Source organism: Lissotriton helveticus, chromosome 12 (assembly GCF_964261635.1).
Source record: "Lissotriton helveticus chromosome 12, aLisHel1.1, whole genome shotgun sequence".
In the NCBI taxonomy this organism is placed as follows: Eukaryota; Metazoa; Chordata; class Amphibia; order Caudata; family Salamandridae; genus Lissotriton; species Lissotriton helveticus.
The window spans coordinates 834,142,631-834,404,475 of record NC_136073.1 but is presented as its reverse complement, the minus strand read 5'-3'; the positions used below and the strand labels follow the sequence as shown (position 1 = coordinate 834,404,475).

At 43.8% G+C, this 261,845-nt stretch overlaps 3 protein-coding genes across 3 annotated transcripts; all 3 read right to left on the bottom strand.

Moving 5' to 3' along the window:
- Positions 1-27,457: 27,457 nt before the first annotated feature.
- On the bottom strand, positions 27,458-61,984 carry LOC144798945 (hepatic lectin-like). Its single transcript, XM_078670080.1, has 6 exons — positions 61,916-61,984; positions 61,683-61,802; positions 60,601-60,723; positions 52,073-52,224; positions 46,323-46,432; positions 27,458-27,933 (listed from the first exon to the last, which is right to left on the bottom strand). Exons 2-6 carry the CDS (start codon positions 61,798-61,800, stop codon positions 27,747-27,749), a joined length of 690 nt encoding a protein of 229 aa, XP_078526206.1. The 5' UTR covers positions 61,801-61,802; positions 61,916-61,984; the 3' UTR covers positions 27,458-27,746.
- A 56,173-nt stretch (positions 61,985-118,157) lies between these two features.
- Positions 118,158-169,569, bottom strand: LOC144798365 (C-type lectin domain family 4 member E-like). Its single transcript, XM_078669201.1, has 7 exons — positions 169,490-169,569; positions 158,934-159,055; positions 151,454-151,570; positions 150,728-150,850; positions 133,364-133,515; positions 123,023-123,132; positions 118,158-118,571 (listed from the first exon to the last, which is right to left on the bottom strand). Exons 2-7 carry the CDS (start codon positions 159,004-159,006, stop codon positions 118,361-118,363), a joined length of 786 nt encoding a protein of 261 aa, XP_078525327.1. The 5' UTR covers positions 159,007-159,055; positions 169,490-169,569; the 3' UTR covers positions 118,158-118,360.
- Positions 169,570-184,909: 15,340 nt separating this feature from the next.
- LOC144798176 (uncharacterized) lies at positions 184,910-241,490 on the bottom strand. Its single transcript, XM_078668923.1, has 6 exons — positions 240,831-241,490; positions 201,153-201,261; positions 200,659-200,781; positions 198,923-199,074; positions 196,135-196,244; positions 184,910-185,203 (listed from the first exon to the last, which is right to left on the bottom strand). Exons 1-6 carry the CDS (start codon positions 241,488-241,490, stop codon positions 185,023-185,025), a joined length of 1,335 nt encoding a protein of 444 aa, XP_078525049.1. The 3' UTR covers positions 184,910-185,022.
- Between the last annotated feature and the right edge of the window lie 20,355 nt (positions 241,491-261,845).

The window sequence follows — 261,845 nt, the reverse complement described above, 5'->3', positions numbered from 1 at the left end:
CTACAATGGCCTTGATCACATGACATGCTCTTGGGGTAACTTTTCCATTTTTAAAGTGCTAGGTGCATAAAACATGTGATTACTGCTTAACCATGAAATGGGAAAAACACTTGCAGAAATCGTCAAGTATATGTGCAAAACAGCAATAAATAGATAAATATGTAAGCATAATTTGTAAGACATGGTATAAAAACTTCTCATCACAAATATTTAAATCATAGTTTACATATTTAAAAGGTACAAATCTATGTAAAATACATACAATTGTTTGGAATGATGATAGAACTTTTTTTGTTGGAACCCTTTAAGTTTGGTGCCATAATGTATCAACATTCGTATTATTGTGACATTATATATATATATATATATATATATATATACACAACCAAAACGTGCAACGTGTTCTTTCGAAAAAAAACACACCACGGTCCAAAATGCATTCCAAGAGGTTTTATTGTGGGAAAGACAACTCTACGCGTTTCGGAGTGCTGTGCTCCTTGTTGACTCGTGAACAGGTAGACCAAGCCAACGCTATCTATTAGGTAATCCTGAAGATGATCTTGAGCAAATGGAATGGATACAGAACCCCACTGCTTGAATTAGTAACTGTCGGGGTGTTAAATACCAAGGGTGCCTAGTCTTAATTCCTTCTTATGCTGCTTCCATGCACCACCAGACATCCCTGCCCATTTTGCTCCTTCTGGAAGGTTCTTTTGCAAACCTGCTTCCTCCATTTGGCACTTTCTTTTGTCTTTCTCTTGATCCTTCTTTCCGACTTTTGGTCTTTTGTGTTTTTTTCTCTTGCTCTGGGTCAAAGTCTGATGAGGAAAAATAAATGCAGGTCCCCACTAAAGAGTACTAGTGGGCCACACCTGAAACCATCGACTCTGTTTAACCCCTTCGGGGCTGATGACGAGCTCAGCTCGTCATGGGCGTAACCTGCCCTACGCTGATGACGAGCTGAGCTCGTCACGTAACGCAGGTTTTTTAAAATCGCAGCGTGCAGCGGGAAAACCGCTAGCGCGCATGCGGTTAAGAGCAATGTTGTCTTGTCTCCTGATCTTCAGTAAGCCTAGAAGGGCAGTGTGGAGTGCAAAGTGGGGAGAGGATGTGGTGTAATGGCTAGAGCGGTCGACCTCGAAGCTGGGGTACCGGTTTCGGGTCTCGGCAGGGTAGCTCAGCATCCTGTGATAATCTCCCCGTACCTACCAAAAAAAAACATGTATGTGTCCATCTTTAGCCCAACAGGTACTTGTGTAAACCACTCTGATATCTTCGGGTCTAGTCAGCGGTATATAAAACAAATTTTAAAAAGTCTATCAGTATTTGTGTTAATTTCCAAGAAATGGGTGTAAATAATCTTCTACGGTCAGGGGAGAGGAGTTTATGGAGAAATAGGGTAAATAAAGAACTAATGAAAATAAATAAGTTCACATAATTAATTACTTATTAGGGAGTTTTGTACAGCGCTGCATGATAGCTCACAATTACATCAGAGCGCTAGGAAAAGAACTGAGGTGGTGAAGAGTTAGAGTCCAAACAGAGAGGGCGGCTGCCTGATATTCTCTGTTGCCATGGAGTTATGTTATAGACACATTTAAAACTTAGTACACATTTGTGTTCATATCATAAAAAAGTATGTTGGAAGCTTATTAAATGTTCAGCCCCAGCCTGCAGTTATCATCCTTCTACGGTTCACTCAAGTTTAAATTAAGACAAGAACAGATACAAAGTAACTGAGCTTTGGAAATGTAAAGGCTGCCATTAAGGCGTGGAGCTTGTTACAAAGAAGGTAACCCTGTGAATAGATCTGAACATTTATAACAAAGTAACTCAGAAATGTGAGCACTTATGTGAAGAGACTCAGCCTTTCAGGAAGTGTGAATCTTAATAAAAAAGAAACCACCCTGAAGAAGAAATGTGGCACTAATACAAAGTTACTCAGCCCAGGAAGGAACAGTGAATATTGCCACAACTCATCACAGTGTGCAAATGTAAGCATGGATACAAAGAGTCCCAAGGAGTTCATGTGAACATTGATACAAAGTAGCTCCGCTCTGGAAGAAATGTAAACTTTAATACAAGTTTAAATCAGCTGCAGGCTTTGGTGAATATTAGTGAAAAGAGACAAACTGCAGTTAAGCTATACACTGTGCAGCTGGTGCAGTGGCACCGGGTCCCTCTGTGTCAGGGCCCACTGTTCTGGAAGTCTGGAAGTGTTTTGCTACCAGAGGGGAGGCCATAATCCTGGCTTGCCCTTGGACCAATGATACTCTTGCTGTTCCACAGACTGATATCCGTGGGTCGGGTGAGCGTGTAGTGAAGGTGCCATGGGATATAGTGTTCAGGTGGAGTGTTCGACTGCTGGTGTCGGTGATAGCAGAACTGACCTAGGAACAGGGCAGTGAGTATGAATACTCCCATTGCAGTGCCTTCTTGAGTACTTATTCCAGTACTTGTTTAGTTATCATGTTGTCAGACCACATTTGCTCGACCACTGGGCACAAAGCGGCTACTGGCCTGAACTGTGGTGGCTGAAGTCATTCACCACTGGTGTGCTGGGGTCCGTTCGACTATGGCTGTGCACACCGGGCCAGGTATAACCCTTTCTGAACTTGACTCACAGGGTGGGGGGCAGGGGATGAGCAGTTACAGACTTCTCAGGCGGGTAGAGTGGGGGACAAGAGCTCAGAACTCAAAACCAACCAAAGTATTATTCACTCCAGAGCTCATCTTTCATGCTAAAAAAAGTACTTTAAATTGCACAGTATTACGACATATTGCACATTTCAAAAGGGGGTTCAGTTACAGAGTAGTATATCCCATACAATATTGAATGAAATGCGGTATACGGGGCACCAACATTTAATTGCATAGGATGGGGCTTCTGTTCTGAGCAGAGATTTGGGTATACACATTATTTTACACATTAAGCACTGGGGACAGCACATCTAGAGGTTAGACACTGGAAGTTGCGCTCCTGAAGGCTGATGCAGGTAGGTCTATGTTTTGACAGTTGAGTCCCTTTAGGCCGATGCAGGTGAATGGCCGGTTTCAGCAGGTGGGCCCGGGAGTATTGGAGTGTGGCCCGGGAGTATTGGAGTGTGGCCCGGGAGTATTTGAGTGTGGCCCAGGAGTATTTGAGTGTGGCCCGGGAGTATTTGAGAGTGGCCCGGGAGTATTTGAGTGTGGCCTGGGAGTATTTGAGTGTGGCACAGGAGTATTTGAGCGTGGCCCGGGAGTATTTGAGTGTGGCCCGAGAGTATTGGAGTGTGGCCCGGGAGTATTTGAGTGTGGCCTGGGAGTATTTGAGAGTGGCCCGGGAGTATTTGAGAGTGGCCCGGGAGTATTGGAGTGTGGCCCGGGAGTATTGGAGTGTGGCCCGGGAGTATTTAAGTGTGGCCCGGGAGTATTTGAGTGTGGCCTGGGAGTATTTGAGAGTGGCCCGGGAGTATTTGAGAGTGGCCCGGGAGTATTGGAGTGTGGCCCGGGAGTATTTGAGTGTGGCCTGGGAGTATTTGAGTGTGGCCCAGGAGTATTTGAGTGTGGCCCGAGAGTATTGGAGTGTGGCCCGGGAGTATTGGAGTGTGGCCTGGGAGTATTTGAGTGTGGCCCAGGAGTATTTGAGTGTGGCCCGGGAGTATTGGAGTGTGGCCCAGGTGTATTTGAGTGTGGCCCAGGAGTATTTGAGTGTGGCCCTGGAGGCCACAGCAGGCAGATGCAAACCTCTGGTTGTTGATGTCCAAGAGGCCAGTGCAGGCGGAGGCTGGTGCACTGCAGGTGCCATGGATGCCGATGCAGTTGGCGCATATCTATGATGACAAAGAGGTGAATATTTCTCTGTGCAGCTCGCATCGGGAGCTGGCACTGGAGACTAGAGGACCACATTGTCGTTGGGTCAGGACCAGTTAAACGTCCTTCAGTAGCCTTCTGGTCACCCCACACACTGCGACCAACACTGGGCTTCTCCTCCTGGAAAGTGTCTCCTTCTCGGCAGGTTTCTAGGTTCAGGAAGAACTAATCAGCAGTTGCAGAATTTCTAAAGGTAGCCCTGTTACCATCCTCCTCACTCCAGTGACTGGAGTTCCACCCTCCAACCACTGGAATTGAGGCAAAACACTTCCACTCTCTGGGTATACTATCCTCACCATCCATCTTTCACCATGCTAAACCAAGGACATCCATAATGGATTCACTGGCCAGTGATGTCAACGGCTTTTCTACTTTCAGCCAATCCAAATTTGTATTACATTTTTAAACCGTTTTTACTTACAGACTAAATACATTAAAGCGCTACAGACTGACACTTCCTCAACAAAGAATTGCATTATTTCTTTTTTTTTATTCCTGATTATTCATAAGTCCTATGCAGGTCATAACCAATTTCTGTAGGATCCCACCTGTGACAAGGGTGCCTGAACGCATAGACAGGGGTGAGTCAGATAAGTTTCCGTCACTCTGCCTCACACGTTGCCCTATGTGTTAAATAATATTTCCGGTGTCTTAGGACCTTAAAAGGCACTTTATCCTTCATGGGCCTCCTCTCAAAGCTAAAGGCATCCTTGCCCTCTTCTTCTCCAGGTAGACCAAGCCAATGGTATCTATTTAGGTAATCCTGAATATGATCTTGAGCAAATGGAATGGATAGAGAACACGGCAAAAAACAACTTGTCTTCCACACATGAGGCTAGATCCCTGTGGCCAAGTAGATCTCTTCTATGACTCTCAGCATTTCACACAGGACATTCAATGTTGAAGACCTCCTCACTCTGTAACAAAGCTCTCTATCTACTAACTAAAGATTCTCATATCTAAAGAAGCCCTATTTGTGTTGATTCAAGTTTCAGGAAATGCCGTGACTCGGGCTGTTTCTACGGTTCAGACCGCTAGACATTGCAACAGCCTACTGATGAGGAAACACACTAGCTTAAATATATTCAAGAAAGGAATACAAAAGGGGTGTTCTTAACGTTGGTTTAAACCCCGTCGTAATCACTATACTGCAATTTATATTGAATTATGTTCTCACAGTTACTTCTGAAGAATTATGACCTCACTGCACAATATAATTAAACTTCTTCAAAATGATAGGGTATATGGCTTGTGCATTGATGCCATAACATTGTGGGCAAGACAACGCAATCTCTTTGAACTATGACCATGCACATATATGCGGGATTGGTTGTATCATATACAAAGAAAAATCAAAATTCTGCAGCCTAACTGCCACCAACTGAGTGGAGGAAACTAGGCACAGTAGGTCAGTTCTTTACATATTCCAATAAGAAAACCAAGCACTCAGGCTCTGTCTTGCAGAGCGTCAGCCAAAACAACCATGTTTGCACCAGTGTGGAACATGTGAAATGAAACAGTGATAGAATGAATTAAAACAATGCTATGCAATCCTTAGCTATTCTTCGTGGCACAATCGTTTATACATGCAGTCGCAATGAAGAATTGGGAGGACCTCTAGGGACCTTACACCCAACAACAATACATCCTTTGTCGATCCCCAATGTCCCCTTCCTAAGGGTGTACTCACTTCCCTCCCCCCCATTTCTAGGGAAACCCTGTTCACCTTAATTCCCTTGGTTAAGTCCGGCTCTCCGCAGGATCCTTGTCCCGCCCATGTTCTCCGTCATATTTTCACTTCCTGCCCTGACCCTCCCCTCTACCTCCTAAATAGTTCACTTGCTCAAGGTGTGGTACCTGACCCTTTGAAATCTGCGGTTATCGTGCCTATCCTGAAAAAACCTGGCTCGGACCCCTCTGTGCCTGCTAACTTTCGCCCCATCTCCCTCTTGCCATTTTTGGCAAAGGTACTCGAGCGCCACGTCACCGGCGCTCTGAGTTCCTATGTGGAGTCGCACGGGGTCCTTGCCCCATGTCAGGCCGGTTTCCGCCCCGCACACTCTACGGAGTCCGTGGTCATTTCGGTCTTGGACAGCCTCAGGGAGGGTATGGACACTAACCATCGCCAGGCCCTGGTGCTCCTCGTTCTCTCAGCCGCTTTTGACACGGTGGATCATACCATCTTACTTTCCCGTGTCAGGGCGGCGGGGATCGGGGGACGGCCTTGGTCTGGCTTTCCTCCTTCCTGAGTGACCGCACCCAGGCTGTTCGCCTGGGTGACTTTACAGCGGACATCCGGAAAGTTCAGTGCGGGGTCCCACAGGGCTCGTCCCTTTCTCCCCTTTTATTTAACCTTTACATTGCTCCCCTTATTTTTTCTCTGCAACAAATGGATGTCGCCGTGTTTAATTACGCGGACGATCTCCAGCTTGTTTTTGACCTGTCTTCTTCTCCCTCTTCTACTCTTAACTTTCAATCTATTATGCTTCATATCCGGGACTGGATGAGCCACAACCACCTTAAACTCAACCCTGATAAGACCGAGTTGGTGTTGACGGGTGGTTCATCCAGCCCCTGGACTCCTTTGTTTTGGCCCCCCTCTCTTGGTCCCCCTCCGACTCCTGCTACCTCAGTTAAAACCCTTGGCATAAAAATCAATTCCCAACTTTCCCTTCACTCCCAGGTTAGCTCTGTGGTTTCTTCTTCTTTTCTTTCACTGCGTACTATTCGCAGGGTGTCCCGTTTCTTTTCCTTTTCTGCTCTCAAACTTATCGTCTTGGCCATGGTGGTTTCCCGTCTGGACTATGGTAATGCCCTATATGCAGGTATCCCTGCATATAGCCTACGGCGTCTCCAACTCATACAGAACCAGGCGGCCCGCCTGGTCTTCAATCTCCCGAAATTTCACCACTCCACCCCCCTTCTGAAGTCTCTGCACTGGCTGCCTGTTCGAGCCCGGGTCCAATTTAAGATCGCCTCCATCGCTTTCCTGGCTCGCCTAGGCTTAGCCCCAGCTTTTATCTCATCTGAGATTACCCCTTATGTTCCGTGCAGAGACCTCCGTTCCTCCTCCCAGGCTCTTCTCATGATTCCCGGTTTCCGTAGAAAGAAGTGGGGAGGCTCTAAATTTGCCACTTTGGCCCCGTCCCTGTGGAACTCTCTTCCTCTGGAAATTCGATCCCTCACTTTGTACCCACAATTCCGTAAACAACTTAAGGCCCACCTATTCAAAAAGTCCTTTGAATAGTTCTTCACGTTTCCCTGCCTCCCTTTCCCCTTGGAAGTCTGTTAGTTGTAGCGCCAAGAAACCGCTGGTGTATGCGCGTTTTTACAAATAATTTTAAACTCAAACTAAACTCAAACTCCTTTGTTGCCTTCACTACATCCTTTTACTCTCCCTTCATCTCATGCAAGATCTGACTAGAATTGAAGCAGTCAAAGTGATCCTAGAAGTAAAGCCCTGACTTGCACCAAATCACACATAGACTCTACAATACTAACGCCACACCAGTGACAACAAACCTGTTTCCAAATACCAGTATTAATCAACAGGTCCACCAATCACTTTTAATTACTACTGGCATTCATGCTGACTTTAAAGTTGCATTCAACTTTTTTCTTTTACTTGAAACCAGCTCATCTGATTGTGCAAAACAACACACTCAGGGTCCTCTGTAGATCTCAGACAACACCACGTTTCCTATTTAGACCACACAAGTTCTATGTACATAAGTAAATATGTGTGCACTTCTAGCTTACACTGAGAATGTCTATGGAACCCTTGCTTGCTCCAAATCAAACACTGAATTCGGAGAAGGAATAAAGGTGGTACATTAGAGCCAGGAACTAATACACAGATAGCAATACAATTCAATACACAGTCTACCAAATTCCTAGTAGGGACACTTACTTTTAATGCTTTTTTTTGCTGTTTTTTCTTTTGTTCCTGTGCGCCACACAAAATGTGCCCTTCTGTCGGAGTCTTTTCCGCAATGTGTACTTGTGCCTATTGTACAACCAGTCATTGTGAAAAGCCAGCTCCTTTATTCAATGGTGCAATTTCCTTTGTCTTTTTTTTCTCCCCCGGAGAAAAATATGCTCGTTGCAGGAACTACTTCCCCTTTGCCCTACTCACATTTTAGTGATGGTTTGCTTTCCTTCCAGTCAGTGGTTATTTTGAAAATCTGGCACAGTTCGGTGATGCGGCGAGTGCAAGGTAAATAATTGTATTTATTATTTTATTTTACCTTTCCCTATACTTTTGTCTCTTCACTTCCCCCGTCTCATCTCGTCACCACCCCACACCACCGCTGTTACCTGTGCCGGCCGTGCCTGCCTTCCATACAATGGAACAGAACCAATGTCAGGATTTAGAGGAAACCAACAAACAGAAGTTTTAAGTCAAGGGCAATTTTTCATTGCAGAGTTTTAGGAATATAAAGCAGACATGGGCGTCCACAGAAGTTTTTCAGAGGGAAAGAGGGCATAATTAAAAAAACAAATAAAGATCGCGCTGCTGGTATTATACAGAAAGATATTTTTTTCAGAACAAGTGAAATCTGCAGGATTCAGGGTGGGGCTGGGGGGGGGGGGACAAGTGCTCCCTGTTGCGGACGCTCATGAGAGTGGCCTTTTTAAAATTTCTAGCAATCTGATGATTTAATCAAGGGGAAAGAGATACCATTATTTGCATTTGACATAGCGGTATATTCGGGACTTTAGATAGGTACTAGAATCAAGTCCAGCCACTGCTAAGTTACCGCTAGACCAGAGTTTCCGCAAGGACTGCTGATCCATTTATTGGCTGGGAACGTAAAGTAAAGGCTGGACTCACAGATAGGAAAAACTTGAGAGCTTTAGCCTACCCCTAGAAGCAACGAGAAATCTTCTGATCATATCGACATGAGCAAGTATTCAGGGGAAATATTGGGAATATCATAAAGGAGATTCTGCAAATGCCGGTGTGGATGTCTTCTGATATTCACCCTGAAAGTTTGGCTCACAACATCTGCACAGTGGGCTCCATTTTGGATGTTTACCTGCATTCCTGTCACTAGAGAATTAAGACCCAGACACTGAAGTGAGTAGGATGGGTCAGAGCCACCTTTAGAAATTCCATCCAATCTGTTAACAACCGGCAGCTTATGAGTTCTTCAACTCCATCTACTTCCTTTGGGGAGTGATTTTGTTGTATTTTGCACATACCCAGGCACTCAAGGGGGAATTGGTTGGCTCTTTAGTCGTATAATCTTCAAAAAGAATCCTACCATTAATATAGAGCACAGACGTTACCCGCCTTCTCATAGGCTGGGCGAAAGGCTGGGTTTCGCTGCGACTAAACAAAAAGAGGTTAGATTTAAGACTTTATTGGAGGTGAAGTGTCCTTACTCCATCCCAGAGGCAACTTACCACGGGAGGCCTAATAATGGCCATATAGTATGAGTCTCATACTTCCCAAGTCCACTATGCTCCCCTATATAGAGAAGAGAGGGTTACTGAGATGAAGGTATGGCATGCAGAGCTAAGCTGTCTCCCTGTGTGACACACGAGCAGTGAAACCCTGTAGTTAACTTCTAGTGCCGCCGGCACTTTCCCCAGGTCCTCGAGGTTTAGTGCAGCTGGCATGGGGAAACTTCAAGGGAAAGAGAGGGAGGTGGGGAAGGTAGAGAGAAAGCAATTAGAGAAGGAGGAGAAGAGGAGAAGGAAAGAGAGAATGTATGGAAGAAAAGAGAGATTGAACAAGGAGATGAATGGAGTGGCTTTTGGTTCCTCAGGTCGGCCTTGGCAGGGCCTCCTCGCTTCGTGGTGTGTGGCGCTGCTTTATATTTGTAGTGGGCGCACCTTGCTTTTAGGTCGAAAGTTTTTAAACACCAGGCGGTTGTTTTTCCCAAACAATTGCACATAAAAAATACATATAGACCAACATAGGGTGGCCTTCGGGCTTCATCCAATACCCTATTAATCGGTCCTTCAGATTTTACTTCCGCCAACTACAGCACACAGCATGGGCCAGTGAGTCAGCTCACTTCGGCCTCTCACTCTCTTTACTTTGTCTGATAGCATTTTGCTTGTTCACATCCATCTAACAATGGACCCCCTCCCCCATCTTCTCTTTTGACAGATCAACTTGGTTTTTAAAATTGTTTTGTCTCGTTTTTTTCAGCTCTCACTTCTCTGTTCTGTCCTCCCTCTCTGTTTCTTGTGTAGACCCGGCTGCCTCTTTACTCTTCTCTAGTCCTCTACGTGGCCCATTTAAGTCCGGGCAGCTTCCTCGCCCTTTTTAAGATGCTTGGAAAACAGCCTACAAGGCACCCACCTGCTATGTTAAGAACAGGAAAGGTTTCTATTCTGGTACTCAAACATGGATCCTGTGGTTTTGGCATGCACTAACTTTACCATTAGACCACAAAAGCTGCATCAAGTGAGCCATTCTGTGGCCAATAACTTTCTCAAATGTTTCTTCATTACAAATTATTGTTTTATATTTCTGGACTTTTCAAAGGTGCAGATGTTTTGCTGGGAGTGAGTCTTTGGCCAAACCGTTTGTTTCAATGTAAATTATATCTAAACCTATTCCTTCAGTGTGTTTTGTGAAACAAAACGAAGGCAAGCAGTATATTTCCTCACAGGTTGTATTGAAGCACCCTACAAATACAGGTTATGTTATGATATTTTATATTCTAGCTTCCACAAGTTCCACAAGATGCCTTCTTACCCTACAAATCCTAGTGTTGTCGTTTTCCCTTTCTCTCATTCTTCTCAGTGGCTGAATTTGATGAACCTGTAACATTTTTTTTTTTATTTTTTTTTTGGGTGTAAGAAATTTTTATTGCACTCGTCAGAGACAAACAATACATGCGTGTCGCCTACAACCCCACCTGGCCGGCTGTCACCTTGTGTATCAGAAAGAAATAAAGTTGTTAGTTGTACACAGCCCATCAGCCGACATCCATCTGACCGGCGGCGTCATTGCTGAACATCTCTGGACCGTTGGTCCGTGCTACATACGTTTTCAAATACGTTATCGTTCTTACTTGTTTTTTCCCCTCGTCTGTATAAATTAACTTAACTTTACAACATTCAACATAACTTAAAGTACCTTCAAGTCACAAATACTCTGTGTCACTGCATCCTCCCCCCTCTGCACCATTGTGCCAAACCTTGTCCCTGTACAGCTGTTAATCATGTAATCCAACTATTAACCGTTATCTGAGTCCGAACCAGACTCTCCATGTGACAGCAAATAGGCACGTAAGAACCCCCAGTAGTCTCTGGGCCGAGACCTGACCGGTAACTCCTCTTCATATGTGTTCAGTGTGTCCTGACAATACGTCATATCTTCTAACCAGTTTTTCACGTTTGGGCCTTTCCTACTGCTCCAGTGTAGTGATACCCTTCGTTTTGCCAACAATAGTGCAACAGCACAGAATTTGCGCTTCAATGCTCTCAATCGCGGCGCTATCCCCAACAAACAAAATTTTGCTTCACACATCACGGTTTCCCCAAGCATTTCAGTCAGCACTTGTATGACCTGTTCCCAGTACCCCGCAACCTTACGACAGTGCCAGGCCAGATGCATGAAGTCTGCATCCTCTTGTCCACACCTGATACACCTGGAGTCCTCCCTCAATCCATATCTATGTAGTCTGTGAGGCGTGTAGTACACCTGATGTAGGTACTTATAGTGTATGATCCTGAGGTTACCGTTTGGTGTCAACATGCTGGTAAGTGTGCAAGAGGCAGCCCATTCTTCGTCGGATAGAGGCGTTTCTAAGCTCGCACTCCATTTATCTCTAGCCTTGTCTGCGTTGCCGCCCACAGCCTCTTGTATACTCGTGTACAATTTGGATACTAGGTGTGACGCTGTAGGCGTAGTAAGGAGTAGCTGTAGCGGTTCAAGTGTCTTTGGTTCGTCCGGGTGTGTGGGATAGTGTTCCTTAAGCGCCTTTTGCAATCTGTAGTAGTTAAAAGTAAACAGCAGGGACGGGTTACTGATGTACTGTATCTCGTCCAGGGTTTTAAAACCTCCATTGGCATATATATCGCCTAGTGTGTCTATCCCGGCTCGCTTCAACAGATCCATACCAACCTGCTCTTGTGTAACCGATATAGCCGGGTGGTGAGCTAGTGGAAGAGCAGGTGCGTAGAGCGGCAGACTATTCGCCACCTTACCAATCAGTCTCCATGCCTCCGTGGTGGTGTTCACTGTATTAATGTCGTGATCATGGAGCCTAGGGCGCTTGTGTAGTAGTATACTAGTTAGTGGGATCGGGTCAGCATCCCCCGCTTCTACAGCCACGTGCGTTAAAAAAGGTATCTCTTGGTGCCAGAAGTGTGCGAATTGTGCCTGAGCACTTAAATAATAAAGGTAGAAATCCGGAACCTTGAACCCACCCCTAGCATATGGCAATGTCATGGTGTGCAGTTCCATCCTCGCCTGTTTTCCCGCCCAAAGCAAATTAAGGACTAACGTATTTATGTTGCGGAATACTGCAGCCGGAGGTCTTATCGGGATATTGTTGAACAAATATAGGAACTTGGGTAGGAGCACCATCTTGACAATCGCTGCTCTGTCTGCCAGGGATAGGGGAAGTGCATTCCATCTTTTAATTTTCCCTTCAAGGGCCGTTACGGCTCTTCCATAATTAGTTCGGATGACCACTTCCGGGTCCCTATGAAACCATATACCCAGATATTTGGTCGGTTCGTCTTGCCATTCCAGCGGGTAATCTAATTGTGTTGGGCGCGTGCTGTCTGTCAGCGACACAATAAGCGACTTACTCCAATTGATCTGTAACCCAGCCTGTTGACCGTATTTTATGTATTCTCTGAGAAGCGGATTTAAGTGTAGTTCTGGATTTTTAATATAGAGCACCATGTCATCCGCGTATAGTGAAATGTGTATGGGACGTGTAGGCATCTGCAGGGCCGAGCAGTGATGGTGTTGCCTGATTTTACAAGCCAGCGGTTCTAATATTAATGCAAACAGCATTGGTGAGAGCGGGCAACCCTGTCTGGTGCCTCGACATATCTGGATAGGTTCCGATACATACTTGTTTATTTTGATGCGTGCTGTTAAGTTAGTGTACAGCATAGAAATCCATCCTAGAAAGATAGGGGGAAAACCCATTCGGACCAATACCGCCTGAATAAAAGACCAGTTAATAGTGTCGAATGCTTTAGCAGCATCCAGCAATACTGCAACTGCCTTAGTCTCTGGCGCCAGATAGTGCGCCAATGCAAATAGAGTGCGAGTGTTATGCGTAGTGGCTCTGTCAGGTATGAATCCGGATTGATCAGGTCTGATTAATAAGGGCATAAGCGGTTTCAGCCTATCCGCTAGCAAACTGGCTATGATCTTAGTATCTACATTCAATAGCGATAGGGGACGATATGAGTCGCATCTATCCTCCTCCTTGCCTGGTTTTAAAAGTGCAATGAGTAGGGCTTCTCTCATAGATGCAGGCAAGGTCTGGGCTTCATGGGCTGCTCCATAGAGTCTCACTAGGTGCGGGGCGAGTATGTCTACATATGTTTTATAAAATTCCGTCACAAAGCCATCAGGCCCTGGTGCTTTGGCGTTGGGCAAACGCTTAATGGTGTCAGTGACCTCTTCTACAGTTATAGGACGCGCTAGGTATTGCCTGTGTCCGTCTGCCAGCCATGCGATTTCTACATCTTCCATGTATGCAAGTAACTCTGTCTGCGGGGGCGACGGGCGCTCTTCATACAGTGCACCGTATGTCATTACAAATTCGTTCATTATCCCTTTGATGTCTCCTACCACCTCACCTGACTGTGTGCTGATGGATTTCACATATTGTGGTGGTTTCCCTGAACATATCTTGTCTGCCAGTGTCCTGCCCGGCCTGCCCCCCTCCCCATATCGCCGTGCAGTCGCTCCCTTAGATACATAATTAAGCTCATCCGCTGCAAATTGTCTATGCTCAACTAGGAGGGCCTGAATTTCCCCCAGTACTTTGGTGTCTCCCGTTTGGGTGTATGTTTGTTCTAATGCTTGTATGGCCTGTTCTCGTGCGTGTAGCTGCTGGCGTATATCCTTTAGGATCCCCGAGGTCGTACTAATGCACACCCCCCTGAGCGTGGCTTTAAAGGCTTCCCAAAGCAGCCCTGGGTCTTCTGTAGTCGGGCAGTTCAGATCAAAATAATCTATTATCGCCTTGTGTATGGTGGTAACATACAAGGGGTCTCGCAACGCAGCTGCGTTGAACCGCCAAGTGAAGGGTGGTGGCTCGTAAAGCGGGATGACAACCTCCAGCATCACCGGATTGTGGTCGGACAGTGTCCGTGGCATGTGTTTAATACATTTAACCCATGTCAGTACCTCTTGTGTGCCCAGCCAGTCGTGCAATCTGGACCAACTGTTATTCGCAGCATTAATGTGTGTAGCCGCAGTCTCCCCCGGGTTACCAATCCTCCACATATCCACCATTTGCAAATCGTCCATAGCGTCCTGGAGCATTATCCTAGCATTCCCATGTTGTTCCAACATATGCTTCGATCTGTCTAAAGTGTCCTGCAGTGTAACGTTAAAATCGCCTCCCCATATTGTGTGGTCTGATTTCACCGCAGCTATGCGCTGCCACACATCCCTGAAGAAACCCGGGTCATCTGTGTTCGGACCATAAGCGTTAACCAATATTATTCGCTGTCTTCTAACCGTACCCGCCACCACTAGACATCTTCCCTCTGTATCTCTGTGTGTGTGTGTGATCTCAAAATGCGTACCTTTCCTTATTAGAATGCTCACCCCCCTGGAATAGGAGAAGTAATTCGAGCTAACCACCGATTCGGCCCATTTGGCGCCCAGTGTGGACGTGGTGGTGTGTGCCATGTGCGTTTCCTGTAAGAAGACAATGTCAATATGCAATCGGTCAAAGTATGCAAATATCTGCCTGATCTTTTTCGGGTTGCCCAGGCCTCGGACATTCCATGTTAGGAGTTTCAGTGTGTTGGTACTACGTGCCATGAGCATGTTTGGGTATCGCTACCCGACTCGTGAATTTTGGACTATACATCCTAGTAGTCAGAACTGCAGTAACATGTGGTGTACAAAACAACAGCAACAAAGGTTTGAAATTTCGTGATGCACAGTTTGCATGGTATCTCACGGCTAAGGGGTTTGCCATGCTTCTCAGACACAGAGATCGTAACCTAGAAAACCCCAAATTCCCCTCCCACCCACCACCCACTTTAGCTCCCAAACTTTGCCAAAGCCATCCCTCATCAGTATTGAACCCCCCTGTAGAACTTGTTTTGGGGTGCACCCGCCTGGGGGTGACACCAGGTTCACACATCTCCATCCACATAGTGGATGTGGACGGACGCATTTATACTCATCAAAGTAGCGTGTATAGAAATCCTTCTCCCCTCCTCCATCCCGCCAAATACTATCAGCGGTGTCTGGGAATGCAGCCACAGTCCACCAGGTCAACAATGGTCCAAGTGTCTAGTCCCGTAGGATATTGTACCTGTGGAGCACCCACATTGTGCCCTGCTGGACAGCTAGTTCAACCATGTGTTCCACCCAGGTGTCTTTCAGAGGTTCACATCTTACCTCCCATGTCCTGCGGCCTGTCTCTCCCTCTCGTATCAGAACATTCATTCCGGTTACACGCAGCATAATCGTACCATCTGCAGTACGACGTTGTCAAAGTCAGGTCGCACATCGTGAGAGTGAGTGTGCTGCCATGCTCTTGAGGCGTGCAGATGCCGTGTCGTTCCATTTAGCAGTTATCGCACATTGCCATGTCTTTTGTCGATCCGATTTCAACGTCGTCCGCTCCATGCATTCGTTTGCGGCGTGACGTTCCCATAGTCGATCAGTCCACGTCGCTCGTTCGTTCGTCCTGATCTTGTGCCTTCCGTCGCTTCACCTGATGCTTGATGTATTCCTGTGCAGCCTGCACTGTCTGCAGAATAACGGGCTTCCCTACATTAGTGATTTTGAGTTTCGCCGGGTACATCATGGCGTACTCCAGGCCAAGGTCACGCAATTTCTTTTTCACTGGAGCAAATTCTTTCCGTGCCAGTTGCACCGCCATGGTGTGATCAGGAATGAACCTGTAACATCCTATAGCTATTTGTGCTTCCTGGAGAGCCCTTGTCCCCCTGGACCCTTCTCTCTAGCTGTTCCAACTGATATCCACTATCAACAGCTGTTCCGTGTGGGGCTCATATCATCTTACATCACTGATATACCCAAAAAGCAAAGTTTAGACCTCTTAAAAAATGGCAACTATAGACCTAAAGAAAATGGAGGTTGAAAGAGAAGCCGATCTCCTGCTATTAGAGTGATTTGCACGGAATAATCCCTTGTCAGATGTCAAAGTTGTTTCGGACCCCAGCGTGAAGCTGAGTCTGTATTAATCCTCATTTGGGATGACCTTAAAAATGCTGGTGAAAATTGGGTGACTGATCTCAGCAATGTACAATACAGTGCCTGTTATAATGGTTGTTAATTATTAGTTCATTTTTATTATCACATTGATTTACCTCTTCTGGTTGATTGGTACATCCCATACCCCGTATGATGCCACTTACATTACTGCCAGATAATGTCATTGACTGCTGGCAGTTGGAATGTGTAGTGGTATTGTCCCATGCGTAGAGCTGGCAAAGTAGACGTAGCCTGGTAGTGTCTTTGAAGGATGTTTATTAAGTCCGTGAGATCTGTGGTAAAAGCCCCACCAGGAGCAGCCTGCTAACTGCTCAGCCCATCTTCCAACTGTCAACACTCACACCAGGCACCCAAGCATTCCACTCATGTCAATCACACCAACATTCCACACAGAACACTCACACTCACTGAGCAGCTAGGAACTAGGTAAAAGGGGACATTATAAACATAACATGATAATACTACATTATCTTCTCCCTTTTAAATTGAAAACAAATAAAACCATACTAAAATGAAAACAACTATACACAACAATGTACAAATGAAGACAAAAGTCAATAACCCTGGGATGAATGGTAAACCCACATCACAAGAGGGAAGACAGACCAAACAAAGGAGGAAAGAAGAATGAAAAGATACAAACAAACTATCACCATCTTCCTCCTTAAATATTGAAACAAAAAGTAAGGTTGTGTACGTACAGCCACAGACAAAAAGTGAGACACCACATGAAAAGACATGTGAAGAGAGAAAAGGGAATAACGCACCCCAGAACTCTAACACTATGGGTGGACTGTACCCAACAAATTACACCTCACGCAAGGAACCAAACCATAGTAACTGTGGGGAAGGGTCTAAAACCCAACCTACCACCCCTCATGTTAGGGACACATGCGAAAATGGGACTATAACCCATATCATAAACTGTGTAAATGGGACTGAGACCCATTAAATCATCCCTCTAGATAGGGTAGAAGGACCTATAAAACCTCCATCATGTAAGGGTAAAACACATTTAGAATATGACAAACAAACTGGGTTGTAGGGGACTAACACCCATAACATCAAGTGCCTCACAAAAAGCCTACACAACATGACCAAAGTGCAGCACAAGGTGACTTACACACACAATACGACCATGTGAAGCACAGGGTGACTTACACACATAATATGTCTAACGTGAAGAACAAGGTAACTTACACATTACATGACCAATGTGAAGCACATGGTGACTTACACACAATAGGAACAAGCCAAAATAGCGCAAAATGGGACTGACACCCATAAACTGAGAAAAAGGGAGAGACACCTCATAAACCAACCCTCCTGTTAAAGTCATGTGACTAGAGAGTGGATTGGGACTAGGACCCATTCCAAGCATAAAAGGGAAAAAAAACCTTAAGCCAACCCTCATGTAAGGGTATGGTGGCTTACAGTGTAGACATGGGACTAAACCCAACACCTGTGAAATACCACCCCTCTTGTAAGGGAAATGCAGACTACGGCATGGAAATGGGACTAAAACACAATCCCAAATTAGTGCCAAAACACTACATAAACAACATGCAGCACATGGTCAAATGTAAACAATACATAAAGGTGTGCAAGAGCTTCTCCCAATGTAATGAGGATCCAAAAGAGAGCAGCAAGTGTACTACTAGCTTCAGTGAAGAACTCACTCACAAAGACGTGAAGCTAAACATGAAAAACATGTCACTGCAGGCCCCCTTCAACTTGGAAAGCTAACATAACAAATTAAGGTGTGCTTTAAGAGAAACACGACAGTAACACCTGGTAGGCAGATCCACAGGAAGTATGACCCGTAAGGAGATGAGCATATCTCCACATAGCTGTGTAACAAGTCACATATGCCCCACAAGTGGTGTGCGTGTCACCGTTCAAGGAGAGACACACCATTCTTGAATCATGTGAAGAAGTGACAGAGTCACTTGCCTTGTAGCAACCCAACATGCCAGTTGTCGAAGACTTCAACAGTCACCATGGGCGTGCGGTGCAGTCTGCACGCTGAATCGCACCTCAACTTTGCCAACAACTCCACGCACAGCCAGAACCACAGGCTGAACGTGGAACCAAATGCGTTTATAAATACATGCACACTCGAAACCGAAGATAGGGGGCTGAAGTGTTGACGTGCGCAGGCTAGCTGGCATGTTTGAAGAGAGTAACTTCCACATCCAAGATGGTGGTATGCAGAAGTGTTGCACAATGACAGAAACCCGGCACGTCTCTGCTTTAAAAAAAGGCAAAAAGAACAATTGATGGACAGAATGCAGAACAATGTCATACATTCACCCCAGTACAGAGATCTGGGCCTAAATCCATTGTTTTTTTGCTCACCATGCCATTCCAGTTTGGACCCAGCCATATTCAAATCAGTCTTGACCCTGCACCCAATGGGAACAGTCCAGCCCGAACTGCCAGGCCAGGTCCTCCCTGGACTGGAATCAAGCATCCTAGGTCCGGTTTTGGGCTTTCAGCCCTCATCAGCCAGGATAGCTTGACTCCAGTGGCATGGAGAGCACAGGACTCACGTATGAGCATACCCGTCCCACTCGGGGTGACAAATGCAAAAAGAACAATTGACGGACAGAATGCAGAACAATGTCATACATTCAACCCAGTACAGAGATCTGGGCCTAAATCCAGCGTTTGTTTTGCTCACCATGCCATTCCAGTTTGGACCCAGCCATATGCAAATCAGTCTTGACCCTACGCTCAATGGGAACAGTCTAGCCCGAACTGCCAGGCCAGGTCCTCCCTGGACTGGAAACAAGCATCCTAAGACCGGTTTCGGGCTTTCAGCCCTCATCAGCCAGGATAGGCTTGGTGAGCAAAAGAATGATGGATTTAACCCAGATCTTTTGACTGGGAGTGAATGTTTTGATTTGTTCTACATTCCGTCCATCAATTGTGTGTCTTTTGCTTAAAAAACTGCCTGACATCAGCTTGGTAACTGCCTGAACAGTGTGTCATCACAGAAGATGCATCAGCTCCAGCAAGCGACTCCAAGCTCTAGGTAAGCTGCATGCGCATCGAAAGGCCTCTGCCAAGATTTTTAAAGAGGGGAGAGACAGTTTACCTGCCAGGATCAATGGAAGAAATGAGAAGTAAAAAAAAACAAATGAGAACTGTAAATAGTTTAACCAGAAATGTTCCACTCCTCACGCCAGTACCAGGGCTGATACAAAACCAAAAGTCACACCATTCCACACAGACGTAGCTCCTCTAGTGTAAATGACACAATCGAATACCCTCACCACGCTGCTCGGCAAGCGTCATTAGAGCAGACGTGAAACAATATTTTAAAAGAGACTCCTTAACATGTTCCCATGAGTGTATACGAGACAGGTGTGACCTGCCATCAAGATGAGATGTCCATGAAAAAAGTCACTTTGCACAGCATTAAAACAGGAACTCTCAGCGGGTAATCCGTGTGGCAATCAGTATTTTGTGAAGCCTGAAGTAGCACATAATAGTTGTTACCTTAGAGTCCATAAAATGTGAAGTTGGTGAGTGCAGCACGCATGGGCTGGGGCTGTCCGGTGTAATGGACACTGGAGGGGCTGCGAAGCATTCTGCTCATTTCTTTTGTTGTTCTTTTATTTGTTACTTTTGTAGATTCTTTAGTTTCAACACTTCCTCCTGGAAGTCTACTGGTGCTGTCTGTGTGGCCTTTTGTGACCAAGTACTCCTGTGAATTTTTCTGTATGCAGTCTGCACTTGTAATCCCTCTTGCTTCTTTCCAACATGAAAACTTCTCAGGTTCCTTCCAACATGAAGACTCTTTATTCCCTGTCATCTTGATATTACTTGAGAGGGCACATAGGGCATGAGTTTGTCTCCAGATCGTCGCCAAAATGTAGTGGTATTGTCCCATGCGTAGAGGTGACAAAGTAGATGTAGCCTGGTAGAGTCTTTGAAGGATGTTTATTAAGTCCGTGAGATCTGTGGTAACAGCCTCACCAGGAGCTGCCTGCTAGCTGCTCAGCCCATCTTCCAACTGTCAACACTCACAACCAGGCACCCAAGCATTCCACACATGTCCATCCCACCAACATTTCACACAGAACACTCACACTGGCTGAGCAACTAGGAACTAGGCAAAAGGGAACATTATAAACATAACATGAAGATACTACAGAATGCTGCTGAGAGAACTGTAAGGCAACGTGCCTGAGAGAAGGACTTAGGAGGTGGATTTTGAAGTCTTAATAATTCCGTCCTCTCTACCAACTTGGGTTGTTTCTCACTGGTGACGAGGATCAAGCGGTCTATGCAGTAGACAGCTGTTCCGCCATTTCTCCTGGGCCCTCATCTCTTCCTCAACTGACCAGTTATTTCCTATTTAGTCAGCATATTCACACTGTTGGTATATACTCAACTATCACTTGATTATCCTGCATAACCTTCTATCCGCTATTTACTTATTACAATAGGGACTGGATTCTCACAAGATTTTTATGGCTTATAGTGTCCGTTGTTTAGATGCTGCATGAATGATACTTCCTCTTCATTGCTCAAGACATTAGTTCTTTTTCAGCATAAACTAAAGCTTTACACTCTGTCCTTTATTTCTGGATAAGGCCTGTTTACCACTCATGGGAAACTGTCATTATCGACAGAGCACAGAAAGGATTCATTAAAGTTGTTTGCTAGATGCCTCTACATTTAAAAGTTTTAAATACCTCATATCTTGATTGACTCAATGGAGCCGTTTGGCTCCACTACGGCATAATTCAATTTCCCATGCCAGAACGGCGAAAAGACTTGGTACCTGAAACCCAATAGTCTTAACTTGCCGACAGGTAAATCTCCTGTTTTTTAATTGGACGGTAGACATCCTGGTACCAATCACACTCTCAATTGGCCCAATGGGGGTGATTCTGTGTGGGTTCACAGAAAATCCATGAAGGAAAGCATCTGACAACATCAAAATAAAGGCAAAGAAAGTCATGGCCCTAAACAAGGACTAAAGGACCAACTTTGGACTGTAGGTGAATTGGTGATTCTTAAAAGTCCAAGCCAACACAATGATCAATCAGCTTATCTCATCACATCTCATCCCATCACTTCTCATCTCATCGCATCTCATCTCATCTCATCTCATTTTGTCTTGCTTCGTCTTGTCTCATCTCCTCTCATCCTATGAAAATGTAAAAGAAAAAACATAATGTAGTTGTGATGGAGGAGTCTGCACCTGGATATGGATAGATCTGATGGTTGTACTATCATTTATGGGGACAGACATGCAAACTTATATAGAGAAAATTGTAAATCTCCAACCTTTTCTTCGAAAATTTCTAGGCAAGGCCAAAATTCTGATTGGTCGAAGGACTATGTGATGAGTTAAGATGTAGTTCCATCGGACATGTTTATTCACCGTTTGTTAAACATTCTGCACAATATGAATGTTACTAGCCATGATGTAATGTATTGTATATTAGAAATAATTATCTTTTTATTACCTCCAATACCTTGTTATGTATTTTTTTTCTCGTTAAATTGTCTTACTTCATTTGTGTCACTTTGATATAATGCACTTTGTATTAATGGTTTCACACTCCATAAAGGGGAACTTTTTACTTACCTCTTGGCACACTCACTTACACCCTATGATGCCACATTTCCTTAACCCCTAATAATTTAATTGACTGTTGGTAGTTGGAAACCCAATGCGAGAACTGTGAGTAGACCTGCCTGAGAGAACAGCATAGTAGGTGGCTTTTAAAGTATTAATACATAGATCTACTCTACCCATTGGAGTAGTTTCTTCGCTACCTCCTCCCATACCAGGAATGAAACTTTTCTGCCTTTTATGTCAGGGTAAATTTGCATGCTCTCCAGCCTACATTTTCATTCCAGCTGATGCCTATTCATTCGAGTGTATAATATGATCCACAATAAGACCTTTTCTGAATACTACTTATTGAAGATAATGCAATTTTGTGGATGCACTTGTTCCAACTTAGATTACAATGCTGAAATCATTATAAAATGGGGGAAAGCATCCTAAAACAAGCATTTCCTGCTGCTTCACTGCTTCTTGACAGTATAAAACTGAAACCATCCCAAAGTCAATCCATAATAAACTGAAATTCTCGCCTGAAGGGACTCAACAATTCAGTCTGAGCCTACTCAGTTCAGCACCTTTGCATGTCAGTAGAGTGGTCTGATGCCAAGGATATCATTCAAAAAGCCATTCTTCCCCTACAACATTCATAATTGGGATTTACAGTCGGTAGGAGGACCAGGCATTGATTGGACAGTCTGGGCTTGCATTTTCAGCCCTGTCCTTAAAGTTGTGTGTCTGCTGTATTATTATGCCTTGGCTCCCTTAAGCACATGAGCAAGGTGGCAGAGCCGGCTGATATCAGTAGGTCTTCATCCATGCATCTTCCTGGGGCTGCTATGCCTGGACTTTAAAGGATGTACATGTCACACCTTTGCTCTAATGCTCCAGAGTTCCTGTTATTTGCCAAGAACAACCAATAAGTGACTGTATAAAACTGGGTGAAGGACATGAACTTTGAGTGCTTCGAACCCCATCTTTCACTGAATGCCACTTGAACTGACGCTGAACACCAACCTTACCCTTAATAAACACACTGCCAAAAAAACTGTGACTGCCTGGTGCCAACTCTCTTCTAAAGAAGTGAAACAATTTGTTCGGAAAGTAACTTTACATCTCATGCTCAAGCCCCGGTTATCTTGTATGTGGATGCTGGTAACCCTTCTCTATGGCCATGCACACTCCATGCCTGCAACCCCTTGGAGATGGTGCAGCACGTCATCCAGGGCCTGATGTAGAAAGGATTACATCACCTCCATCCTCATGGAAAGCCATTGGTTCTCCTTGCCAGCCCACCGTATCTTGAAAACCAGCCACATTGTTTACAAAGCCATAAAGACTGGCACAACACGTACCTTGCAGACAAGCTCGCTTTCATTGGTGGTTGTCGGCACACCCAGAGCCAGGAAACCATTAGACTGTTAGCCTTTTAGATCTATGCACCCAGGATCTGGAACAATATCCCCATATCCATCAGGAATGCTCTAATTTAGGAAAGAGTTGAAGATGCTCCTCTTTAAAGAGCACTAGATTACAATGCATTAACGCCCGCCATCACTCGTTGACCTCGACCCTGTACAGAGATCCACTGCCTTTCAGATAGGTTCACGCTATTGAAATACCACATACAAATACAAAAATACAAATAAATTACAGTGGGAATGTAAATCGCTCCTCCACCGCTCATGTAAGTGATGAGCAGTGAAATGTAATGTACACATAGGGCCTTTCTTTGCCCCTTGTCTTCTTGTGTCTTCCTTTTAAGCCCCCTCTGCCTGTTCAATCCTCCCCTAGTGAAGATCCAGTGGAGCCAGATGGAAACTTTTGCACTTCCTTCTAGGAATGTGGAACGAGCTGAGTTCCGGCTCTTCACATTCTCAACACTTGCACAGTCACACATTATGCACCAAAGGCAGATGCTTGAGAAATAGAACAGTTAACAAACCAGTGCAAGTACTTAATCAGATTAGGACTTGAGCAAAATGTATGTTTTCCTCATAGCCAGATCTGGAAACGCTTTTGGGAATCATGACCACAGAGAGTATAGAACCAATTACAGTACGCTATCCTCTGATTACCTCTCACACACTCGACATTCCCTCTTCATCACAATACATACGTCATAGGAACATGCGTTATGGTGGCGGAACCATGGATCAACTAAGCACAACCATCCCCCGACTTTCTAAGCGGCACAAGTGCTAAAAAAAGCAAAACATTGTTTGTGCCTATTTTTATTTGAGTTTCTGCTCATAGGTTGGATTAAAAGAAGAGTTGTGAGCCCAGTGTTGTTTGCTCCTGGTTTAGAAAGGTTGACCCACATTCAATATGTTTCCAGGTCAGAGTTTACTTTCAAGACAAATCAGGTAATTTCTCTGAGTCACAGGCTTCAAGGGGACCCCATTGGAAACACAGAGGCCTCTTACCCCATAGTGGAGACTGATAAAAACTGGAGGCGGTGTCTTTTTTCAGTAATTTATTATTTTTATTACAACACTAAAACAGTGATATATACAGGTCCGTAGGGGTTGAGAAATATTTTTCAATTGTATTAGACTTGAATTGGCAAATTTCCATTTCAGTTCAGGCTCGTACACAGTATGTACTAAAAGAAGAGGATGAAATGATTTGCATTCATGAGAGTTACATTATTTTATTTACATGAGGGGGTTACATCCCCATTATGGATTTACCATCAAAGTAAACTTTGCAACACAAGAGGTTTTTCACATCAATGCTCTAAATGAGATCTTTTTAGTGACCAGCCACTTCCAAAATAAAATAGTTGTTAACTTTTTAGAGTGAAATGAATGCTTAACCTGATGACACGTGTAAGCGCAATTTGATGCTTTCTTAAAGTTAAAAAATAAACAGCAACATTATTTGACCATGACATGTCATACCACAAAATGTATCAAATGGAAATACATATTTATGATTTCATCTGTAGTTTAACCCTCAATGTCTTCTTGATAATTCACAGACACTGTCTTTTCACCATTACTGCAATAGGTGGCCGTGGTCCCACCATCTTTACTATTCAGATCATTACAATCATGAAATGTGTTTAACTAAACCAAGCATATTGTCTCTTTTCTTCGCCTATCCTGCATACTCCCATTTCTGTCTTTCCTCCATCTCAACTTTCTCCTTTAGCTCCTTCTACTTTTTTGCCTTATTCTCTTTATCCTTCCCATTCCCCTTTCCCTCCTCCTTCTATTCCTTCTCCATTTCTCATCCTTTCTTCAATATGTGCCTCCCGCCACTCTATTCTTCCTCTCTTTTTCTCAGTATTCTGAGCCTCCTTCTCCATTGCCTTGTTCTTCTTAATGTATCTCTCTTTATTTATTTCTTCTTTCTCCCTCTCTACTTTTTGTTCCTTCTTACCCCTCCCTCCCTGCTCTTTTCACGTTCCTCCTTTTCCTTTATTTCTTACAGGACTACCTTTGCCCTATACTCTTTATTTTTCTGTAACCCATCCTCATTCTCACATTCAGACTTCTCCTTCCGTCTCTCAATCTATCCCCCCCCTGCTTACACTCCCCAGCTCCCTTTCCTCCTTCTCCGGCTTCCCTGTTTTCTTTTTTCCCTTCTCTTTGTCTTTCTCTCTCTCTATCTCTTCATCTCCTCCATTTTCTTAACCTTTGTCTCTTACTAGTGCTCATACTCCTTATTTTCATTCTTCTCCGTCTGCTTCTCACTCTCTCTTTCCTCCTTTTGTTCTACTTCACTTTCTTCCTTTCTTGTGCTTCTTGTGTTTCACTAAATTGTCTTTTTGTCAAGCAGAATGATGTCCACCTCTGCCCTATTTTCCAAGATGGCATGCCTCAGGACATACTACACCCCTTCCTAAATACTCTTGCTGTACATGTGCAAAGCACAACATTACACTGCATCTTCCTTCTTTTCCCCACAAGACAGAATACCAACTAAGTCCCTCATTTTTCTTCAGTCAATCTTTTAATTTAGGATGTTCTCAATTGGACAAACCCGCCACTCTGTAGCTTCCATGGACGACTGTCTTCAAAACATATCCCAGCTTTCCCAGCTCTACTGCACATTAGACATTTTTAATTCCAGCTCTTTGCTTACTAACTGATAGTAATTGTTCCCACATATGGGTTGGCCATGCTTCTCAAGCATCAGAGGACCATTGCTCACTCAGTATCCAAGGACAACTGTTAGGAGTATCATCCAGGGGGAACCCATTCTTAAGAGACATGGACGTCTCTGCAGCAAAGAGACATATATTTCAGATTGTTGTATAACCAGTTGATGATTTAGTCAGGCCTGTTTTTGAGAATATTCTGGGGCGTTTCGCTGGAGGCTGTGCGTCGCACTCCAGGTCACTAATGATTATATGTTCTGGCACATTTTGAACACATCCCTTCTGGGCTTGTACTGCCTTAAGAGGTTCTGTTGTTGTTTTCAAATCTGTCACTTCCTCCTTACTCATAGACGCTTCTACCCCCAGCCCTCCTAAGTTTATCGTTTCCTCCACAGTTGTAATTTGCTTCCCTATTACCCACATCGCCCCAGGAAGGTATTTCATTAACCTTAAAGATGGGGGCCCCTGACACCTTTTACTTTGGGGGGTCCCAACAGGATTTCTGCTTGATTCCATAGGACATGAAATATAGTAGTTTTCCATGCTCTAATACAAGAAATTGTAACACCTGGAATTTGTAATAGAAAACGGTCCTGATTTCAGAATTTACACGTGGAAGTCGACACGGTAACATTGACGTCCAAAAACCCTCTCCATTACAAAGGGGACAAGCATATGCAATGCAATAGGTCACACATTTGTGAGAGTTTAACTAATGGCACTGTAAATGACAATGCCTTTATTTATCTGTTTTACTAATTAACACATAAATAAAAACATTGCATTTATAATGCCAATAGCTCAAATGCTTGTAAATGCGAGACTTATTCAAAGAAGCCACTGCCAATGTCCCGGGCTGCTTGAGAAGTGAAAGCGCGTATGGCAAGCTGAACTTTGCAGGAAAGCATGTCATGCCTGCAGTAGGAGAAACTCATTAAAGAAAATAGTGCTTACAGACTAAATTAGACGTACCGTGTAACAACCAAAAAAAAAGGGACAGTATTCATGGGAGGTTACAAATGAAGACAAGACGGTGCTAAGGAGGGACTGACAAGCCTATTAACCAATCAAAAGCCAGCATTTATGAAGGACAATGTCACAAGCTAATGAAAAATATGAGTGGAGAGTGTGCGTGGCTTCAAGTCCATACCCTAATACAGCATGGCTGCAGAACAGCGTATGCGCTGCCTAGGCTTGACCTAAAAAGTAGCAAAACTACAGTAAATATTCAGTCTCAAGCACTGTGAAATTATTGCTTAGGAGGCCCTAGTCCATCCACTCCAGCTGTCCTTTGAGAATGCCACACCAAAGATAACCCCCTTTCTTGTACTGCACTGTTTGGAATAATACTTCTTGAAGAACTCCTTCTTATCATAATTGTATCAAATTATTTAACTTACCCAAATGTGCCGTTTCTTTCAACCCTTCCCCCCCCCCCCCCCCTCCATTTTTCATAGTTTACACTGTCACCAGGTCTGGCCTTTAGAAGACTTTTCTTTTTAGTTTCAATTTGTTTTTCATCTATTTAACATGCATTGCATTAACTGTTTCTAAAAAAGCAAAATTCAAATGAAAACATTCTAGAGATCTAGTTAAATAAAATCTTTCTCATATACATGGGTACTAGACGTCACTAATATTCAGATTTAAACAAAGTAACCCCTGTTGCCCCATGAGAATCGTGCATTTAGTCACTGTAAGTAAATTTGAGCCATTGATTTTTTTTTTACATAAAAGGGCGGAATTAAAAGCGACCCATTGTCTGGCTAGGTATTTCACGTTGGGAAATCCATCTTCCTGTCCTCCGCCTCTTTTTCACAAATGAATTTGTACTTCTTTTCACATCTGGCATCATTCCAGCGACTTGAAGCTCCTCCGCAATATGTTATAGAGCCCACGGTGGCACAATCCTCTGCATTTCCAGAGTTATCAGAGTTATCAGGTTGATTACAGCCCCAAAATCTAAAAAAGAAAAAAAAATAAGGATCAAGAAATGTGTTCCAATTTTCGAAAATGTTTGTATAACTGCCTGTTAGCCAGCGGTACCCATTTCATCGGCCTCAGAAGGATGGAGGGCTGTGTGAACCCAATGGGATGCAAACCTGTGGCCATGAGGTAAAACCCAGGTTACTGAAGGGAATGCATTAGACGCCCACTGACCCACCAGACTGGAGCACCTCTGACCAGGGCTTGAGGTGAAGGAGGCATTACATCTCGTGAGTACAAAAGATATTTTTTTTCGTGAAGTGCACACTCTTGAGATAGATATGTCAGTCTCATTCTTTCTGTTGCCTGATTCGCCGGAGGTTTTGCTGCCCCCACAGTATTGCCACTGGAAACGCAACTTCAAAAGCCGGCCATGTTATGTTATCTGGTACCTGCTATGTGATTTGTGTAATGTGTTTTGTTGTTCTGTTTTATGTGTTGTCTTCTATTGTGTTGCATTGCGTTGTGTTATACTTTTCGACCAAGCTTAGGATGTCATATTATGTTAGGGTTTACACACCTCTAGGATGTCTCAAAGTGCGGAATTTGGAAAGGACTGACCAGCCGAGAGAGAGGAAGGAGGTAAAATGGAGGAAATCAGGAAGGGAGCCCTGTTGATATGGCGATCTTCCTCACAAGTTCATTATTACACTACACAGAGCACTGAGGAAAGCCTGAAGAAATTGTTCGGCTCAGCCATATCCATCACCACAGAACCCTATTCCTTCATTCCCATTCCTCCAATTTGACTTTTTTTTCACAACCCCCCTCTTTTTGTTCTTCTCTTCCTGCAGCCCACCCTCCTATACTCATACCAGCCTTGACTTTGACTGCACACCTTCTGCTCCTTCTGACCAGAACTCTGTGGTTGACCTATTCAATTTTTTTTCTTGCCTTCTGCCTGGAAGCAAATCTCCTCCATTTTGGCTCCTTCTGGGCAAATCTTCTCCCATGGTCTTGTCAAGTTCTATAAAGCCAGGAAGATGCTTTGCAGCTGTACTGTACCGCCAGGGACTACCTGTCCCATACTGCCCTGGACCACTGAGGAGGAGGGCCCAGGGTCCAGCAAAGCCAGGGTAGCGCGTTGAATCCCACAGTGTAGGAAGCAGCCGGGCTGTGCCCAGGCCATTGGGGGACCTGAGGCTGGGCTGGGCCACCCCTCTTGGTTCCAGTTTTCTGGAGGTGCTATTGCTTTATTGATCTGATATTGCTTGTTTGATCTGTCCACAGCACCCGAGACGGCACAACATAAAGTTCCAATTCCAACTAAGTCCAGACCTAATTCATCTTTTATTTCATTCACTGGGTGGAATGTTGGAGTGGATAGAACTTTTCCACATAATATGGGCACCCCGCTAAACGAAAAAGATGGCAGGGTTCAAGAACTATGCCCCCTATGTTACAACCGTCAACCTGTGCTTTTGATACCAGCCCAGCGAGCACTACTGTGCCTATTGCCATGGACTTGGAGCTCTTCCAGAGGAAACTACTGGATTCTGTGAGGGGAGGTGGGATCACTGCTTCCTCCTCTGCTTGTGTGGTTGGCGGCTGTCAAAACTCATTTGTGCAGTATTATGTCAAGACTCTCTACCATCCCTAATAGTATAGCTGCTCAACTTCCTCACGCTCTGGCACCCAGGACTTTGCACTCTTGCACTCTTGCACTGAGTTGTCCCCAAACTTACACTATTGCCCACCCAATTGTTCTGCGGACAGACACACGCCCCCCTCAAAACCCAATTTCACACCACTACCCTTCAAGAAATCATCAATCTCGAGTAGATTTTGGGCTGAGTGGTGTGGAAGGGCCTTGGGGGGATTTTCTATTGGGTGAAGCCTCTAGGACCTCGGCAGGTCAGCAATCCACACAGCCCCTTAGTGCTGATGTTAATAACCTGGCTGGCATTACCAGCAGCACTATGCCACTTGATGCCCCACTGGGTAATTCAATTTAGGGGTCTTGGAACGTGAGGGCTCAACCCATAGAAAAGGGGTGTTACAATTACAATGATGTTGTCATTAATGTACCAGCTGACTGCTGTCCTTATGTTGTGATAATGGCGAACATCCCTCCCCGGTCTCAGCATATCAATGAGTCTCCGGACAGGTTAAAGAACAAAGTCCTCCACTGGTTACAGGCCACGTTTATCTTTACGGTCTTGGCTTTTTCTTCCGTCTTTGTCTTCCGTTTTTCTTCCGCCACCAGAACCGTGCGCATCTTGCCCCAGACAGTCTATTTCCCAGTCAGTGCTCCACTGGTAACCGTCTTTTTCAACATCCCCTCTTTAATAGGTTTGCAGCCTTGATCAACCTGCAGGTGGTTGAGTGACAACTTGACAGTTGGGGTACATCTCAGTCAATCGACCTGGATGGTCTTACTGATAACATCCGTCCCCCTCTCTGTCAAAGGGGCCGATTCCGATGTCGGTCGGTAGGGCACCGAATCGGGCTTGACATTAGCGGATCCGATTTGGAGGCTGAATTTTCGTCCGAGTCGTACACGGGTCCGGACGTCGAAGTACAATGCGAACAAGCGCGAAATCTCCGACCTAATCGTTTCCGGGTCCGAACCGCTCTGTACAACTCGGTCACAAGCAAACCGTGGAGCGCAATGTTTCACGACCAAGCTAGTACGATGCTCGATTCAGACAGCTGGATCGAGTTGGAGCGTCCGGCTCGCAATAGCTCCCGGAGTTGGACTTCAGGAGTCCGCGTGGGACCCCCTGTTACCCGCAGGCTTACGACTCACCCACAGGGGGAGACCCATGGAGACCCATGGATCTCCCCAGCACAGGCATGACGGTGCGGATGGCACTGACGCGTACCCACTGTAGGGGGCGCACTTGTGCGAGACATACCCATTCAGTCAATGGGAGCCCATGTACGCGTCATACGACCGGCTCCCATTGACTTCTATGGGAGTCTGACCGAACTGAGTCCGACAGCATACGTGTAAACCATTTCTTGTTAAGGGCTCTCCTATCGTAAAGCTCAATTCCTTTTGCTACTTAGATATCCTTTTCACTAACAATAATTTATCAATCAATCAGGGAATTGTAAGTGCGCTACTCACCCATGAGGCTCTCAAGGCACTGGGGGGGGTGTGCGGGGGTCCCCAGATCTGTTTAGCCGAAGAGCCAGGTCTTGAGGGTCTTCCTGAAGGTGTTCAGGGAGAGGGGAGTCTGATGTCTGCCGGTAGCTCGTTCCAGGTCTTGGCTGCAATGTGAGAGAAGGATCTTCCTTCTGCTCTGGCTCTGTGGATGTACAAGGTTTTGGCCAGTGCGAGGTTGGAAGATCGGAGGTTTCTTTTGGGTACGTGGAAGATGATTCTGTTGTTGAGGTATTTGGTTCCGTTGTTGTGTAGGCATTTGTAGGCGTGAGTGAGTATTTTGAAAGTGACTCTTTTCTCCATGGGAAGCCAGTGGAGACTTCGTAGGTGTTGACTGATGTATTTGTGTCGGGGAGGCCGAGGACGAGTCTGGCAGCGGTGTTCTGTATTGTCTGGAGTTTGCGGAGTACGGGCTTGTTGATGGCGGCGTAGAGTGCGTTTCCATAGTCCAGTCTGCTGGTGATGAGTCCGTGGGTGACTGTCTTCCTTGACTCAGGAGGATCCACTTGAAGGTCTTGTGGAGGATGCGGATGGTGTTCAAGCAGCTGGAGGTGACGGCGTTTATCTGTCGGTTCATGTTAAATGATGAGTTGAGTACAGGTTAAATCAAGGTTCTTGGCTTTGTCTGAGGGAGTTGGTGGGCTTCCGAGGCGGTTGGCAACCAGGTGCTGTCCCATGCAGAAGGAGTGGTACCGAGTACTTTTGTCTTCTCGGTGCTGAGCTTCAGGCAGCTGTTGGTCATCCACACTGCGACATCTTGCATTCCTTTCTGGAAGTTGAGTTTGGCAGTGGTGGGGTCTTTGGTGAGGGAGAGGATGAGCTGGGTATCATTGGCGTAGGATACGATGTTGAGGCTGTGTTGTCGGACAATGGCTTTGAGGGGGGCCATGTAGATGTTGAAGAGGGTGGGGCTCAGGGATGAACCCAGTGGGACTCCGCAGGTGATTTTTGTGGGGTCGGAGAGGAAGGGTGGGAGTCTGATCCTTTGGCTTCTTCCGGTGAGGAATGATCGGATCCAGTCCAGGACTGTTCCTTGTATGCCTGCGTTGTGTAGACTGGCGACTAGTGTGCAGTGGGAGATAGTGTTGAAGGGCGCTGATAGGTCGAGTTTGATGAGGGCTGCAGAGTGGCCTGTTCTAGGAGGGTGCGGATGTTGTCTGTTGCACTGAGTAGGGTGGTCTCTGTGCTGTGGTTGCTTCGGAATCCGGATTGAGACGGGTCAAGGACGGCATTCTCTTCAATGAATCATGTCAATTTCCTGTTGACTGTGTTCTCTGTAACTTTGGCTGTGAAGGGGAGGAGCGAGATGGGCCTATAGTTCTTGAGGTTGGTGGGGTTAGCTGTGGGCTTCTTGAGCAGGGGTTTGACTTCAGCGTGCTTACAGTCGTCTGGGAAGGTGCCTGTTTTGAAGGTGGTGTTGATGGTGCGTTGTAGTTCGGGTGCGATGGTGGCCGCGGCTCTGTGGTAGATGTGAGGGGGGCAGGGGTTGGTGGGGGCCCCCAAGGGGATGCTTTTCATGGCTCAGGCGGTGGCTTTGGCCATGATCGGTGTCCAGTTGGAGATGGTGGGCTGGCTGGCGTTTCTGGGGGTCAGGGGCCATCTATGGCACCTGGTGGATGGTCGATGAAGTTGTCATAGAAGTTTTTGATCTTGAGGTGGAAATATGTTCCAAGCTTGTCGCAGAGGTCTTGGGATGGGGTGATGTCTGCGGCTTCACTGCGTGGGTTGGTGAATTCTTGAATGACACTGAAAAGTTCCTTGGAGTTGGTGGGGTTGGCCAGGATTTTGTTGTGGATGAAGTTCCTCTCTGTGGCTCTGATCTGGTTGTGGTAGTCCGTCATGGCGTCCTTGTAGGTAGTGTGGTTTTTGGTTGTCTTTGTGTTTCTCCAGTTCTTCTCCAGGCATCTGCAGGTGTGTTTGGCTTCTTAGAGAGCGGTGGTGAACCAGGCAGTTTTCCTAGGGTGTTGTCTGTCGGGGTTGTGTACGGGGCGAGCTCCTCTGTGGCTGCCGGGTGCCCAGGTGTGGTTGTCTCGGGTGAGGGTGAGGTTCAGTTGCTCGTCTGTAACCTTGCTCCAGTTCCTTCGCGGTGGGCGTGGGGCTGGTTTGGGTGCCTTGGGTTTGTTGATGTCGAAGTGTACGCAGTTGTGGTCGGTCCATGGTGGCTGCCTTGTGTAGCTGAATTGGATGCTGTTTCCTGCTGCAAAGATAGGGTTGAGGGTGTGTTCTGCTCTGTGGGTCGATGTGTTGATGAGCTGTTTAAGTCCGATGCTGGCGAGGTTGTCACGAAGGATAGTGGAGTTGGGGTCGCTGGGGTGGTCGAGGTAGAAGTTCAGGTCTCCAATGACTATGTAGTTTGTTTGAGGGGTTGGCGTGGGGTGCGATGAAGTCAGTGATGGTGGTGGCAAAGGGTGTTTGGGGGCCAGGGGGTCTGTAGATGAGGGTGCCTCGGAGTGTGGTTTTGGGGGTGGTCTGGATCTGGAAGTGTAGGTGTTCACCAGAGGGGAAGGTTTCGCTGGAAGTGGTGAGCCGGAGGGTGTTCTTGTTGGCAATGACCAAGCCCCCTCCTGGATGGTTACGGTGGTCCTTCCTCTGGATCTTGTATCCGTCTGGAATGGCGGTGCTGATGTTGGGGTGGAGGATGCGTTTGTCCAGGTCTCTGTGAAGAAGGCATTGTCGGGCGAGAGAGAGTCGAGTAGGTTCCAGATTTCCATGGCGTGTTTGTGTACGGAGCGTACGTTGAGGAGGAAGCATTTTAGGGTGTCGACGGTGCTGGCGTTGGCGGTGTTGGAGGCCGGGGTGGCGGTGAGGGTCTGGCGGCAGTGGAGGCAGGAGAACTGGTCGTCGGTCGTGTTTGGCGAAGCCTGTTGGCATTCTCTAAGTCTTCCAGGGTTCAGTGTGAGGAGGGTGGTGGTGTCATAGTGATTGGTAGTGGGAGGTCCAGGGTTCATGGCGCTGGCCGTGGTCAGGTTGGGGACAAGTGTAGATGGGCTTGCCTTTGGCTCCCCTTCGGCGCGACCGCGCAGCATCCGCCATTAAGTGGGGGAGGTGGGAGGGAGGAGAGGCTGGGAGGCGGGAGCGGGGGAATTCTGGGGGGAATTCCCGGGGAAATTCAGGGGGGGAGGGTCCGCAGGGGCAGCAGCTGCGAAAGGAACAGGCAGGCACGAGAAAATAAAAACAGTGGTGGAATTAGAGCAAGACACAGATGGGCACAATAACAGTGGCACAACAAGGAAAAATTAAGAAAAAGAAACTGCTGAGAAAGGTTACGGTGGTTGCAGGCAGTTGGTCCCAGTTGGAGCGGGCAGCAGCCTCATACCTCTCAAGGAGGAGGTCGGGGTCTGGAGGCAAGAGACGGCACAGAGGAGCTGCGGGGAGAGAGTGGACCGAGACCAAGCCCGGAGGTCTTACTCTGTCTTACTGTTCATGGACTCACATATTCAACACGCTTGATCCAAATTTAGTACAGTGTGCAAAGGAATTTTTAGGTTCGCCAGTAAACTTGGCAGTTGGCCATTAGGGAAATGATCAGCATTTACAAAACAAGAACCCTTTCTGCTGCTATGTATGGAGGGGGCCTGGGAGGTTATTCATCTTGTTGTTGTCTTCAGGTGGAAGGGAATGCTTTCCTTAGGCCCCTGTTGTTTATCCCTGCCTCTACACCATCCACTATTGTGCATAAGGAAGTGGGGCTAACCCGCTTGGGGGACTTGCTCCCGCTTAAGCCCAATTTACTTTGGCACTCAATTTGGGCTAAAACTGAAACAACTTTTACAAAATTCATCAATCTGGATTGCCTAGCGTTAGACCATGTCTTTAAAAAACAGTGGCCTTTCTATATTAACAAGGTCTCTAAATCAATGTTTGATACCTCCATTCTCCAAGTCCCCTACAGAAATCCTGCTTTACACAAACGTGAGGTTAAGGCCTCATTTTCATGTGCTAGGAAAGAAAAAAGGGCTCGTATTGAGTCCAAAAAATCAAAAATTGTCTCTTATTTGTCGAGCATCTTTCCCGAGGGCCTTCTACGGTATCTTTTCTGGGTGAGCAACACTCAACAGCGCTTTGTTCTTACAAGGCAGCGGCTGGGCATAGTATACCACCTTGTTACCATCCCCATTTTGAATCACTGGCACAGGGGCCCTGTACCGTGCCCATGTGATGGGGTTTCAAAGCAGAGCACTCAGAACTGTACATTATTCTGTTGTTTCTTTGACGGTCCAAGGAAAGTTTTCTTGAAACCAATCTTTGTTGAAAATACTATCAGGGATCATAATGTTGCTTTACAGTAGCTGTGTGCATTGGATCAGTCTACATGCTCTAGAATAGCCTGTTATATATGGAGTGTGATTCAAACTAGAAAAAGCATATCTAGTTACACATACGTTTTGCCTACTTTAGATGGTTCTCCCATTAATGCTGTGTATAGTTTGTCTTCATAGTGTGGTAGCCTGTCTGGGAGCTATTTACGGATGATGTATCTTAGCCGAGCTGTTTATCATTATTGTACGATCACTCCCCCGTTTTTTTAACCTGTTTTTATTTGTGTTGCTGGAGTAATTTTATGCTGGGGAAGCCACTTAGGTGCTATTTGTAGCTAACATTCTTTAGCTGAGATGTCTACTACTATTTCACCATCACTCCCCTGTCCTTTTAAACTGACGTTTAAATTCTGTTGTAGCAATTTTATACTGTTTGCTCTTTTATGGTCCAGTGAGATTGTGCTGAATAAAGATTTTGACTCTAATCATCTGGAAGAAATTGATCTATCTTATTGATATATCTATCTGCCAATCCGCTGTTGTGTCATGACTCTGCTATACTTGTTCCCTCTGTTTTGTTATCTTCTTCTCTGCCATTCACACTCTTCTCTGATACTGACCATCTCCTTTCCTCTATCCTTATCCATCTTTAATTTACCCCGGCACATTTTTTCCTGAGCTTTGTGTTTGTGTGAAAAGTCTTTCGCAAGAATACAAAGCTCCACTTCTTCTCTTCCCTTCGTCATCTGCCACTTACAGTTTACGCCTTCATTGCAGTGGCGGTTCGTCCATTGGGGGCGTTGGGGCGTTGCCCCACTATCCATGGACGACCGTCACTGCTATCACAACATTTGTCTGACACAGTAAAAAAAGTAACATTTTCTGCGGCAAGCAGCAGTTGAGGCCGGACCGGAGTCACAAATCGTGACGTCATCCAGTGCGATCACGGAAGGTGTGGGGGGCGGGCCTGCAGCACTGAGTGGCATGTGGCAGGCTGGCAGCATCGTGGCAGGCAGTAGTCATTGTGTGCGCATTTAGGACAAGTCATTTTTATGACTTGCCCACGCATGCGCACACACACAATAGCCCCTTCCCTCCTCCTCCTCCCCTAGCCATGACACAGGCAGAGACCCGGGGGAGCCGGGTCTCATCAAGGGCAGTATTAGCCCTGCTCGTTAGCCAATCCTGGCGCAGTGGCGATGGTATGCCTGCGCAGGATTGGCTGAGTTCATGTGTACGAGGATGGTGGTGCTGCCGCGCGTGGGTGGGTGGCTGACTGGCTGTGCTCAGGGCTGTATGCCCAATCACATGTGCCCATTTGGATCCATGTACTTGTAATTGGCGCCGCTGTGGGGACGTCACTGCGCCCTGGCGAGGACTGGACAACAGCACCTCCAGTGGTAGTGGTGTCACCAGAGTCACGAGGAGAGTGACTCAGACCTCGTGACTCGTGCCTGTGTGTGCAGTGCAACAGTTGTCTTGTCTTCGACTGACGAGTGACGACGTGAGACTGAGAGTCAGTCTGTGACTGTCTGAAACCGGTATGTTAAGTTTTTTCTAATGGCTGGCCTGTCCGACTTACGAATCGATGGAGGATGCGGGTCACAGTCATACACTCACTGTCTCACTTAGAAATAAAATGGATACTGACACACACATTCACTCAGTCTCCATTCGCGGACGGACCGGTGTGACTGCGTGTTGTGGGTGGTGGGCCTGGTGGCATCATACCGTGCCCGGCGTGCCTGATTTGAGCAATGCAGGAGTGGCTATATTTATCAGGTCTGAGTTAACAAAACATCAACGAAATACTCAAAGTCTGCTTTTGTAATCTGTTGTTCACGTTATGTTCTCCTCATATTCTGTTCCTATTGTGAAGCGCTCTGACGCCTTCGGGTAAAGTCTGCGCTATATAAAAATGCATAAATAAAATTAAATAATAAATAAAATAAATTCTCGGACGGACCGGTGTGACTGCGTGTTGTGTGGGTGGTGGCTGGGCCTGGTGGCATCATACTGGGGTGCCGTGCCTGATTTGACCAATGCAGTAAGTAAGTGGCTATATTTAGCAGGCCTGAGGCTGACTCATTAACATCAACGACATAATGAGTGGGTTTATTGAAATGAGGGCTATAATAAATAACACTGAACAGGTTTGAAATGTGCAAATAAGGTTACCATACCGAGGCATGCCTATGCAGTCTGTAATTCGGAAGTGCTTAATTTGCTAATTATCGGAGATGAGCAGGGACGCCTGCTGGGGCTAGCGGATGTTTGGATAGCGGCCGACTTCTCATAGTAGCGCTATGATAGCGCTACTATGAGAAGTCGAGTATGAATAACAAATGTCATGAGTACGGTGGGAGGACAGCAGCAGGGTGGAGTATGTACTGAATAGATATACAAACCCGTGTTTTAAGAATGGTTTATAATGCATTCGAATGTTCAGTGGTGAGGGGTTGAACACGTGCAGGTGGGGAGATGATTTTGAGATGTTTGTGGCTCGTGAGGGGTGGGTTAGTGAAGCATGGTTGTGAGATGGAAGATGACGATGTAGAAATTATGTCTTGGGGTGTTTTTAATTTTATGGGCACTGTTCGCACTCTGGGGTGACTCAAAGCAGGGGGAGTTATTAGTTAAGGTATGTTGTTGTAATAGTGAGGCTTGGCTGCCATACTGTATGCTCTTGAACTAAAGCTGCAGATTTGTTGTCCAAATAAATTTGATTTACGCTGTCAGTTTGGGTCTGTGGTTTATGTGCAGTCCCCGCCCACGTGCTCATTTATTTCTGACAGCTTTGCGGCTTCTGCTCTCAAGTAAAATTTTACTTAATTTACATTAATATACCACAGTCAAGAGCCACTCCTCCATGTGCATCCATCGTGCTCTTCTTGCCACGCCCCAGTTTATGGTGTTACTGTGGGCACCGTGCTGCGTGCCCAGAAGCAGATTGTGTGTGAGTCTGTTGAGGGGTCTTCCATTCTGGATCTCTTATTTATTTGGTCTGTATTTTTCTTTTTTATAGAGTTTTATATAGGGTTTCGGAGCGCTTTACATAGCACCAGTTGCATTACATTAGGAACTCCAATCCTCCAGTGTTAGGCCTAGAAGAAACCAGTGCAGCCCTCAAACTCTTGCTTTTACCACTGATGAATGCCACATTTAAGTTGCACAAGCGCTATATAAATGGAATTACAATGCACTTCGCTCTGGGGTGGAAGGCAGAGATCCGCAGAAAAAATGGTTCACCCATAACACTAAATGTTTGTGGGGATGCTCCAGATTTATGGAGCAAGTCATAAACTGCTTGCTCTTCCTGGCAAATATTGAGCAGCCAGGGTAGGTAGCGCTGTAATGGAAGCGCTCTTGATAAGCTAATCACACAATTGACTGCACTCACTCTCTGACCTCGTTTTCACCAGCACTTTAATCCAGTGTGAGCTGGGATCAGAGCGGCATGTGAGGAAAGCCAGCCCATCTAATGGGCTCATAGACGGCGTGCACTGACGAGGCATCCCTCTTTATTATGGTTATGGCTTCTAGGCTTTCACACATCAAATGGTGGGGGCATGATTTGTCACACAGCAGCTCTTAATTGATTTAGAATTAGCAGAATGTAACATCAGACTGGTTGGCTGCTCAGTATGTGATGCTCAGTTGGTTTCAATAGCACAGAATAATTGACGGAGTGCACTCCCTTACAGTCGGAGGTTGTGGCCTCTGTGCTGATTGTAGGGCCTGCAGAGAGTAGACCAGAACCCACAGTGTGCCCTCCCATAGCCCTTGACAGGCCTGGCACCAGAGCCTGCACCCATGTAAACTAAAGCGTGCTGTTCAATTCAATCTTTATTTCGACGCTTAAGCATCATAAAAGAAACATAACAATTCATTAACAATACAACTGCTGCACATAATTATTATTATTTTTTTTTAAATCAGAAGGACAAGTTTCACAACATATTTCAGGGCTCATTATCTCAAAATTCAAGACTGTTGTTTATGTACACTTTCATGTCAAACAATATTCTAGGAGCGAAGATCATACGCACAAGTTAAAATAATAAATAATACGGATTAAAACAACAGAATTAAAAAATTTAATTAAACAGATAACCGCTAGTACATAATTTAAAAACAAATCAATTTTATGTCAATTGATTTGTTCACATGGATGGGCGAATTAGCGTGCAATATAAATACGTACCCTACAACTTGTTTTAACATGTTGAATTTTTGCGTATCCACCTCGTATTCGATATAATAGTTTTTCATTAAAAATGAAGACCCAATTTGATCCTAATAAAGTTAACAGCAAGGAGAAATCTACTAACACCAAAGACTACAACCTGACTCGTGTCAGACTTTAGGATTCTTCCTGCCTCCTTATAGGATCTTGAGCCAATCCTATGACAAAGTGGCAATATCCACTTTCTCCGTGGTGTCGCATAACTAGGGCAAAACAGTAATACATGTAGATCATCTTCCCTCACCTGATTAGTACATACAGTGCAAAGATTGCATCTCGATTTTGACCAGCTCTTTTCGTTCACATTGGTCCTAAGTGTGCCGTATCTAAATTTCATATACAGAGTTTTTGCCAATGGCAGGTTGATCTCATCTAAGAACAATTCAAAAAATGCGGTATCTTTGAACATTATGAAATTTGTTGTTAGAGGGCCGTGGGCTTTTACATACACAGACTCAAAGCTTACAAATGTCCAAAAGGAGAGTTTAACAATTTTCTTTGCGCTAGAGTTCATGGCCACTGGGTCTTTCCAATAATGGGATAAGCCAATCTTGGCCATCCAGGTTCTAATGTGTTTGAGCCAGTAAACTTTGTTGCAAAAATCAAGAGCCATTACTTCTTGCAAGTCTTCCTTGTAGTTAGATAATTCGGGAGTCGTCCACAGTCTAACCCACAACATTAGGGGTCTCAGTATTGCGTAATGATCTATACGCTTCATATTAAGATCCAGAATGAGCGGGGTTAGAGGGGTATTTACAGGTAGTTTTAACAGCCCCCTGAAGAACTTGTTCTCTGCTGTTTCAAATGTACTTCTACATGAGGGACCCCACAATTCTGCCCCATACAATGATGCTGATTGGACCTTATATTTAAAGATCTCTAGGGCTGGGGTTACTGCTTTGCTCAGGCATTTAGCATGTCTTTTAAGGATTGGAAGACAGTTTTGTTTAAAAACTATCTTGCTCTTTTCTAGCTGTGATCTCCATGATAAGGTAGAATCAAGTGATACGCCTAAGTAGGTAAAATTCTGCACGTAATCAAGCTTCTGTTCATTTAATGTTAGATTCTTCCTTAAGTTTTTATGTGGGTTCAGCGCCATGTATTTGTTTTTTTTAACATTAATTTCTAGGCCTTAGGAATTACAGTAGGACTGGAACCTATGCAGCAAGTAACGGAGACCCCGGGGTGTTTGGGAAATAAGAATAGTGTTGTCCGCAAAAAGAAGGGACGAAACCCGTTCACCCCCCCAATCTTGGGGAATCATCGTCACACTCAACCATGTAGGACGGGATGTTGTTTACAAACAAGGAGAATAGAGTCGGGGCCAATACACACCCCTGACGTACTCCCCTCTGTATTGAAATTGGTTTTGTTAGCTCCCCAGTTGGACCCCATCTGACCCTTGCATAAGTATCCGTGTGCAATCTTATAACTAATTTCAGTAAGTCTACCTGAAGGCCCTGGCGTTTGAGAGATTCCCACAGAAGTTTACATGGGATTAAATCAAACGCCGCCCGTAGGTCGACAAATGCCACATACAAGTGGCCTTTGCGAAGAGTGACATATTTCCAATACAAACAACAGAACCTTAGTACTTGGTCAATAGTTCCTGTTTTTGTTCTGAACCCAGCTTGATATTTAGTGAGAACTGACTCATCTTCCATCCATGTATTAATACGATTTAGTATATGCCTAGCGAAATTTTTTTGTGTTATGTCGATAAGACTTATAGGGCGATAATTAGCCGGGTTGCTTCTATCACCCTTTTTAAAAATAGTGATAATTTCCGCTCCCTTCCATGTGTCTGGAATTTCCCCCCCAGCCGCGATAACATTGCATAGGTGATTTAGGTACGGTACCCAGACATCCACTTCTTGTTTAAATAAATCACCTGGGATTTTGTCAAGCCCTGGAGCCTTCCCATGTTTAACTAAGTTCATAGCTAGTTCTGTTTCCTGCAGATCAAAGGCTAATTGTATGCCTTCATCATCTGTAGGCGGCAGAGCATGCTCTTCGTGGACAACACCTTCAAGCTCTGGAGCAGCATAAAGTTTTGTGAAGTGGACAATCCAGGTTGCCTCATCTAGAAAAACCTCTTGTGACCCCTTCTCCTTTTTGTTGCCCTTTGCTACTACTTCCCAAAATTCCCTTTGGTCCTTCATTTTAGCCGCCGACAGCATAGATGACCATAATTCATCATCCCAAGATGATTGGGCATTGGCCAACACTTTCTTAAAAGCTTTCCTAGATTCTTTAACTGCCACGGCGTTTTTAGTTTTGACTGTCTCAATCAAGGTAAGTTTTGCTTTGCGACATTTTTTGTTGAACAAGGGTTTGCCTACAGAATGTAGCTTAACAGTTCCTGCACCTTTTTTTAATCTTTTTGTCATGAGTTCTAGTAATTCACTAAAAAGAGTTTGATGCAGTTTAAGAAATAGGCTAGGTTCACTTTGGGAGGGGTTGTATGCTTCAAATATATTTGAGAGGCAGCTATAGATGTTGGCCACAATCTCCTCTTGTTCTAGAATGTAAGCCCATTTAACAGACCGTCTATTATTACTACATACAATGTTGTCTGGGATTGCTTTATGTGTACCATCTTTAATTTCCAACCCCAGTAATAGGGTGCTCGAGAAGCTTGCTTCGAGAGGGCGATGGTCACTATCTGATCTTGTTTTGACCACCATGTCTATGACATATGGCCACAGATCCAAGGAGACAATAATGTAATCAATTTTGCTCTGGCAATTTTGTCTGTAGAAAGTGGGGGCTTTGGGGCTATCAGATGGTAGGCGGCCATTGCACTCCCTCATACCGTGGCTTACCATTACCCTAGTAATTTGGAGAGCTAAAGTTGTACCAGCAACTACCCCACCACTAGATAAGCATGGTATGCCATTTGCATGGTCCTCATCCTCATACAGTTTATTCATCTCTGTAATGGGCTCAAAGTTACAGTTCATATCCCCGCATATGATCTTGCTTGATCCTGGGTCCAGAGCATCTAATATTGATTCTAGTTTATCAATGCAGGGTGACTCCTTGTAAGATGGACAAGGCCTATTGTACACATTAAGTAAGTATATCACCCGTTTGTCGTTGGTAACCATTTTCAATCCAAGTATGTCTAGAGAGTCAATACTTAGTTTGCTAATGGTTATGTTAATGACTACCTTAACCCATATTATCAACCCTCCAGAGGGTCGGCCTCTTACCGATGGAACTGCGTCCAGCTGGAAGGTTTTGTATCCTACCCTGTGGACAGATTTTGTCGCCCATGATTCCTGCAGGGCGCAGATGTCACTGGTATTTATGTAATCATTCCAGTCGGGATCGCTTGTTTTTGAGCCCACTCCTGCCACGTTCCAGGAAACGAGCTTAATCCCAGAGGGACCGGAGATTAGATTGCCTCCAACGGGTGGTGACAGATTGCATATTGTACTATCTACTCCTACATTGTTAGGATTACATACACCATTCCCTGTTAAATTTGGTAGGCCCACTCTTGCCATCAATCCCTTGACATGCCCCGAATCTAAGATAATCAAATTATTATCCCTCTGTAAACGGGGCGATAGCGACCATCCAGCAGGGCTATCGTGGTGATCTTACAGCCTAGGTGAACTACTGTCAAGGGGAGCCAATGGAACAGAAGGGGAGAGTGTGGGTTGGGAAACCTCCTCCGGTACTCTAAGTCAATCGACTGCCTCTAATTCACTGAACCTATTGTAACATAGTATGCAGGGTGGTACAAACTGTGGACCCATCCATCCTCCATAGTGCTGTGAACCACCATCTAGAAATCTCCTGGTCCTGCATTCTATTAGGGTCCAGCCATCATCCCTCTCCTCTCCCCAGTTGTTATAGTTCAAGTCCCTGTACATCTCACGCCCCCTCCCGCCCCTAACATGATTACCACCCCTGGTCCAGCTCCATCTATTGTCAGGCTTTTCCGCTGGCGTGTAAAAATACGCCAAGGGTCTTGCCACAATCGTAGATCCATCGTTTCTGGAAGTTCCCAAGAGAATGTGGTCCACAGATCTACGATCTTCAAAGGTTATGACCACACAGTCCCCCTGCACTCTTTTTCTGTTGTAGCCTACCCAGGGAGGTCTCTCGACCATTAGAATGTTACTACTTCTTGTTGGTGGTAGAGGGTGATTAGAATTTAACCAGTAAATCACCTTGTTTTTAAGCGCCCCATGTGGTTCAGAAAGTGAGGGGTCCAATTCTGGGACCCCCGTCAAAATCACCACATAATCACATGCCTCTGGAGGTAAATTAATATTCCTACGCTTTTCTATCTTATCTGGTTGAGTTTTGTCAGCATTGTGAGTCGGTGTATTAAGGCAGGCTGTTTTTGTTGCAATTCACTCAGTTACCATGGGAGGCTTTGGGCTGGCTTTGCTTGCTTCAAGGCAGATTAGGCTTGGCACAGGGGGTTTGGGTGCTACCTTTTTGCTTTCTGCTTCATTTGTTTTATGTATCTGTAGTGCGGTGTTGGGAGCAGGTGCATGGGTTACCTTTTTAACCTGACTGGTGTAATAGGTTTTTATATCTTTCTGTAGCTTAAGCAGTTTGTTTTCCATCCCTCTTAGCCTTTAATCTAAAGGAAGTCCCTCTTTATTATGGTTATGGCTTCTAGGCTTTCACCCATCAAATGGTGGGGGGCATGATTTGCCACACAGCAGCTCTTAATTGATTTAGAATTTGCAGAATGTAACATCAGACTGGTTGGCTGCTCAGTATGTGATGCTCAGTTGGTTTCAATAGCACAGAATAATTGACGGAGTGCACCCCGGGCCCGAAGCACACACTAAAATCAGATGGACTTGATTCGTGAGATAATGATTAGGCTTGGGAGCGTGGTGCACTCCCTTACAGTCGGAAGTTGTGGCCTCTGTGCTGAGTGTAGGGCCTGCAGAGAGTAGACCAGAACCCACAGTGTGCCCTCCCATAGCCCTTTACAGGCCTTGTACCAGAGCCTGCACCCATGTAAACTAAAGCGTGCACTATGCAATCGGGCCCTGCAGCCCCTTGCACTCCACCTGGCAGAGCAGCGGCCTTCAAGTGCAGTGCCAGATTGCTCAGCCATTCAGAGGGATATCAGGTGTTGCTCACACAGTGACATAATTTTGTGGAATGAAAACACACACGGCGTGCAAAGAAGTACAGTACACACACACTCATACAACACTCACACAAACACCAAAATAAACACACACAGGCAGACACAGTGGGACCCCAGTGGCACGCTCACAGCCCCATTACAGAAATGGCAGGCCGCCATTAAACACTATACAGCCTTAATGCCGTAAACCTGGCGTTGTGAGATTGAGAACAGATTACTATAGGAATAAGTCCCAATGTCGTGAGTCTTCCTTTTGCACGGGAATGCCACTGTAAACAGAACAAGCATTGGCATAGCCAATAGGTCTCGCCGTTGGGACCTAATAAATGTTTAGCCATGCAACACTTGATGTTGTTGCACCAAGGATATTGTTAATGTTTTTTCCTAGAGAGAAATCAGAGTTTTTTGGCTAATGGAAGTTTTGATTCATGGAAAGGTAGTACAGAAGGTTAATGTGCCTGCTGCAAAGAACATGTACCTGATGCATATCACAAAATACACCTGATGTAAATAGGTCTGTGGTTATACTGAATAACCAGCCACCTATGTTATATAACAGCTCTTTAATAATGTAATACCTGCACTTTCACAATTGCTTTATTAACCTTCCTGCTTTCTCAAAATTGCTTGAAAATGCATAATTTTCCCACTATTTTTTCAAAATTTTCTCGGGGGGGAAATCCCCCCGAACCCTCCTTAGGGGGTTCGGGCTCGCTCGCTACGCTCGCTCGCTACGGTGCAGTATGATTATCAGTTTCCGGCCCACCACTTTCAAATGTCACCAGCCGCCACTGCTTCATTGCATATACAATTCTGATTTAAGTACAATCTCCAGAATGTGACCAAAGTCAGGAAGTCAACCTGGGAGTAAATTGTGCACTCCAGGACTTTAGTACAACCTGTTGAAATCAGAGTAGGCGAAAGAGCACATCTGCTCTTTGGTGAAGTCAGGATGGTAAATAACTTCCCCTAGTAGTACACATCCTCAAATCCAATACGCTTCAATCAAAATATGCCCCTAAATGTACATCAGGTAAATACCACCCCATTTGCAGTCAGTATTCTCTGGGTGTTTACAAGGTGCAGTATGAATATGGAAACTAGCCCAAATTGCGGCACAATTGTATGTGATCCTTAGACTTTTTCTCTATTTCTCTTCTTCCACCTGTGAAGTTACTTCTCTGATCTCTTGTTTTTGCTCAGCCATCTCCTATTTGGATGCAATTTCTAAAACGATCAATTATAGCTTCCGAGTTTAACACATTTATTAAAACTGATGTATTCCTTTGTTCCTTCCATACTACCTTTTCTTCACAACATCAATTTTGACAAATGTTATGATACAAGAATGAGTCATGTGATAACTGATTGGATGTATGAGTTCAAGGATAAATGACTGAGCATGTAAGATGAACTACTGCTTGCACAAACACACCAAGAACTGAAGATGCCCTTTTAGAAATAAGCCAGACCTACTGGCCTTGCCTATGCTAATTACCTTTAGCTAACACGTCGCTGTTGTAGATTCTGTGGTTTTTGGTAAGTAAAATAGGGTGAAAAAAGAAAACTATAATATACAGAAATATAAATCATTAACTTTTTGCTTGGAGGGTGACTTACGCTTCTGATTGTAAACTGAGACCCTTCACCCACTTCCAGACACCTTCTTGATCCCTATCCGTCAGGCCAATCCAGAGGCTCTCGTTCTTTGTCTTGTTTGAGATAAAGAGCTGTTGGAGAGCAAAGGGAACAGGTTCTGTAAAAGATCACAAATCCCAGAGTACCTGGGGTATTACTGACCTGTCTCAGACACAGGTGGTCACTTTTGATGCTAGACAACTCAGAGATACAACAGAGCTGGGTGCACACAAGGATTCTGAAACTTTACTTACTAAAACCATTAGTGTGGAAAATTGCTGGGTGTAACTGCAGAGCAGCAACCGCTCTCACTAGGATGCACCTTAAATTCTGCAGGCCGGTCACCACCACCAACTTTAGTAGACTGTGCCACAGTGTAAAAGCAGAGTAGGGTGCACTGCTTGCATAGGTGCAAGCATATTTTGTGCTTCCTTTTATCCTGTCTTCAATCCTAAATTTGATAACATTGTCCCCTCTCTCCCTACACCATCTCCATACATCTTTTTGTGAGAAGAGATTTGCACAGCTGTCAGCTGTAATGTACATGTGTACTCAGTGAGGGTTGCCTGGACCATTACAACTTGTATTGAACAAATGTTGTTGTGGTAAAAGTTTGCTACTCCTTGTGCTACATTACCTGTGTTTGTGAGTAGCTTGCACGTATGTCGCCTTTGATGTACTTTTCAAGTGTTTAAGAGAAATTTACATTGCTTCTTCCTGTGGTGTACCTGTTTAGAACATGGGTGAAGGCATACTGCTGCCGTATGTGAGGGAACAGTTATGTGTATGCATCAAAAGCTTGCACAGTTACATCATCCAGTGCTGGGCCTATGTGCGGCTGAAGCCTGCACTGTTACTACTGCTTTATTAGATCTCTGTGAGAGGGGATCTTTCACTGATGCTTCATGTATGTACAGGGATAAGACATTTCTACGGCATTCTATGGAAGCCCCACCTACTGCTGCATGAGCTGCACCTGTTCTGTTTGTGCGGGGGAGCTTGCTCTACAGCTCTTAAAGTTGAGGCTGTAAACTTGCAGGGCAGCTGCTTCCTTTCAACGTACCTGTTGTGTGTGCTTCTGTGCATGTGTGTGTGTGTGTGTGTGTATGAGAAAGACAGCACTTCCAGCAACTTATTTTACTGTACATATTGTGCTGAGCAATGCATGTGTGAGTTTTATGCTCCATTGTTCTACCAATGCTGTCCCTGTTCTGTGTGGGAGGAGCTTGTACTCTCTCTGTTGCTGGTGGTGTATGTGAAGTATATATGCATGGAAGTCTGGGTGCTGCTACTGTACCTTTTGTGTATAACATAGCTGACTCCAGTAAGGTACCTATTCGGTTGCTTCGAGGAAAGCTTCTTCTACAGCCGCTTGTGCTGAAGCTATTCTGTGTGTGCAAGAAGCATTAACAGCTGCTGTGTGTGCGGGTGTCTGTGTGTGTCAACTTTACAATCCCGCTTTCATTTCATCTGTATGAGTGAAACATGCACTGTAGCCATCTCTGCTGCACCTGTACTGTGAGATGGAAGCTTGCACTGTTGTTACAGGTTTGGATCTGCTCTGCGTTTCTGTGAGTGCAGCTTCAACTGCTGCTTTGTGAGAGAAGAGTGAGCTGTTGATGCAGTGCAGTACTTGATCTTTAAGTTGGAGGAAGGCTTGTACTACTGCTCACTGTTTTGTGTTTTCTTGTATTTGTGTATCTTTAAAGAACCTTTCACAGCTACAGAAAATGCTCTTATTCTGCTGCTGCCATGACTGTACCTGTTCAGTGTATGTTAGTGGCGATCATGTCTTCACTACACGAAGCCAAATCATTGGCTCAGGCAATGGTTCTTTTACATATTTTCTCACCAAAAGCATTACCTCAATCAGCTCTGACCGCTAATCGACTGGAGCAAGGTCTTTTATTTTACAGTGTGTGTGTGTGTGGGGTGTGCATGTATGTAGTTACAACGATAGACAAAGAGGTTGGTAGAGAAACATATTATTGTTAATTTTTTTTTGAGTTTTCTATAGCGCAAACAAGATCCAGGGTAGGGTATCGGAGCACTTTAAAAGGAAAGCAGCGTGAGTATACATCATTTTACAAGACAAAACAGAACAGATACACTATCAAAGTTCTTACAAGGTTAGGTAGGTAGCAGCAATGAGCATGCAACAGTAGGAGCACGTTCGTGTACGCATCAATCATAGAGGCGAGGGTGTCATTGAGGGGAGCGAGGAAACAAGTTTGAAGTCGTGGACTGCTTTGTGCCTTATTGAGTTAAGGGAGGAATTTGCTCATCAGTAATGATTTTACTTCCCTTTTGAATAATTATGTAGATGAGATTTTTGTGATGTGCGGAGGTAGTGAGTTCCATATTCTTGGTCTCACTCCGGTGAATGCTCTGTCAGAAGTTTTTTTCTTGCTGATTCGAGGGTTTCAGGAGTAGATTATCGGTGCTCCTCGAGTGTCTGTTTCCTCCTGGTATGGTACGTTTTAGCAATAGGTACAGGGGAGTGCTGTGGTGTAGTGCTTTATGAGTGATGCACAGCATCTTTAGTTGGATTCTGGCCTCATAGGGTAGCCAGTTGAGCGCCTTCAGGTCTGGAGATATGTGGTCAAATTCCTAGATCCTGTTAGGAGTCTTACAGGCTTTTAAAGGGTTTTTTTGAGATTTTGGGAAGCCCCAAGAGAGTAGTACATCCCCGTACTCCAATCTTGAAATAACTAAAGCCTGAACAGCAGTTTTGAGGTCGCGGATCTCGAGGAATGGTTTCATTTTTCTTAGCTAGCTGAGGTGAAAGCGGGCATTTTTAACCAGCAGGTTGATGTGCGTTTGCATCTTAACCCCTTCCATGCTCATGATGGAACGGTTCCGTCATGAGCGTCGGTGGTCCTGTGCTCATGACGGAACCGTTCCGTCATGAGCCCATAGGTTCTTTAGAACCTTCAGCACTGCAGCGGAAGTCGCGCAGCGCTGAAGGGGTTAAGGTTCTTATCCAGAGTAATTCCAAGTGATTTGGTGGAATCCACCAGAGTTGGCGTGCAATTCAGCGATGTGATCATCTTAGTCCATTCCTTTATTTCCAGCGAGCTTTTATGGGTGGAGATTATGAAAAATCCAGTTTTTTGTGAGTTTAGCTTGAGGAAGTTGTTCGTTAGCCAGTGGACAGTCTTTTCAAGAGCTTGATTCATACTCATTATCTCTTCAGTGGAGGAGATCTTGATGTAAAGTTGAGTGTCGTCAACGTACATGTGGTAGGAGATATTTGCTTGTTGTAGTAGTTTGGTTAGTGGTTTGACATATAGGATGAAAAGCGTGGGGGATAGGGTTGAGCCTTGTGGAACACCACGTTGGTTAGGTGAGGAGGGAGAAAGATTTTTGTTTATCATGAACGATTGTGTTCTGTTTTCCAGAAAGGGTTTGAACCATTGAAAGACTGTGCCAGATAAACCCTTCCTGTTTTCTAGTCTTCTTAGCATTGTGTCGTGATTGACTGTATCGAAGGCTGACGAGAGGTCAAGCAGGACTAGTAGGCAGGTTTCATTCTGGTCAAGAGTGAGGAGGGCGTCGTCTACTATATGTAGAATGGCTGTTTCTGTGCTATGGGTCTGAAACCCGATTAGCAGTAGTTCAGTAGCTTGATATCCTTGATGTGTTGGTTCAGTTGTTGTTGAATGCATTTTTCCAGGACTTTGGCTAGCAAGGGAATGATAGTTATAGATCGAAAGTTATTGGGGCCGGAGGTGTATGCTGTCTGCTTTTTTAGGATAGGGTGACGTTTTTAGGCAGTCTGGGATGTGACCTTGCACTAGCGAGGCATTGATGATTTTGGTCCGGATAGGGGAGATGATACGGTGGATGTTGGGTAGGCAGCTAGAGGGGACAGGGTCATTGAAGTGGTTGTTGGGTTTGGTAGTTGCTAATGTTTTGGTAATGTCACTGAGATCGTAAAGTGTGAAGGTAGACCAATGAGAGTTATTTTTGGGCAGAGGTAGATTCAGTTGTTTAGTATTTTCATCTTGTGTGTTCTTTCGGGTGGCTGAGTTGCTAGTTGTCACCCTTAGTTCGAGTTGGAGGGAGTTGGTTTTTGCTGTGAAGAATGAGGGAAACTCTTCACTAACCCTGGGTGAAGTACTACGCTACGCACGCGTAGTTTGCGAAGTTTGCACTACTTCGCACTATGCGAATTGCTTGTAGCACAGTGCAAACACGCGTAGCGTGGCAGTCACTTTTTGCTTGCTCGCGGTTCTTAACGTCCAGTTGGCGACCGCAAGTGAGCAAAATTACATCCCGGCAAGACTTTTCCCAGTTCGCAATCAGCAACATCAAGTTGCCAATCTCGAGCGTGGAAAATAAACCTCCCGGGGAGATTCTCAATGCGGGTAGGTCAGGTTTCTCATTGCGAGTGCCCACGTATGCTCGCGACCGCTCGCGATGAGAAATTACCAGTCCGCGTTGAGAAAGCTGCCGCTCGAGTAGAAATCTACTTGAGCGACAGAAAACGACCGTTTGCACTGTGCAAGATGCAGTTTGGACTGATTGCACAGTGCGGACAAGCATCCGGCACGGTGAAATCAGTGCGAACAGCATTTTGCACAGTGCACTACGCAGTTTGCGTAGCTCACGTAGTGCGAAGTGCACATTGCGTAGCTACGCGTAGCACTACTACACGAACTACGCCCATGGTTACTACTAATCTGGGATTTTGTGGTTAGGAGTGCGGATTTTGCCAATTTGTTAGATTGTTATTTTAGTATTTCAAAGAGTTTCTTCGGCCTGTTTTTGGCATTGCCTAGTTATGATCTGAAGAAGTCTTTTTTTGATTGTAGAATGCTTTTATTATAGGATTTCCTAGATTTTCTAAGTAGTTTGAGTTGGGTAGGAGAGAGATGTTGTCTCCATTTTGATTCAGTTAATCTCAGTTTGCGTCTTTCTTCATTCAGGGCTCCATTGAACCATGGGTTTTTGTCTTTGTCCGGAATTCTTTTGAGTTTTGGTGGGGCAACTTGGTCGAAGAATTTGGTCACCGTGGAGTTATAGTGAGCAGTGAGGTCTTTGCTGTCTGACATGTTATTGGGAGGAGTGAGAGCTTTCTCACAGTGGGAGGCTAGGTTGTACCAGTTGAGGTTCTTCGTGTCTCTTATCCAGTGTTTAGGCTTGACCTGCTGCAGGTACGTTTTCTTTCTGGCGGACGGAATTTGGAAGGTAATGGTCTGATGGTCCGACCAATCACAAGGGGTGATAGAGATAGATTCAATTATTTTATTTTTGGAGATGATCCAGTCAAGAGTAGCACCTTTGGAGTGAGTGGGCTTTGTGATGGCTTGTGTCAGTGAATGGTCTGCTAGGAAGGTTTTGAGGGCGTTAACCTGCTTGTCTAGGGGATTTTCCCAGTGAAGATTGAAGTCTCCAAGGAATATGTCATTGGAGTGAGGGGACCAGTTTGTAGTGATGATTTCCATCAGTTGGTCTGTATATATATATTGGCAACTGATATATAGATTGATATTAATTAAAAATAGTTTTGAAATACAAGTAAGGTTACAATACTGCAGACTACAACACTTCTAAGGCAGAAATATACCATGGAAAATGCTTTTAAGCAATCACAACAAAGCATTACCCACATCTTAACCACTTGGATGCTAAGGGTGGTACCTGATGTTCAATGTAATTTCCATTGAAGTCAATGGAAACTCCACGACGAGCTGAGCTCGTCATGAGCGTCGAAGGGGTTAACTCACCTGCTCCATCTGGTCATTGATGATAAGCAGGTCTGCCTGACTTGTCAGACATTCTGATCTGCTTCCGTCCCATGTGAGGGTGTTTTGAGAAAAGAAATAGCATTTTCCATTGTACAGCAGCCAATCTGTGGGGCAGACCTGGTAGAAGAACTCTGAAATATAAAGGTACAGTGAGAACACCCAACAACAATACTTCTCTTGGGTTAGACGTGAGGTCTCAGGGTGCTCAAACCACATTCTGCTTTAGTTGGCGGTGTTTTGAAGGCCGTGAGCTTAAGCATAGCAGCTTATAACTTCATCATCTACTGCCCTGAATGTATATTTGTGCAGTTAGTCTTTACAATGGCCCCACATGTTCAGCAGCCTGCCCCAGAATAAGTGGTTTAGCTTTTTAAGGACTGGTTCTAATCAATATACCTTCTCACATAGCCAAAGCTACCAGCTCATTTCTTTAAGTACTCATGAAAAATACCATTAATACCCTCTCTCAGCTGAAGCTAACCCACACCTCCCATAAGCTTGTACCCTTAAAAATGGAATTCCTCTAAGGGCCAACAATGTGCATCAACTAGCAAAACACTGGCTCAACAACATGAACTTGGACTTATTCATACAGCATGTTGCACTCAATGCCAAGTCACTCTGATATACCCAGGACCTCACCCACAAGGAACACATTTTCAGGAATTAAAAAGTATCAAGTATCATATTTGCCTTCTAATCTAGACCAAGTGGAATGTTTCCTTTCAGAGGATGACTTCAGAGAATGTCTGACAGAATATTGACGGACAGAAAATCGAAGTACAAAATATCGAAATCAAAAATATCAAAAGTCCAATCTACAGAATGGTAAGTACAAAAAGATCTTTTTTTTAAAGTTTTAATAATAATGTACAATTAAGTAAATAATACATATAATTAAAATAAATATTGTTAATATTAAAACATATTTAAAAATAATAACTAATACACATAATATTAAAAGAAATTAAACATATACAAATAAATTAATATATATGCTTACTCCACATAGTGCAACAGTCGGGAAAGTGATGGATAGCGTAGGGGTAAAAATGACCATTCCCACTCCAGATAGTGCAAAAGTAGGGAAAGCGTTGGATAGCGTAGGGGTAAAAATTACTATTCCCACTCCAGAGCGTGCAGCAGTAGGGAAAGCGCTGGATAGCGTAGGGGTAAAAATTACTATTCCTACTCCAGAGAGTGCAACAGTGGAGAAAGCGCTGGATAGCGTAGGGGTAAAAATTACTATTCCTGCTCCAGAGAGTGCAACAGTAGGGAAAGCGCTAGATAGCGTAGGGGTAAAAATTACAATTCCCGCTTCAGAGAGTGCAACAGTAGGGAAAGCGCTGGATAGCGTAGGGGTGAAAATTACTATTCTCGCTCCAGAGAGTGCAACAGTAGGGAAAGTGTTGGATAGGGTAGGGGTAAAAATTACTATTCCCACACTTGTGAGTGCAACAGTAGGGAAAGCGCTTGATAGTGTATGGGTAAAAATTACCATTCCCATTTCAGAGAGTGCAACAGTAGGGAAAGTGCTGGATAGAGTAGGGGTAAAAATCACTATTCCCACTCCAGAGAGTGCAACAGTAGGGAAAGCTTTGGATAGCGTAGGGGTAAAAATTACTATTCCCACTCCAGAGAGTGCAAAAGTAGGGAAAGCGTTGGATAGCGTAGGGATACAAATTACTATTCCCAATCCAGAGAGGGCAACAGTAGGGAAAGCGTTGGATAGCGTAGAAGCAAAAATTACTTTTCCCACTCCAGAGAGGGCAACAGTAGGGAAAGCATTGGCTAGCATAGAGGTAAAAATTACTATTCCCACTCCAGAGAGTGCAACAGTAGGGAAAGGGTTGGATAGTGTAGGGGTAAAAAACACACTCCACATAAAATTTCACACAATTAATTTCATTTTCAATTAATCAATTAATAAAAATCATTTGCAATGAATAATTAATTTACAATAAATTAATTATCAATGCCAATAAATAATATGTATTAAAATGAATAACCAATTAATAATTAATTAACATAAAAGGTATTATCAATACCAATAAATAATATTTAATAAAAACATAACCAATAAATAAATTACTTCTCACCCTATTCCCTAATAAACCCAAAACCCACTCCAATAATTCATTAAACATATATTATAATTATCAATTAATAATAATGTATAACCAATTAATGATTAATTAACAATAAATTAATTATTAATGCAAATAATTAACAATTGCCTAATTCATATTACATTATTTCCCACCCTATTCCCCTATAAACCCACATCCCGCTCCCATCATAAATTAATGCAAATAATATAAATATCAATTACTAATAATTAACTACCAATTAATAATTAATTAACAATACATTAATTATTAATACTAATAATTCATAGTTAATAATTACCTAATTAAAATGTAGTTGCTTCCGACCCTATTCCCCTATAAACCCACAACCCGCTACAGAAGTAAAACACAAACTTTTATTAAAAATAATTAATAATTCATAAAATGAATGTTTAATTCACTGTAATTAAATTACTTCCCACCCTATTCCCCTATAAACTCACAGCCCTCTATGGTACTGAAACGCATAAATTACTTTAAAAAAAATGACTAATTAAAAAAAAATTCTTGCAGGAGCCTGCCCGCCTTAAAGTCATTAAAGGTGCTCACACTTACTACTTTTTGGATGAAAAAGAAGCGCAGAGTATGCTATCAAATTTGAGCTAACTGCAGGGCTAGAGATGAGTAATTATAATAGCTATTAAAATTCCTTTTTTTTTGCTTTTTTGCACACGGACCCTTAAAGGGGGAGATGGGGGAGGGAAGGAAGAAGGCAAAAAGAAGAAGAAAAAAAAAGAGAAATCTGAGGAATTAGGGTGATGAAGGGGGAAGGAGGAAGAAAAAATAGAAAAAAGAGGGGTAAAGTGAGAAATTGGGGAAAATAAGAGGAGAAAGAAAAGAGGAAAGGGGGAAAAGGAAGGAAGAAAGGGAAAGAAAAAGTAAAAGGGAGGGGAAAAAAAAGGGAGAGAGACGGGTGATCCAATAGCCCCGGTGCTACTGTGCTCTGTGCTGCCCTTTCGAACGTCGGCAGATAAGGAAGGGGCTCCCTCTGGTTCTGGGCTGAGGGAGAGGGGGGGTGGGGGGCGGGCCCAGGTTCTCCGAGGGGTGGGTGGTATGGGAAGGGTTAAAATATCAAAAAATTCAGCACATTAGGATAAATGTTTAAATTTAAAAGAGCTGCATTCTTGTTTTTTTTATCTATTTTCATTGCTTTATAATATACAGTATGGCAAAATTGACTTAGATTATTTAAAAAAATGCATACATTAAAATGTCTAGCGTGGAACGAAGCCGGCCTAAACAATAAGAATAAAAGAAGATTTATAGCTGAAGAATTAAAACTTTATAATCCTCAGCTAATTTTTTCTATCTGAGACACATATATCGTATAAAGACAGAAAATTACCTAATCATTTGGGCTATGAGGTCATAATCTGCTCCTCTCAAATGGTTTCTCTAAGGGGGGTTGCCATATTAAAGGATAAAAGATCCAGAATTGAAACGATGAGATCTAGCACTGATAAACGGGGCCGATGGGTGATCGCACAAGTCCTTATTGGCAATTGTAAATATGTACTATGTGGAGTTTATGACTCTAACACTGATGAAGCTTTTGTTTTTGATGAATTAAATGTGGAACTATTGGGTTGGGAAGGCGAATTAATCACGATGGGGGATTTTAATTGCATTATGGATTATAAGCAGGATACTACTAGACCGGGGGCTGTTCAACATATGCACAAAGTTAGGACTGCCATTTTAGATTTAAGTAGGGTACACAATGTTAAGGATGTATGGCGCTCTCTCTATCCTAATATCCCTGGTCACATGTTTTATTCTGCTCCCCATAAACTCTGTACGCGGATAGATATGGTTTGGGCAACAGATCAAATTATTCAGAACAGTTCTATGGAAATTTTTCCCCGGGTGTCCTCTGATCACAACCCCATCTTACTAAATTATAGCTATGATGAGGGCCAAAATAACATCAGATTTTTTTCTTTCCCCCGCTACCTGTTGACAGACACAGTTTATATCTCCCAACTTAAACTCCATTTGTCTGAATTCATCAGGATAAATCTTCATACCGCCTCCCATATATGTGTTTGGGATACATGTAAGGCAAGTATTAGAGGCCATGCACAACAATATATTCTTAAACAGAATTCTGAACGCCGAAGAGATAATAAAAAATTAATAGCAGATATTAGGGAATATGAAATTTTATTGGGAACGGCACTTTGTTCACGATCTACTAATATTCCAGACATAGAATTAAAACTAGGATCACTAAAATCTAATCTTAAAATTACCTTAATGGAAAAAAACTGTGCCAAAATGCTCAAGACTAAAATCCAGTGCTATAAAGGAGAGGATAAGATCGGCAAGCTACTGGGCTATAAAGTAGCAGATTACAGAGCCCAGACTCGTATTAAATGTATTAAAGGTCCTAACCAAATTAAATATAATCAACCAGTACAGATTTTGACTCAATTTAGAGATTATTATAATACTCTCTATACTCCGGAGAATCAACCCCTTACATCGGATATACTTAAATACCTAGAAAGTAATATTAAGGAAAAATCTAACCTACCAGGCTTGGAACATCTCTCGGATAATATCACTGAGCTGGAACTGAGACGTGCTATTATATCTCTGCCAACAGGAAAAACCTCAGGGGAGGATTCAATCCCTCTGGAAGTATATAAAATTTGTATTGAGGAAATAATCTCTCTTTTTCTTCTTCTAACACAGCACATTGGGTTAACCGGGAAAGCCCCAAACTCTTGGAGCATAACGAAAATCATTTTCTTAAAAAAAAAAGATAAGCCGGCAGAGGAATGTGGGTCGTACAGGCCAATATCCTTGATCAATTCTGACGCGAAGGTTTTCGCCATAGTGCTGGCAAATAGATTGGCCCTGATTATTCCTGGGATTGTTTGCGAACAACAGCACGGTTTCGTATTGGGCAGAGATACAACAACCCATACCAATACAGCTATCACAGCCTTTGACATCGCAGAAACTGAAGACTCCCCACTCGGCATGATCTTACTAGACGCCGAGAAGGCTTTTGACCGAGTGGGGTGGGATTATCTGTGGACTGTGCTATCCTTCATTGGTCTCAGGGGCAACATAGTCAGCTGGATTCGGGCCTTATATGACCAACCTATGGCTAAAATCAGTTACTCTGGTCTACTATCCTCTGCTTTTTCCATCGCACGCGGCACCCGTTAGGGGTGCCCGCTATCTCCTTTACTTTTCTCAATCTCTATGGAGCCATTCCTATCAGCGCTCCTGGCTCAGCCCAAGATAATTCCATTTAGCTCTGGACCCCATAGTTTGAAAATTACCGCATACGCGGACGACATAGCGGTATATTCATCAAATATTACAACAGCATTAGAGGGTATCATGGTTGAAGCGGAAAAATTCGGCAAAGTCTCTGGCTACAAACTAAATGCGAATAAAACTCAGATAGTTGCTAACTATAAACTATCAGGGGGAATTATGGGAGTCTGTAGGTCAGCTAATTATTTGGGGGTTAAAATTTCATCCAAGATTAGAGATATAATTCCCATTAACTATGATGTGCTGGTCAAATCAACAGAGCAGCTTCTTAAAAAATGGCATAAACTACCACTAAATATAATAAGCAGAATAAACTTAATTAAGATGAAAATCCTGCCGAAATTTCTTTATCTCTTCCGTTCTATTCCTTTGTCATTAAACAATATCTTTTTTAAAAAGTTAGACGGAATTTTTGGTAGCTTTATCTGGGGTTATAGAAAAGCTCGAAAAAGTTTATCCTCACTAAAAGGATCTATTGATATGGGTGGTCTCTGCTTCCCAGACTTCAAACTTTACTTTTGGGCAACCTTTATAGGGCGCCTCCGTTCCTTACTTAATCCTGAGCTTAATAATTTTTTTTTCATACTATAATGCTGAATTTAGAAGCAAGAATGTTTCTGCTTAGATTGAACGACCCAAATTTCTACAAAAGAGTTAAATTTAAGACAGCTCGAGATATTGCTAAGATCTGGTTTGGTATCATGCTTTTTTGTAAAACCTCATTTTATCATTCTAACTTGAGGCTCTGGGACAACCCCGGACTCCCAGGGATATTTAATGACAGCAGGGCTAGCGTTTGGGCAACCGATGGTATATCAACATTAGGGGATTTGTATGGCACTAATGGCTTTTTAGATTTTGAGACATTAAAACATCTATATCATGTGACAGAAGCTATGAGGTTTAAATATATTCGGATTCATTACTTTTTGATACGTCGGAAGAAATTTTTTTACTGTTTCAGAATCTGATATTTGGGATTGCCTTTATTCATTTAAAACCAAATCAGTAATAAGCACCGGCTACAATTGTCTAACTTCTTATGTAAAACAAGATTGCTCCAAACTAGCGGAGAAATGGAGTTCTAAACTTGGAATTACGATATATTCGGATCAGATCTCACATTCTCTCTCTAAAATAAACAGTTTGGTTCATTCAGTTAGCCTTTGCCTGCAACAGTTTAAAACTTCTTGTTTACTATATCATACCCCAGAAGTGATTCTTAATTGGTCTTCAAACCCATTATATACTGATCGTACCAAATGCCCTAAATGCGATACTGTGAGTGCAAATATAGAACATATGTTATTTTCTTGCCCTCATCTGAAGGACTTTTGGTTTAATCTAGATAAAGTTTTGAAATTCAAAATGGTAAGACCACCAGAACTGTCAGCATCTGCTGTACTTCTAGATATACACAGCACTACCTTACCCCAAAAAGCTTTAATTACTATTTTGTTATCTTGTGCTAAACTCATTATAGCTCGGGCTTGGATCTCGCCACAGCCACCACAGATTATGCAGTGGTGGTTTCTGGTTAACGAAATCCACAACATGGAAGCTGGGCTAGCTCGAATAAGGGGTACCAGATCTTTGCTTAAATTTGAGAAAATTTGGGACAACTTTATTTAAAATCTTCTTTGCAGGGACTTTATTTTCTTTTTATTCTAACATATGAATTTTCTTGTACACTTTTTCATCTATTTTTTTTCTCAGCGTTCATTTTATGCCTTCTTGTATAGCTCTATGTATAGATTACCATGGTATATATGTATTTTTTATGCTCAACTTTTCATTATGTGCTGATAATAAAAATAATAAAAAAATAAAAATAAAAAAAATGTATACATATATTTAAAAAAAACAGTAAAATACCTAATAAAAAATATAGAACACATACATATAAAATACATAATAAAATACATAACACTAATATAAATATCAATATTATTAACATCGCTAATTTAACTAGCGATATTACTAACATAGATATTTGCAGCATCAATATTTCTTACCTTCATTTCGATATTCTGGTTGTCGATATTCTTGATGTCGATATTCTGTCCATACGATATTTAAAACTCGATATAAATGTACTTGAATATAAAAAAATCGATATTTTGACTGTTCAACGACTTCAGAACTTCTGGTCAAGCCCTCGCCCTCTAGTGTCTGGGTGGTGGCAACAATCTGCTACGCAGACTCCCACATTGCCAACAAGGACATTTTTCACAACACAACACTCATTATCAAGAGCCTTAAGAAATAAGTCCATATAACACCCCACCCTCATGAAAAATCTTACTGAGAAGCTCACACTACCCAATGCATCTTAGCACACCCTACCCAGAACACCATCAGACTGGAGTCTACAGTACAAAACTGAAATCAGAGCAAGGGCCAATTTCATCACAGCACCTAGGATATGTAATGATCCCAGCATCCAGGACTATTGAATGGAGTCGTTTGGAAGGTACAACGTTGTCTGATAGCTGTATTCTTTGCTCCAAATACTTGTGTACAGCCTCTGTTTCTTTTCTCAATTATTGAGCCCTCCCCAATCCATCTCAGACCATTTAACATCCTTTGCAGCTCTGTAGAATGGGGCACAATTTTCTTAGAAACAATTATGCAATTTGCCATGTGGCAAAATAATGCACTTGGTTGGGGTGCTGAGTAATGAAGCCTTTGTTGGTATTTTTATGGGATTTATAGAACACCACATTCACTTAAAGGTATCTTGGATCTATTGGGTGCAGAACACTCAGACTAACACTGTTACTCCTGATAAATATTAATTTGGAGACATTTTTAAAGCTTTTCTGAAACAGCATTGGGTATTTCATTAATCCCTTTTCAGACCTACCTAAAAAAACTTTTGGATTGTTATTCAATATTTATGGAATATGTGCTATAAAAAATAACAGTTGGCCCATTTTATAAAGAAAGTTATTTATAGAAGAGTCCCTATGATGCTCCTTTGCTCATTAAATATGGATCTGGCATTAGAAATTTCCAGGCCTGCTTGTGATTCTCGTCTGCCTATAGCACAGTGCAAATACCGATCCATGCTAGAGTACTTACGCCAACAATCGGTGCCAGAAGTTCTCTCTTTGCACCCAATGTACTTCATTGCCAGGCTGAGATTGCTCTCCAGTCGTGCCAACGTTTCCTGGGTAAGTTGGGCTCTGGCAGTAACTGTTGAATCTAAGAATATTGGAGAAAGGAGTGTGAGTGACTTGAACTACATTTTATTTAAAGGGATATTATTTCATGTCAAATAATCTGTGGTACTTACAAAAGTACAGGCACACACTGTCTCATTAATTGAATCAGGTCAGGGGTGAAATTACTGTAACACTGAGCGAAGTTCGCGTAGTAGCGCTACGCGTAGCTACGCAAAGTGCACTCCGCACTCCGCGAGCTACGCATAGCTATGCGAACTGCGTAGTGCACTGTGCAAAATGCTGTTTGCACTGATTGCACAGTGCCGGATGCTTGTCCGCACTGTGCAGTCAGTGCAAACCGCATCTTGCACAGTGCAAGCAGTCATTTTCTGAGCTCGTGTAGATTTCTACTCGAGCGGCAGCTTTCTCAAAGCATACTGGTAGTTTCTCATCGCAAGCGGTCACGAGTATACGCAACCACTCCCAATGAGAAACCTGACCTCCCCACGTTGATAATCTCCCCAGGAGGTTTATTTTCCACGCTCGCGATGGGCAACTTGATGTTGCTGATCGCGAACGAGGAAAAAGTCTCGCCGGGATGTCATTTTGCTCGCTCGCGGTCGCCAACTTGACATTGAGGATTGCGAGCAAGCAAAGAATTACCTCTACGCTACGCGTGTTTGCACTGTGCAATGTGCAATTCACGTAGTGCAAAGTAGCGCAAACTTCGCAAACTACGCGAGCGTAGCGTAGTACTTCACCCAGGGTTAGAAAATAGTACTTTTCACTTAAAGTTTCAACCTTGTTCTCAAACATGGATTGGCATTGAAACAAGTACAGTGAGGGCAGCGACAAATGGGCAGAAAATGCAATTTGAAGATGTAGTTTGATCACAATTTTGTCCAATAGCAGAAACAGAGGAGACTTTGGTAAAGTCTTATTTCCTAGTAATTCATTACATCTCTTTGAAAGAGTTTAAAGATAGTAAATCTTACTTACAGAGTGTTACGCGAGCAATCAATGTAGCAAGCAGCAGAAGGCTGATCACCAGTCCTAAGTCTACCAGCTTCTTTGTTGACAGCATCTTCTTGTCCTCTGTCTGTGAGGTCTTTCTCATGGCTAGAAAACAAAACAGTGTGTCTATTAGTTGGTCACTATAGGCCAAATTCCCCAAAAGGGATGCTTTGCATTTGCTTTCTTGCATCCATTTCAGAACCGTTCCTTACACTTACATCGGGTACCCTTTCACTGTTTGCCCGCTAAGGTTTCTTTGTAGAGTCTAATGTGATTGGCCAATGTTGAGGGGGGAGGGGCCATGACTCAGGTAAAGTAAATCCTTGATTGGATCCAGGAACTCCTCTGTTCCGCCTGCAATGGTAATCAATAGCATATTACCCGCAGTGGATCTGCATGTAACGTATAGACAAGATTATTTATCATGTGTAGCAGTTATAAATACAGGTATTAAATAAGAAGTAGAATTCAAGGGGTTAAAAGTAGGAAATGTAATAAAATCACAATAAAAAACTTTGTTTGTAATAATAGAGTAGTGTTCTCTGTAAAGTTGTTCCTCATGCAATCTGTAATTAATTAAGCATGTTTTCTCTCATTGTGTGCACTGTACCATAGTCTGATATCTTCACTGTAGTAATGAATGGGTGAACATACATTTAATAGTACACTAGCGGGAAAATGTGATTTTCAGATCACATTTATTTTAACTAGCAAAGCATACTTCTGAATAGATATGGGTTATGAACATGCGTTCTTTACCCGCCATGAGGAGTTTCGATTTTTTTGTAAAATGCTGTTTTAAGTGGTCCAATTTATCAGGCTGCTATTATTTTTAGCTATTGAAAAAATGCCTTTTTAATCCTAACAAAATAATGTCAAACCAAATTTTTTTAATTGACTTGAAATGATAATGACAGACATATAACAGAAAACCATGCTGGCTGGTAAGAAGAAGAAGGTCCACGTGTTCCAGCATCTGCCTTGTTCATATGTGAAGTGAACAGTCAAGAAAGACCATATCCATCAAGACATTAAACATGGATGAAATATTTTATGCAGTTAGTCATTCTGTAAGACAGAACAGTTCCCATTTGGTCACTGTGCCCAGAGTGTTACAAAAGGTCTCTAATTGGTAGAGGCATGCCCCCTGCCCAAGTAGGGACCCCCACTCTAGTCAGGGTACACACTAAGGGGCCTATTAGGATGGTGGGCGGACTTTCGTCCGCCCGCCACCCTAGCAGTGCTGGGACCGGCGGTCCCGTATCAGCAATTAGGATGCCACCATCACAGTGGTGGTGGCATCCCCCATCCACAACATAGTGGTGGGCGGTACACACAGCACCGCCCGCCACAATGCTGTGGCTGCACCTTGTGCATTTGCATGCACAACGTGGCAGGCACAGTGCGGTGCCTTGAGGTTCTTTAATTTTGACTCCATCTTACATTTGTCATGAATTTGTGTAGCCTTTACACAGACTGCTCTATTCATGAAGTGTTTCTGCCCTTTGGACTGCAACGTGTAGAAAACCCCCCTCTGTCCTTGCTTTGAAAGCAATCTCAGACACTAGCTGGCCTAACTGCATACAGACACGTTCTGCCATTACTGATTGACCTATAAGTGCTGAAGTTGATTAACTTATGGGTTGGGCAGAAACACGACGTAAGGGGGACATTCTGGTTACATGATGTTTTTCTATTGGCGAATATTTTGCAGATCTTGTATGTCCATATTAGGTATTTTGTATGCTTGCAGAAGCTAGGACTGCCCCTTTCTTTAATGCTGAGTTTGTAAATCCTAAGCATATAAAAGACCTCTGTGTTCTGTATTCTTTAGACTACCTCATTCAATTGCTACGGCTTCTGTGTGACGTGGCCTCACTTATTAAATTTAATAAAGATGTCTTTTAATATTACAGCTTCTGTGCCAAGTTATTTTGTATTAGTGAGACCCCTGAGAATGAAGATTTCAGTTCTTCAGATGGCGCGGCCAACGCGGGCTTCATCAGAGAAGTGACTTTCTGTGGGAGAGATCTTGTCAGGAGACAGAAAGCTACTGAGGAAGACAAGACAGGATTCTACTAAGAAGGTACTCTGTGCACAGGGATTCTGGGGATTCTTCGTCTCTGCAGCCCAGTGTATTTCTGATCTTCCTGATATTGATCCTCCACATGATGTCACTCCTGACTGAGAACCTTTTTGGCGTGAATATTAAAAAAAAAACAAAGAGACCGTTAGGTCATTTAGAACTTGACAGTTAGAATTTGGATAACCTTTTTGATTGGTAAGAGTAAGGTAGTTTAGTAACCCTTACTGTAGCTTTGGAAGAGTAAGGTAGTTTAGTAACGCTTACTGTAGCTTTGGAACTTTGGAATTTGTGTTGGCCAACTTTTGGATTTGTATAGGTTTGTATACGCGAATTGCAATTTGTGTAGACAGGTAATGAAGAACATTTTCTCTATTTGGTTTAGTTGAACGGTGCACGTACAAAAAGTACATTAAGCACTATTTTGATTATAATATTGTATATTTTGCAATATATTTGGGCATGCCTGTTTAAAAGCTCACATGAGAATGTGTTGCTTTATATTTGGAAGGTACCATGTTGTGATGTGAAGTAAATTAGCCGGCTTCCCTAGAGGGAATATCTAAATAGGTTTAGGTATATAAACATATTTCTTCCTTGGTGATTTTGTATCCCCAGGGAATTAAAATATGGACATAATACATACAAGGATCCTTTGTTCTGCGCAATTTTATGAATGAAGATATGCAGAGCGATTTTTGGTGTTCTGCTAGTCAAAGCTTGTGAATTTGAGTGTATTTTCGGTTCTTGGACATACATCAGTCTGTTGGGCTGTTTTTGCAGTCTTTTGGAACACAATTGAGAAGCGTTTCTTGTAAATATGACTTACAACTAGTATTTACAAATGGTTTGGTTTAAGTAAAGTCTGTGGACTGTCCTTTATTTCTGTTCTGAGTATTGATATGTGGGTTAAATGTGTGTTTAAATGTCTATGTGGTTTTCTCATTAGTGCAATTTCTGTAAGTACATAGCGTTGGCGCTATTCACGAAATGCATGGCTAAAAGCGCGCCGTATTGTGTTTCCTGAGTGTTTGACCCCTTTCTGTTTGTCTGAAATGAGCTCAAATGTGTGTTCGTGTTTTTTCTTGATGTTTTCAGTCTATTCAGCAAGATGTCTAAATGTTTAAAAACTAACATGTAAATTCACATTCACTAGGAATAAAAAGCCCCCAAAAACGAAATTGTGTGTTTTGCAAAAAATAAACTTACAGCATTTTCCTTAGATACATTGTGTTAGGTATGAACAGGCAAACAGATTAGCTGAAGTAAATTCCTGCTGAACTCAAAATAATATAGAACACGCATTGATATGTTTTAGTTTGAAAAAGACTGCCAGCTTGTTACAAGCACTTAGAGACAAGCTGGATAAACAGGAATTTTTATTTAGCCAGGATTTTCTCCTCAGTTGCACAGGTGAAAATGTTGCATTTCAGAATGTTGTTTTAAAAAGGTTTCAAAACTAAGGTTCATTATTTTGTATTATGGGAAGACATTTTAATTAAGGGTTTTCCTCTCTTTAAGCATTTCTGTAAGCAAATTCTTGGCTCAGTTGCTAAGTAATAATTAACCCATGTAGTGAAGAAACAGTTAAAAAGAGGGAAACCGTAATAGATGCTGAAACCAGATAGGGCAAGTCCAGGGAAACTAAAAAGTTAACGATGTCTTGAACATTGATTGGCAATCTCAGATAAAGATCAATCAGGGAAATTGGCTTTGCAGGTCAGTTTCGCGTGACGAAAGTTAGTTTCTTACAGTTTAATCTGGTTAATGTGTACATGACCTGGGGAGGCCAGGCCACTTTGTTCGTCAGCCTAAGTGGCACAAAAAAAAAAAAAGAAAAGAAAATGAAGTCAGATTCAAGGAATTACAGAGCCTTAATATGTGGAATCATCAAAACTGATTGGGTTATAAAATAAGTGCTACAAAATTCGTTTTTTACTATTCATGAAGCTTAATACTTATACTGTGACCTCCTAGCATTATAATTTAATTTAAGTTATGGTATACTGCATAATGAGGAAATTAGCATATAGAATTTCACTTGACGCAGGCGTGAAAAACTCATTTTTCTCAGCATTTGCAAGAGATATGTTTAATGTTCAATCTCTGCAATTTGTAAAGAACATTCTGAGGATGATTAATATGTAACATTATTATAGGATCTTTATTTTTAAGTGCCCCAAATGTTAAAGTCGAATTTGGGTAAAATTGGGGCATTTTTGCCACTTACAATAGCTTTAAAAGTGCTTTAGGCTTCAGTAAATGCATACATTTAGGTATAATACAAATTTGCAGGTTATTCCCATTTGGGTTTCCTTTTAAATAGGTCAGTGAGCCAATGTGCCTGGTGCAGAGGGTTGAGTTTAATATCAGGGTGGAAGGTTTTAACTTTTGCTGGACCTAACTGAGCCTTCATCCATTTAAGGTAGATGAAATGAGTACCATTGCAAACAAGCATTTGTTCTAAAAACTGGTATGTGTGTTATTATGTTCTGCAAATTATTCACAGTAACTGTTTTAATAATCAAAGTATAGAAATAAATTGTAGCCCCTAACAGGAGTAATATATAGATCATGTGTTTTTAAATAGGGTTAGTTATTGCAGGTTAGATAGAGTTGGGAAGGTTTTTTTTTGTCTTTTTCAGCCTTAGAGTGAGGTGGGAGTTAGGAGTAAGTGTAAAGAGATGGAGAAGTTATTGCTTGGAAAAGCAGGGCCTCAAAGGATTTTTGGCGCACGGGACACGCAGAGTGTCTGTGAAAAAGTTTTTGGGAAAGTTAAAAGGGTTTAGCATGTTTTCAAAACATGGTTGTTACAGTTGATATTTTGTGTGTTATGTGCAGAAATATTCATGCGTTTTACATATTTTTGCATTTTATCCTTTTATGAATTGTTCCTGCTGGTCCTGTGTGTCAGAAGCAGCCTGACAAATTAAGCAGGCCTGAATATTCTGTTTTGAGCTGCAGGTTCACAGTGCATAAAAGTGCATGCAATAGTGTTGTGTGTCACCGCTTATTTACATATGCTATTGTTTTGGCTATGCTTTTTGTGCTTGATATACGCAAGTATATCTGATGGCTTGATATGTGCTTTTTGTGTGTGGTTTTTTTTTAATGCATGTTTTTGTTTCATGTTGCTGCTTTTTGATACTAATACAAGTTTACCACAACAGTTGGGTAGATTTGCTCTGACACTAAATTTCACAGATAGACAGACAACACTTCACCAGTGTATGTCAAATTTGGCTTTAATGGTATTTGAAGGAAAATAAAAGAGATATACAGAATTAAAGTGTGTCATCTGCAATTAGTCACGATACTGTCCTCTTCCTTTAAGGAACAGGCAGCCCTAAAATTATGTATCCTTGATTGGACGTAAGGATAAATTATAGATTTGTGACTCTTGTACATGGTGACCTAATTTCCATACTACATTAGTCAGTTATGTTCAGCTTCCTAAGTAGTGTATGGCTTTTTACCTAGTCCCATTTCCCTTTTCCAAATCCCTTTCACCAGTTGGTGTATTGCTCAGGTTCACACTTCCAGACTGCAGTAATGTACCAGAGACCCCAAATTATGTATAATTCCCTTTTGTATGACCAGTCTGGTTTTCAAAAAATTTCTTTAGGCCTACTCTGATGTTTTTCCAGTCTGACTGTTAGGGTAGTGATGGCCTGGTTAACTGACTCAATACTATAGTAAGACACGTTTTCCACCTCAATAGGAGACACCTTAAATTTTTTTTAATATGACAAATTCAATGCCTATTCTAATTTGGTTTTTAGTTCCTTTTTTCTGCTGCTTTAATTTTTGATGGACCAGATGTATTTTAAATAATGGAAATACCAGGACTCTCTAGTTCTTGTCTTTTGTTTCCACATTTTGATCATTGGCTTTGGATTGTATGGTCCACCTGATGCACAATTATTAAAGGGAGGTATCTACATGTCCCTGATAATATGTATGATGTGATCTTTCTTTTGAGGTGCTCTAGATAAGGAATTTAGGAACACCTATATGTAATCATTGAGAAAAAAAATGTGTTTGCCCCTTTAGACAATGCCACCATGTGTGAGGACATCCATTCCGATAGAATTCCCATGTCGCTATCTACCCTTAGATGGTAGAGGATATGCTCTCATATGGAAACCCAATTGAAGAAATGAGAGGCACTGTTTTGCTTATTGCCTTTGTTTTTGTATTCTTTCAGAATAACAGTGTGATCTAGACCAGAAATGTCCCCTGACGTATAGCCACTCCTTTAAAGATTGCAGGCCACTTGATTGCAGTCCCTTGTTATACAATGAACTGTTTTTGTACTTATTTGAAGGAAACAACTGTGTCACATTTCCTACGTCACTAGGTTCTGCGGGATCTTCCAGAGTCAAAGGGAGAATGATACCCTGCAGAACGGTGATAAAGATGAGTTCTAATTCCCATCAGTGTCAGCTACAGATGAGGGCTACATACCTTGGCCCTAAAGTCCCAGCACACAGACAGCGATCGCCAGCGTGCCATAAGTGATATCTCCAACTATTGTGCTTGCTTCATCAGAAGGTGTTGCACTTCAGAAAAGAAGGAGGATCTGGTTTTGCCACAGAACCAGAATTTCAGTGCAAAGAGCGAAAGAGAAGGATTCTTGTTGTGTTTGAGGCTTCAGTTTTCCACCCACCTGTCATGTGCTGGTTAACCTCTGACAGTGTGCAGTCCCTTGAGCCCCTTGGCCTGAGTTTTGGCCACACACACCCCCTTTTCCTTTGCTCCAATGGAAGTGCAGTGCACCTGAGGATTTGAGATTGGCAAAAGGCACTACATTATGGTGCCCATGAAAGAGCAGCCCGAGCATCCTCTGACACTGAATAAGAGAGTGTTGGAGCCTGAAACTGTTGCTGAGAGTGACAGTCTGTTGCTCTTCCCCGCTTAATAGTACTTGGGTCTACATGAGATGATCTGTGCCCTTGATCAATGAAGAGCACACTATCTGTAGTGCCTGCAGCACAGGAAATATTGGTGCACTGCATTGAGACATTGAGACTTTCAAGTGAGCTGTGAGTGTTTGCCAGGAAGGCACTCCAACGGATACTGAGTAACATCATTTTCATGAAAGGCTTGAATGAAGAGGCCCATGCGGAAGAAAACAACAGAAACAGGATTTGATGGACAATAGAAGCCTGCCAGAAGAGGCTTTGACGGACTCTGGGTATTTCCCGTGTGATTGTATAGAATTGGTGTTTGGAGACTGATTCTTATTGTTTTATTGGCATTGTCAATAGTCACTGAAATACATAATGTTTGCAAAATAATTTTAGGATTTGCCTGTGTAATGGCAAAAGGGAGGTCTGAGGTTCTTTAATTTTGACTCCATCTTACATTTGTCATGAATTTGTGTTGCCTTTACACAGACTGCTCTATTCATGAAGTGCTTCTGCCCTTTGGACTGCGACGTGTAGAAAACCCCCCTCTGTCCTTGCTTTGAAAGCAATCTCAGCCACTAGTTGGCCTAACTGCATACAGACTCGTTCTGCCATTACTGATTGACCTATAAGTGCTGAAGTTGATTAACTTATGGGTTGGGCAGAAACACGACGTAAGGGGGACATTCTGGTTACATGATGTTTTTCTATTGGCTAATATTTTGCAGATCTTGTATGTCCATATTAGGTATTTTGTATGCTTGCAGAAGCTAGGACTGCCCCTTTCTTTAATGCTGAGTTTGTAAATCCTAAGCATATAAAAGACCTCTGTGTTCTGTATTCTTTAGACTACCTCATTCAATTGCTACGGCTTCAGTGTGACGTGGCCTCACTTATTAAATTTAATAAAGATGTCTTTTAATATTACAGCTTCTGTGCCAAGTTATTTTGTATTAGTGAGACCCCTGAGAATGAAGATTTCAGTTCTTCAGATGGCGCGGCCAACGCGGGCTTCATCAGAGAAGTGACTTTCTGTGGGAGTGATCTTGTCAGGAGATAGAAAGCTACTGAGGAAGACAAGACAGGATTCTACTAAGAAGGTACTCTGTGCACAGGGATTCTGGGGATTCTTCATCTCTGCAGCCCAGTGTATTTCTGATCTTCCTGATTTTGATCCTCCACATGATGTCACTCCTGACTGAGAACCTTTTTGGCGTGAATATTAAAAAAAAACCAAAGAGACCGTTAGGTCATTTAGAACTTGACAGTTAGAATTTGGATAACCTTTTTGATTGGTAAGAGTAAGGTAGTTTAGTAACCCTTACTGTAGCTTTGGAAGAGTAAGGTAGTTTAGTAACGCTTACTGTAGCTTTGGAACTTTGGAATTTGTGTTGGCCAACTTTTGGATTTGTATAGGTTTGTATACGCGAATTGCAATTTGTGTAGACAGGTAATGAAGAACATTTTCTCTATTTGGTTTAGTTGAACGGTGCACGTACAAAAAGTACATTAAGCACTATTTTGATTATAATATTGTATATTTTGCAATATATTTGGGCATGCCTGTTTAAAAGCTCACATGAGAATGTGTTGCTTTATATTTGGAAGGTACCATGTTGTGATGTGAAGTAAATTAGCCGGCTTCCCTAGAGGGAATATCTAAATAGGTTTAGGTATATAAACATATTTCTTCCTTGGTGATTTTGTATCCCCAGGGAATTAAAATATGGACATAATACATACAAGGATCCTTTGTTCTGCGCAATTTTATGAATGAAGATATGCAGAGCGATTTTTGGTGTTCTGCTAGTCAAAGCTAGTGAATTTGAGTGTATTTTCGGTTCTTGGACATACATCAGTCTGTTGGGCTGTTTTTGCAGTCTTTTGGAACACAATTGAGAAGCGTTTCTTGTAAATATGACTTACAACTAGTATTTACAAATGGTTTGGTTTAAGTAAAGTCTGTGGACTGTCCTTTATTTCTGTTCTGAGTATTGATATGTGGGTTAAATGTGTGTTTAAATGTCTATGTGGTTTTCTCATTAGTGCAATTTCTGTAAGTACATAGCGTTGGCGCTATTCACAAAATGCATGGCTAAAAGCGCGCCGTATTGTGTGTCCTGAGTGTTTGACCCCTTTCTGTTTGTCTGAAATGAGCTCAAATGTGTGTTCGTGTTTTTTCTTGATGTTTTCAGTCTATTAAGCAAGATGTCTAAATGTTTAAAAACTAACATGTAAATTCACATTCACTAGGAATAAAAAGCCCCCAAAAACGAAATTGTGTGTTTTGCAAAAAATAAACTTACAGCATTTTCCTTAGATACATTGTGTTAGGTATGAACAGGCAAACAGATTAGCTGAAGTAAATTCCTGCTGAACTCAAAATAATATAGAACACGCATTGATATGTTTTAGTTTGAAAAAGACTGCCAGCTTGTTACAAGCACTTAGAGACAAGCTGGATAAACAGGAATTTTTATTTAGCCAGGATTTTCTCCTCAGTTGCACAGGTGAAAATGTTGCATTTCAGAATGTTGTTTTAAAAAGGTTTCAAAACTAAGGTTCATTATTTTGTATTATGGGAAGACATTTTAATTAAGGGTTTTCCTCTCTTTAAGCATTTCTGTAAGCAAATTCTTGGCTCAGTTGCTAAGTAATAATTAACCCATGTAGTGAAGAAACAGTTAAAAAGAGGGAAACCGTAATAGATGCTGAAACCAGATAGGGCAAGTCCAGGGAAACTAAAAAGTTAACGATGTCTTGAACATTGATTGGCAATCTCAGATAAAGATCAATCAGGGAAATTGGCTTTGCAGGTCAGTTTCGCGTGACGAAAGTTAGTTTCTTACAGTTTAATCTGGTTAATGTGTACATGACCTGGGGAGGCCAGGCCACTTTGTTCGTCAGCCTAAGTGGCACAAAAAAAAAAAAAGAAAAGAAAATGAAGTCAGATTCAAGGAATTACAGAGCCTTAATATGTGGAATCTTCAAAACTGATTGGGTTATAAAATAAGTGCTACAAAATTCGTTTTTTACTATTCATGAAGCTTAATACTTATACTGTGACCTCCTAGCATTATAATTTAATTTAAGTTATGGTATACTGCATAATGAGGAAATTAGCATATGGAATTTCACTTGACGCAGGCGTGAAAAACTCATTTTTCTCAGCATTTGCAAGAGATATGTTTAATGTTCAAACTCTGCAATTTGTAAAGAACATTCTGAGGATGATTAATATGTAACATTATTATAGGATCTTTATTTTTAAGTGCCCCAAATGTTAAAGTCGAATTTGGGTAAAATTGGGGCATTTTTGCCACTTACAATAGCTTTAAAAGTGCTTTAGGCTTCAGTAAATGCATACATTTAGGTATAATACAAATTTGCAGGTTATTCCCATTTGGGTTTCCTTTTAAATAGGTCAGTGAGCCAATGTGCCTGGTGCAGAGGGTTGAGTTTAATATCAGGGTGGAAGGTTTTAACTTTTGCTGGACCTAACTGAGCCTTCATCCATTTAAGGTAGATGAAATGAGTACCATTGCAAACAAGCATTTGTTCTAAAAACTGGTATGTGTGTTATTATGTTCTGCAAATTATTCACAGTAACTGTTTTAATAATCAAAGTATAGAAATAAATTGTAGCCCCTAACAGGAGTAATATATAGATCATGTGTTTTTAAATAGGGTTGGTTATTGCAGGTTAGATAGAGTTGGGAAGGTTTTTTTTGTCTTTTTCAGCCTTAGAGTGAGGTGGGAGTTAGGAGTAAGTGTAAAGAGATGGATAAGTTATTGCTTGGAAAAGCAGGGCCTCAAAGGGTTTTGGCGCACGGGACACGCAGAGTGTCTGTGAAAAAGTTTTTGGGAAAGTTAAAAGGGTTTAGCATGTTTTCAAAACATGGTTGTTACAGTTGATATTTTGTGTGTTATGTGCAGAAATATTCATGCGTTTTACATATTTTTGCATTTTATCCTTTTATGAATTGTTCCTGCTGGTCCTGTGTGTCAGAAGCAGCCTGACAAATTAAGCAGGCCTGAATATTCTGTTTTGAGCTGCAGGTTCACAGTGCATAAAAGTGCATGCAATAGTGTTGTGTGTCACCGCTTATTAACATATGCTATTGTTTTGGCTATGCTTTTTGTGCTTGATATACGCAAGTATATCTGATGGCTTGATATGTGCGTTTTGTGTGTGGTTTTTTTAATGCATGTTTTTGTTTTATGTTGCTGCTTTTTGATACTAATACAAGTTTACCACAACAGTTGGGTAGATTTGCTCTGACACTAAATTTCACAGATAGACAGACAACACTTCACCAGTGTATGTCAAATTTGGCTTTAATGGTATTTGAAGGAAAATAAAAGAGATATACAGAATTAAAGTGTGTCATCTGCAATTAGTCACGATACTGTCCTCTTCCTTTAAGGAACAGGCAGCCCTAAAATTATGTATCCTTGAATGGACGTAAGGATAAATTATAGATTTGTGACTCTTGTACATGGTGACCTATAATTTCTATACTACATTAGTCAGTTATGTTCAGCTTCCTAAGTAGTGTATGGCTTTTTACCTAGTCCCATTTCCCTTTTCCAAATCCCTTTCACCAGTTGGTGTATTGCTCAGGTTCACACTTCCAGACTGCAGTAATGTACCAGAGACCCCATATTATGTATAATTCCCTTTTGTATGACCAGTCTGGTTTTCAAAAATTTTCTTTAGGCCTACTCTGATGTTTTTCCAGTCTGACTGTTAGGGTAGTGATGGCCTGGTTAACTGACTCAATACTATAGTAAGACACGTTTTCCACCTCAATAGGAGACACCTTAAGTTTTTTTGAATATGACAAATTCAATGCCTATTCTAATTTCGTTTTTAGTTCCTTTTTTCTGCTGCTTTAATTTTTGATGGACCAGATGTATTTTAAATAATGGAAATACCAGGACTCTCTAGTTCCTGTCTTTTGTTTCCACATTTTGATCATTAGCTTTTGTATTGTATGGTCCACCTGATGCACAATTATTAAAGGGAGGTATCTACATGTCCCTGATAATATGAATGATGTGATCTTTCTTTTGAGGTGCTCTAGATAAGGAATTTAGGAACACCTATATGTAATCATTGAGAAAAAAAATGTGTTTGCCCCTTTAGACAATGCCACCATGTGTGAGGACATCCATTCCGATAGAATTCCCATGTCGCTATCTACCCTTAGATGGTAGAGGATATGCTCTCATATGGAAACCCAATTGAAGAAATGAGAGGCACTGTTTTGCTTATTGCCTTTGTTTTTGTATTCTTTCAGAATAACAGTGTGATCTAGACCAGAAATGTCCCCTGACGTATAGCCACTCCTTTAAAGATTGCAGGCCACTTGATTGCAGTCCCTTGTTATACAATGAACTGTTTTTGTACTTATTTGAAGGAAACAACTGTGTCACATTTCCTACGTCACTAGGTTCTGCGGGATCTTCCAGAGTCAAAGGGAGAATGATACCCTGCAGAACGGTGATAAAGATGAGTTCTAATTCCCATCAGTGTCAGCTACAGATGAGGGCTACATACCTTGGCCCTAAAGTCCCAGCACACAGACAGCGATCGCCAGCGTGCCATCAGTGATATCTCCAACTATTGTGCTTGCTTCATCAGAAGGTGTTGCACTTCAGAAAAGAAGGAGGATCTGGTTTTGCCACAGAACCAGAATTTCAGTGCAAAGAGCGAAAGAGAAGGATTCTTGTTGTGTTTGAGGCTTCAGCTTTCCACCCACCTGTCATGTGCTGGTTAACCTCAGTGTGCAGTCCCTTGAGCCCCTTGGCCTGAGTTTTGGCCACACACACACCCTTTTCCTTTGCTCCAATGGAAGTGCAGTGCACCTGAGGATTTGAGATTGGCAAAAGGCACTACATTATGGTGCCCATGAAAGAGCAGCCCGAGCATCCTCTGACACTGAATAAGAGAGTGTTGGAGCCTGAAACTGTTGCTGAGAGTGACAGTCTGTTGCTCTTCCCCGCTTAATAGTACTTGGGTCTGCATGAGATGATCTGTGCCCTTGATCAATGAAGAGCACACTATCTGTAGTGCCTGCAGCACAGGAAATATTGGTGCACTGCATTGAGACATTGAGACTTTCAAGTGAGCTGTGAGTGTTTGCCAGGAAGGCACTCCAACGGATATTGAGTAACATCATTTTCATGAAAGGCTTGAATGAAGAGGCCCATGCGGAAGAAAACAACAGAAACAGGATTTGATGGACAGTAGAAGCCTGCCAGAAGAGGCTTTGACGGACTCTGGGTATTTCCCGTGTGATTGTATAGAATTGGTGTTTGGAGACTGATTCTTATTGTTTTATTGGCATTGTCAATAGTCACTGAAATACATAATGTTTGCAAAATAATTTTAGGATTTGCCTGTGTAATGGCAAAAGGGAGGTCTGAGGTTCTTTAATTTTGACTCCATCTTACATTTGTCATGAATTTGTGTTGCCTTTACACAGACTGCTCTATTCATGAAGTGTTTCTGCCCTTTGGACTGCGACGTGTAGAAAACCCCTCTCTGTCCTTGCTTTGAAAGCAATCTCAGACACTAGCTGGCCTAACTGCTTACAGACACGTTCTGCCATTACTGATTGACCTATAAGTGCTGAAGTTGATTAACTTATGGGTTGGGCAGAAACACGACGTAAGGGGGACATTCTGGTTACATGATGTTTTTCTATTGGCTAATATTTTGCAGATCTTGTATGTCCATATTAGGTATTTTGAATGCTTGCAGAAGCTAGGACTGCCCCTTTCTGTAATGCTGAGTTTGTAAATCCTAAGCATATAAAAGACCTCTGTGTTCTGTATTCTTTAGACTACCTCATTCAATTGCTACGGCTTCTGTGTGACGTGGCCTCACTTATTAAATTTAATAAAGATGTCTTTTAATATTACAGCTTCTGTGCCAAGTTATTTTGTATTAGTGAGACCCCTGAGAATGAAGATTTCAGTTCTTCAGCCTGCCACGTTGTGCATGCAAATGCAGGGGGGTACCATAGGTACCCCCATGTGCACCCCCCACTCCCCAACACCCTGGTGGTCCGCAACGGGCCCCCATATGCAGACACCTGATGGAGCAAAGTGGAAAAACAAATGTTGTATACCCCTTGTAAAATTAACTCTCCATAACAGTCATAAGTACTAAATGTGTGTGTAACGGGGTCGGGTTGGGCTATCAAGACGAGTGGTGGAATCCTGATTGTACCCCTTCTGCTCCACAGACTACATCTACGAGGGGGGCCTGGGACACGGAACCAACCGATGAGTCGTCTACCGTTCCCTTTAAGTGGGCGTATGAGGACTTCCAGCAGGACCAGCCTACCTCTGACGTCGACGATCCTGGATGGGTGAAAACGGGGAAGGCCCTGTACGCGGCGTGTGACGTCACCAACGCACCGAGGGACGGAGAAAGAGTGAAGAACCGAGCGGAGGAAGAAGACGAAGAAGAAGACGGAAGGCGAAAAGAAGGAGAGCCAGGAGGCCAACGACCCCGTGTTCCGCCGTGCCACGCTCCCGAGGGAGGAGTGTGGCTCAGCCAGGTACGGCGGCGTTGGGCGGCTTGGGTGGGGAGAAAGAGTTCCCCGTGTGAATAGCGTTGAAACCCCTGTATGTAACTTCCCTCTGTGTTTCCCGTCCCCATAAAATACCTAGTTACCTACCCCGCTCTCCTCATTCACTCCCCCCCCCCGTTACAGCACAGTGTCACTAGCGTGTTTGTACTATACACCGGTGTCCTTCACTATCACGGGTTCCCTTAGGTGCAATACTTTGTCGGATAAAAAGACTAACGGCGTCCCTCTGTCCCTTTCCTTTCTTACATGTGGATATAACGGGAGAGCAACGCCACTGTCTGGAACCCCACGGGAGTGACGATAACCGGCTGCACAAGACATCCCCGTCGTCTACCTCTGAACTGTGGGGCTTTCACTTTCAACTACCCTGCGAACCCCGAAGACCACCACCACGGATAAAATAGAATTTGCAAGGGAAAGACTGACATTCCGCACAAGACGCACGTTGAAAATAAAACCTAGTTTACAAAGATATACGGGTCTAGTGTCTGTTGAGCCAGAGTTTGTTACCACTGCTAGTGTGCTCGATCCACCTGCCCAGCCTACAGTGTGATTTCGAAATTAACCAACATAGAATAAAGTGCATACACAAATATACGTGGGATACTAATTTGCATGGTTTTGCAAAAGCATAATTTAATAATTTGTCATATATTGTGTCATAAAGCATATGCATATGCTATAGTCTAAAAAGAAATGCATGAATGTGCTTTTGTCTGTTTACTTGTGGCATAAATCATGAAGATTGGTAAGTCAAATTACACATAAATGTCGCTTCAAGCTAGGTAAATACTAACCGGGTTATTATTAGAAATGGGGAGGTAAACAGAAAGGGCTTCATTTTGAAAATGTACACCTATTTGTGTTTGTTTCCGTGATAGTTCCTAAATTGAGGCCTATGCGAGCAAATAAAAATGGAGGCTGATTAAAATTCCGAGATGGCGGCAGAAGTGCGCAGGCGCCAGATCAGAGATGCAAGCTGCCTGTGACTGAGCAGTATGGGTCAAGGACAGCGTGGCCATTTTGTGGGGCATAAGCCAAAAGACAGCGAAGCCAGTAATTTGCCTGTGGGAAAGAAATGACAACTAACAATTTAAAGGACACTTCGAAGGAAGTAGAACATTTAGACAATAACACCCCAGTTGTGGCAACTTGATGGTGACTGTGCAAAAAATAATAAAAGATGATGAGATGATGCTCATCCCACTCCAAATTGACCAATCACGGACATTTTAGAACTTAAGAGTTATGAATTTAGATAGATAAGTTAGTGAAAAAGGGTATAAAAGAGGACATCTGGGACATTGAAAAAAGCTCGCCTTTTGATTTGATCTTTGCACCCCGAGATGCTGTCGGTCTGCGCAATTTTCCTTGAGGCGCAGGGACTTTGAAATTTTTCTCTTGAATGGGTGGGAAGTCCAGAGAGGGAGAGGGAGAGACAGAGAGGTTTCCGTTTTGGGATTATTACATTCTATACTGATGTCTTTGCTTCTACATTTGGGTAATATGTCACAGTCTTATTTCTTTCAAACTGTCATGCTAATAAAAGAATGTTATTGAAATGTAACTTATCTTTCAGGATTTATTGCATAAATGAATTATTTCTAGTTTATTAAAACGTAGTGATCATGCTAGGAGATTGAAATTTCTAAAATAAAAATTAAATAAATGGAGAATTAAGCTGGACTTGATGTTCCTTTTAGTCAACTTTTACTAGCAGATCCGAATTTATTCATGAATAGTGAATAGTGGGGTGATATTATTTTCCTTACTTTAATGAAAACCATGGTATTCAGAAATAAAACTGCAGTTGTAAATAATGTATAAAGTTTAGTTCAGGCACTCCACTATAGCACTCCACTATAGCACCGCGACTCCCTTTTTGAACTCATACTGAATCCTCGGAACAGAATAAATGTGTGTATGAATGGAAGGTTAGAATGATGGGCCCAGTTGTGAGAATTAGTAAGTAGTTCCGTGGCTTTAAAGGTGATGGTTTATGAAGAATTTTTGGAGCCGCACTGCACCACACCGCATGCCTTTCCATGGCGGCAACACCGTCATGGAAAGGCACATCACCGCCCTGCATCTTAAAATGGATGGCAATATCTTGCAGACATCACCACCATATCAAGCCCCTTTTCCGCCCGTTTGACTTGTCGATGGGCGGAAAACCAGCGGACAGTTTTTCCGTCCGCCGGGGTTCCCCACCATCGCAATACGGCAGGGGGAAATGGGATGCGGGCAGTGGTAAATGGCGGATAGACCGCCACCCGACATACTAATAGACCCCTAAATGTTTACCTGTGCTCACAATCTGGAACCTTGGCACAGTGTAGTCAGCCTAAACTAAAGAGGCAATGTATAAAATATTTGTATAACACAACACAAAGTAACACCATGAAAACACCACAAAAAGACTCCACATAGGGTTAGAAAAATGTACAATCATGGTCGCAACAGTGAGATGCAGGGTGCAGACGAGCGGGTGTTGATGTTGAGCCCTCAGTCAAAGTAATGCAGTGATTTTCGTCACGCGGCAGTGGTGATGCGCTGGTTACAAAGGCAAGGCTCCAAAGCTGAGATACGTTGGTTCCGAATGCAATGCTCTGATTTTCTACAAGCAGTCTAGGGATGCGTTGATCTCTGAAGACTGCTGTGGTGTCAATGCGCAGTTCTGTGTGTGCTGCACAGGTTCCGAAGCAATGCAGCAGGGTACTTTATTCCGAAGTCTCTACCGCCCTTTGTTTCCTTAACAGCGGTTGGCCGTGGAGTCGACCGCTGTCTGGTATTTCGATTGAAAAATTGTTTTGGGAAAGTGGGCTGGATGTGGTTATGTTGGGGAAGTATGAATCTGAGTATTGTTGAAAAAGTGTGGTATGAATAGGTTGACTGTGATGCAAATGTGTTAAATCTGGTGATGTATAAAAAAAAGAGTAGTGTGTTGGTGAGATGATGATATGTATATATGCAAAAACGTTTTAAAGAGAGGAGAGTGTGTTTCTTGAATGTAATTTTGTTGATGGCAAAAAAAAAAAATTTTTATTAATTCAGATGGAAATTGATTTTCCGTGGAAACATTGTTTTCTTCCGATGTTCCAGTCTTTTTGAAAGGTTAATAATAGATCAGTGTTTGCATTTGTGTGTTTTTTTAAATGTTGGGGCTCAGCCTTACTGATTTTTGGTCCACTAGGAGCATTTAATTTACAGGCCCCTGAGTATATGATATTCCACTTTGCAAAGGATTTACAAGTACATTTAATATTTTATATGTAAATTGTGTAGGAACCAATGTTACCATGTTAAGGGGAGAAGCACATGTACTTTAGAACTGGTCAGCAGTAGTAAAGTGCTCAGAGTCCCGCGGCCAACAAAAAGATGCAGCAACAAGATGAGGTAAGCAGGCAAAACATTTGGGGGAAGACCACCTTAAGGATGACAGGTCTAACACAGAGAAATAAAAATTACAACTCTTCTCGAATTATACATAAATATTCCTTTGTTATTCCAGCAATTCATCATAAAATTAGGTCTGGGCGGTAAATTACGCTCCACTTGCGGAATTTGGGAAATTTCATGTTCCGCGGAGAATGCGGAATTCCCAAAATTCTCACAATCCGCAGCTTCGTGGACTTTTTTGCTTGTTCGCGCTTTCAAAATGCGTGTTCACAAGATATTTCCCCCCGAGCACGCAAACAGCGTTCGCGAACCGGAAAAAAGCATTGCAAACGGGCAGAACAAGCAAGTCCGCGTGTTCGGCGGAACTCTGCGTGCTCGCAGAGATTTTGTATCATTTCGCTGAGCTTTGCCTAGCGCGACTACGCAAATTCCTCCCACCCCTAAATATAATCACTCTCAATTTTTTAATTCCAAGTCTAAATTAGGTCCTTCAGTTGGGTGCAGATTGGTTAAAGTCAGATAGTGAGCACAGTGGGATGCAGCTTAGTTCCAGTGGGATAGTGAGCACAGGGCTCACATCTGGGCAGACTCATCACACTTGAGTGGTCACAATGAAAATACAAAAAAGTGATGAATGGAATGCTTGAATTAATCTCATCCCTTGGAAATTACTCTGGTTCACATTGAAATCCATCATTCTTTTGCCCACCATGCTACATCATATTACACCCAGCCATATTCAAATCAGCCATGATCCTACTCCAATAAGAACAGTCCAACCCGATCAGCCAAGCCAGGTCCTTTCTGAGCAGAACACAAGCAACCAAAAAAAACAAAACACAGGGTGAAAATGACCTCTGGTTGCTTGTATTCTGGTTTAGTAAGGAACTGGCTCACTCTTGTTTATGTACTTTGGTTTACAATGGGAGCAAAGTTTAAAAAGTACTAGCATTTTGTATTTGTACATTCTCTAGTTGATAGATTTAATGTCTCATGGCTTCTGAGCCAGCCAAATCACTATTTCTCAACTCCTCCATGCCAACTGCCTCTAAAATCTTTCACCATCTACTTCTCAAGTCTCACCTAAGGCATGTCTCAATCAGTGGTCATGGTGTTTCCTGTACCTTATGGCTGAGGGGAGTGCAGGAATTGTAGCCAGTTACTTGAGAGAGTGTAGTCAGTCACTTGAGAGAGACACATTTTGCAAGTGAGTCTGTCAGTCTGCAATCTCAAATAGCGAACTGGAGAGAAACCTAGTCTTTCCAATATATAGCAATAGGAGGTCTCTGAGATCTATCTATCTTTCTATCTATCTATCTATCTATCTATCTATCTATCTATCTATCTATCTATCTATCTATCTATCTATCTATCTATCTATCTATCTATCTATCTATCTATCTATCGATCGATCTATCTATCTATGCATCTATCTCCTGATGGTTCTACATCTCAAGCAAGTGAAGACGGGCATCAAATGCACTTATCTGATTGCTTCCTATATACCATGATGACCCATCCCCAGTGACAACTATAGGACCAGAAAACTAAAGTGGCTAGTGAACAGACAACTGGGAAGTTGGGAGATTCATAGCTTCACCTATTCTTTCTTACTTGTAAGTCTGAAGCTTGTATTATAATTCAAATTGCAACTATATAGTGCACTAAATTGACTTAGGCGAGGCAGCACGCTGTTCCAGAACCTAAGGTTAGCGTTTGATACAGTGGCTATTGGTCAAAGTTACTTAGTGGGATTATATACACAAAAGGAGAGGAACACTAGCTTGCTAATACATTGTCCTTACAGTACAATCATAATCCTCCACAGATCCAAGCTGAGGTGTGTTACGAGTGTATATTTAGTTGACAACCTTTGGTTCTTGAAAATAGTAGTACTCACCCAACATTAGTGACATGTGCCATGATTGACGTCAGCAAACACAAAAGAAGTAGGTAGACAATAATTAATGTATAAGCAGTGAAAGAGCAGTTCGTACTGGAGATCCAGAGAGAGTGCGTAATGTGGAATCTAAAAGGAGGTCTAGAAGGCCATCCTTAATGGAAGAGTATGTGTCACACACAATATTGTGTCATGCTTCATCATAGACATCCTCTCCCCAACCCTGGTAAGCTAGTACTACCAGGGCGGACTCGACCTCCGCAAAGACTTCTGGCGGTAGGAGGGAGTACTTACATAATTCTTACAGGATAAAGCGGGATCCAGTTCAATTAAAAGTGCCTTCAGGTTCCTCGGTTATCACCTTTATTCGTGAGGACCTGAGGTACGTTAAAATCAGAAGTAATCGATGGACTCTACAGAGAATGATGCCTCTGATCCATCTCTCAAAAAGCCAACCTGTTTCTGCCCACGCAAGGAGCCTTTACGGTCTGGGGCATTCGTCAGGGCTGTCGGATCCCTACCTAAGGTGTACCCAAGTGAGTCAGTATCATGTGAAGTTCATTATGCGCCTGTCATCATGGTGAGAGATAATAAGACAACAGTATTTTTGTGTCAGTTGCAAACAGTACTGGGCTGGGAGCCAACCCAGTGGACCACACGACTCCAATCATTGGTCTCCTTCAACATGACAATGATCAACTAACACGTGTACAAACATGTGTACAAACAAACATAATTACTAGGAGTGAGTGGGTGGAACAACCGCAGACATCACCAAAAACCCATTTAAGAAAGTCCTAGTGATATCTTAGGTGGTAATCAATTTATACTGTCTATAGATGGAGAATTCATGAGTTCTCTACTACAAACATATATTCAGGTTCTAGAAGTAGTAAATCCTGCATATTAATCAATCGGCACTATGTGCTAATAGTGGTACAAGATAAAAAACCCTTACTTCTTACCCTTGATTAAAGGGGGTACTTCATGTTTGGTCACAGGGAGGAGTAGTGTCCTTCGTAGTCACACAATGGAAGAAGGGTAGATCCAAAGAGAGAAATCATAAAAGGGGGAGGGTAACATAAAGTGGATATAGGTAATTACCCTAATAACACAATACGCCGTCCAAGAGCCATCTCTTACCCTCCTATTCTCATTGTTGTTAATAAAACGGTTTGATTGATGTGGTTCTTATTGAAATTAAAAATAGACTTTGGTCGGAGGGAAGTATTTTGTAGAATACCTTTCAGTCTGCCTCAACAAATCAGAGTATACATTTGAGAGGTCTACATTCCGACGTCATTTCTGTTGAAAAGTGTTCAACCACTCGAATGAGAGGACTTAAAATTTTGCATCGGGGAACTGAGGTAACAGTGTCATTGGAAATAAAATTGTCTTGGAAATAACATTTGCATTTTATTGCCTTTGGGTTTTTTAGACAAGATTTAAAATATATAGAAGTGAATGAGAAAATAAATAAATGCCCACAAAAATCATTTGACTTTCTTCAGAACTGAAATATTCGCTGCATGAGGCAACAATTTGAAGTTTTAAGTCAAGGTCAATTTTTCATTGCAGAGTTTTAGGAATACAGGGGCAGCTTTTTGAGTCTGCATGCAATCTGACAGTGAAATTGTGTAGCTAAGTTATTTGGTGTGAGATAATGCTATATAGGGAACTTATTATAATGACTAGAATCAGGTGAACAGTCTATATTCTGCTAAGCTCCCATTGGAACACTGTTTCAGCAAGTACAGGTGATCAGCTGTGGTGATAATTCTAACCCACATGATCCTCCAGCGTGGGGAAAGTAACAGCGATGAGTTTCAACTATATAACTGTTGCTCTTCAATATTGGGGTTCGGTCACGTCCTAGTGATTCCACAAATGTCCTGTGCCCACACGCTGAATCCTCGAGTACGAGTAGGATCATGTGGGTTGAAATTATCACCCCACTTGAAATGTTTACAACTGAAGACAGTGATGCCTTGAAAAAGTTGCATGTACAAAGTTTTATTGGTTTCACTAACTTCTACAGAAGATTCTTTCATGACTTTTCTCAGAAAATGATTCCCCTTACCCGGCTGTTGAAGAAGGGCGTAACATTCAAATGGCCAGAGGAAGCTGAAGAAGCCTTCAACTCTTTGAAGAAAAGCTTCATTCAGCTCCAGTACTCCTTCATGCCGATCCCGCGGAACCATTCTATCTCAAAACCGATGCATCAGATTTAGCAAATGGGGGAGTGTTGTCATAACGACATAAGGTGACTGGACAATTACATCCAGTAGCTTATCATTCTAGAAAATTTACTACAGCAGAAATAAGTTATATCCTTACTGAAAAAGAATTGCTGGAAATAAAAGATGCCTTTAAAGAAAGGCGGCACTATTTATTGAGTGCCCGACAAACAGTAAAAGTATTCACGGGTCACAGAAACCTGAAGTTCTTGAGGTCTGCTAGAACTTTGACTCCACTGCAACTTATGTGGTCATTGTATTTTGCAGAATACAATTTCATGATCACCTACAGATCTGGAACCAAGAATAGAAAATCAGATGCCTTGTCGAGATTGGATACAAAAATTCAGGAAAGTCCGCTAGAAGATCAAACGGTCATTTCTTTGGAAATGATCATAGGGGCAATATCAGAAGAAACCTTTGAAGAGAAAATCATCCGCTCTATAAGCTCTGAGGAGATGAAAGATTGGGCTGAGTCAGATCAGAAAAGAGAGATTCGAGATCAGCTGCCTTATCATAATAGAGCTTTGTATCTACCAACTACAGAATTACAGACTAAGGCATTGTTTGAATGTCATGACAGTCCTGTAGCAGGTCATCAAGGGATCCATAAAACTGAAGAATTAATTAAACGAAGATTTTGGTGGCCACAAATGAATCAGGATATCCAACAATACGTAAACAGCTGCGAGATCTGTGCTCAGGGAAAATCTGAACGACTGGCACCCAAAGGGTTATTGCAACCTTTACCCACTCCACCCTACCCTCGGCATACAGTGTCACTAGATCTCATTGTAGAAGTTATTGGAAAGACATGTTCACTCTTCCCTCACTAACTTTACGGCAGTAAACTCCCTTCTTCACTCATCACAGTCCGGCTTTCGAGCGGGGTTTTCAACCGAGACGGCTTTGCTGGGAGTTACCGAGAACATTCGCAAACTCCTTGATGATGGTCAAATGGTCGCACTCATTTTGTTAGATCTGAGTGCGGCCTTTGACACTATATCCCATGAAGGCCTACTAACCACACTAAAGAATAATGGGATATGTGGTGCGGCGTTGGAGTGGATCAGGTCCTTTTTGACCAATCGAACTTTCCAGATTGCATCCTCCACTGCACATTCGGAAGTGTTTTATGCCCCCCACGGCGTGCCTCAGGGCTCTATACCCAGCCCGCTGTTTTTTAATCTCTACCTTAGACACCTGGCTGATCTTGTGGACTGTTCTGGACTCACCCTTATGACCTACGCTGACGACTCGCAGATCATTTTCTCGTTGTCCGATTCTGGCCCACCAGCCCCTTCCATTCTTAAACAGGGTCTATATAACATTTTCAGCTGGATGACCACCAACCAGTTGAAACTGAATGGGGATAAAACAGAGATCTTCCTGCTGGGTAAACAAAGGGATTTATGGTCCTCCTACCACTGGCCTTCCCAGATGGGAAATCTCCCGTCACCTACCGACCAGGTACATAATCTGGGGTTTACTCTGGACAGCTCCCTCTCAATGAAGCAACAAGCTAACAAAGTGGCGGCCTTTGCTTTACAATCATAAAGTGGCTAAAGAAAATCCTGTGGATGCTACCTACCTCCACCCAAAAAAACGTGGTCAATGCCATCATCACATCTAGGCTTGACTACGGAAACATCTTGTACCTTGGTTCAAAGAAAGTGGTAGGACAGCGGCTGCAACTTGTTCAAAATGCTACTGCCAGGCTGCTTTGTCAAATTCCAAAAACTGCCAGTGTGTTTAAATACCTGCGTGACCTACACTGGCTCAGAGTAGAGAACCGGGTCAGATTCAAGGCCCTCAGTTACATGTTTAAAATTAAGGCAGGCACCGCTCCCAAATACCTACAAGCTCTAGCCCACCCTTACATACCTAAGCGCAGTTTACGGTCACAAGCAGCTGACATTTTCTGTGTACCCAGGTTCAAACTTGCAAGAATGGGAGGGAAATCCTTTGCCCAGCTAGGACCCAAACTCTGTAATGCCCTCCCTTCACATATCCGCAAAGAAGACAACTACGCCAGGTTCAGGAAAAACATCAAAACCTGGTTGTTCGAACAATAACCAGAACCACATTGCCCTACATCCATCTTTTGTGCTGTGTCTCGGTGCCGGGAAACCCTTTTTGGGTAGCTGTGCGCCTTATAAATGTAAAAAATAAATAGGTCGCTTTTATTAGATGGGAACGAGATTGGGCAGAGTATCTATGGACAGCAGAATTCGCCCACAATAATGCAAAAAATGTCTCCACTGGTCATTACTCCTTTTATTTAAATTATGGCCGACACCCAAACTCTTCTTTCGAGTGTGATAGTATTGAGGTTCCTAAGTGTCAAACCTATTGTTTGACACTTTCTTAGAACTCAAAAATACACCCAGTTTTTCAAGTCTCTCTATTACAGAAAGTCAAACCAGGTTTACGACTTCAACCCGTCCAGAACCAGTGTTACTTGACAGTGGTGTTGATTATGAAGTCAAACAGATTGGATTCCAAAATTAAAAATGTTGAACTTTTTTTTTAATTGATTGGAAAGGTTTTGGATCAGATGAAAGATCGTGGGAGAAGTATATAGATGTTCATGATCCGCCCTTAATCAAGGCCTTCCATAAAAAATTCCCAACCAAACCTTACCTGCAGAAACCCTCTTTGAAGGGGGGTACTGTCAGGGTCCCAAAGAGGATTCCTGCTAAATGTCCTGTCCTGGCCAGTTTATTTACGAATAAGACTTCAAGAAAGGGACAAGTTTACATGGGCCAGATCTACGACCATACTAAATTGCGACTCGCAATTTGCGCTCGATTGCGAGTTACTATGTACAACAGTGTCAGAGACAGTGATTGCGATTCCCAATGGGGTCGCAAAATGTGAGGCTCATTAATATCAATGAGGCACTTGCATTATGCGACTCAAATGGCTGGCCCTCCCAGGGATGGTGGCCTGCTGGGCTCAGCAGACCACCATGTCTGGGACTGCTTTTCAATAAAGCATATTTTCTTTTTTTTTTTAAATGCAGCCCGTTTTCCTTAAAAAAAATAAAAATGAAACATTTTTGTTTTATTTGTTAAGGGCAGGCCGTCGTCCCTGGGACCACTGCCTGCCCTTAAAAAATATTTTCGCATGCATTTGCAAAGGGCAAAAGGTCCCCTGGGGACCCCTTCCCATTTGCGAATGCATTACCACCTACTTGTTGGTAATTGTGAGTGTTTTGCGACCACAATTGAGGTAGCAAAACATTAGTACTTGGGTTAGAGAGTCATTATTTGGAAGGGAATGCCCCTTCTAAATTGCGAGTCTCTAAACATATTTTTGCAAGTCGCAATTCATTTGTGACTCGGAAAATTGTGTTAGTACATGGCCATACCAATTTTAGCATGTGCAAATGGATCGCTAACCGGTGAGAGAAAACAATTGGAGATTGAGCTGGCAGCTCTGGAAATCCAAGATGTCTGCCAGCTCAAACTCTCCTTTAGCGTTCTAGTTCTGAATCTCATTGAAAACCCAAAGGGAATGTCAAGCACGCGCAACATAACAAATGCACACTTAACCTGAGGAGTTTGAGGAAGAAGATGAGATATGCTAGTTCCTGGTCGAGTTAGTTAGTTAAGGTAGGCAACATCAGGCGCGTCGTTTTAGCTCCTTCAGTGATCATTTTTAGTCTCAGCGCAAGTCAACTACGAAGAGAGATTAGTGTCTCTCTGTTGTGTCTGAGTGAAAATAAGTTTTGAGGGTAGTCGAGCTGCTTTGGATGCCTACATTACAGCGAGTGAAGTAATAACTCATATTAAAAAGATCAAGAACAACAAGGCTGCTGGGACTGATGCCATCCCAGGTGAGGTTTATAAAATTCCACAGGATGAATTGGCTCCAAGGCTATGTAAACTATTTAACTATGTTTACAGTTCAGAAGGCAGAGTCTCTAAATCGTGGAAGGAGGCTACGATTGTCCTCATTTTAAAGCCAGGAAAAGATACTCTTAAAGCCGATTCATATAGGCCAATCTCCCTGCTTAAAGCTGATTATAAAATCTTTATGAGTGTTTTGGCAGGGAGATTGGTCAAGCTAGTCCCACAGTTGGTAAATACGGACCAAAAGGGATTTATCCCAGGGAGGTATATACAGGAACAGACCCTACAGCTAATTGGCAGTATTGATTTTAGTTGTGGCGCGGTCGATGCCTCTGGCTGTGGCAGCATTTCACGCAGCGAAGGCATTCAACCGTGTCTGTTGGGCCTTCCTGTGGGAAGTCTTAAAAATAATGGGATTAGGTCCAGTCTTTATACAGACACTGATCAACTGCTATCAGGGCGCCTCAGCAGTGATTTTATTGAACGGCATGTTAACATCAAGTTTCAATATTGCGAGGGTAACGAGGCAGCGTTGTCCCATCTCGCCCTTACTTTTCGACCTGTACGTAGAGCCTCTTGCCCAAGCAATAAGACTGGATGAATCAATTGTTCCGTTCAGTGTTCATCTCTATAGTAGCAAGTTAGCCCTTTATGCGGACGACTTGCTGCTGTATACTGATAATCCAGCTGAGGTGCTCCCAAGAGTGGTAGCCCTTCTCAAGGAATTCGGCTTATATTCAGGGTACCTCGCAAACTCCTCCAAGACAGATGTAATGATTTGGAATGTTGACAATTGGGCGGGGAAAACAAGTAGGGAATTTAGACACGTAGGAATAACTATAGTTAATAACCTAGACAACATCCCTAAAATCAATCTAAAGAAGGTGTCTAAAGAGATTGATCGCTTTTTTTTCAGATGGGGAAATTTGCCATTTACAATATATGGTAGGATTAGTTTGGTAAAAATGGTCATCTTGCCAAAATTGACCTACCTTTTTAGCACTATCCCCCTCGAGTTCCCATATAGAGATATAATCAAAATACAAAGTAAAATAGGAACTTTTATCTGGTCCCATAAAAACAGCTCGGCTCATATGGAAGAAATTAAGGCACAAGCTTCAAAAAGGGGCCCTTGCACTTCCTGATATACTTTGGTTTTCTTTTGCTTTTCAGTTTAAAAACATTTGGGCACTACTTGGTACGGCGGGAGAATCTAATTGGGGCAAGATATTAAATGAAATGTTTTTCTTTTGAGGGAGGTGGAGAGGGTTTCTTATACAACTTTGGCACACAGAGGTTATTCAAAAAGGTTTGCCTCAAAATTTTAAAAGCAGCTTTGAATTTGTGGTACAGGTTCAGGGAAAAATGGGGGATTGGCTATTACTCTGACTTTACTCCCATCTAGTATTCACCTGGGATACCTGTTTGTTTAGAGGATAGCCTGGCATTTTCCATCAAGAAAGCCAGCATCCGGATTTGATCCGATCTCGTATCCACCGATGGGATCCACCCTTGGGAGGTATTAAGGTTAAAAATAGGAGACTCTTTCTCAAGATTTAAATATCTACAATTGGCCTCCGGGTGTACAGCAGAGAAATATTCCATTGGCAGAAATTGGGAAATTGAGTTTCGATGTCAGAACACAAACCCCATAGAAGCTGCAGGATGCCGATGGTATAGTTCTTCCCCCACAACACTTAGGGCCCGATTATGATTGCGGTGAATCCACCGCCGTCCCGGAGGATGCGGATTCACCGCTGCGGTGTGTGTGAAGACCCCCGCCAGATTAGGATGGCTGGGGGGGTCATCGTTGGACGGGGAGACCGCGGCGGAAAAGCTCCAATATGGTGACGGTGTCTATCAGACACCGCCAGCCATATTAGGATTTGCTCTGGGACATGCCTTTCCGCGGCGGCAATGCTACATTAAGGAGTGTTGTGTTCTTGGTTGTCTAATCATTTATTTCTCTCATTGTGAGTGGGACACCGAATGAGACACCATCACCAGTTGGTCCTGGGCTTGTGGGTACTATGGCGGTAGGAAGGCATAGCCCCTATACAACAAGGTCCCACTATCCTGTGCATAGGTCTGTGTTTGTGCAGAATCCCTACAACACCGCCATGTGCACTGACGCTCTCTCCAGCCCCAGCTGCATTGCTGGGGCTGGAGAGAGCAGCCACTGGCTCCCAGTTTGCCTGGGAACGCTAGTTGACAGCACTCAGGCCAATCCTGATGCTGCTTTCATGCAGCGTCAGGATTGGCCAAAGTGCAATCCCGGAGCCTGTGCCCAGAAGAAGATGAAGGGAAGAGCCCAATGCAGTGGGTGGCTGGTGGCGGCGGCGTTTAGGTAATTTATTATTATTATTTTTTTTATGGCCTCTTCATCACAATACAGTTTATTTATTTATTTATTTATTTATTTGCTTATTAAGTGCCTGAGTCAATTCCCGAAGGGATATCTCTGCGCTGTTGCTTAAAGCTGGACAGTGTATTATATGATTCAGGCTGTGGGGGAAGTTTGAGTAATTTATGGCTGGGTAAAGAGATAAGTTTTAAGTTTTTTCCTGAAAAGTTCAAGATTACTGATCAGTTTGAGTTCAGTGGGTAAGGAGTTCCAAAGGATAGGTCCTTTATAAGACAGGGCTCGGCCGCCTTGTCTAGCTCTTCTTATCTTTGGGACCTGTAGCAGCTGATGATTGCTTGAACGTAGTGTACGTCCGGGAGTGTATGGGACAACTTTTTCTTTTAGATATTTAGGGCTAGTTCCAAACAGGCATTTATGTATCATACTACAGATTTTAAATTTGATGCGCTGCTTTATTGGCAACCAATGGAGTTGGCGAAGCAGAGGACGGGAAGGTGTTCTGGGAGGGGCATTGAGAGCCAGTCTAGCTGCCGTATTTTGGACAACCTGAAGTTTATCCAACTATTCCTCATTTGCTGATAAGTATAGTCCGTTGCAGTAATCCATTCTGCTTATTATAAGAGTTTGTATGAGAGTTTTTCTGTGATTGTCTGGCAGAAATGGAAAGACGCGCCGCAGTAGCCCCACCACGTGGAGGCAGGCGCCTGCCACTTGAGTGGTGTGCCCCTTGAGCAGGAGCGCCTGATCTAGTTTGACGCCAAGGTTTTTTGCTATTGGTTTGGGGTTGGGGACAGGGCCTAGCTCCAAGGGCCACCATTCTGGGGACCATAGAAGAATCGCCCCCCCAAACAGCATGACCTCGGTTTTGGACACATTGCATTGGAGGAAATTCTGAGCCATCCAATGCGCCACAGCTCTCATCCCATCCGCAAAGGTTGACTGAATTGCCGGTGTAAGGGTTTGAAAGGGAAACAGGAGCTGGGTGTCATCAGCGTATGACACCGGAGTGAATCCATATGATCTTATTAGATTTGCTAAGGGGGCCACATAAATGTTAAAAAGCGTGGGGCTGAGACACGAGCCCTGTGGCACTCCCTTAGTTAACACTCTAGAGGTTGAAGAATGGGAGCCCAGTTTGACACCTTGCATACGGCCGGAGAGAAAGCTTTGCAGCCATGATAAAGCCATTCCTCCTACCCCCACATCACTCAGTCTTTCGAGAAGAAGTTCATGTGATACCGTGTCGAAGGCAGCGGACAAATCTAACAGCACTAAAATCACTGAGTCTCCCCCATCCAGTGACATCCTGATGTTGTCAGTCACGGATAGGAGGGCTGATTCAGTGCTGTGATTGGGCCTGAAACCAGATTGGGATAGGTCCAGGCCCTCCGCTGCCTCGATGTATTTCGACAGGTGGATGTTGACATGCTTCTCGGTAATTTTACTGAGGTAGGGTAGGAGGGAGATGGGTCTGAGGTTAGACAGATCAGACCATGGAAGTGAGGTATTTTTCCGAATGGGATTGACCACTGCTTGTTTCCATTCAGATGGTACCTGTCCTTCTCTAAGGGATTGGTTTATGATGGTTTGAATAAATGGGCCTAGGAAGGAGTTTAGAGGGGCCATCATTTTGGCTGGTATGTTCCATCATCACCCGTCTTTCTAAGCGGCACAAGTGCTAAAAGGAGCAAAATTAATTTGTGCCTATTTTAATTCGAGTTTACTGCCCATAAGCTGGTTAAAAAGAAGAGTTGTGAGCTCAGTGTTGTGTGCTACAGCTTTAGAAAGGTTGATACAAATTGCAATATATTTCCTGAGTCAGAGTTTGCCTTCAATACAAGTCGGGTTACTTATTTCTCTGAGTCACAGGCTTCAAGGGGGCTCCTTCTGAAACATAGATGCCTTCTTACTCCATAGTGAATACAGCTGAAAACTATAGGTGCTGTCTTTTTTCAGTTATTTATTATGTTTATTACTTTAAGTACAACACTAAAACAGTGACATCCACAGGTCCGTAGGGGTTGAGAAATATTTTTCAGTTTTTTTGGCATTTGAATTGACAGATTTGAAAATATATTTGTAACTCTGTGTGGACATGTTCGTGAATTTTTTAACTTACTGACACCAGCGTTTATCATTTCCCTGATGAAGGGCTCCCATTAGCCCAAAATGCATTGGGACCAACAAGTTGGGGAGCAACCATTTGTTCCATTCAAGGTTTTACTTTATTGAGAATATGTGACCAAAGCATATATGAAGAAGAATTTATGAAAATTGAATAAATTCAATTCTTGGAAATAGATTATCTCTGATCAAGTGTGGAATACATTACTCCATTTATTGGACATTACACAGTGAACTCAGGGGACACCGCCCCAGGGACGGCGCTTATTAAATTTCCATTAACGCTCATGGATCAGTGAGCGATACCCGATCTGCATGCATCACCCTATTGAATTTCCAAAACGAATATTTGAACCATGTTTTTTCAGACTTAGGTGTGTATGAACCACCACCTCGCATTCACAAGAGGAGTAGAATCATACCAGCAGAAGTTTAGAGACAATAGTCACAGTCCCTTTTTTTTAACCTTTTTTAAAAACGTTTAAGAAATCTATGAAGAAATTGCTGTCGTTCTCTTGCTATTTTGCATGTAACTCAGAGTTGTGAATTGCACAGACTGTGCATCGGTATGGAATTGTATTGGTACAGATCTTATTTTATGGCTGAGCCGACATTTTTTAAATTGATTTGGATATTTGCTGTTTTATGTAACATTTTAAAATTTTACATCTTGTGATTCTATTATGTGTGTATACTTTGATCTTTCATGGTAACCAAATAAAGTATAACTACTACTACTACAAAACAGTTAACATTATAAAACCTTTTGAAGTCTGCCCCTGGTGGCAGATGAACATCGCAAAGTTCTGATCTGATCCCAAGAGGGGCCCAAAGCAAAGGCAAGAAATTGACACCCCAGAGGGGAGTGACCCTTACCCCAGCCTCCAGCCAAACACTAGTCAAACAACAGCTCAAACACACCTTCACCCATTTAAAAACTTTTTTTAAAGCTATTGACAGATTTCTCTTTCAGAGCAGGCTCATACACATAGGGGTTGATTCCGACCCGGTAAAAAAAAGTCCGTACGAATCGTATCCGGAGCCCTCTCCGTACGACTCGTACACACGCCGTACGACCCGACGAGTACGATCCGGACCGTGGCATCAGGACGCGATCCGTACGGTCCACGTCAGGTAAGGGCGATTCGTACGGAAAAGCGCACAATCACATACACACCGTACGGTGCGTACCCTATGTACGCTGGGTGTACGGTGCGTACCCCTGCGATCATGGGGTGTACGCACCATACCCCATGTATGCTGGGTGTACGGGGTGTACCCCTGCGATCATGGGGGGTACGCACCGTACCAGGGGGGGCCGTTCCGTACCTGTTTTGGCGCGAACTCTGCTTTAACGGCTGTTTTCAGCTCCCGTAAAAAAGGGTCGTACAGTGCGTACCCGACATGTATCGTACTTGCTGGGTCGTATAAAGCAGCCGCGAACCGTACAGATGTCGCGTACAGTGGGTTCCGACGGAGACTCGTACGGGGATTCGAGTCGTACAGTCTCTGTACGATTCATACGGAGTCCGGCTCCTGGTACGAATCGTACTTCGTTGTACGTACGCGGGATGTTGCAGGGTACGATTCGTACGCGAAAAACGCTCCGAACGGCTATTCGGAGCGGTTTTTCCCGAATTGGAATCGACCCCATTATGTACTAGAAGATGAGGATAAAGTGATTTACATTTATGAGAGCTACATTAGTTTATTTTCATTGTGAGGAGTCGGGGGGTTGCATCCCCATTATGGATTTACCATCAAAATGAACTGTGCAACCCAAGACGAATTTTCACATCACTGCACTAAATAAGATCTTTTTGGTGACCAGCCACTTCCAAAATAAAATAGTTACTAACTGTTTAGAGTGAAATTAATTCTCAACCTCATGTCACAGGTTAAAGTGTAATTTGATGCAGCAATATCAGCCCTGTCAAGTACCACGCATCAGGTGTTAGACTAACGCATTCCAGCGCGGTGATCCACATCACGGCATTGAAATGCAAAGTCATGCATGACATGCATTGCGCCTTGGCAGTTACCAGTGCTGCTAATCATGCACCAATGCTGGTGTAGTATCATTTCCATGTGGCCGCCATCTGTTTTCTGGTGCTTCCCTTGTCTCTCTTAAGCACGATGCGGTAACTCTTGTTATGTAGTACAGCTGCCTGTGACGTAGTTCTGCTATGAATGCCGCTTTTCAATGTCTACAACAGTTTGCCGTTTTTCCATAGTGTGTCCATAAAGTTAGGTCTCGCGAGGATCCATTGCCGATGCGCGCTCCATGCACCAGCAGCCCTACAATGTCAGCCATAACATGATCGACTGCGACATCTGCAAGGACTGGTTCCAAGATAGGTGAGCACCAGGGGTAATAAAGACAGGAGCAAGGGGTTCGGTGAGGGTGCAGGCAGTTGCGTAATGAAAGTTTAAGGGGCCACCTGCAATGTACATGGAGGGGCCCCCGCTCCAGATTTTATCAGGAGCGCTCAGACTTGAGTACGGTGCTGAGGAGGCCCCCTGCCGCTGGGGGCCCCGCGCACCACAGGGGATGCAGGCCTCTGTTACGCCCGTGGGTGCTGGAGCTCCGGAGTGGGTTATAGGACCGGGGTTAACCTCCGACTACTGCGGGGAGCAATGTCCGAGCACGGCCGCTCTGCATGGAGGAGTCGGGATCTGGCATTCGCTCACATGACGACACAACAGAGCTGAAGTGCCCGTTTTCATTGCAGTTTTGTTTTTTTTCGCCTTAAGGTGTTTTTTGTTCAAGCTGGAAGCTTATTTAGACAATTACACAAACTGACCCACAAAAATATATAATAATCCTTCTCCTCAGGCCTAACACAAATGCCCTCCACGCCTTGATTTATATTGATATACTTGCAATCATTACTTTTTTTACGATTTTAGGCGTGCCCCAGATTACACCCCGTTAGTTCCCTGCCTTCAAACTACTTTTACCAGGGGTGTGCAAGTAAATCAGGGCTACGGAAATAACGCGGATTACAAGTATTAGAGGAATTACATGTGGGAGTCTGTGCTTCCAGGCCGATTACCTGTCTTTTTCTTGGATTCTTTCATATGGAGGTATTAGCTACTTTCAGGAGCAGAAATATGGGAATAAAAATACAAACCTTTAATTGTGAAGGGCCCATAACTCCTGTGAACTGTATTGGTAACACTTTCCTGTGTCAGAGCATTGATTGCTTCATATGCAAGATGCATATATAGCTGCACTGATTAGGGGTGTTACATTGAGTCTTTGCTGGATGCGTGACAATGGTTTCCGAGACTGTTACTGTGTCCATGTGACATTGTATTGATACCACACATTACACTCTTGGAATGCATGACATAAACTTCCCTCCCCTTAATTCCATTGCCATAGCTGCCGAGGTTTCAAGTTGCTAAGTGTGATGTTTTCATAATTTCAGTGTAATGAAGAGTGACATTCGCGCAGTCTGACTCTGCAGTTGTCAGCAGCCTGCCCTTAGCACACTTTAGTTTAGTTACTTCTTAAAGAGTTTCTGGTTGCTCAAATGGGTGTAATTTATATGTTTCCCTCGTTTTCCTGGTTTGAGTTTGCTCGCGAGAAAGTGTCACTCATAGTCATTTAAATGTCACTCATAATTACACATATCAACATGAAACCATGGCAGCTATGCAATATAATTTGACCATGACATGTCATACCACAAAATGTATCAAATGGAAATACATATTTATTATTTCATCTGTAGTTTAACTCCCAATATCTTCTTGATAAAACACAGACACTGTCTTTTCACCATTACTGTAATAGGTGGCCATAGTACAATGATCTTTACTATTCAGCTCATTACAATCATGTAAGTTTATTAAGTAAACCAAGCATATTGTCTCTTTCTGTGATCTAGTGTAAGCATCTTGTGTCTTCACCCTTCCTTTTGCTCCTTTACCTTATTGTTCCACCCATCGCCTGCTTCCCTCACACTGACTCCGTCCTTTCCTTCTCCTGCTCTGCATTCTCCCCTTTCTGTGTTTCCTGCATCTCCACTTCCTCCTTTTGCTTCTTATACCTTTCTGCCTTCTCATTCTCCTCCTTTCTCTCCTATCTGCTCCATTTTTCCTCCTTTCTTCAATATTTGCCTCCCCCCGCTCTTTTCTTAATCTCTTTTTTGTAGTACTCTTTGCCTCCTTCTCCCTTGCCTTGTTATCTTTCTTTCCTCTTTCTCCCTCTCTACTTTTTGTTCCTTATGATCCCTTTCCCACCCTTCTGCTGTTGCCACTTTCCTTCTTCTCCTTGGTCTGTTATGGGACTGCCTTAGCCTTATACTCTTTATTCCTCTCTAACCCATCCTCATGCTCACATTCTGATTTCTACTCCTGCCAATCAATCTATTCTCCCCCCTGCTTCCACTCCCCATCTCCTTTTCCTCCTTCTCCAGCTTCCCAGTTTTCTTTTTCCTTGCACCCCCATTTTCTTCACCTTCATCTCTTCCTAGTGCTCACACTCCTTATCTTCATTCTTCTCCTCCTGCTTCCCACTCTCTTTTTCCTGCTTTTGGTCTACTTCACTTTCTCCCTTTCTTTCTTGTGCTTCTTTTGGTTTATTCTTCAATGCACTTAGTTGTGTTTTGGTCAGGCTGAATGATCTCCACCTCTGACCTATTTTCCAAGATGTCATGCCTCAGCACACACTACACCTCTTCTTGTTGTACACATGCAAAGCACAATATTACACTGTAGATGTCCTTCTTTTCCTTACAAGACCGAGTAAGTCCAGCATTTTTCTTCGTTCGGTCTTTTTGCTTAAAATGTTCTCAATTGGTCAAACCCTCTCCTCAGTTGCTTCTATGGACGATTGGCTTCATGAAACACCCCCAGCTTTCCCAACTCTTCCACACATTACACATTTGTAATTCTAGTTCTTTTTTTAACAAACTGATAGTAATCATTGACAAAGATGGGCTGGCCATGCTTCCCAAACTTCACACGGCCAGTGTTCACTTATTCAGCATCGAAGGACACCTGTTGGGAGTAACTTTCAGGTGTAATCCATTCTTAAAAGACATAGACGCAATGTCCCTTCAGCAAAAAGATGATATATTTCATGTTGTTGTATAACCAGCCGATGATTTAATGAGGAATGTTTTTGCGAATGTTCTCATTGCACCATAGAGACTTAATAAACTATGAAGATCTTCTCTCTTCGTAGGTTCTGCCTTGGAGTGAGAATATTAACCCGTTCCGTGCTCGCGTCGGCCAACTGCCGATGCGAGAACTACCTTCCGGGTGCTGCGCACGACTGGCACCGCGGCGGACTGTCCGCCGCTGTAAACGGGTTAAAAGTATCGCTGTGTTTGTTTTATTTTGGGTAGCAGTTACTTAGAAATTGTCAGAGGTGGTTAGTATCTACAAACGGCTATATAGATATATCTCAGTTCATAACCAATATAATTTTGCGTGAGATTCAACCCAGTTGCAGACCAAACTAAGATGGCTGGTATACGGCCATACTACTGACAATGACCAATAGTACCAAAGTAAACAATTAATTCACACTTCAAAGTGCTCAGGCACTCTTCTATGTTTCACTGTTATGCGTTTTGGGTCACAACAAGATTTCTGCTTGATTACATATGACATGTAATATAGTAGTTTTCTATGCTCTAATACAAGAAGAGGTCAAACCTGGAATTTGTCACAGAAAATTCCCCTGAATTCTGAATTTTACATATAGAGATCGATGCGGTAACACTGACACCCACAAACCTTCTCCATCGGAAATGTAACAAGCATTGGCATATCCAATAGGTCTCGCCTTTGGGAACTTATAAGTGTTTAGCCAGAGCTATTAGCTTTGCCAATGTTTTTAAACTATGTCGAAGAGGAGTGTAGCAGTGTAGCTGCTGTGCAGCATGTTGAAAAGTTATAATAAAAAAGTGTGTTTTGTTACCTTAAATATAAGCAAAAATACATTATGTACAACTAAACAACCCTATTAAAGAAAGAATTAATATAAAATATCTTCTAGTTTTTTTATCCTTGCAATGCCAGCAACTAGTTCCTGCCTGTTCTAATGCATGTTTGTTATAGCTTTTTTGTTATGGGGGTGGAGGATGTTGGGAAATAGTACCTGAACTACAACACGAGCAGCGGACAGACACTAGGTGAAAATCAACAGATGCCAGATTCCGGGTGCTTACTGAGGTGGTGCAGAGGTGATGCTGAGGTGATGGTGTGCTGGTGCGGAGGTGATGCTCAGGTGATGCACTGGAGTGCAGTAGTGAGTCATTGAATATAGTGGAGTAAAGTGGCATGGAGTGGCATAGAGGGAGTTGCGTAGAGCGGAGTAGTGGCATAGAGTGGAGTAGTGTTTTGTAGAGTGGAGTGGCGTGGAGTACACTGGTGCAGAATAGAATGGCGTAGAGTGCAATGATTTTGAGTGAAGTGGTGTGGAGTCATTGGCATATCGGGTAGTGACGTTGAGTAGAGAATGCAGAAAAGAATGTAATGGTGTAGAGTGCTATGACAGAGTGGAGTGTTGCAAAGTAGAGTAGAGTGCAGTGGCAAGAGTACATTGCTGCAGAGTAGAGTGATGTTGCGTATAGTGGAGTAGTGCAGGGTAAAGAGGTGTAGAGTGGCGTACAATGCAGTGGCGAGGGAGGCAGCTGTGCAGAATAGATTAGAGTGGCATAGAGTAGAGTGATGCAGAGTAGAGTGGCATAGAGTGCAGTGGCATATAGTGCATTGGTGTAGAGTTGAGCAGTGCAGAGTAGAGTGCAGTGTCATAGAGTGTAGTGGCATAAAGTAGAGTGGCGTTGAGGAAGGCAGCATGTATGAGCAGTCAGTACAGAGAGAAAACAGAGAGAGTGAGGAAGGGATGAGAGGGGGTAGTGGGCGTGCAAGATGAGGGGGCAGTAGTAGTGGGAGGGAGAGATGAGAGGGTTAGTGAGGGCGTGGGGGAAAAATGAGAGGCTTGGAAGTGCGAGATAGATAGACTTTCCTGGTTGAAATGGGAAAGAATCATAAAAAAGACAATTAAGCACACTGAAAATGGTCCAAAGTAGGAAAATAGATGGGTGAGTTAAATGCCCACTGCTATGGTCAGCAATGGCACAGTGCAAGAGCAAAACCAACCCAACGTTTCATCCTTTCCAGGTCTGTGAAAGTACAGTTAAATTGGGTAACAAAGACTGCTGGTGTTTAAAGTTTTTGGTAATAGCAAATATCCGTTATAGGTGCTCTATGAAACAAGCATTTGCAGTGCAATCGGTCTCGCAATTCGAGATTTTGAGCTATTGGCATTGTAATTGACAAGGCCTTTTATTTATGTGTTTAAAAAACCTGCAATAATGAAAGGCATTTTCATTTACAATAGCAATAGGTCAAAGTTTTGAAAATGCGAGACCTATTGCATTGCAAATGCTTGTTGATATTGGTAAGAGCATGACTGGAGCTGAGCTGGAGTAGACAAGACTGGAGGAGGGCAGAAGGTGGAGCAGAGGAGGAGCCAACTTGTAGCAGAACAAGAATTAGCAGAACAGGAGCTAGAGCAGCGCAGAACAGGCACTAGTGCAGCACAGAACAGGAGCTACAGCAGCCCAGTACAGGAGCTAGAGCAGCGCAATTCAGGAGATGGAGCAACACAGCGCAGGAGCGAAGAATCCAAGAGCAGAAACAAGTCAAAGGATTGGCTATGCACTGGCACTCTGATCAGAGGCTCTTTATTTACTGTTAGGACAGGGACCACCTGACAGCAAGTAGCTGGTGTCTGTCTGAAGAGGAGCCACCTGTCAAGGAACATATATGAATGGTGTTGATGTTTGGTGGCCATCTTTGAGAGCAGTCTCACCAAAGGAGAGTTGGATGGTAGCTTCCCGCCCGATGTCCCCTTTGCTAGAGCAGAAACATAACAGTATAGCCCACCAACACTTTGGAGCATTGACTTTCCTGCAAATGGTGATAAGCGGAGATCATAGGAACTGATGGCAAATAGACAGGAACAATTGACCACATGATTGATCTTTGGCTGCCTATCCGGAAGCGGATAGTTTTTAAGACCTTGACCTTGGCCCACAAGGCTCTTCACGCTTCTGGAGCGAAATATCTCCAAAAGAGGCTAGCCTTTTACCATCCTGCCCGATCTCTGAGATCTGAGTCTCTGTTTCTTGCCGTGGTCCCGCGAGTAAGAAGTGCACGTATTGGGGGCCGGTCCTTCAGGCTGTTGGCGCCACAGCTCTGGAATACTTTGCCCTTGGTACTGCGTAGTACTTCCAATCTGTTGGCCTTCAGGAAGGGCCTTAAAACTTGGCTTTTTGCTCTTTAGTTATGTTTTTTTCTTTCTGTTGTCTGGGTCTTTTATTTTCCTTGTTGTATTATCTGCTACAGGTCTACAATAAAAGCGCCGGGACACTCCTAGGAGTAGTCGTGCGCTATAAAAGATTTATATAACATAACATAACATAACATAACATTTCCTACTAGGGGCTAGATGTAGGTAATTTCTATTTACCGATTCCTGAAATACCGAATTTTACCGATTCGGTATTTAAAGATCGGTAAACAGAATGTAGGTAAAAAATCGGTAAATTTTACAGATTCGGTAATATTCGTTATTACCGATTCGGTATTTACCGAATCGGTAATAAGGAATACCTTCCCATTCATTCCTATGGGCCTGGAGGCCCATAGGAATGAATTGGGAAGCCATTCACTATTACCGATTCGGTAAATACCTACATAGGATTTAAGGATTTGGTAATTTACTGATTCCTTAAATTAAGGAATCTGTATTTTACCGATTCCCTAAAATAACGAATCGGTAAATTACTGAATCCTTAAATCCAGCCTCCTACATCGCAAAGGGCTAAATACCGGTCGGTAACGTGAAATTTAATTTACTGATTTTCGGCTGTTACCGACCGGTATTAGCCCACCTACATCTAGCCCTAAAATATCAGCACAAAGATGAACTTTTAGAGGTGATACAATCTGGCACTTAAGTGGAGTAAATGAAGGAGAATGAATGGAGGTCTAAGGATCAGCGATCGAGTTTGAAGCCTTGGAATGAAGCAGAGAAGACGCTAAATTCCTGTGTGTTGATATTTGAGACATTGCTTTCCTTACTCTTTGTTCTTTTTCACCGGTCCCCTTCCTAGTTCTGGCAGTGAAGGCATGGTGTTTCAGCACAGGTCAGGTGCCATATTAAGATGTGTTAGCTCAAGGAGACCACATTATGACCAAGGTGCTGGAAATGGTAATGTAGCATCTTAATGTGATTGTACTGTGGTGTCTTGTTCTGTTGAACAAAGAGAACCTCTCAAGAAAGTAAATACACAGATTTGAAAATGAAATAACCTAATCCACAAATATAGGGCTGAATGCTTAAAGGCTGTGCCTGTACTACACACTACACAATTATATACAAATTACAGTTCTGACTTACTATAGTTCAAATTAGGACAGGATTACTTAAAGTACATCCTTTGAGGTTTTGTGGTACAAACTAAGAACTGTCTTGAGGCAACATTCAACGCATCATCCTTGTAATATATATCTGAATGTTTGCAACAGCACATTGCTATTCTTTGCAAAAATCACGTGGTTAACTCAGCTAAATTACATCCCAAAATGACCATGAAGCATTTTGCGATGTCGATACTTTGAAGTAAAACATGTACAAGTAAAAGTAGTCTCTTGTATGTACATGTATTTATATAGCGCAAATCACCGACACGGTATCTAAGCGCTTGCTTAGGGAACCCGTCCTGGTATTCCCCTGTGAGATAACCCCGGCAGGGTATCCACAAGGTGAAAGTCAGGCATCCCGCCGCGAGGGGCCGTAGTGGAGATTAAGCAAGCTATTGCCCAGAGTCGCAGAGTGTGAACCCGTGAGTCGAGTAGGCACCGGAGCGAGAATTATCGAGTCTGTGGAATTTTTGAGCCCAAGACCCACCAAGGGGGGGAATTGAACCCTGGTCCAGGACTGATCTCAGCCTCCGGGTCTGCCGCCTCTAACCCCTGAGCCACACTTCTCCACATCTCTTGATAAACATGAAGCAAATAAAATGTTCTTTTCCAATTTAGCATAACACATCTGAGGGCAGAGCACTGTAGAAGAAACATAATGTACAATTTAACAAAGTGTGAGCGATAAGGGGAGGGGTGTGGTGGGGGGTGAACACAGCTGAGCAAAACCATGGTGGAAAGTCTCCAAAAACGAATACTAAAGTAACAATATATTACCCATAAGTGAAGAAAATGTCTATGGGGTATATAACACATTTTCTATTAATTTAAGCCTTTAATGTAACACATGCTAAGATGTTAAAGCGAAAAAACAGTTCACGGTTTGTAAAAAATGAGCGTCCCCTCGGGTATAACCTACTTATTCAGATGATAAGTGACCTGTGTAGCAAGAACTGCTTATGCCACACTTTGTGCTTTAATTGTCTCCAGAGGAATATTATCCCTGCAAACACTTGTAAAGCCTCATATGGGAAATGGAATCTTTAAACCGTGATTCAGGCTGTTGGAATGCAGACAAATGAAACTACACCACAATCTAAATACAGCACACCCACAGCCAAACAAAAAAGCATTTCAAGTGCACAAACACCTATTTTTCCTACCTAATTATGGACACAGAAGCAACTTCCATATGAATCCCAGAACTAGTGGAAAGGCTTTGGCAGCATGCAACTGCAACAAGGAAATGCTGCAGCAAAGCGCACACAGAGAATTCCAGCAGGAGGGGGGATATACATACCTTGTTTGGCTTCTCCCTGGGGCTCTGGGGTCACCAAGCCCCACGTTGTTCGGGATATTCACTCTGTGTAGCTGCCGCAGGAAGTGAGAGGAGTTTGCTCCGGTTTCAGAGCCTCGTTGTAGAAGCCCAGAGGAAATGTGTTAATGTTGATAACTTTTTTGGTTTAGGATGTCACTGCAGAGGAGGGGGAAGAGGGGGCCACTCCTGAGCGCCAACTTGGAAAACGAAGCACGCCCATCTCTCCAGTGTTGCTGAGTATGTTCTAATTCTCATATAATACAGTGAAGCTTGCACTGTTGCCTCTCCTCTAAACATTTTTTGGGTGGGGACAAACTATATACTGCTGCCACCTATTGTCAGAGCCCCTGGAATCATGCAATTTTACCACTTCTCTGTTTTCCGCATAATGATGGATCCCCACAAGATTTATCCCTTGCTGCATAACTTGTAGATTTTAACCCAAAAAAGTATTCTAGCTTATATGGAAGAAAAGTTAACAAAAACAGTCGATATGGATAACCTGGCAGTGGAAAGCCCTTTGCAAGGAAAATTGTTCAGTTGCCTATTGCTTTATTTTTGTGTTAAACTGGAACTTTTCATTTTAATTTTGTAACACAATTTTCTTGGTTTTATTTTGCAAACAGAACACAGAAAGCAGTAAACAGACTTTTTCAAGTGTAGCACATAAATGATTGCTTATTGTTATACATCAACAATGCCCAGTCAGTGTTGGCATGTGAAACAAGCATTGGTAGCGCCACAGTGCTGTTTGTTCTTCTGGCAGGGTGGGTAACATGGACAACAAGAAGGTGGGAGGGTACGTCAACGGGAGAATATAAAAAGCACAAAAGACGTGGGCAGCACTGGTCACGTCATAGCATATTGTTTTCTTATAGCTGATGGGGGTGGGCCACCCAGACACCGATAGGGCGATAGGTGGGAAGGAACAAGCAACTCAGACAACAGGAGGATGGGTTGGGGTGGAAAGAAGAAACATGGACAAGGATGAGGGGTGGGAGGGTGACAAGCAAAACAGACAATGGTAGAGTGCAGGCTGGGAGGGAAGAAGCAGGACAGGTATGGGTGAAATGCAGGCTGAGAGGGAAGAAGCAAGACAGGTAAGGGTGGAGTGCAGGCTGGGAGGGAAGAAGCAAGACAGATAAGGGTGAAATGCAGGCTGGGAGGGAAGAAGGAAGACAGATAAGGGTGAAATGCAGGCTGTGGGGAAAGAAGGAAGACAGATAAGGGTGGAGTGCAGGCTGGGAGGGAAGAAGCAAGACAGGTAAGGGTGAAATGCAGGCTGTGGGGAAAGAAGGAAGACAGATAAGGGTGGAGTGCAGGCTGGGAGGGAAGAAGTAAGACAGATAAGGGTGAAATGCAGGCTGGGAGGGAAGAAGCAAGACAGATAAGGGTGGAGTGCAGGCTGGGAGGGAAGAAGGAAGACAGATAAGGGTGGAGTGCAGGCTGGGAGGGAAGAAGGAAGACAGGTAAGGGTGGAGTGCAGGCTGGGAGGGAAGAAGCAAGACAGGTAAGGTTGGAGTGCAGGTTGGGTGGGAAGAAGCAAGACAGATAAGGGTGGAGTGCAGGTTGGGAGGGAAGAAGCAAGACAGGTAAGGGTGGAGTGCAGGCTGGGAGGGAAGAAGGAAGACAGATAAGGGTGAAATGCAGGCTGGGAGGGAAGAAGCAAGACAGGTAAGGTTGGAGTGCACGTTGGGAGGGAAGAAGCAAGACAGGTAAGGGTGGAGAGCAGGTTGGGAGGGAAGAAGCAGGACAGGTATGGGTGAAATGCAGGCTGGGAGGGAAGAAGCAAGACAGATAAGGGTGGAGTGCAGGCTGGGAGGGAAGAAGGAAGACAGATAAGGGTGGAGTGCAGGCTGGGAGGGAAGAAGGAAGACAGGTAAGGGTGGAGTGCAGGCTGGGAGGGAAGAAGCAAGACAGGTAAGGTTGGAGTGCAGGTTGGGAGGGAAGAAGCAAGACAGATAAGGGTGGAGTGCAGGTTGGGAGGGAAGAAGCAAGACAGGTAAGGGTGGAGTCCAGGCTGGGAGGGAAGAAGGAAGACAGATAAGGGTGAAATGCAGGCTGGGAGGGAAGAAGCAAGACAGGCAAGGTTGGAGTGCAGGTTGGGAGGGAAGAAGCAAGACAGGTAAGGGTGGAGTGCAGGTTGGGAGGGAAGAAGCAGGACAGGTATGGGTGAAATGCAGGCTGTGGGGAAAGAAGCAAGACAGATAAGGGTGGAGTGCAGGCTGGGAGGGAAGAAGCAAGACAGATAAGGGTGGAGTGCAGGCCGGGAGGGAAGAAGCAAGAGAGATAAGGGTGGAGTGCAGGCTGGGAGGGAAGAAGGAAGACAGATAAGGGTGAAATGAAGGCTGTGGGGAAAGAAGGAAGACAGATAAGGGCGGAGTGCAGGCTGGGAGGGAAGAAGTAAGGCAGGTAAGGGTGGAGTGCAGGCTGTGGGGAAAGAAGGAAGACAGATAGGACGGAGGGCGGGCTGGGAGGGAAGAAGGAAGACAGATAAGGGTGAAATGCAGGCTGGGAGGGAAGAAGCAAGACAGGTAAGGTTGGAGTGCAGGTTGGGAGGGAAGAAGCAAGACAGGTAAGGTTGGAGTGCAGGTTGGGAGGGAAGAAGTTAGACAGGTAAGTGTGGAGTGCAGGCTGGGAGGGAAGAAGCAAGACAGGTAAGGGTGAAATGCAGGCTGGGAGGGAAGAAGCACAGTCAAATGAGGGTGGAGTGCAGGCTGGGAGGGAAGAAGGAAGACAGGTAAGGTTGGAGTGCAGGCTGGGAGGGAAGAAGCAAGACAGGTATGGGTGAAATGCAGGCTGAGAGGGAAGAAGCAAGGCAGGTATGGGTGGAGTGCAGGCTGGGAGGGAAGAAGCAAGACAGATAAGGGTGGAGTGCAGGCTGGGAGGGAAGAAGGAAGACAGATAAGGGTGGAGTGCAGGCTGGGAGGGAAGAAGCAAGACAGGTAAGGGTGAAATGCAGGCTGGGAGGGAAGAAGCAAGACAGATAAGGGTGGAGTGCAGGCTGGGAGGGAAGAAGCAAGACAGGGAAGGGTGGAGTGCAGGCTGGGAGGGAAGAAGCAAGACAGATAAGGGTGGAGTGCAGGCTGGGAGGGAAGAAGGTAGACAGATAAGGGTGGAATGCAGGCTGGGAGGGAAGAAGCAAGACAGGTAAGGGTGAAATGCAGGCTGGGAGGGAAGAAGCAAGACAGATAAGGGTGGAGTGCAGGCTGGGAGGGAAGAAGCAAGACAGGGAAGGGTGGAGTGCAGGCTGGGAGGGAAGAAGCAAGACAGGGAAGGGTGGAGTGCAGGCTGGGAGGGAAGAAGCAAGACAGATAAGGGTGAAATGCAGGCTGGGAGGGAAGAAGCAAGACAGATAAGGGTGAAATGCAGGCTGGGAGGGAAGAAGCAGGACAGGTATGGGTGAAATGCAGGCTGTGGGGAAAGAAGCAAGACAGGGAAGGGTGGAGTGCAGACTGGGAGGTAAGAAGCAAGACAGATAAGGGTGGAGTGCAGGCTGGGAGGGAAGAAGCAAGACAGGTAAGGGTGAAATGCAGGCTGGGAGGGAAGAAGCAGGACAGATAAGGGTGGAGTGCAGGCTGGGAGGGAAGAAGGAAGACAGATAAGGGTGAAATGCAGGCTGGGAGGGAAGAAGCAAGACAGGTAAGGGTGGAGTGCAGGCTGGGAGGGAAGAAGGAAGACAGATAAGGGTGAAATGCAGGCTGGGAGGGAAGAAGCAAGACAGGTAAGGTTGGACTGCAGGTTGGGAGGGAAGAAGCAAGACAGGTAAGGGTGGAGTGCAGGCTGTGGGGAAAGAAGCAATACAGATAAGGGTGGAGTGCAGGCTGGGAGGGAAGAAGCAAGACAGGTAAGGGTGAAATGCAGGCTGGGAGGGAAGAAGCAAGACAGGGAAGGGTGGAGTGCAGGCTGGGAGGGAAGAAGGAAGACAGATAAGGGTGGAGTGCAGGCCGGGAGGGAAGAAGCAAGACAGATAAGGGTGGAGTGCAGGTTGGGAGGTAAGAAGCAAGACAGATAAGGGTGGAGTGCAGGCTGGGAGGGAAGAAGTAAGGCAGGTAAGGGTGGAGTGCAGGCTGGGAGGGAAGAAGCAGGACAGATAAGGGTGGAGTGCAGGCTGGGAGGGAAGAAGGAAGACAGATAAGGGTGGAGTGCAGGCTGGGAGGGAAGAAGTAAGACAGATATGGGTGAAATGCAGGCTGGGAGGGAAGAAGCAAGACAGGTAAGGGTGGAGTGCAGGCTGGGAGGGAAGAAGGAAGACAGATAAGGGTGAAATGCAGGCTGGGAGGGAAGAAGCAAGACAGGTAAGGTTGGAGTGCAGGTTGGGAGGGAAGAAGGAAGACAGATAAGGGTGGAGTGCAGGCTGGGAGGGAAGAAGTAAGACAGATATGGGTGAAATGCAGGCTGGGAGGGAAGAAGCAAGACAGGTAAGGGTGGAGTGCAGGCTGGGAGGGAAGAAGCAAGACAGGTAAGGGTGAAATGCAGGCTGGGAGGGATGAAGCAAGACAGGTAAGGGTGGAGTGCAGGCTGGGAGGGAAGAAGGAAGACAGATAAGGGTGGAGTGCAGGCCAGGAGGGAAGAAGCAAGACAGATTAGGGTGGAGTGCAGGTTGGGAGGGAAGAAGCAAGACAGATAAGGGTGGAGTGCAGGCTGGGAGGGAAGAAGTAAGGCGGGTAAGGGTGGAGTGCAGGCTGGGAGGGAAGAAGCAAGACAGATAAGGGTGGAGTGCAGGCTGGGAGGGAAGAAGTAAGGCAGGTAAGGGTGGAGTGCAGGCTGGGAGGGAAGAAGCAAGACAGATAAGGGTGGAGTGCAGGCTGGGAGATAAGAAGCAAGACAGGTAAGGGTGGAGTGCAGGCTGGGAGGGAAGAAGTAAGGCAGGTAAGGGTGGAGTGCAGGCTGGGAGGGAAGAAGTAAGGCAGGTAAGGGTGGAGTGCAGGCTGGGAGGGAAGAAGCAAGACAGATAAGGGTGGAGTGCAGGCTGGGAGGAAAGAAGCAAGACAGGTAAGGGTGGAATGCAGGCTGGGAGGGAAGAAGTAAGGCAGGTAAGGGTGGAGTGCAGGCTGGGAGGGAAGAAGGAAGACAGATAAGGGTGGAGTGCAGGCTGGGAGGGAGGAAGGAAGACAGATAAGGGTGGAGTGCAGTCTGGGAGGGAAGAAGGAAGACAGGTATGGGTGAAATGCAGGCTGGGAAGAAGTAAGGCAGGTAAGGGTGGAGTGCAGGCTGGGAGGGAAGAAGCAAGACAGATAAGGGTGGAGTGCAGGCTGGGAGATAAGAAGCAAGACAGTTAAGGGTGGAGTGCAGGCTGGGAGGGAAGAAGTAAGGCAGGTAAGGGTGGAGTGCAGGCTGAGAGGGAAGAAGTAAGGCACGTAAGGGTGGAGTGCAGGCTGGGAGGGAAGAAGCAAGACAGATAAGGGTGGGGTGCAGGCTGGGAGGAAAGAAGCAAGACAGGTAAGGGTGGAATGCAGGCTGGGAGGGAAGAAGTAAGGCAGGTAAGGGTGGAGTGCAGGGTGGGAGGGAAGAAGGAAGACAGATAAGGGTGGAGTGCAGGCTGGGAGGGAGGAAGGAAGACAGATAAGGGTGGAGTGCAGGCTGGGAGATAAGAAGCAAGACAGGTAAGGGTGGAGTGCAGGCTGGGAGGGAAGAAGTAAGGCAGGTAAGGGTGGAGTGCAGGCTGGGAGGGAAGAAGTAAGGCAGGTAAGGGTGGAGTGCAGGCTGGGAGGGAAGAAGCAAGACAGATAAGGGTGGAGTGCAGGCTGGGAGAAAAGAAGCAAGACAGGTAAGTGTGGAATGCAGGCTGGGAGGGAAGAAGTAAGGCAGGTAAGGGTGGAGTGCAGGCTGGGAGGGAAGAAGGAAGACAGATAAGGGTGGAGTGCAGGCTGGGAGGGAAGAAGGAAGACAGGTATGGGTGAAATGCAGGCTGAGAGGGAAGAAGCAAGACAGATAAGGGTGGAGTGCAGGCTGGGAGGGAAGAAGCAAGACAGGGAAGGGTGGAGTGCAGGCTGGGAGGAAAGAAGCAAGACAGGGAAGGGTGAAGTGCAGGCTGGGAGGAAAGAAGCAAGACAGGGAAGGGTGGAGTGCAGACTGGGAGGTAAGAAGCAAGACAGATAAGGGTGGAGTGCAGGCTGGGAGGGAAGAAGGAAGACCGATAAGGGTGGAGTGCAGGCTGGGAGGTAAGAAGTAAGGCAGGTAAGGGTGGAGTGCAGGCTGGGAGGGAAGAAGCAAGACAGATAAGGGTGGAGTGCAGGCTGGGAGATAAGAAGCAAGACAGGTAAGGGTGGAGTGCAGGCTGGGAGGGAAGAAGTAAGGCAGGTAAGGGTGGAGTGCAGGCTGGGAGGGAAGAAGTAAGGCAGGTAAGGGTGGAGTGCAGGCTGGGAGGGAAGAAGCAAGACAGATAAGGGTGGAGTGCAGGCTGGGAGGGAAGAAGTAAGGCAGGTAAGGGTGGAGTGCAGGCTGGGAGGGAAGAAGGAAGACAGATAAGGGTGGAGTGCAGGCTGGGAGGGAAGAAGGAAGACAGGTATGGGTGAAATGCAGGCTGAGAGGGAAGAAGCAAGACAGATAAGGGTGGAGTGCAGGCTGGGAGGGAAGAAGCAAGACAGGGAAGGGTGGAGTGCAGGCTGGGAGGAAAGAAGCAAGACAGGGAAGGGTGAAGTGCAGGCTGGGAGGAAAGAAGCAAGACAGGGAAGGGTGGAGTGCAGACTGGGAGGTAAGAAGCAAGACAGATAAGGGTGGAGTGCAGGCTGGGAGGGAAGAAGGAAGACCGATAAGGGTGGAGTGCAGGCTGGGAGGTAAGAAGCAAGACAGATAAGGGTGAAATGCAGGCTGTGGGGAAAGAAGCAAGACAGGTAAGGGTGGAGTGCAGGCTGTGGGGAAAGAAGCAAGACAGGGAAGGGTGAAGTGCAGGCTGGGAGGAAAGAAGCAAGACAGGGAAGGGTGGAGTGCAGACTGGGAGGTAAGAAGCAAGACAGATAAGGGTGGAGTGCAGGCTGGGAGGGAAGAAGGAAGACCGATAAGGGTGGAGTGCAGGCTGGGAGGTAAGAAATAAGGCAGGTAAGGGTGGAGTGCAGGCTGGGAGGGAAGAAGCAAGACAGATAAGGGTGGAGTGCAGGCTGGGAGATAAGAAGCAAGACAGGTAAGGGTGGAGTGCAGGCTGGGAGGGAAGAAGTAAGGCAGGTAAGGGTGGAGTGCAGGCTGGGAGGGAAGAAGTAAGGCAGGTAAGAGTGGAGTGCAGGCTGGGAGGGAAGAAGCAAGACAGATAAGGGTGGAGTGCAGGCTGGGAGGGAAGAAGTAAGGCAGGTAAGGGTGGAGTGCAGGCTGGGAGGGAAGAAGGAAGACAGATAAGGGTGGAGTGCAGGCTGGGAGGGAAGAAGGAAGACCGGTATGGGTGAAATGCAGGCTGAGAGGGAAGAAGCAAGACAGATAAGGGTGGAGTGCAGGCTGGGAGGGAAGCAGCAAGACAGGGAAGGGTGGAGTGCAGGCTGGGAGGAAAGAAGCAAGACAGGGAAGGGTGAAGTGCAGGCTGGGAGGAAAGAAGCAAGACAGGGAAGGGTGGAGTGCAGACTGGGAGGTAAGAAGCAAGACAGATAAGGGTGGAGTGCAGGCTGGGAGGGAAGAAGGAAGACCGATAAGGGTGGAGTGCAGGCTGGGAGGTAAGAAGCAAGACAGATAAGGGTGAAATGCAGGCTGTGGGGAAAGAAGCAAGACAGGTAAGGGTGGAGTGCAGGCTGTGGGGAAAGAAGCACAGTCCATTCTGATGCTTGCTTGTTCTATCGGACCCATTAATCTTTTATATTACTTTCGGCCCCTTAAAACGATTGTTTAACCTTCGTGGATGGTTCAGAAGACAAAACTAGTGTTAAAGGGCAAACCTGTTGCTCTTCAAAGCCACATGGTTCTTTCCTTTAGTAGTCTTAGCAGCATGGGGTCCAATTATGCCTGTTGCATGCGCCCATCATATCTAGAGAGTTTGTTTGAATTATACTCCAACTATGTATCAAACCAAAGGAAAATCGTAAATCCAGTATTTGTAAAGCGCATGCTACCAGGGCCGGACTGGCCATAGCGGGCACCGGCCAATCCCCCGGTGCGCCGCATGGGTAAGGGCCGGTTTTGGGCCCCTGGGGGCCGTTTTTGCAGCATAGCTGCAAAATCGGCCTTGTAACAAAATCGCCTGAAAACCAGCCCTGGCAAAGAGCTCGGTGGCACTTCCAACCCTCCCCCCTGAGTGGGGAGGCGGCCGTGCACTTTGCCAGGGCCGGTTGTGGTTCCCAGTCCAGCCCTGCATACTACTCACCCTGGGGGCCGTCGTGGAAATTAAGTGAGCTGTTGCCCAGAGTCACATGGTGCTGAGCTGTGCTGCCTCCAGAGCCGGGGATCGAACCGTGAGCCCTGTGCTCTGAAGTCAGCTGCCCTGGCTGCTGCACCACAACTCTCCAGCAACATTGTGCAGCCTGCCAACTGTTTTAAATACGTATTCCTTCTCACAAAAGGGATTCGAATTTGTTGGATTGACAGTTGGCATTTTTACCACATTTAACACTTTTTGGTTAATGTTAGCATAAACCACATTTAGGCTAAGCGTATGCCACTAAGGAAGCTGCGTACATTTAGGTGTACCTTGTAAAGAGAAAGCTAATTAGAAAAGCCAGTGCTGGCTGCGTGATGGCACATTTGTTTTTTACAGCGGTTGGGAGTGGGCAACACGGACAACGGGAGGGAGGGTGACAGAGAATGGACAACAGGAATAAGGGTGGCGGGCAGCGGTACAGTAAAAAATGTGCTATGAGGTATCCAGCGCTGACCGCATCCCAGCACTTTTTTTTATGGCAGTTGGGCTGGTGGCACAAACAACAGGAGGATGGGGGTGGGATGGAAGAAGCAACAGTGACAATAGGGGGAGGGGGTGGGAGGAAGGAAGCAGCTCGGATAATGGGATAGTAGTGGGTAGGATGGGAAACATCATTTACAACGCAACTTTTACCACGCAGTGCCTTTACGACGCAACTTCTACAACGCAAACCATTACAACGCATTGCACTGGGGGGCGCTCTAGGATAGGGAATAGATTTAATTTACTATCCAACACCTTCCCTACTATCCACGGGGACTGGAGTTGGAATAGTAAATTAAACTATTCACTATCCAGCGCCCCAAAGCACTATGCGTTGTAAAGGTATTCGTTGTAAATACCACGTTGTAAAGGCATGCGATGTAAAAGCATGCGTTGTAATGTCATACATCCGGGTAGGATATAAAAGAAATATCACTGACAACTGGGGGGGGGGGGGTGGGAAACTTGGAAGAAACAGGACAGATAAGGGTGGGGGCAGGGGAGAAGAAGAAGCACTATGGTTAAGGGTAGGCAGGAGAGGAGAAGAAACACCACGGACAAGGGTGGGAATGGGTAGGGAAAGAAGCAATATGGACAGGGACAATAAAGAAAACAGTACCTGAAATACAGAGAGCAGTGGCTAGACAGTTGAAGGATACTAATCAAAGTAAATCAATCAGTAATTATTCCATGCTCCAAACAAAAGAACAGGAAGCACTGGCCAATTAGGGGGCAGCAAATAGGAGTGACAATAAAGCCAACAAATGGTAAACAATGGGTGGGTTCCAAGCCCCTTATGGTAAACAAAACATCTCACAGTGACAGTGCATGTGCTGTCCATAAGCGAGACCTAAAAATGTCAAAGTAATGAACTGATTCTATCACACATGTGCTGCATTACACTGCATAATGTACCTTTGAGGTGAGTGAGGGTAGCTTGAACACTTACAACTTGTGCTTTAGAAATATTTTGTGGTACAAGTTTGCTACTCCTGATGTTTTTTAAAGATATGTTATTGAGGTTTTAAGGCAGTATAAAATACACATTACATTCTGGCTGTATGCTCTATTCACACCCTTATGGTGTCATCAACATATGAATTCAAGCTTTGTTCTATCAGTGGTTGGATCCATGCGTCTGCAGTTAGATATCTACCCTCTCTCTATCTCCAGAAAAAACAACAACTCCCAAACACACTCCCCCCCATTGCAGATCCAACCAGTACCAGCAATTTGAATATAGTAATGTTTTGCAGCAACCTCTACTATTGTCCTACTTCTGTTTCCCTATTCCCAACTTCTCTGTGTCATTACAGGATAGAGGACAAGTGCTACTGAATAAGTTAAATGCTCACCCCTCCGCCTCCCTGTGCTGTTGCTCCAGGCTCCTCTGCAGTGATCTCCCCGTCGGGGGGGACTACCCTGATTCAGGTACCGGGTCCTGTACACTTTCAACCAGTGTCCCCCATGCTCTGGCTCTCTCCCAAGAGCCGATTCCCCGCCTGGCATTTTTAAGGAGCACCCTCCCCTCGACGCCTGCCCATTTCTCCAACTATCTCTTCCAGTTTGAAATGCTGGGACCCACAGGTGATTTCCAAAGTCGTGTTATTTCTCGTTTAGCTATTATCAAGGCCAGGTCTTTACCTGCTAGTAACCCATGTCTTGGAAGTATGTGGGAACGACCCCAGTAAACAATGTGCTGGGGAGCATGGGACAGGTCACTCTATTACATCCACAATGGTGGCCGGAAGTTCATTCCAGTAGTGCATTAATTCTGGGCAAGTCCAGGGAATATGGAGGGGTTCCGCTCCCACTTCTCCACATCTCAGGCAACTTGCGTCTTCTCTGTTGAAGAATTTATAAATTTGTCCCGGAGTAAGGTATCTTAGGGATCCCTATCAATATGTTTTCCCAGGTTTTGCTTTCCACGGGCATATTCCGATCTTCTACCCATCTTTCACGTAACACGGTCAATGGTCGTATGGTGTCCCTCCCCAGGGCCCCATAAAGGCAAGTGAGCACTTTGATTCTGCCCCCGCTGTACCTATGTACCCACAGGCTGCATGTTGTGGAGGTTTGGTCGTTCCCTTTCCTCAGTGTGTTTGAAACGCGGGCATGACTCCCGCGTGTAGCAGGAAGTGTCCTTGGGAAAGATCATATCCCTCTCAGGGGACATCAAAGGGCATGAGCTCTCCGTCTCTATACAAGTCCCCCAGTAGTATCACCCCCATTAACACCCAGGTTCCGAGTCCTTCCCATTGGCCTCTGCGTGAGAGTGCCTGCAATATTGTCACGGGAAGCTCGGGCAAGTAGGGGGTGCAGATGTGTGTTATTCGGAGGGAGCGTCTCCAGCATCGCCGCATCACCTGTACAGTGTCTGAGTTCCTCTGTTGAAGCTCTGTCTACTCTGAGTAATATCCTCCATAGTGTTGATAGGTCCGGTAAGAGTGGGTCTTGTTACTGAGCCTGCCAGTCTCCCACCGCTTGTGCCATCAACTGTAGCTGAGCGTCTAAGTAGCATTTCTTAAAGTCAGGGACCACCAGCCCTCCCTCGATCGTAGGACGCTGCATTGTTCTCAAGGCAACCTGTCTACGGCCTGAGCCCTACAGTAAGTTTGATATTAAAGAGTGCAGTTCCCTGTGCCATCTCGGGGGGATCCATATCGGGAGCCGAGTGAAGTAATATAATAGTCGTAGTAATGCAACCATTTTAAGTAGGGCCGCCCTCCCGGACAAGGAGAGCGGGAGGCCCCTCCAGAATTCCATACTGGCTCTCAGGGACTACAAGGCTGCCCCCAGGTTGCCCTAAAAAATGTCCAAGCAGGAGTGGAAAACTTTCACTCCCAAATATTCGAGGCATCTGGGTTCCCATTTAAGGTTTCCCAGTCCGGTAGGGAGGGCTTTTTCGCTTGTGAGGGAAAAAGGTTTGGACGTTTGACAGTTAATCTTTAACCCGGACATCTCCCCAAATTCCGCCATCAATGCCTTAGCACCAGGCAGACCCTATCCCACGCACTCCAGGAAAAGCAGGAGGTCATCGGCATAAAGGACTATATGGTGTACCTTATGCCCAAGGCAGATCCCCCAATATCGTATTCTTGTGCGAGCTAGACATGCCAATGGCTCCATGGCTAAAGCTAATAGCAGTGGAGAAAGAGGAACCCCAGTCATGTGCCCCCCTCCACTTCACACCACGCTGATATGGTCCACACCGTTCTAACCCATGCCACCGGTCTCTTGCAATATTTAATGCGAAGACCACCTCTTCTCCCATCATCTCATTCCCCTCTGCCATTAGTGCAGTGAGGCGCCTGTATATTGAGAGCCGTGTTACGTCCTGGGCTGAATCTCGCGTGATCCGGGTGAATGAGGTCGGTCATTAGTGGTAGGAGCCTTGTTGCCAGTATTTCGCTTAGTATCATAAAGTCTAAGGTTAACATGTATAATGGCCTATAAGCCTGGAATAGTTGCCTACCTTATGGAGAGGGACAATCAGTGCCTCCCGGGTCGAGTTTGAAAGTTGACCCTCCTCAAGTGCCGCCTCATATCAATCCACTAGTCTTGGAGACAAATCTTCGGAATGGGCAGCATAAAACTCAATGGGTATACCATCCGTCTTCGCAAGTTGGAGTCAGAGCAGGCTTTTAGGAAAGCGCTGAAAACCTGGCTATTTAGCCTTCCGTAGTCTCCTCCCTGCTCTTCCTCTTCTACCTTGTCTCCCTAGCGCCGGGACACCTCCGTTGGAGATAGCCACGCGCAGTACAAATGTCCTATTGTTATTATTATTATCCGTACCAGGCATTTTACCCCTAGCCAGACCCTTAATCACTGCACTCACTTTCTGTATGGCCCCCCAACTTGTCCACCTCCTCTTTTCCCAAGGAGGGGAGGGGTACAGCGTACAGATAGTCCTTGATTATCCTTTCTTCCTGTCGCAAACAGGAGCAATATAGGTTGGAATGAAACCCCAGGAATCTACGATTTATCTCTTCGTGTCGGTATAGCATGCACCCCTCAGTAACCTCTACTTCAAATATGGGAGAGCACCTCCGTGCTGGGTTAGCCAACCAAGCTAGTAGAGGACCAGTTCTATCCCACTCTGCATGTGTACTTTCCATGTATTTCTTGTAGTCAAAATTACGTAATCTTTCCATTTGCTTGGCCACTTCCTCTTTGGCATCCAGTAGGGGCTATCCCAATTCTGGATGTCCAGGTCTCTGTACCTCCAATGCATGTAGTGCCAGGTCCGCAGTCTCAAAGTCTGTCTCAAGTGTACGCATCACTACCATAGAGGTCGCCAGCCACTTGCCCCTAATTACAACTTTAAACGCGTACCATTCTGTCAGTCGAGAGTTAGGCGTGTTTGCATTATCAGCAAAGTAAGCCGCAACACACTCCCTGGCTTCCTCAAGGAAAGCCTGGTCCTAGAAGGCCTCAGTTTTCAGACACCATGTTGGTATTCATTGTCGCAGTAATCCCCATCGCATGTGCCGAAGGGCTGGGTTGTGGTCAGACAGTGCACGCGTCAAATATTCTACTGCATGAACCTGGGTGTGAATGTCTGGGGAACATAGGTCGTGTCTAATCTAACGTGAAGGTCATGCACCGGGGAGTAAAAGGAGTAATCCCTGCCCTCAGGATTCAGGTGCCTCCAGGAGTCTAGTGAGCCCCACCTGCTCTGCCAATCAGTGAATGCTATCGCTATTCTCTTTGTTGGGGGTCTCTCAGGGGTGGGTGGGAGCAATCCACCTGGGGATCAGCCATGCAGTTAAAGGCGCCTCCGATAATTACAGAGTGCGGTATGTAGGAAGCCAATGTACCTATGATCTTAGCCAGGAACGTCCCCTGGTCCAAATTAGGGCCACATATGCTTACAATCGCCAGGTCTCAGATGTCCAGACTGCCCCTTACTGCCACATATCACCCATCAGGGTCTATCATCTCCCCAGTACCCTGGAACGGGACTCCCGCCCTAATCCAAATCATTGTCCTTTAGTAGAGGCAGAACACAATATATAATATAGTTGCCCTCGCCCTCTATGCCTAAGAGCCTCCCCCTCCTTTGCTGACAGGTCGGTCTATTGCAGGAGAGCTATGTGCACTCCTCGTTTATCCAGGTGGGAGAGAATTTCGTACCTCTTGGACATAGTATGCATCCCCCTGATGTTCCATGTGATAATCTTATAAGATTGGAGGCCAGCCATAAGGGTGAGTCAAGTGTGGTCTGATGGGACGCCCCAGGGCAGAGGTCCCTCTGCAAGCAGGCGGGAGTGTAGTCTAGGAAACTGCAATATCAGTGCCTGGTAACCCTGGGCGTAGTACTATGCTATGCTTCGGGAGCATGGGTAGTTTACGCTACTACGCACTACGCAAATTGCACATAGCACAGTGCAAAAACGCATAGCGTAGCGTAGCAGGCATTTTTTGCCTGCTCGCAGTCCTCAACGTCAAGTTGGCGACCGCGAGCAAAATGAACATCCCGGCGAGACTTTTTCCTCGTTCGCGATCAGCAACATCAAGTTGCCGATCACGAGCGTGGAAAATAAACCTCCCGGCGAGATTCTCAATGCAGGGAGGTCAGGTTTCTCACTGCGAGTGGTCAGATAGCGGAATTCTGCAACCTCCACCCAGGCCTAGTAAAATCCACAAAATGAGTATCTGAAAGGATGCCTTGGCATGGGTTTGTATTATCAATGGGAATATTTGTACGTTGAATTAGACAAAAAATATGTTTTATGGACAAATTTGCAGATATTCTACATCATCTTATATGTGTAGCTGTAATGTACAATAAGGTGAGTTTGTAAAGCACTGCTTATCACCCGTGAGGGTATCCAAGCGCAGAGTAGGTCAGAGTAGTAGTGTGGTAAGGCTCTGCCTGAATACAGGCAGTCTCGATGTCCGCAAGAAGACTAATTGAGTAGCAGATCTTCAGTTATTTGTGGAATTCAAGAAGTGAGGAGGAGTCCCTGATTTGTCGGGGGAGGTCATTCCAAAATTTGTCTGCTTGATAGCAGAATGATAAACCTCCCATTCTACTTCTGTGGATGTGGGGTGTATGTGCGAGTGAGAGGGAAACAAAGGGAAGTTGTTGTCTTGTGGGTTGGGGGAAGTGAATCTGGAGATTGAGGTATGCAGTGTGTGACTTTGATGCGTGTGTGAGAAATTAGAACTGGCAGCGCTTCTGGATGGGGATCCAGGGGAGCTCTCTGAAGAGTGGTGTGGTGTGTGTTTGGCGCGGTCAAAACGAGTATTATAGCGGTATTTTGGGAGGTTTGAAGTCAGTGAAGAAGATCGGTTGGGATGCTGACGTACAGTGTGTAGTTATTGTTTTATATTTCTGTATTTTCTGGAACGGATGTTTTTTATGGCCAAAACTGAACCAGTTGACCTACAAATGCTTTTTATTTATACATGGATGTATAATGACTGATTGATTTAGTTGTGATGGTTATTAATAACTATAAGCAATACATTTGAACCTAAACTATTTTCATTAAGGTTTTCACAAACTAACTCCTGTTCCCTAATGTTAACTGTGCATTCTGTTGTATCAAAATAAAGGTTGTCTTTTTTAAACATAAAAGGGCTAAATTAGAAGCGATCCATTGTCTGGCTCTGTATTTAATGGGATGAAATCCATCTTTCTATCTTCAGCTTCTTTTTCACAGATGAAGTTGTGTTCCTTTTCACAGTTGTCATCATTCCAGTCCCTCAGATATTCACACTCGTCATTAGAACCCACTGTGGCACAGTGTTCCATTCCTCTAGAGTTATCAGGTTGTTTACAGTTCCAAAATCTAAAAAATAAGAATCAAGACATGAGGTACAATTAACTAAAATGTTTGTATAACTCTGCCTGGTAGCCTCTGAACATAACATATATTTGTAACGTTTGGGGTTGAATAACAAATGCTTATGATTCCCCAGCTCAATTAACTCATTTCATCGACCTCAGAAGCATGAAGGGCAGAGTGGAACCATGGAGATTCAAATCTATGTTCATGAGGTCAAACACAGGTTTCTGCAGAAAATGCATTTGTCCACCGAGCCCCAAGACTAGACCTTATTTGATGCGGAATTGAGATGCAATAACTATTTCCTCCGCTATGTCCACAAGATAGTGCTTATGAGGAGTACACACCCCTAAGTTAGGTAAGTCACAGCTTTTCCTGTTGTATAATGCATAAGAATTAATTTCCATGGTGATTCCCCCAAATGATTGCTCCAGGTCAATCTTACTGCGGTAACACATGCAACTTCGTAGACCAACCAGGTTTTGTTATTTGTAATGTTGTGGTTTGTTATGTGTTGTGTTGCAAGTCAAACTGCTGAAGGCTTGCGGCCCCGATGGGCTGAGTTCTGAATTCTTTAAAGCTTTCTTTAATTCTTTTTCCGACTTGTTATTAAAATTATTAAATTCTATGTTAAATGGCGGTCGAGTTCCAGATTCTTTTCATGAAGGTATGGTAGTGAGTTTCCTGAAGAAGGGGAAAGATTCTAAAGATCCTAGTTCATACAGACCGATCACTTTATTAAACTCCGATTACAAAATTACCACCAAACTATTATCTATTCGTTTTAACACCATTGCTGCTGATTTAATACACTCTGATCAAAACGGTTTCATAGCAGGTCGTCAATTAATCACTAACACTTTTAATTGAGGCATTAGATTTTTTTCAGGTAAGGAGTATTCCTGCACTAATTCTGTTTTTAGATGCAGAAAAGGCTTTTGACTTGGTGGTTTGGGAAACTCTTTTTTCTATCCTAACGCACTTTAGAATTCCTTTACAGATTATTACTTTAATTAAAAATGTATACACTGGTGCCAAAGCAAACATTATGATTAATTCTGTTAAGGTAGGCTCAGTTGTGGTGCAACGTGGGACCAGACAGGGGTGTCCCCTGTCACCTATTCTTTTTGCTTTTTTATTGAACCATTGGCCACTGCAATTAGGAATTCCATGATCATTACGCCTCTGATTGCCTCTATGTCCAAAATTAAATTGTATGCGGACGACATTATGCTATTAATCCAACCTGATCTGCAATCCCAGACCCAGGTTTTACAGATTTTCGAAGAATTTGAAGCACTAGGAGGTTATCGGATCAATAAGAAAAAACCAAAATTCTGGTCTGCGGAGGTGCAGATCCAGAGCTACACCCAGATCTAGTTAGCTGTATTAATCCTAGGCCGAAAAGGTATTTAGGAGTTCTGTTTTCCGTGTTTGTTTCGGATCTATATGTGCTTAACTTTGACCCGCTTCTTCAGAGGGTTCGCTCCATGTTTATTAGATGGAACTTCCCATTATCCATTTTGGGCCGAGTCGCCCTGATTAAAATGTCTGTTCTCCCACTTTTTAATTTTTTATTTTCAACAATTCCTTGTTTTCTTCCAGGCTCTTTTTTTACAAAAATAGAGTCTTTGTTTTCTGGTTTCATATGGGGTAAGAAGACTCCTCGTATAGCAATAGGGACACTATATGCGGATACAGAGCAAGGAGGCCTTGCGTTACCAAACATTAAAGATTACTATAATGCCTATTTGGCACAATACCTAAATAGATTTAAACCTGAAACACAAGGCCCAGATTTATTTATCAATTTCTTTGTGGACTTAATTAGTTTTGAAGTTCAAATTCCCTCCCCGTTATTAGTGCCTAAATCTCCGAAACTCGTCAGATATAAGACTATGAACTGGTTCCTTAAAAGAAGAGATGGCATGCTTAAAAGATACTCTCTTCCACAGTTTAACCTTATGACTCCTTTAAGACACGTTTTTGCACATACTGAGATAAAAATTAGCTCGGAAACTGTAGGTAACTGGCATCGTGCAGGGTTTCATATATCAGCAGACTTTGGCAGAGATGGCAGGTGGATACCCCCGGTACAGATGTCACGACTGATTCAAGGAAACTTCCTGCTAAGTGGCTTTTATATTAGGTTTTACAAAATGCTGAATCTACTTGACTTTAAACATATTAGCACCCCTAATCAGATATGGAATTATCTTTTTGTAGCTTCACTGGTTAGAAAGCCGGGGGAATGGAAACGCTGTCTTGCTCAGAGCATTGAGAAAGACCTTAGTATAAAAGCAATCAAAAAATGGCAGGAACATGAGAATCATAATATGTCTCTTAATACTTGGAAAACCTTAAATAAATGAACCTTCCGTGCACTGAGAGGGTCCAACTGGCGCAGAATGCTCTTTTTTAACAAATGGTTACTATATCGCACTCCTGCTCTAATCGCTAAAATGTACGTTAATACTTCTACTACCTGCTTTAGATGTAGGCATTTTGCTCCTGCCAATTGGTCCCATATAATTGCACTGTGTCCGAATATCTTGACATTCTGGAATGAAATCTTTGATTTCCTTTGCTCCGACTACAATATTAGGATTGCTCACACCCTTCAATTAACGCTTTATGGCTATGACCCCGATCTTGGCTTGGCAGATCATTTGGTTAAACTGTTATATATAGTTTCAGCTGTAGCAAGATCTCTGATACTACAGAACTGGCAGTCAATACAAGTTCCCTTGTTCCAGGAGTGGTTACATAAAATGAAAAGAGTCAGAAAGACTGAGTTTTTATATGCACAACGAATTGGAGGGATTAGAAAGTTCGACAAAATCTGTAAATCAGTTTTTGATTAATTGTACTTTTATGTTTGGTGTCTAAAAAGCATCATTTCTCCTTGTATCTGTTATTTAGAATGTTTGACATTACCTTCTTTCTTTTCTGTTGATTGGCCTTATATATGTTTTCGTCTATTTTGATTCCAAAGTACCTCAATACATTTTTTTTTTAAACTGCTGAGCTTTGTTGTATTTTGTTGTGTTGAAGTGTGTCACATTACATTGTGTTTTTGGGTCACTATAAGGATATTGTATGCTATGTTAGGCTTTTGTTCATTCCTTGGTGGGCTCCCTGATATGTGCATGCTTTCAATTTCAAGAGAATCCTTCAGTGTGTTTTGTTTTCAACATTCCTCTTTTTCACTCATATCTTCAATCTTCCCCTCAAACACTTCTGATCCCATTTTCTCAGTGTATTATTGCATTGTACATAAATCAGTTGACTGCTTCTCCACCAATGCCCCTCATATCCTCCCTACACTTTATTTCCCTCTCTTTGGTCTTCTTACTATTTTGTTACTAGCCCCCTTACCCTGTTTGTTCTTTACTTAAGTCCTCAATACAAGTGGCACAATTTCACCTGGAGCAGTAACTACTCCCAGTGTAATTACGACACCCACACTAGCTGAAAAGCGCTTCAACAACTCATCAAGGGTAGCAAGTGCTATATAAATGCAAACCCTTTGCTCTTCTATCCCTCCACCATCCTTTTCAATCCAAATAACAGACCAACATGTCAATCGCTCAAAATAATTTCGTATTTCATTATACCAATTCACCACTGATCCTTTTTTGGTCCAGAGTAGCATGATACTCACCGAAAAAGTGTTTCGATACCTCGTCAGGGGTAGTAAGAGCTATATAAATGCAATTACAATTGCAATGTCTTAGCCTGAAGTTATTGGAGACAGCATAGGCATGGGCTGATAGTAGCCGCAGCGCCTGGTCCCTTGCTCAGAGTGGTGGAACTGGCAATGCTCTCCCCAGACAGGCCCAAGCACTCCCCAACACGGCGACACCCCACCCAATACCCAACGACCACACACTCCCCATCAGACCCTCTGATGACATTTTCTGCCTGCTCAATACCTGCAGTTTTATCACTGAAGTCACTGAAAAAACCTGCAGTAAAGGACCGTGTAGCTCTGATCTGTGTGGTTATTTCCCATTTCAGGGAGAAAACATGTAATCGTTCATGAATAATGGCATAATGGCATAATGGCATGAATTGGAAATTCTGTTCCTCCTGCATCCCCTCACCAACATCCAATTATTTCATATCAAGTGCCTATGAGACATTCACTCTTTCTCCTCTACATTTTTTTATTGGAAAGTTTTGCTCCATGGTGCCAATCTCTTTTCACTCTATTATTCCACTGATGTCAAATTCTCAAACCCACATCTTTTTTTCAGCCTCAATATTTCTGTCCCAAAATACAACATTAAATAATTTACATACTGGTTTGACTAGCGTTACCAATGTATTTAGAATTAGTTGCTTTGGAAAAATTCTGTCAAATTAGAGAAATGAATAAAAAAATTTAATCTCTGAAATATAAATTATGATCATATAAACTATGAATTTATAGTGCTTTTTGGTTGACTTACGTCTTTGGTTGTACCTTAGAGCTATTCACCCACTTCCAGGCACCTTCCTCATCCTTATCTGTCAAGCCGATCCAGTATAAGCCATCCTTCTTTGCATTTCTGATAAAGAGCTACAGGAAAATAAAGGGACCAGGTGAGGTAAAAGAGCACATAGACCAGAGTACTCTGGATATTTGTGCTTTATCTCATAAATATATGTTCACTGGATGCACACACAGATGCAACAATTCATTGACCAACACTACTCCATTGTCGTTTATACCATTGTTGTCAATCATGGATTTGCTCCCATGATCAATGCTCCCCGTACACCATCACCTTCATCCACGTGCACATAGGCAGTTTGTAAATGATGCACATATTATCAAGGGGGGCGATAGGCAATTTTCGCTGCTTTAGCGGCCGTTTTCGGCCGCTAAGCGGCGATAATTCTATCGCCCTATTAGCAAGATGTCGCTAACAGCAGTTAGCGACAGCTTGTAGGTGATAGCGAGCAGTTTGGGGCCCGCTTTGCATGTCAGTGATATTTATCGCTAATGACAGGCAAAGTGGGCGTACCCAACCTGTTAGCGACTGAAAGCAGTCGCTAACATCGCTATCGTCTATTACCAACACAGGCGTAGCGATGGAAATATTCGCAATAAGCGCGAATATCTCCAAAACCTAACGCCTGCTCAGACCAGTTCTTTGCCATTATATCCAATGGGAGGAGGATATAATGGCTAAGACCCTGTTAGCGATAATGCGTGAATACCGCTGTATTCTCAGCGATATTCACGGATTTTGCCGCTATGGCAGGAAGTTTATCGCTTTTGAGATAAACGTTGCTAATAGCACGTTATCTCAACAATATAATCCCATGATGCGCGGCGATAAAAAAAATGCCGCTAACCCTACTTAGCGATAAATATCGCTATTTGTTTATAATATGCCCCTTTATCCCTTAAACTACTGGGTATGCATGTTGACTTTTTTTTAATTAATGTACATTGCAGGTATGCACATTTTACACTTGCAGACTCACATTTATGATTTCCAACCTGAAGGTCTTCCAGTCCGACCCTGGTAACTTCAGAATCAATAATAAAAGTAAATTTAGCGCAGGTTAGGAGGCAAGTCAAAGCTTCACATATGTTTAAATTTCCAAAGAAAATCTTACACTCCTGAGCATTCACAACGAGCTTGTTCATTGAGTGTAAGTGTGGCGTAGTGATCCTCTCTATACAGAGTGATACTTTACCAGCGTGCATCTGAAGGTACTCCATTTTGGAACACAAAAGTGAAACAGTTGTTCCTGTAGTCTTTCTTCTATGTCAGGACATTCTCGAGAGCGCATGTCAAGCCTCTCACTGCTAGCAAGATAGTGCAGGATTGGACGAATGTAACTTCTATTATTCGATCTATAACATGGCACACACTAAACCCAGCTCTGCTCCAAACCGCCCCATTGAGGCCATCAAGGTGACCGGTTTGTTGAGTCCTTGGCCCTCCACCCTCTCTACAACTGCTTGTGGCAATCTGTCTGAGGAAGGAAAATGCCTGGCAACTCAGCCCTTACTTACTTCTTACTTCCGTCCTCAAGATCTCAGACTTTGATCACGGGCGGTAGACTGTGAGGCGATGAAGATGCAGCCCTGTACCTACTGCCGATCAAAGCTCATCAGTCAGTCAGTCAGTCAGTCAGTCAGTCAGGATATCTTTATTCGACTTTTAACAAGTCATACAAAGAAACACACACAATAAACAGTAAAACATAACATAGGATACATATGCCCAAACATACATAGCCCAGCATTTTCATAAAAATCATTTAAAGCTACAAATAGAGTTAAATACTATACAAATGTTAAAACTATTAAAAATTCATTCATAAAGGCAAAAGTAAATCTAATAAAAGAAAAACCCTTAAAAGTTACTAAGGCGAGTTTTGACCAGCAGCTTTTACCCTTGCTGCGGAAACTAAAAAATTCGCAATGCAAAAGGTAGTGCGGGGATTTGACAAAAGCTGTAAGTAAAGCAAGGCTGGGCGGACCTGAGTAAAGCCTGCTTCTTTCAGGACAGGGAACAGATATTTTTTCCTCTGCTCCTGGAAAAAGCTGCAGAACATGACAAAGTGCAGTGTATCCTGCACCGAAAAGTCGTCGCATCTACATGGTGGGGCTTCCTCTGGCTTCTGCCATCCCTTATATGAGCCAAGATGGTAATGAATCAGGTTAAACCTGAATTTGGTTAGCAGGAACCTGTGGTAGGGAACAGTTACAAAAATAAGATAGGGTGCAATTGAGGGGGCGCTAACCAAAAGATTATGAGACCTAACTGATGGCTTCAATAATTCAGCATCCTCACGGTAGGCTTCCTTTCTGTACATATAAGCCTTTTTTACATAACCTATATCTTCAACCCTGATTTTGTCTGGGCATAAAAAGAGCTCAGGGCGACCCAGGTCAGTGAAAGATTTACTTAGATATGCCATCCATGGGATGCTGCTATATTTATCTAATGATAAAACATCCTTCAAGATTGTATGGTTTAGCGGGAGATCTTCATTTAGCCATAATTTCAACCATAGAATCAGGGGTGCTAAGCTCAGTAGATCTGACAAATATGGTAGGCCCACCTCTTGATGAATTGAGTAAGTAGGGGTAGACTGGGGAACAGATAAGAGAGATCTAATAAATCTATTTTCAGCTCTCTGGATAGGGTCTAGATTAACATAGCCCCACAGTGGGGAACCGTAAAGTGCTATGGCCACTGGCTTGCTCTTATAGATCTTTAGAAGGGCTTCCATGGGCCGGGCTCCCAATTTACCTGCAAAACCAAGGATCGCTGAAGAGGATCTAATTACCGCCAACTTTTTGGCTCTTATCTGTGGTCCCCATGTACCCTTATGATCAAATAAAACACCCAAATAGGGAAATGTCGTTACCCTTGAGACGAGAACCCCACTGCAGAAGAAAGATTTATGCTTTTTTTTGGTGCACTCACGCCCCATTACCATAGTGTGTGATTTTAATACATTCACCTTCAAGTCCAGATTATTCATAAAAGTGCCAAATGCATCTAAAAGAGTCTGAAGGCCAACACCAGTTCGCGCAATTAGTACGGCGTCATCGGCGTACAGGAGTGCCGGGATTTGCACATCCCCTGCACGTGGGACGTCCGCCTTCATGCCTCGCAGATGTGCCCCCAAGCCATTGATGTAGATAGTAAAAAGCGTGGGGGCTAAAATACAGCCTTGACGTACCCCCTTTAGGGATTTAAATAGTGGGGTACATCTGCCATTATTTGACACTCGGACTGAAGCGAAGAGTTCCTGATGCATAGTGGCCATAAACGAGACCAAGGCCTCATCGATGCCCAGCTCCAACAGGATCACCCACAATTTTGATCTGTTGACTAGATCAAACGCCGATGAAAGGTCCATGAAGGCGAGAAACACGGACCCCTCCTTGGCTACAGTATACTTGGAAATAAGGAGATGTAAATTGGTACACTGTTCGATGGTTCCCTTTCTCTCTCTAAAGCCGTACTGCAAGTCTGATAGGCCTCCACGCTCCTCAAGGTTCTCCCTCAATCTAGCTAACAGAACTCTGCCCAATATTTTTATAGTCGAGTCCAATAGGGATATGGGCCTATAGAAAGCAGGGTCGTCCCTACGCCCTTTGTTTTTAAAAATAGGGACAATCGTAGATATGGCCCATGAGGCAGGCGCCGGGCTGCTGTTCACTGCATTAAACAAATTTGCCATGACTTCGGCCCATAATTTAGGAGAGAACATGAAGAAGTCAGCCGGGACACCATCCGGGCCAGGTGCCTTTTGTTTAGTGGTTGCCAAGAGCGCTTTTTCGACTTCTTCCCGGTTGAAGATAATGGGGTGTACGCTTTTCCTATACAGCTGGCCCCTATTTATGCTTCCGTCATCATCTCCCCCATATACATTCTTAAAAAAGGAAAACCATGTTTCATCAGCGATCACACAGTCCATCGGTGCGTTGTTATCTTCCGCAAATAGCGGTTGCCTTAAGATCTCCCAAAATCTCCTGCTATCCTTTAGAACAGCCGCGCAAACGAGATTGTCCCAGGTTTCGAGTTTGATTGCGATTTTGCGTTTTTTTATGGCCGACTTGTAGGTCTTCCTTTTTTTAGAAATTTCAGCACTGTCCCTTGGTACAACTTTTAATGCCGCTAGCAATTCTCTGTGTGCTTTCGAACATTCGTGGTCAAACCAGCGCTTGTGACCTTGAGCTCCCGAGGTGGATTTAACCAGGAGATCCTTCGAGACTTGGGTGCAAATTGCCTCATATGCTGCAACTATGGTATGCCCGTGTAAACCCGGGTTTCTACAAAGCTCAACTTGGGCTTCAATTTTGGGGAAGCATTTTTTATAGAAGTCATCAGGTATCACTTTGGCCCACTTCACTCTTCTATTTTGGTCAGTAGGCCTCAAAGGATGCGCCACTTTTTCCGTTGCTGGGAGTACCCCCATATAGGCGCCCCAAGCCACTTCAAGAAGAACTGGGTTGTGATCGCTAAAATGAGTGGGTACGGTGCGATAAACCATAGTCCGGCTTAAAATTCCCCGAGTTACGAAAATATAATCGATTACTGTACCATGTAGGGTGCCAGTAAAGGTTGGGATTCTCAGAGAGCAGTCAGGTTCGCTTAAATCAAAGTTGGCCAGTAATTCCTCAAGCTCCTGCCCCTCTACAGAATGTTCAAAATGAGGGCCCTGTATGACTACATCCTCGGCTTCCTTTACGTCGCTGCCCTTGCAAGCTAATTCGCATAAATGAATATTAAAATCGCCTAATAAAATTAACTCATAAACAAAATTTTTATCCTGAATTGCTGTGTTTAAAATAGAATCTAGGCTTGCGATATTACGACCATTATATTCGCTGTTCCTAGAATTATAAAAGTTTACATAAAGTGATTTGCAAGCTTTGCTGGTCACCCTCTCGATGATTAAGATATTATCGGAATCCGAGCTGATCTGCCTATAACTACCTTTTAGAGCCAGTGAGAAAAAAAACACCAAACCCCCCTTGGCTCTACCCGCTCTACTGGGGACTGCAGGTTTAGTAAAACTGATATATCCGTCCCACCAAAGGTTGTGCGCCGTATCCCAGGTTTCTTGCAGGGCAATAATATGATGCATAGAAATAAAATTTAGCCATGCTTGATCCTGGCGTTTGGCATTTAGACCCGCCACGTTCCAACTCATTATCTTACAGTGGTCAGTAGGTGGTTCTATATAAGCTAACGCGGACTCCTCTGCACATTCAGCTATTGGTTGTTGCAATACCTGGCCACTGCCCATAACTAGTGAGTCGAACACCTCCTCCAGTTCATTGACTACTTCAGGTTCGAGTCAATCGCAGGAATTTAAGTCTGACAAGGGAGCGAATCTATTGCCAATACCCACGCCCCACTCGAAAGGAGTAGCAGCCTGGGCCTGACCGAATGGTCCTGGGTTCCACAGGGGTTGAGGGGTTATTGGATGCACCGGGAACTGATCGTTACCCACCCATTGAGTAGGCCTAAAACCCCTGTTGTTATAGTCAAAGCCCCTCAAGCTAGGACCCCAAACATTCCCTCTTGGCTCTTGTGCCGGAAGTGGCCTGAAGTTTAGGTCGTTTGGGCGATAGGGTCTGCCTGGCTCCCTATAGGCTGTTAATTGGGACCAGTTGTTATGCTGTCGAAATCTAGGACCCCCTCCCCAACCATCGGCATTGGTAGATCTTTTATAGGTAGGAAGTTTAGGTAAGGTAGTAAACCTACTTTTGTCAAAGAAGAACTTGAGGGTGAGGGGAATTATGGAGCCACTACGTTTTTGGGGCGGGAAGATGTTATTTAAAATGTCTGGAAGGACCTCGGCATTGGCAAAATTTAAGATCACGCAATCCCCTTGAAACTTTTTGGCCTTATTACCGATCCATGGGACCCTCCTTGACATAACAATGTCCCCTGCCAACTTATCGAAACCCTGTTCTGTCATAAACATATTATTGGTTAGCCAATGTAGCGCTTTGTCTTTTAAGTCCTGATTGGACTCTACTTTGCCTTGAGTTAAGACTGGGACATTGGCCAACACCAAGACAACCGGCGAGGCTTCCAAGATAAATTGGGCAGAAATATCCACTTGGTGTGCATCCACTATAGCATCAGATGTACTAATACTAGGGACTGCGGTATCTACAACCTGACCCACTGCAGGTAATGGTGGTAGTGAGGGTAATGGTGGTGGTGAGGGTAAGGGTGATGAAGGCAGGAGTGACAGCCCTTGCTGAATGGGTTGCGAGCTACTCTCAATGGGGATGACTTCTGCATTTGTGGGTACTAAGTTTGTGACGAGGGAAGATAAATTTTCAACCTCGTCTACCAACTTACTATGTACCACACCTAACTTTTTTACCTCAGATGTTAACTTATCCAATTTCCCTATCATGGGTTTGATTATTGTCCTGATTTTAATGTCAATCATATCTTGGATTCTATTAAAGAGGTCCTCATCGATAGTATTTCTTGGCTCAGTATCAATGACAGGATCGAGCTGTTTTCTTGCTCGGGTCGGTGGTGGTGTGGCGGTCTTCTTCCTGCTAAGATGTTTGCCCCCCCGTTTCACTGTAGGTTTCCGACAAGCTCTGACAGCCCTTGTGGGAATTTGCGGAGAGTGAAGGACTACTACCGTTGCGTCTATCTGTTGATTTGGATCATTGATGGTATTATCTGATAAGTCAATCAGATCCTGTCTGTCTGATTGGAGGTCAGATTCAGCTTTATCCTCGGGATCCGGATCTTGGGACATCAGAGTTACCGGGGTCCCTGGGAGATTATCTGGCAATGGTTCAAATGTCTCAAAACTAAGGGCACTTGTCGATGGACTTGCTGACGGAAGAATAGGTGATTGACTCAGCCCCAAAGATTGCCTGCGCTTGTTGTTGATGTCGTTAACTACTTGCACAAGGTATGAATCTATAGTGTTCACAGACTCCGCTGGGACGGGGGCCAATTTTTTCCCCATGCTTGGGATAATAGCCGAGTGTAAAACGGAAACCCTGTCGTCAGAACAAGCCAAATAGATGATAGAATAGATGTACTGCGGAAAATGATGGTATGATTACAATACACGTAGCAGTTGTGCGTACAAAACGAAAAACCTAGAAAGTCACAGAGAAAACAGTACCTTACTTTGCGGTGAAGATGTCGAGGGAATGGCCTAGCCTGGCCTTTTCGTGCCTCTGAGGGCCACAGAGGGCCCGCCCTTTGCCCGGGCTTAGCCCCGGGCGTCCCGCTCGCGTCCCGCGACGCTGGGGGCTTCCAACTAAGTAGCGCCCCTCCCGTCGCTTTTGCAGCGTCGGGGAACGCGCCGCCGCTATGCCCAATGGGAAGTGTAGTCCCTAGGCGGCGGCGCGACTGGTGGCAGGATTCCGGTGACGCTGGCTGGCTGGCTGGACCGCTGCTCCACTGCTCCGCTTCCTTAGAGCTCCCCAAGCGCTATCCTCACACTGCGCTACAAGGTAGGGCTCTGCTCGTCGTTCCCACTGCTTTATCGAAACTGCCACCTTCCTCGACGACTGGAAACACGCTGAGATCATGCCCCTGCTAAAGAAGCTGTCCTCTGACCTGACAGACCTCAAGAATTACAGACCCATCTCCCTCCTCCCCTTCCCAGCCAAGGTCATCGAGAAGGCCATCAACGCCCAAGTCTCTGAGTTAATCTAAATGAAATACGTCATGGACACCTCCTAATCAGGCTTCCGAAGCATCCACAGCACGGAGTCCGCACTCCTCACTGCCACCGACGACATCCACAGCCTCTTCGACCGGGAGTCCACAGCCTTCATCCTACTAGACCTCTCAGGAGCATTTGAAACTGTCTCCCACTGCACCCTAATCACAAGACTGAACAATGTGACAAGGCAGTGGACTGGATCCACTCCTTCCTCACCGGCCGAACACAGCAAGGTAGACTACCCCCTTTCCTCTCAGTACCCACAAAGATCAGCTGCAGAGTGCCCCAGGTTTCCACCCTGAGCCCCACCCTCTTCAACATCTGCATGGCCCCCCTCACAGCCATCGTCAGAGGCCATGGACTCAACATAGTCTCCGAAACTGACGACACCTAGCGGATCCTCTCCCTCACCAACGAACCCACAACTGCCAAAACCAACTTCCACAATGAAAGGAAGGCCGTCGTTACCAGGGTGAAAGACAACTGCCTCAAACTCAACTCAGACAAGAACAAAGTACTCATTGTGGCACCCACCCCTTCAGCCTGGCATGAGTCCTGGTGGCCTGCCACACTGGGAACCTCCCCACCCCCACTGACTACACACGCAACCGTGGCATCATACTGGACTCACACTGAACCGCCAAATCAATGCAGTTTCCTCCGCCTGCTTCCACACACTCTGCCTGCTCTGAAAGACATTCAGATGGATACCCAGAGAATCTAGAAAGATGGTCACCCACGCATTCATCAACAGCAAACTTGAGTACGGATACACACTGTACGCTGGCGTCACTCAGAAACAGCTCAAGAAACTATAGACCACTCAAAATGTCGCAGCCAGACTTGTCCTCGACATCCCCCAATGCAGCCATCAAGCACCACCTATGGCAACTCCACTGGCTCCCAGTCAACATGAGAATCACCTTCAAGCTCCACACACATGCCTACAAAGCTCTCCAAGACGAAGGGCCAGCATATCTGAACCACCGCCTCACATTCCACACACCCGCCAGACAACTTCGCTCTGCCCAACTCGCCCTAGCCTTCTCCCCCAGGATCCACAACACCAAAACTGGTGGAAGGCCTTTCTCCTATCTTGCCACCAAGACCTGGAACATCCTGCACCTCCACCTCAGGCAATCAGCGTTGCTGACCCAATTCAACATCTGGCTCTTCGAATGATCTCCTACCAACATGGACCAGCAGCCCACCCCCCACGCCTTGAGACCCTCACGGGTGAGTAGCCAAGTTTTACAGGTTCTTTGAGAGCTAGCTGGCAATCTACAAGTGAGATAGTACATGACCCCTGATGAAAGGCTGCTCCTTCACATAAGTATGATACCGCCATTGCGTCTTTCATCTCCAATAGTCCTACGGACAGTTGTTGCTGAAGTAGGGTTCACATCTGCATCAGAATTTAGGATACCTGGCAGAGGAGCAGTGGGTGTCAGTTGATGAAAAATATCCTGGCAGCTGTCTCATTGGAGCCCATCGCCACTGCATTACACTTACACTCAATGAAATCCTCTCCATGAATGCACAATAATAAAAATCGTTTTACTGATCTGTGTAAACAAGGCTTGCAGAGCTGTATTCACTTCTGTACATATTACGTTTGTGAATGATGCATGTGTTGTTGTCTGAACTATACCTAGCATTAATCGAATAATAGAAAATCATGTTAATTACACATCTCAGAAATTACATATATGTACAGAGAAGTGATATATAAAACAGTTTCTATACATGCAAGAGAGAAGCTTGATCTTGTTTTGCTGGCTACACATCTTATGTACTGGAGTGAAACCTGCACTATGGCCTCTTGACCGAGTATTTTTAGCAAAGGGACCAGTTATATCCTGCTGCTGCCTATACTCTGGGCCACCAGAATTATGCAATTCTGCACCCATGGCAGTTTTTGAATAATACTTGATTTGCCTGGATTTGCCACATAATCCATCTGCTTATGCAAAATCTGCAGACTTGAACAAAAAAATGTAAGCTAGCTCAAATAGATCAAAATGCAGCAACACAGCTTCCCATGCAGTGGAAGGCCCTTTGCAAAGACTGACTAGTCATTGTTAGGTTCCCTTTTGCTTGATGTTAAAATTGTGTTAATGAGGTGAACTAATTTCCCAAACAGTGCTATCGTGTACAAAATGACAAAGTAAATAATACTATCACAAACTGTGCTGCATTATGCCACATAAAGTTCCTTGCCACATAATGTTGTCCTTCCCTGTGGCATAATTGAAGTGGCCCTGCCTATATTGTACCTGTATAACGTCAAAGCAATTGGCTAGGTCAATTGTTCTTTTTTTATATTTCACTCCCATAACCTTGCCTCAATCATCTCTGACCACTAATAGATCTGAGGACTTCTATTCCAACAGTGTGTGCATGTGTATGGCTACATAGATAGACACATAGCTGATAGAGAAATATATAGAATGACAATTGATCTATACATTGATATTGACTGAAAAATCAATTTTGAATATAACTAAGGTTACAATTCTGCAGATTACAATACTTTGATTTGAAATACACCAGGGAAGATGCTTCATAGCAATCACGTCAACGCATTCAACAAATCCTTAACTTACCTGCTCCTCCCGGTCAGCGATGATGACCAGATCTGCCTGACTTGACTGGCAGATGGATCTGCTTACTTCCCGTGACAGTGGGGTTTGAGAAAAAAAAAAGCATTTTTCATTGTGCAGCTGCCAATTTATGGGACAATCCTTGTAGAAGAACTCTGAAAGAGAAAGGACAGTCCATGGAGTAAGAACACATAGTGAGAACCAGCAAGGACCCATCTGTTGGGTCAGAAGTGAAGCCTCAAGGTGCTCTAAATAGGGGTTCAAACCACATTGTCTTTCGGATGGGACGTCCCTAGTGCCCTCGGCTTAAGCAATGCAGCTTCTAAAATCATCATCCACTGGACTGGATGCAGTTCTTTCTAAAATGGCCCCACAAGTTTAGCTGTCTGTCCCTGCATAACTGGTTTAGGTTTTTAAGACTGAGTCTGCGCAGAATGCCATCTAACATAGCCAAAGCTCCCTCCTCCTATCTCCCGGTACTTAGCAAAAACAACATAAACAGCTACCATGAGCTTTGTCTAACCCACGCCTCCTTAAACAAAGACATCACAAGGCCCATCCCAACCAAACCTAAAGTTAATCAAGGTAGCAGTGAAAACAATCATCCCTTCTGGGGCCCACCTTTTGCCAAAATTATAGGGTGTGCAGGGAAATAATTAACCCAATAAGTTAAAGGAATGGAACACAGAACAAATATCATTTGGGTTTCAAACCAAGGCCCTCTGTTGAAGGCCTGTGTGAAACATAATTGATGATGTCTATCAAATGCAGGGAAAAGGTAAAGCAAATCTTCTAATCCTATAGGACATCTCAGCCGCAGTTGATGGAGCAAATTGCTTCTTAGCTCAATAGCCTTCTATTTCAGTACTGCAGAAACAGTGCAAAAATGGTTTGGATGGTAACTGGAATGATTAGAGTACATTACGACTTTCCTTGGTGTTTTATAATAACAATACGCTGACGATACACCAATATATGTAATAGTCAATGAGTTATCTATCAACTACGTTAATAAGTGCATATCTAAAATAAAAACTGGATGTCCAGTCAGCAACTCAAGCTAAACCAAAATAAGACAGTGTTAGTATTCATCACTCGTTGCCCAAGCAGTAAATCCGCAGAGTAGTTACAATTCAAAGTACTTGAATCTGGCCCATGTTCAAACAGTGCACAAGGCAAAATCACTACCCTAGGAAGCAAACTCAACTTACATTTACAGATCACATTTAAGGCAAAATATCCAAACTACCAACTAAAACTCTTGTATACCATCTGGAATTTTTATACTTGCTAAATATCTGAAACAGGGTGCACAAGCACTCATTATATAATGACTGGAATACAGAAGAGCCGTCCTTCAAGGGTAGGCTTCAATTACGACAGCCCTTCTAAAATGTATTGCACCCACTGCCGTGAGACTGATTTGCGACACACTACAACGAATGAACATACTATGCTACCACTAATAACTCTTAAATGGCTCCCTCTCCAATATTGATGCACACTTAGAGCAGTCAATTTTAAAGGATTGAAATGTAACACAGCACACTGCTGGGGAAAGAAACTTAAAACATAGGGGAAGCACAAACATAGCTGTAGAACAAATAATCTCCTCAATACAAAATGATGCTATAATACGTCAACTTTTTCCCTCTTTCTTTTCTATCTGCTCCCAAAATATAGCAGAGGTCATATCCACTTATGAACATCTCCATCACTTGTCAAATCCTGGAAACCAAACTAATGCCCTTGGCCTTGTTTTAGTCTAGAAAATATATTGGTGCCCTTCACAGCCAGATGCTGTTACTTCTTAGTACAAACCATCTTTCAGTGGCACACACTTGGTTCTGCCAAGGGCCTGAAGAGATATTTGTATTTCACTATATTTGTGTCAATGTGCATCTAGGACATTTTTCCAACAAGACAATGTACAGGACATTTTTTAAACAGTTTGATTTCTGTGAAGTAGTAGCTTTCTGAAGACATTCATCTTTAAGGATGGCATTTTAAACTTACTCCATGCTCAAACCCTGCATGATTCCTGGACTATCCAAAAGATAGGTCATTCTTTTGTATATGCTGCTCTCTGTGTTCATTGGCATACCGCAGTGCAAAAGCAGGTAAGAAGTGGAGTTCCGGCCCTCAAAAAATATTGGCTAAGCTGAAGAGCCTACTATTTAATATGCGGTACAGGCTTAAGCACAGTTCCCCGGGAGCTATAGGATCAGTGATTTGTGAAGGTATTCACAGATAAATACACAGGAAAATCTTGGCATCCCCATTTGATTTCAAGGGCATCTCTTTCAATATGTAAATACCTAGATGCTATGTACAAATGTGGCCTGACTGCCATATGCAATAAAAGGCTACAACACATTTACTGTTCCTCTAATAGCACCAACTACCAGTTCTGTGGCTTTAGCGGGATCAAAATAATGCAGTACTGTGTCCTGTAGAAAGCTTTGTTAGTATCTTCGAATGTCTGAGTTGATTTACCTTTGTTAGGCCACATAGTGCCATTGTGATATTGGCTAAGTTAGAAATAAATCTACAACTATTTAGAGCTGTACGAAATTTACATAATACATTTTTGTGTAATTATGCTAAATCTTGGAACAATTATGTAAAATTATGCGTAATTACATAACATGCAAATTTGTTATTTAGTGATTTTCTTTTATCACAAAACTTGTTCTGGTGTCTATTTTTGCTGCGAGGACACACTTTAAGCCTAAAAAAAGCACAAAAACAATATTGTTGCGACCAACAGTCGCTCGTGTTCTAATTCTAGTCGTTTCAGTTCTAGTTGTTCATGGTGTTCCTACATCCTACCCTATAATTCTCTGCAAATAGAGGACTGATTACATAACGTGGCATAATTATATAATTGCAGGTATTTTGCATAACAATCTTAATGGAAATGCATGAAATTAATTGAATCAAACCAGTGTAAATTACATTTCATCTGGGCCTAATCTCTGTGTCTAGAAACATTTTGTTTTGAAGCATTCTGAGGTGACTATGCCATCTTGATATTTGAATAATCTGTGGAATCAATTCTATACAAAAATTAAGAGCTATCTTATATGAACAACCATTTCTTCTTGTGAAGGACCAATCCACACTCAAATACTCCTTGAGGGACCCTTGGAGTTCTTGCATTTCTGTGGTTTACACAATGATATCATCACTGACATTCCTAACTCCAGTGAATCCTGCTAGAGTTTCCCAAAGGAGGTTCTTTAGGTTCAGCTCTCAAAAGCAGATCAGCCAAAATGTTGTCTATTGTGCAAGTCAAGTCCTCTAAGTTAGGGTTGAGAGGGAAGTCTCACATCCTTGCATATTCTAATAGCTGCCCCCTGTTTTGATTTTGTGGAAACAATCATTGCGGACACTGTGAGTGTCGGACCTGTCACTTTCTTTAAGACTGTGTCCTTCTGAAGTATACAGAATTTTGTTTCTACATATGAGCGGATATGAAAAAATTGCACTACATGTGCTGGTGGCACCAGCTTGATCCCATCAAAGTAATACAAGAGGGGAGTGAAGAGGTAATGCTCAAAAGAGCAGAAGAGGTGGATACGTCCTCCTCAAGTTATATTGTCTAAAAACAAAGGGATCCACGCTTATGGGAAAGTATAGAAGTGTTCCTTCACACTACATGTGTCACCTACAATGGTGGAAAACAAACAGCTTTGTTTAAATACCCCTCATCCACCAAAAGGACCCTTGGTGGCATTCTTCATCATCGGGGTCTTCACACCCCGCTGCGGGATGGGGCGTGCTGCCACCTACAACTATGTGGGAGAACTGGTTATGAAAAAGAATACTATGTGTGGTGTAGGAGTGTGAGTGGAAGGCCAGAAGTGTGTAAATGGTGAAAAATAAAAGAATACATGGCTCCGTAGAAAAAATAAATTTTAATGTTCCTTTGAGCTGGTATCGTTAAAAGTGGTCAATGAGATGGAGATACTATGCTTTAATGAGCAGTGTTTCCTGTGTCAACATGTTTCGAATCCCTCCCCTGGCTTCTCATCAGGACCTAGAAGAGATCCCTTCTACACTCAAATCAAAACAACTGTGCATTTACATATAATCCTAACTAAGTGGTGCACATACATTTTACATGCACAGTATACAAAACCCCAGTAGGTATATTGCTGAATGGGTTTCTTATATCCCCCAGATAATTCCCCATGAGCCTTCAAAACAGGAGGGAAAGGGTACCTATAGTTACACAAATATCAATGTTACCTCCTCACCAGGATACTGCCTTGCCGCGGCTTGATAGTTGGGTCACTGTGCTGTTTCCGTGGTCTGGTGTTATGAGACCCCGGCCCATAAATATATGTTTAAACTCCTTTAGGATATTTTCGACTCCAAGTGTGTTTACGCTTCTTGCAAAGTAAATCATCTCAAAGTCTTCCATCGATTAACAGCCTAGCAATGTTCCAATACCTTTCTATGTGTAATCAGATTTAGTTTGCACTTTCTTTTCTTCATGTTAAAGAATGGTTTGAAGAGTGGTAGCAGTTGGAGACCACGATAACTGTTAGGTGCTCATGCAGGTATTTGTTCCCATTAACGTGTGCATTGGCCCTGGAGCATATTCATAGCAACCAGACATGCTTCAGTGTTAATCCAAGTTGTTATTGGCAAGATTAGGACCATAACACCACTCTTGGGTTGAATCTTCTCAGCTTGACTGTGTGGTGTATGAAGTATCGTATGAACACTTCCTCATTTTCCATAGTTGGAGACTGTGAGACTTGGCCCTTTCCCCAAAATTTTTCGCCTTTTTATTTCCCTTTTAAATCAGAATGCCCTCATGGTAACAACAATGTATAGGCCTTGTGTAGTGAGGAAAGCCCTGTGTACTGTGAAACTGATGTTAAGATGCAGGTGTCTTATACCCCTAACATGGCTGCCACTGACCACTGCTGCTGCAGCGGGGTTTAGTGGGCGCATTCTAGTGGCTAGGGCCTGGCTGGAACCCTCCAAACAATGTATCAACTTAGCCTGCCAGCCTGCCCACAGGTAGAATGGTGGAACCTCCTAGAACCCCCTGGAACCTTCTGGAACAGGTGAGGTGACACCAACTGCCACTGCCAACTGTCAACTGGCACTGTATAAGGAAAGGAAGGTAAACTTTCCTGTCAGAGGGACTAAGGGGAGACCTGGGGAAGTACCTACGCAGGAGGATAGGCAGTGGGGGTCAGGGCAGGGTCTTATGATGCTGGAATGACAGGGCCTAGTGTGCTGCTTTACAAGTATTGAGGCATCCTGTACCCCCCCCACTGACCTAACCCCGCGGCAGGGAACCCCCAGGGACCACTTGAAGGGATTGGCTGAGAAGAACTTGGAACACCAGCCACCAAACTATTCCCTCCTTCAAGGAACAAGAAACTAAGCTTCTATTTACAAGGGCGCAAGAAACATCACGCCAAGAAGAAACTAAGCTTCTATTTACAAGGGCGCAAGAAACCTAAAGCGCTAAGAAGAAATTAAATCATCACAGGACTTTTGAAGAAGCAAACAGGTATTGGCGCGGTACTGACCCTGCGTTTCCTGATGTCACCTGGGGTCTCCCTTGCTAACCTGCTACTGGGGTGTCACCTGTCCTGTATATCTAGCGCTGCACTTGCTGACCCTGTGAAGAGCGTTGAAGTAATGGAGGGGGTTGCTGCCTTCTGAAGCGCTATATTTGCCTGAACTGCAGCACCCTGAACTGAATGTTATTAGACCTGCTGGTCTTGCCCCCACCTCGTGTGGGCCAAAGCGCTATAGCCCTGCACCCTGCTGTCTGTGAAGCGCTAGAATCCTGGGCGTGATTCCTGCCTGAAGCGCTATATTCTGTGGTGCCCTTCAGCAGCGCTACCTGGAATGAACTGTCTGCCGAGCGCTACCTCTGCTGTGAATTGCCTGCTATATCGTAGCGCTGTGAATCCTGAAAAGTGCTATCCCCCCTGAAGCGCTGTGTCACCAAGAACTTCTGTGGCTCTAGAAGTTGCTGCCTTCTGAAGCGCTGACTCCCTGCTCCCCCAACGCTCCTTTGCTGTCCCTGTGAAGAGTGCTGAGATACTGAAGGGGGTTGCTGCCTTGTGAAGTGCTGTACCTGCACGGTGCTATTATCTAAACCTGATTGCCTGCTGAAGCGCTGTCCCCAGCATTGCCTGTGGCCAAGCGCTGTCATGTGAGGAACTGAGGTAGTGCCCAGGGAAGCGCTGTAATTTCACTCCAAGCGCTTTCTTGAATGTCCCATAGAAGCGCTGTAATTGTGCCTCCAAGCGCTCTCTTGTAGGCCCAGAGAAACGCTGTATTTTTGACCTTAAGTGCCCACCTGTTGGCCCCTATGTGCCTCTAGTGACGTGGAGGCCATTAAGTTACTGTTTATGCCTGAGGACAGGCTTGCCATTCATTAACTGTTTGGGCCCTGGTTCCGGTGTAGGCCTAAAGACATACTGAGTTCACCTGCGATGGCTTAGCCCTGCATAGGGGAGTCCAAGGCATAGTAAAATGCTCATTGAGAATGCTTTACTGAATTGCTTATTGAAATGTTCACCTTAATTAACAGAAATGTTTTACTAATCTAAAGCAAGGCCTGTGCTTGCTTAATGAGATGTTGCTCTCTAGCAATGAGTAATGTTCTATTTATAAGTTACTTAATGAAATGCCTATGCCTGATTCCTTCCCTGTAATGTTTACTCCTGATTAGGGGGATGTTACCTATGATTGGGGAAGAGTTTTGAAGTGGTTATTCCTGCTTGGAACCAGGATTATTCTGAACTATAGAAGTTTTATTACACCCCTGCCCCAGTGTTATAACCTCTACTTATTTACAGGATTACTCTTGGGTGCTGAGAGGTTTATGCCTGCTTAATGCAGGAATTAGAATGTTGATCCTGGCCTGGGGGTGGAAACGCCAACAGCTGCATAATGAACTGTGTCTGCTGACTAATGAAACATTTATTCATGTTGGTTGAAAGGTGGAGCACATGCCCACAGTTATGGAGTGAGGTGCTCCTTGCTTTAACCCCTTAAGTGCTGCCGTCGGCCAACGGTCGTCACGGGCACTACCTCCCCAGTGCTGCGCACGACCGTTGGACGTCCAGTTCAGCACCGGATAATGGACAGCGCAGCACTGGGGAGGTTTGTTTACTAGCTTTAAAGGGGTTAAAAGAAATGTTTACATTTACTAAAAGACTTTACATGCATAAACCAAGTCTTCTAAGCTCAGGCTTGCCTGTTAAAAATGGTTATCTCTGCCTTGAAGAGTTGTTAACTGTTGATTGCTGAGTAGGGGAACGTTAATGCTATAAGGATATAGTTACACTGCCTAATGAGATGTTTTATCCGCAGTGGCGTGTTTTTATTCCTGCCATAGGAGTTTCATTCCTGCCTAAGGAAATGGTTAATGAAATGTTTTACCCTCAGTGAAGTGTTTTACTTCTGCTAAACTGATTATCTCTATTGCAGGAAATGTTTTACCTGTAAGCTCCTGATTAATAGGGGGAAGGCCCTGCCTGTTCAGGCATCAGGTAATAGGATGGTGTGTGATGCCTAAAGAAATACTTTATGCCTAATGAAAGGTGTTGACCTCATTTGAGGCAATGTTTACTCCTGCCCAGGGAAGGGTCTCATACCCCTGCTATAACAGAGATCTACTTACACCTGCTCAATGTAGGGATTTCTACTTCCCTGATGGAATGTTGGTGTAGCCCTGATACAGTTAAACCTGCACAAGGGGATGGTTACCTAGATTGCAATGTTTTCTCCTAGTTAGTGCTGGCTAATGCAATGGTTAGCTGGGCCCAATGAGAAGTTCTCCCAAAGGGATGCCCAACCTTGTTATATGGAATAATTATTCTTAATGAAATGTTTAATTCCTATTACAGGAGGAGAGTTACGTCCACATACTTTTGTGGCAAATGAAATGTTTCATATTTAAGGAAATGTTTGAACTACACTTAACGAATTGTTTATTCCTACAGCGGGGAGATGTTTCTGTTATGGAACTGTCCCTTTGTTTACCTGAGGAAATGGATATTGATGCTTAATGCAGTGTTGTTCTTATGACTTTGAGATGTATTCCTTTCAGGTACTGACCAAGAAGCAAGGCGTAGGTCGGGCCTGTGTCCCACTAAAAATGTATTTAACTATTTATTGATCCAATATTTAATATTTATTGCAGAACGGATATTTATTCATCTAATATTGATCGCAAGTTTTGAGACACATGTATTTTAAATGAATTTATGATTTCCCTGATCCTGCTCTATCTATCTGATTATTTATCTTAATACAAATCACTTGTTTTTATACAAGCTCTGGAGTGGAGTCATTTATTGCGTGCCCAGGTTTCTGTCTCAGTGTGAGTGTGTGCTGCATGATCGCTTAACACATGTGCTTTCGGATGCCTACCCGCTCGTGCCATGCTACCCTAGGGGACTGGTGACCCCAGTTCCAACATATTGGTCTCGAGCGGTGGGATCCAGGACCTGTGACCATGCAGCACCCTCCATTGGGACAGGGTGCACAGCAATTGGGCTGCACAATTATTGTGTGTGCAAGCCTTAGGAATTGACCCCTCCACTGTCTAGCCTGTGAGTGTATCAGGGCCTGTTGGACCTCATTCTGTCACCCACATCCTAGAACCTTTTCCTGAATTATCTGAGTCCTCACCTGGCACTGGAGTGTTGTGTCAGGGGATGGGGGTGCCTGTTGGGCGGAGGGAAGAAGGAACTCCGTACCACTTTGGGGCACGGGTAGGAGCCCACCCAGAGGGGAGAGGGGATGGGGACAGGAGGGGCAGGTCACACCCAGGGAGGCGGTCACACCAGAGAACCTTGGAAGGGGGGGGTGTCGTCAAAGAGGTTAGAGCAGAAAAGGGAGAGTGTGAGCCTTGCAATGAAGGAAGGGAAGCTGGTGCACAGGCTTCAGCTGAACAGAGACAGAGCTGAAGACCTTGAAATCATGTGTGCCAGGTACTTCCATGGTGGCACCGGTCCAGCCACGGGGTTAAAGATCCTGGGTTGGGTGGCCAGGTTCAGGGGTTGCCTGACCTCGAGGGAGGAATCTCTGTATTCAGAGTTCCCCCGGTTGTGACTTCCAGGGGTACCTATCCGGGGAGGAGGGTGCAGAACCCTGGAAGGGGGTGCAGAGGGAGGAAGGACTCTCCTCTGGCACTGGTCCAGCCACGGGGTTAAAGATCCTGGGTTGGGTGGCCAGGTTCAGGGGTTGCCTGACCTGGCGGGAGGAATCTCTGTATTCAGAGTTCCCCCGGTTGTGACTTCCAGGGGTACCTATCCGGGGAGGAGGGTGCGGAACCCTGGAAGGGGGTGCAGAGGGAGGAAGGACTCTCCTCTGGCACCGGTCCAGCCACGGGGTTAAAGATCCTGGGTTGGGTGGCCAGGTTCAGGGGTTGCCTGACCTGGCGGGAGGAATCTCTGTATTCAGAGTTCCCCCGGTTGTGACTCTCAGGGGTACTACTCCAGGTGGGAGGGTGCGGAACCCTGGGAGGGGGTGCAGGGAGAGGTAGGTCTCGCCCCTGTCACCAATTCAACTTAAGGGTTTAGACCCTAGGTTGAGGAGGAGAGTGGAAAAAGGTACCACGGGCCTGGGGCGACTGCCCCCCACTCTGAGAGAGAGTAAGGGCCAGAGACATCTGGATTGGAGGTCTGTCCTGGCCGCATCCCACTAGGAACACCAGTGGGGTGGTTGGATTAGCGAGAATGTCATGGTGGTATTGGGCCTGCGTCCACCTTTTTCCGCCCCAAGCAGGGAAGCCCATCAAGGGAATGATCGGTCTACCCTGGCTTTTGGCTGGGGGGGAGATGTGTGAGACTTGGCCCTTTCCCCAAAATTTTTCGCCTTTTTATTTCCCTTTTAAATCAGAATGCCCTCATGGTAACAACAATGTATAGGCCTTGTGTAGTGAGGAAAGCCCTGTGTACTGTGAAACTGATGTTAAGATGCAGGTGTCTTATACCCCTAACATGGCTGCCACTGACCACTGCTGCTGCAGCGGGGTTTAGTGGGCGCATTCTAGTGGCTAGGACCTGGCTGGAACCCTCCAAACAATGTATCAACTTAGCCTGCCAGCCTGCCCACAGGTAGAATGGTGGAACCTCCTAGAACCCCCTGGAACCTTCTGGAACAGGTGAGGTGACACCAACTGCCACTGCCAACTGTCAACTGGCACTGTATAAGGAAAGGAAGGTAAACTTTCCTGTCAGAGGGACTAAGGGGAGACCTGGGGAAGTACCTACGCAGGAGGATAGGCAGTGGGGGTCAGGGCAGGGTCTTATGATGCTGGAATGACAGGGCCTAGTGTGCTGCTTTACAAGTATTGAGGCATCCTGTACCCCCCCCCCCCACTGACCTAACCCCGCGGCAGGGAACCCCCAGGGACCACTTGAAGGGATTGGCTGAGAAGAACTTGGAACACCAGCCACCAAACTATTCCCCCCTTCAAGGAACAAGAAACTAAGCTTCTATTTACAAGGGCGCAAGAAACATCACACCAAGAAGAAACTAAGCTTCTATTTACAAGGGCGCAAGAAACCTAAAGCGCTAAGAAGAAATTAAATCATCACAGGACTTTTGAAGAAGCAAACAGGTATTGGCGCGGTACTGACCCTGCGTTTCCTGATATCACCTGGGGTCTCCCTTGCTAACCTGCTACTGGGGTGTCACCTGTCCTGTATATCTAGCGCTGCACTTGCTGACCCTGTGAAGAGCGTTGAAGTAATGGAGGGGGTTGCTGCCTTCTGAAGCGCTATATTTGCCTGAACTGCAGCACCCTGAACTGAATGTTATTAGACCTGCTGGTCTTGCCCCCACCTCGTGTGGGCCAAAGCGCTATAGCCCTGCACCCTGCTGTCTGTGAAGCGCTAGAATCCTGGGCGTGATTCCTGCCTGAAGCGCTATATTCTGTGGTGCCCTTCAGCAGCGCTACCTGGAATGAACTGTCTGCCGAGCGCTACCTCTGCTGTGAATTGCCTGCTATATCGTAGCGCTGTGAATCCTGAAAAGTGCTATCCCCCCTGAAGCGCTGTGTCACCAAGAACTTCTGTGGCTCTAGAAGTTGCTGCCTTCTGAAGCGCTGACTCCCTGCTCCCCCAACGCTCCTTTGCTGTCCCTGTGAAGAGTGCTGAGGTACTGAAGGGGGTTGCTGCCTTGTGAAGTGCTGTACCTGCACGGTGCTATTATCTAAACCTGATTGCCTGCTGAAGCGCTGTCCCCAGCATTGCCTGTGGCCAAGCGCTGTCATGTGAGGAACTGAGGTAGTGCCCAGGGAAGCGCTGTAATTTCACTCCAAGCGCTTTCTTGAATGTCCCATAGAAGCGCTGTAATTGTGCCTCCAAGCGCTCTCTTGTAGGCCCAGAGAAACGCTGTATTTTTGACCTTAAGTGCCCACCTGTTGGCCCCTATGTGCCTCTAGTGACGTGGAGGCCATTAAGTTACTGTTTATGCCTGAGGACAAGCTTGCCATTCATTAACTGTTTGGGCCCTGGTTCCGGTGTAGGCCTAAAGACATACTGAGTTCACCTGCGATGGCTTAGCCCTGCATAGGGGAGTCCAAGGCATAGTAAAATGCTCATTGAGAATGCTTTACTGAATTGCTTATTGAAATGTTCACCTTAATTAACAGAAATGTTTTACTAATCTAAAGCAAGGCCTGTGCTTGCTTAATGAGATGTTGCTCTCTAGCAATGAGTAATGTTCTATTTATAAGTTACTTAATGAAATGCCTATGCCTGATTCCTTCCCTGTAATGTTTACTCCTGATTAGGGGGATGTTACCTATGATTGGGGAAGAGTTTTGAAGTGGTTATTCCTGCTTGGAACCAGGATTATTCTGAACTATAGAAGTTTTATTACACCCCTGCCCCAGTGTTATAACCTCTACTTATTTACAGGATTACTCTTGGGTGCTGAGAGGTTTATGCCTGCTTAATGCAGGAATTAGAATGTTGATCCTGGCCTGGGGGTGGAAACGCCAACAGCTGCATAATGAACTGTGTCTGCTGACTAATGAAACATTTATTCATGTTGGTTGAAAGGTGGAGCACATGCCCACAGTTATGGAGTGAGGTGCTCCTTGCTTTAAAAGAAATGTTTACATTTACTAAAAGACTTTACATGCATAAACCAAGTCTTCTAAGCTCAGGCTTGCCTGTTAAAAATGGTTATCTCTGCCTTGAAGAGTTGTTAACTGTTGATTGCTGAGTAGGGGAACGTTAATGCTATAAGGATATAGTTACACTGCCTAATGAGATGTTTTATCCGCAGTGGCGTGTTTTTATTCCTGCCATAGGAGTTTCATTCCTGCCTAAGGAAATGGTTAATGAAATGTTTTACCCTCAGTGAAGTGTTTTACTTCTGCTAAACTGATTATCTCTATTGCAGGAAATGTTTTACCTGTAAGCTCCTGATTAATAGGGGGAAGGCCCTGCCTGTTCAGGCATCAGGTAATAGGATGGTGTGTGATGCCTAAAGAAATACTTTATGCCTAATGAAAGGTGTTGACCTCATTTGAGGCAATGTTTACTCCTGCCCAGGGAAGGGTCTCATACCCCTGCTATAACAGAGATCTACTTACACCTGCTCAATGTAGGGATTTCTACTTCCCTGATGGAATGTTGGTGTAGCCCTGATACAGTTAAACCTGCACAAGGGGATGGTTACCTAGATTGCAATGTTTTCTCCTAGTTAGTGCTGGCTAATGCAATGGTTAGCTGGGCCCAATGAGAAGTTCTCCCAAAGGGATGCCCAACCTTGTTATATGGAATAATTATTCTTAATGAAATGTTTAATTCCTATTACAGGAGGAGAGTTACGTCCACATACTTTTGTGGCAAATGAAATGTTTCATATTTAAGGAAATGTTTGAACTACACTTAACGAATTGTTTATTCCTACAGCGGGGAGATGTTTCTGTTATGGAACTGTCCCTTTGTTTACCTGAGGAAATGGATATTGATGCTTAATGCAGTGTTGTTCTTATGACTTTGAGATGTATTCCTTTCAGGTACTGACCAAGAAGCAAGGCGTAGGTCGGGCCTGTGTCCCACTAAAAATGTATTTAACTATTTATTGATCCAATATTTAATATTTATTGCAGAACGGATATTTATTCATCTAATATTGATCGCAAGTTTTGAGACACATGTATTTTAAATGAATTTATGATTTCCCTGATCCTGCTCTATCTATCTGATTATTTATCTTAATACAAATCACTTGTTTTTATACAAGCTCTGGAGTGGAGTCATTTATTGCGTGCCCAGGTTTCTGTCTCAGTGTGAGTGTGTGCTGCATGATCGCTTAACACATGTGCTTTCGGATGCCTACCCGCTCGTGCCATGCTACCCTAGGGGACTGGTGACCCCAGTTCCAACAGAGACACTATTGAATCTTGGCCCACTTGTACTCTTCCGTGGTCATGGCTCTTATTTTCTTCGTTTTCAGCCTCAGTTGACTGGAACAGGAGCAAAGCATACGAGGGCAAAACAGTTTTCATGACCTCAATGGAGCATGTTTTTTCCCTGGGCAAAAAATACTTGTAAGTAATGGGCCTGGGTTTCCTCTGAAGTATCCACGTGTTGTGTTTCCAAAGACACTTCAAGGCTTTTCATTAAATTGAGGTCTTAGAGGGTCTCTCATATAATGATTGTCAACAGTTTCATGTTTGCTAACTTGTGTACTTGTGGTACATCAGTACTGTTTTTGAGGACATCTTTGTAAGGGATGACTTCATTTTTGGGTCTCTGGCATTTCATTCTTCATGTCATCATAATCCTGATTTATTTGAGAGGTTATAAAGCAGACACCACAAGGTCACATTCTGCATCACCTGCTGCATTTGGGAGAATTGTAACCCAACAGATTATATATTTCTTCTCCTCTCCTGCAAAATGGAGCTAAAGTGATCTTTGTTTCCTTAATTGCCTCCTTCTTAATCACTTTAAAGTAATTATTTAATCTTCAAATTCATTTTTTTTACTGTAGACGTTCCAGGAGCTACCAGTTGACTGAAGGGTGGCCATGGTCTTAAGGCACCTCCTATGCAATGTTTAGTTGGCTAAGATATGTTCTCTCTAAGTCCTTTTGGACTGTGTTTTCTCCTTTCTTTTCATCTCCTTTTCTTATTGGTGTTTAGGAATATCTTACCTTCTTCTGTTTTGTCTTTCTTTCCGTTTCAAATCAATCAGCAACAAGTAGGTACTTTCCTGATTTAGTTCATGGTATATGTGTGCTTATATGTAAGTTCAGAATTGGTTCCTTTGCTTTCTAGTATCGATGGATTTCAGTTCATCACAGGGATGTCTCTTTTCCACATGAAAATTAATGGCAGAGTTATATTTTTTCCATTTAGTGTTAATAGCCTCTTTTTGCTTCGTATGGTTGGTGTGTGGAGGCATCACTTTGTGCAGCCATTAATGCAATTTATATTAACGGGTGGCAGTGCATGGGTTCTGCAGCCCTTCATTGCTGAAGGGTGGGCTGCTAAAAATAGAGACTGTGGATTTAACCCTGGGCGTAGTTTGCGAAGTAGCGCTACGCGTAGCTACGCAAAGTGCACTTCGCACTACGCGTAGCACTGAGCGAACTGCGTAGTACCCTATTCGCACTGTGCAAGATGCCGTTTTCAATGATTTCACAGTGCTGACAAGCATCCAGCACTGTGCAATCATTGAAAATGGCATCTTGCACAATGCGAGCTGTAGTTTTCTGCCACTCGAGTAGATTTTTACCCGAGCGGCAGCTTTCTCAACGCGGACTGGTAGTTTCTCATCGCGAGCGGTCGCGAGCATATGCGACCACTCGCAACGAGAAACCTGAACTCCCCGCGTTGAGAATCTCGCCGGGAGGTTTATTTTCCTCGCTCGCGATCGGCAACTTGATGTTGCTGATAGCGAATGAGGAAAAAGTCTCGCCGGGATGTCATTTTGCTTGCTCGCGGTCGCCAACTTGACGTTGTGGACCGCGAGCAAGCAAACAATGACGGCTGCACTACGCTATGCTACGCATGTTTGCACTGTGCTACGCGAAATTTGCATAGTGCGAAGTAGCAGAAAGTTTGCAAACTACGCGAGCGTAGCGTAGTGCTTTGCCCAGGGTTAATTTAAATTGTTACTTGTCACAGAGTTTTAGCTCAAGCGCCAGACCACTCCTTTTGTTTTTCTTGAACACTACACCCATCTATCATGCGTGTTAGTGCTGTAGTGGAGTCTGCAATCAGATGCTAAGGCCCTGATTAACTACCAATTTTCGTCATGGTTGTACCACTTTTTTGAAGCAGCCACATCACAAATGTTATCTGGTATTTGCCAAGCCGCATAAGGGGCATCTTGCATAACCTTGCGTGGCTTGGCAATGAAAGTGTAATGCACCATAGCTTCTTGCCTGGGAGGCATTCCATGGATGGAGCATGGGCGTTCCCATGCATCCACGCATGGATTTTGGGACATTTCCAGATTTACCAAAGCTAGTTAACCTGGAAATGCATCAAATGATACCCCTTCCCCAGTGAGGCATAACGAGGAGAAAAATCTTTGGCGCAAGGCAGCACGCAGGGGGTGAGCGTAAGTGGGGAGCTGAACAGTGCCATATGTTAGTAAATATGGCACTGTGCAGCTCTCTCCATTTGACGCAACACAGAGCAGCAAGTTGTCTTGCTGCGTTGTGTTGCGCCAAATGTTAGCAAGTCTGAGCCTAAATGTTTAACTTTACCCTGCTAGAAGTAACATTATGAATGCAGAATTTTGATCTTTAATGACCTTGTATTGTCATGATGAATGCCAGAGCATATCACCTTGGGGCTGATATAATCCAGTCCATCTTACAGCATTCGTTTTGAGAACACTTACTTAGTAGTAGGGTCATCACCCTAATTGCAAAAGAAATTGTAGATCACATATGGTTTGTTCATAAGTTTGAATCTTTTTTGTGGGTGGACAATTTATAAATCAAAGTGCCTTAACCCTCTTATGCATATGTTCACCAATGGAGGCAGAAGTAAGATTGCTGCTCGACAATCGTGTCCGTGTTAATATAAATTTAGTGTAGTAACATTTGTTGGGATGTGTAATGTCAACGTCAATTGTTAGTCTCAACTTTCCATTCAGACTACCTACAAAAAAAGATGAATAAAGAACATGCATTGTTAAGGTGGTGGAGCCGGTGAGGTTTTTCAAGAAATGTGTGTGTCATAAGAGTGGTGTGAAGAGGTTTGGGACAGGATAGGGTCTTCAGTCAAGCTTCTAAAATCACTGTGGATGTGTGACCAATGAAAAATTCTTGCAGCCTGAAATACAGCTGTTTGTACTGGTGGCGGTTGCACTTTCCCTGTAGTTTGGGGTTTGGGATACTCTAAAGTCATGCTTCCAACAGATGTGATAGACTTTCTGCCATAAAGAGCACACAGACAATGGCTTGATATAGGAATACATCTGGTTGGCCCTGGATTTTCTCTGAGTCATTCTTCTGCATCACCAGATAGCTCTGCATTAAGGCTTAACTGTAGATGTCATTAATAAACAAATTAAAAAAAGGAGGACAGAATTCCGACATTTCCCAAACTTGACATTAATGGAAAACATTGGCCAGTCCAGCATGTACCAAAACTACACAAGCTCGAGTCACCCATATTTACTGTAGATTTGAGTTTCGCTGTACGGCCTCTATTTTTACAGGTCAGAAGAGGTGCAGTGCAGCGCGGGTCTGACTGAGAGTCCCTAAAGCGTGGAGTATTTTCCAATTTGCTGTCACTATGAACATTTCCTATAACAAATCAAGGCTAACTACAGTTGACATTGCTGCACTGGAGTAACATGCAACATCATCCTTTAGGTAACAACACCATTTTGTGGCCGTATAGATATGGTTAAAATATCGACTTACATATCTATCCCAATCATAATGCCGAATTCCAACATACCATCTCAGAAGAGTTAATAAAAGAAGATGTACACTAAAATTTAACATATTTCTAGAGTCAATGTTATGTCCCAACACTTAATATTTTAATGTTTGTTAATGTGACATACAACCACTGTAGGGAAGTTCCAGTTGATTCTGCATCATTGGAACACATTTGTACTATTATTAGCAGTCTTGTTTTGTTTTGGTCTATTCATCTAGTGGAATATTGTTTGTTTCTTTTGGTGATTTTATGTATACAATTCCAAATGGTCACTTGCCTCAACTGAATCCACTATAACTAATAGTAGCTGGTATCCAGATGTAACCATTAGGGTAGGCCTTGGTTGCCATGTACAACTTTGGAATGACATGGTATATTTTGCAGCAAAATGTAATAAATGCAAGTGAAAGCCTGGGATGAGTAGGAGGAATACTCACGACTACAATTGGGAGCAGAAGATCTGTTCTTGCACCCAATGTACTTCAGCACCTTGGTTTGATTGAGTTGTAATTGTGCCATCTGATGTTCCAACTCTGGAAGCCTTGAGGATGCCTTGAAATCTACAAAGAATGAAAGTCATACTGTTATCTATGGATGATTCTTGGACCACGTCTGTTTAAACAAAATCACCGTATCAGTACACTCATGAAAAACTTAATTTGCACAGAACATTTTAATCATTGAATAACCGTGCCATTTTTCCCATTTATTTCCACTAACAACATCTTATATCACAGATCCTCTTTCTGAAAAAGGTAACTTGAAAACACATTGCTCCAATGCCTCATTAAATAAAAGTACTTTATTTTAAATATGAACAATGGACATTTCTAGCTCATATTAAAGTTAAAAAGAATTGAAGTCTCCTGTGCCACTCCATCATTGATACAAACCTGTAGGGAATTTGGGAACATAAAGAGAATTCATAATGGGAATCTTCTACATTTACCAGATGTAAAATGTTTAGGTGAGGTGGAATTGTTCATTTGAATATAAGTCGGCACATTTGTACTTGGGGAAAGGAGACAGTTCAACCTCTCAATGGTATGACCATGATTGAGAAAAATAACTTACACCATGCATCAAAAATACATTTCCGGTGATGTTGCCAGAAACAAGTCAGATCTATTGACTGGGATGATTAGAAAACACAAGGTACTTACAGAGCGCGATCAGAGCAATCAATCCTGCCAGGAGAAGGACAATCACCAACAATAGGGCTACCAAGATCTTTGGTGAATTCTTATTCTCACCCTGAGCCCTGGAGTCTGTCCTGGCACCTTGAAACCAAAGAACGACCATTAGTTTCAATGTTTGAATGTTAAGAGGTTGTCAATCATGTGTTTGAAAAGGTGCTCTGATTAAAACCCTGAAACCTAACACTTTCTCATGCAGTTCATCACATTTTTTCTCTTTTTTTCCAAGTCCTCCACATTTCACTACTCAAGCCTTCCTTTTCAATGACTTTTCCTTTATCCCACTTTCATATACCTCTACCTATTTTGTTTGAGAATTCTTACACTTCTGGTACTTCTTAACAGACATATGACACTGTTTCAAGCACTCTAATATCATTCTACAGGATCGGTTATATTGCCTACCACTAAATCATCAACGTGTGTGTATATTTACTAATCGTAACTCAACATCTGCTTGTTGACATTAGCATGTGATGCAGTGATTAAAGCATTGTGGTGGATGCAATATTTTTGTCACCCTATATAGAGCACACAATATAGTGCTGGTAGTATGCCTCTTTACCCCCTTATCTTGAGATTTGTTAACTATAGTAAACACTATACTCTATCTCTTCTAATGAAACTCAGTATTTTTAGTTAAAGACACATAATCTTTGACTCAATTTGGATTCCAATTACTAATGCATGAGGGTTTGAGTATCCAGAGCCAAGAAAACCCATTCAATTGCAAATGGGTTGCAGATTCAACTCCATTTACAATAGAAATTTGAGAACCATCCGCCCACCCAAAAGATTTAATGATTCATATATTTTTACTGTGAGAAACTGTTGTATTGAGAATGCCCACTAGGCCAATCCAGGCATATAAACAGGTTATACAAAATCCAACCTTACCTTGCATTTATTACTGTGGGCTGTGTAATAAGGTAGTTCTCAGAGAAGCTGCATTAGTTACAGTGCTTAACAAGCAAACAATACAACAATACAGTAAGGTGTAAAGAATGTCAATATCCAATGCAACTTTTAGTACAAGGCAAGTGGGGAGGGATGTCACACTCAAAATCCATGAGAAATACAAATAATGAAAGATGTCACCAGCAAGAATCCATGGAAAAAGATACACCTTGACACCCAACGGAAAATCAAAAGTTTCAACAATGAAAATTCATAGTAAGAATTAGTAAATTAAAAATCAATGGAAAACCTCTAAAAAGAATATAAAATCACCAATGAAAATTAATTACAAATGATGCTACCTTTAAAAGCAATAGCAACATAAAAAATTTGAAATGTTTTTTGAATGTCTTCTTCAAGTTTTGCTATAACCCTACTCAGTCATAATTCCTATTCATCACAGAGTAGATCCAGGTAATGCAGGATGGCTTTCCCTCACCAGATTATATCTAATCATTGCAGCATATAACATATATCTAGAAGCAGGGGGTTTCTGGTGAATTCTTCACTGAAATACATACAGTTAATACAGGGAGGCACTCCTTCACCAGAATGTATCCAGTTGGTGGTATTCTTCTATGACTAAATTTATGTCTTACTGCTGGCTTGCATTTAATGTACTCTGGAATGACGTGCTAATCATTTTCATGTATGGTGGCTTTCCCTCACCAGAACATATAACGTTTTGAGGTAGTCACACTGGACTGGTGGTTTGGCGGTCAGCAGTTGGAACTTTAAAGACACAAGGACACAGTGCAGTACCGACGGCCTCTAAAAGTGTGAAGGTTTTGGGTTGTAGCTGGGGCAAATGGTACCCCGTGTACATTTGTGGAGTACTCTGTAGCTGAAAACACACCAGGGAGTCTGTAGGTAGAGCATTCATCCCATTGATTCTCTTTTGACACTATATTCTATTTCCTATGTTAGACTCACAATGGTAGCCGCGGTTTCAGTTGAAAAGGGGTAAGATCAACATCAGAATTTGGGGTGCCCGGAAGGAGAAGGATAAGCCTGAGTCATTAGGAAAGGGAGCAAGGGAAGCAGTAGCCTCGCTTATGGAATGAAATTAAATGAACTTGTAAAGCTCAACTTCTACTCAGAGGCGTCTTGGTGCTGAAAGCTGGAGCAAAAGCTAGTCAGCAGGAACAAGAAGATCACAGAGATGAGTTTCCTGAATGTTTTATGGTTTTCTGTTAGATCAATAGCCATGGGCAGCAAGTTTCACTCTTTAGTCATGAAGGAGGTGAAAAGGGATTTAACACCCCGTCTTGTGAATTTAAAGTTTGAAACCACCAGCTCACTCTTGTTACTAGATCTCAGTAGACGCGGAGGGACATACACTTGAAATGTTGTTGCAATGAAACTAGGATCAGAATTATTCACTACCTTGTGAGCCAAACATTAAGATTTAAACATGGCTCTTTTGCCGATAGGAAGCCAGTGAAGTCTGTGGAGTTCTTTGGCGACCAACTGGTTCATAGGCAAATTGAGAAAGATGCGAGTTTATGCTTTCTGAGCCCCTTCAAGCCTAGACTGCAGTGTCTTCTTCACCTCAAATATAAGGGATTTCAATAATACAACTTCTCAGAGAGTAAGGCCTGCAAGACTATATTTTGTGATGAGATTGGATTAAAACGAAAGATCTTCCTTAGTGCCCTTAAAATGACAAAACAGGTTGCTATGACCTTATTCACATGGGAGGGAGAAGGATAGAGGGTTGTTGAAAATCACTTCCAAATTCCAGGTGGAATTGACAGGGACTTGAACAGCATTTACTACTTTAGGTCCAGCAAGTATTGAACCAAAAGTCAAATCTCTGCAAAACAGCAGAACCTCAGTCTTTTTGCCATTCACCTTAAGCTAGTTTGATTTCATCAAGCTGCTAACTGCACACGTACAGTTTCTAGAACTGGCTACAACAGGTTGGATGTCATCGGAGATGGTAACAATAATCAGCATGTCATTCACATAAGAAAGGACTGAAAGTACAAAAGACTGAATAAGACTGTCGAGCTGAGAAACATACAAATTAAAAAGGGTGGGACACAGGAAAGATCCCTGAAGTCCACCAGATGAAAGCAACATGCATTTAGAATGGAAAATATTACATGCTATAGTCTGCGTTCAGGTGGACAGAAAAGGATGAATAGGTTGGAAAGCCTTTCCCTTAAATACATGTTGCTCTAGGCAGGCCACTAATGCAGAGTAGGACACAGTTTCAAATGCTGCCGAGAGATACAGCAGGATCAGGCAGGCAGAGCCCCGTCGATCCAGCATTCCTCTGATTTCATCGGTGACAGCCACTATTGCAGACTCCCTACTTTGGCCACCTCTACAGCCCAACTGCAATGTACTCAACAGGTTGTTTTGCTACTTTATTCTACATAACTCCTGATTCAGGGCTCTCCCCAACATTTTAGCAGGAACTTGCATCAGGGATTTAGGCCTGTTGTTTTTAGGAACCATGGGAATGACTGAACGTTTTTTATAGGAGTTACTGCCCTCACCTCCTTCCAGCCCTGAGGAAAGATGCCAGTTTCTAAAATCAGGTTAAACATGGCAGTCAGGTGAATGGCAATAATTTCAATGAAGCGCTAGACATAAATAAGGATACCAGAAGGTAACTACAGGTGGGAGAACAATATACCGCCTGCACCAAAACGAATGAACATTATTTAACAAGCACTGCTACACTAGTGGAGCTGCAAAGTTGCACAATAGGTCTTCCAATAGCGACCGACTGCACTGATTTTTCAAGATGTTACCTAAAAAGAACGTGCCATCACCTTGCCCAGGGATGGGTGGCACCTGAACTGCCGCAACCCACTTACCCAATAAAGGAAGAAGCAGAATGAACAAGAAAGGCCTTAACCTCAATCAAATGAAGTGAAATGCCACCAGAGTAATTACTAGTGGTTAAGACTAAATAAAGTATTCCACCCATTACTTTTTTGCTTCTCCAAGTGTGACAGCCTTAGTGCATCAGACATGCAAGGCATGGATCCTTTCACTGACTGTGCCAGGTGACCCAACCAGAGAAAATCTTTTAGGGTTTGTGTGTGTTCTCATTCAGATTCAACCTGGCCAGCTGATCATTATTGGACTGTTCCCATTAGAGCAAGGCCAAGACTGATTTGAATTTGGTTGCTCCCTGTTTGGAGCGGTAGAGTGCCTAACAAATACCACCCGAGTGTTTAACAGAGGCTAAAAGTATTTCAAACATTCCACTGAATTCTTTTTTTGGTTTTCTAAGTACAGCAGTGAGTGTGAGGGGTATGACCAGTTGTCAGTCATAAAGGGCTCAAGATTTAACTCACTGATGACCCCCCAATAAGGCCAAAACCTGCATGGGGTTGATTGTGTTTCCATTTAGAGGGGATGTAGAATGGTATTTTAGGCTGGAATATTACTAATGGAGCAGGGCCAAGTACGATTTACATATGAGAGAGGATGTGCCTTATGGCTAGAGCTGTCTACCTCGAAGCTGGGGAAACGGGTTTGAGTATCGGCAAGGGCACTTAACGTCCTGTGATTCTGGACAAATCACTTACTCTCCCAGTGCCTAACACAAATGAATATGTCTATCTATAACTAAACTGGTGCTCATGTTAAGAGCTCTGATACCTGAAATCTTCGGGTCTAGTTTGCGCTATATAAAACTCAAAAAAAAAAATATGATTCTTCCCTGTCTGGAGAAAAACAATGAGAAAATAAGGCAGACCATAAACCAATCCCGACTATTTATCATGATTAAGTAAGACATTCGTCCCAGCATTGTTCACTTCTTTCTCTTAATCCATCACCAGGGATGGATATTAGCTGCATGAAAATTATGTTCAACACCACAAAGAGGTGGCATGAAGGTTAGAAACCCTTAACCACAGTCCCTTAGATGCTTCCAAATATATAACTGATTCAGCGGATGAAATCATTACAGGTAACTAACTAAAACACGCATTCCACGTTGAAAACCTCATTTTGTACCTGGATACAAGAGGGCTAGTAACGTTAGTCGGATTGAGGGATGGTTCCAGTGTGAATGGGTGGCATATCAAGCAAGTCCAACTACTTACTAGAAGACAAAAACGAGAACTAGAGAAAGATTTACTCGATCTCAATGGCATAGTAAGGGTGGTGCGGGCCGCCCCGGGTGTCATCACTGAAGGGGGTGACAAAATGGCAAAAATATGTGTAACTATCTTTTTTTTCCTTATTTTGATCATTTCAATGTGGGCAGGTGACAAGAAATTTTACTCACGGGGTACCACCTGACCTTGCTATGCCACTGCTCAATCTGCACAACCTTGTGTAGGGAGAACATGTCCTTTGTGGAATAGCAGGTCCACTTTTGATGGAACTTACATTCTATAAAATAACTCTCCCTCTCTCACTCTGTCTCTCCCTACCCCTCCGTCCTTCCCTCCCTCTATCTGGTTTTGATATTTACAATATGTGTAAATCTACAGATGTATGTTTACTCCCTTATTTGTGTGCTGATTTTTAGAATTCATTGAGGTTTTAAGTAGTACTTATGGAAACCTACTTGACACAGTTGCAGCTTTCCAGAAGCATACTGGAAAATGTGGATGATTTTCCATTTATGTCTGTTCAAAATCAGTTATGTATGCAAAATTACAAACGTGTGACGTTGCCTTCACGTTATTGCACCTCTACATTTTAAAAATTATTTTCTCACATGGTGTCTTGAGATGAATCCATAATGCCAACCCATTACAGATGTAATATTACTTAATCATGTGTAATATTATAGTATACTGGGGAAATATTAAACATGAGTAAATCCCTTTATGAATGCAAGTTTACCTTTCTGAATTTCAAATCAATTTGCAATTATAAGTCACACCAACTGTGTGTGTTTATAAATTGAATATCTGTGTCCAAATAGCTTCCTGAACGTAATATAGTGCAGACAACGATCATAGAGATATTTGCATGTCGGTTTGCACTCTTTACTGGAATACAGACTTTACATTTCAAAAGAGCTGCTGGGGAGAGCTGGAGCATGAGTCATTTACAGGTTTGGCCAGCAGTGGAAAGGGCAGACCTCATGTTAGTCATGAGGTTCAGTTTCCTTTTTTTATATTGTTGCTACAGACAGCTTTAGCTGGGTCCTACAAACAACATTGTAAACAATATTACAACATTTCTTAAAGTGATCTTCGGGTTCGCCCTTGCTTATGATTTGATGGTCTTCTTCTCTATTTCAATTCCTTGCTTGTACGTCAATGGATCCTTCCTGTAATCTTGTATTGGTCCCACCCGTAGCATTTAGATTTCACCCTACTTTATAATTGGTTAAGGGTATCCCTACACTGTTGACGTCAGGGAAGTATTTTTCTTATGGTTTTTTTTGTGTAATATGAGATTTAAGGTCTTATTTCAAGTCTGGCAGAAGGGATACTTCAATGTAAGTGGCCTTACCCCCAATATGGTGGTAGGGACTACAACCTGCACCACTTAATCAAATTTAAACACTTTACAAATTATTCATTTTCTTCATTACATACATTTATTTCATTACATGTTAATTCAAACTTATCTTTACCCCAATTTTTTTTTTTTTACATAAACGCATCTCATTTTAGATCAAAACATCATGATATTCAACAAATTCATGTCCACCCAATGCATTTCGGGACACTCTGGTCCCTTCGTCAGGGGTTCCAGGGAATCAACTCTTTATGAGATCTGTCGAATAGTCTTTTAAAATCCAGTTCTTACAGAACCATAATACGAGCAACTTTGGTCCAAACGATGTCACCTCTTGCTAGCCAACCGGCAGCGTATATGTTGAAGTCTGATTCCTGATTCCGAGGACGCTTTTGGAAAAAAAAAAAATAATAATAATAATTTTTGGTAAAGATAAGTTTGAATTAACATGTAATGAAATAAATGTATGTAATGAAGAAAATGAATAATTTGTAAAGTGTTTAAAGTTGATTAAGTAGTGCAGGTTGTAGTCCCTACCACCATATTGGGGTAAGGCCACTTACATTGTATTTGATCAATGCTTAGCAGGCATTAATACAACTTTGCACACACAGAGAGGTACACTGATTTACTTGGGGTACAGAGTGCAACACCCACCCACACCGTTTTTAGAAGGGATAGTTCGTCACAAACGTAGTGGATGTTCAGCAATTGTAATGTGTCAGAAGGGATAGTTGCCAACTTTTGACAGTGTTACCTGTCTACTAAACTCTAAATAATGCCATCTTCTATAACAGCACACACAATCACATACTTAACACAACCACCTACACATCATCTATCTGTCTCTCACTCTCTTTCTCCTTCACACACACACACACTCACTGACACAGACACAGCATCACACACTCACAAACACCAGCACTGCTCACAATGAAGTAATATTTCTATACTTGTTCTCTGTTTCGCATACAAAAACCTACTCTGAAGCTTACCCACAGGCCGGTAAGCTTCTGCATTCCGTCATCGTATCCTTTACCTGATTTTGGCTTAGCTGTTCGCTCCACATCGGAGTTGAATTTCAAATCAACATAAGTCACATCCGACTCCATTGCTGCGGATTCCAGTCCAGTATCTTTGGAAACGGTATCTTCTCATCACCTGAAGGTGACAGAGTGAATACAAAGCCTAGTTGGTGAAAACACTATTGAGGAGCAACGGATAAATTACTTTATGCATTATCAGGTAAACATACAGTAACAATTCCGGTACAAACCCTCAGATTCGAGCCCTGTCTGAAGTTTTTAGTAGTGACAAAACATTGATTTTTGTTTTCAAGACGATTCTCTTGCAAATAATATGTGAAATGCAATAATTTATTCACTTCAATAAGGAGGTGCAAAATGTAAAACTCTTGTGTGGGTTTGCCCCATTAGAAATGTTTTGATAAAAATAAGCTATCAGAATGGATAATTTCTGTTTTGGAAAATTCAGTGTTTTTAGGCTTTGTCTCATAAAATGCCTTTAAAATATGTTTTTGGCGACGTTTATTGTTTTTTATCCTCTGTAAAGAAAAGATATGTTTCTTGGTTTAGAACAGAAATAATGTTTTGTATGAGGCAAAATTAAAATGCCCTAAAAAACTCAGATTGGTCAAGCCTCTGCTATGTGTGTTTATCTACATACACACCCAAACACACAACATTTAGATCTGAAATACTAATGCAATTGTTCTTTATCTTATTACAGATCATTGAGAATGGTCATGCTACTACCTGCCGATGAGAACCACAAATGGCAATATTACTGCTTTTCAATGTGTTTTAATGTTATCGCCCTTTTTAAAATCCTACCCTTAAGCATGCAGTTATTTGGCTAGGTTTAGGGTCAAAGATACTCTGTAAGTATGGCCCAATTACAAATGCAGGGCTAAATTCAGAATTATGAGTTGTGTGATAATTATCCCACCCCTAGCAGTTTTCCCCTGAAAAAAACCAGCAGGTCAAAACTGGTGAGATCTATCAGGGGAAAAGGCTGGTAAGAAATGTAAAACATGTGGAATTTGGTGTGTTAAATACTGTTACTGCATGTTACGCTTGATTTTCAAGTTAAAAAGTCAAAATAGGAGGTATTTACCACACGTGGTAGATACCTTACTCCAGGGTAATATTCTTTACCGTATGTGGGAATTACATCAATAATGCCGCCTAACTTGTAATGAGGGGCTGAAGTTGATACTGATGTTAATAAATGGTCATGAATGCTCAGTGTGAAATCATTAGGGCAAGTTAGTATAGCTTCCCATTAAATACCTGTTATACGTGGCCCTATCATAAACCTCAGTGACTCCCAATATATTTATTCCAGCAGCCCTGCCAATTTCACCTGAGTAGTCATGGCCATTTATTAACGACAATATAATTACGTTAGCATTTCGAACCCTCCACATTTTTTTGTATTAACCACAGGGTTTTACTACATTACCACAAGGAAGAGAGAGACGCTGGATACATCACAACTATCCCAAAAACCACTGGTGATGCACTAGTTAATACTGCAGCTATGACTAAGGTTCTTCATTATAACATTTTGTGCCATGATAAAGTCTTTGGGAGGGTCAAAACATGTTGGCCGGTTGTGCTGCAACCAAGTAATTGTTGAAAAAATAAGGAGCATCGACCAAAATATAAATCATTGTGAGGCCTACTCTCAAATGTTAATATATACCTGCATACTTACTCACTTAGCTACATCTAAACATAGATGCAACTCTGCGCTTTTTTACTATTTACAATTTACAAGTGTGGATTTACACTCAATTGTAAACTTCCGCGTCTCCGCCCCCTGTAATCCTGCAGTGGAGCTTCCTACATCAAGATTTATAAGTGTAAAGTTACGACGAGTACTGTTAGGTCAGAGTTTCCATAGGAACAGCTTTTAATGTTTTGCTAATAACGTTTTTGCTATGTTATGAATCTTCCACAAACTTTCCCAGAAAAAGTTCATCCACCTCATCTCTTTCTGTGAAAACTTCAGGGTCATCTGTCGAGCGGGGGCAGGGATAATTTAACATTCTGAAAACATAAATTTCCCATATTAATTTTCATAGAAAAGTTTAGGAAGCGATACAGAAAAAAATGGCTGAATAGAATCACTGCGATACAAAAGGGGATGATGGACGGAGCGTTTGAACAATTCAAACACTAACCCCCAGTCAACTGATCTGGGTTTAATCCATCACCATTCTTTAGTTCACTCAGCCACCCCAGTTCAGACATGGCTATATGCAAATTAGCCTGACCCTGTGCCTCGTGGGAACAGTCCAGCCCGAACTGCCAAGCCATGTCTTCCCTGGACCGGAAACAAGCATCCTGGAACCGGTTTCGGATTCATAATCCTCATCAGCCAGGCTATCTTGAATCCAGTGGCCAAGTGAACAAGGGACTCACGTCTGAGCATACCCTGCCACACTTAGGGCGAACAAAGCGATACAAAAGGGGATGATGGACGGAGCGTTTGAACAATTCAAACACTCACCCCCAGTCAACTGATCTGGGTTTAATCCATCACCATTCTTTAGTTCACTCAGCCACCCCAGTTCAGACATGGCTATATGCAAATCAGTCTGACCCTGTGCCTCGTGGGAACAGTCCAGCCCGAACTGCCAAGCCATGTCTTCCCTGGACCGGAAACAAGCATCCTGGGACCGGTTTCGTATTCATAATCCTCATCAGCCAGGCTATCTTGAATCCAGTGGCCAAGTGAACAAGGGACTCACGTCTGAGCATACCCTGCCACACTTAGGGCGAACAAAGCGATACAAAAGGGGATGATGGACGGAGCGTTTGAAGCAATTCAAACACTCACCCCCAGTCAACTGATCTGGGTTTAATCCATCACCATTCTTTAGTTCACTCAGCCACCCCAGTTCAGACATGGCTATATGCAAATCAGTCTGACTCTGTGCCTCGTGGGAACAGTCCAGCCCGAACTGCAAAGCCATGTCTTCCCTGGACGGGAAACAAGCATCCTGGGACCGGTTTCGGATTCATAATCCTCATCAGCCAGGCTATCTTGAATCCAGTGGCCAAGTGAACAAGGGACTCACGTCTGAGCATACCCTGCCACACTTAGGGCGAACAAAGCAATACAAAAGGGGATGATGGACGGAGCGTTTGAACAATTCAAACACTCACCCCCAGTCAACTGATCTGGGTTTAATCCATCACCATTCTTTAGTTCACTCAGCCACCCCAGTTCAGACATGGCTATATGCAAATCAGTCTGACCCTGTGCCTCGTGGGAACAGTCCAGCCCAAACTGCCAAGCCATGTCTTCCCTGGACCGGAAACAAGCATCCTGGGACCGGTTTCGGATTCATAATCCTCATCAGCCAGGCTATCTTGAATCCAGTGGCCAAGTGAACAAGGGACTCACGTCTGAGCATACCCTGCCACACTTAGGGCGAACAAAGCGATACAAAAGGGGATGATGGACGGAGCGTTTGAACAATTCAAACACTCACCCCCAGTCAACTGATCTGGGTTTAATCCACCTCCATTCTTTAGTTCACTCAGCCACCCCAGTTCAGACATGGCTATATGCAAATCAGTCTGACCCTGTGCCTCGTGGGAACAGTCCAGCCCGAACTGCCAAGCCATGTCTTCACTGGCACAGAGATTGAGCTTTACACAGAGAGAATGGTTTTCATTCTTGTGTGTAAATCCATTCAACTGTTTTTGATAAATTTACATGTAAAGAGGTATTCTGGGTTGTTATGAAGGGATTAAACTAAACTGATATCTGTACTATTAATCCTGTGGGAATCTCGTGGAACCCTCATTTAGAAAACAGTGATCTGATCAGGCAAGAGAGCTTCATTCCTGTTGGTTAGTTCGGTCCAGAGGGACCGATCCCACAAGACCAAGTGATCTGACTGACTGGCAACAACATGAAGACTAATGTTGCGAGTGCAAAAGGAAACACTTGTGTGGCCCAAAAAAAAATGTGTTTGGCATATCCTGTGGAACTCCCATGAGACCCAGCGCAGACCCCTTATTGTGCCCTGTGACTCCCAAGGGAGCTATGGTACTGTGAGCAGGGCCGGACTGGCCGTAGTGAGCACCGGCCATTTCCCCGGTGGGCGGCCAGGGTGGGGGCCGGTTTTGTGCCCCTGGTGGCCGTTTTTGTTACAGGGCTGTTTTTGCAGCATAGCTGCAATATCGGCCCTGTAACAAAATCATCCGAAACCGGCCCTGGCAAAGAGCTCAGCTGCACCCCCAATCCCCCCGGGGGAGCACTTTGCCAGGTCCAGTTTTGGTTCCTAGTCCGGCCTGACTGTGAGAACACACTAGCTTCAATAAGTGAAGCTTTTACCATGTTGTGGTACGATAGGAGGGCCTTTGGGTGCGGTACCTTGGTAACGCAAAACAAAAACTACGATTCAAAGAAAGTAAACACACAAGAAAGATGTGGGGTGGGGTCTGTTGGTGGTTAGCCTCCAGCTGGGGTTTGGGTGCAGGGCTTAGCCATGAGCCAAACCCTCCCGCATACCAACCGCTGTGCATAGTGGGGAATTGGACTCCTGTATGGGGCGCCCAACCACACTCGGTGACGGGCCGAACATTTTGTGTGGCATAGTGTTGGCCGTCCTTGTGGGGCTGTGCAAATAGCCTGGTCACAGGCATGACATTGGCATTCCGCAGGAGGTTGGGCTTCGGGCCAGGCCACAGGTCTGGCCCATTGGCCAACCTCAAGGCATGCGCAACACACATCTATACTCACTGGGGGATTTGGGTGAATATGATTGGAAAAAAAACTGACATTCACAGAAAGAACAAAGGTTAATGCGGCATTATAGTTAGGGGTTGTAATAATATGAAGATAAGCATATAAAAACCAGAAAAAACACAGAAAGTCTCCAGTCATAATATACTGAGCAAAACATAACTTGTGCCCATGACATGCACTGCTTTGAACCCCATATTACATCACTCATGACATGTTAAATGACGTCATTGATAACATCATGCAACCATTGTGACACCTTCCAGTAGTCCTGTAGGGTGTGTGTGTTTGTGTATATTTATATATCTATCTATCTATCTATATATCTATCTATATATATCTATATATATATATCTATATATATTGGAGTGCGGACGTGTTTGCAGGGCAAAGTTTGGGTAACATTTCGCACGACAGGCCCAGCCGTGAAGTCGACGCACCGCCCATCAATGAAGGGACCGGGTTTTGAACTGTTCTGGATCGACGAAGGCAATGCAGGTATTTGAATATGATGAAAGCGGGACTTTCAGTCCTAAAGCCCACTGGAGGGCTGCTCTTGTTTTTAAAATAATGAAGTCTGCACACAAACCCACTGGAGGAGAATAAATATTTAAAGACCACAAATACTGGAATACCTTGCACGAACACACCAGGGTTTAACTAAGGAAGTGAAAGCTGTGCATGAGCGCACAGGAGGCTTGAAAATCAATTAGAGTGAAGACAGATTTGTGGAAGAAAGAAGTTGTGACTTCACATCGCCTTTGAAAAAGGGGATTGTTATCTCTGAAACGCGTCAGGCAGATTAAAAGGGAGAATCCTGGACTAAAAAGCTTGCTTTATCCAAATAAAAGTTGTAGTGCAACCTACCTGTGTTGGAGTGTGGACTTGTTTGCAGGGCAAAGTTTGGAATATATATATCCAACTAAAACGTGCAGCCTTTTCTTTCTAACAAAAACACACCACAGCCCAAAATGCATTCCAAGGGTGTTTATTGTGGCGAGGACAACTCTACGCGTTTCGGAGTGCTGTGCTCCTTGTTGACTCGTGAACAGGTAGACCAAGCCAACGCTATCTATTAGGTAATCCTGAAGATGATCTTGAGCAAATGGAATGGATACAGAACCCCACTGCTTGAATTAGTAACTGTCGGAGTTTTAAATACCAAGGGTGCCTAGTCTTAATTCCTTCTTATGCTGCTTCCATGCACCACCAGACATCCCTGCCCATTTTGCTCCTTCTGGAAGGTTCTTTTGCAAACCTGCTTTCTCCATTTGGCATTTTCTTTTGTCTTTCACTTGATCCTTCTTTACGACTTTTGGTCTTTTGTGTTTTTTTCTCTTGCTCTGGGTCAAAGTCTGATGAGGAAAAATAAATGCAGGTCCCCACTAAAGAGTACTGGTGGGTCACACCTGAAACCATCTGCTCTGATAAGAGCAATGTTATCTTCTCTACTGATCTTCAGGAAGCCTAGAAGGGAAGTGTGGAGTGCAAAGAGGGGAGAGGATGTGGTCTAATGGCTAGAGCGGTCGACCCCGAAGCTGGGATATCGGATTCGGGTCTCGGCAGGGAAGCTCAGCATCCTGTGATAATCTCACCGTACCTTACAAAAAAAGAAGATGAATGTGTCCCTCTTTAGTGCAACAGGTACTTGTGTAAAGCGCTTTGATACCTTCGGGTCTAGTTCGCGGTATATAAAACAAAATAAAAAAGTCTATCAGTATTTGTGTTATTTTCCAACAAATGGGTGTAAATAATCTACGGTCAGAGGCGAGGAGCCCATGGATAAATGGGGTAAATAAAGAACTAATGAAAATATATAAGTTCACATATTTAATTACTTAATAGGGAGTTTTGTATAGCGCTGCATGATAGCTCACAATTACATCAGAGCGCTAGGAAAATAACTGGGAGGGTGGAGAGTTAGAGTCCAAACAGAGAGAGGGCGGATGCCTGATATTCACTGTTGCCATGGAGTTATGTTATAGACACATTTCAAACTTAGTACACATTTGTGTTCATATCATAAGAAAGTAAGTTGGAAGCTTATTAAGCGTTCAGCCACAGCCTGCAGTTATCATCCTTCTACGGTTCACTCAAGTTTAAATTAAGACAAGAACAGATACAAAGTAACTGAGCTTTGGAAATGTAAAGGCTGCCATTAAGGCGTGGAGCTTGTTACAAAGAAGTTAACCCAGTGAAGAGATCTGAACATTTATAACAAAGTAACTCAGAAATGTGAGCACTTATGTGAAGTTAATCAGCCTTTCAGGAAGTTTGAATCTTGATAAAAAAGAAACCACCCTGAAGAAGAAATGTGGCACTGATACAAAGTTACTCATTCCAGGAAGGAACAGTGAATATTGTCACAACTCATCACAGTCTCTGTGCAAATGTAATCATGGATACAAAGAGTCTCAAGGAGTTCATGTGAACATTGATACAAAGTAGCTCCGCTCTGGAAGAAATGTAAACTTTAATACAAATGTAAATCAGCTGCAGGGTTTGGTGAACATTGTTAAAAAGAGACAAACTGTGATTAAGAGCGTAGCTATAAATTGAGCAGCTGGTGCAGTGGCACCGGGTCCCTGTGTGTCAGGGCCCACTGTTCTGGAATTCTGGAAGTTTTCTGCTACCAAAGTGGAGGCCATAATCCTTGCTTACCCTTGGACCAACGATACTCTTGCTGTTCCACAGACTGTGATACCCGCGGGTCGGGTGTGCGTGCAGCGCAGGTGTTATGATAGCGGAACTGGCCTAGGAACGGAGCAGTGAGTATGAAAACTCCCATTGTGGTGCCTTCCTGAGTACTTATTCCAGTACTTGTTTAGCTATAATGTTGTCAGACCACATTTGCGCGACCACTGCGCACAAAGCGGCTACCGGACCCGAACTGTGGTGGCTGAAGTCATTCACCACTGGTGACTTGAGGTCTGTTCGACTATGGCTGTGCACACCGGGCCAATTATTACCCTTTCTGAACTTGACTCACAGGGTGGTGGATGAGCAGTTACAGACTTCTCAGGCAGGTAGTGTGGGGGACAAGAGATCAGAACTCAAAGCCAACCAAACTATTATTCGGTCCAAGGCTCAATACTTTAAATTGCACAGCATTACGAAATATTGCACGTTACAAAAGGGGGTTCAGTTACAGGGTTGTATATCCCATACAATATCGAATGAAATGCGGTGTACGGGGCACCAACATTTAATTGCATCGGACACAGGCTTCTGAGCAGATATTTGGGTACAAACATGTAGATGTTCGACACTAGAAGTTGCGGTCCTGGAGGCTGTTGTAGGAAGGTTCACATTTTTGCAGTTGCGGCCCTTTAGGCCGATGCAGGTGAATGGCCGGTTTCAGCAGGTGTGGCCCTCGAGTATGTGAGTGTGGCCCAGGAGTATTTGGGTGTGGCCCAGGAGTATTTGAGTGTGGCCCTGGAGTATGTGAGTGTGGCCCAGGAGTATTTGAGGGTGGCCCCGGAGGCCACAGCAGGCAGATGCAAACCTCTGGTTGTTGATGTCCAAGAGGCCAGTGCAGGCTGAGGCTGATGGACTGCAGGTGCCATGGAGGCCGATGCAGTTGGGGAACGTCTATGGAGACAAAGTGGGGAATATTTCTCTATGCAGCTCGTATCGGGAGCTGCCACTGGAGACTAGAGGAACCACACAGTCATTGGGTCAGGACCAGATAAACATCCTTCAGTAGCCTTCTGGTCACCCCAGACCCGGGAACCACACTGAGCTTCTCCTATTGGGCAGTGTCTCCTCCTAGGTAGGTTTGTAGGTTCAGGAAGAACTAATCAGCAACAGCAATTCCAGAATATCTAAAGGTAGCCCTGTTACCATCCTCCTCACTCCAGTGACTGCATCTCCACACCCCCCCTCCCCCCAACCACACAAATGGAGGCAAAATACTTCCACTCGCTGGGTATACAATCCTCACTATCCATCTTTCACCATGCTATACCGAGGATATCCATATTGGATTCACTGGCCAGCGATGTCAATCGCTTTTCTACTTTCAGCCAATCCAAATTTGTACTTTATTTCTAAACTGTTTTCACATAAAGTGTAAATACATTAAAGCACTATAGACTGACACTTCATTAAAAAAGAATTGCGTTATTTCTTTTTTGAATTCCAAATTATTTCATAAGACCTATGCAGGTCATAACCAATTTACGTAGGTTCCCACGCATATAGAGGGATGAGTCAGATAACAGTTTTCGTCACTCTGCCTCGCACTTTGCAATAAGTGTTAAATGATAATTCTGCTCTCTTAGGACCCTGAAGGGCATTTTCTCCTTCATGGGCCTCCTCTCAAAGCTAAAAGCACCCTTCCCCTCTTCTTCTCCAGGTAAAGCAAGCCAATGGTATCTATTTAGGTAATCCTAAATCTGATCTCGAGCAAATGGAATGGCTACAGAACACGGCAGCAAAACAACACCTTAAGATTAGGACTATATCTCCTCCTTCCACACATGAAGCTAAATCCCAGTGGCCAAGTAGATCTTGTTTATGACTCTCAGCATTTCACACAGGACATTCAATGGTGAAGACCTCCCCGCCCTGTAAAAAGCTCTCTCTCTACTAACTAAAGATTCTCAGATCTACAGAAGCCCGAATATTTGTTGATTCAAGTTTCAGGAAATGCCGTGACTCGGCTGTTTCTACGGTTCAGACCGCTAGACATTGCAACAGCCGACTGATGAGGAAACACACTAATTTAAATATATTCAAGAAAGCAAAACAAATTGGGTGTCCTTGATGCTGGATTAAACCCCCGTAATCACTATACTGCAATGTATATTGAATTATGATCTTGCTGCACAATTTAATTAAACTTCTTCATTACGATGGGTTATATGGCTTGTGCATCGATACCATACCATTGCGGGCAAGACAACCAAATCTGTTTGAACTATGACCATCCACATGTATGCGGGATTGGTTGTATCATATCCAAAGAAAAATCCATACTCTACAGCCCAACTGCCACTAAATGAGTGGAGGACACTACGCACAGTAGGTCAGTTCTTTACATATTCCAACAAGGCAACCAAGCACTCAGGCTCTATCTTGCAGGGAGTCAGACCCAAAGAACCATATTTGCACCAGTGTGGAACATGTGAAAAGAAACAGTGATAGTATGAATTAAAACGATACTATGCTATACTTAGCTATTCTTCATGGCACAATCGTGTATACATGCAGCCGCAATGAAGAATTGGGAGCACCTCTAGGGACCTTACACCCAACAACAATACTTCCTTTGTTGCCTTCACTACATCCTTTTACTCTGCCTTCATCTCATACAAGATCTGACTAGAATTGAACCAGTCATGGTGATCCTAGAAGTAAATCCCTGACTTGCACCAAATCAGACAAAGACTCTTCAATACTAAAGCCACACCAGTGACAGCAAACCTGTTTCCAAATACCAGTATGAATCAACAGGTCTACCAATCACTTTCATACTGACTTTAAAGTTTTATTTTCTGCATCAACATGTTTTTTTTTTACTTGAAACCAGCTAATCTGCTTGTGCAAAACTACACATCCAGGGTCCTCTGTAGATCACACACAACACCAAGTTTTCCTATTTAGACCATACTAGTTCTATGTACATTAGTAAATATGTGTGCACTTCCAGCTTACACTGAGAATGTCTATGCAACCCTTGCTTGCTCCAAATCAAACACTTAATTCGGCGAACAAATAAAGGTGGTACGTTAGTGCCAGGAACTAATACACAGATAAAAATACAATTCAATACACAGTCCACCAAATTCCTAGTAGGGCACTTACTTTTAATGCTTTATTCTCTGCCGTTATTTCTTTCGTGCCTGTGCGCCACACAAAATCTGCTCTTCTGTTGGAGTCTTTTCTACAGTGTGTATTTGTGCATATTGTACAACTAGTCTTGTGAAATGACAGCTCCTTTATTCCATGATGCAATTTCCTTTCTCTTTTTTTTCTTCACTGGATAAAAATATGCTTGTTTGAGGAACTACTTCTAATTTTAGTGATGGTTTGGTTCCCTTCCATTCAGTGGTTCTTTTAAAAATCTTGCATAGCTCGGCGATGTGGCGAGTGCAAGGTAAGTGGTTTTCTTTCTTTTTTTTTAACTTTCCCTATCCCGTCATCTTTCCACTTCCACCCCTCCCGCCAGCTGTGCCGGCAGCACCTGTCTTACATACAATGGAAAAGAACCTATGGCAGGATTTAGCGGACAAGATTTAGAAGAGAGACAACAATCAGAAGTTTCAAGTCAAGGACAATGTTTAATTACAGAGTTTTAGGACTATAAAACGGACGAGGGCGTTCGCAGTATTAAAAGAAATTCAAGATGGCGCTGCCGGTATTATACGGACAGCGCAATCTTGAATTTTTTTTAAAGGACAAGTGAAATCTCCAGGATTCAGAGAGGAAGACAAGCGCTCCCCCTTTTTGAAATTACATGCAATCTGATGATGCAATCAAGGAGAAAGACACAACATTATTTGCATTAGATAGGTACTAGAATCAAGTCCAGCCACTGCTAAATTACTGCTAAACCAAAGTTTCAGTAAGGACAGCTGATCCACTCAGTGACTGGGAACGTAAAGTAAAGGCTAGACTCATAAATAAGAAAAAGATGTCAGATTGAAGGCTCCAATGGAAGCTAAGTGTTCTTACCGCATCCCGTAACTTACCGCAGGAGGCCTAATAATGGCCTTATAGTGTGCTTCTCTTATTTCCAAGATCCACAAGTTCCTCTCTATAGATAAGAGAGGGTTGCTGAGATGAAGTCATGGTATGCACAGCTCATCTGCTGCCTGTCAACACTGATTCCCTGTGCGACACACGAGCAGTAGCCAACTTCTAGTGCCGCTGTCACTTTCCCAAGGTACTCGAGGTTTATTGCAGCTGGCATGAGGAAGCTTCAAGAGAAAGAGAGGGAGGTGGGGAAGGTAGAGAGAAAGCAATCAGAGAAGGAGCAGAGGAAGAGGAGGAGAGAGAGAATGCAAGGATGAAAAGAGAGATTGCACAAAGATGAATGGAGTGGCTTTTGGTCCCTCAGGTCGGCCTTGGCAGAACCCCCTCAGTCTGTGGTGCTTGGCGCAGCTCTATATTTGAAGTGGATGCACTTCACTTTTAGGTTTGGACTTTTTAAAAGCTAGACTGTTCTTTTCCTCCAATAATCACACATAAAAAATACACATAGACATACATAGAGTGGCCTTCGGGCTTCATCAAATACCTTATTAATCGGTCCTTCAGAATTTACTTCCGCCAACTACAGCACACAGAATGGGCCAGTGAGTCAGCTCACTTCTGTCACCCACTCTCTTTACTTTGTCTGGCAGCATTTTGCTTGTTCACATCCACCTAACAATGGACCCCCTCCCCCATTTTCTCTTTAGACACATCCACTATTTTCTTGGTTTTAAAATTGTTTTATCTCGTTTTTTTCACCTCTCACTTCTCTGTCCTGTCCTCCTTCTCTGTTTCTCCTGCAGACCCGGCTGTCTCTTCACTCTTCTCTAGTCCTCTACGTGGCCCATGTAAGTCCGGGCAGCTTCCTCGCCCTTTTTGTGATGCTTGGAAAACAGGTTCAAAGCACGCACATGCTATGTGAAGAACAGAAAATGTTTCTATTCTGTTACTCAAACATGGAACCAGTGGTTTTGGCAAGCACTAACTTTACCATTATGCCACAAAAGCTGCATCAGGTGCACCACTCTGTGGCCAAACTCTTTCTCAAATGTTTGTTCATTACAATTTATTGTTTTATATTTCTGAACTTTTCAAAGGTGCAGCTGTTTTGCTGGAAGTGAGCCTTTGACCAAACCATTTCTTTCAATGTAAATCATATATACACCTATTGCTTCTGTGTGTTTTGTGAAACTAAACGAAGGCAAACAGTATTTGACCTCAAAGGTTGTATTGGAGCACCTTACAAATACAGGTTATGTTATGATATTTTATATTCTAGTTTCCACAGGTTTCACAAGCTGTCTTATTACCTGACAAATCCTGGTGTTGTCTTTTCCACTTTCTCTAATTTCTCTCAGTGGCTGAATTGGATGAACCTGTAACATCCTAAAGCTATTTGTGCTTCCCGGAGAGACCTTGTCCTCCTGGACTCTTCGCTCTATCTGCTCCAACTGATATCTACTATCAGCAGCTGTCCCCTGTGGGGCTCATAACATCTTACAGCCTAGACATACTCAAAAAGCAAAGTCTAGACCTTTGAAAAGTGGCAACTACAGACCTAAAGAAAAAGGATGATGAAAGCGAAACCGATCTCCTGCTATTAGAGTGATTTGCAGGAAATTATCTGCTGTAAGATGGCAAAGTTGGTTTCCAAACCCTGCATGAAGCTAAGTCCGCATTAGTCCTCATTTGGGATGACCTTAAAAATGCTGGTGAAAATTGGGTGACTGATTTCTGTCATAATGGTTGTTAATAATTTGTTCATTTTAATTATCACCTTTACTTACCTCCTCTGGTTGATTGGTACATCCCATACCCCCTATGTTGCCACTTTCATTATTCCCAGATGATGTCATCGACTGCGGGTAGTTGGAATGCTGCTGAGAGAAGTGCGAGGAGACCTGCTGAGAGAAGATCTTAGGGGGTGGCTTTTAAAGTCTTAATAAATCCCCCTTTCTCTACTCACTGGAGTTGTTTCGCACTGGTGAAGAGGATCAAGCGGTCTATGCAGGAGACAGCCGTTCCGCCTTTTCTCCTGGGCCCTCATCTCTTCCTCAACTGACCAGTTATTTCCTATTAAGTCAGCATATTCACACTGTTGGTGTGCACTCAACTATCACTTGATTATCCTGCATAACCTTCTATCCGCTATTTACTTATTATGATTGAGACTGGATTTCCACAAGATTTTTATAGCTTATAGTGTCCGTTGTTTAGATCCTGCCTGAATGACACTTCTTTTTCACTCTTCAAAAAATTAGTTCCTTTTTCAGCATAAATTAAAGCGTTACACTCTGTCCTTAACTTTTTTGGATAAGGCCTGTTTAACACTCAAGTGAAACTACCGTTATCGACATGGTGCAGAAATAATTCATTAAAGTTGTTTGCTATATGCCTCTACATTTAAAAGTTTAAAATACCTCATATCTTGATCGACTCGATGGAGACCTTTGCCCTCAATCGCTGTGCTCCAACATGGCATAATTTAGTTTCACATGCCAGAACGATGAGTAGGCTTGGTAGCTGGAAACCACTACTCCCAACTTGCCAACAGGTAAATCTCCTGTTCTTTCATTGGATGGTAGACATCCAGGTACCAATTGCACTCTCAATTGGCCCAATGGGAGTGATTCTGTGTGGGTTCACAGAAAAACCATAAAGGTAGGCATCTGACAAGATCAAAATAAAGACAAAGAAAGTCATGGCTCTAAACAAGGAATTAAGGACTAACTTTGGACTGTAGATGAATTGGTGATTCTTAAAATTCCGAGCCAACACAATGATCAATCAGCTCATCTCATTCCATCTAATCGCATCTCATCTCATTTTGTCTTGCTTTATCTCGTCTCATCTCATCCTATGAAAATGTCAAAGAAAAAACAAAATGTAGTTGTGATGGATGAGTCTGCACCTGGAGTTTGTTTAGATCGTCACATTGTTCTATCTTTTAGGGGGTCAGACATTCCAACCTATCAAGAGAAAATGCTGAATCTCCTACCTTTCCATCAAAAGTTTCTAGGCAAGGCCAAACATCTGTATGGTACAAGGGCTATGTGATGAGTTAGGATGTAGTTCCAGCAGACATGCTTAGTCACAGTTTGTTAAACATTCTGCACAATATGAATGTCGCTAGCCATGATGTATTGTATTGTATATAAGAAATAATGATCTTTTTATTACCTCAATACCTTGTTATGTATTTTTTTCTCGTGTCAAATGTTCTTACTTCATTTGTGTCACTTTGAGATAATGCACTCTGTATTAATGGTTTCACACTCCATAAAGGGGAAGTTGTGTTATATTGGCTATTAATTATTAGGTAATTTTTTGTATTATCTCTACTTACCTCTAGGTACACTCACTTACACCCTATGATGCCACATTTCCTTAATCCCTGATGTCATTGGCTGTAGGTAGTTGGAAACCAAATGAGAGAACTTTGAGGAGACCTACCTGAGAGAAAAGCATCGGAGGTGGCTTTTAAAGTATTAATAAATAGATCTACTCTACCCATTGGAGTAGTTTCTTCTCTATTCCATTCCATAATCGGGAATCAATCTCTTTCGCCTTTTATTTCGAGATTAATTTGCATGCTCTCCCACCTACATTTCCATTCCAATTGATGCTTATTCACTTAAGTGTACAATAGGATCCATGATAAGACCTGTTCTGATTACTACTTATTGACAATAGATCAATTTTGAGGAAGCACTTCCCTCAACTTTGATTACCATGCACAAGTCATTGTAATATGAGGGAAAACATCAGAAAACAAGCATTCCCTGCTGTGTCACTGCTTCTTGACAGTATAAAAGTGATAGTACTGGAACCATCCCAAAGTCAATGCTTCAAAAACTGAAATTCTTACCTGAAGGGACTCGACAATTCAGTCTGAGCCTACTCAGTTCAGCACCTTTCCATGTCAGTGGAGTGGTCTGATGCCAGGGATATCATTAAAAAAACACTCTTCCCCTACAACATTTATAATTGGGATTTACATTCAGTAGGAGGATCATGCCTCGACTGGAGAGTATGGGCTTGCGTTTTCAGCCCTGTCCTTAAAGTTGTGTGTCTATTGCATTATTATGCACTGGCTCCCATAAACAACACGGGCATGGTGGCAGAGCCTGCTGATATCAGTAGGCTTGCATCCATGCACCTACAGCCTTCCTGGGGCGGATATGCCTGGTCTTTAAAGGATGTACATGTCACACGTTTGCTCTAAATCTCCAGAGTTTCTGTTATTTGCCAAGAATACCCAACAAGTGACTGTACAAAACTGGGCGAACCCTATATTTTACTGAATGCCACTTGAATTGACCCTTAATGAACACATTGGCCAAAAAAAAAGAAACAATGACTGCCTGGTACCGACTCTCTTCTAAAGAAGGTGAAATAATTTCTTCTTTTATCTGGATGTGGTAATGCCCTCCTCTACGGCCACCCACACACCACGCTGGCACCCCCTTAGTGTCATCGTAGATGGTGCAGCACGTCATTCAGGGCCTGATGAAAAAAAGATCACATCCCCTCCAGTCTCATGGAATTCCATTGGCTCTCATTGCCAGCCCACCGCATCTTAAAAACAAGCTGCACTGTTTACGAAGCTATCAAGACCAGCACAACACTTATTTTGCAGACAAGCTCACTTTCTCTGGTGGTTGTCGGCACACCCAGAGCCTGGACACCATTAGACTGTTAGTCTTTTACATCTATGCCCCCAGGATCTGGAACAATATCCCCATATCCATCAGGAATGCCCAAATGTTTCTCCAATTTGGAAAAGAGTTGAAGATGCACCTCTGTAAAGGACGCTACATTACAAGGCATTAACGCCCGCCATCACTCGTTGACCTCGACCCTGTACAGTGATCCACTGCCTTTCAGATAGGTTTGCGTTATTGAAATACCACATACTAATACAAAAATACAAATAAATGACGGTGGGAGTGTAAATCAGTCCTCCCCGCTGATGTAATTCATGAGCAGTGGAATATGGTGTACACAGAGGGCCTTTTGTTTTGCCCCCTGTCTACTTGTGTCTTCCTTTTCAGCACCCTGTGTCTGTTGAATCCTCCCCTAGTGGAGATGCTGTGGAACCAGGTGGAAACGTTAGCCCTTCCTTCTAAGAATGAGGAACGAGCTGAGTTCCACCTCTTCCCACTCTCAACACTTGCACACTCACGCATTATGCACCAAAGGTAGATGCTTGACAAAGAGAACATTGTTAACAAAGAAGTGCAAATATTTCTGCAGATTAGCACTTGAGCAAAATGTATGTTTTCCTCATAGCCAGATCTGGAAAACGCTTTTGGGAATCATGACCAAAGAGAGTATAGAACCAGTTACAATACGCTATCCTCCGATTACCTCTCACACACCCGACATGCCCTCTTCACCACAATACAAATATCATAGGAATATGTGTCATGGTGGTGGAATCATGGATCAATTAAGCACAAGCATCCCCCGACTTTTTAAGCGCTGCAAGTGCTAAAAAGAGCAAAAAAATATTTGTGCCTTATTGAATTTGAGTTTCTGCTCATAGGTTGGTTAAAAAGAAGAGTTGTGAGGTCAGTGTTGCATGCCCCTGGTTAAGAAAGGTTGACCCACATTCAATATATTTCTAGGTCAGAGTTTACCTTCAAGACAAATCAGGTAATTTCTCTGAGTCACAGGATTCAAGGGGGCCTCTTCTGAAACTCAGAGGCCTCTTACCCTGTAATGGAGACACATGAAAACTGGAGACATTGCCTTTATTCAGTCATTTAATATTTGTATTACAACACTAAAACCGTGATATCCACAGGTCTGTAGGTATTGAGAAATATTTTTCAATTGTGTTACATTTGAATGAGCAAATTTCCATTTCAATTCAGGTTCATCTACATTATGTACCAGAAGATGAGGATAAAGTGATTAACATTTATGAGTTACATCATTTTATTTACATGAGGGGGGTACATCTCCATTATGGATTTACCATCAAAGTAAACTTTGCAATGCAAGAGGATTGCTCTGAATGAGATCTCTTTGGTGACCAGTCGCTTCAAAAATAAAATTATTGCTAACTTTTTAGAGTGAAATTGATTCTTAACCTGATGACATATGTTTAAGCGCAATTTGATGCTTCCTTAAAGTTAAAAAATAAACAGCAACCTTATTTGACCATGACATGTCACACCACAACATTTATCAAATGGAAATACATATTTATGATTTTATCTGTAGTTTAACTCTCAATATCTTCTTGATAATTCAGAGACACTGTCCTTTCACCATTACTGCAAAGGGTGGCCGTGGTCCAACCATCTTTACTATTCAGCTCATTACAATCATGAAAGTTGATTAACTAAACCAAAACATTGTTACCTTCTGTGATCTAGTGAAAGCATCTTGTGTCTACATCCTTCCTTTTGCTCCTTTCCCTTATTGTTCCACCCATCTCCTGCTTCGCCTACACTGACTCCTTCCTTTCTTTCTCCTACTCCGTATGCACGTGTTTCTGTATTTTCTCCATCTCAACGTTCTCCTTTTGCTTCTTCTACTTTTCTGCAGTCTTTTCTTTATCCTTCCCATTATCCTTTCCTTCCTCCTTCTATTCCTTCCCCATTTCTCATCTTTTTTTCAATGTGTCTTTCCCCCTCTTTTCTTGCTCTCTTTTTCTCAGTATACTCTGCCACATTCTCCCTTGCCATGTTCTTCTTAATGTATCTCTCTTTCTTTCTTTCTTCTTTCTCCTTCTCTACTTTGTGATCCTTCTTATCCCGCCCCCATCTGCTGTTTCCACTTTCCTCCTTCTCCTTTGTCTATTAGGGGACTACATTGGGCCTATACTCTTTATTCGTCTGTAACCCATCCTCATTTTCACATTCAGACTTCTCCTCCTGCCTCTCAATCTATCCTCACCCTGCTTCCACTCCCCATCTCCCTTTCCACCTTCTCCAACTTCCCTGTTTCCCCTTCTCTCTTTGTCTTTCTCTCTCTCTCTCTCTCTCTCTTTATCTCCTCCATTTTCTTCACCTTCATCGCTTACTAGTGCTCACACTATTTATTGTGATTCTTTTCCTCCTGCTGCTCACTCTCTCTTTCCTCCTTTTGTTCGACTTCACTTTCTACCTTTCTTGTGCTTCTTGTGTTTCACTTCATTGTCTTTTTATCAAGCAGAATAATGTTCACCTCTGACCTATTTTGCAAGATATCATGCCTCAGCGCACGCAACACCCCGTCCTAAATACTTTTTGCTGTACATGTGCAAGGCACAATATTACAATGTAGTTTTTCTTCTTTTCCTCGCAAGACAGAAAAGCGAATAAGTCCTGCATTTTTCTTCGTTGAATCTTTTTACTTAGGATGTTCTCAACTGGTCAAACCCTCTCCTGCGTTGCTTCAATGGACGACTGGCTTCATAAAATATCCCCGCTTTCCCAGCTCTACCATACATGTTACTCATTTTTAGGTCTCGCTGGCGTTGCAGCGCGAAGCGCTGCCGGCAACGAGACTTATAGCTGCCGTGTTTGCCTCCCAGGGAGACAGACCTGGAGACAGACCTGTGCACGAGCCGATTCTAGTATGGGCACGAGCTCAGGTCTGTGAACGCGCTTCTAGCTTTGCAGGGCCGCCACTGGCAGGAGCCGCAGGGAACGCTAACGTGCACGCTCACGGCGTCACGCTCATGCCCTCCCGCGTCTCTTAGGCTGTTCTCCGCTCCAGGCCGACTTGTTATAACAGTGCCACTCACGCACCCTTGACAGGCTCAGCAAACAGAGCGAGGTGAACTGAACTCACCCACGCACAGGGCAGCACCATGGCGTCCGCGCACCTGGAGGAGATCGTCCATGAAGGCGCCACCTGCTCAATCTGCTTGGATTTCTTCACGGAGCCGGTGACCACGGGATGCGGCCACAACTTCTGCCATCCATGTATCTCAAAATACGTGGTGGACACGTCTGCGAACTTCTCGTGCCCGCAGTGCAAGCGGACCTCCGACCAGGCGACGCTGAGGGCCAACGTGCAGCTGGGCACCATGGCGGACCGGCTGAAGCGCCTCAGCCTGCAGCCGGGCACCGAGGGCGGCCACTTCCGGTGCCACAAGCACGACCAGCGGCTGAAGGTCTTCTGCAGGGATGACCAGCGGGCGATCTGCGTGGTGTGCAGCCTGTCCAGCGAGCACAGCTCCCACACGGCGGTGCCCGTGGAGAAAGCGGCGCAGGAGTTCAAGGTACACCGCAGCTTGCACGCTATAGTCCTGCTGTTGTTGACAAAAGGAATATGCTTGCCCTAGACACTTCGTTTACACATTTAGATTTAAAAAAAGTAGTTATTTATACTTTGGTTGAGATGTAGGGCAAAGCTGCTGTGTTACTTAACCTAGCATGTGTTAGGGTCTTGCATTCCTAACATTCAATTTAAAATTATATATATACATTTTTCCAGCAATTCACGGGCTAACATGCAGCCTGCAGGCAGAGTGAAATGTCTCTTTCTCGGTCGCAGTGTTTGTGTAGTTCTGTTCTTATCATCATGTTTACCGGCGAACACACCTTCTGGGAAGTGTACTTTCACATGAGTCATCTGCTGCACTGCATTCCTGTAGCGAGTGACGCTTGAAGTAATAGCTTCCCACTGTACATTGTAACATCGCTGGTACCTGCCGCTTCCAGGCCAAGCTCCATGAGGCTTTGAGAGGCACGGTGGCGCAGGACCGCTGGCTTTATGAAGGGGACACGTCCCAAGTAGTTGGTTGGGCTCGTGCTATCCGTAGCTACTTCTGTCTGAAAGCAAACACTAGCAAGAGCTAGGAAGCACTAGCAAACACTAGCAAGCGCTGGCAAGCACTGGCTTTATGTCCATCATCTCAATGTAAAGCGACACTGACCAATAAACCTTTGTGGGACCATTGCCTAGGAAATGAGGACCTGAGCAAATGTTCCAGCCACAAATTGGGATTACACCAACTGAACCCATGTTTTACTTTTAAGCCATTTTGTTGCACAAAGTTGTTTAAACACTTCTGATTTCATTCACTGAAGTCCAGCTATGGAATATTTTTTGTGATGTGCACGGGTAAATCCAACTACCATACTCTAATTAGTGGATTTAAGGGTATATGTTTTGTGTCAGCTATGAGCCATGATCGGAGTTTCGATATTTATAAAACTAATAACACTTTATCACAACAGCCAAAAAGGAAACAAGGGACAGCACTAAACAAGTAGCCAGGTTTTCTGATGTTTTTTAAAATTCAGATGATTTGAGTCTAGATGCAGAGAAAGGGACAGAGCATTTCACCATTTGGGACCCACAGATATTCCACATACGAATGCGTTTAATTCGCAGAACAATCTTCAAGGGGACCTCTGATAATCTTGAGGACTCTACCAGGAATATGCGTGTCTAACATTGCTGCCATCAGTTGATGCTCCTACTTGTATAAGACTTTATATACAATACACTGCGTCTTGAATTTGATGCAGGCTTCAACCTAAATGCGGTGCACCATGGGTGGCGGAACTGCGGCGCACAATAACTGGCGCATCCCTGGGGATGCGCCAGTTAATGTAAATCTGCCCCTATACATTTAGCCAACGAGGTAGCACTTACTGATTAGACAGTAGAAAGTACTCCAGTTGAGTAGAGGTATTGCACAAAAAGGTGGCATCTTCGTGGACAAACACGCAGGGCGAGATTCATTCTGCCCCCTGTTAGACTCGTTTTTTGTGCCCTTCTGCCCTTTGTTAGACTCGCTTTTCCCTTGTTTTTCTGCCCTTCTGCCCTCTGTTAGACTCGTTTTTCCTTTGTTTTTCTGCCCTTCTGCCCCTTGTTAGACTCGTTTTTTGTGCCCTTCTGCCCTCTGTTAGACTCATTTTTCCCTTGTTTTTCTGCCCTTCTGCCCTCTATTAGACTCGTTTTTTGTGCCCTTCTGCCCTCTATAATTCCCTTGTTTTTGTACCCTTCTGCCCTCTGTTAGACTCGTTTTTTGTGCCCTTCTGCCCTCTTTTAGACTGTTTTTTGTGCCTTTCTGCCCCGTTAGACTGGTTTTTGGTGTCTTTCTGCCCTCTGTTAGGCTCGTTTTTCCCTTGTTTTTCTGCCCTTCTGTCCTCTGTTAGACTGGTTTTTTATGCCCTTCTGCCCTCTGTTAGACTCGTTTTTCCCTTGTTTTTCTGCCCTTCTGCCCTTTATTAGACTGATTTTTGTGCCTTTCTGCCCTCTGCATCACCACATCATCACTCAGCGCTACCCCAGCATCACTCAGCACCATCACATTATCACTCAGCACCACCACATTATCACTCAGCACCACCACAGCACCACTCAGCGCCACCACAGCATCACTCAGCACCACCACAGCATCACTCAGCACCACCACATTATCACTCAGCACCACCACAGCACCACTCAGCACCACCACAGCATCACTCAGCACCACCACCGCACCACTCAGCACCACCCCAGCATCACTCAGCACCATCCCAGTATCACTCAACACCACCACAGCACCACTCAGCATCACCACAGCACCACTCAGCACCACTCAGCGCCACCCCAGCATCAATCTGCGCAACCATTCAAAAACAACTGGTTCAAATATGTTCTCTCAATGTTTCAAACTTTGTTACAAATGTCACAAAAAGATGTTAATATTTCACTTCTGTTCTTAGATTTTTGTCACAATAAAATACACTGAACATAATCTTCACAAAAGGTATTTACAAAAGTTTAAGCTATTGCCATTATAAATTAAAATCACTTTTATTTAAGTATTAATTATTTAAAAAAATTAAAAGCCATTGTAATTTGTAATATCAATACAGCTAAGTCACTTAAATACAAAACATGTTGCATTACAAATGCTATAGGTGTCACATTTGCGAAAGTTATAACTATTGGCATTGTAAATGACAAAGCTATTAATTTAGCTATTTTCAAAACCAACACATAAATAAAAAAATTGTCATTTACAAGACCAATAGCTCAAACTTTCCTAATGCGAGACCTATTGCGTTGCAAATGCTTTTTTTGTTTCCACTGCTCTGCCCTTCCAGTCCGCCCCTTGAAGACTGTTGTCTGTCTTCTGCAGGCTTCGATGAGGCAGAGTTTACGTAGTCAGGGAGGCAGAGCGTATGTTCAGCATGGGCTATCCCCTCTGCATCTATGCCCGGCAAGGTAAGAGTGGAACGAGCAGAAAGAGTGGTTTTTGACCAATTCTTTCACTTTGGCAACTTTTACAATGTTGTGTTTTTTTATTGTTTACATTTCGTCTTTTTGCTATACAATTGCATTTACGGTTTGTTTCAGCTTTTGCACTCACTCTAGCTGCCACATGCATCTAATACATGTATTGGACATTGGGTTTGTAGATTAAGCTACCGACATTCTACAGCCTGCCGTGGGGCTGCTTCGAGGCAAAACACCACATCGGCCCCACCCCACGCACACAGAATACACACCAAGGTGACGTGGGGACTGGTCCAACAACAGAGACACAAACCCAACAGGCTGAAGACACACTCTCATTTCACCACTACCCCGAATTAGCATTTCAGGGTTTTTACATTTTAGACAGTTATGTGATATGTTTATTTGGGCGCCGATAGTATGAAAGTTGCTTGTTTTTCCAAGCAAGAAACGTTAAAGTGAAATCCTGCACAGACTGTTCTGCTGTCTGTATACACAGCACATACGATATTTCAGTGTGTACTTTCAGTGATCATGCCAGGCACTACAAACAGCATATTTCGACTACAGAGGTCGAGAGTTTTGAACTGCTGTCTGCAGGGTTCAGGGGCCCCAGCTTTCACTGGGGGTCAGACCTTCTTTACATGTCATGCACAAGACACTTCAAAGGGCGTGACAAAGAGCCGGCATCATGTATAACGTCTGTGGTTCATCACAATAACGTCACTCTCAATAACATGAAACCACCGTGGAATTTGGACTTTGAAACCGCTGCTTTTATGAGAAAAAAAATCAACCCACGTGTCGCCCCCCCTCTCTCTGTAAATAAGCACGGGTGTGTACTTACATGTACATGTATGTGCATTACATGATTATAAACATTCCTTCTTAGGCACGGGCACACATCTGCACGAGTACTGATGTGCGCCATTGAGGATGTAGCTAGGGGGATAAAGATGAAGAGTTGCGGGGCAATAGGGCAAATAGGATGATTGATAATGGGATCAGGCAATGGGGATACTGGTGTAAGCTTGAGGGCCCGCGTGAGTGGCATTGAGAGATAAGGGCTTTGGTCTTGAGCACACAGCAGAATGTACACTGTTATGCACCATGCATGCTTTGAGGTGAATGCATTAATACTGCACATTCACAATAATACTCGTCAGTCTTATTTATCTATGACATCTCAATCCTAACAGGATCCTATACTATATTCTTCCTATGACGACCAGATCGTATGTGGCTCTGTGTGTGTGGGTGTGTGTGTGTGTGTGTGTGTGTGTGCGGGTGTGTGTGTGTGTGTGGGGCTGGGTGTGTGTGTGTGGCTCTGTGTGTGTGGATCTGTGTGTGTGTGTGGCTGTGTGTGTGTGTTTTTGAAACATAAGTAAAACGTGTTATTTGCAATACCAATAGCTCAAACTCAGGCAAATACGCGACCTATTGCATTGCAAATCCAATAGGTCTCGCATTTGCGAGAGATTAAACTATTGGCATTGTAAATGACAATGCCATTTATTTATCTGTTTTCAAAACCAACACATAAATAAAAATATTGTCATTTACAATGCCAATAGCTCTAACTTTTGCAAAGGCGAGACTGTTGCATTGTAAATGCTTGTTAATTCCAGTTCTCTTTTTGTACTTACTGATAGTAATCATTGCCACAGACGGGTTGGTCATGCTTCTCAAGCATCAGAAGGTCAGTGTTCACTTATTCAACATCAAAAGACAACTGTTGGGAGTAACTTTCAGGTGTAATCCATTCTTAAGAGGCATGGACGCAATGTCGCTTCAGCAAAGAGACATATATTTCATATTGTTGTATAACCAGTTGATGATTTAGTCAGGCCTGTTTTGAGAATATTCTCATTGCGCCACAGAGACTATCTAACCTATATAGTTCTTCTCTCTTCCACAGGTTATGCCTTAGAGTGAAAATATTAAAAGCATATCCTGTGTTTGTTTTTATTTTGGATAACAGTTACTTAGAAATTGTCAGAGATGTTTAGTATCGACAAACGGCTATATAAATATATCTCAGTTTATAACCTTTATCTATTTGCGTGAGACGCAACCCAGTTACAGGCCAAACTAAGATGGCTGGTATACGGCCATACTGCTGACAATGTCCAATTGTACCAATGTAAACAGTTAATTAACACTGCCAAGGCCTAGTTCTACGTTTCACTGTTATGCGATTTGGGTCACAATAGGAATTTAGCTTGATTCAATATTACATGAAATGTAGTAGTTTTCCATGCTCTAATACAAGAAGTGGTCAAACCTGGAATTTGTCACAGAAAATGGTTCTGAATTCAGAATTTACATGTGGAGATCGACGCGGTACCATTGACGTCCACAAACCTTCTCCATTGCAAAGGGAACTAGCATTTGCAATGCAATAGGTCTCACATTTGTGAGAGTTTAAGCTATTGGCATTGTGAACGACAATTCCTTTTATTTATCTGTTTTGCTAATCAACACATTACTAAAAAGCATTGTCATTTACAATGCCAATAGCTCAAACTCTTATTAATGCAAGACCTATGCAAAGAAGCGGCCGCCATTGTCCCGGGCTGCTCGGAAATTGAAAGCACGCATGGCGTGCTGAATGTTGCAGGAAAGCAGGTCGTGCCTGCAGTAGGAGAAACTCTAGTGCTTACAGACTAAATACGATGTACTGTGTAACAACCGAAGTTAAAGGGCCAGTCCTCATGGGAGGTTACAAATGAAGACAAGGCAGACTAACAAGCCTATTAATGAATCAGAAGCCAGCATTTACGAAGGGCAACGACACAAGCCAATGACAAATATGGGTGGAGAGTGGGCAGGGATTCTATTCCATACTCCAATACAGGATGCTGCAGACCAGCGCATGCGCTGCTCAGGCTCGACCTCAAAAGTAGTAAAAGCACAGTAAATTTTCAGTCACGAGGACTGTGAAATTATTGCTTAGGAAGCCCAAGTACATACACTGCAGATGTACATTGAGAATGCTGCTCCAAAGATAACACACTTTCTTGTACTGTACTGTTTTACATAATAATTCCTGAAGAACTCCTTCTTATCATAAATGTTGCAAATTATTTAACTTACTGCAGTGGACCTTTTCTTTCAACTCCCACCCCATTTCTTCATAGTTTGCATTATCACCAGTTCTGGCCTTTAGAAGACTTTTCTATTTTTTTCTTTTAAACATTTTTTTCATCTATTTACAATACTTTGCATTTACTGTTTCTAAAAACGCAAAATTAAAATGAAAACATTCTCGAAATCTAGTTAAGCAAAATTTTTCTATTTCTCATATACATGGGAATTAGGCGTCACTGTTATTCAAATTTTGGCAAAGTAACCCCTGGTGCCCCATGAGAATTGTGCATTCAGCCGCTGTATATAAATGTGGCCTGTTGTTTGTTAACATAAAAGGGCTGAACTAAAGGCGATCCATTGTCTGGCTCGGTGTTTCACGGGGTGAAATCCATCTTCCTGTCCTCCGCCTCTTTTTCGCAGATGAATTTGTATACATTGTCACAATAGTCATCATTCCAGAGACTAGAAGTTCCTCTGCACGGTGGTCTTATAGAGCCCAATGTGGCGCAATCCTCTACGTTTCCAAAGTTATCAGGTTGCTTACAGTCCCAAAATCTAAAAAACAGAAGGATCAAGGAATTTGTTTCAATATAAGAAAATGTTGGAACATTTGCCTGTTAGCCAGCTGTACCCATTTCATCTAGCCAGCGGTACCCATTTCATCGGCCTCAGAAGGATGAAGGGCTGAGTGAACCCGATAGGATGCAAACCTGTGGCCATGAGGCGAAACCCAGGTTTCTGAAGGAAAGTGAGCATTACATCTACTGAGTGCAAATATGTTTTTTTTCGAGATGTACACTCCTGATTTAGATATCTAAGTCTCATTCTTTCTATTTCCTGATGTCTAAGAGGTTTTTCCACCCCACAGTACTGTCACAGGGCAACCTAATGGAAGAAACACTTGCACCCGCATAAGCCAGCCATGTTATGCTATGTGGCAACTGCTGTGTGATTCGTGTAATGGGTTTTGTTGTTCTATCTTATGTGTTGTGTTCTATTGTGTTACATTGCATTATGTTTTACATTTCTTATGGTTTAGACAACTCTAGGATGTCTCAAAAGGGATGAATTTGGAAAGTACAGAGAGAGAGAGAGAGAGAGAGAGAGAGAGAGAGAGAGAAAGGGAGAGAGTAAAATGGAGAAAATCAAGAAAGGAGCCCTGTTGATAGAGTGATCTTCCTCACAATGTAACTATTACACTACACAGAACACTGAGGAAAGCCTGCAAAAATTGTTAGGCTTAGCCAAATCTATCACCACAGAACTCTATGCCCCCGTTCCTCTAGTTTGACTTATTTTCACAACCCACCATTTTTAGGTCTTGCATGAGTCAGCGCGCATGTGCTGCTCTGTGAGGCATTTAGTAAGGGCTTTTGAGCTCTGAACACATGCTTGTGTGTGTGCTTTTTTTATTAGCCCGCAATTGGCCTGTGCATGCGTCTTTCTTAAAAAGACGGCACGCAATTGGTCCAAGGTGGGTGATTGTCCCGCCTTCTTTGTTCCCTGGCTTAGGGTGCTAGGGAGCGCGCATTAATGCCATCTGTTTCCAATTATCACATTGGCGTTAATTGGAAACAGATGGTGCTCGCTTTTTTTCCTTGTATTCCTTAAGAATAAACCTCGTGGCAGCTATGAACACTGCCTCGGGCTAAGTCTTTGAAAATGGAGACTACACCAGGCATCCCATATTTACCAGGATTTTCCCATTTTACTTTGGCAATCTACCCAGGCAAATGTCAGTAATATTAGCACATGTGCACATTTTTCTTTTCTACCCCAACCAACCCTTTTATTTAACTACATTAGGATGATGAAAGAGTAGTGAGAAAACATCACTTTCCCAGCCTGCATCCTGAATGCGAGCCCACCCCAAAGGCCCCGTGACCTTTTAGTGTGTGTTATTTGGAGCATTGATGCCCCACACCTGTTATCCGACTAACCCGCCAGCAACAATATTGTTAAGCGATGTTTTGACTTTGGGCGCCAGAACCTTTTTTTTAAAACAAAATATCCATGTACGCATTCACCAGAACATCATTCATAGATATGCAATTTTAAATCCATTCATCTATCCATCCATTCTCCCACCCATCCATCTGTCTATTATTTTGAGCATGCATTCTTCCATACATCCTTCTAGACACACTCTCCTATACAGGCATCCACCAATAAGCACAGTCAGGGAGCATTTATCCATCCATCTGCACTCACTTTATCATTTAACCGTCCATGCATCAATCATCCATACATCCATACATTCAACTGTTTCATCATCCAAGGCATTCGTCTGGTCCTGCAGGTATCCATCCGTCATTCTAGACAGATTTTGGCTTTTACTTATCCACCCGTTCATGTACGCACTCTAACATAGTCCCATGCGATTAGAGGATAAAAGAATTATTGTATTTTGACCCACAATAGCACTAAAAAGATTACTACTCTATATCATGTTTTTTGCAATGCCACTTACATTTTCACTGTAATGCTGTTTGTACATTTGCTGTAAACTGGCGAAGCTGATAATCTCTGATACAAAGTTCTAGCCACATATTACATATCTTACAATTATCTCCAAGCATAATTACACTCTACTAAATACAACATACACTCCCCATAATACAACTCAATACCACATATTTCCTTGCCATATAATTAAATTCTACTCAATGCAACATAAATACACTTCACATAATACAACTCAGTCTCACATATTTACACACCACATAATTATACTCCACTCAATACTACATAAAACACACCACATAATAATACTATGCCACATATATACACACCATATAATAACACTATATTCAATGCAACTTATATACACTCCCCACAATACCACCTACTACCACATAATTACATATCACATAATTACACTCTTTTAAATGCAACATAAAAACACACCACAAAATAACACTATGCCACATAAATACATGACATATAATTACACTATACTCAATACAACATATATACACTCCACATAATACCACTCAGTCTGCTATAGTTACACGACACATAATTACACTAAAATAAATGCAACATTAATACACACAACATACCACTAAATACCAAATAATTACAAAGCACATAATTACACTCTACTCAATACAACATAAATACACTCCACATAATACCACCCAGAACCACATATTTACACTCCATATAATTACACTATACTCAATGCAACATAAAAACACTCCACATAATACCACACACTACCACACAATTACATGTCACATAATTACACTCTATTAAAGGCAACATAATAACACTATGCCACATAAATACATGCCACATAATACCACTTACTGTGACATAGTTACACGCCACATAATTACACTCAACTCAAAACAACATAAATACACTCCACATACCACTAAATACCACATAATTAAAAGCCACATAATTACACTCTACTCAAAACAACTTAAATACACTGCACATATTACCACTCAGTACCACATAATTACAAGGCACATAATTACACTCTACTCAATGCAACTTCAATACACTCCAAATACCACTAAATACCACATAATTACAAACCACAGAATTACACTCTACTCAATGCAACTTAAATGCACTCCACATATTACCACTCAATACTACTTAATTACAACACACATAATTACACACTACCCAAAGCAACTTAAACACAATCTACATATTACCACTCAGTAGCGCTTTGAATCCCACAGTGTAGGAAGCAGCCGGGCTGTGCCAGGCCAAGGGCATACCTGAGGCTGGGCTGGGCCACTCCATTTGGTTCCAGTTTTCTGGAGGTGCTATTGCTTTACTGATCTGCTATTGCTTGTTTGATCTGCCCACCAGCACCGGAGATGGCCAAACATAAAACCCCAAATCCCACTAAGTCCAGACCTAATTCATTATTTATTTCATTCCCTGGGTGGAATGTTGGAGTGGATAGAACTTTTCTACATAACATGGGCACCCCGCTAAATGAAAAAGATGCCAGGGATCAAGAACGATGCCTCCTATATTACAGCTGTCAACCTGTGCTTTTGATAGAAGCCCAGCGAGCACTACCGTGCCTATTGCCGTGGACTTGGAGCTCTTCTAGTGGAAACTACTGGATTCTGTGTGGGAAGGTGGGATCTCTGCTTTCTCCAGTGCTATTGCAGTTGGCGACTGTCAAAAATAATTTCTGCAACGTTACATCAAGTCTCTCTACCTCCCCTAATAGTATACCTGCTCAACTTCCTCACGCTCTGGCACCCGGGCGTTGCACTTTTGCCCTGTGTTGCCCCCAAACTAACACTATTGCCCACCCAATTGTTCTGTAGACAGACACACACCCACACCCCCATTTGGCACCACTATGCTTTAGAAAATCATCAATCTCGAGTAGATTATGGGCTGAGTGGTGTGGTAAAACATACATTACATGTTCAATTAAAAGAGTTGAATTGAACATGTAATGTATGTTTTTCTTTCCCAGCTATAGGTACTACTGACCTGTTGCTAAGAAGAATGGTGAGTTAATTATCTACCTATATAAGATGCTTACAGCTTAGCACCCTAACACTCGATGTAGGTCCTGAAGAAAGCCCCTCGACCTTTTGGGCATCTCAAGAGGCTGAAACATGTTGACCTTTTGCTTTGACTACAAGGTGCTGTAGAACAATAGCACTTCTACACATGCACCACCATATTTTTTAACCTTGCCATCTCTTCTATCGAATAAAGGTTGTTTGGGAAGGAGAGTTTAGCAATTTTAATCCGCTTCTCTTTTGTTCACCCTATTTCTGATCACTACTGTCAAAACCAGTTGGTCAACCTCCAGGAGGAGGAAAGCATAACTATCAAAATAAGACCCAATGGTGATGCTTTCACATTCTAAGAGAAGCGGAGAACAAAGAAATACCGCTCCATCGCTCCTGTACGTGAATGAGGGTTTTTAAGTTGGTTACCACACCTGACCCTGGTATTAAAGATACAAGTGATCCATTCTCCTTTTTGATTACTTACCTTCGACAGGAAGCCAAATTGATCAGAGCTTCTTCCTCCCTCTATTGATTAGAATATTTTAGAATGGTGTCACCATTAATTTACCAACTGACTGCTATTCTTATGTTGTGATAATGACAAACGTCCCTCCCCGGTCTCCGCATATCACCGAGTCCCCAGACCAGTTAAAGAACAAAGTCCTCCACTGGCTTCAGGCCAAGTATATCTTTACGGTCTCTAAAGCTGGTCACATTCTGTTGGCACGAAGGACTAGGTGGATTGGCCCATCAAAGAAGACCTTTAAGGGAGATTGGGTTATTATTAATTTTAAATACTCTAGGTCTACGGGCGAGATATCCTAATCTTGCCTCTTTAATTCCGGAAACTTTAAGCTTCTCCCACTGGGCTTTTTCTACTGTCACCTGCACTGTGCGCATCTTGCCCCTGGCAATCAGTTTCCTGGTTATTCATTAATGCTTAAATTCAACCTTTTGTTTTTGAAGAATCGGAAAACCTCAATTAGTGTGCCGAATCATTCTCTCGCTAGTAAAGGTACAAATACCAACATTTATCATATCCTAATTACTTCTTCAATTCGTCTCCTTGATTTTATTTTTGGTGTAACCTGAGATGCTGTGAGTGACCACAACCCATTAGTTTTATCATTGTCATTGTCCCTTTGAGCTAAAGTTTCCACAGTCACTAGCCATGCAAGGCAAAATGGAGTCCTCATCAAATGGGCAGGGTTGATCCTTTGCACATAACACAAAAGCTACTAACCTCAAATGTAAATTAGTTTAACTACTGCCTGGGCAACGAGGTGGATCAAGATTGGTTGATTCAAGCTTTTGAAACAATCACCAGGTCAATTAATTGTTTTCTGACGTGGCCTTTTAGACCTAGGAATTTCAAAAGACAAGGCTGGTTTCACCATTCATATAAGGTTACATCCAAGTTGTTATGGATAGCCCTGCATAGCTCTCCAAGGGACTTTCTAGCCATTAAGCAACTGAGAAAGCAGTATAACAAGGCGCTCCCCTCTATGAAAAAGGATCTTAGGGAAAAGGCCTGTCTCATGCACCTGAGACCAATGTTTCCCTGTTTTAGGGCATGGTTAACACACCTTTTTTTTAAAAACGATTCACCCCCGGAACTAATTTGTCTCTCTCAAGCATTGGTCGACCATTTTTCAAAGACCTTTTATCCCTTTGTGGGCACAAACTCTGAGAACAGCCAAAAGGCACTTGTGGACGCACGTAAGAGCATTCCCCGAATTAGTAGTGGGACCCTTGCATTTACGTTAGACAAGGTCCTTTTAGCCTTAGAAAAGCGCACTGGAGACAAAGTCCCAGGCCTGATGGGTGCTGGCTGATGCATTTAGAGCCCTGGCTGAGAAATGGACCCCATTTTGACCAGAATGCTTAATGCGGCAGCTGAGGGCACGATACCATCTAGCCGGGCCTCATCCATTATAGTGCCCATCTTTACAAGTGGGTCAGATACGATCCCAAGTGCTACCGCCCCATCTCCCTCCTTGACACTGCCACAAAGTTGCTTGGCAGGGTATTTTTTCTTTTGAAGGCCCAGTATGGGGACAGTTGAGCAGTGTGTGAATTAGGATCTGCTTATTGGTAAACATACGAAGGCTAAGTCTGATTCCCTTCATCTGTGTTTTGATGACCATAGCAGCGCCTTAAGTTTTGGGACACATATTGCTCTCTTTTGGGGTCCCTGAGAATATTGTTCATTTCCTGCCCCAGTTGTATGATATTTTATCTGCAAAAGTTTGTTATGGACACGCATAAATAACCCCGCTATCCACATGGTCAGTTGTGGCGGAGTAGGAGAAAGGGACCGTAGACTGTGTCGTGGTACATATGGTTTTATTATTTTTATGAAGGACTTCTTTTTCTTTGCGGACAGTCTATCCAGTGAAAAGCTAGCTGGGTCCGTTGTTGCAGCTGCGTTAGGGAGGGGGTCTTCTCCTGACGTCTGCTTCCTACGGAGGTCGCCTTCTGAGCTTTTTCTCCTCGGTACATGCAGGGAATAAAGGACAGGGGAGCCGTCAGGCAACAGTCCTCAAAGTGCTCAGCCCAAGGGGAATCCGGGGAGTGAGGGGTCACCGATGTTTGAGTGTTTGTACAAACTATTTACAAAACGAATGTCGATGAGCGACAGTGTGGGAAGGGTGGTAGAGGATCAGGGAGAGGGGAATAAGGATGCCAATGAAGTGCTGAGACTTATATACAAGTGACCCCCAGGCTTTGGGACTATATACAACAAAACAAGCACTAGCACTTTGCGGAGTCTCCCCGCCTCCCCACCCAGCTCCACACACGCTACCGTACCTGAGTTAGCCACACCCCTCCAGGAGGGGTGCGGCTGGGCGAACCGTGGGGACGTTGGTCTCCTGGCGTTTCTACTTCTCCCCTTCGTCGGGCGCCGCACTCGGGTTCTCGTTCTTCTCTGCTCCTCACTCGTTCTCCGTACTCCACACAGTCTTCCTCCTCGGTGTCGTCACACGCCGGGTCTTTCTCTTACTTCTTTTTGTCCAATCCGGTGGGACCTGCGTCATCCAGGGGCGAGGCTTCAGACTCTGTGTACGCCCAGTTAAAGGAGCCCTTCTCCTCCGTGTCGCTTCGGTTGTTCCACAGCTGTTCCGTGTCCGGGCTCCACTCGTTATGAGGTACGTGAAGAGAGGGGAGATTGGCAGTGTCAGCGACCCACCATTCGGATGACGGGGAGTGAGTTTCCACTAATCGGGTCCCCCTGCTACATCAGTATACACGGTCTCAACAAAATGTCCTGGTCAGACGGCACCCAGCGACTCCGCTCACTCACCGACGACCCCACCACCACCAGAGACAACTTCCACAGATGCATGACAAACGCCACCGACTTGCTGAAGAACTACTGCCTGCAGCTGAACACAGACAAGACGGAAGTACTGATCCTTGGCAACAGCAGCAACACTTGGACCGACTCCTGGTGTCCATCACACCTAGGGCCCACAACAACTCTCTCCAACCATGCCAGAAACCTCAGAATCATCACTGACAACAACCTCAGCATGAAATCACAGATTAACGCCGTCTCTTCTACCTGCCAACTCACTTTGCGCATGCTAGGTAGGATCTTAAAGTGGCTACCCCTACACACAAGATGAACCGTAACACAAGCCCTCATCAACAGCCAACTGGACTACGGGAATGCCATCAAAGTACAAATCGCAGCACACCTCCTACAGAGACTTTAGACCATACAGAATGCTGCAGCCAGACTCATCCTCTGCCTTCCCCAACAAACCCACATTACATCCCACCTCAGGAAACTCTACTGGCTCCCCATACAAAAGAGTGGCAATTTAAGTTGCTGACCCATGCACACAAGGATCTACACAACCAAGGACCCGCCTACATTAACCACCCCCTGAATTTTCACCAACCATCAAGAAGACTATGCTCCACCTCCATTTTACTTGCCCATACTTCCCGCATCTACCGAAGCAGAAGTGGAAGACGCTCCTTCTCCCACATCTCAGCAAAGACCTGGAAAAGACTCCCCACGCACCTCCGGACTATCACCTCACTTGCGAAATTCCTTATGGCCCTCAAGACCTGGCTGTTCGAATAAACCTCTGGGACCTGCAAGCGCCTGGATACCCTATTGGGAGATTAGCCACCCTTTATAAATCCTGATTGGAATGAAGAATGGTCTCCCTCATTTAATATCAAGAGAGGATTCAGGCAGGCTTGCGTCCTGCTCCATTCCTTTTCTCCCTTTTTCATCAATGCAGTGGTTGGTGCCCTGCAGGCTCTGTCGGGCAATTCGTCTGGAGTTCGTGGAAGTTCGGCTCCAGGGATTTTGAATGGAGATGACATGGCCCTAAGATGTAGGGGTGCTGTCGGTCTGCAGAGACTGAAAGACTTTTTTGAGGACTTTATGGAGGCTAGGAAATTAATGATCAATATAGCTAAAACATTTACGATGACCTGAGGTAGAAGCAGCCAGAAGTGTAAAACATTTTTTATCAAGGGCTCTCCCATCGTGAAGGTCAATTCATTTTTGTAGTTAGATATCTTTTACATTAATAATGGTTTATGGACTTAACATATATAAATAGCTTGATCCAAAATGAGTGTGCGAGGGAATTTTTACGTTCTCCCCTAAACTTGGTAGTCGATCCATTAGGAAAATAGTCAACATTTACAAAGCAAGATCCCTTTCTGCTGCTATGTACGGAGGGGGCCAGGAGGTTATTCATCTTGTTGTCCTCTTCAGGTGGAAGAGAATGCTTTCCTTAGGTCCCTTTTGTTAATCCCTGCCTCTACATTATCCACCATTGTTCATAAGGAAGTGTTGCTAACCCACCTGGGGACATGCTTCCTTTTAAGCCCAATTTACTTCGGCACTCAATTTGTGCTAAAACCGAAACAGCTTTTGCAAAATTCATCAATATGGATGGTCTAGCGTTAGGCCATGTCTTTAAAATACAGTGGCTATCCTAGATTAACAAAATCTCTAAATCATTGTTTGATATCTCCATGCTCGAAGTTCTCTACAGAAACCCTGCTTTACACAAACATGAGGTTAAGGCCTCTTTTTTTAGGTGCCTGGAAGGAAAAGAGGGATCTTGTTGAGCCCAAAAAGTCGACAGTTGTCTCTCATTTGTCAGGCCCTATACCCGAGGGCCTCCAACTGTATCTTCCCAGGGTGAGCAACGCTCAACACCCCTTTGTTCTTACAAGGCGGCGGCTGGAAATAATATACCACCATGTTACTTTCCCCATTATGAATCACTGGCACAGGGTCCCAGTACCGTGCCCATGTGATTGCGTTTCGAAGCAGAGCACTCAGCACTTTATATTATTCTGACGTTGCTATGACGGTCCAAGGAAAGTTTTCTTGAAACCAATCTTTGTTGAAAATAGTATCCGGGATCATAATGTTGCTTTACGGTACCAGTGTGCATTAGATCAGTCTACATGCTTTAGAATAGCCTGTTATATATGGAGTGTGATTCAAACTAGAAAACACAAATTTAGTTACACATAGTTTTTGCCTATTTTAAATGGTTCTCCCAATAATGCTGTGCATAGTTTGTTTTCATATTGTGGTAGCCTGTCTGGGTGCTATTTGAGGATGATGTTTCTTAAACAAGCTGTTTATCATAATTGTATGATCACTACCCCTTCTTTTTAAAATGTTTTTATTTGTGTTGCTGGAGTAATTCTATGCTGGGGAAGCCACTTGGGTGCTATTTGTAGCTAACATTCTTCAGCTGAGCTTCTACTACTATTGTACAATCACTCTCCTGTCTTTTTAAACTGATTTTTTAAAACTTTTGTTGTAGCAATTCTATGCTTTTTGTTATTTGATGTTCCAATGAGATTGTGCTGATTAAAGATTTTGACTCGAATCGCCTGGCTTATCTCATTGATTTATCTGTCTGCCAATCCCTGGTTGTGTCATGACTCTTCTTGTTTCCTCTCTTTTGTTCTCTTCTTCTCAGTCATTCCCAATCTTCTCTACTACTGACCATCTCCTTTCCTCTATCCTTATCCATCGTCAATTTACCCTTGCACATTTTTTCCTGAGCTTTGTCTTTGTGTGAAAAGTCTTTCACAAGAATACAAATCTCCACTTCTTCTCTTCCCTTCGTCGTCTGCCACTTACAGTTTACGCATTCATTCCATTGACAATTCTGATTTAGGTACAATCTCCTGAATGCAGCCAAATTCAGGAATTTACCCAGGGAGCAAATTGTGCACTTCAGGGTTTTAGTACAACCTGTTGAAATCTGATTAGGTGAAAGGGCACTTGTGCTCTTTGCTGACCTTAGTATGGTAAACAACTTCCCCTATTAGTACATCATCCTCAATTCCAATAGGCTTCACCCAAAATGGGCCCCTAATTGTACATCAGGTGAATACCACCCCATTTGCAGTCAGTATTCTCTGAGTGAATTTGGAAACAAGCCCAAATTGTGGCCCAATTGTATGTGATCCTTAGACTTTGTTTCTATTTCTCTTCTCCCAACTGTTAAATTACTTCTCTGATCTCTTGTATTTGCTCATCCATTTCCTATTTGGATGCAATTTCCCATGTTTTCCATCACACAGTTCATCTAAAACTATCAATACTAGCTTCTGAGTTTAACACATTTATTTAATCTGATGTACTCCTTTGTCCCTTCCATAAACTTTCTTGACAATATCGATTTTGATAAATTTAATGATACAAGAATGAATCATTTGATAGCTGATTGGATGTATGAGTTCAAGGATAAATGACTGAGCATGTAAGATGGGTTTTTATTTGCACAAACTCACCAAGGACTGAAGACGCCCTTTTAGAAATAAGCGAGACCTAGTGGCTTTGCCTATGCTTATTACCTTTAGTTAACACGTCACTGTTCTAGATTCGGTGTTTTGGTAAATAAAATAAGGTACAAAGAGTAAACTATAATATACAGAAATTTAAATTATGTACTTTTTGCTTGAAAGGTGACTTACGCTTCTGATTGCAAACGGAGACCGTTCACCCACTTCCAGACACCTTCTTTATCCCTATCCGTCAGGCCAATCCAGAGGAAATCCGGCTTTGTCGTGTTTGAGATGAAGAGCTGTAGGAGAGCGAAGGGAACAGGTTCTGCAAAAGATCACAAATCTCAGAGTACTTGGGGTATTTGTGACCTGTCTCAGACCCAGGTGGCCACTTTTGATGCTAGACAACTCATAGATACAACGGAGCTGTGTGCAACGCAAGGATTCTGAAACTTTACTGACCAAAACCTTTTGTATGGAAACATGGCTGCTGGGAGTAACAGGTCTTTTGACCTGTGGTGCAGCAACCACTCTCACTAGGATACACCTTAAATTCTTATTTCTTTATGATTTGAGATCTATCAAAACACTGTTGGATGCCTTCAGGCCTGTAACATCCGCAACCTCTATCAGAATGTGCCACAATGTCAAAGCAGAGTAGTGTGCACTGCTTGCATAAGTGCAAGCATATGTTGTACTTCCTTTTATCCTGTCTCCAATCCTAGATTTGATAACATCATCCCCTCTCTCCCTACACCATGTCCACAGATCTTTGTATGAGAAGAGGTTTGCACAGCTGTCAGCTGTTATGCACTTGTGTACTGAGTGAGGGTTGCCTGGACCATTACAACTTGTCCTGAACAAATGTTGTTGTGGAAAACATTTGCTACTCCTTGTGCTACATCTGCTGTGTTTGTGAGTAGCTTGCACTTATGCTGCTTTGGTTGTACTTGTCCTCTGTGGTAGAGAAATGTACATTGCTTCTTCCTGTGCAGTACATGTTTGGGACATGAGTGTATGTATACTGTTGCCGTATGTGTGGGACCAGTTCAGTGTATGTATCAGAAGCTTGCACAGTTGCAGCATCTAGTGCTGGGCCTCTGTGCGGCTGAAGCCTGCACTATTACTACTACTGCAGTATTAGTTCTCAGTGGTAGGGGATCTTTCACTGATGCCTTATGTATGGTGCATATTTATGAACAGGGATAAGACATTCCGGCTGCTGTCTATGGAAGCCCCTCCTACTGCTGCATGAGCTTCTCTGTTTGTGCGGGGGAGCTTGTTCTACTCCTCTCAATGTTGAGGCTGTAAACTTGCATGGCCGCTGTCGGTCTCCAACGTACCTGTTGTGTGTGCTTCTGAGCACATGTTTTGTGTATGAGTCTCTATGTGTGTGTGAAAGAGAAAGACAGCACTTCCAGCAATATATTTTACTGTACATATTGTGCTGAGCAATGCATGTGTGAGTTTTATCCTTCATGTTCTGCCAATGCTGTACCTGTTCTGTGTGGGAGGAGCTTGTACTCTCTCTGTTGCTGGTGGTGTATGTGAAGTATATAAGCATGGAAGGCTGGGTGCGGCTACTGTACCTTTTGTGTACGACCCGGGCTTTTGTAGCTGACACCTGTAAGCGACTATTCTGTTACTTCGAGGAAAGCTTCTTCTACAGCTGCTTGCGCTAAAACTATTCTGTTTGTGCAAGAAGCATTAACAGCTGCTGTGTGTGTCGGTGGCAGTTGCCATAAAGTGGGGGCTGGGGGCAGGGGACGGACAGGCGGGGGTGAGGGACAGGGAAGAGACGGGGAAGGGACGGGGAAAATAATAATTAAAACATGTTTTACCTTTCCTTTTTCTGCCGCTGCCTCTGACGCCCACCTCGGTGCTCTCCCAGCAGTCTATGGAAAAGCAGGCTCCCTACCCAATCCAGACGCTGCTTTCACTATGAGAGCAGCACCAGGATTGGTCTGAGCGGCCTGGTCTGCCTCTCAGACAGTGCCTGGGAGCCTGCGGCTTTTCTCCAACCTGGCTGTGAGCACAGGTTAGAGAAATAGGAATGCGGCTGTCTGTTTGGCCGGCCTAAGATGGACGGCCAAACTTACATGCGCACTTCTAAGTGTTCACCACTCCTGCCGCCCCCACCCCGCCCTACAGGCGTGCCTAAACCAGTCACAAAAAATAAAATGATGTTGTTCTATTATCATTTTATTTTTTCTGTCTCTGACAAATGGGGCGATGCTTCTCCACCAATACAGAGCTGCCCCTGGTGTGTGCGGGTGACTGTGTGTCAACATTACAATCCCGCTTTCATGTGTTTTGTATGAGTGAAGCATGCCCTGCAGCCATCTCTGATGCACCTGTACTGTGCGATGGAAGCTTGCGCTGCTGTTACAGGTGGGATCTACTCTGCGTTTCTGTGAGAGCAGCTCCCACTGCTGCTGTTTTTTATGTGAGAGAAGAGTGAGCTGTTGATGCAGTGCAGCACTTGATCTTTGTGTGGGAGGAAAGCTTACACTGTGACTGGTCTGTGTTTTCATGTATTTGTGTCTCTTTAAAGAACCTTTCACTGCTACTGAAAAACATTTATACTGCGGTTGCCCTGATGGCGCTTGAAACACTGTTCATATTATGAGTTTGTTAGTGGAGATCTTGTCGTCACTATACAGCGTCAAAACAATTGGCTCAGGTTATGGTTCTTTTGCATATTTTCTCTCCCATAACCTTGCCTCAGCCATCTCTAACCCCTAATAGACTCAAGCAAGGCCTTCAATTTCAACAGCATATGTATGTATAAACCTACAAAGACAGACACACAGGCTGGTGGAGAAACAGATAGATTGACAATTGATATATAGATTGATCATTTTGAAATACAATTAAGGTTACAATGGTGCAGACTACAACACTTTACAAGCAGAAATATATCACGGAAGATGCTTTTGAGCCATCACAGCAAAGCATTGCACAAATCTTAACTCACCTGCTCCATCCTGTCATTGATGATGAGCAGGTCTGCCTGACTTGTCAGACAGTGTAACCTGCTTTTGTCCCATGACAGTTTATTTTTAGAAAAGAAATAGCATTTTCCATTGTACGGCAGCCAATCTGTGGGGCAGGCCCAGTAGAATAACTCTGAAAGACAAAGGTACAGTGAGAACAACCAACAACAATACTTCTGTTGTGTCAGAAGTGAGGCCTCAGGGTGCTGTAATGGGGAACTCAACCCATATTCTGTTATTGATGGTGGTGTCTCTAGGGCCCAGAGCCTAAGCATAAGAGATTGTAACTTCACCACCCACTGGCCTGAATGTATATTTGTGCAGTAACTCTTTACAGTGGCCCCAAATGTTCAGTGGCCTGTCCCCCCATAACTGGTTTAGCTTTTTAGGATTGCTCCTGCTCAGAATACCATCTAACATAACCAAAGGTACCAGCTCCTTTCTACTGGTACTCAGGACAAATACCATTAACACCTCCCATGAACTGGGCCTAACCCACACGTCCCGAAAGCTCGTGCCCTTTAAAAATAGAATCCCTCTAATTGCCAACAACACATGCATCAACCAGCAAAATCCCAGGCTCAACCACATGAGCTTGGACTTATTCATACAGGAAGTGTCACTCAATGCCAAGCCACTCAGATATACCCAGCACCTCACCCACAAGGAACACCGCTCCAGGAGTCAAAAAGTGTCTAGTATCAGCTTTTTCTTCTAATCTAAACAAAGAGAAATGTTTCCTCCCAGAAGGTGACTTCAGAACTACTGGTCAAGCCCTCGCCCTCTGGTGTCTGGATGGTGGCAACAATCTGCTCCACAGACTCCCACATTGCCACCAAGGGCCTTTTCCACAACAAAACACTCCTTATCGAGAGCATTAAGAAATAAGAGCATATCATCCCACCCTCAAGAACAATCTTTCTGAGAAGCTCACCATACCTAGTGCATCTCAGCATGCCCTGCCCAGACCACCACCAGACTGGAGTCTAAAGTACAAAACTGAAAATCAGAGCATGGGCCAATTTCATCCTGGCCCATAGGATCTGTAATGATCCCAGCATCCTCCGGGACTATGGAAGGAAAGGAGTTCATTGGAAGGTACACAGTTATCTGGCGGCTGTATGCTTTGCTCCAAATACTTGTGTCCGGCCTCTATTTCTTGTCTCAATCCGTGAGCCTTCCCCACTCCATCTCAGACCATTTAACCTCAATTGCAGCTCTGTAGCATGGGGCACAATTTTGTTGTAGGCAATTACGTAATTTGCCATGCGGCAAACAAATGCACCTGGTTAGTGTGCTGTGTATTGAAGCCTTTTTTGGTATTTTTATTTGTAATGGGATTTATAGAGCACCACATTCACTTAAAGGTATCTCGGATCTATTGGAAGCAGAACACTCAGACTAGCACTGTTATTCCTGACGAATATTAATTTGGAGACATTTTTAAAGCTTTTGTGAAACAGCATTGGGTAGTTCATGAATTCATTTTCAGACCTACCTACAAAAACTTTGGATTGTTATTCAATATTTATGGAAATATCTGCTGTAAAAAAATAACAATTTAGCCATTTTATACAGAAAGTTCTTTATTGGAGAGTCCCTATGATGCTCTCTTGCTCATTCAATATGGATCTGGCATTAAACATTTCCAGGCCTGCTTGTGCCTCTCGTCTCCCTGTAGCACAGTACAAACACCGGCCCAAACTAGAGTACTTACGCCCACAATCAGTGCCAGAAGTTCTCTCTTTGCACCCGATGTACTTCATTGCCAGGCTGAGATTGCTCTCCAGTTGTGCCAACTTTTCCTGGGTAAGCTGGGCTCTGGCAGTGACTGTTGAATCTAAGAAGATTGGAGAAAGGAGTTTGAGTGACTTGAACTAAATTGTATTTAAAGGGATATTACTTAATGTCAAATCATTTCTGGTACTTAAAATGGAAGTACAGGCACACACTGACCCGTTTATTGAATTGGGAATAGGGTGTAAATAGTACTGTTCACTTAAAGTTTTACCTTGTTCTCTTACATTTAGAATGGTATTGAAAACAGTCCAGGGAGGGCAGTTACAAAATGGGCAGAAAATGCCATTTGATTTAACTAATTTGATCATATTTGTAGAATAGTAGAATAAGAGGAGACTTTGGGAAAGTCTAATATCCTAATAACTCCTCACATCTATTTTAAAGTGTTCAAAGATAGCAAATCTTACTTACAGAGTATTATGCGGGCAATCAGTGTAGCAAGCAGCAGAAGGCTGATTCCCAGCCCTACGTCTACCAGATTCTTTGTTGACACCATCTTCTTGTCCTCTGTCTGCAAGGTCTATCTCATGGCAAGAAAACAAAACAGTGTGTCTATTAGTTGGTTACTATAGGCCAAATTCCCCAAAAGGGATGCTTTGCATTTGTTTTCTTGCATCCATTTCAGAACCGTTCCTTACACTTACAACAGGTGTCCTTTCATTGTTTGCCCGCTAAGGTTTTTTTGTAGAGTCTAATGTGATGTGATTGGCCATGTTGAGGGGGGAGGGGCCTTGACTAAGGAAAAGTAAATCCTTGATTGGATCCAGGAATCCCTCTGTTTCGCCAGCAATGGCGATCAATAGAATATTACCCGCACTGGATCTGCATGTAACGTTTAGATCACCTTATTTATCACATATATCAGTTATAAATACAGGTATTTAATCAGAAACAGAATTCACTGGTTTAAAAATAGGAACTGTAGTAAAATAACAATAAAAGACTTTGGGGCAGATGTACGACCATTGGATTTAGCGCCTCGCAATTTGCGACAAATTGCGAGGTGCTAAATCCAATGTACAACAATGTCAGAGACACTGTTAGCGATTCCCAATGGGGTCTCAAGATGCGAGGCTCATGAATATTCATGAGCCAGTCGCAATTTGCAACCCCATTGGGAATGGCCAGCATCCTAGGGATGGTGGCCTGCTGGGGTCAGCAGACCACTATGTCTTTGACTGCTTTTCAATAAAGCAGTTTTTGTTTTTTAAATGCAGACCATTTCCTTAAAGGAAAACAGGATTTAAAAAAGAAAAAATGAAACGTTTTCGTTTCATTGTTTAAGGGCAGGTAGTGGTCCCTGGGCCCACTGGCTGCCCTTGAAAAATATTTTCCCCTGCATTCACAAGGGGAAGGGGTTCTCTAGGGACTCCTTCCCGGCTGCAAGTGCTTCTCGGAAGGGTGGTAAACTGCGCCTGTTTTGCCACCACAATTGCAGTTGCATACATACCTGGAGGACTCGCTATTAGGAAGGGACGCCCTCGGAATGCCCCTTCCTAATAGCGACTCGCTATTCCTATTTTGCAAGTCGCAAATGATTTGTGACTCGCAAAATAGGCATAGGACATGGCCAACTCCTTTTTTTGCGGTCGTAAGGGGGTCTGAAACACCACAGCGACTGCAAAAAAGGGTTGTACATCTGGCCCCTGTTGGTAATAATAGAGTCGTTTTCTCTGTAAAGTCATTCCTTCATGCAATCTGTAGTTCAGTAAGCATGTTTTCTCCCATTATTTGCACTGTACCATGGTCTGATATCTTCACTGCAGTGATAAATGGGTGACTGCAAAATTTGATTTTCAGGTCACATTTATTTTCTCTAGTAAAGCATACTTGTGAATAGATATGAGTTATGAACATGGGTTCTTTACCCATCATTAGGATTTACATTGTTTTGGAAAATGCTGTTTTAAGTGGTCCAATTTGTCAGGCTGCTATTATTTTTAACTATTGAAAAAAAATGCCTTTGTTATCTTAACTAAAAAATGTCAAACCAATATTCTTTTAATTAACTCGAAATGATAATGACAGATGTATAAAAGAAGACTGTGCTGGCTGATAAGTAGAACTTCATGTGTTCCAGCATATGCCTTGTTCATATGTGAAGTGAACCGTCAAGAAAGACCATATCCATCATGACATTAGACATAGAAGAAATATCCTATGCAGTTAGTCATTCTGTAAGAAAGAACAATTTCCACTAGGTCACTGTACCCAGAGTGTTAAAAAAATGTCTCTAGTTTGAAAAGGCATGCACCCTGCCCAAGTAGGGACCACCACTCTAGTCAGGGTAAACTACATACACATTAAACGTTTACCTGTGCTCACCCTCTGGTAGCTTGGCACCAGGGCATTCGGGCTAAACTAAAAAGGCAATGTGTAAAATATTTGCATAACACAACACACAGTAACACAATGAAAACAGCACAAAAAGACTCCGCACAGGGTTAGAAAAATAGACAATCATTTTATAAATGAACCAAGGCAGATTACAAAAATCCAATAAGAAGAAGTCGAGATATGAATTTTCAAAGCATAAAAGTGTATATAGCCCTTGGTAGCAATAAGCCCCAATGGAGGTTGTCTAGTCGCGCTGGACAAGGGCAAAGTCAAAGGTTCAGGCGCAGGCCAGCTATAGGACTCACGCAGGCCCAGTGAACAAAGTACTTTGATCCTGGTCACAATAGTGAGATGCGGGGTGCAGACGAGCGATGTGTTGATGTCAAGGTGATGCGGCGATTTTCTTCACGCAGTGTTGGTGATGCGTCAGTTCCGAAGGCAAAGGGCCAAAGCCGAGATCTGTTGGTTCTGAGTGCGATGCACCGATTTTCTCCACGCAGTCGGGGAATGTGTCGATCACTGTAGACTGCTGTGGTGGCAATGCGCAGTTTTGTGCATCGGTTTCTGTAGGTGCTGCACTGGTTCTGATGCAATGCACCGGTTATGCGCCTGCCACAGGCATTATGTGTTAAATTCTGCTCACGCAGTCAGTGGATGCATAGGTGCCTCTGAAGCAAGTAGCTGGGTCCCCTTTCCAGTGAACCAGGCAAAAGAGCAGGGATAGAGACATTGATTTTCCTGAGTTTCAACAATAGGAGGCAAGCCATCAAGTGGCAAATATTTGGGGTGAAAGGCAGAGTTCAGCTCTCCCTCAGCAGGGTCAGAGAGCAACAGGCAGCAGGTCAGCACAGCAGAAAGCAATAGTTCCAGGTCAGCAGTCCAGCAGAATGGCAGTCCCTGATGCAGCAAAGCAGTTCGTCTGACCAAGCCCAGTTGTAGAACCATACGTGTCTGAATTGGGGAGGTCAGCGAACCAGTATTTAATGCCAATTGTGACTTTGAAGTAGGGGAGACTTCAAAGAAGGGTCTTTGAAGTGCACAGAAGTCCTTTCTTCCCAGCACGGGGTCCAGACTATCTGTAGGGGGTAATCAGTCCTTAGTCTGGGGACAGGACACTGCCTATTCAGGAGTAAGTGGAGGCTCCGCGATCCCATACTGCCCAGGATGAGCGATCAGAATGCAGATGAGTGCTCAGACACTCATAACCTTCCTGTGTTTTGGCTGTCTAGAGGGAATGTACCAAGTGTAGCTGTCACCCACCCTAGATGTGTAGTGGTGACACGCTGCAGGGGCATACAGAGCTGTAAGAGCAGAGAAATATCAACTTTCTAAAAGTGGCCTTTCTAAAAATAGTAATGCTAAATCCAACTTTAACTGTAAAGAGGATTTATCATTACCATTCCAAAGATAGAAAACATGACACAGCTACTATTTCAACTTTAAAAGTGTATTAATTCCTAATCTTAACCTATGAGAAGAGTTGGCCTCACAGTAGTGAAAACACATTTAGCTGTGTGTCACTACCAGGACATGCAAAACTTAAAAGTACATGCACTTCCTTTTACTTACATAGTACCCTGCCGTATGGGCTACCTAGGGCCAACCCAAGGGGTGACTTATGTGTAATGAAAGGGGAGTTTAAGGTTTGTCAAAGGGTTTTAAATGCTTACTCTTCAGTGGCAGGCCTGGGACAGGTTTGAAAGGCTATCTGTGTGAGAGACACAATCAGTGCTGCAGGCCCACTTGTAGCATTTAACCCCTTCGATGCTCATGACGGAACGGTTCCGCCATGACCACACCCACGAATGGAATGTTCAGCACCGGGGAAGAATCGGTGCTGCAGGCAAGGTGTTAATTTACAGGCCCTGGGTATATGGCATACCACTTTGCCATGGACTTACAAGTAAATTAAATGCGCCAACTGTGTAGGAACCAATGTTACCAAGTTAAGGGGAGACGCGCATGTACTTTAGAACTGGTTAGCAGTGGTAAAGTGCTCAGAGTCCTAAGGCCAACAAAAAGATTCAGCAGCAAGATAAGATAAGCAGGCAAAATAATTGGGGAAAGACCACCCTAAGGTTGAAAGGTCTAACGCAGAGGAATACAAGTCACAACTCATCTCGAATTATACATCAATATTCTTTTGCTGCTCCAGGAATTCAAATTAAATTCACTCTAACTTTTTTTCAAATCCAAATCTAAATTGGGTCCTTCGGTGGGGTGCAGATCAGTTCAAGTCAGATAGTGAGCACAGGAGACATGTCTGGACATACCTAATTTGGCATCTTCAGTGGAATGCAGCTTGGTTCCAGTGGGATAGTGAGCACAGGACTCACATCTGGGCAGACTCATCACACTTCAGTGGTCACAATGAAAATACAAAAAAGTGATGAATGGAATGCTTGAATTCATCTCATCCATTGAAAATTACTCTGGGTCACATTGCAGTCCATAATTTTTTTGCTCAACATGCCACATCAGATTAGACCCAGCCATATTCATATCAGCCTTGATCCTGCTCCAATTGGAACAGCCCAGCCCGAACGGCCACAGCAGGTCCATTCCGAACAGAACACGAGCAGCCAAAGACCCAAAACCCAGGGTGAAACTGACCTCAGGTTGCTTGTATTCCGCTTCAGAAAGGATCTGGCTCACTCTTTTTTATGCAAACACAAGGAGATGATGGACGAAGTGCTGAAACTTTTCAGACACTCACCCCCAGACACAGATCTGGGTTGAAATCATCATCAATCTTTAGCTCACTTTACCACCTCAGTTCACACCCAGCTATATGCAAATCAGTTTCGACCCAGTTTCACTCATGTATTTTGGTTTACAATGGAAGCAAAGTATAAAAAGTACTAGCATTTTGTACTTGTACATTTTGTATTTTGCAGATTTAATGTCTCATGGCTTCTGAGCCAGCCAACTCCCTATTTCTCAACGTCCCCATGACAACTACCTCTAAAATCTTTTACCATCTACTTCTCAAGTCTCACCTAAGGCATGTTTTAATCAGCAGTCATAGTGTTTCCTACAACTTGTGGCTGAGGGGCGTGCAGGAATTGTAGTCATTCACTTGAGGGAGACAAAGTTTGCAAGTGATCCTCTCAGTTTCCAATCTCAAAGCGCGAACTGGAGAGAAACCTTTTCTTTCCAATGTATAGCAATCTATCTATCTATCTATCCATCTATGTATCTCGCTATCTCCTGATGGTTCCATATGTCAAACCAGTCGAGAAGGCCATCACATTCACTTCTCTGATTGTTTCCATTATACCATGATCCATTCCCAGTGACAACTAGGGCTACAAAACTAAAATGGCTCCAGAATAGACAACTGTGAAGTTGGGAGATTTGCAGCTTCACCTATTCTTCCTTACTTGGAAAGTCTGAAGCTTGTATTATAGTTCTAATTGCAACTATATAGGCACTAAATCGACTTACGCAAGGCAGCACGCTACTCTGGAATCTAAGGTTAGCGGTTGATACAGTGGTTATTGGTCATTGTTGGTTAGTGGGATTATATACACAAAAGGGACTGAACACCAGCTTGCTAATACGTCCTCCTTACAGTACAATCATAAGTCTCAACAGCTCCAAGGTGAGGCGTGTTATGAGTGTATGTTTAGTTCACAACATTGGTTCTTGAAAATAGTAGTTCTCATTCAACTTTATTGGCATGTGCCTTGATTGAGGTCTACATTCCGACATAAATTCTGTTGGAAAGGGTTCAACCACTCGCATGGGAGGACTTAAAATTTTGCATTAGGGAACTGAGGTAACTGTGTCATTGGAAATAAATATGTCTTGGAAATAGCGTCTGTATTTTGTTGCCTTTGTTTTTTTTAGACAAGATTAAAAATATATAAAAGTAAACGGGAAATAAATAATTGCCCCAAAAAATCAGGTGACTTTCATCAGAACTAAATTATTTGCTATGTGAGGCAAGAATTTGAAGTTTTAAGTCAAGATCAATTTCTCAAGGCAGAGTATTAGGAATACAGGGGGAGCTTTTTAGTCTGCATGTTTAAGATGGCCCGCCGAATTCCCTGGGTAGGCTCAGCACCCAAAACACTGGCAGGAGACTGCGTCGTGGTTACTTTCAGATCGCCGGATCTGGTCAGAAGTATCCTAGAAGCATCCAGGTGCCACATGTCTAGAAAAGAGGGAATGTGTGTAGTGCCACTGGGCTTTTTCTACCAACCACTTTGGCTGCCTAAGAAGGTCTCTGTACTAGAACAGGGGTATCTCACAATATAGATTTGATGTCCCAACATTTAACTCTTTTGAGCCCCTCTATAATTTGGATGGGGTTGACTGACTGGCATCACCCTCAGGTAACACTGAAGAAATGAGGGGGCATCAAGAAACTACCACATTGGACCCCACCCAGCAGATGGGCCAACTATGGAATAAGAAACAAACTAGGTCCCTAAACCATAAGCACCTAGAGCGATATACAAGTGGGAAGGCAGTCTTGGAGGGCTTAGTGTATTCCTCTGAACTGAATGCTGATCTATCAGGGACAACTTTAGTACCCACCCGGATCTCCCAACTGAAACACGGTCAATCTGTACCACACCCTCGACAACACCAGACCACACAACGTGCTCTGTGGTGTCTTGGAATATCTCCGGGCTACATGACAAGGTTACGAACCCAGTCTTGGAAGATTTTGTGGGGTCCGCAGACATCTTATGTCTATAGGAGACATGGGCAATTGAACCAATCCACATTAATGGCTATAGAACATTCAGCACACCGGCGGTGAAAGGGCTGGCGGGGAGGTCAAATGGTGGGGTTTCCACATATATATCTAATAAGTTGTCTCTGAGTAAGATCACGTTCCACCCGGGCGGGATCTACTTTCATGGGGTGGAGTTACATTTTACTGCAACACACTGTATACTGTTGATTAATTTATATAATAATACCGCCCACAATGATCTTGACTTAGTAGCGTAAGGCATCTTGGCTACAGTCACGAAAATATCCAACGGGAAGAGAATAGACACTATGACCTTACTGAGGGGCGACTTTAATTGTGGCCTATGTAATCATCTTGATAACAGACTGTGTGGTATCCCTAATGATGCCGATAGTTGTACCCACTTTAACCATTCTAAGGTGGGGGGTACATTTAATGACCTTCTCTCTAAACTAGATCTCAGGTTTTAAATTAGATGCTGACCACTCCAGTTGGTTTTAAGCCCACCTTTAATGGGAGAGGTCATGCCACGACCATTGATTATGCATTGATCTCACCCCTTCATTCGCACCTGGCCCTTTCTTTCGAGGTGGGTGACATTGCTATAAGCGACCATTACCCCCTCCTTTTAAAGCTTAAAACTCATGCGCACTCTCCAAACAAGCTGTATCAGCATATTTGTATGCTGGGAAGTGTAGAATGAAATAGAACAAACGGATTCTCTTTAAAGTGGTCCAAGGTTGACGCAGATCAGTTAATTAAAAAAGTCATAGTTAAATGTAAACATGAGGTAGATAACTGCTTAAGTGAGGATGCTCTGGATGCAACGATAGTGAACTGTTCAGTAGACATTACAAGGGTAGTGAAAAGCTTACTTACTGTCCAGTTTAGCAAATACCCCTAAATCCACAGGATGCTTCAACAAAAAATGCTCGAGGCGTATGCCAACTTAAAAAGGGCATTACATACAAAGCCAAGATCCTTACCTGTAGTCCGTCAAGCCAGAGCAGATTATAGAAGGGTATTAAAAGAAAGAAAACAAACCCTTCAAAATGAAGCTTGGGACTCTTTACATAATGCTGCCGAGCAGAAAGATAGCACAGCCTTCTGGAAGGTCATGAGAACCCCCTTCCTAACCCCAAGTTTGGGCCCCTCTGTGGAGATAGCCATCACGGAAGAAGCATGGGTTACTCACTTTTCCAAGCTATATCACGACCAAGGGAATTTGTGGAGGCATCTGGACGATTTCAGTAGTGATAACTGTGAACATATTGATCTAGTAATCACCTTGGAGTAAGTGACCAGGGCCTTGGCACAAAGCGCGGGCGGCAAAGCACCTGGGCCCGACGGAGTACCAGTTGATCTATATAAACACAATGTGTCTTTGTGGGCGCCCATACTGACATAGGTTATTAATGCCAGTGTAAGGTCTACCCTCCCTCAGACATGGGCACAATCAACAATAATACCAATTTTTAAAAAGGGGAACCATGAAGACCCAGGATGCTACAGACCTATTTCCCTCCTAGATTCCACGGTCAAAGTGCTAGGGAGGGTTTTATTGCAACGATTAGCAGATTGGGCCGAAGAAAAACAGATTCTGTCCGACCTACAGTACGGGTTCCGTGATGGCCTTGGCACCATCGAACAGTCCTTGACCCTCACTATACTAATTGGCAAGTACACACGAGCGAAAAAAGGCAGTCTATATAAGGCCTTTATTGACCTCACCGTGGCCTTTGACACAGTAAAGCATAATAGACTGTGGGAGGTCCTTGAGGGGGCAGGGGTTGACGTACAAATTATTACGCTCCTTCGCCGACTATACAACGGTGCGTCAGCTAGTGTGCGTTTTGGCCAGAAGGGAGAATGCACAGAAGTCTTCCCAATTAGGAGGGGGGTCAGACAAGGTTGTGTGCTGGCCCCCTTCCTTTTTAACTTATATATAAATGGACTTGAAGACGCACTGCTTCTCCAGGGCAAAGATTTTCCCAAGCTGGTGGCCAGCCCATTCCCGCACTTCTTTATGCGGACGATGCCGTATTGATGGCCCGTACGCAAAACGGCCTCCAGCGAGCCTTGGATATTTTTAGCGCATTCATGAGTGACCTTGGTCTAGAAACTAATATATCTAAGACATATATTATGAGGTTTAAGCAAGGGGCGCAGAAGACTCGCGAAATGTTTATAGACGGGAAAAAGATAGCCTCTACAAAAAATGTTCTTACCTAGTAGTCTACCTAAAAAATCACCACGATTCTTGGGCCCCTGCCATATCTGCTAAAAAATTTGCTGTCGCTAGATCTACGGCTGCAATATCAATCTTCGCTAAAAAGCTAGGCAGGAAACCACCCACTGAACTGCTCCATATATATAAAGCAAAGTGTGTCACTATGACAACCTATGGGGCGGATGTGGGGTTTTGTGGACACCTATCCCTTACAACTAAAATGCATTCATAAGGTACATACTTTCCGTCCCCCCTAGCACACCCACCTTTATTTGCCACGAGGAGCTAGCTTTACATCATACTGCAGACTTGATAAAACTAGAGCCGATCCTTCTCTGGCATAGAATCTGGTGTAAAGGATCAGACAGAGCTGAATAGAGTGATCTTAAAAGACACCTTAAGATTGGAAGGGGCTCTTAACATTCCCTGGATTAAATTTGTACGTGATTTTTAGAACAAACTGGGACATCCTGAATACTTTTTAACCCCATCCTTAATGATGGAGATTTCTAGAAAGGCTCTAAAGAAAGAGGGCATCCAGCTCCTACAAGCTAAAAGATTTAACCGAGAATCTGTAGCAAAAATAACTGTGAGACAACACCAATTGCTACGAACTTCTATTGGGATGGAGCCCTATCTATCATTTGTTCCAGGAAGTTTTGATAGATTCCTTCTTACTAGGTTAAGATTAGGTATTATCCACAGATTGTTGACATTCCCCAATATGATTGATTGGTCCCGTATTTTAATTCCGTGCCCTTGCGATAATATTTCTGACCAAACCACCATGCATCTAGTCCTATTTTGTAAATTTTACTCAGAGCAAAGGAAAGTTTGGATTTTACCCTTTTTAAGGCAACTTGGGCTTAGACAGTGTCGACAAGCTATGCTGTACTCCAACTATTAGCGAATGAGCACATAGCATGGAGGGCAGCCCAGTTCTTAAAAGCTGCACTTTACTTGAGGAAAAGTATTTTATTTGGAATAGCTCAGTATGTACAAAGTTTTGCTTGCCATTACATTTTAAATCAATTGTACTGTTTATATTGTGTAAATAATATGTTGTGCGTTTAATTTTATGTGCTTATATGACTGTTTTATATAGCAGCCGAATAAAGCTTTTCTTGCTGCTGAGTTTGCATGCAATCTGACCATGAAATCGTGCAGATAGAAACAAAATTATTTGTGTGAGATAATGCTATATTAGAAACTTTTTATAATTACTAGAATCAGGTGAATCGTCTATACACTGCTAAGCTCCCGTTTGAAAACCGTTTCAGCAAGTACAGGTGATCAGCTCAGGGGTTGGAAACTTAGAGTGATGGCTGGGTTGGAAATATTGAGAGCTTTAGGCTTTGCTCAGAGGAAGCAGTGACTTCAATATTATAGCAACATAAGCAAATATTCAGGGTAAATAAAGGAAATGTCAGATGCAGGAGTGGATGTTTTCTGATGTTCATTCTTAAAGTTTGGCTCACACTATTAGCTACAAAAGTAAACTGGGCTCCTATTTGGATGGCGTGTAATATGGGTGAGGATAGCTTCAGCAAACAGTGGAAGTGTTATACCTGCATTCTTGTACCTGGAGAATGGAGACCCATACAATGAAGTGGCTAGGATGTAAAAGGAACAATTGATTGACGGAATGCTGAGCAATGTAAACATTCACCCCAGTCTCAATGATCTAGGTTTAATCCATCATTCTTTTGCTCACCACGCCACCCCAGTTTGGACCCAGCCATATGCAAATCAGTCTTGAGCCTGTGCCTCATGGGAACAGTCCAGACCGAACTGCCAAGCCAGGTCCTCCCTTGACCGGAAACAAGCATCCTGGGATCGGTTTTGGGATCGGTTTAGGGGCATCACCCGTCATCAGGATGTAGACAGGGCTAACTATAGAAATTCCATGAAAACATTGTTAGCTACAGACTGCATATTAGTCCTTTCTGAGCACCGCTATTTGGTGGACTGCAGGGATACCAATATGACTGCCGTTTCATTAGTTCAAGGTGAGGAAGTGTCAGGGCCAGGCCTTCTCTTTCAAGATTTAAAAATAGTGGCTCCTCATTTGGCCCATCACTGTAGCAAGAAGCCTCTTCCATTGCCACGTGGGGCTGCAAAAAGTAGTGGGGTGCTCCTGCTACTGAGCATCAGTACCATATTGAAGATCCCATCACCAGCACTTCCACTTCCCACGTCAGTGCCCCACTCCCTCCATCCTGGGACCACACCCCAAACTCTGTTAAACCTCCTTTCTCCTGAGTCCCTGTTTCTTCTTCAGAGCTCAAGCAACTGCTCCTATCGCTAATCCCCTGTAATATCCACATTCCATGGCATACTTTGCACGGTGTTTAAGTGGCAGACAGAATAACTTAGAAGCCCATACCAAACATTTGCAAACTGATATTGCAGTCTTCTTCAGACATTTTAGGCAGTTTTTCCCCATAAAACACCCTGCAAACGGACATGTTTGGAATACTTTTCCTGCAAAAATAAATGGGAGCATTTCATCAAAGATGAAGTCAATATACTTTTAATACTGTACAGTTTATGAAGTTGCAAAATAATTGAATTGGTAAATTATGATTTTGCACACCTCTAGTTGTCTCCTCATTAATTTAATCATTGGAAAGCTTCTAGTAACAAATGTTTGATCATGGGATAGGCCATCTCAGACCCTGAACCCTAAGCCCTTTCCCATTAACAATAACATTGCCCTATTTACTAAGCCCTTCTCCTTCCAAGCTTCATCTCTTCTGCATTTCCTCTCAAGCCCCTCAAATGATCTTTTCCCGGCATGCCAAAGCTTCCATCACCTGCTTTTTAAGCTATAGGAACACTGTACACTAAATCTGTTAATCAATGCCAGCAAAACTGTATGTGCTCTAAGGCCAGACTAGTGGGCTACACAGCGAATAAGATTAACCACTACCAGGAGCACAGCCAGCGTAACATAACATGTATTTGCAAAGTGCATGTTCGCCCTTGGGCCACTTGTTACTGTAATAACAGATATTTATTGTTACTTAACTCTACAGTACTCATATTATCGACCTCAAATAGATGAAAGGCTGAGTGGGCTACCAGTTTCAAACTTGTGATCAAGGGATCAAATATAGATCCCTAAAGTGGATCTATTAGTCCACATAACCATAGACTGGCTTCTGTGAAGTGTCAAATATTTTTTCTTTTTCTTTTTTGGAGTTTGATATAGTGCAAACTTGGCCCAAGGTCATTAGCGGGCTTAACATAAAAACAAGATTACATTACACGTGTTTTTTTTGTTTTTATTTGGTCCTCATATGTGACAATCCAAAGGTATTTGTTACGGTGCATGTTAGGTTGAGAGAACACAGTATACACACGAATCCTGCCGGATGTTCTGTTGCCTTGGTACACCAACTATAAACCTTCATTAGCAAGTGGTTCCCATACACTGGCCCTCTTCACAGAAGCATTTATGCAGTCTAGTCTGCCATATCGTCTGGTAGTGTTTAACCAAGCTGCGCAGGATGGTGGGCTGCTGGAAACCCAATTAACACAGATTTCCCTACAAGCAGTAACAATCAGAATTTATAACAACTGTTCAAGCGCTTTCTTGTTCTTCCCATTAAAAGTATGTTCATCTAAAATACCAAAAATAATCAAAGATAGGCTTACCTCTATGCTCATTTTCAGTATTTCGGTCAATATCTTACCCACTTCTAGCCAAAATGCATTCACGCCATGGCATTGCCAAAACATGTGCACGTCATCTGCCTTTGATAGTCCACACTTCGGACAGCATTTTATTTCTCCTCCTAGTCTGGATAACTTCTTTGGGGACCAGTAAACCCTATGCAGAGTGAATACGTGATTTTTCCTTAAAGGTGCGTATTTAACAAACGAGCAACGTGTGTTTATAGATACTTGCCACAGGGTTGTTAGATCGATGTCTCTTTCCACTTTTCCTCCAGTGGGGTCATATCGGAGTCTTCTTCTTGGACTAACAGCCAGTACCATTTAGCAGTTTCCTTTTTCTGTGCAGGATTATTGTGTAGAGCAATTTCCCACTCATTCGAGGTTCCTACCGATGGTTGGCTTTGGACCCAGCTTGTTAATTGCAAGTATTCCCACGAAACTTGTTTTTGTTCGTCCATTAATTGGCACCATTTTTCAATTCCGACATCCATTAGTGGGATAGATAAGGAATCCTGTAAACATAGAGGAGTCCCAGGGGATTTCCAAATTGGAGCTATTTGGCTATAATAGGGTAATTTCAGTATTTTTCTCACCTGAATCCAGAGTCTGAATGTCGCGTTCAATATCTTCAGGTGAATTATTCAGGTGAATTAAAAAAAAAATTTACGATGCCCATATTTAAACAGGAAGTGGCTACATTGTTCTGCTAGATCACCAGTTAATGCTCCTAAACAAGGTCGAAGTAACTGAACGCGTTTAGTTAAAAGTGATCTGATGTTTTTTAGCTGGTATGCCCAGCAGTATAGCACACAAATCAGGTAAAGCAAGCCCCCGTCTACATTTTTGATTTACAAAGCTTTTTCCAGCCAATTCTTGTATTTTTATTAGCGCATATGAAGCTTGTCAGGTCACCTTGTAATTTCTTGAACCATTTTAACTCAAAATATAGTGGTAAAGCATTAAATACAAACGTAAACTTTGGCAAGATCATCATTTTTATCAGGTTCACCCTGCCAATGATCGATAATGGCAGGGTAGACCAAGTTTGCAACAACTTTTTAGTTTCTTTCATCAGTTTAGAAAAATGTATCTGTGCCATTTCTTCCAAGGATTTTCCTACCTGGACTCCTAATTATCTTATCTCTTTTTTCACATTTTCCCTCAAAGTAGAATCAAGATGGATGTTCCAGGTCATTATCTCTGTTTTCCCTTTGTTACCTAATGTCCCGCAATCATGCCTACATATTTTAATAGACCCATTATAATTGGAAAAGATTCTGTGGGCTTTTATGTATATATTATTAAGTCGTCAGGGTAGAGAGCCTCTTTTTTAACCCAGCCTTGATGTTGAAATGGCTAAATTAGCGGTTCTTTCCTCATCCTCCTTGCTAAAGGCTCTATATATAGGTCGAACAGCAGAGGGGATAATGGACAGCCCTGCCATGTGCCTCTGCCTATTTTCAACTGTTGAGTAAGAGCGCCATTGATTAAGATTCTTGCAAAGGGGCATGGATAGATATTTTTTATAGCGTTAATGAAGTTGCTCCCCAACCCATTGTGTGATAGAACAGTGTGAAGAAAGGGCCAGCTAACCCTGTCAAATGCCTTAGCAGCATCGACAGTCAGAATGGCTAAGGGTAGGTTTTTATCTGCGGCAAGATCTATAGCGCATACGAGATCGTGTGTAAGATCAATCAGCTGTCTATTATTTTTCATAAACCCTTTTTGTGACAGTCCTATTAAATCTCCCAATATTTTATCCAACCTTTTTGCCAATATACTAGTACATATTTTATAATCATTGTTGAGTAAAGATATAGGGCGATAAGACTCACAATTTTTAGGATTTTTATGAGGTTTTAGTATTAGAGTTAATATGGACGAATTCTAGGATTCTGGTATATGTTCTTTATTTATGTACATAGAGTTAAATAAAGAGGTTAATGGATGAATCATTTCCTCCGCTAGGACCTTATTTACTTCACTAGGAATCCCATCTGGCCCAGGTGCTTTCACATTCTTCAGGTTTTTTATTGCTAAAGATACTTCTTCAGATGTAATAGGTTTATTAAGTAGAGATTGCTTATCTGATGACAATTTTGGAAGAGGGTCTCTTGAAAAACCAAGTATTCAACTGTTCGTTGGATACTGAGATCTCTTCCTTATATAAATCTTGGAAAAAGTTGGTAAAAGCGACCCCAATGTCAATGTCACCCGAACAGCTTACATCTAAACCCTCTAAGGTTATCTCTAAGGTTATCTCTTTTATTGAGTTCCTAGCTAGGTCATCCCTGGTTTTCCATGCCAATAACCTTCCACATCCCTCGCCGTACTGATAGTGTGCCAGTCTACTAGCAAACCACTTTTTCTAATTATGCCTTCCAGATGCTCCTCAAGTTCTTTCTTCCCCTCATCAATTTGTGACCGAAGCTCATTCGCCACTACAGAGACTTGAGCTACAGTGAGATCTTTTTGCCAGGAATTTATTTTCTTCTCTGTGTTTTCTATTTTTTTGTCATTTTCCTTCTTTCTATGTGAAGCATAACTAATTATTTTCCTTCTAATATAGGCTTTGTATGCATCCCAAATAACCTGTAATGTAGTAGATCCTGCATTTAGTTCAAAATAGTCTAGTGTGTCTTGTTTCAGTTTATCCTGAATTTCCGGTACCCCTAATAAGGACCTATCCATTGTCCATCTAATTTCAGGCCCCTTTTGTTCCATAGCTATCTCTAAACTGACTGCTGAATGATCTGATAAGTGAGCAGGGTGGTGGAAGACTGTTTTAACCTTATTACCTAATCTTGAATCAATAAGATACTAGTCTATAAAGGAAGCATGACCATTTTTTTTGTTATAATGAGTACATTCTTTCTTTCTTCCAGCTCTCATCCTCCAGGGGTCTATTAGTCCTACATTCTTCATGATGTTCTGTATAGAAGCTCACATTTTAGAAGTGTTAACTGTTGGTCTGTTGGTAGATTTATCCAGTGCAGGATCCATTAGAGCGTTAAAATCCCCCGCCATTATAACAGGGTAATCATCATTCAATATTTGTTGAAATAGGTCATGCAGTGGTAATGGATCGTCTACATTCGGGCCATAGTAGCTTATCATAGAGTAAGTCTGACTATAAATCCTCACAGTTGCTATAACCCATCTTCCTAGAGTCTGAAGTTACTCTAATTATTTTTGTGTGAGCGGAATTTCTAAACAGAATAGCAGCCCCTTTTAATGTTACAGTTCTGATTAGTGCATGCTAGCTGATGTATCCACTTATGACCTTTAAGTATTGATTCCCATTATTTTTGTTGTAAATGTGTTTCTTGCAGCATTAGGATGTCACACTTAGATTCTTTCAAAAATTGTAGGATTCGTCTTCTTATGTCTACTACTCTAAACCCATTTATGTTCCAGCTAAGTATTCTCTGAGTATGTATATTATCTGTCTTGACCATATTTTAATAACATTTCCTATTTTCTTAAGAGATTTTCACATATGAGGACTTTTTATTAATTTTTTCTTTTTTTTCCCAATGCTCCCAACCCCGTGTGAAAATTGCATGATATGTACAGTGTGTTTTAACCCCACGTGTTTTTGTAAGAAATGCAGAGATTAAGACATTCGCCCACATCACAAGATCATTTGAACCTGTTCCAGCAGGTCTGGCCGCAAAACTTGAAAAATAAAACGATTTTAAAACAGTATTATTGTTTTACTTTTCTTCGAAGGGCTGAGTCTTGGGGGCGGGGCCATCGGGATGACAGTGACGGAGGGGGAGTGGTGGGCATTGCTGTGAGTGCGCACGTCAGTTTGGCTGGCCATTTTAGGACGGCCAAACAGACATGTGCACTGAGATATATCCAACCTGAGCTGCGTTGCCAGGTTGGAGATAGCTGGCACAGGCTCCCAGTCTCTCTGGGAGTGGAAATCCAGCCAGCTCGGGCCAACCCTAGCGCTTCTCTCATGTCGCCAGCAGCATGAGAGCCGTGTCTGGATTGGCTGTAAGTAAGTAACATTTTATTGTACAGTTAATTAAAACCATGAAAATTAAGCTTAAAATGAAAAGACAATCAACAACAATAATCTAAGTTGTCAATGACTTAATTAACACTAAAATCAACTGGATTGGCTGTAGGGGAGTCTGGGAGACTGTGCTGCAGTGAGCCAGAGACGAGCCCTAGAGTGGCAATGTGGCGGGCGGCAGGCAAAATATTATTTGATTTTTCCTGTTTGTCGTCCACCCCCTCCTCTCCTCTACTTTCCCTTGACAGCAGTTGCTACTGGAGTCTGATATAGCGCAAACTTGGCCCAAGGTCATTAGCGGGCTTTACATGAACACAAGATTACATTACACGTGTTTTTGTAAGAGGCGCAGAGATTGAGTAATTTGCCCAGAATCACAAGATCACTCAAACCTGTTTTAGCACCTATGGCCACTAAGTCACATCTCCCCAAGTGAATATTAATTTGCTCAGAGGGGCGACGTTTTTTCAAAAGTATTAAGTGTCACATCTATTCATAGACGTGCACTGGCATATCAATCTAGCCATGGCTGCTAATCTGGATTACTACTGTCGGCCACACTTACTTTTAATGATGCAGCTGTTTTATCCTTTTTCTCTTGTGCTGCACTGCAGTTGCTCCTCCGGTTGTATAAAACTGCACTCCAGTCCTATTATTTTGCCCCTGGTATCACTTGGGGTGGTCAAGTTCTTCTCAATGATAGAGCAGGGCTCAGCTTCTAAGGCATACCCACCAGTTCGCAGACCGTGGAATGTTCTGCTGCTCACACATCTCCCACAGACTTCTCTTTATGAATTTATGGTTCTGTCAACTTCCTCTTTTCTTTTGTGGCCGGAGGAAGTTTTGGAAACCATGCAGCCTTAAAAGGGCCATCCGATGAATGATGTCGCAAGAGGTCTCAAATCCCAGGCAGAAGTCATCAAACAAGTGATGTAAGTGGTGCAGGGCTGGTAGGGAGAGAACTGTTTTTTTCCTTCACTTGATGCCCATTTAAGAAGTCAATACAGTGTCGTGTCCACCCGCAGTGGTGCCAATTTGCCAGTTCGCTCTGAGTGACACAGCTTTGAAATTGCACTGACAAGCAAACAATCCAAACTCATTAACACAATTTCATTAATGCAGTCACTGGATCCAGACCAAGTAAAGTGTCAGCACACACTTTAATGGAAGAAAGTTATGCAGCAGTTTCAATAAACAAGATAATGGGTTACCTTACCGGTGTTCCACAAGTAGTCAGTGATGATGCAACCTAAAGTGACTACCAGTCTTCTGAGCCAACAAGCATCACAGAAACATACAACGAATGCAATACTCAAACTGCTTGGAATGGGTTTACCCCATCTCTGGAGACCGTAGTCCAAGGGATTGTAGCTCACACCAACGATAGAGCGAAAACGAGGCAAAAACAGGGCTGCTGCCCTGGCTTGGAACTCTCTCAGGGAATTCTGGGGCACTGTTCAATTTACCTGGGCGGGGCAAGGGATTAGAGAGGTATTGTCACTAGCCCCCTTCTACTGGGCATATTTTCATGGTTTATTTTAGTTGTTGATTGGATATACGCACTGAGGATGGTTTCGTGTATTTGGTGACAACTTTGACCTAAACAAAAAAACTAATGCCATACTTTCTCTGCATAAACTCAAATGCCATATAGTCAACATTTAAAAAGAGTTTATAGGCACTGTTTACCTTTATAGAGCAGTGAAATCTACATATATGCTACATTGTTGTGGGAGTATTGAGTGCCTTTCTGGACATATATATGTTCATTCGGATTGGACCCGACTTTTAGTATCGAAACAACATAGTACATAAATCATTACATGTGTTACTTCAAGCGATGCACACTATACTCGATATGTCCATATACGTACACACTTACTGGTTTGCTCCATTACGTCCTTCGCAGGGTAAGTTGCCCAGTACATTTACCAAAGTGATTCAGTCATTCACAACCTCTTTAAATAAGTTCTATAGGGGTTTCCTTTGAGTGCAGTTGTGTTGTATGTTGCATGCACCCTGACTCTCAAAGGGCATTTGGGGTTCCATTTAGTGGTATTACTTACAACAAGAACCCTACCATTAATAAAGAGGGTGCACATTAATCACTCCAGATAGGGAAAGCGGAAGGGCGGCTTTCATTGCAACCACCCTAAAAGAGATCAAGCTGAGAATCAAATAGAGGTTGAGCCTCCTGATCCAACCCTGGAAGTAACCTAACTCCAGGAAGGGTGAAAAAAGGGCACATTATGTAATCAGCTGATTGTCCAGGTACCCCCATGCCTCCTCCTCCTAGAAAAGAAGGGCAGAGGCACGTACAGGCGTGGGAATGCACAGCGAAGATGCTGACCATCAACTGTGTCTCCTCGGGTGAGACACGGGCAGCAGCATACAACTGATACCACATAGTCAAGCTACCAGTCCAAGTTCATCACAACAATATCATGAGTGCATACACAGCAATCAGATCACACAATAAGAGGTGTGAGCTCCCATGGAGGTGAGCCTCCTGGCCCCTCCCAGAAGTCACCTTGTCATGGAAGAGGTGAAAGGGCCTGTAGTGAGATTCCCTGGTTGCCCGGCGGCCCCACCCCAAGCTCCTTCTGTAGAAAAGGTTGTGGGTTGAGGCAAGCATGGGAATGATGCAGCGTTAGGATGCTGTTCATCAACTGTGTCTCTGCGTGAGACACGGGCCGCAGCATTTCTGTGCCTTTAGGTTGCCTCACCACATTTATTATTATTATTTTAATTTAAAATGTTATAGAATGCCAACCGTGTCAAAGGCTTACAGAGTGGCTGTACAACAGGTGAGCAGCAGCTGAATTTTTTTAATTAAATTACAATTTATGTGTATCCACCTCAATATAGTAATGCAGATAAAACAACAAAAAAGAAAAGTTTCTTAAGATAAATACCATTCATAGATTATGTTCACTCTTTATTACTGACTAGAAGTGTTGGAACAAGGGCACGTTGATCTTGAGGGTGCAGGAAAAGGGGGATCCGGCAGCTGTTATTGAGGTAGATCCACGACCGCCCAAGTGAAACTTGCTGTGTTCTGGTGCAATTGCAGACACGAGGATACATTTACCACTGCCTACTTTGTGTGCTTGGCACTCAGAGCACCAACCTGTTTGAGCAATGTTTCTATTTTTCGAATCCTCCTGGGTCCAACACAAATTACTCACTTTAGTAACAATACATATCTTTATTTGTGCAATTACTTAAAATCATTGCAATACTAAAACTGTGATATTGTAAATTCTCCAAAGTTAAGACCATAATTATATGCAAAAATTAGAACTTTGCTTTTGTGAAAAAATCAAGATACTGTATTTTCACAGAATAAAAAAGAAATCTTTTAAAAGATGTTTTGACATTGTTAAAACATTTTTTTGTAATTAAGATTGTTAGGAACGGAAGGTCCCAGGATGCCAGAGACATAAGGGGTTGAAAGTTAACAGTGTGCAAAATAGTCCTCTAGATAACCAGAGCGATGGGCACTGGCAAATATTAGTGGAAAAATATATCCTGTGCGTTCTAATGGATTGGTCGTAGTTGAGCGCCCATGGGCCATGGTGTTCCATATGAGCTGCACACCTGAGAGTTCAGCCACAAATTCAACGAGACTCTAACTCCTGTTCATAGTAAGTGTTCATGAGGCTTAGAATGAATGGGCCACTGCATATGAATGGTATCAACAGACTCATAGACCCTGGGTGTGGACAGTGTTTCAGCTGTGGGATGTACAAAGTGAACAAGAGGGTTGTGCCGATATATGAGGCGGTTGGGGCATCCCACTTAGATGCTGCTTGTTTTCGTATCAGTACCTTTTGAGAGCCTTCAGTTGCAGGACCAGAAGATTATAGACAATTAAATGCTGGTAGTTAGGATTTTTCCCATTGTGTCCATAATCCGTACAAAATGGCAGATCAGCCGAATATCTCCACCTTCAAAACACACTCTCACTGCCTGCCTGCATGTTCTTATCCCCTTGGCCTTTAAGATGGGTTTTAGCAGCAGTCTGCATTCATATTTTAGTTTCCACATATGCACAGTATCACTTATAGGGCCCTCAGCACTCCTTTTGCTCTCGTCTCTTCCTGGCTGGAGGCTCAGTGTAGCCTAAGAAATTTATGCTAATGCGACCATGCAAACAGACACTCAGCTTGTCTCTAGGATAGTGCTTCGGCTGAACTATGATTTTAAAGATAGTTTAAAGCTTTTTTACAATTTTCCTCTTCCTATATCCAAGAGATTGGTCCTCAATTCAGGCGTGGAGAAGTGTGAACCCACAGTGTGCTCCCTCTGATCCTGATCTCATGCCAGCACCATAACAAGACCATAACCACTGTCATGAGTTACATAAACATCCATTGCTGACTTTGCCGACAAATAGCTTGGGTGGAATTAATATTCTTTACAAACACCCTCAGGAACCGGGATGTCCACCAAGGTATTACCCAATACTCCTCTGAAGATGGCAGCTGGGAGCCCCCTCCTGGACCGTGCCACCCGAGTTGCTTGGCGGGTGGTGTGCTGGTGCCTGATGGCATCTAAAACTCCTAAAAACTTATTGATAAAGGTCAGAACAGTTTGGGAAGCAGGCGCGAGTCTAGATGAAGCGGCAGTGAGATAAGTTGCAGAGCCCTTTATGATGCTCATCGCTGCTTTATTTATACTGGTGAATTTTGGATTTTAGCTCTAGGTTTTTAAAACCACACTACTTTTTTCCAAACACACATAAAAATACATAAAGACATACATAGAGTTGCCTTTGGTCTTCATCGAGTGCTCTATTAAAATGCCAGTCAACTATAAGTCCGCCTACCACTGCATTCCGCATGGGCCAATCAGTGAGCCCACTTTGGTCACTTGAGCTCTTTACTTTGCCTGGTGTCAATTCTTTTGTTCACATCTACCTAAAAACAGAAACCTACTCCATTTTCTCTTTTGACGGGTCCCCTTTCTATCTCAGTTTTTTAATTTTCTTATGTTTGAAAAAAAACTTTTTTTATCTTACTCGTCATCCTGAAGTTGCCACAGCAGCATCTCTGTCCTGCATGCCGTCTTTTGTTGATTGTGCAGTCCCAGAGATTTCTTTGCCCTGCTCCACTCCTCTTGGTGATTCACGGAAGTCCTTGTAGCTTATTTGCCACGTCCTTTTTTTGATGCTAGGTAAATAATTTTGAAATGTATCCGGTCTAGCGTTTGAACCCGCAGCCTATGGTTTTGACAGGTAGCAGCTTCACCTCTAAGCCACAGAAGCTGCTTACTTTCATCAATCTGTTGTCAATAACTTTCTCAAACTTTTATTCATTTCAATGTATTGTTTATATTGCTCTATTTAGCAAAAGTGCAGGTGTTGTGCTGTAAATCGCATATAAAGCTATCTCTATAATATGTTTTGTGAACCTAAATGAAAGCAAGCAGTATTTTTATTCACTGTTGTATTCGAGTGCCTTATAAGTACAGGGTATGATATGTCATTTTACGTTCTACCTTTCGCAGGTCCCACAAATTGCCTTAGCACCGACACACTGTTGTCCTCTTCGCTTTCTCTCACTCTTCTCAGTGGGTGAATTTGCAAACACCGTAACATTAAAGTTAGTTGAGCTTCTTAGAAAACCCTTCTCCTCCTGGACCCTTCTTTCTAAGCGCAGCATCAGATTTCCACTATCAACAGTGTTGCTTGAAAAGGACTTTTTCCTTTGGGTCTGGTATCATCTTACATCACAAGTACACTCAAAAGGTAAAGTCTAGACCTCTTGAAAGCAGGTAATTATAGACCTAAGGAAAAAGGATAATGGAAAAGGAACATATACTATTCCTGTGCATTGAAGGGAATGATCTCAGTTCGGGCCTTTAACAAGGGAGCGGGACTTTAATGGCCGGTATAGCACAGCTATGAAGGGCTATAAGGCTATTAGAACATTCTGCCACTAGAGGGCAGAATGTTCTAACAAATAAAATAAAGGCTTCTCGGAGGCCGAAGGAGTTTAAATCCCCTCGGGCTCCGAGAGGCCTTTGTAAAACAGCATTGGAATGTTGCTTTACAGGATTTTACCGGCCCATAGAAGCTCGGAGCACTCGATTGCATTCAATGGCGTGCTCCACATTCAAATGTTCTAATAGTTATTAAGGGCTCATTTTTATTATAAACATGTATACTCTGCTCATTGGAGTCTCTTTGACCTGTGCGAGGTTCAAGCGAACTGTGCAGAAGACAGCCAATCTGCCTCCTCTCCTAAAGTTTTATCTCCTCCTCAGCTCACCAGTTATTTCATGTCAGGTGAGCCTATTCTCACTTCTGAAAAGTTGTACGTATGTACCCCTTGATTATCCTGCATAACTTTCTATAGACTATTTACTTATTGCGATTGGGACTGGATTAGCACAAGCTTTTATGGCTCATAGCACCTACTGTTCAGATCTTGCATGATTGATACTGCCTCTTCACTCTTCAAAATATTAGTTCCTTTCTTCACACAAACTAAACCTTTACACTCTGTGCTTTATTTCAATACATGCCTGTTTACCACTCTTGTGAAACTACCATTATCTATGTGGTGAGAAAGTATTCATTAAAGTTGCTTACTATGGCGTCTCTATATTTAAAGGTTTAAAATATCTCATATCTTGATCCACTCAACAGAACCCTTCACCCTCAATTGCTGTTCTCCAACACAGCATCATTCAGTTGCCCAGGCCAGAAAGACGAGTAGGCGTGGTACCTGGAAACCACTACCCTCAACTTCGCAACAGGCATATCTTCTTTTGTTTCATTGCATAGTAGACATTCAGGTACCACGCTCACTCCCAATTGGCTCATTTGGGTGAGCCTCTATGGGTTCACGTAGAATCCATGAAGGAAAGAGTCTGATAAATCAAAGCAACTACAAAAGAATTTATGGCTCTAATCATGGACTAGCAGCCACATGCATCAAGCTGTTTTGCATTCGCAAACGGTGCGAATCGCAAAAATCGGCCGTTTGCAAATGCAAAAAGCTTTTTTGGGATGCATCATTTTTTTTAATTTTTTCGCAATTTAAGAAATCGCAATTTTTTGCAATTTCTCAAATTGCGATAGCATTTAAGAAATCGAAAATTTTGCGATTTCTTAAATGCTATGCATGATTTTTTTAAATTTGCGAATTCACAATTTATAAGGAAAAAATTACCATGAAGTAAACCTTCATGGTAATTTGCGAAAAGTTTCAAAAGTGCAAATAAATGCATTTTTGAAACTGATATTTTACACACACACCTGCCCTTGGGACATGTGTGTGAGTAAAATGTACTTACATGACATTTCAGAGGTGCAGGGGGGGGTCCTTTGGACCCCCCCTGCACCCTTGAAATTGCATTCTCATTTTGCGATTCCTTAATTGCGAATTCGCAAAATGAGAATGCCTTCCCATTGATTCCTATGGGCCTCTAGGCCCATAGGAATCAATGTAATGCTATTCCTTAATTGCAATTCGCAATTAAGGAATCGCAAATAAAGAAAATTAAGGAATCGCAAAAATCTTTGCTATTTCTTAATGCATAGGATTTTGCAATTCCTAAATTGCGATTCCTTAATTTTCGCAATTTAGGAATCGCAAAATCCTACAATTATGCATGTACCTGTAAAGAATCAACTTTGGACTGTAGGTGAATGGGTGGGTTTGAAAAGCCCAAACTGCACAATGATGAATCATCTCATCTTGTCTTGTCTCACCTCATCTCTTCTCATATCAGCCTCCTATGAAAATGTCAAAGGTAAAACAAATGTAGCTGTCATGGAAGAGTCTGCACCTGGAATATGGATAGTTTAGCACATTGTTCTATAAATTATGGGGACAGACATTGCAACCTATCAAACGAAAATACTGAATCTCGACCTTTCATTCAAGAATTTCCAGGACACGCCTTAATTCTATATGGACTATGTGATGAGTTAAGATGTAGTTCCATCTGGCATCTGTTTTGACCATATGTCAAAGTTCTGCACAATTTAAATGCCAGAATCCACTACCTGAGAGAACAGCTTAAAAGGTGGCTTCCAAAGTCTTAGTAAAAATGTCCATTCTTACCCATTAGAGTTGTTTCTTCACGGCCCCACCCCATACTAGGAATTGTTCTATTCTTTCTTTTCTTTCGGGGTAAATTTGCATGCTCTCCTTCCTTCATCCCAATTGATGCTTGTTCACTCAAGTGTACAATAGGGATAAGACTTCTTCTGACAGATACTTATTGATGCTAATGTAACTTTATGGATGCACGCGCCTCAACAATGCAGAAGTCATTTTAAACTGAGAGAACCCATCAGAAACCAAGCATTGTCTTCTTTGTCACTTCTTCCTGGCAGTATAAAACTGAATGTGCTGGAAACATACCAAACTCAATTCTTCAAGAACTTAAATTCTCACATGAAAGACTAGACAATTCAGTCTGAGCCTACTCAGTTCTTCACCTTTACATGTCACTGGGGTGGTCTGATTCCAGGGACAAGATTCAAAACGCCATTCTTTCACCTCGTGTGCAGTCATTAGGAGGGCCAGCCATTGATTGGAGGGTCTGGGCCTGCACTTTTAGACCTACCCTTAATGTATGACAAAGTTGTGTGTCTAGTGCATTATTATGGCTTGCCTCCCCTAAGTAACATCAGTATGGTGACAGGGCCTGCTGATATCAGTAGGCTTGCATCCATGCACCTACAGCCTTCCTGGGGCAGATATGCCTGGACCTTAAAAGGATGTACATGTCACACCTTTGCTCTAAATCTCCAGAGTTCCTGTTATTTGCCAAGAACAACCAACACGTAACTGTACAAAACTGGGTGAAGTACATGAGCCTTGAGTGCTTGGAACCCCATCTTTTACCGAATGCCATTTAAATTGAACACCAACCTTACCCTTAAAAAAACACACTGGCAAAAAAACAATGACTGCCTAGTACCAACTCTCTCTTCTAAAGAAGGTGAAACATTTTCTTCCGAAAGTGACTTTACATCTGTTGTTCAAGCCTCGGTATTCTTGTATACGGATGGTGGTAATGTCTTTCTTTATAACCACCCAGACTCCACACTGGCACCCCGTTAACGTCATCATAGATGGTGCCGCACATGTCATCCAGGGCCTGATGAAAAAAGATCACCCCCATCTTCACGGGACTCCATTGGATCTCCTTGGCAGCCCACCACATCTTGAAAACCAGCTGCATCGTTTACAAAGCCATCACGACTGGCACCACACTTATCTTGCAGACAAGCTCACTGTCTTTGGTAGTCGTCGGCCCACCCAGAGCCAGGACACCATTAGATTGCAGACTAAGAAGTGTATAAAAACAACATACAAGTCAGAAAGTTTTTTAAATCTATGCACCCAGGATCTGGAACCTCAGAAATGGCAGAATTCCATCAATTTAGGAAAGAGTTGAAGATGCACCTCTTTAAAGAGCACTCCATTACTATGCATTAACGCCCGCCATCACTCGTCAACCTCGACCCTGTACAGAAATCCACTGCCTTTCAGATAGGTTCACGCTATTGAAATACCACAAGAAAATACAAATGAATTACGGTGGCAATGTAAACCAGTCCTTCACCGCTCATGTAATTCATGAGCAGTGGAATATGGGGTACAAGCAGGACATTGTTTTCCCCCCTGTTCACTTGTGTCTTCCTTTTCAGCACCCTGTGCCTGTTCAATCCTCCCCTAGTGGGGATGCAGTCAGCGGCGGTTCCTCCTCATGAGCGGAGGAGCACCCCTCCCCGCTCTGTAATATAGTTGACAGTCTAGTAGCTGGGATGGGAGGAGCTAGGTGGGCTGAGGGGAAGAGGAGGAGTCAGGACAGGATGAGGGCAGTTAGAGTAGGGACAGGAGACAGGCTGGAAGCATGATAATAAAGCTCCAGTAAGAATAAGTAATTGTGTCTGTGATTATTGTACCAGGATGCTACAACTGGCGACGAGGGTGGGATGACACTGACTGCAGCCCACGAGACCACATACAGACACCCTGTCCCATGCAGCGTCGAGGGAAGAGCTCCGCTGCCGAGTAAAGCTGAGGCCTGATGATTGTGGCCCAGAACAAGTGACCGCGACCCAAAGAAGCTAGGGAATCCCGAGGAAATCCCGACCTGGGAGCGCTGAAACGCTCGGTCGAAGAAACCCTGTGGCGCTGAAAGTGCGAGCCCCGCCGAGTGTGTGTAACCCAGCAGCCAGAAAGAAACAGGAGTCGGGAGCCCACTCCGACCCTGTACTGTGCCCAGGAAGGAAGAAGAAGTGCCCCAGAGCCGTGGACGGCGTCCACGACGTGCCGCCAGCAAGCGCTGCTAAGAGCGCTGCAATTTGAGCCCGGGCGCTATCGGAGATCGGGAAAACCTCACGCCTAATGCGTGAGGTTTGGCAGGTCGTCGGCGCGAGAGAGCGGGAACTGCAAAAGTGAGCTGGGAGTCCACCCCAATCGCACCTGATGACTGCTGTGGCCGGTAAGGAGTGAATCCTGTGTGGACTGCCCCCGTGAAGGTCCACTGCCAAGCGCTGCTGAGCGCGGCAAAATTGGAGTCCGAGTGAATCCAGACGTCGGAAAACCTCACGCTGGATGCGTGGGTTTTGGCATGCCCCGCCGAAGGACCCTGCAAAGTAAGGCGGGAGCCCACCCCATCCTCACCTGACTGTGGCCTTGACCAGAGGGAGCCAAATCCGGAGTGTGCTGACCCTGAAAACGACTGCCGGTGAGTCCTGTGTGAAGAAAAGGGGTCGAATGAAGAGAGAGAAAGTAGTGCCTGTGGATGATCACGGCGGCCATCTTTGAGTCAGGCAACTTTTGGGACATCCTCCCTGTGCAAACTGTAGGCGGCCATTTTGAGGTCAGGCGAGCTGTGTTTCACAACAAGCATTGGCGAACAGAACAGAAACAAGCATTGGCGAAGAACAAACAAGCATTGGCGAAGAACAAACAAGCATTGGCGAAGATCAAACAAGCAGTGGCAAAGACCAAACAAGCATTGGCGAAGATCAAACAAGCATTGGCGAAGACCAAACGAGCATTGGCGAAGGTCAAACGAGCATTGGCGAAGACCAAACAAGCACTGGCGAAGACCAAACAAGCATTGGCGAAGACCAAACAAGGACTGGCAAAGACCAAACAAGCACTGGCGAAGACCAAACAAGCACTGGCGAAGACCAAACAAGCATTGGCGAAGACCAAACAAGCATTGGCGAAGGCCAAACAAGCACTGGCGAAGGCCAAACAAGCACTGGCGAAGACCACACAAGTACTGTCAAGAGCCAACAGACAAGCCGTGGCGAGTAGGAACCAACAAGCAGTGGCGAAAGGGAACAAACAAGTATTGGTGCATGCAAATAAACAAACATTGGTATATGCAAATAAACATGCACTGGTAAATGCCAAGAAATAGGCATTGGTAAGGCAAGTAAATAAGCGTGGATAACGGCACGTGAACAACAATGAACAAGTCTTAGCAACCAAGACAAAAGAGGCACAAGCAAACACAAGGACCAAGCAAAGACAACAGCACAATGGAACAAGCATAAGCAAATGCAAGAGACCGATAAAGACGACACTGAGCACAAACCAAAGAGCGCCGAAGAGAGAAGAGCTGCTGGGCAGAACTGCAGAAGACCCAGAGGAGGGCAGTCCTACAGAGGACCCCGGAGAAAGTAGAACCATCTAAGTTCGATCACCAGCACATACAGCGCATACTGGGATGGTTACAAAGACTATCAATTTCTAAGCAAACGACCAGACCAAAGACCTTGACCAGAATCTCCCTCTCTCATGGCGGGAAGAGACGTAGCACCGCGGGTCACTCCAGACACTGAAGTACCGCCCCCAGCGGTGCAGACTGATGAGTGGATCTCGGATCTCAAACGACACTGGTGGCTCGAAGCTTTGGAAGATTTCTTAAAAGCCAATGGTGAGCAAAGAGAGCGAAAATGTCTGATACTACTCCTCCATCTGGTGGGTCCTGAGGGCCGCTGCCCAATCAGGACATTTTCCAAAGAGGAAACAGATATCTACAAAAGACTCCAAAGGGAGCTCTGTGCCCATCTCAACGCACAGACAGATGTGGATCAGAATCGCATAGTTTTCAATACAGCACGGCAGGAACCAGGCGAACCGTTGCCAAACTTCATCACTCGGTTACAAAATCTGGTACGAGGCTGCCACTTCAACACTTTTACAAATGAGGATGCGGTCCGACTTCGGATCGTTGAAGGTTGCACAAACCCTGACACCAAGCGCAAGATCCTGCAAGGGCATTGGTCATTAAAGGAAATCATCAAGAAGGCCGAAATTGGAATGCAAATAAAAGCAAGAGACAGATTCAAGGACGTGCACCTGAGAGCAAACCATCAAGATACCTGGAAAGATAGCACTCAGAAAACAAACAAAACTGAAAGGAGAGAGAGGGAAGGCAGACCAGCAAAAAGACAACGGGAAAGATACAGTGACAAAGAAAGTGACAAGGACTACTCAGAATCAGATGACTCAAAGTCAACAATCCAAAAGACAATTCCAAAGAGTTATTCAACCCCCAGGAGTTCCTCAAGGAGTCATTCAAAAAGACAACGGGAAAGATACAGCGACAAAGAAAGCGACAACGATTACTCAGAGTCAGACTCCTCAGCGTCTGACTACTTAAAGTCAACCAAGGATTACTCAGAGTCAGATGACTCAGAGTCAACCATCCAAAAGACAATTCCAAAGAGTTATTCACCCCTCAAGAGTTCCTCAAGGAGTCATTCAAAGTATGACACACAGTACTCTGATGAGGAAAGAGAGTCAAATGGGACAGATCGCACTCCTGGACAAGAGGGCATCCTTTTTTGGTTCACTAATGACTGACATTCGGACTGGGTAGGTGCACAGGAGGCTGCACCCCGGGACAAACTGATTCGAAGCCCGGTAATGTGCGGGCGCCGATTGTTGTTGCCAGAGAAGACATCGCTCAATACGCGAGGTATTGAACAGGAGCGGTACTTACAATGAAGCTGTAGCCAGACTACGGGTTTACAACCCCACCGCCCGCCCTGTTGAATCTAGAGGGTATTTTAATTCACGTGCACTTAAATTTTATAACACTGGTCCTGATGAAGCGCAAACGACCCTTAAGGCGACGGAGGCGCGAAACATGTCGACCCATGACCTTCTTGGTTCCTGGGGTTAGTATGCCCACAGGAACAAGATTTTATTTGGCAGTCAAATCTGCCAAGGGTATATATATATTAAACATTCGCTGCATATTTACCCCCTCTTAATTTCCACTTTGCACGCACTTGTTTACCCTCATTGGACCCCCCACCCCACCCCACACACCCACATGCACCATCCGGCTGTCCTAAAAAGATCTCCGATAAAGAGACCCTTCGGGGGCCCGTAGGGAATTGCAGCGCCGGCCCTACGAGGAGCAAACGCCCGATGATGAAGCATGACACCCCCAGGGGTGTGTGAGGGCAACAGAGGACGAAATATGTTTTTTCACTCCTTGGGTGGGCCCTGTGTACCTAAGGTTTTGCTTTCCTTTCCTATTTCTCTCTTATACCCCTTTGAATACACAGGTGACTTTTTGCACCCGCGCGTTTCAGGTGACTATTTGCACCAGACGCTGAGGAACAGTGTCCTATTTTTTGTTTTGACAAGAGGGCATCCTGCACAACAAGTTGGAGAGAAAGACAAACCCTAGAAGAAGGGGTCGCACTGGTCAACACCTGAAGTCGGCGCAGGAACATCAGTCGTCAAGCAGTGAAGACGAGTCCAAGGAAACATCTGGCAGGAGACCGCATCACCCCCAGACCAGAGGTGTTAGAGCATCAAACAAGCGTGAAGGAGAAACAGGTCACACAAGACGGACTGATCCTCCACAACAACGAACCAGAAAAGATCCATGCATCTTTGGCTCCCGCGACAATGAAGAAACGGAGGGGAAATCGTTAACTTCAGGCGAGAAGGACAAAGAGGCAAAAGCTTGGGATCAAGCACAAGGAACAAGCACGGGGTCATCAAACAAAGCCCCAAATGAGACAGCATTGAAGATGCTCCAACAAAGGCACACGGAGAAGCCTCTCAAAGACAATTCAAAGGGAAAGAGCAATTTGTCACGGACTACGGAATTCAAAAATCCATTACCCGAGACAGTTTCAAAGAAATGTTTGAGAAGGAATGGGAAGAAGGATCTCTCTGATGCGGAGCGCACATCCATCCAATCCTGGAAGTTGACAAAAGACTTCTCTGACCCAGAAAGCACGTCTATGGCCAGGAACTCCTCTGGTTCAGAGAGCGCGTCTGTCCGATCCTTTAAAAGGGGTATGGCCCGGACCTCCTCTGATTCAGAGAGCGCATCTGCCCGATCCTGGAAGTCGACAAAAGACTTCTCTGACCCAGAGAACATGTCTGTACAATCCCGTGAGTCGACCAAGTCATGGTCCCGACAACAGACATGGCGTCAGCCACCCGAACGCACCATGGAACCAAAGGACATCCTTCCCGTCAAGAGCAACATGTCACACACTAAGGTCTCTGAATACTCAGTCACCCCACCGGACAACCTGTCATGTCAGGCACAAGTATATTCAGACACCGATCAGACACCGTCACCCCTGAAGGGGTCCGCAAGGTTGACTCACAGGACCTACAAAAGGAAGACAGAGACAGTGGACCTTAGTAACCGGATGGGAAAGGACCAGCCAGTCACTCCGCAAGGAAAGCCGGATGCGTCAGGAGAGAGGGATCATCAGATGAGAGAGAAACATGCCTATGCACAGAAGCCGGACGTGTCAGTAGAGAAATATCATCAGATGAGAGAGAAACATGCCCATGCATCGATAGCTCACGATCTCGCCAGACAACCCGAGGCCGTGAATGAGTTATCGAAACAAACCAAGACAGTCTCATCAGATAGCACCGTACTGTCTGGCATACACGACTCTGAATTGGAGGGCAGTGTTGCTCTCGACCGGACTAGCCAAAAGGAAGTAAGGGTAGATGTGGCGAATGAGTTACCAAACCAAACCAAGACAGTCTCATCAGGTAACACCGTACTGTCTGGTATACTTGACTCTGAATTTGAGGGCAGTGTTGCCCTTGGCCGGAAAAGACAAAAGGAAGCAAAAGTAGATGCGGGTGCTCGGAAGAGGACCGGAACATTATCCACTCGTGAAAGAGATCGAGCATCTGAACCAATCGTAGTTACACCACCGAAAGGAAACATGAGGACTGCGGACCGCGAGAATCAACAGTTTACACGCAACGTGGTCAAGAATGCCTTGATCAAGACAACAGGAAGATTGACCAAAGCCAAGCCCACCACTGATTCAACACTACTGAAGCTTGAAAAACAGGCCGTCCGCCGACCCGTGTGGTGGATTGAAGAATTGCGAACATTGAAGACATTAAGCTCATTTTGTTAAGAAGGGGGGAGATGTAATATAGTTGACAGTCTAGTAGCTGGGATGGGAGGAGCTAGGTGGGCTGAGGGGAAGAGGAGGAGTCAGGACAGGATGAGGGCAGTTAGAGTAGGGACAGGAGACAGGCTGGAAGCATGATAATAAAGCTCCAGTAAGAATAAGTAATTGTGTCTGTGATAATTGTAGCAGGATGCTACACGCTCATCAATAAAATGGTAGTAAAAGGATTTTATTGGCATTTTTTTTCTAGCTTTCTGCCGAACGGAGAGGGCAAGGCTAGTGCATCATTGCTGCAGATTATCAGCAGCAATGAAAAGTGGCCCTTTTCAGTTTAAAGTGTGCATGTGCTTAAGCTGGCTACCTTGCTACGGCCAAACCGACATGCACAATTCAAGCTCTCCAGGATACAGGCCTCCAGGGCCCTTCAGAGCACTGAGGCAGCCGCTCCGGCAAATTCGGATGCTTCTCTCATGCTGCTTAACAGCATGAGAGTAGCGTCTGGATTGGATAAGGACCCGGGGAAGTTGTGGGACCTCGCGCTCGAGTGGTCGGGAGCTGGGGACTGGACGTGCTGCAAGATAAAGTACGTTTCTTTGCTTTTTTAATTTTTAAATGTTTGTTTATTTGTATGTATTTTTATTGCATTCTATTCATGCCGCCCCACCATTTTTGCCGGGCACCAACCGTCACTGTATGCAGCGGAACCCGGTAGAGAATACAGCACTTCCCTGTGGAATGAGGACCAAGCTGAGTTCTATCTCATCACACCCTCAACATTCGTGCAATCACACATTATGCACCAAGGACAGATGCTTCACAAAAATACCAGTGTTAACAAACAGGTGCAAACACTTTTGCAGATTAGCACTTGACAAAAATATACGCTGTCCTTCAATTACCTCTCATACACCTGACATGCCTTCTTCATCACAGTACATACGTCATAGGAATATACGTCATGAGGAAACATGGATCAATTAAGTACCATCATCCCCCGACTTTCTAAGCGGCGCAAATGCTAAAAAGAGGAAAAATAATGTTGTGCCTATTTTAATTCTAGTTTCCTGGCCATAAGCTAAAAAGGAAGAGTTGTGAGCTCAGTGGTGTGTGCAGCAGGTTTAGAAAGGTTGATCCATATTCAATATACGTCCAAATCATGGGTTTACCTTCAAGACAAATCAGGTTATTCTCTGAGTCACAGGCTTCAAGTGGTTCCTTCTGAAACATAGAGTCCTTCATACTCTGTAGTGGAGACAGATGAAAACTGGAGGAGTTGTCTTTTTTAGTCATATATATAAAAAAAAAAATTATTACAACACTAAAACAGTGATATCCACAGGTCCGGAGGGGTTGAGAAATATGTTTCAATTGTATTAGATTTGAATTGGCAAATTTCCATTTCAGTTCTGTCTCATATACATTATATAACAGAATAGGAGGATGAAGTGATTTACATTCATGAGAGTTACATTATTTGATTTACATGAGGGGGTTACACCCCCATTATGGATTTACCATCAAAGTAAACTTTCCGATGCAAGAGGATTTGCCCTTAAATTTGGGGAGAGGTGTGGTGCAGCGGCTAGGGCGGCTGACTCTGGAGCGCGGGGGTCACGGTTGGATCCCCGGTGCCAGCGGTAGCTCAGCTCAGCACCATGTGACTCTGGGAAATAGCTCGCTTAATCTTCCCGACGGCCCCAGCGCCTTGGGACCCTTAGGGGTGTGATTAGTTCGCGCTTTACAAATCCCGGGTTAATATTATAAATGAGATTTCTTCCGTGACCAGCCGCTTCCAAAATATAATAGTTACTAACTTTTTAGAGTGAAATTGATTCTTAACCTGATGACACATGTTTTAGCGCAATTTGATGCTTCCTTAAAGTTAAAAAATAAACAGCACCATAATTTGACGATGACATGTCACACCACAAAATGTATCAAATGGAAATACATATTTAGGATTTCATCTGTAATTTAACCCTCAATGTCTTCTTGATAATTCACAGACACTGTCTTTTCACCATTACTGCAATAAGGGGCCGTGGTCCAACCATCTTTACTATTCAGCTCATTACAATCATGAAAGTTGATGAACTAAACCAAGCATATTGTCTCTTTCTGTGATCTAGTGAAAGCATCTCATGTCTTCATCCTTCCTTTTGTTCCATTCCCTTATTGTTCCACCCATCTCCTGCTTCCCTCACACTGACTCCTTTGTTTCCTTCTTCTACTCTGCATACTCCTATTTCTATATTTCCTCCTTCTCCACTTTCTCCTTTTGCTTCTTCTACGTTTATGCCTTCTATTCTTTATCCTTCCCATTCTCCTTTCCCTCCTCCTTCTATTCCTTCTCCATTTCTCATCCTTTCTTCAATATGTGCCTCCCCCCACTCTTTTCTTCCTCTCTTTTTCTTAGTATTCTGTGCCTTCTTCTCCCTTGATATGTCCTTCTTAATGTATCTCTCCTTCTTTCTTTCCTCTTTCTCCCCCTCCAATTTATTATTCCTTCTTACCACCCCCTGCTGTTTTCACTTTCCTCCTTCTCCTTTGTTTCCCACCGGACTACCTTTGCCCTATACTCTTTATTCTTCTCCAACCCATCCTCATTCTCACATTCGGACTTCTCCTCCTGACTCTCAATCTATTCCTCCCCCTGCTTCCATTCCCCATCTCCCTTTCCTCCTTCTCCAGCTTCCCTATTTTCTTTTTCCTCTTCTCTCTCTGTCTCTATCTCTTCATCTCCTCCATTTTCTTCACCTCCGTCTCTTACTAGCCCTCACACTCCTTATTTTAATTCTTTTCCTCCTGCTTCTCACTCTCTCTTTCCTCCTTTTGTTCTACTTCACTTTCTTCATTTCTTTCTTGTGCTTCAGTGCACTCAAGTGTCTTTTTGTCAAGCAGAATGATGTCCACTTCTGCCCTATTTTCCAAGATGTCATGCCTCAGCACACACTACACCCCTTCCTCAATACTTCTTGCTGCACATATGCAACGCACAATATTACACTTCAGTTTTCCTTCTTTTCCTTACAAGAGAGAAAAACCGAGTACGTACTGCACTTTTCACGCAGGTTGTTCTCAACTGGTCAAACCCTCTCCTCAGTTGCTTCTATGGACGACCAGCTTCATAAAATATCCCAGCTTTCCCAGCTTTATCACACATTTTGTATTCCAGTTCTATTTTTGTACTAACTGATAGTAATCATTGCCACAGATGGGTTGGCCACACTTCCCAAGCATCAGAGGGTCAGTGTTCATTTAATAAGCATCAAAGGACAACTGTTGGGAGTAAATTGCAGGTGTAATCCATTCTTAAGAGGCATGGGTGCAATGTCCCTGCAGCAAAGAGACATATATTTCAGATTGTTGTATAACCAGTTGGTGATTTAGTCAGGCATGTTTTTGAGAATATTCTCATTGCACCATAGAGACTTTCTAACTTATGAAGTTCTTCTCTCTTCTATAGTTTCTGCCTTGAAGTGAGAATATTAAAAGTATATCCTGTGGTTGTTTTTAGTTTGGATAACAGTTACTTAGAAATTGTCAGAGATGTTTAGTATTGACAAACATCTATATAAATATATCTCAGTTTATAACCTATGCCTATTTGCGTGAGACGCAGCCCAGTTGCAGTCCAAACAAAGATGCATACTCCTATTTCTATATTTCCTCCTTCTCCACTTTCTCCTTTTGCTTCTTCTACGTTTATGCCTTCTATTCTTTATCCTTCCCATTCTCCTTTCCCTCCTCCTTCTATTCCTTCTCCATTTCTCATCCTTTCTTCAATATGTGCCTCCCCCCACTCTTTTCTTCCTCTCTTTTTCTTAGTATTCTGTGCCTTCTTCTCCCTTGATATGTCCTTCTTAATGTATCTCTCCTTCTTTCTTTCCTCTTTCTCCCCCTCCAATTTATTATTCCTTCTTACCACCCCCTGCTGTTTTCACTTTCCTCCTTCTCCTTTGTTTCCCACCGGACTACCTTTGCCCTATACTCTTTATTCTTCTCCAACCCATCCTCATTCTCACATTCGGACTTCTCCTCCTGACTCTCAATCTATTCCTCCCCCTGCTTCCATTCCCCATCTCCCTTTCCTCCTTCTCCAGCTTCCCTATTTTCTTTTTCCTCTTCTCTCTCTGTCTCTATCTCTTCATCTCCTCCATTTTCTTCACCTCCGTCTCTTACTAGCCCTCACACTCCTTATTTTAATTCTTTTCCTCCTGCTTCTCACTCTCTCTTTCCTCCTTTTGTTCTACTTCACTTTCTTCATTTCTTTCTTGTGCTTCAGTGCACTCAAGTGTCTTTTTGTCAAGCAGAATGATGTCCACTTCTGCCCTATTTTCCAAGATGTCATGCCTCAGCACACACTACACCCCTTCCTCAATACTTCTTGCTGCACATATGCAACGCACAATATTACACTTCAGTTTTCCTTCTTTTCCTTACAAGAGAGAAAAACCGAGTACGTACTGCACTTTTCACGCAGGTTGTTCTCAACTGGTCAAACCCTCTCCTCAGTTGCTTCTATGGACGACCAGCTTCATAAAATATCCCAGCTTTCCCAGCTTTATCACACATTTTGTATTCCAGTTCTATTTTTGTACTAACTGATAGTAATCATTGCCACAGATGGGTTGGCCACACTTCCCAAGCATCAGAGGGTCAGTGTTCATTTAATAAGCATCAAAGGACAACTGTTGGGAGTAAATTGCAGGTGTAATCCATTCTTAAGAGGCATGGGTGCAATGTCCCTGCAGCAAAGAGACATATATTTCAGATTGTTGTATAACCAGTTGGTGATTTAGTCAGGCATGTTTTTGAGAATATTCTCATTGCACCATAGAGACTTTCTAACTTATGAAGTTCTTCTCTCTTCTATAGTTTCTGCCTTGAAGTGAGAATATTAAAAGTATATCCTGTGGTTGTTTTTAGTTTGGATAACAGTTACTTAGAAATTGTCAGAGATGTTTAGTATTGACAAACATCTATATAAATATATCTCAGTTTATAACCTATGCCTATTTGCGTGAGACGCAGCCCAGTTGCAGTCCAAACAAAGATGGCTGGTATATGGCCATACTGCTGACAATGTCCAACTGTACCAAAGTGATCAATTAATTCACACTGCCAAGTACTCAGGCCTTTGTTCTAATATTCACTGTTATGCGATTTGGGTCACAACAGGATTTCTGCTTGATTCCATATTACATGAAATATAGTAGTCTTCTATGCTCTAATACAAGAAGAGGTCAAACCTGGAATTTGCCTCAGAAAATGGTTCTGAATTCAGAATATACACGTGGAGATCGACGCGGTACCATTGACGTCCACACACCTTCTCCATTGCAAAAGGATCAAGTATTTGCAATGCAATAGGTCTCCCATTTAAGAGAGTTTAAGCTATTGGCATTGTAAATGACACTGCCTTTTATTTATCTGTTTTGCTAATAAACACATTAATAAAAGGCATTGTCATTTACAATGCCAATAGCTCAAACTCTTGTTGATGCGAGACCTATTCAAAGAAGTACGCATGGCGCGCTGAATGTTGCAGGAAAACATGTCATGCCTGCAGTAGGAGAAACTCTAGTGCTTACAGACTAAATAAGATGTACTGTGTAAAAACCGACGTTAAAGGGCCAGTCGTCATCGGAGGTTACAAATGAAGACAAGGTGGACTAACAAGCCTATTAACGAATCAGAAGCCAGCATTTACGATGCATAATGACACAAACCAATGACAAATATGGGCAGAGATTGGGCGGGGCTTCTATTCCATACTCCTATACAGCATTCTGCAGACCAGTGCATGCGCTGCCCAGGCTCGACCTCAAAAGTAGTAAAAGCACAGTACATTTTCAGTCTCCAGGACTGAAATTATATATATATTTTTTTATTAGTTTCCAAAAAGTACAACAAACGTGATATATGTGGTGTACAGATAGGCACTAGCATGGTAGCGACTGAATAGTAGTATGACAACATAAGACAAGGTCCAAAAGAATGGAATAGGAGCATTAGAATATGACCCATATCGTAATAAATATGCAACAAGTACATAAGCAATACATCAAATGAGAGTATTTTGGCATCACCTTCATATCAAATTCCCTGAGTGTAACGCAGAGAGGACAATCAAGAACAGGCCTCCACATCTATGCAACATGATAACGATCAATTGACAAGGTATGGGGCGGGACGCTGAGGGGGAGAGAGTGTCACAGTCCTTCGCGAATGGGTGTTCAAGGAGATAGGCTTTATGCGGATCCCAAATATCTCTGGGGCGGGCAGTGAGGGGCAGGAGTTTTGAATAAGTAAATGTCTGGTCCTGCCAAAAAATCATGTCACCAAGCCATTCCTTAAATTTAGGTGCTCTGCCGCGGCCCCATCTGCACGCCACGCGCCTCATGGCCAACTACAGGCTAAAGGCGACAATTTTGCAGTGTTTTGCAGCAAGTGTTTCCGTGTAGCCAAGAAGGGCAAAAAGGGGAGTGGGGGACAATGTGGAGGGTATCATGAGTTCTAGGGCTGTGATCACCTGCTGCCAGTATGCCAGTACAGAGCTACAGCCCCAGGCCAGATGTAGAAATGCAGCCGCGTCTGAGCCACATCTGTCACATTTATCACTGTCACGTAGTCCATACTTGCGGATCTGGACTGGGGTATAATATAAGCGATGTAGAAATTTATAATGAATGATACGTAGCCTGCTGCTGGAGGAAATTAGAGTAGTCTGTGTGCAGCAGTATGTCCACTGCTTAGTATCTCCATCGGTACATCGCCGCCCGCAACCCCACAATAATCCACAATAATACACAGACACCCTGATATTGGAGAGATAAAGCTGCAGGTTTATTTGATATACAAATAAAAGGTGGGTTATCTTACAGGGGATGTATGACGTTACAACTCATGCTTTTACCACGCATGCTGTTACAACGCAGGTTTTACTACGCATACCATTATAACGCATAGCGTTTTGGGGTGCTGGATAGTGAATAGTTTAATTTACTATTCCAACTCCAGTCCCCGTGGACACTAGGGAAGGTGTTGGATAGTAAATTAAATCTATTCCCTATCCTAGAGCGCCCCCCAGCGCAATGCGTTGTAATGGTTTTCGTTGTAAAACCTGCATTGTAATAGCACTGCGTGGTAAAAGTTGCGTTGTAAAGGATGTTTCCCCTTACAGGCAATCCCGTCCGCCCCGCAGCCCCTCGTTGCAGGGCACCTGAAGTTCAGCCAAGAGAAACACCAGTGGCCATAGCCCGGTGTGGTACCTGGGAGGATCTACTCCTCCCACCGGTGAACCTATCGTCCACCAACTCCGCCCGCTGAACAAGGGAGAGTGACTCACACCTTCCCCAGCTGGGCAGAGCCTATAAAGCAAGCCCCCGGTTGTTCAGGTTTACAACCGCCCTAAGGACTAACGGGGTGCCGTCGTACTCCAAGTTCCCAAGAAGGACCCCTTGGAGCCTGTATGACTTATGCACGGTACGCTTAGCACTGGAGGCTTCAGGTCCTGTTCCTGCGCCTTTCCTGTATCGGGATCGCCCTGTAACTCCTCCACAGCCCTGGATGTGGCCGCCGCTGCACCCAGAGCCCCACCACTGAATGAGTGTGAGCTGTATTTGGCCCCCCCCTCTTGCGTAACCAGCAAGGAACAGGCACCCCGGCATCACGTGCTCTACCTGGAATTTGGTGACCGGGGAGCCATCCAAGTGTATCAGTAACAAACCATCTGCGTGAGGGCGGCTGGCCAGGAAGGCGGCCAGCAGAGCCACCGGGCAATACCTGTCGTTCCCCAGGCGGTGCACGGAAATTCCCCTCCCCCTGCCCGCCTGGTCCGTTTTTGAGAATTGTAACAATATTTCAACTGAGTCAGCTGTCAGGCGCACATCCCTCATCTGCAGTGCCCTAGGATTGGTTTCTGTCTTGGACCGTGCCACCAATTCTCCTATTCTAAATGCCCCAAAGAACGCTAAGCTGAAAGTGGAGGCGAAGAGAGATGCTTCGTATGCGGACTGGGCGACAGAAGGGAGGGCTTCCAACATCCCCTGTAATGTTTCATAGTCGATAGGGGCCCTCTGCTCGGGCGACTTGGGCACCACTCTGGCCGAACCTTTGAGTGCCGCCCTGGTCGTGAACAATGCGGTGGGGTCCTCCTGCCGGAGCAGCTTTGCGTGGTGCCCGATGGCCGATAGGTGCCCCGCCATCCATGAGTGGCTTTTCCCACAATCTTTAGCCCATATCATGAACGCCTGGACCCTGTCCCCCCTGGAGGAGGCTGCTTGCTCCCATGGGCCCATGACTTCACAGAATTTCTCCACGCATGCCTGGTATCTCTTCATGGTCCGAGGGGCCAGGGACAGCTCGGCTAGCTCTCTAATGCGCTGCGCCACTGCAGCAGGTGCCAGAGCCGAGCCGGGAAAGGTGTCATCTCCTCCCTCGCTCTCGGCCACGCCTCCCGCAAACGCTGCCAATGAAAACGTGAGAAGGCGTCAGCAGCTGTGTTTTGGGCCCAGGGATGTGCCTAGCCATGCACTCTACATTGTTGTACAGGCAAACCTTTGCTAATTCCCTGAGCAAGCATAGCACGAGCGCGCAGCTAGCGGACTGTGTGTTGATTGCTTGAACCACGGCCAGGTTGTCGGACCACAATACCACCCTCTTCGCCGTTAGCATGGCCGGCCATAGGTGGAAAGCCACCACAATCGAGAACAGCTCCAAGACAGTTATGTTGGCTGTTATTCTTTTCTTCCTCCATGCATTAGGCCATTTCTCTGCGCACCACTCTCTGTCTAGGATCGCGTCAAATCCTTCCCTGCCTGATGCGTCTGTAAACAGCGTTAATTCCTGGCTGCTAGTGCAGGGGTCTCTCCAGATTACCGAGCCGTTAAACTGCTCCAGGAACTCCCCCCACATCCTCAAGTCGTCTTTTACTCCCATGCTCAGCCTCACTTCATGGTGTCTGCGCTTTATCTTGGCGGCTGTCCTAGCTAGTCTGCGCGCAAAGGTCCTGCCCGCGGAGATCACTTTGGTAGCAAAACTTAGTCTGCCATGCAAGCTTTGTCTGACCTCCAGGGATACTTTGTCCTGTCTCAGTACTGTCTGTATCAGTGAAGCCAGGTCGCTGACCTTGTCTGGTGGGAGCCTGGCTTCCCCTACCCTGGTGTCGATCTCCACTCCCAAGAAGACTAATACTTGTGCCGGCCCAACTGTTTTCCCCGCGCCAGTGGCACTCCTAGGTGTTTTGTAACCTTTTATAATTTTGCTAATGCCTCAGCGCAATCTGGGGAATCCTCCCTTCCTACAAACAGGAAATCATCTAAGTAGTGGGTCATGCTGTCCACTCCCTCTGTCGCTTGCAGTACCCACTGAATGAAAGTGCTGAATGCCTCAAAAAACGCGCACGAGATGGAGCACCCCATGGGCATACACCTGTCATAGTAGTATTCCTGTCCTAACCTGAATCCCAGCAAATGCTGGCTGCTGGGGTGTACCGGCAGAAGGCGGAAGGCCGATTCTATATCTGCTTTGGCTAACCAGGCCCCCTTGCCAGCTCTCCTCACCAAGTCCATGTCCACATCGAATGAGCAGTAGGAAACAGAACAAACCCCTTCCTCCAAGTTATGGTTGACCGACTCGCCCTCGGGGTAGGACAGGTGATGTATTAGTCTGAAGGCCCCAGGGTTTTTTTGGGGGACTATCCCCAGGGGGGAGACCATGAAGTGTGCAAGCGGCGGCTGCTGGAAGGGGCCCGCTACTCTACCCAACTCGATTTCCTTTGAAACCTTTGCTCTTACGATCTCGGGGTTATCCCTAGCGGATTTCAGGTTCTCGGCCTCTCGCGCTTGCGGTGTCCCTATGTAAGGTATCACGAAGCCATCAGCAAAGCCCCCCAGGAGCAGTCTCCCGTCGACTCTGTTAGGGTATTTATTCAACAGGGGGATCAAGTGCTCCAAACTAACTGGTGAGGGCCCCTTCACTGCTCTTGCCTGTGTGGATGGCGGGGGGGGGAACGCTGAGCCGGGGGCCAGGAGAGGATGGCCTAGCATTGGAGAGGGGCGCCGCGTGCCTGGGGGCGGGGAAGGGGGGGGCAGGGGGGGTGGCCGGGACACGTCTCTGTGCTACTTGCTCTGCCATCCGCCACCCCTCCCCCCGTACTGTCCTCCTTGTTTCTGTCCTTGTTGGTGCCTACATGCTCCTGCCTGGTGCTGCCCTCCGCAATTATTGCATGTGTGTGTGAACCTACAGGATTTCCCCCAGTGGCAGTGACCGTTGTTAAACAACCTGCAAGTTCCTGCCTGAGTCCTCCCGCCTCCCCTTCTCTGCCCCCTCCCCCGGTGACCACCCCGAAAGGGCGGGGTGCCTTGCTCATAGTGCTGCTGCGTGAAATTATTTTCTGTTGTCGCTGCTTGCGTGTCCTGCCCTTTGCTGCCTGTCGCGACTCCCTGCAGTGCTCTGGACCCCATGTGTTCTATCCAAAGATGTACTTCCTTATGATCCCAACGCATTCTGGGGCATCTTCTTTCTGAAATCCCTATCGTAGTTCAACCACCCCATGCCCCCCCCCATTTCTTTGCCTCATTGTGAATTAGTCTACCATATTGAACCAGGGCGGGGCTTTGGTCCGCAAATTTTTCGATGATTACCGAAGATAGTATGGCGAAGGCTTCCAGCCAAGTGTCAATCGATTTTTTCGGCCATGGCTGGAACCTTACCTTTTTCTCATCCTCTTTTAGCCCTGCCCTGCGCAAGTCTGTACCCTGTTGTCCTAACATGAGCAGAGAAAAAATATCTATGAACTCCCTCTTCCAGATGATTTCTTTCGCAGCCAGGGGCACTTCCCAGGACAAGGAAGACCGCCCTGACAGCAAGGGAGCGTCCAGCACCACCTCCTCCTCGGCTGGCCGCGTCGTCGGGGTGGGTGCTGGTAGAGGCGCCGTGGGAGGTGCCGGGGCTGCCGGGAGGAGGGGCATCGGACTAGGAGTGGATGGTATGGGCGATGGTGCAGGTACCGGTGACTCTGGTGCCATCGGTGCCGGCAGAGGGGGGCCCCGGCCTAGCTAGATCAGGGGCGACATTCTGCTCCGGTACTGGTGCCCCGGCGCCAGCGGGTCCCCTGATGGACAGGGACCTGGGGCTGGTGAGGCAGGGGCAGGCGGCCTAGGGACTGAGCCCCCCTTGCCCCATACATTCGCTGGGCACGCCCCCCCCACCCAGGTTCGATACACTCTCCTTCATTTCAGTCATAAACATTTGTAAAGTGGACATGATCTTACCAAGATCGCTCTTTGTGGCGTAACCCACCGGGGGTTGCAAACCTTTTTGCTTGCCCGAGGGACCGGGCGTTTCATGAACCATTGCGACTGCTGAATTGACTCCACCCTTCTTTTTCGCGAGGGGGGGTGGGAACTCCTTGTTTGTGGCAATGCGTAACCTCTTAGACGCCCTACATAGCCCCGCCCCTTTCCCCTGTCCCTCGCGCCGCCAACCCCCCCAGGATGGGCTGGCTGTCTGCTGTCCTCCGCGATACTACGGGGCCTGCCCTCCTATGGGGTCCCCTGCGGGGACCACGGGCATCCTGCAGATCAGTGAGTGCTTGCCCCAGCTCAAGAGACCATTTGTCCCTATCGGAGAAGGGGAATAAGTGATGTCAATAGATATGCTGTGGTAGAGGGTAGACACTAAATGTGAGGCGCTGTCAGTGCGCAGAATGTGGCGTAATGGTAAGACGTCAGGAGGTTCCTGCAGGTACATGGGGGTGTAGTCTTTGAAGCCTTGTCGTAGTCAGACGTTCATAAAGATATCCATGGGGGAGGGTGGTGACTTAGCAAATAATTGCGCCGATGTGCGGAATTTCTCCTGCAGGTAAAGATCACCCATGCAGGAGACGTTGTATTGAGGACTGTGAAATTATTGCTTAGGAGGCCCAAGTATATACACTCCAGATGTCCATTGAGAATACCACTCCAAAGATAACACTCTTTCTTGTACTGTACTGTTTTGAATAATAATTCCTGAAGCACTCCTTCTTATCATAAATGTCAGAAATTATTCAACTTACTGCAGTGGGCCTTTTCTTTCAACTTCCACCCCTTGTCTTCATGGTTTACATTATCACCAGTTCTGGCCTTTAGAAGACTTTTCTTTTTTTCTTTTAAACATTTTTTTCATCTATTTAACATACATTGCATTCACTGTTTCTAAAAACGCAATTTTCAAATGAAAATATTCTAGAAATCTAGTTAAGCAAAATCTTTCTCTTTCTCATATACATGGGAATTAGGCGCCACTATTATTCAGATTTTTGCACACTAACCCCTGGTGCCCCATGAGAATTGTGCATTCAGTCGCTGTATGTAAATGTGGCCTGTTGTTTGTTAACATAAAAGGGCGGAATAAAAGCGATCCATTGTCTGGCTCTGTGTTTCACGGGGTGAAATCCATCTTCCTGTCCTCCGCCTCTTTTTCACAGATGAATTTGCGTAGATATTCACAGGGGGCATCATTCCAGAGACTCGAAGCTCCTCCGCACTGTGTGAAAGAGCCCACGGTGGCGCAATCCTCTGCCTTTTCAAAGTCATTAGGTTCAGTACAGGCCCAAAATCTAAAAAACATAAGGATCAAGAAATTTGTTTCAATGTACGAAAATGTTTGTATATCTGCCTGTCAGCCAGCGGTACCCCCTTTCATCGGCCTCAGAAGGATGAAGGGCTGAGTGAACCCGATGGGATGCAAACCTGTGGCCATGAGGTGAAACCCAGGTTCCTGCAGGGAATGCAGTAGACGCCCACTGACCCCCCAGACTGGACCACCTCTGACCAGGGCTTGAGATGAAGGAGGCATGACATCTACTGAGTACAAAAGATGGGTTTTTCAAGAAGTGCACACTCTGATCTAGATATCTCAGTCTCAATCTTTCTATTTACTGATGTCTAAGAGGTTTTTCCGCCCCACAGTATTGCTACAGATCAACCTAATGGAGGCAACACTTGCACCAGCATAAGCCAGCCATGTTATGCAATGTTATTCTTGTAATGGATTTTGTTGTTATGTGTTGTGTTCTCTTGTGTCGCATTTCATTATGTTTTACGTTTCAATCCTGCTCAGGATGTCATGTTAGGGTTTAGACAACTCTAGGATGTCTCAAAGGGACGAATCTGGAAAGAACTGACCGGAGGGGGGAGGGTAAGGGGGGGAGGGGGGAGAGAGAGAGAGAGAGAGAGAAAGTGGGAGGAGTTAAGATGGAGAAAAAAAAGAAACGAGCCTTGTTGATAGAGTGATCTTCCTCACAATGTAACTATTACACTACACTGAGCTCTGATGAAAGCCTGAAGAAATTGTTCGGCTCAGACAAATCTATCACCACAGAACCCTATCCCTTCTCTCCTGTTCCTTTAATTTTCCTTTTTGCACAACCCTCCTCTTTTTGTTCTTCTCTTCCTGCAGCCCTCCCTCCTCTGCTCACACCAGCCTTGACTTTGACAACACACCTTCTGCTCCTTCTGACTAGAACTCTGTGGTTGCCTTGCTCCATTTTTTTTCCTTGCCTTCTGCCTGGAAAACAATCTCCTCAAGTTTGGCTTCCTTCTGGGTAAATCTTCTCCCATGGTCTTGTCAAGTTATATAAAGCCAGGAAGATGCTTTGCAGCACTGCATAGCCAGGGACTACCTGTCCCATACTGCCCTAGGCCACTGAGGAGGAGGGCTCAGGGTCCAGCAACAGCGTTGGATGCAGCAGGGCTGTGCTAGGGGCGGACCAGCAACGCCAGGAGAGCAGTTTTAAGTGCAGGCTTCACCCCACTGCGCGGGACGCTTTGCACCACTGTGTAGCCAGGGACTACATGCCCCATACTGCCCAAGGCCACTGAGGAGGAGAGCCCCGGGTCCAGCAGCGCTGGGGAAATGCTTTTAAGCGCTGGCTTCATCCTTCAGCATGGGATGCTTTGCAGCACTGTGCCGCAGGGAATGTATGTCCCACTGAGGAGGTGGAACCAGTGTCCACCAAAGCCAGGGGGGTCCTTTGAATCCCAAAGTGCAGCAATCAGCCGGGCTGTGCCCGAGCGAAGGGCGTACCTGAGGCTGGGCTGGGCCACTCCTCTTGGTTCCAGTTTTCTGGAGGTGCTATTGCTTTACCGATCTGATATTGTTTGTTTGATCTGCCCCAGCACCTGAGAGGGTGAATCTTAAAGCCCTGATTCCCACCAAGTCCAGAACTAATTCATCTTTAATTTCGGTCCCTGGGTGGAATGTTGGAGTGGATAGTTCTTCTCCACGTAACACAGGCCCCCGCTAAACAAAAACGATGCCTGGGATCAAGAACGATGCCCCCTATATTACAAGCGTAAACCCGTGCATTTGATACCAGCCCAACGAGCGCTACTGTGCCTATTGCCGTGGACTTGGAGCTCTTCCAGAGGAAACTACTGGATTTTGTGGGGGGAGTGGGATCACTGCTTCCTCCAATGCTTGTGCGTTGGCGGCTGTCAAAACTCATTTGTACAACGTTACATCAAGTCTCCCTACCTCCCCTCATAGTATAGCTGCTCAACTTCCTCACGCACTGGCACTCAGACCTCTGCACTCTTGGCCTGAGATGCCCCCAAACAAACACTATTTCCCACCCATTTGTTCTGTGACAGACACATGCGCCATCCTCTATTTTGCACCACTACCCTTCAAGAAATCATTAATCTCGAGTAGATTCTGGGCTGAGTGGTGTGGAAGGGCCATGGGGGGATTCGCTTTTGGGTGAGGCCTCTAGGACCTCGGCAGGTCAGCTATCCACACAGCCCCTTAGTGCTGACGTAAATAACCCAGCTAGCATTACCAGCAGCACTACGCCACTTGATGCCCCGCTGGGTAATTCAATTCAGGGGTCGGGGAACGTGAGGGCTCTACCCATGGAAGAGGGGTGTTACAATGATGTCACCATTAATTTACCACCTGGCTGCTGTCCTTATGTTGTGATAATGGCGAACGTCCCTTGCCGGTCTCCGCATATCACTGAGTGCCCGGAACAGTTAAAGAACAAAGTCCTCCACTGGCTCAAGTCAAGTATATATTTACGGTCTGTAAATCTGTCACATTCTGTTGGCAAGAAGGACTGGGTGGATTGGCCCATCTAAGAAGACCTTTAAGGGAGAGTGGGTTAATATTCATTTTAAATATTCTAGATCTGCGGGCGAGATGTCCTGATCTCACATCTTTAATTCCGTAAACATTAAGCTTCGTTCACTTGGCTTTTTCTCCCGCCACCTGCACTGTGCTCATCTTGCCCCTGACACTTTATTTCCCGGTCAGTCCTCCACTGGTAACCGTCTTTTTCAACTTCCTCTCTATAAAAGGCTTGCAGCCTTGAGCGACCTGCAGGTGGTTGAGTGACAATTTGACAGGTTGGGTACACCTCAGCCAATCTACCTGGATGGCCTTACTGATAACATTCGTCACTCTCTCTGTCATAGTCGTGAGCCTACAGTTTAACCTACTGCTCCTGCCCTCTTAAATCCATCTCCGGCTGTTAGGGGGTTCGTCAAGTCTGCCTGGTTCCCCCAACATAGGCTTTCCACCAATAATCTCTGGTTATGTTGGGGTATGGAATATCACTTCATGGAAAATTTCTAGACTCTTAAACAAATGAAAGGTCCCTGACTGGCTCAATATTACTGAAACCTCTCAAGCCTCCAGGAAACGTGGTGTGTTGCCCCAACCCTTGTTGAGGGTTTCTCCTTCATATGCACTGCTGCAACCCCGGCTCTACCAGGTCGTGCCAGTGGCAGCCTGCAGATTTAAAATTCTAATTGGTTGCCTGTTATTATTAGAACGTCTGTCACTGACTTCCCATATTATCAGTTTGTGTTTTTGTCTTTTAGAGGCGAGTCGCATCTAATGATAATTCATTTTTATAATAACGTGTTTGATTCCACCCACTACGATATCTTCTCCATCTGTCGGTTTAAATGCTTTTTGCATCTAACTGACTCTAACAGTCCCATCTTATGGGCTGGCGATTTTAATATTCAACACTCCTGGTGTCCATCAGACCTAGGACCAGTACCCACTCCCTCCAACCATGCCAGAAACCTCAGAATCATCATTGACAACAAGCTCAGCATGAAATCACAGATCAACGCCGTCTCCTCTGCCTGTTTCCACACTTTGCGCTTGCTACATAAGTTCTTCAAGAGGCTTCCCCTACACACGAGATGCACCATTACACAAGCCCTCATCACCAGCCAACAGGACTACGCTAATGCCCTCTACTTAGAAATCGCAGCACACCTCCTACTGAGACTTCAGACCATACAGAACGCTGCAGCCAGACTCATCCTCAGCCTTCCCCGACGAACCCACATCACACCTCACCTCAGGAAACTCCACTGGCTCCCCGTACAGAAGAGATGCCAATTTAAGCTGCTGACCCACACACACAAAACTCTACACAACCAAGGACCCGCCTACATTAAATACCCCCTGAATTTCCACCAACCATCAAGAAGACTACGCTTCGCCTCACTCTCACTTGCCCATACTCCTCGCATCTACCGAAGCAAAAGTGGAGAACGCTCCTTCTCCCACATCGCAGCAAAGACCTGGAGCAGCCTCCCCACGCACCTCCAGACCATTACCTCAATTCCAGAATTCTGAATGGCCCTCAATACCTGGCTGTTCGAATAAGCCCCTGGGACATGCAAGCTCCTGGATACTCTATCTGGAGATTAGTCAGGCTTTATAAATGCTGATTGGATAGGAATGGCGAATGGTCTCCCTTGTTTAAAATCAAGAGGGGATTCAGGCAGTTCTACGTCCTGGCTCCATTAATTTTTTCCCTTTTTATCAATGGAGTGGAGGGTGCCCTGCAGATTCCGCAGGCCAATTCGCCTATAGTTGGTGGACGGTCGGTCCTAGGGCTTTTGAATGCAGATGGCGCGGTCCTAAGATGTTGGGGTACTGTCGGTCTGCAGAGACTGATGGACACTTTTACAGACTTTATGGAGGCTAGGAAATTAATGATCAATATAGCTAAAACATTTGTGATGACCTGTAGTAGGAACAGCCAGGAGTGTAAAACATTTTTTGTCAAGGGCTCTCCCATTGTAAAGCTCAATTCATTTTGCTACTTAGATATCGTTATTACTAACAATGGTTTATGGACTCGACATATTCAAAACGATCAATCCAAAATAAGTACAGTGTGCGAGGGAATTTTTAGGCTCTCCCGTGAACTGTCGACCCATTACGGAAATGGTCAACATTTACAAAGCAAGAGCCCTTTCTGCTGCCTGAGTAAGCGAAAGGGCACTTTTGCTCTTTGGTGACCGTAGAATGGTAAATAATATTCCCTAGTACAAGCTACAATACATCACGAACCCGTCTCCACTTTTCAGTTTCAACTACTATAGGCTACAAAGAGCACTTCGGGAACACTACCCAACACATCCGGAGGAACCTCCTACCCTTGCACCCCTTCAACTACTCCTCACTACACCCACAGCGTCTCACCTAGTATCCAAACTATATGCGAAAGTACAAGAGGCAGTGGGGGCGAATACACACAAGGCCAGGGACAAATGGAGTGCTGGGCTGGTAGAACCCCTCACAGATGTAGAATGGGATTCCTCTTGTGTGCTCACGGGTATGCTGACATCAAACGGGAACTTGAAAATCATACACTATAAGTATTTGCATCAGGTGTATCACACGCCTCAGAGATTGTATAAATATGGCTTGAGGGAAGATTCAAAATGTTGCAGGTGTCAACAAGAAGATGCGGACTTCATGCATCTAGCGTGGCACTGTCGTAAGGTGGCGGGATATTGGGAACAAGTCGTAAAAATATTGAACAATATGCTTGGGACTACCATGCTGTGCGATGCGAAAATCTGTCTGTTGGGCATTGTTCCGCAACTTAGAGCATTGAAACGCAAATTTTGTGCTATTGCGCTACTGTTGGCTAAGAGGAGGGTGTCTATGCACTGGAACAGCAAGAGAGCCCCTGATGTAAAGAGCTGGATACAGGATATGGTCTATTGTCGAGACACGCTCACCACATATGAGGAAGAGCTGCCAGGCAGCTCAAGATCCAAAGACTATTGGGGGTACCTACGGGAGTATTTACTAACACATGGTGAGTCTGAATCTGAGGCGGAGATTGAGTGACATATACGTCCAACGCTGACTACTCGGAGCGAACAATTCATGTACTGATGGTATTGAGGAGGGAGGATGCTGTGATGCAGAGAGTCTATTGCAGGGGGAGAACTATAAGTTGGGGAATACACTGTTCAGTTTGTTTCGGTTAAGCAAAAAGTTGAAAATGTAAGATTACTGCTGTGTAAGTGAGCAAGTACCGCACTGATATATAAATGGGTGCTATCAGACAACACGCCGCCGGTCCGCTGGATGTCGGCTGATGGGCCGTGTACAACTAATACTGATGGTCTTAATTTTGTATGCGTGTAGCCGGCCCTTTGCGGATATAGGCGTATGCACTGTTTATGCTTCTCCATCTTCTGTGTGCGATGAAAAGTGCAAAGAACATCTTACACCAATAAATAAATTTAAAAAAAAAATAATAATATTCCCTAGTAGTACATCATCCTCAATTCAAATACGCTTTAAACAAAATGGGCCCCTAATTGTGCATCAGGTAAATTCCACCCCATTTGCAGTCAGTATTCTCTGGTTGTTTACAGGGTGCAGTCTGAATATAGAAACAAGCCCAAATTGTGGCCCAATTTTCTTACATTTTTTTCTATTTCTCTTCTTCCATCTGTGAAATTACATCTCTGATCTCTTGTTTTTGTTCAGCCATCTCCTCTGTGGATGCCATTTCTTATGTTTTCTATCACACAGTTTGGGGAAACAACCTTTACAATGCAGTCATTTCATCGCAACATCCTTTACATCGCATGTCACTACAAAGCACGTCATTACAATGCATGTCACTTGCGATGTAATGCAGGCATTACATCGCAAGTCATTACAACACATACCATTACAACGCATAGTACCCTTACACTTTCCAACACTTACCTTACTGTTGCACTCACAGGAGTTAGAATAGAATTATTTACCCCTACACTATCCAACACTTACCCTACTGTTGCACTCACTGGAGTTATAATAGTCATTATTACCCCTATACTATCCAACACTTACTTTAACTGCAATGTAATGGTATGCATTGTATAGGTATAATGCGATGCAATGGAATGTGTTGTAAAGGTAGTTTCTGAAAATGTGATGTAATGGCATGCTATGTAAAAGAATGCATTGTAAAGGGTGTTGCGATGTAAAAACTGTGTTGGAAAGGCATGTATTGTAAATGTATGCATTGTAATGTCATACATTCCACAGTTCGTCTAAAAACTATCAATTCTAGCTTCTGAGTTGAACACATTTATTTAATCTGATGTATTCCTTTGTTCCTTCCATAACCTTTCTTGACAATATCGATTTTGACAAATGTAATGATACAAGAATGAGCCATGTGTTAGCTGATTGGATGTTTGAGTTCAAGGATAAATGACTGAGCATGTAAGAAGCTTGTTTCCGGTCCAGGGAAGGCATGGCTTGGCAGTTCGGGCTGGACTGTTCCCATGAGGCACAGGGTCAGACTGATTTGCATATAGCCATGTCTGAACTGGGGTGGCAGAGTGGGCTAAAGAACGGTGATGGATCAAACCCAGATTGTTTGACTGGGTGTGAGTGTTTGATTGGTTCAGATGCTCCGTCCATCACCACCCCCTTTTGTACCGCTTGAGCATGTAAGATGGCTTATTGCTTGCACAAACTCACCAACGACTGAAGATGCCCTTTTTGAAATAAGCGAGACCTACTGGCCTTGCCTATGCTTATTACCTTTAGTTAACACTATTCTAGATTCGGTGGTTTGGGAAATAAAATAACGTAAAAAGGGAAAACTAAAATAATCAGAAATATATATCATGAACTTTTTGCTTGGAGGGTGACTTACTCTTTTGTTTGTAAACTGAGGCCATTCACCCACTTCCAGGCACGTTCTTGGTCCTTATCCGTCAGGCCAATCCAGTGGACCTCGGTCTTGGTCGTGTTTCCGATAAAAATCTGTACAGGAGAGCAAAGGGAACAGTTTCTATAAAATATCACAAATCCTAGAGTATTTGGGGTATTTGTGACCTGTCTCAGACCCAGGTGGCCACTTTTGATGCTAGACAACTCAAAGATTCAACGGAGTTGGGTGCACACAAGGATTCTGAAACTTTACTGACCAAAACCCTTTGTCTGGAAAAAATGCTGCCGGGAGTAACAGGCTTTTTGACCTTCGGTGCATCTACCGCTCTCACTAGGATACACCTTAAATACAATTTCTTTATGATTTGAGATTTATCAAAACACTATTGCACTCCTGCAGGCCTGTAACCACCGCCACCTTTATCAGAATGTGCCACGGTGTCTAAGTAGAGTGGTGTGCACTGCTTTTGTAAGTGCAGCATATTTTGCACTTCCTTTTATCCTGTCTTTGATCCTGGATTTGCTAACATAGTGCCCTCTCTCCCTACACCATCTCCATTCATCTTTTTGTGAGAAGAGGTTTGCACAGCTGTCAGCTGTAATGTACTTGTGTACTGGGTGAGGGCTGTCTGGACCATTACAACTTGTCCTGAACAAATGTTCTTGTGTTAAACATTTGCTACTCCTTGTGCTACATCTGCTGTGTTTGTGGGTGGCTTGCACGTATGCTGCCTTGATGTGCTTTTCCTGTGTGTGAGAGAAATGTACATTGCTTCTTCCTGTGCCGTACATGTTTGTTACATGAGTGTACGCATACTGCTGCCGTCTGTGTGGGAACAGTTCAGTGTGTGTATCAGAAGCTTGCACAGTTACAGCATCCAGTGCTGGGCCTCTGTGCGGCTAAAGCCTGCACTGTTACTACTACTGCAGCATTAGTTCTCAGTGGGAGGGGAGCTTTCACTGATGCTTCATGTACAGTGCATATCTCTGTACAGGGATAAGATATTTCTGCTGCTCTCTATGGAAGCCCCACCTACTGCTGCATGAGCTGCATCTGCTCTGTTTTTGCGGGGAGCTTACCCTACTGCTCTCAATGTTGAGGCTGTAAACTTGCATGGCCGCTGCCTGCCTCCAACTTACCTGTTGTGTGCGCTTCTATTCGTTCATGTGTGTGCGCACGTGTGTGTGCGCACGTGTGTGTGCGCACGTGTGTGTGTATACAAGAAAGTCAGCACTTCCAGCAACTTCATTTACTGTAGATATTGTGCTTTGCAATGTCATGTGAGTTTTATGCTCCATTGTTCTGCCAATGCTGTACCTGTTCTGTGTGGGAGGAGCTTGTACTCTCTCTGTTGCTGGTGGTGTAGGTGAAGTATATAAGCATGGAAGGCTGGGTGCTGCTTCTCTACCTGTTGTGTATGACCCGGGCTTTTGTAGCTGACACCTGTAAGTGACTATTCTGTTACTTTGAGGAAAGCTTCTTCTACAGCTGCTCGCGCTGAAACTATTGTGTGTGTGCAAGAAGTTGCAGTGTGTGTTGGTGGCAGCTGCCATGAACTAAAAGGGGGGGCAGGGGACGGACAGGCGGGGGTGAGGGACGGGGAAGGGACGGGGAACATGATAATTCAAACATTTTTTACCTTTCCTTTTGCTGCCGCTGATTCTGACGCCCACCTCGGTGCTCTCCCAGCAGTCTATGGAAAAGCAGGCTCCCTACCCAATCCAGACGCTGCTTTCACTATGAGAGCAGCCCCAGGATTGGTCTGAGCGGCCTGGTCTGCTGCTCAGACAGTGCCTGGGAGCCTGCGGCTTTTCTCCAACCTGGCTGTGAGCACAGGTTAGAGAAATAGGAATGCGGCTGTCTGTTTGGCATGCCTAAGACGGACGGCTAACTTACATGCGCACTTCTAAGTGCCCACCACTCCTCCTGCCCCACCACGCCCTACAGGCGTGCCTAAACCAGCCACAAAAAATAAAATTATGTTTTTATATCATTTTATTTTGTCTGACGAATGGGGCAACGCTTCTCCACCAATTCGGAGGAGCCGCCCCTGATGTGTGTGCGGGTGACTGTGTGCCAACATTACAATCCCGCTTTCATGTGTTTTGTATGACTGAAACATGCCCTGCAGCCATCTCTGCTGCACCTGTACTGTGAGATGGAAGCTTGCTCTGCTGTTACAGGTGGGATCTGCTCTGCGTTTCTGTGAGAGCAGCTCCCACTGCTGCTGTTTTTTATGTGAGAGAAGAGTGAGCTGTTGATGCAGTGCAGTACTTGATCTTTGTGTGGGAGGAAAGCTTACACTGTGACTGGTCTGTGTTTTCATGTATTTGTGTCTCTTTAAAGAACCTTTCACTGCTACTGAAAAACATTTATACTGCGGTTGCCCTGATGGCGCTTGAAACACTGTTCATTTATGAGTTTGTTAGTGGAGATCTTGTCGTCACTATACAGCGTCAAAACAATTGGCGCGGGTTATGGTTCTTTTGCATATTTTCTCTCCCATAACCTTGCCTCAGCCATCTCCACCCCCTAATAAACTTAAGCAAGGCCTTCTATTTCAACGGTATATGTATGTATATACCTACATAGATAGACACACAGGCTGGTGGAGAAACAGATTGACAATTGATATATAGATTGAAATTCATTAAAAATCATTTTGAAATTCAATTAAGGTTACAATGGTGCAGAGTACAACACTTCCCAAGCAGAAATATATCACGGAAGATGCTTTTGAGCCATCACAGCAAAGCATTACACACATCTTAACTCACCTGCTCCATCCTGTCATTGATGATAACCAGGTCTGCCTGACTTGTCTGACATTCTGATCTGCTTCTGTCCCATGAGAGTTTGTTTTTAGAAAAGAAATAGCATTTTCCATTGTACGGCAGCCAATCTGTGGGGCAGGCCCAGTAGAAGAACTCTGAAAGATAAAGGTACAGTGAGAACAACCAACAACAATACTTCTGTTGTGTCAGGAGCGAGGCCTCAGGATGCTCTAATGGGGAACTCAAACCATATTCTGTTATTGATGGTGGTGACTCTAGGGCCCTGAGCCTAAGCATAGGAGATTGTAACTTCATCATCCACTGCCCCGAATGTATATTTGTGCTGTAACTCTTTACAGTGGCCCCACATGTTCGACGGCCTGTCCCTGCATAACTGGTTTAGCTTTTTAGGATTGCTCCTGCTTAGAATACCATTTAACATAACCAAAGGTACCAGCTCCTTTCTACTGGTACTCAGGACAAATACCATTAACACCTTCCATGGGATGTATGACGTTACAACGCATACTTTTACAACGCCTACCTTTACATCGCAAGTTTTACAACGCATACCATTACAACGCATAATGCTTTTGGGCGCTGGATAGTGAATAGTTTAATTTACTATTCCAACTCCAGTCCCCGTGGATAGTAGGGAATGTGTTGGATAGTACATTAAACCTATTCCCTATCCTAGAGCGCCCCCAAGCGCTATGCGTTGTAATAGTTTGCGTTGTAAAAGTTTCGTTGTAATGGTAGTTCGTTGTAAAAGTTTAGTTGTAATGGTAGTTGGTTGTAAAAGTTTCGTTGTAAAGGTTGTTCACACTTCCATGAGTTGGGCCTAACCCACACCTCCCTGAAGCTCGTGCCCTTTAAAAATGGAATTCCTCTAATGGCCAACAATACATGCACATGCATATACTAGCAAAAACCCTGGCTCAATGACATGAGCTTGGATTTACCCAGCACCTCACCCACAAGGAACACTGCTCCAGGAATCCAAAAGTGTCTAGTATCAGCTTTTTCTTCTAATCTAAACAAAGAGAAATGTTTCCTCCCAGAAGGTGACTTCAGAACTACTGGTCAAGCCCTCGCCCTCTGGTGTCTGGATGGTGGCAACAATCTGCTCAACAGACTCCCACATTGCCACCAAGGGCATTCCTCACACCAAAACACTCCTTATCAAGAGACTTAAGAAATAAGAGCATATCATCCCACCCTCAAGAACAATCTTCCTGAGAAGCTCACCATACCCAGTGCATCTCAGCACGCCCTGCCCAGAACACCACCAGACTGGAGTCTAAAGTACAAAACTGAAAATCAGAGCAAGGGCCAATTTCATCCTGGCACAGAGGATCTGGAATGATCCCAGCATCCACCAGGACTATGGAAAGGAGTTCATTGGAAGGTACACAGTTATCTGGCGGATGTCTGCTTTGCTCCAAATACTTGTGTCCGGCCTCTGTTTCTTGTCTTAATCCGTGAGCCTTCCCCACGCCATCTCAGACCGTTTAACCTCAATTGCAGCTCTGCAGAATGGGGCACAATTTTCTTGTAGACAATTACGTAATTTGCCATGCAGCAAAAAATGCACTTGGTTAGTGTGCTGTTTTTGAAGCCATTTTTGCCATTTTTATTTGTAATGGTATTTATAGAGCACCACACTCACTCAAAGGTGTCTCGGATCTATTGGATGCAGAACACTCAGACTAGCACTGTTACTCCTGACAAATATTAATTTGGAGACATTTTTAAAGCTTTTCGGAAAAAGCATTGGGTATTTCATAAATTCCTTTTCAGACCTACCTATACAATATTGGATTGCTGTTCAATATTTTGAGGAATACGTGCTATAAAATAACAATTGCCCATTTTATAAAGAAAGCTCTTTATTGGAGAGTCCCTACAATGCTCACTTGCTCATTCAATATGGATCTGGCATTAAACATTTCCAGGCCTGCTTGTGCCTATCGTCTCCCTGTAGCACAGTACATACACCGGCCCATGCTAGAGTACTTACGCCCACAATCGGTTCCAGAAGTTCTGTCTTTACACCCGATGTACTTCATTGCCAGGCTGAGATTGTTCTCCAGTTGTGCCAACTTTTCCTGGGTAAGCTGGGCTCTGGCAGTAACTGTTGAATCTAAGAAGATTGGAGAAAGGAGTTTGAGTGACTTGAACTAAATTGTATTTAAAGGGATATTACTTAATGTCAAATCATTTCTGGTACTTAAAATGGAAGTACAGGCACACACTGACCCGTTTATTGAATTGGGAATAGGGTGTAAATAGTACTGTTCACTTAAAGTTTTACCTTGTGTTCTCAAACATGGAATGGCATCGCAAAAGTCCAGTGAGGGCAGTGCCAGAATGGGCAGAAAATGCCATTTGATGATGCTAATTTGATCACATTTGCCCAATAGTAGAATCAGAGGAGACTTTGGGAAAAACTAATTTCCTAATCACTCATTACATCTCTTTGAAAGAGTTCAAGATAGTAACTCTTACTTACAGAGTATTACGCGAGCAATCAATGTAGCGAGCAGCAGTAGGCTGATCCCCAGCCCTACGTCTACCAGATTCTTCGTTGACACCATCTTCCTGTCCTCTGTCTGTGAGGTCTTTGCCATGGCTAGAAAACAAAACAGTGTGTCTATTAGTTGGTCACAGTAGGCCAAATTCCCCAAAATTGATGATTTGCATTTGTTTTCTTGCATCCATTATAGAACTGTTCTTTACACTTACTTCTGGTGCCCTTTCACTGTTTGCCTGCTAGGTTTTCTTTGTAAAGTCTAATATGATATGAATGACCAGTGTTGAGTGTGGGCAGGGGCCATGACTCTGGAGTCCCTCTGTTCAGCCAGCAATGGTGATCAATAGCATATTACCCGCAGTGGATCTGCATGAAAGGTTAAGACAACATTATTTATCACGTGTATCAGTTATAAATACAGGTGTTTGATCACAAGCAGAATTCTAGGGGTTAAAAATAGGAAATGGAGTAAAATCACAATAAAATACTTTGTTGGTAATATTAGAGTTGGTTTCTCTTTAAAGTCATTCATTCACACAATCTGTAATTCAGAAAGCATGTTTTCTCTTACTGGTCCGATATCTGCAGTGCAGGAAAAAAATGGGTGAACATACATTTATAATTACACTGGCTGCAAAATTTGATCTTAGTGTCACATTTATTTTCACTGCATGGCATACTTGTGAATAGATATGAGTTATGAACATGGGTTCTTTACACACCATTAGGAGTTTCCATTTTATTAAGATAGTGTTACTCACTCACTGCTGTTGTAAGTGGTCCAATTTATCAGGATGCTAGTATTTTTAACTAGTGGAAAATATGGCTTTTTTGGCTTTTTTAAGTTGACCTGAATAATGTCAAACCAACATTTTTTAATTGCTTTGAAATGATTACGAGAGACATATAACGGTAGGTCGTGCTGGCTGGTAAGAAGAAGAAGACCCAAGTGTTCCATCATATGCCTTGTTCATATCTGAAGCGTACAGTCAAGAAAGACCACAGTCATCGTGACGATAGACACAGAAGGCACATTTTAGGCAGTTTGTCATTCTCTTAAATAGAACAGTTTCTGTCAGATCACAGTAGCCAGAGGAATAAAATTTACAACTCACCTCGATTGTACATCAATATTCTTTTGTTGCTCCAGGAATTCATACTAAAATCACTCACTTTTTCAAAAATACAAACCTAAATTGGATCCTTCAGTGGGGTGCAGATCGGTTAAAGTCAGATAGTGAGCACGGGACACATGCCTGGACATACCTAATTTGGCATCCTCAGTGGGATGCCAGTGGATTAATGAGCAAGGGTCTCATGTATGGGTAGACTCATCACACTTGAGTGCTCATAATGAAAATACAAAAAGTGATGAATGGAATGCTTGAATTATTCTCAGCTATTGGAAATTACTCTGGGTTGCATAGTAGTACATATTTTTTCTGCTCACCATGCCACATCAGATTAGACGCAGCCACATTCAAATCAGCCTTGATCCTAGTCCAATAGGAACAGCCCAGCCCGAACGGCGACAGCAGGTCCTTTAAGACCAGAACACAAGCAGCCAAAGACCCAAAACCCAAGGTGAAACAGACCTCAGGTTCTTTGTATTCTAGTTCAGAAAGGACCTGGCTCACTAATTTCTATATACTTTAGTTCACAATGGGAGCAAAATGTAAAACGTGCCAGAAGTTTGTACGTGTGCATGTCTCATGGCTTCTGAGGCAGCACACTATCTATTTCTTAACTTCTCCATGCCAACTACATCTGAAATCTTTCACCATCTACTTCTCAACTCTCACCTAAGGCATATCTCAAACAGCGGTCATGGTGTTTCCAGTAATTTCCTGCTGAGGGGAGCGCAAGAATTGTAGTCAGTCACTTGAGAGAGACACATTTTGCAAGCCAGTGTCTGAGTCTGCAATCTCAAATAGCGAACTGAAGAGAAACCCGGTGTGTCCAATGTATAGCAAAATGAGGTCTGTGAGTGCTTATCAGGAAACAACAGCGGAGCTCCAGAAATTGAGACTGAAATGGAGCTGTCTGTCTGTCCGTCCTTCTGTCTATCTATCTCTCTTAATGGTTCCAAATCTCAAACCAGTTGATACTTGCATCAAATGGACTTCTCTGATTGCTTCATATATACCATGGCCCATTCCCGGTGACAACTAGGACTAGAAAATTAAAATGCCTCCTGAATAGACAACTGTGACATTGAGAGATTCACAGCTTCATCTATTCTTTCTTACTTGTGAAGTTTGAGGCTTGTATTATACTTGTAATTGTAACTGTATAGCACTTACAACCCTGGAGGAGACACTAAATTGCTTTGCGTAAAGCAGAACGCTGCTCTGAAATCTAAGGTTACCGGTTTATAAAGAGGTTACTGGTCATTGTTGTTTACTGGGATTATATACACAAAAGAAGGAGGGGAACACCAACTTGCTAATACTTCCTGCCTACAATACAATCCTCACACACCAGTATAACTAAGCATCTACATCTCCATGGTAAGGCTTGTTATGAGTGTATATTTAGAACACAACCATTGGTTGTTAAAAATACCAATCCTCGCCCACACATAGTGGCATGTGTCGTCATCAAGCTCTATATCCCAACATTGTTTTTGTGGGATGGGTTCAACCATTCGAATGTGGGCACTTACAAGTTTGCAATAGGGAACTGAGGTAACTGTGTCATTGGAAATGAAATTGCCTTGGAAACATCTGTATTTTATTGCCTTTGGTGTTTTTTAGACATGATTCAAAATTTACAGAAGTAAATGGGAAGTGAATAATTGCCAAAAAGGTCAGGTGACTTTCATCAGAACTGAATTATTTCCTACGTGAGGCAACAATTTGAAGCTTTAAATCACGATCAATGCTACATTGCAGAGTTTTAAGAATACAGAAGAGGCTTTTTGAGATTACATGTGATCTGACGATGCAATCCTGTATATAGAAACAAAATTATTTGCTGTGAGATAGTGCTATATTTTGGAATTTTAATAAGTACTAGAATCTGCCAAGCAGTCCATCCACTGCTAAGCTCCCGTAAGACCACCATTTCAGCAAGTACAGGCTATCAAGTCAGGGGTTGGAAATCTAGACTGAAGGCTGGGCTCACAGAGGGAAATATTGAGAGCTTTAGGCTTCACTCAAAGGAAGCAGTAACTTCAATATCATAGCAACACAAGCGAATATTCAGGGTAAATGAAGGAAATGTCAAAAAGAAGATTCTTCAAAAGCTGGAGTAATTGGTTTCTGATGTTCACTCTTAAAGTTTGGCTCACAGTATTAGTTACAAAAGTAAAATGGGCTCCATTTTGGATGGCACCTGATATGGGTGAGGATAGCTTCAGCAGACAGTGGAAGTATTTTACCTGCATTCCTGTGCC

Bases quoted from the DNA above. Each gene is read 5' to 3' on its own strand.
- LOC144798176 (XM_078668923.1), bottom strand. From the start codon at position 241,490: ATGAAGAGATACCAGGCATGCGTGGAGAAATTCTGTGAAGTCATGGGC. The intron at 201,262-240,830 runs GTAGAGCACGTG...GCCATGAGATAG, and splicing joins CCCCGGTCACCAAATTCCAG to ACCTTGCAGACAGAGGACAA. The intron at 196,245-198,922 runs GTGAGTTAAGAT...GCTCTCCTACAG, and splicing joins TCAATGACAGGATGGAGCAG to CTCTTCATCTCAAACACGAC.
- LOC144798945 (XM_078670080.1), bottom strand. From the start codon at position 61,800: ATGAGAAAGACCTCACAGACAGAGGACAAGAAGATGCTGTCAACAAAG. The intron at 52,225-60,600 runs GTAAGTACTCTA...TTTATATTTCAG, and splicing joins TTCTGGCACCGATTGTTGGC to AGTTCTTCTACCAGGTCTGC. The intron at 27,934-46,322 runs GTAAGTCACCCT...TTTCTTTTTTAG, and splicing joins CTCAGTTTACAATCAGAAGC to ATTTTGGGGCTGTAATCAAC.
- LOC144798365 (XM_078669201.1), bottom strand. From the start codon at position 159,006: ATGGAGTCGGATGTGACTTATGTTGATTTGAAATTCAACTCCGATGTG. The intron at 151,571-158,933 runs GTAAAGGATACG...TTTGGTTTCAAG, and splicing joins AACAGCTAAGCCAAAATCAG to GTGCCAGGACAGACTCCAGG. The intron at 118,572-123,022 runs GTAAGTCAACCA...CTTATTTTTTAG, and splicing joins TCTAAGGTACAACCAAAGAC to ATTTTGGAACTGTAAACAAC.